The 269,225-nt window shown below is 56.6% G+C and overlaps 17 protein-coding genes and 2 long non-coding RNA genes across 41 annotated transcripts in view; 8 read left to right on the forward strand and 11 right to left on the reverse strand.

Moving 5' to 3' along the window:
- Positions 1-304: 304 nt before the first annotated feature.
- Positions 305-23,369, forward strand: ZSWIM4 (zinc finger SWIM-type containing 4). The gene is made up of 14 exons (XM_081284896.1): positions 305-689; positions 3,244-3,445; positions 5,402-5,758; positions 7,230-7,378; positions 7,462-7,612; positions 8,950-9,117; positions 9,738-10,094; positions 10,887-11,024; positions 11,285-11,539; positions 12,012-12,147; positions 16,569-16,723; positions 17,950-18,113; positions 19,602-19,683; positions 20,043-23,369. Exons 1-14 carry the CDS (start codon positions 537-539, stop codon positions 20,900-20,902), a joined length of 3,327 nt encoding a protein of 1,108 aa, XP_081141022.1. The 5' UTR covers positions 305-536; the 3' UTR covers positions 20,903-23,369.
- A 134-nt stretch (positions 23,370-23,503) lies between these two features.
- LOC308644138 lies at positions 23,504-30,539 on the reverse strand. The gene is made up of 2 exons (XR_014020899.1): positions 29,467-30,539; positions 23,504-24,675 (listed from the first exon to the last, which is right to left on the reverse strand). It is a non-coding gene; the product is annotated as an uncharacterized lncRNA (long non-coding RNA).
- An 11,152-nt stretch (positions 30,540-41,691) lies between these two features.
- NANOS3 (nanos C2HC-type zinc finger 3) lies at positions 41,692-52,181 on the forward strand. 3 transcript variants are annotated; one of them, XM_081288233.1, is made up of 3 exons: positions 41,692-42,490; positions 49,774-49,912; positions 51,846-52,181. In XM_081288233.1, exons 1-3 carry the CDS (start codon positions 41,927-41,929, stop codon positions 51,911-51,913), a joined length of 771 nt encoding a protein of 256 aa, XP_081144359.1. In that variant the 5' UTR covers positions 41,692-41,926; the 3' UTR covers positions 51,914-52,181. The 3 variants fall into 3 exon arrangements, with proteins under 3 accessions (XP_081144359.1, XP_081144360.1, XP_081144361.1); XM_081288234.1 differs by having other exon boundaries at positions 51,855-52,181; XM_081288235.1 differs by lacking the exon at positions 41,692-42,490 and having other exon boundaries at positions 49,371-49,912.
- Positions 52,182-53,704: 1,523 nt separating this feature from the next.
- BRME1 (break repair meiotic recombinase recruitment factor 1) lies at positions 53,705-70,176 on the reverse strand. 2 transcript variants are annotated; one of them, XM_081287136.1, is made up of 10 exons: positions 70,073-70,176; positions 69,729-69,789; positions 69,233-69,284; positions 64,409-64,583; positions 61,968-62,046; positions 61,661-61,765; positions 58,504-59,778; positions 56,420-56,514; positions 54,615-54,707; positions 53,705-54,318 (listed from the first exon to the last, which is right to left on the reverse strand). In XM_081287136.1, the coding sequence occupies exons 1-10, from the start codon at positions 70,138-70,140 to the stop codon at positions 54,174-54,176; spliced, it is 2,148 nt and encodes a 715-aa protein (XP_081143262.1). In that variant the 5' UTR covers positions 70,141-70,176; the 3' UTR covers positions 53,705-54,173. The 2 variants fall into 2 exon arrangements, with proteins under 2 accessions (XP_081143262.1, XP_081143263.1); XM_081287137.1 differs by having other exon boundaries at positions 69,729-69,786; positions 70,073-70,096.
- Positions 70,177-70,249: 73 nt separating this feature from the next.
- CC2D1A (coiled-coil and C2 domain containing 1A) lies at positions 70,250-85,560 on the forward strand. 4 transcript variants are annotated; one of them, XM_081287132.1, is made up of 29 exons: positions 70,250-70,536; positions 71,834-71,969; positions 74,177-74,295; positions 74,378-74,443; positions 74,673-74,807; positions 74,884-75,118; positions 76,783-76,901; positions 77,181-77,253; positions 77,383-77,454; positions 77,548-77,678; positions 77,746-77,818; positions 78,429-78,562; positions 78,854-78,968; positions 79,041-79,213; positions 80,620-80,742; positions 80,833-80,891; positions 80,971-81,087; positions 82,724-82,797; positions 82,869-82,927; positions 83,020-83,071; positions 83,153-83,252; positions 83,327-83,417; positions 83,622-83,759; positions 83,840-83,904; positions 84,403-84,466; positions 84,551-84,677; positions 84,847-84,923; positions 85,019-85,066; positions 85,134-85,560. In XM_081287132.1, exons 1-29 carry the CDS (start codon positions 70,477-70,479, stop codon positions 85,152-85,154), a joined length of 2,856 nt encoding a protein of 951 aa, XP_081143258.1. In that variant the 5' UTR covers positions 70,250-70,476; the 3' UTR covers positions 85,155-85,560. The 4 variants fall into 4 exon arrangements, with proteins under 4 accessions (XP_081143258.1, XP_081143260.1, XP_081143259.1 ...); XM_081287134.1 differs by having other exon boundaries at positions 83,843-83,904; XM_081287133.1 differs by having other exon boundaries at positions 78,857-78,968.
- A 138-nt stretch (positions 85,561-85,698) lies between these two features.
- PODNL1 (podocan like 1) lies at positions 85,699-91,090 on the reverse strand. 4 transcript variants are annotated; one of them, XM_081287748.1, is made up of 10 exons: positions 90,836-91,090; positions 90,467-90,688; positions 89,695-89,788; positions 89,374-89,438; positions 89,153-89,262; positions 88,391-88,547; positions 88,068-88,183; positions 87,000-87,657; positions 86,381-86,529; positions 85,699-86,294 (listed from the first exon to the last, which is right to left on the reverse strand). In XM_081287748.1, the coding sequence occupies exons 1-10, from the start codon at positions 90,836-90,838 to the stop codon at positions 86,132-86,134; spliced, it is 1,737 nt and encodes a 578-aa protein (XP_081143874.1). In that variant the 5' UTR covers positions 90,839-91,090; the 3' UTR covers positions 85,699-86,131. The 4 variants fall into 4 exon arrangements, with proteins under 4 accessions (XP_081143874.1, XP_081143872.1, XP_081143873.1 ...); XM_081287746.1 differs by having other exon boundaries at positions 89,153-89,438; XM_081287747.1 differs by lacking the exon at positions 90,836-91,090 and having other exon boundaries at positions 85,699-86,285; positions 89,374-89,788; positions 90,467-90,681.
- Positions 91,091-112,581: 21,491 nt separating this feature from the next.
- DCAF15 (DDB1 and CUL4 associated factor 15) lies at positions 112,582-120,227 on the forward strand. The gene is made up of 13 exons (XM_081286125.1): positions 112,582-112,745; positions 114,481-114,578; positions 114,673-114,808; positions 115,388-115,494; positions 115,570-115,709; positions 115,795-115,965; positions 117,947-118,381; positions 118,469-118,560; positions 118,657-118,785; positions 118,870-118,955; positions 119,242-119,346; positions 119,423-119,538; positions 119,753-120,227. The coding sequence occupies exons 1-13, from the start codon at positions 112,614-112,616 to the stop codon at positions 119,806-119,808; spliced, it is 1,803 nt and encodes a 600-aa protein (XP_081142251.1). The 5' UTR covers positions 112,582-112,613; the 3' UTR covers positions 119,809-120,227.
- Positions 120,228-120,524: 297 nt separating this feature from the next.
- Positions 120,525-148,900, reverse strand: RFX1 (regulatory factor X1). 5 transcript variants are annotated; one of them, XM_081286121.1, is made up of 21 exons: positions 148,656-148,900; positions 141,085-141,446; positions 135,838-135,947; positions 135,508-135,591; positions 134,671-134,778; positions 133,328-133,444; positions 132,012-132,107; positions 130,483-130,577; positions 128,103-128,484; positions 127,032-127,213; positions 126,455-126,574; positions 126,259-126,374; positions 125,157-125,275; positions 124,966-125,075; positions 124,482-124,633; positions 124,312-124,409; positions 122,769-122,918; positions 122,424-122,632; positions 121,911-122,064; positions 121,785-121,830; positions 120,525-121,664 (listed from the first exon to the last, which is right to left on the reverse strand). In XM_081286121.1, the coding sequence occupies exons 2-21, from the start codon at positions 141,395-141,397 to the stop codon at positions 121,495-121,497; spliced, it is 2,931 nt and encodes a 976-aa protein (XP_081142247.1). In that variant the 5' UTR covers positions 141,398-141,446; positions 148,656-148,900; the 3' UTR covers positions 120,525-121,494. The 5 variants fall into 5 exon arrangements, with proteins under 5 accessions (XP_081142247.1, XP_081142246.1, XP_081142250.1 ...); XM_081286120.1 differs by having other exon boundaries at positions 128,103-128,553; positions 141,085-141,428; positions 148,637-148,900; XM_081286124.1 differs by having other exon boundaries at positions 128,103-128,553; positions 148,656-148,895.
- LOC308644665 lies at positions 141,458-144,974 on the forward strand. Its single transcript, XR_014021069.1, has 3 exons — positions 141,458-142,065; positions 142,465-143,243; positions 143,637-144,974. It is a non-coding gene; the product is annotated as an uncharacterized lncRNA (long non-coding RNA).
- Positions 148,901-159,882: 10,982 nt separating the features above from the next.
- RLN3 (relaxin 3) lies at positions 159,883-162,119 on the forward strand (the record flags this gene model as incomplete). The annotated part of the gene is made up of 2 exons (XM_081286387.1): positions 159,883-160,072; positions 161,269-162,119. The coding sequence occupies 2 exons, from the start codon at positions 159,883-159,885 to the stop codon at positions 161,505-161,507; spliced, it is 429 nt and encodes a 142-aa protein (XP_081142513.1). The 3' UTR covers positions 161,508-162,119.
- A 117-nt stretch (positions 162,120-162,236) lies between these two features.
- On the forward strand, positions 162,237-178,099 carry IL27RA (interleukin 27 receptor subunit alpha). Of its 2 annotated transcripts, XM_081286386.1 has the most exons (14): positions 162,237-162,457; positions 162,852-162,969; positions 165,654-165,811; positions 165,897-166,054; positions 167,811-167,970; positions 168,071-168,144; positions 171,144-171,327; positions 171,418-171,606; positions 174,204-174,305; positions 174,379-174,537; positions 176,149-176,274; positions 176,683-176,776; positions 176,942-177,035; positions 177,328-178,097. In XM_081286386.1, exons 1-14 carry the CDS (start codon positions 162,364-162,366, stop codon positions 177,511-177,513), a joined length of 1,896 nt encoding a protein of 631 aa, XP_081142512.1. In that variant the 5' UTR covers positions 162,237-162,363; the 3' UTR covers positions 177,514-178,097. The 2 variants fall into 2 exon arrangements, with proteins under 2 accessions (XP_081142512.1, XP_081142511.1); XM_081286385.1 differs by lacking the exon at positions 162,237-162,457 and having other exon boundaries at positions 162,631-162,969; positions 177,328-178,099.
- A 308-nt stretch (positions 178,100-178,407) lies between these two features.
- PALM3 (paralemmin 3) lies at positions 178,408-186,740 on the reverse strand (the record flags this gene model as incomplete). The annotated part of the gene is made up of 8 exons (XM_081283146.1): positions 178,408-178,862; positions 178,926-180,098; positions 180,192-180,237; positions 182,124-182,208; positions 182,322-182,464; positions 183,072-183,152; positions 184,261-184,309; positions 186,700-186,740. The coding sequence occupies 8 exons, from the start codon at positions 186,738-186,740 to the stop codon at positions 178,408-178,410; spliced, it is 2,073 nt and encodes a 690-aa protein (XP_081139272.1).
- A 4,363-nt stretch (positions 186,741-191,103) lies between these two features.
- MISP3 (MISP family member 3) lies at positions 191,104-194,043 on the forward strand. 2 transcript variants are annotated; one of them, XR_014020783.1, is made up of 3 exons: positions 191,104-192,810; positions 193,213-193,371; positions 193,654-194,043. XR_014020783.1 is itself a non-coding variant. In XM_081283791.1 (3 exons), exons 1-3 carry the CDS (start codon positions 192,243-192,245, stop codon positions 193,669-193,671), a joined length of 660 nt encoding a protein of 219 aa, XP_081139917.1. In that variant the 5' UTR covers positions 191,130-192,242; the 3' UTR covers positions 193,672-194,043. The 2 variants fall into 2 exon arrangements, 1 of the variants encoding a protein (XP_081139917.1); XM_081283791.1 differs by having other exon boundaries at positions 191,130-192,810; positions 193,298-193,371.
- Positions 194,044-198,475: 4,432 nt separating this feature from the next.
- LOC308644840 (UPF0575 protein C19orf67 homolog) lies at positions 198,476-201,584 on the reverse strand. Of its 2 annotated transcripts, none has more exons than XM_081286531.1 (6): positions 201,068-201,584; positions 200,296-200,437; positions 200,074-200,174; positions 199,812-199,997; positions 199,320-199,454; positions 198,476-198,906 (listed from the first exon to the last, which is right to left on the reverse strand). In XM_081286531.1, the coding sequence occupies exons 1-6, from the start codon at positions 201,400-201,402 to the stop codon at positions 198,732-198,734; spliced, it is 1,074 nt and encodes a 357-aa protein (XP_081142657.1). In that variant the 5' UTR covers positions 201,403-201,584; the 3' UTR covers positions 198,476-198,731. The 2 variants fall into 2 exon arrangements, with proteins under 2 accessions (XP_081142657.1, XP_081142656.1); XM_081286530.1 differs by having other exon boundaries at positions 200,296-200,440.
- Positions 201,585-203,104: 1,520 nt separating this feature from the next.
- SAMD1 (sterile alpha motif domain containing 1) lies at positions 203,105-206,295 on the reverse strand. 2 transcript variants are annotated; one of them, XM_081286803.1, is made up of 6 exons: positions 206,223-206,295; positions 204,766-205,865; positions 204,059-204,353; positions 203,875-203,971; positions 203,667-203,778; positions 203,105-203,576 (listed from the first exon to the last, which is right to left on the reverse strand). In XM_081286803.1, the coding sequence occupies exons 2-6, from the start codon at positions 205,708-205,710 to the stop codon at positions 203,418-203,420; spliced, it is 1,608 nt and encodes a 535-aa protein (XP_081142929.1). In that variant the 5' UTR covers positions 205,711-205,865; positions 206,223-206,295; the 3' UTR covers positions 203,105-203,417. The 2 variants fall into 2 exon arrangements, with proteins under 2 accessions (XP_081142929.1, XP_081142928.1); XM_081286802.1 differs by lacking the exon at positions 206,223-206,295 and having other exon boundaries at positions 204,766-206,165.
- A 1,825-nt stretch (positions 206,296-208,120) lies between these two features.
- On the reverse strand, positions 208,121-228,159 carry PRKACA (protein kinase cAMP-activated catalytic subunit alpha). Of its 2 annotated transcripts, none has more exons than XM_081286127.1 (10): positions 227,878-228,159; positions 218,668-218,729; positions 218,095-218,223; positions 214,443-214,541; positions 213,004-213,086; positions 211,320-211,446; positions 211,136-211,231; positions 210,919-211,041; positions 208,900-209,064; positions 208,121-208,489 (listed from the first exon to the last, which is right to left on the reverse strand). In XM_081286127.1, the coding sequence occupies exons 1-10, from the start codon at positions 227,921-227,923 to the stop codon at positions 208,364-208,366; spliced, it is 1,056 nt and encodes a 351-aa protein (XP_081142253.1). In that variant the 5' UTR covers positions 227,924-228,159; the 3' UTR covers positions 208,121-208,363. The 2 variants fall into 2 exon arrangements, with proteins under 2 accessions (XP_081142253.1, XP_081142252.1); XM_081286126.1 differs by lacking the exon at positions 227,878-228,159 and adding an exon at positions 221,630-221,768.
- SMIM46 (small integral membrane protein 46) lies at positions 221,719-223,538 on the reverse strand (the record flags this gene model as incomplete). The annotated part of the gene is made up of 2 exons (XM_081286128.1): positions 223,521-223,538; positions 221,719-221,910 (listed from the first exon to the last, which is right to left on the reverse strand). The coding sequence occupies exons 1-2, from the start codon at positions 223,521-223,523 to the stop codon at positions 221,719-221,721; spliced, it is 195 nt and encodes a 64-aa protein (XP_081142254.1). The 5' UTR covers positions 223,524-223,538.
- Positions 228,160-230,692: 2,533 nt separating the features above from the next.
- On the reverse strand, positions 230,693-240,564 carry ASF1B (anti-silencing function 1B histone chaperone). The gene is made up of 4 exons (XM_081286847.1): positions 240,288-240,564; positions 234,178-234,293; positions 231,828-232,004; positions 230,693-231,451 (listed from the first exon to the last, which is right to left on the reverse strand). The coding sequence occupies exons 1-4, from the start codon at positions 240,394-240,396 to the stop codon at positions 231,245-231,247; spliced, it is 609 nt and encodes a 202-aa protein (XP_081142973.1). The 5' UTR covers positions 240,397-240,564; the 3' UTR covers positions 230,693-231,244.
- Positions 240,565-257,161: 16,597 nt separating this feature from the next.
- ADGRL1 (adhesion G protein-coupled receptor L1) overlaps positions 257,162-269,225 on the reverse strand; it is a 43,106-nt gene continuing 31,042 nt past the window's right edge. For all 5 annotated transcript variants that reach the window (XM_081286714.1, XM_081286715.1, XM_081286716.1 and 2 more), the window contains 18 exons: positions 269,123-269,225; positions 268,501-268,604; positions 268,019-268,204; positions 267,666-267,704; positions 267,379-267,562; positions 266,955-267,077; positions 266,216-266,430; positions 265,790-265,960; positions 265,154-265,363; positions 264,863-265,083; positions 264,607-264,673; positions 264,069-264,160; positions 263,278-263,446; positions 261,241-261,369; positions 260,956-261,052; positions 260,732-260,860; positions 260,550-260,567; positions 257,162-260,097 (listed from right to left, as the gene is read on the reverse strand). The exon at positions 269,123-269,225 is cut by the window's right edge and continues 212 nt beyond it. In XM_081286714.1, the coding sequence (XP_081142840.1) occupies positions 259,355-260,097; positions 260,550-260,567; positions 260,732-260,860; positions 260,956-261,052; positions 261,241-261,369; positions 263,278-263,446; positions 264,069-264,160; positions 264,607-264,673; positions 264,863-265,083; positions 265,154-265,363; positions 265,790-265,960; positions 266,216-266,430; positions 266,955-267,077; positions 267,379-267,562; positions 267,666-267,704; positions 268,019-268,204; positions 268,501-268,604; positions 269,123-269,225 (3,000 nt within the window). In that variant the 3' untranslated portion in view covers positions 257,162-259,354. The remainder of the gene's footprint in view (positions 260,098-260,549; positions 260,568-260,731; positions 260,861-260,955; positions 261,053-261,240; positions 261,370-263,277; positions 263,447-264,068; positions 264,161-264,606; positions 264,674-264,862; positions 265,084-265,153; positions 265,364-265,789; positions 265,961-266,215; positions 266,431-266,954; positions 267,078-267,378; positions 267,563-267,665; positions 267,705-268,018; positions 268,205-268,500; positions 268,605-269,122) is intronic.

A 269,225-nucleotide genomic window follows, 5' to 3' on the forward strand; every position in this document is an offset into this window, starting at 1 on the left:
GGGCGCACTGTCCAGCCCGAGGGGGGCGGGGGAGGAATGTTGTGAATGAACCCAGGGCCCGCCCCGAAACTCCGCATAAGGCCTGCGCCACAGGGGTTCTCCAGATCTGATTGGCCGGCGGCGCCCCGTGATTGACAGCGCCCCTCGCTTTACTCTCTGATTGGGTGGATGAGAGAAAACAGGCACCTCAGCCAACGAATGAGCAGTGGAATATTGGAGACGGGTCTGGAAGCGCAGCCAATGATAGGAGAGGACCGCGGAGGCCGAGGGGGGGTCCAATGGGGACAGGCGCCGGGGGCGGGACAACGGCGGTGGATAAAGCGGCGGCCGAAGCAGCTTCATTGTTGTGAAGAGTCTTAAAGGGGCCGCATCACCCGGCTGGCCCGGTGCGGGGCGGGGTGGGTGCAGCGGGGGTCCCGGGGCGGCCGAGAGCAGAGGGAGGACAGGAAAGCGAGTAGGGGCCGCGGGCTCCGGCGCAGCGAAGTGAGCACCGGACAGACCCCCCCAGCAGCCCCGCCCCGGCCCCGGCCCGGCCGATGGACCCCCCCGCGGCCAAGCGGAGCCGGGGCTCCCCCGCGGGACCGGAGGAGCGAGATGCCGGGGCCGGGGCAGCGCGCGGCCGGGGCCGACCCGAGGCGCTACTGGACCTCAGCGCCAAGCGAGTAGCCGAGAGCTGGGCCTTCGAACAGGTGACCGAGGGGGGAGGGGTGCTGGGAGGGACGCACCCCAGCCCTGTCCTCACCGCCCCTTCTTTTCACCCCTCCTCCTCCCAGAGACTCCGGACCTACCTCTGCTCTGAGACCCCCTGAGATTGCACCCCCTAGAGCCCTAACCCTGCCCACTCCCGCATCCTCCGTGGCTGTTCTTCAGACCCTGTGTCCACCCTCCTTCCCTTCGCCCCATCCCCACCCCTCGGCGCCCCAGATTCCCACGCGGGGCACTTCCTTCTCCTCTGTCCCTGACCCCGGGCCCTCCCGTATCGCTAGGTACCTGGTGTTCCCACTGCACCCTCATCTCCCAGTGAGGACGCCCCACTAAGACCGCACTCCTCTCTCAAACTCTTAGGAACACTCTTTGGGACACTCTACGTCCCCAGAAGCCCACATTTCCCCATTCCTGCCCTCCATATCCCCAGGTGGAGGACTCCCCACGTCTCCAGATCCCAGCTCAGGACACCCCCTTTCTGCCCTCCTATCCCAGCCCTCAGGTCTACAGAACCCACCCATCTTTGGGGCCCTCCTCCTCTCCGGATCCTCCCTCCGGAGGCTGCCCAGCCCCTGGCAGCAGGGGTTTCTCAGGGGGTCTTCCCTTCCCCCACATCTCACCTCCCCCCCCACCAAGCTATCCCAGTGCTTCTGGGAGGGAGGAGCCCAGGCAGAGCCTAGGAGGTACCTGTACAGGTACACCTGGAACCCCACATCTGTGGCTTCTGGGGGCTCCTTGGAGTCCTCTTTCTTGTCCTGGGTGTGGGCCGTGAGGAGCTGGAGCTGTGTCTGAGCCTCACTAAGCAAGGGCAGCCCCCAGGCTCTGTCCTCTGACCCTGGGGGGCATCTCTGCTCCCAAGTCAGGACTGATGGGTTCGGCCAATTGTGGATGGAGTAGGCTCTGATTCACGGACCGGAAAATCCCTCCTTAGTCATCTGCCAACTGTCACTGGGCCAGTCACCGGCTCTCCCACTTCCCCCAGAAACCTACATAGGACAGGGGCTAAGGCCCCTTTATTGTGTGGGAGATACACAGAATAATCCCCAAACCATATCCAGGGCTCCCATGTACCTGCCCTGGACAGGCCAGATGCTAGAGAAGTTCTTTCACCCTTTGAGGATTGTCATTCTCACTTTGAAGGAACTGGGGCACAGAGAGGTTGGGAAACTTGCCCAAGGTCACCCAGCCTGTGAATAGCAAACCCAGATTGGAGGGCAGGCTCAACCAGCTGGTTTCATTGCCTGGAGTCCACAGGGGTGGCCTGGGCACACCTCGATTCCTGGGGGCCCTTCCCAGGGGAGGGGCTCAAAGAGGAAACTGAGGAATGGAGCCAGCTTGGGGACCCTGAACAAACGAAGTCGCTGTGCGCCTGAGCCTCAGCTTCCCCTGGCTGTAAGACGAGGTCGAGGCTCAGTGTGGGCCAGGTGGTTGTGAGGTTAGGGAAGTCAGTCCCCAGGACATTCCACACAGTGCACACTGAGAAAGTCACCCTTGATTGTCATTCTTATCACTTTTATGTCACTTCCTTCTGACCCCCTAGTGCCTGGGAAGTGGGAGAATCTTATGCCAGAACCCAGGGACCTGGAATCCTGGAGGGAATCTGTAGAAACTTCTGGAATGCTAAGGATGGACCAGGCATCATTTTAAGTGCTTTTCATCTGTCAGTGCTGGGTTTTGTTGTGGTGGTTGTGGTTTTTTCTGTCTCATTTTTGTTTGTACTGGGGTGAAACCCAGAGGCGATTTACCCCTGAGCCACATTCCCAGCCTTATTTTGTGTATGTGTGTGGTGCCTGGGGTCAAACCTAGGGCCTCATGCATGCTCCCCAGCCCTTTTTATTTTTTTATTTTGAGACAAGGTAGTGCTAAGTTGCTTAGGGCCTCATTAAGTTACTGAGACTGGCTTTGAACTTGTGATCCTCCTGCCTCAGCCTCCGGAGTTGCTGAGATTACAGGCACGTGCCACTGTGCCTGGCTCCCAGCCTTTTTAATTTTTTTAATTTTGAGACAGGGTCTGACTGAGTTGCTGAGGCTGTCCTCAAACTTGGAGATCCTCCTGCCTCAGCCTCCTGAGTCACCAGGATTGCTTACTGCTGTGAAGCTCAGTTTTTTGTTTTTGTTCTTTATTTTAAAGATATGGGGTCTCAGGCTGGGGATGTAGTTCAGTTGGTAGAGTGCTTGCCTGACGTGCACAAGGCCCTGGGTTCTAATCCCCAGCACCACCAAAAAAAAAAAAAAAAAGAGAGAGAGAGAGAGAAAGAGAAATGGGGTCTCTCTGATGCTCAGGCTGTTCCTGAACCCTTGAGCTCAAGCAGTCCTCTCTCTTCAGCTTCCTGAGTCGCTGTGACACCAGGCAACCTGGCTCACTTGAGCATATAGATTTCAGGAGATGGTTGCTGTTCACATCCCACTTTATACTGGGGACGCTGAGGTTCAGGGAGGCCGACGGCTTGCCCAGGCCATGTGCCTCTTGTACACAGCAGAGGGGGTGGTCCAGCGGGCGTTCCAGCTCGGCTTCTAACCCACCAGCCCTCCCTGCAGGTGGAGGAGCGCTTCTCCCGGGTACCGGAGCCGGTCCAGAAGCGCATCGTCTTCTGGTCATTTCCACGCAGCGAGCGGGAAATATGCATGTACTCCTCGCTGGGCTACCAGCCCCCGGAGGGCGAGCAGGACGCCCGGGTGCCCTTCACCCGCGGGCTGCACCTGCTGCAGAGCGGGGCTGTCGACCGGGTGCTGCAAGTAGGTGAGTGTCTGACCCCAGCCCTCCAGGGAGGTCCAGCGCAGGCGGGGGTGCAGGGGGGCTGTGGTGGAAGTTTCCAGACCTCGGGCTTGGAGGCCCAGGTAAGGTCCACAGAGAGACTGTCACCTCAGATATGGTCCTAGACCTTGGGCAGCAGGAAGTGGGGGCAGGGAGGCCCAAGCAAGGGCTGAGCGCAGAGACAACAGTCACCCCACATCCCGGCAGAGGTCCCTGGCGGGGCCTGCAAGGGAACCAGCACAGGGTTGAGATGGTCTTAGACCTCGGGCCTCAGGCCCAGCTGGGCTTGGACGCAGGTTGTGAGCTACAGGTGGAAGGCAGACCTCGGGCGGCTGAATTGGGGACCAAGGGAAAAGGTGGGATCAGAGGAGCAACCAAACCATGGGTAAGAGAAGTTTCTAGACTGCAGACAGAGGGACCCGGCGATAGGATGGAGAGTTCAGAGGCACAGGTAGGAGGCATCCCAGACCTGGGACCATGTGACAGGCGGACCCAGACATGCAGAGCCAGGTGAGAGCTGGTCAAAGCTCAGGCAGAGGCTGGGGTCAAGGTCAAGAGCCATCTGCACTGCAGCAGTTACTTCAGGTCACAAAAATGTGTTCTGTATTATATAAAGAACCAGAAGGAGGAATCGGAAGCTTTCAAGCACAGAAATAGTCAGTGTTAGAGGAGCAGGAAAGGCCGATTCTCCTGACTGGATCATCACACGCCGTGTATGGTGTGGAATTATCACCCACACCCCGTGAATGTGTGGGATTGTTTTTTTTTTTTTTTTAAAGAGAGAGTGAGAGAGGGGAGAGAGAGAGAGAGAGAGAGAATTTTTAATATTTATTTTTTAGTTCTTGGCAGACACAAAATCTTTGTTGGTATGTGGTGCTGAGGATCGAACCCGGGCCGCACGCATGCCAGGCGAGCGCGCTACCGCTTGAGCCACATCCCCAGCCCAATGTGTGGGATTGTTATGTGCCAATTAAAGAAATGATTAAAACCGAATTTAAAAAAGAAGGGTTTAGGGCCATCGTGGAGGGATGGTCTCAAACCTAAGGCAGTGGAGCCGAGGCAGGAATGTAGAGTAGAAGTTTAGTGTCATATATGAGAGGCTGTCTCAGACCTCAGGCGGTGGGGCCCAGGTGAGGTCGGAGGCCCGAGTCCAGAGCTGGAGGAGGAAGCTGACCTAGACCTCAGGCGGCGGGGCCCAGGTGAGGGTTGGGGGAAGGTTATGAACTAGAAGGAGAGGAGGGGACTGCAGAGCTGGAGCTGGGGGAGATGGGGAGGAAAGGCCTCAGACCTCAGGCGGCAGGGCCTGCAAGGGGACCAGCACAGCTGGGCCAGGAAACTCTAGCCTACTGGGTGGCAGGCCATGGCAGGGACCCAGTCAGCCGTGGAGCCCCCCTTGCCTGGACAGTGCCCAGCTGTCCACAGGCTGCTGGCCTCCTCCGGTATGAGGAAGCCATGTCTCTGCGTGACGCAGGCTGGGCCCGGGCTGCCCAACCAGTCGGATGAGCCTGGGAGACATCTGGGCTGCCCAGGGGCCAGGGAGGGGCAGGGGGTACCAGGGTGATGTGGCCCCTGGCCTGCCACATCAGCCCCTCACTCTCAAGTGTCACCAGCCTTTAGCATCTTCCCAGGAAGTCCGAAAGCCCTGGGGGTATCCATGGTAACCCAAGGACTGACAGACCATCTTGAACTTGGGGACTGTGGTACACTGTCATTGGAAGGAGAAGGAGGGTTGCCCAGGACTGAGCTTTTCACCAGTGTCCTGAACGTCTGTTGCATATTAGGTCACTCAATTTTTCTGTAACTCCAGGGACGTCATTAGCATTCCAGGTGGACAGTCGGGAACCGAGGCACAGGCAGGGCTCAGCTGGGCTGTGCAGGGGGACAGGGCCACCGGGATCTGGGTTGACACACCAGACACCAGGCGGTGGCCTCTGCTTGTAGGCTTCCACCTGAGCGGGAACATCAGGGAGCCCGGAGCCCCCGGGGAGCCGGAGCACCTCTACCACGTCTCCATCAGCTTCGACCGCTGCAAGATCACGTCCGTGAGCTGCGGCTGTGACAACCGAGACCTCTTCTACTGCGCCCATGTGGTGGCCCTGTCCCTGTACCGCATCCGGCATGCGCGCCAGGTGGAGCTGCGGCTGCCCATCTCCGAGACGCTGTCCCAGATGAACCGGGACCAGCTGCAGAAGTTCGTGCAGTACCTCATCAGCGCCCACCACACCGAAGTGCTGCCCACCGCCCAGCGCCTGGCGGACGAGATCCTGCTGCTGGGCTCCGAGATCAACCTGGTGCACGGTGAGGGCGCATGCGCGAGGGCGGCCGCTCAGCCCACGGCCATGGGGGTCGCTCGGTACCAGGTGCCTCGGTGCCTGCCGTGGGGGGGGCACACGGCTTTGCCTGCACAGACCCAGGGCACGTCCCCAGTGAGTGGCAGGTCCTGGTTATACTTTGGCCCTAGGGCAGATGAGTGGTCAGGAACCAGGACGTGGGCAGAGGGCGGGGGCCAGAGGGAAGAGCCCGCGTGCAAGGTCCTGCCCAGGGTGGAGACGGCTCAGAATCCGGGGTGCAGGCCTGCGTGGGTGGGTGGAGGGCGTGAGGGTGGGGGTCGTGGGAGGGGCCTGGGGGATACACACCCGAGGGGACCGCAAGGGCTTGCCATGGTGGGGTGGCGGGAAGAGGGCAGCTGAATGAGCAGTGGGCGGGGCATCGGAGGGGGACTCTGGGCGGGGCTGGTGGGTGCAGAAAGCTGGGATCACGGGGTGAACTGTGGTGTGGGAGAATAAGTGGGGTGAGTGCATGGGTGGTGAAGGACGATGGCGGGTGAGTAGGCGCTGGTGGTGAGGAAATGGGTGGGAGGCTCTGGCAGTGGACAGTGGGGTTGGCGGAGAGCGGAGGCCCAGCTTGGGGTGCGTCGTGGGTGCGGGGAGGGTCTGCAGTGTGGACAGACGTGTGGTGGCCGTGGAGGGTGGGTTTGTGTGGGATGGATGGACAGGTGGAGGGTGTTTTGAGAGGGACTGTGAGCGGCTGGTGGACACAGGGAGGTGGCAGGGGCAGAGACTAGTTGGATGGGGGTTAGCAGGTGTGGGGGTTGATGGTGAGTGGGAGGGTGGGGGATCCCGAGTGGTAGATGCACGTGTGTTGAAAACCTGGGGCAGTCAGCGGGTGGAGTGATGGGATGGGTATGTAGGTGGAAGGGCCGTGGGAATTATGGGTTGGGTGGCTTCGTGGTCATGTACAAGGGGTCAGATATGTGGGCTGATGGGGGCCATGGTAAGATGGATAAAGACAGGCATAATGTGGCTTGGCAGATGTGTGTTTCCGGTGGGATGGGTGGATGGGTGAATGGGTGGGTGGATGGATGGGTGGATGGGTGAATGGGTGGGTGGATGGATGGGTGGATGGGTGAATGGATGGGTGGATGGGTGGGTGGATGGGTGGATGGATGGGTAGATGGATGAATGGATGGGTGAATGGGTAGATGGGTGGATGGATAGATGGATGGGTGGGTAAGTGGATGGTATTCGAGGCAAGGTGGATGGATAAAGGAACTGGTGGGTGTATGGGTAGATGGACAGACAGATGGATTGGTAGGTGGATGGGTGGGTGGGAGGGATGGACAGACAGGAGGTTGCGTGGTGCTTACTCTAGGAGAGATGGAACTTTGGGATAGACGGGGTGACTTAGAGGACTCGATGGGGAAGGTGGACAGACACCCTCTCTCCCACCCCAGCCTGGGCTTCCTTCACCCACCCCTGCCTTCCTGCAGGTGCCCCCGACCCCACAGCAGGTGCGGGCATCGAGGACGCCAACTGCTGGCACCTGGATGAGGAGCAGATCCAGGAGCAGGTGAAGCAGCTGCTGTCCAACGGCGGCTACTACGGGGCCAGCCAGCAGCTGCGCTCCATGTTCAGCAAGGTGCCGCATGGGCATGGGGCACGGGGGCTCAGAGGCCCAGCCCTGGCACCCCACACCCTGCTCACTGCCCTGTCCCCGTGCAGGTGCGGGAGATGCTGCGGATGCGGGACTCCAACGGGGCGCGCATGCTCATCCTCATGACAGAGCAGTTCCTGCAAGACCCGCGCCTGGCCCTGTGGCGGCAGCAGGGCGCGGGCATGACGGACAAGTGCCGGCAGCTGTGGGACGAGCTGGGTAAGGCTCCCTGCCCAGGTCTTGCTCCCCCGATAGGAGCATGTCCCTGGATCCTCCTCCATTTATTGAGCACCTCCAACATGCGGGTGCTGTACAGGGTGCTGGAGCCACAGCAGAGAACAGACAGACGGGTCCTGCTCTCGGGGGCTGACATGGGACAGGAGAGGGACAATGAAATACCATACCCTTGTCCCTCAGTATCCAAGGGGGATGGGTTCCAGGACCCCCAGGGACACAAAAATCTGTGTGTGAGTAAGTCCCTCATATAAAAGAAAAATGGGCTGGGGGTGTCGCGCAGCGGGGGAACGTTGCCTAACGTGCAGAGCCCTGGGTCCCATCCCAGCACCACAAAAGTAAAAGTAAAAGTAAAAATGGCCTACTATGTGCAGAACCTACTCACATCCTTCATATATTCACTTATTTATTTGGTGCTGGGGATGAAACCCAGGACCTTGTGCATATTCAGCACATGTCCTACCTGAGCTGTGCCCCAGCCTTTCTGTGTTCTTTAAGTCACCAGGAGATCACTTATAACACCTAACACAGAGGAACCGCAATGGAAGGAGGGTTGTATTGTCTAAGGACTAATGTGAAGGGGGGAAAGTCTGTATGTGTTCAGTACAAATATAATTTTTTCCCCAAAATATTTTCAACCCAAGGTTGGTTGAATCCAGATAGGTGACCGCTGGATTTGGAGGGCAGATGGTCAGCCTAGGAGGCCAGGGGTCAACATGTGTCCAAGTCAGATAGCCAGTGTTTTCAGCTTCTCCGGCCATTTGGTCTGCAACGCGACAACTGAATTCTGCACATCGTAGCAGAAAAGCAACCACAGACGTGGGCCACTGAGTGGAGGTGGTAGTGTTACAATAAAACCTTTTTTAATGGACACTTTATATATTTATTTGAACTTCACAACTCATAAAATACCCTTCTTTTGTTTTCGTTTTTTTTTTTTCCCCACCAATTAAAAATGTAAAAATAAGTCTCAGCCCGTCGGCTGCTCCGAGAAAACAGATTGTGGGTTCCGTTCTCTGCATGTGCTGTCCTTCGCTATTGGCTGACCCCCGTATTAGATGGGGAAAACATGCGAGAGATAAAAAGGAAAACAAAAACATTGAGGGGAGTCTGGCGACCTGGATTTGAATCCTGATTTCTAACTTAAATGACCTTGGATGAATGTGCTTCCTCCCTGGGCCTGATTTTTCTTACCCATTAAGTGAAAAGTCTATTAGCCGCCACCTCAGAGGGTCCAGATTAAGAGTGAGCGGAACTGCCCAGGACACAGGGGATGCTCTGTAGTGTCTGGTGGGAATGTGGCCTCCTCCGTGTCTTCTCAGGGGCCCTCTGGGTCTGTGTCATCCTGAGCCCCCACTGCAAACCAGAGGAGCGGGCGGGCTGGCTCCAGCTGCTTGGCACATGGGACAAGCTGGACGTGTGCCCACTGGAAGAGGGCAACTACTCCTTCGATGGCCCCAGCCTGCAGCCCACCGTGGCTCCCAGCCCAGGTAGGAGAGGGTTCCAGCCTGCTGTCTGCCACAAACCCATCACCGCTGGCCATGTCCCAACTTTGTATCATGCAACTCTGTCTGAGGGGAGAGAGGGAGTCGGGGAGAGAAGGGAGCCCCAGCTGTTGGCTATCCTCTCAACCAGGAGGGAGGAAGTGGTGAGGGCAGGTGCAGAGGCAGCCTGCAGGACAGTTAAATATAGTGCGTCACCCTGAGCTGGTCTCCTAGCTCCACCTCCTGTTATCTGTGGAGACAGTACAGAGGGAAGAAAACAGGTGTCTGCAAACACAAGGGGGAGGTGAGATATTGAGAAGGGGGAGGAAGGAAGAAAACAGAAAACAATGGAGAGAGAGGAGGAAAGAGGCAGACACGAGGTGGAGAGAGAGGCCAGGGGAGAGGAGAGGAGAAAGGGTAAGCCGGGAGAGAGACGGTCACTGAACCGCTGTTCTGCTGTGACCACCACCAGCAACCCCACGCACCTTCGAAGGTGCTTTGAGGACTGGGAGCAAGCCCGTGCCCATCCTCTGCTCAGGGTCTGACCCCATGGTGGCACCTGGTGGGGGAAGGTGAGCGTGACTAGGGCCCCCCTCACTGGACCACACTGGGTCCCTCTCCCACAGGCTCTGAGGAACAGGAAGAGGGGGAGGTGGCGGCCACAAGTTCCCGCCACACGGTATTTGGCAGAGCCCTGCAGGCTGGAGACCTGCACTGGGAAGACTCCCACCTGCAGCGGATCCTGGCTAGTGACTCCTACAGCCCCAGCCTCACAGGCACCATGGGCAGCGACAAGTCAGCCTTCGACCCTCAGGGCCGCCCACTCTGGCTGGGCGAGCCTTTTCCAACTGCTTGCGCCCGAGTGGACACCCTGCGTGCCCATGGGTATCCCCGCCAGGCCCTGCGGCTGGCCGGTGCCATAATCAACACGCTTCGGCTCCAGCGGCGGCATCAGCTTGAGAGCTACAAGCAGCAGAAAAAAGGTGGGGGCGAATACTCTCCTCACGTCCCTGGGGCAGTGGTGTCATCCCAGCAGCTTGGGGAGGCTGAGGCAGGAGGATCGCCAGTTCAAAGTCAGCCTCAGCAACTTATTAGCAAGGCGCTGAGCCACTCAGCGAGACCCTGTCTCCAGATAAACTGTTGACAAGGGGCTGGGGAGGAGGCTCAGTGGTGAGCTCTTGCCTGGGGTGCTGCAGGGCCTGGACTCAGTCCCAGGACTGGGGAAAAAAAGAAAAAAACGTTTGGGGACTGGATATGGAGGACAGGAGAAGCCATCCATTGAGTTCTTGGGCAGGGAACGGGTCACTTAGTTACCAGGAAATTGAACAAAGAGTAATGAAGAATCTTCAGGGTGTTCTGGGCTTGAGAAGAGCCCTGACCCAGTTTGAGGGCTCAGGGATGGCCCGGGACCCTTCCAGAAAAGCTGAGAGAAGGGGAGGGAGGAGGTGCTGCGAGGAGCAACCCACGGGCAGGAGCCAGGCGGAAGAGAGCCAGGCCAGAAGGTCCATGGGCAACGCACCCTAGAGAAAAGAGAAGCGTCAAGTGGCCCCCGGGTCCCAAAACCTATTTGGGCTTTTGAACATCAGAAAGGTGCAAAAGGAGCTATTTTGGAAAGTGCCCAGTGTTGTCCCTGTACCCTTCTGGGTGGCCACGGCAGAGCCCCAGGACAGAGCTAGCCTCTGGGTGGGCAAGTGGTGAGACTCTGGAGTCAGGAAAAGGAATCACCCAAGAGGCCCGCGGAGGGGTGGGATCGAGCCCCCTCTTTCTGCCTGCAGAGTTGCTCCAGAAAGGCGCCACCTGCATCACCAACCCCGAAGGCTGGGTGGGCCACCCCTTGGACCCCATTGGCTGCCTCTGCAGGGCGCTCCTAGAGGCCTGTCGCCTGGAGGAGGAGACCCTCTCCCTTTACCCAGGTACCCACGGGGGAAGCCCTGGAGGACCTGGGACACACTCTTGCTGTTAGCCACGCCCCTGCTATTGGCCACGCCTCCTGGCCCTCGGGAAGCAGATGGGCCCAGTGAGGCCACCCATAGACCTAGCGACCACCAGAAGGGGCCCTGTGGCAAGTGCTGGGAGATTGCGCTGCCCCTGCTTCACCCACCCCTATCGCGGTGCTTGGGCCCAGAGATCCCAAGAAAGGGGGTCCACGGTCCTCCTGTCCCCTCTCCCTCAGACTCAGGACCCGAGAAGCGGAAGGTGGCCTATCAGCACGTGCCAGTGCCCGGGAGCCCTGGGGAGTCCTACCTGGCGCTGGCACTAGAGGTGGCACTGCTGGGGCTGGGGCAGCAGCGGGCCCTGCCCGAGGGGTTGTACGCCCAGGACAAGGTGGTGCGCAACGAGGAGCAGCTGCTGGCGCTGCTGGAGGAGGTGGATCTGGACGAGCGGCTGGTGCAGGTGCTGCGCAAGCAGGCGGGGCTGCTGCTGGAAGGTGAGGCCCCGCCCCTGACCAGGCCCCGCCCCCTGACCTTGCCCCGCCCCCGCCCTCCCTGTCCCTCAGACCTCGCGGGTCCTGAAAGGGAGAGCCCGCTCCTCTGGCTCCGCCCATGGTCTGGTCCTATTGGCTTGTTCGCTGTGTCTCTGCCCACACCAAGCTGGCCCCGCCCCCTCCAGGGCCTCTGTGCTGCTGAACCTTGCTGGTAGCTCTGCCCCTGGGACAGCTGCTCCTTCCTCTCCAGCCTCTGACCCATCCTGCATGGGAGTCTGGCCCCACCTAAGGGTGCCTAGGGACTCCTTTTTTCTTTAGATTTCCGGAGGTTGGCTCAGTCTCGATGCCGAGTGCCTGCCCCTGAGACCTCTCAGACCCAGCCTATCTTCCATATCCATCCTGGAACCTGGGGAGACGTGGGATGGGGGTGGAGGAGAGCCCACACCGAGGGGCTGAACTCAGACTGTCCCTATAGGAGGTCCCTTCAGTGGCTTTGGAGAAGTACTTTTCCGGGAAAGCGTGCCAATGCACACCTGTGCCCGCTACCTGTTCACTGCGCTGCTGCCCCATGACCCCGACCTGGCCTATCGCCTGGCACTGCGAGCCATGAGGTGAGGACAGGTAGCAGGGGACACTGCCTGGATTTGGTGTGGGAGCAGGAGGGGGACGGGAATGTCCACGTGGTACTGGATTCAAAAAGTACACAGAGTGGAGTCCTTTTTGAGGCGGGTTTGTCGTGGCCCACCTGAATCTCAATCTCTCTCCACATGATGAACAATTTGGAGGGGGGTGTCTTTCCAGGACATTTGGAAAGAATAATATGTAAGCATCATGAGTTCAAGAACAGCCTTTTTAATTTTTCTTTTTCTTTATTTGGTTGATTGATTGCGGTCCTGGGGATGGAACCCAGGACCCCCTGCGTGCTAGGCAAGTGCTCCACCCGAACTGTTGGTCCCCAACACTGAAAAAAGCGCTATTATATGCGGGACTTTTCAAGGCTGCGTCAGGGAGCTGTAGTCCACAAACTTAATTTGATCTGCCACCTATTTCTGTGCAGCCCACGATGTTTCCATTTTGGGTGCCTGGGGGCACAACTCTGCTTTCCTAGCATGTGCCAGGCCCTGGGTTCCATCCTCAGAACTACCAAAAAAAAATAGTTTTTATTTTTAAATGATTGAAAAATATATGAAATTCAAATTTCCATGCCCCAAAATGAAGTTTTCTTGGCACCTACCCACACGTACTAATCTACTTCGCCAGTTTCGTTGGTGACTACTTTTGCAGGAGGCAGAGCAGAGCATGTCTTTTTTTTTTTTTTTAGACAACTTCATTTTATTTCTTAAAGCCAGCTATACTATATATATATATATATATATATATATATATATATATATATATATATATATTTTTTAACCAAGCTAATTCTTAAAAAGAAACCTGTCATCTTAAATAAAACAACAAAGTTTACATACATGTGAAACAGCATTCTTTTTTTTAAATTTTTATTGTTATGAACTCCCATTTTTACCCCGTATACAGATTGCAGCATCACATCGGTTATACATCCACTGTTTTACATATTGCTGTATTAGTGTCTGTTGTATTCTGCTGCCTTTCCTATCCTCTACTATCCCCCATCCCCTCCCCTCCCATCTTCTCTCTCTACCCTATCTACTGTGATTCATTTCTCCCCCTTTTCCCCCCCTTTCCCCTCACTTCCTCTTGTATGTAATTTTGTATAACCATGAGGGTCTCCTTCCATTTCCATGCAATTTCCCTTCTCTTTCCTTTTCCCTCCCACCTCTCACCCCTGTTTAATGTTAATCTTCTTCTCATGCTCTTCCTCCCAACTCTGTTCTTAGTTACTCTCCTTATATCAAAGAAGACATTTGGCATTTGTTTTTTAGGGATTGGCTAGCTTCACTTAGCATAATCTGCTCTAATGCCATCCATTTCCCTGCAAATTCTATGATTTTGTCATTTTTTAATGCAGAGTAATACTCCATTGTGTATAAATGCCACATTTTTTTTTTTTATCCATTCGTCTATTGAAGGGCATCTAGGTTGGTTCCACAGTCTTGCTATTGTGAATTGTGCTGCTATGAACATCGATGTAGCAGTGTCCCTGTAGCATGCTCTTTTTAGGTCTTTAGGGAATAGACCGAGAAGGGGAATAGCTGGGTCAAATGGTGGTTCCATTCCCAGCTTTCCAAGAAATCTCCATACTGCTTTCCAAATTGGCCTCACCAATTTGCAGTCCCACCAGCAATGTACAAGTGTACCCTTTTCCCCTCATCCTCGCCAGCACTTGTTGTTGTTTGACTTCAGAATGGCTGCCAACCTTACTGGAGTGAGATGGTATCTTAGGCTGGTTCAGAGCATGTCTTTGCAACAGGGACCAAACAGCTTGCAAAGCCAAAAATATGGGCTGTGCAGCCTTTGGCTGATCCTTGGCCTAAGTCCATATAGCAACCTAGCTAAGTGAGCTTAAATTTACCCCCATTTACATACCCGAAAAGACTTAAGGTGTCTTCCACTACCCAAGGTCACACAGCAAGGTTATTTATGTAATATTTGGAACCGGAATAGTTTTCACTGCTGTTAGTTACATCTAGCAACTCTGAATAACTTTCATAACAGAAAATTACACGCACAAGTTGGGCTTACACACCTGTAATCCCAGCAAACTCGGGAGGCTGAAGCAGGAGGATCATAAATTAGAGGCCAGCCTCAGAAACTTAGTAAGGCTTTGTCTCAAATTCAAAAAAAGGGCTGGGGAGGTAGTTCTGCTTAATAGTAAAATGCCCTTAGGTTCTGTCCCTAGTGCCAGAAGCAAAACAAAACACAAGACTTTAGAGTCCTCTCCTTATCCATGGATTTGATCAAATGCAGATCAAAAATATTTGAAAGAAAGCTGTGCCTGTACTGACCACGTACAGACTTTTTGTCTTCTGTTATCCCCTAAGCAGTGCAGTGTGACAGCCATGTACGTGGCATTCACGTTGCCGCAGGTGTCCTAGATCTAGAAATGAAGACACAGGAGGATGGGCCTAGAGTCTTCAAAGGCTGCACCACGTAAATCTGAGCAGCCACAGGCTGGAGTCCACCGGGGTCCCAGAATCAGTCTCCCACGGAGTCAGGGTGACCGCACAGTGAGCCTCTTAACAGGGCACTTTGTGGCCACCTTGAATCATCCAACAAGCAGGTTCCCCTTCTGTGGCCAGCGTTGCTCTGGTGAACAGAACAGTAAACAAAGAGGAGGGGACATTCTGGTGAGTGGCAGTAAATACATGACTAGGTGAACACTTGTCTGCCGCTCAATGCAGTGAGGACACTCAATGCGGAAAACAAGGCGGGCGGAGCGCCTCACAGTTCCTTGGTGGGGGTGTCGGGACGTGCTCACTGAGCAATACTTGAGCAAAGGTCTGGAGGAGGCGAGGGAGGGGCCACCAGGCAGAGGGGACAGCCAGTGCCAAGGCCCTGAGGTGGGACTATACCAGGTGGGTTTGAGGGCGACTAGAGTGGAGGCAGTGAAGGGAAAGAGGCCGTAGGGAGTGACGGGAAGCCGTGTCAGAAGAGCACTTTCCTCCCCCCCCCCACCCCCGTTTTTTTGGTACCAGAAATTGAACTCAGGGCCACTGGGCCACTGAGCCACCTCCCCAGCCCTATTTTGTATTTTATTTAGAGACAACACCAAGTTGCTTAGGGCCTTGCCATTGCTGAGGCTGGCTTTGAACTTGAGATCCTCCTGCCTCAGCCTCCTTAGCCGATTACAGGTGTGCGCCACCGCGCCTGGCTGTCTCCTCCCCTCTATATCAGCATGTGGCCTGGGGGATGAATGCAGCATTATTTTATTTAACTAACTTGCAAGTGATAGACATCTAGGCAGTTTCCTATCCCCTCTCTCGTTTTTTTATTTAAATGAATTATGATGATGGTGATGGTGATTGATTATTATTTGCAGGGCCAGGGACTGAGCCCAGGGGGCGCTCTACCACAGCCCTTTTTATTTTCATTTTTTAATTTGAGACAGAGTCTCACTTAGTTGTGAGTCTGGCCTCAAACTTGAGCTCTTTCTGCCTCAACCTGCAGAGTTGCTGGGTTAGAGGCATGTGCCGTGGTGCCTGGCTCAATTTATTATTTTTTATTGTCGGTTTTATTTGTGTTTCTGGAGGAGGGGGATAATCTGATACACGCATACAACGTGCAACGGCCAAATCAGAGTAATTCGCACTTCCATGTCAAACCTTTCCCTTTCTATGTGTAGGGAACCTTGGACTCTTTAGATATTTTGAAATACATCATAAATTGCTGTAGCCTATCATCATCCTCCTGTGCCGTAACATAGGACACCGGAACCCCTTCCTCTCATCTAGCCGTGTCTGGTACCCATCGTCCACCTCCCTCTGTTCCTGGCCTCCCGCCCTTCCCAGTCTTCCGGTGACCACTACTCTTCTCTCTTCTTCTATGAGATGAACATTTTTGGATTTCACATGAGTGACAACAGGCAGAACTGTCCTACAGGCTTGTTTCACTTAAAACATCCCCCAGTTCCATCCAGGTGGCTGCAAGTGGCAGGATTTTAAATTTTTTTTAATATTTTATTTTTTAGTTGTAGTTGGACACAATACCTTTATTTTGTTTATTTTTATGTGGTGCCGAGGATCTAACACAGGGCCTCGCCAGTGCTAGGTGAGCACTCTGCCGCTGAGCCACAACCCCAGCCCTGGACTTTAATTTTTTTTTAATTTTTTTTTCTTACTTGTAGTTGGACACAATACCTTTATTTAATTTATTTATTTTTGAGGTTCGAACCCAGCGCCTTGCACATGCTAGGCGAGTGCTCTACAGCTGAGCCACACCCCAGCCCCTTTAATCCTTTTTATGACTGAATAATATTCCATTGTGTAGGCCAACAGTGCCACAGTGAGCACCCCTCTGTCTTCCTGGGTGTGCAGGGTGGCTGTGCTGGGCAGCCCCTCCCACGGAGTCGGCAGGGCCACCCGCCCCTTACCAGGCTTGCTTCCCCCAGGCTGCCCGTGCTGGAGACGGTGCTTCCAGTTGGAGAACCCCATCCCACCCCGCTGGACTCCATCCCGAGCAACCGCTTCCCCCGCTGGTTCATCCTGGGCCACCTGGAGACCCGCCAGTGTGAACTGGCCTCCGCCATGCTGACCGCAGCCAAGGGTGAGGACGGTGACCACCTCTGTCCATCATCCTCTCCACTGTCACTCTGGCTTCTCCCCCCTCCTTTGATCCTTTTGCCAAATTGCGCCAATATTCCTTGAGCGCCTTCTCTGTGGACCAGGCAAACTGTCCCCAGCCCCCTGACCCGCGGGGCAGGTGGACAGTAAGGAAAAGATCTGCCACACAGGAAGTAAGAGAAGGATCTCGGTGTGGGCAGCCAAGCAGGGGCGGTGTTTGACTTGTTCTTTGGCAGCGCTGGGTTGGAACCCAGAGCCTCACACAGGCCTGTCACGGGCTTGACCACTGAGCGGCGTCCCCAGCCCCAGCAGGTGGATGCTTAAGCAAAGACCTGCAGGTGAGGGCAGAGCTTTGCAGATATCTGGTCTTGGTCAGCTCGGACGGCCACAACCAAACACCATCGACTGTCAGTGCCATGCACACGCCTGTAACCCCAGTGACACAGGAGGCTGAGGTCAGAGGACCCAAGTTTGAGGCCAGCCTGGGCAACGGAGCAAGACCCTGTCTCAAAATATTTTAAAAACGGGCTGAGGATGTCGCTCAGTGATAAAGCACTGGGCTCCATGTTTTAGAGTTCTGGATACTGTGTTTCAAGGTCAAGGTGCCTGCGAGGAGCTTCTGGGTGACAGCTCCCTTCTTGGCGTGCACATGGCCACCTTCTTCAGTCTCCACGTGGCGGAGGCTGGGAGCGGGAGGGAGAGTTCTTCAGTGTCTCTTCTTATAAGGGCCCTGATCCCCTCTGAGGGCCCCACCTCACGACCTGGCTTAACCCTCCACAGTCCCCACCTCCAAACCATAGCGGTGGGGTGTTCAGCATATGAGCTGGGAGGCCAGGGGGCGGGGGGGACACAGTACAGTCCATGGCATCTGGGAAGAGCATTCCACGCAGAGGGACAGCCAGTGCTCAGGGTCACACAGCCCAGGAGCAACAGGAGTGACAGGACAGACGTTTGATTCCTGACATTCTGGGTCCAGAATAGATGCCCTTGCCGACATGGCTTCCTCCTGCTAGGAGAGAAGGACCCAAAGGACACTGCGTACCTGGCAGATGGCGTGGGGACGCCAGGGCTGGGAGTCTTCACAGGTGCCTTGCCTGGTCCCCCTCTTTGTGCCGCTAGTCCCCAGGCAGAGGACCCTGGAACAGGTCGCTCAGCTGCGGGCCGCTGGTGGGTGGGTCTAACAGTGCCCCCGTGGCTCCCTCTGCCCAGGAGACCCCAAGTGGCTGCACGTTGTCCTGGGCTCCATCCAGCAGAACATTCACTCGCCCGCTCTGCTCTTCAAGCTGGCGCAGGACGCCTGTAAGACGGCCACCCCGGCCGGCGCGCCACCGGACAGCACGCTGCTCGGCATCGCGCTGGAACTGGGCCTGCAGGTGAGGGTCACTGAGTGGATGGGGACGGGGGGCACCGCCAGGAGCGGGGCCTCCGGGGACGAGGCCTGAATAGGAGCTACTCCTTTGGGGGCGAAGTCTGAGTGTGATCCTGTCCCTGTGGGCCGAGCCGCAGACGCACCTGTGAAGTGAAGGTCTGGGGTAACCGAGGGCGTCCTCAGGGGTGAAACTGGATGACGCTCCACCTTCTAAAGGACTCAAGGTTGGGGGTCACCTCAGGGGAGAGCCCGGGCCGGCCAGCTGTACATGGGCCTCGAGAGGGAGCAGAGCACCTAGGGTGTGGCTCGGGGTGCAGAACCTGCCTGGAACGGGTGGCCCTGGGTCCCATTCCCAGCGGGAGGTGGGCTGGTGTGCTGCTGGCTGAGGACCATTGGAAGGTGGGGCTGAAGCAGGAGGGGGGACAGAGCCTGCCAATAGGGAGCTTCCTTGGGGGTGGGGCCTGGAGGAGAAGGCGGGGCTCTAGGAGGGCTGCAGTACTGAGGGTTGGGCCATGGAGGAAGGACCAGAAGGTGAGGGACAGCCCCTCTGGGTGGCATTCTGCAAGCAGGGCCTGTAGCTGAGTGCGTAGTCCCCAAAGGTGGGGCAAGGAGTGGTCCTGCAAGTCGGAAGCTAGCCTGTAGATGAGGAGTCACTTAAGAGGGTGTGGCCCCAGGAACCTGGAGGGGGCGGGGCCTGAGGGGTGTGGCCTCGGGTGGCTGAAATTCAGTAAAAGCACTGGGAAGAGCTCTGGGTGACTTGCAGGATGGGGTAGGACCTTCCCAGGGAGAACAGGCGAGCAGGGCACCTCCAGGAGGTGGGACTGGCCGTGGACAGCCCCATGCAGCAGGGAGGAACCGCTGTGTGGGCCAGGCAAGACCAGGCTGGCATGTCGCAGAGACCCACCGGGAACCGAAGGCAGGGCTGGGGTTCAGGAACTGGGGTGGGATCTGTGGGCTGTCCGGTGCTTTGAGGTAATAGGGGGAAATCTGCCGGCTTGAAGCATGGAATTTTCCAGAGGGGACGGTTTGGTTCACTCCCTTGTAGGATCCCCGATGTAGGATCTGGGGTGGGACCCATAACAGTAATGTTAAGGGAGCTCTTGGAATCACTAGGCACTGCAGGAAGCGTTGCCCACCACAGCTGAGGTTGATGCCTGCGCCCCCCCCTCCTGCCCCGTCTCTCTCTCTCTTTCTCTCTCTCTCTCTCTCTCTCTCTCTCTCTCTCTCTCTCTCTCTCTCGGTGCTGGGGATGAAATCCCGAGTTCTCTCGTGCTAGCCAAGCTTTCTACCAATGAACTACACCCGCAGTCCCAAGATTCAGTTTCTGTCCCCATTTTATCGGTGAGGAGACTGAGACCGAGGAGTGCGGCTATTGGCCCTGGTGTTTTGGATCAGCTCTTAACCTCCAGGCCTCCTTGGGCCCGCGGGCGCCTCCTCCACAGGCCAGTCTGAGACGCTGAGGAGCCGCCTCTGTCCCCTTTCCACCCTGCAGGTGATGCGCATGACTCTGAACACCATGACCTGGCGGCGGAGGGAGATGGTTCGCTGGCTGGTCAGCTGCGCCACAGAGATTGGTGAGCGCCCCAGGGGACGCACCTCACCTCCCTTTTCTGGTTCCGGAAGTGTCACTGAACTGGGGGACATGAGAGAAAGGCGGGTTTTTCCCAGATTCCAGCCTGGGCCAGGCTGGGAGGGAACGTCTTGCTCTGGGGACGGAGGGGGACCAAGGGCGGTCCCTATCCCAGGCCCCCACACATGCGGCTCACCCTTAGTCCAGCTGCGCCTGCTCCCTGGGGAAGGTGAACAATTTCTGTCCCCTGTGGTAAAGAAGTGGCGCCGGTCCCTCTGCGGCTGTGGCTGCTGCAGGTTGGGGTGATGGCCGTGCCCTGGGCACCCCTTCACCCCGAGCTCTTTCCTCCTGACCTCCCCCCAGGCCCCCAGGCGCTGATGAACATCATGCAAAACTGGTACTCCTTATTTACCCCGGTGGAGGCGGCCACCATCGTGGCGGTGACCGGCACCACGCATGCCACCCTCATGCGGCTGCAGCTGGACACAGCCCGGCGGGAGGAGCTCTGGGCCTGCGCGCGCACCCTGGCCCTGCAGTGCGCCATGAAGGACCCGCAGAACTGCGTGCTGCCCGCCCTCACCCTGTGTGAGAAGAACCACGCGGCCTTCGAGGCGGCCTACCAGATTGTGCTGGACGCGGCGGCCGGCGGCCTGGGCCACGCTCACCTCTTCACAGTGGCCCGCTACATGGAGCACCGTGGCCTGCCCCTGCGCGCCTACAAGCTGGCGACACTGGCCCTGGCGCAACTCAGCATCGCCTTCAACCAGGACAGCCACCCCGCCGTCAACGACGTGCTGTGGGCCTGCTCGCTCAGCCACTCGCTCGGCCGCCACGAGCTCTCCGCCATCGTCCCCCTCATCATCCGCAGCATTCACTGCGCCCCGATGCTCTCCGACATCCTGCGCCGCTGGACCCTCTCGGCGCCTGGCCTGGGTCCCCTCGGGGCCCGCCGGGCTGCCAAGCCCCTGGGCGCCGACCGGGCGCCACTGTGCCAGCTCCTGGACGCAGCTGTGGCCGCCTACATCACCACCAGCCACTCGCGCCTCACGCACATCAGCCCGCGGCATTACGGCGACTTCATTGAGTTCCTGGGCAAGGCCCGGGAGACCTTTCTGCTAGCGCCGGATGGGCACCTTCAGTTCGCCCAATTCTTGGAGAACCTCAAACAGACCTACAAGGGCAAGAAGAAGCTCATGCTGTTGGTGCGTGAGCGGTTCGGCTGAGGGACGGTGCCTGGCATGGGACTCCATGGGGACCCCTGGGTCCTGCCTCCCTGACTCTGGCGGGCCTGGGCACTGGAGGCCCAGGAGGGGTTCAGTATTAGCCAGGGAAGGAGCCCTGCTGGACACAGGCAGGAGGTGGCATCCCGCCTGTGTGCGTGCCTAGGAGTGTGTGAACGTGTGTAAGGACCCGAGGAGCACAAGCCATACTGCCACCCAGAAGCCTAGAAGGGGTGTGTGCTCGGGCAGCTGGCATGACCCCACCGGGCCCCCCACAAGCAATAGGCAAGCTCCCTCCTCAAAACTCAAAGCCCTGGCATGGGCTCCAGGAGAGGGGCCGGAAGGCAGGCCTTCCCAACTGGCACTCGGGCCCACCAGGCTGGCCCGGGGACTGAATCCCCTCCTGCCCTCCTTCCTTCCCCTCCCCCACTGCTCAGGGGCCCCCCTCCCCTGTCCTGTGCCCCGCCCTGCCCTGCCAGGACCAACACCCCACTTCCACTGAAGGATTTCAAGAGGTCTCAGGCCTCAGCCACATACCTCACCCCCTTGTCCTCCTGTCTGGCCAGGACCCCATTCCCTTGGGCACCAGGGTCCCAGGGTGGGCTGGGTGGGGGCCATCGCTGCCCCTCCCTCCACCCACTAGTCACTGGACACATGACTCAGGAACCAGGCGAGGCCCGTGTGCCCTCTCAACCTGGTGTTGGGGGAGAAAGGCAGGCAGCTTGGTGTCTTCAGCTGCTTGTCCCTCCCTGTCCCCCGTCTCCACCTCACCATTCAGCCTGTTCTGTCTTCATCTCTGTTAAGTCCCAGCTACTGTCTCCCCGGCCCCCCCTCCCCTCCCCTGCCTCAGCCCAGGGAGGAGCAGGGAGGACCACCGTCCCCCACCCTCTTTTTCCCTTCTTGTATAGTAAGGAAAAAGATCGTCATTTTGTAACTTTTTCTATTTATTGAACGGTATATTGTACTCCCTTTCTTTTTTGTTTTGTTTTTTTCTAAAGATGGAACACAGTTTCTTTTTAATTTATTTTGAGACTGGGGGCTGCCTCTCCTGCATCCTGGGCCAGGGCCACCCCCTTCCCTTGACAAAAAGAAAAATTCCAGCTTCGTTTCTGAGCGTAGTTTGAAGCAAGGGGTGGAATGGGAGCGGCTGCTGGTGCCGTCCAGAGGTAGTGGAGTGAGCAACGAAAAAGAGATGGAGTGTGTTCACCACTGGGTGCTTCTCAGCTGTCTTCTGCATGGCTCCACGGCCTTACAGATCGGTGGGATTCCCCATACCCTTTCTACAGGCAAGAAAACTGAGGCTCCAACCTTTCAGGAAAAGGCAGCCAGCTAGCAGGCAATTGATCTTGATTTAGTACCTGTGTCTGCCCCAAATTGTACGACCCTTGCACCGCCGAGAATGGCCACTAGGGTACGCCTTGGCTCCAGGCACCTGCGGTTGTGGGGTACCGTGCATGGGAGGAGGCCATGGCAGGTACTTGGGTGCACCTTGATGGGAAAGGGCACCCTGCCCAAAGGCGGGAACCCTGAGCTAAGACTAGGCCTCGATGGGCAGAGTTCTGGACAGGTAAAGAGGTGGGTGTGGTCTTGGGAGTGTCGCCAGGGCATGCTGGGCCTGTATCACTTCAAATGAGGCTCCAAATAGAGCTAAGGGGTCTGGGGACGAGGGAAAACCATTGGGAGAGGAAACCATTGGTTGTCCTCCTTCCCTGGTTTCCCAGGGAGCGGCTTCTTCAAGGCCTTCCTGTCTTTAGAGACTGGCAGCCAAAGGGCCTGTCTGGGTCATTGTCAGGGCCAGGGCAAGCGAGGACAAAGTTTTCCCGGAGGGGCGAGCCGGCCACTAGAGGGCGCCGCGATCACACACAGACAAGGGTGTGACTCCGATGGGCGATTTGCTCGTGGCACCGCCCTCCGCTCGAAGGAACCAATCGGGGGCGGCCCTGCCTCCTACCCCGCCTTGCGTGTTCCCGCAGGTATGTGCGGGCGGACCCGGGGCCGCCCACGTGCTCCTCAGCGCCGCCTGGTGGCCTGGGATGGTGGAGGTGACAAAATAGTCTTGAACCTGGAGCGCGCCTTCCTGTACCTAAGCTGCTGTCACCGAGAGAAGTTCCTCATGTACCTGGGGCGCCACTCGGGTTCCGCTCACGCAAATGTTCCCCATGGGCCTGGGGTCCTTCTCAAGTCGCCCACCATCTCAAGTCAAAATTCCCTCTCTGCATGCTCTGGTGCCAGTACCCCAAGTATCTGTCCTGCCAAGCCTCAAATCTCAGCTACCCCCCAAATGTCACTAGCTCTAGACTGACATCCCAGTTGTGTCCGAATCACCCCTAAGGCCCAGGGTCACCCCACCACCACAGCCTCGGGGCCAGTTCCATCCCCTGGCCCTGGGCATCCTTCAGGTAACCTCAGTAAATGCTCCCTATGGGGGTTTCCCTGTCACCCCCAAAGTCAGTCACCCTGTTCAAGCTCAGGAACCCTCCATCCACATGAATAAATTCCAACCTCCTCCCACCTTCCTCAGAGCAGGTGGGGTCTGGAGCCCAGGTGCCAGGATTCAGGGGGATCAAAACCTGGATCTCCAAGGACCAGACGGCAGACCTTCAGGACAAGGCTAGTGACTTTATTTAATTAACTGCACAACACACAACACAAACTCTCCCTCCCACCCCAGGCTTCGGCCTGCCCCGGGCTGGGAAAGAGGACCTGGTCCAGCGCTGATGGCCTGGGGGCTCCCCTCAGCCTCTGGGTCCCACCCCAAGGGGCTCTCATCCCAGCCGATTTCAGGATAGGCTTCAAGTTCCACCTTCAAGGCCACCGAGGAGGAGGTCAGCCTGCTCGTGTCCTGTCTGGGCCCACCTGGACCTGGTTCCCTGTCCCTCGTTCCCGGTAGGCACAGGTGTCACTGTTCATCCCCACAATTAGGAGTCTGCAGGCCCCGGGAGCAGGGCCAGGCTCACTCGGCCAGGCCAGCTGGGTTCCGGAAGCTGGGAGTTGGCACTTAACGGTCAGGGGCCGAGCAGCTTCCTCTTGGGTAACTGCCTCGTTGATGGGACAGGGGCAGGCTGAGGAGAGGAGGGGCTGGGGTGCCAGACCGGAGGGGACACAGCTGGCTTCCCTTTTTCTGGAAGGGCCACCCACCTATCTCCATGTCCACCCGGGACCACAGCCCAACCCACAGTGTGGCCATGGGAGGGTCCCCAAAGGGCAGTCTAGGGAGAAGAGACCTGCAGCAGACAGGACAGCCAGCGGGCCGGCCACCCCCTCCTTTCTACGTCCCTTCTCCAGACACACCTGGGTCTGGGGCTGGCCTCAGCTTTGGGCGGCCGACCCAGTGGCACAGGGGCTGCGGACTCCGAGGGGGCTTGACCCCTGTTCCTGCTGAACTGAGCCAGTGTGCACGAACCAACTGTGTTTCAGCTCAGTAGGCACGGGGGGCGGAGCCCAGGGAGCTCGCAGCGGGCAGCAGGCAGCGGCAGGCCCGGAGGAGGTGGGAGCCCGGGGGGCGGAACTTAGCCACTGTGAACACGACTTGGTGTGGATCCTGCTCACAAGCAGCTAAGCCCTGCTCCTCAGGCCAGCATAGGTGATGGCAGGGCATCTGACACCCTGTCCCCGGTGACATCCTCAGCAGCAACGGTGGCCCTGGAGGCAGAGCTCAGGGTCGGTTGGAAATCCCTGGCAATGTGATTTGTGATTGGCAGCAAATCCCATCCCCAGGAACCCCAGCCGGCCGTGGCACAGGGGGAGGGGCACTGGGTGGGCCCAGAGGCTGGCACCTGGAGGCGAGAAAGAGCAAAGGAGGTAATGAGATTTGGGGACGCCACCCCTTCGGGTCCTTACTGGCCTCCTTCTGGGGCCCGTGGGGAAGCTGCTCCCCACAGGCAGTCGCGGGACGCAGCGTTGGCCATAGCTGGACCCCACTCCTGGTCCCAGCCCTAGAGGCAGAGATGCCCAGAGAGCCACCTTGGGCCAAGGAGGCTGCAGGAACTCCCAGAGCCAGTTCCCAGCCTTCCCCCCACTCCTCCCCACACCCCCACCCCCGTGCCTTGGGCAGGCCAAATGGGGCCATGGCGAGAGGAAGCCGAGGGGGGGCAGGCAGGCGGGTGAGGAAGTGATCTCACCCCAGCTGGCGCCACTTCCTAGAAGCCGGAGGGCCAGGAGGAAACCACCAGGCCTCCCCCCAGTGGTCCTGTCTCCTCTGTGGCTGTGGCCGGGCCTCAGCCCGAATCCCTTCAGGGCGGATATGGGCACAGAGGGCCCAGCTCCCCCGGAGCACTCATACGACCCCCCAGGACACAGGACCCAGGCTGACACCACTGGCTTTGCCACCCAAAAAGCCCTAGTGATGTTCAAATCTCCTGTTCTGCCTCTTTCCAAATGCCCCACGACTCAGTTTCCCCATCTGCAAAATGGAGCCAAGAGCTTCTCGCACATAACCCCGCGAGAGTTCACCGCGGGATACGTCGCTTGGCGAGCGCCCCACACCAGGGCAGGCCACTGAATTTGTGGGGACCAGTGCAGAATGAAAATCTGGTTTCTTGTTTGCAAATTAAGAACTTCATGGGGCTTAGGGTGCCGCTTAATAGACGAGCAGGTGCTCAGCTACACGAAGCCCCGGGCTCCGTCACCAGCACTGCCCAAAAGAAGGTTTTCAAGGCAGCTGTAACAGATGAGATCCAGTTCAGGTCCTTCAAGGAGGGAGCCTTGAGACTATACAGGTCACACAGCTGTGACAGATCCTCTTATGATAAGTGCCCAGTGGCTAGAAGACACCAATTCTAGAGTCTGCCGACCACCTGAACCCCACCCTGACCCCTGCTCTGCAGCTTCCCAACTAGGTGACCCTGGGCCAACCACTCAACCTCTCTGGGCCTCAGTTTCCCCATCTACAAACAGCGTCAACTACCCGCTTCATAAATGGTGTGCCATACGTCACACACAACATCAGGACAGTGTGATGCCGTCCTCATCGGGCAGGACAAGGGAAACAAGGAAGCCCCACGCCGTAAAGACCCCAATGTCCAGATCTGGGGTCACCTACCACCAGGAAGCAGGCAGTGAGAGTGTCTCCCTGGACCCGCACTCACGCCCACACCCCCACACGGGCCCCAGCCCAGCCCTGGACCCTGAGGGTCTGGGGGCACCGACTGGGAGCCGACTTGGTCCAGCACAGCGGCCAGCCTCCCAGGGCCGCCTCCGGAAGTGAGACAGCATATTCGTGTCCCAGGGACGAGAACGGGAAGGGCGGCCATTTGGCCAGGCTCGTTTCCTGTGGGGTTTCCCCTGCACAGAGCCCAGGGCCAGGGCCAAGGCCACTCCCATCCACAGGCACAAGAAGTCTGGGTCTTGCGTGGAGGGGGCACTGCCACGCAGGTGCCCGCCGCCGGGGCCCCTTCACAGTAACCATGTACCCCTGGGGTTCAGGGCGATAGTGCCCAGAGAGGGCCAGGCCCTGGCAGCGGGAGCGTGGGGAAGAGGGTGGCCCCTGGACTGGGCGGCACCGCGGTTCCCAGGCTTCCCAGGACGCCCGCTGGCCGGCCCAGGTCTGTCTGCCCACATGGCCAGATGCTGCCCCCATGGCCAGATGCTGCCCCAGGCCGCCTGGGTCGCCCCAGACACGGGGCACCCACTGCCCCCGGCCGGAGCTCCGAGGGTGCATCAGGGGTGGCTTCTGCCGGGGCGCCTCCACCGTGCCCCCAAGCCTGATCCCCAAATACTTTCCACCCTCCCAGAGCAGCTGGGATCGGAAAATACCAAGGCCCACAGGCCCCGCCCTGACCGCCGCCGCCGCCCGCCACCGCCCGCCCAGCCTGTCACCAGCGCTTTGCCTAATGGGCTAGACTCTCAACAGAAGCTCGCGGGCTGGCCCCGCGCCAGCCGCCAACCTGGGCCGCCCCGCCGGGTGCCGCCCGGCCACCGGCCCCCCACTGTCCCCGATCCCAGAGCACACACAAGAGCAGCCCTCCCGGGTGATGTGGGGAAGCCCGCGGGGGCTGGCGCCAGGATAGGGGAGCCAGGGTGCGCGCCAGTGGGTGGCCCCCGTGCCCACCCAGGGCCGAGGGGGGAGGCTCAGGAAGGGTGAGTGACGGGGACTGAATCATTTGTTATAAATAGGGGAACACGAAAGCCGCCCCGCCCCCGCCGCCCAGGGCTCCTCTCCCGTCCTCCAGAGCCAAGCAGACCCACCCAGCCCTCCCCGGTGCCCACCAGCAGGCCCACCCCCACCTTCTCCGACAGGTCCGCTTCCAAGCCCTGGCCTGGATTTCGGGGACCACTGGCCTCGAGGACAGTCACTGGTGCCTTTTTCTTTCTTCTGGTGCTGGAGGTGGCGCCCAGGCCCGGGGCAGGGGCTCCTCCACGGGGCCACATCCGCAGCCCAGGTTGCTGGCTCTGATGGGCTCCGTCCTCCCCTGGGAACCCAAGGCTCCCCAGGATGAGGGCGCCCACAGTCGGGGTGGCCATGGGAGCCCAAGCCAGGGGAGGCCAAGGCATCTCGGAAGGCACTTCCTGGCTCCTCGCCACGACGCCCCAAGCCCTGGACCACCCAGCCCTGCTCTGCCCAGGGCCACAGCTCAGTGACCACACCCAGAGTGGCGCCAGCTCCAGCCCCCGGGGGCAAGGCGCCGCTGGAGTGTGACTCAGTCGTGCCCAGTGTGGCGGGGTCCTGGCCCAAGCACTCTCACACCCACGCCCAGGCCCTGCATTCCCATCCTGCCCAGGTGACCGGCCCTGAAGGCAGAGCCATCCCGAGGGACAGGAGGCACACCTCTATGTCCGCATAGGACACCTGCAAGCAGGAGGGAAAGTGGCCAGAGGGCCGCCGTGGGATCTGAAGTCGAGGCCCGGGACAAGGACAAGAGGGGCTCCTTCCACTCGGTCTCTGAAGACTCCCCACTTACAGCCGCAAAACAGCAGGCAGAGCAGGTTCTGGGGTCACACAGTAAGTCTGAAGGGAGCAGCCCGACCTGGCGTAAGGCACATCCAGGGCACCCAAGAAGCCCTTGAAGGGGGTCATCTGAAGACCCCCTGGGGCTCCCCGCAGCATTACACACTCCAGACGGAACCCCTCGCCCCCCCCCCCCAGCCTCCCAAGGTGAAGGGCAAACTCAGAGAAATGCCCCATGATGTATAAGCGCCACCTGGCCCACGGCAGTCAGGTCACCCCACTGTGCCCAGGAGCCTGCTGGCGTGTTCCCCGTGAAATGTGACGGGTGGGGGCCTGCCCTGTAGCTGAGGCTGCCTGGCACATCTGTCACCCACTTGCTTTAGGCAGGGGGTGTCATGTCGTGGGGTCCTAGGAGGACCCCTGGAGCACCCGCCTCCCCTGTCTTTCTTCGACAAGCAGGAATCTGGGGAAGCCTGGGAAGCCGGGCCAGCACGGACAGGCCCGGCCCGGACACGCCCTGTCACGCATGTGTGCGCGTGCCCTCCCCAGGCCAGGCCGACAGCTCCCTTAGGGCCCCTCTAGGCCCACAGACAGGCTTGCTGGTTGGGGTCTTAAGGGAGCTCCCAGAGGACATCACACCAGGACAGAGGGCAGTGGGTGGCCCCCGGGATGCCAGGACAGAGCTCAATCCAGGGCCAGGGCCTTCGCCTGAAGGCCGCCTGCGAACACATGTGCCCAGGCTGGCCAGGCGTGGGCGAGCTGCAGGGTGTGTCTCACGTCAGCGCGCCCCTAAGCCCGGGCACCTGTCGGTGCGCCTCCAGCCTGGGCCAGCAGACAGGGCTGCCAGAGGACACCCCTCATGCCAGGGGTCCTGTGCCCGCCTCCCCTGCACAGACCCCCTGTCACCAGCCAACAGCTGATTGGAGCTGGGGAGGGGGCAGGTGACATGGAACAAGGGCACCACCAGGCATTCAAGAGGACATGGATCTGGAGCCTGGCTGGGCAGGAAGGTCAGTTAGGGTTGGGGGCCTTGGTGGCAGTCAATCCAAGGCTGGAACCGTCTGGGGCTAGGAGAGGGAGGTCGGGGTTCAGCTGGGCCCTTTCACCCTCCTGCAGCCCAAGGGCATAGGGACCCTGAGCTGCACAGGGCTGGGGAGCCAGCCCGGCAGAGTCCCCCAAACCTGTCCCTTCCCAGGCACCCTGAGCCAGCCCTTCCCTCCTGGGCCAGAGGGGACAGGGGGGCAGGAGACATCCCCGGAGCCCTGCGGCTCCTCCGGCCCTCCCCAGCAGTAGGCCTTCCTCCCCTCCCAGGGCGACATGTCAAAAACTTGAACTACTGTCCCCAGAGAACCCGGAGAGCCCCTTCCCAAGCCTCCCGTGCTGAGGGCCACCAGCACCCCGTGGGGGCGGGCCCTGCACAGCCGCCCCGGCCCGGCCCAAGTTCAAGGCGGGCGCACGCCCCCAGCCCGCCCCGCCGGTAGCCGGCCGCCTCCCTCCACGTCCCCGGGCCTGAGCGAGGGGCGGGCCGCCCCTCCCCCACCCGCAGGGGGCGCCCGGGGCTCAGCCGTCGCCAGACGCGCGGTCCCCGCGGCGCCCCTTCGCGCCCGCCCCCTCCGCCCACGACGCCGGCGCCGCGCCCGCCCTGGTGCGCGCTCGGTCCCCACTCACGGTCCCCACTTACCCGGGGGAGAGGACCGGGCGCTCCCGGCTCCGGCCGCCGCCCCGGGCCGCGGGCCGAGACGCAGGCGCGCTCCACCCCACTCACTGGCCGCCCCGCGGCCCGAGCGCCTTTAAAACCTCCCCGTCTCCTCCCCCCACGGCCGGGCAGGGGGCGGGCGCGGGGCGGGGCGGGCGGCCGTCATGTGCCCCCGAGGCGGCCCGCCCCCACTTTCTCCCTCGGCCCCCCAACTCAGTCCGGTCCCCAACTCAGCCGCAACTTTTTCCCTCCTTGTCCCGAATCGACTCGGGCCTGAGTATTCTGGGATCCTACCAAACAGGGATCCATCCCCACTGCCACAGCACCTTCCCCAGCCTTAGGAAGTCCCTTCGTTTATCCCACCCAGCCCTCTCCTGCTGCCCTGCAGAAGACTGACTCCCAGCCTGGTGGTCCCTGGGTCTGGGTCCCCTCCCTCATCCCAGGCTCCCCGGCACCCTTCCCCCACCCACCAGGAACCTCTGGGAAACTCCCCAGCCCCCCAGAGTATCCCAGGGAGAGAGGCCCAGGATTCCTCCCTCTTTCCCTGCCGGCTCTCTCTCTCCCTCATCCTCTGGCCTACCCTCCACCGGGAGGAACACGGCGGCATTGTTCCCCAGGACGGGGCCCTGCCTCAGGGCCTGGCCCAGTGCCCAGGTGGGGGGCCGGGAACAACACTCAGAGAGGAGGGGCAGGCGGGTGCCCTCTGCAGCCAAGCCAGCCTCCTTGGGTACTCGGTGCCACTTTGCCCTCCCACTTCGCCCTCCACAGGACAGGACAAAGGCCGAGAGACCCCTGCCATCCCCAGGAGCACCATCATGCCGCAGTGGGGGTCCGGAGAGCCCTCCCCAGACCTGGTGGCAAGGTTCTGGGGGATTCCCCCCCCACGTTTCCCAGGACAGAGCCGGCTCCCACCTCCTGGGTGGTAAGAGGCCGGTGGGGAGGCGGTTGGGTGCCTCGGAGAGCGCACCTCCCAGAACCTCCGCAGGGTCCCCCATTTTGTCCATTCAGCTCAGCCTTCTCCTGCTTTGGGTCTCCTTGGGATGGGGAAAGGGGCGGAAGCCACACCTAGCTGCCACCCTGTGGGGCCCAGCCCGGGGGGCTCCCAGGGCTTTCTTCCCTGTGGGGCCCAAGGGGCAGGCTGGCCCAGACAGCAGGATCTGGCAGGTTGGGGCAGGAGGGTGCAGAGCCATCCTGTGGGGCCCCAGGGGAGGATTTGGGGTGGCACAGAATTCCCCAATTCAGGGTGGGGCCGGAAGGTGGGGGCTGTGCCACGTGGCTTCCTGAGCTGTTCCAAAGGAGCTCGGTGCTCCCAAGTGGGCCTGGGTCTCCCCGCGGACCATCACGTAGGCACCAGCATTCACGGGAACTCAGGGTTCCCCAGGTGGAGAGCCACCCCATTTTGACAAATGCAGTGCGCGCCTCTGTAGCACCCCCGACCACACCGTTCCTCCAGAATGTTCCACTCCCACCCAGAATGAGAGCTGCTGTCCAGCCCCAGGCAAGCCACCATCTATGCAATCCGGAACCGCCTCCTCCGCGGCCCCTGGGGATACCTGTTCCCCAGGGTCACGGATCCAGTGTTGGTCATTCCCCACATGTGGCATGTGGTGCCCAGCCACTGAGGAGCGTCCCTCAGCCCAGGCTTGGAGAGGCCTGCCTGGCCACCAGCCCTCCTCTGGGTCTCCTGACGTTTGCCTCCACGTGCCCAAGCCCTGAGCCGGCTGATTTACCAGGGACTGCAGCCGAGGGGACGGGGCTCACCAAACTGGCCCACTGAGGTTTTGTCATGACAGGTAGGGAGGAGGGACAGGGTGAGGTCAGGTCAAGTGGTCAAGTGGCCTGCCCATTTGTTCCTTCCATAAACATTCATTGGGTAGCTGCTGTGTGCCAGGCACTATTCTGGGCACCGGGGACACAGGAGACGGGGACAAAAAACCACCTCTGCCCTGGTGGAGCCGACATCCATGGGGAGAAATGAACAGAATAAGCAGATAGAAGGGTATAAAGAACTTCTAGTGTGTTGAGTGGTATAGGCTAGAAGATCTAGAAGGGGGGTTGGGAGTGAAGGGTTAGGGGCTAGGTCCAGAAAGGCCTCTCTGAGGTGATATTTGTACAAGGACTTTAGTCTCTCTCCTCGAGAGAGGAGCCACACAGATAACTGGGATAAGAGAGTTCCAGGCAATGGGATCAGCAAGTGCAAAGGCCCTGAGGCATGCACATGCCCAGAGTATTCAAGAAACAGCAAGGAACTCAGTCTGATGGAGTGGAAGAACAACACTTCAGATCCCTGCTCCCTGACTTTGTAGCTGCATATCTTCAGCCAAATTATCAAACCTCTGTGAGCCTCTGTTTCTTAATCTGTAAAATGGGACAAGAAATGTACAGTTGGTGGCTGTCACGAGACTCTGAAATGTGTAACTTCCTGGCCCAGGGTAGAAGTTGGACAGGCCTGTACACATAGGTTACACCAGGTACACCCAGACCCAGGGTGGGGGCCGTGTCAGGAACCCTGACAAGCCCAGGCGTCCCACAGGTCACCCTGGCTCACACGCAGGGCGCCTGCCGGGCCCCATGGCAACGCTGCATACAGAGACATCAAACAGGCCCTGCCGAGGAAGTCCCACGTCACTGTGGTTAAGGGTGGCTCCTCCCAGCCCAGCCCCCGGCTGGCGGCTGTACTTCTCCAAGTCAGTCAGGGCCCCTGCCTCCGGTCGCCTGGGCGACTCGCGGTGTTATGGACTGAACGAGGATCCCACCACTGAATCCCTACCCCCTCCCTGGGGCACAGCCACTCCCCACATCCGGGGAAGGACATTATGTGGTGGCCCCTGCTCACTGCCACTAACCCTTCATTCTATAACTCCACGCCTGGGTCTGGAGCACCAGGAAAGACTTTGCCCCTAACCTAGGGTTCAGAGGGGCAGAGAGGACTCAGGGGTCTGGGAGGACCCCAGTCAGGTGCCCGGAATCCCTTTTGCAGAGAAGAGTTCTAGAGTGGCTCAGGGCACCTTGGGGTGGGTCACACGTGGGACTAGCCCCCAGGCCTGGCCCAGCCCCCACCTGGGGCTGACTCAGACCCGCCCAGCACCCGATGACATCAAGGCCTGGCCTGCCACCCTGACCTGGCGCTTGGCCAGAGTTGGGGGGTTGCCCCAAAGAAGTCATTTCAGGCAGCCCTCCCCGACGGCCGGCAAGCGCAGGGTTAAGGAGGCGCCCTTCTGGGGGTCTCCCCTCCTAATCCCATCCCCCTTTCCCGGGGATTTCGGCCCCGGCCCCTCTGACGTCACTGGGGGTTGCTATGGTAACTGGCCGAAGTTCCCAAATAAAATTACCGCGGGCGGGTTAAGTTTCCTAGGAGGCAGCCGAGGGGTAAACAATGGCGGTGGCAGGCGAGGCCCGACCAGGGCCGTCTCCCCCTTTCGCCCCCAACTCTGCTGGGACCCGGGAGTCCCCAGAGCGCAGAGCGGGTCTCCCGTCCCCGCCCGGGAACCCTTGAGCACCAAGGGGACTGGGCACACAGAAGGGGGACAGCGAGGCCACGACGAGTGGGGGCTGGGGGCGAGGGGGACCAGGAGGGGTGGCAGGGGCGGCGGGAACAAAGCGGGGACCCGAGGCCGGGGACCCCCCTCCGCACGCCCCGCCCCCTCGCCCCCCCGCCGGTCCAGCTGTGGCTGCTCCCAGCTGCCTGGCTCCACATCTGGCGGCCGCGCTCACTTCCTGTCGCCCCGCTGCCGGGAGGAGGTAAAAATAACCGGCCCCCTCCCCCTGCCGCGGGCCGACGGAGCCTCCCGGCTGGAAGAGGGCGAGGCCGAGCCTCGGCCCCGGAGGGGAGGCCCCCTGAGGCCGCCGCCCACGGCCCCGTGTCCCGGCAGGAGGGCGCACGGGGCGGCGCAGCACCAGGCTGCGCGAGGGGGCCGCGGCGTCTGTCGCATCGGGAAGGCCCTCGTGTCGCAGCCCGACCCCGTGGAAGAGGGGTCGCTGATGGACTGGGCTCTCACCAGGTCCATCGCCCGCTAATCATGTAGGCAGTTCAGGAGACCTGGCCACGGCCACCTGCGGGACCATGGCAAGGAGGCGCGCACCCCGCAGAGCGCTTCGCCCAATCAGGGTGCTGTGCCCGTCGGCCAGGATGCTGGGACACTCCCCCAGTGGGGCTACCAGATAAAACCTGGGACACCGGCTCGATGTGATTCCATTTACACACTGAATCCATGGAGTTTTTTTAAGTAGACTTTAGATTCCTCAGGAACCCCCTATCCTTTGTTCATTTGTTCCCTGCACCCAACTATGAGACTGACTGAGAGACTTATCCAATCTTTTGAGTCAAGTGCCTTTGTTCCCCCCACACACTGGGGATTGAACCCCGGGGGTGTTTTACCACTGAGCCACACCCCCAGGTCCTCTAGCCGCCTCTGGGTTTTTTTTTGTTTGTTTGTTTTTTGAGACTGGGTCTGGCCACTGTTGCCCAGGCTCATCTTGAACTTGCAATCCTCCTGCCTCAGCCTCCTGAGTGGCTGGGATTACAGGGTGAACCTTGCTGGGGCCAGCTGATTTTTTTTTTTAATTGGTATGGGGGATGGAACCCAGGGTCTCTGGCATACTAAGCCATCCCTCTACCACTGAGCTACAACCCCAGCCTCTGAGTATTTCTTTTTATTTATATATATATATATATATATATATATTTTTTTTTTTTAAAGAGGAGAGAGAGAGAGAGAGAATTTTTAATATTTATTTTTTAGTTCTCGGCGGACACAACATCTTTGTTGGTATGTGGTGCTGAGGATCGAACCCGGGCCGCACGCATGCCAGGCGAGCGCGCTACCGCTTGAGCCACATCCCCAGCCCCTAATATTTTTTTTTGTAGTTGTACATGGTAACTTTATTTATTTATATGTGGTGCTGAGGATCGAACCCAGAGCCTTCCACATGCCATAACCCCAGCCCCCCCCCCCCCGAATATTTCTTAAATGGTACAAAGGCAGAGACTTCTCAGGTAGCTGGTCACTCCCCTACCAGAGGCCAATTGAATGGTGACTATTATGGGGTGCTGGGTAGCCCAGGGGGAGGTAATCTAACGCTGGCTCCCAGGGTAGCCTCTCCCTGCCCTAAGATAGTGTGGCAGTCTGAAAGGAGACCTGACCCAGCCTCTGGAAGGCAGGGCCTTTCTGTGCCTGTGTCCAGAGTCCCCAAGGAACCCACCAGCACCCCCTCACGACACACACCCCTTTGCAGATCCCACCCAAGCTCTAGTGTGGACTTGGCCCTCATCATCATACCTGGAAGAAGATTCCCACGGCTATGACTGCCACCAAGAGGGGACATGCAGTCTAATGAGAGGGACTCAGGGGCCCAGATTAGGGCCCGGGGCTCTTCGTCCTCTGGCAGGGGGCAGTGACACTGGTTCTCCAACTGAGCTGGTGAGCTTTCCTTTTTCTTTTTCACGATGCCGGGCATGGGGACAGGGCCTGGTTGTGCTAGGATGGCTGAGTTAATGACTTGGGAGCCCACGTGTGTACCCACAGAGCTGGGAACCCTCGCTCCTTAAACGCTGTTTAGGGGTTGGATGGGACAAGAAGTCCAAAGCCAGTCCAACCCGGGACTGCCATCGCACTCTGGACAGGCTCCCCAAATCCCTCTAGGAAGCGACCTTGACCCCTCTTCCACCTCTGACCCCGCCCATCGCCCCATGGCTACTACCCGGTGGGTCCCCACCCAGCACCCACCTCTGCGGAGCCCCGTCCCCAGGACCACAGCTGCCTGTCCGCCCCACCTCCTGGCGCACCGGACCTCGGGCCCTAATCTGGGGACGTTCTCCGGGTCCCCGAGCCCCTGGCAGCTCCCACCCCAGCCGGAGGCTCGAACCCCAGTCCGCACCGGCTGGCGGCGGCCGTTGCCGGGCAACGCGCTGTTTGTTGGCGCGGGGGGCGGAGCTGGCGCGCGCGGTGACTCACCGCAGCGTGATGGGAGCGGGCGCGGCGCCCGGCTGGCGGGTGGCCCGGCCCGGGCCGGCCTCGGTGGCGGCAGGAGGGGCCCGGCGGCGGGGGCGCCGGGGCCCCGAGTGGTAGCCAGGGCCGGCGGGAGGCGGCGAGCAGGCCCGGGCTCTGAGTTCGAATCACGCCCAGCCTCTCGAGGTCGGCGGCCCAAGGGCCGGAGCCTCAGTTTGCCCATCAGTAAAATGGAGGCATCCTGGCAGCAGGCGGTGCCCCTTACTGGTGCCTCCATGAGGCGGCTGGGATCGCCACCTGATGATGCCCCTTTGGATCGCCCGTCTTGGCGCATCGCCCGCGATCTCACGAAGCCGTCGGCTAAGGGACTGGTTAGAGCACCCTGGGGCTCGGTGGGTGCAGGGGGGCTGGCACACCCCAGTACCCACGTCGGCCGCCCCAAGGGACAGGGTGCAAGAGGTTTCCTCCGCTGTCCGTACCCAGGAGGGCAAGAAGGCCAGGGTAAGGGGGGCACCCTGAAGTGGGAGCGGGTCCCAGGCCCAGGTTAGGGTGGCATGAGAGGCTGCTGAGGCCCCCGACCCGAGGCTGGAGCTGGCAGCACCTGCTGCTGGGCAGGCGGGCGGGCGGGGGCTGGGCGTGAGTCACCGCCCAGCAATGAGGGTGAGTCACTCAGGGCGGGGTCCCCGACAGCCCCCCCAGCCGCTCCCACAAAGGCTCTTTGAGAACAGCTCCCCACCCCCCAGGCCCAGCCCCCTGGCCCTCGCTGGGGTGGGCTGTGCGGGGAGGCCCTGCTGGGCTGCCCCTCGGAGCCTGGCCTGGGCTGGGAGGCGCCAGCCTGCTTCCGCCACGTCTATGAAAAGTCACCATCAATGGCCAGCCCTGCGTCCCCAGGGAGGGGGCTTCCAGGCGGAGTGACTCACTCGGGGGACAGTGGAGGGTCACGCGCACAGGGCCCACGCGCACGGTGGGCAAACTGAGTCAAGCTGTCTGAAAGGACACACGCGGCCGGGCTGCTCGGATGGGGCTCTGGAGAAACCACGGCAAGAGGAGTCAGCTTCCAAGTCCGGGAAACCGCAGGACAAGGGGTGCGGCCTCCCCTCCTCCTCTACCCTGAGACCTTCCCCCATCTCAGGTGTGGGAGAGTCAGCAGCGCCAGGACCCCAAGGCCACAGGGCCCCAAAACAAAACCAACGCTTGGCCAGGAGGGTTAAATATTTTTAAATAAAAGGTTTATTGAGATACAATCCCCACGTCGTGCAGTTGACTTATTAAATACAATTGAATATTTTAAAAATGCCCATGGCCTTGAGCAGCCATCACCTCTATTGCATTCATTTTTTTGAGACTCGGGGTTTCTGGATGGCCCAGGTTGGTCTCAAACTCCTGGGCTCTGGGGTAGATGGGATTCCAGGGGCCGCCACCTGGCCCACAATCCATTCTAGAACGTTTCATCTCCCCAAAATGAAGCCCCAAGCCTATCAGTAGTCACTCCCCTGCAGGGACTCGTCTGTCTCCGTGTATAGATGGAGTCATACTATGCGGCTTGGGACTGCCTTCTTTCCCTTTTCCTTCAACTGGGACCAACACAGGACATGGATAGGCCCCACTGTGTTACCGACCCGTGGTGGAGTTGCCGACTGGGGGCTGAGGGAAACAGCACTGCCCCGAGCACTGGCGTACGAGTTTCTATGAAGAAGATGAAATAATGTCTTAGTGCATTATTTTTACAAACTGAAATGAACGAAAAAATTCACAATGAGCCAGGCATGGGGGTGATTGCCTGTAATCCCAGCAGCTTGGGAGGCTGAGACAGGAGGATCTGGAGTTCAAGGCCAGCCTCAGCAACTTTAGTGAGGCTCTGAGCAATTTAGTGACACTCTGCCTCAAAATTGGAAAGAAAAAAAAAAAAGGTCTGGGGACGTGGCTCAGTCCTGGATAGAGCTGGGATTAGGAAGAAGAGAGGTGTGTCATTCAAGGACAGGATGGGGTCATGTTGAAGATCTGCACTTTCCAGTGAGGTTGTCCCTGGTCACGTGTGGTGACTGAGCAGCTGAAACACTGCTCCTCTAAACTGAGATGTGTTGCAAGAATAAAAATCACACCAGTTTTGAAGATAGCACCAAAAAAATGAACTATGAGATAGCTCAGTTAATAATTTTTATCTTGATTACGTGTTGAAGCTATGCTGTTTTGGATATATTGGGTTAAATGAATTGTACTACTAAGATTTTCAGCTGGCAGCCAGGCACTGTTTGTAATCCCAGAAACTTGAGAGGCTGAGGCAGGAGAATGGCAAGTTCAAGGCCAGCCTCAGCAATTTAGGGAGGCCCTAAGCAACTCAGCAAGACCCTGTCTTTAAATAAAATATTAAAAAGGGCTGGGGATATAGCTCAGTGGTGAAGTGTCCCTGGGTTCATTCCCTGGTACCAAAAAAATTTTCTTCAAAAGATTTTTACTTGTGTCTTTTTTTTTTTTTTCTTAATGTGTTTGCTAAAAATTCTGCAAATTAAGCCAAGCACCTTGGCACACACCTGCAACTCAGGAGGCTGAGGCAGGAGGATCAAAAGTTTGAGGTCAGCCTTGGCAAGAGACCTCCCTGTCTTAAAAATAAAATGAAAAGGGGCTGGGGATGTGGCTCAAGCGGTAGCGCGCTCGCCTGGTGTGCGTGCGGCCCGGGTTCGATCCTCAGCACCACATACAAACAAAGATGTTGTGTCCACCGAAAACTAAAAAATAAATATTAAAAATTCTTAAAAAAAATAAAATGAAATGAAAAGGGCTGGATGAGGCCCCCTGGTAGAGCACCCCAGTTCAGTCCTCAGCCCTGAGGAAAAACCTGTGACTTCCAATGGCCCGTGTGTGGCTCCCCATGTCCTGGGTGCCATGATTGTTGCATCTCTCCTGTTCACTCCTGAGGTGGCCCAGGATCACACCACGACGCCAACTGCCAAATCGAGTTGACTTTTCGGTTGTCACTGTCCTGGACTTCAGTGTAACAGCTGTCACCTTTACACACTTCCTCCTTGGCCTAGGGACACTGCATTCCTCTGACTCCTCCTCTTCTCAGTCCTGTTGTGAGACACTTTCCAAGCTGTCCCCCCCACATCTGGCTTTTGTTCTTGCTGCCATGCTGGGGACTGCAGTCCTGAGCTGTCCCTTCCCACCTGTCCCTGGCCCCAGCTCTAATCCAGGCCAAAGTCCTCTCCCCTGGACAGCCACATTCTCTTATCCCTCCTGCTACCCGTATCGCCTGTGCACATGCCCAGAACCTTCCGAGGACTCTGAGACACTTGAGTCAGGGGAAGTTCTGCCACCGTGTGATTTTGTGGAACCTCCAGGGTCCCAGCAGGACACTGTGGTAGGACCCCCTCCCTGCAGGCGGAACCGGGGGGCCTTTCTGGCTTGTCGGTTGGCCCCGTGGTGAGCGCTCGCCTAGCACGTGTGAGGCCCTGGGCTGGATTCTGAGCACCACAGAAAAACAAATGAATAAATAAGGAAAGGTCCATAGACGTCTAAAAAAATTTAGGAAAAAAGAGAGAGCGAGAGACTGGATCTCACCGTGCTGCCCAGGTTTGCCTAGGACTTCTGGGCAAGTGATCCTCCTGCCTCAGCCTCCCGCCTCAGCCTCCTGCTCAGGCCCATGCCGCCGCGCCCAGCTCTCCCCAGCTCCCCTCTTCTGCTGGGTGCCTCCAGTTCTCAGCCCTGGAAACTCGACAGTGTGCTGCTGTAGCTGTGTGGCAGGTCTTGTGTGTCTTCTGTAACAGACGTCACCAAGGTCCTGCCTAGGTGCCTGTTCCTACCCTGGAAGAGCTGACATGTGTGTGGAGGAGACAGACAAGAAACCAGGCAGATGGGGAAACTGTTCAAAGGCGACAGGGCTGCGGGAGGAGAGGGCAAGGAGGAGGAGTTTCAGAGACCTCTGACTGAGGAGGTGACGGTGGAGAGTGGAAGAGGTGAAGGGGGACGTGGCAGGATCAGCCTGTGATCAGCCTGAGCTGGACTGTCTTGTGCAGTGGAGGCCTGGCCTGCGGAGCGGAGCGGACGGAGTGCAGAATGTGAGGGCCGGGCTTGCGCAGGGCAGAGAGCAGGGCCTCCTGGGGGGACAACTCTGGCTTTTGCTCTGACTGAGGTGGGAGCCACGGAGGTCTCCAACAGAGGCAGGAGGGACCGCACTTGGGTGTCCACAGGTACCCTCCGGTGGCTGTGAGGGAAATAGACTGTTGGGGGCAGAAAGAGGGAGGTCAAGGCTGGCCTTGCCCAGATGGGGCCCCTGGAGCTGGCAGGATTCTAGACGCTGTTACAGGGGCAGGAGCGGGTCTTGTTAATGGATTGCATCTGGGAGTAAAAGTTCTGGCTGAGCAGTGGGGGGGACGGAACCGCCAGTTTGGAGCCGTGGAAGATGGCAGAGGAGCTAGACTGTGGTTAAGGAAGCGAGCTCCAAGCCAGGGCCTGGTTCTGGCCCTAGAGCATCTGCGCCCCGGATCCAGTAGGGTGTGGAGGAAGGCACCCCCACAGTCTGGCTGCGCCCCCTCAGAGCTTCCTCTTGGCTGATTCCTAAGCCTGCGAGACACACACATCTTGGGCACATCTTGGCCAGGCCCAGGAGCCCCGACGCAGCCACCCCCCACCCAGTGACTGCAGCCTCGGGGACTTCTACGTGGATGGAGCTGAGGAAGGACGCCTGGTTCACACACCCACCAGGCCCACATCTAGGTCCCCCAGGAGACCCCCAAGGGGACAGGAGGTGGCAAGGGGCAGGAAATCTCTCTGGGAGAGGTGCTGTGAGTCACAGCCTGGGCTCCCCCTATGAGTCAGCACTGGCAGAGGCCCCGGCACAGGGTGGTGGGGGAGGGCAGTTCCCACGCCCAGAGGAACCAGGCGTCTTGGGCACCGGGGCTTCCCCCACTGGCCCTCCCGGCCTGTGCTGGGCCGGGGATATTCAGAAAGTTCAGGAGGTGAGAAATGGAGGGTGGACAAGCCACCGGTCCAGGGCCCAGGAATGCAAACTGCCGGCGGGCCCCCGCAAATACGAGGCACAAGGACGGGAGGGCACTGGTGGGATGTCCATTCTGTGGGGCTTTATTTCAGAAGCGCTCCTTCCTTCTGGAGCCTCTGCATTTTGGCAATGGAGGTTCCATCCTGGGGAGGTCCAGGCAGGGTCCTCAGCTGCCGCAGGGGGTGGGAGGCTGTCAGCGGGTGAGAACTGAGGTCCAGCCTGGCCCCACAGCACCCAGGGCTCCGGAGTCTGCCGCCCCCTGCTGGCAGCTAGGGGAAATTCAGCAGGCAGGAGGGCCCGCCCATCCCTGAAGAGGTCAGCAAAGGCCTACAGAATCTCAGCGCAGGGCTGACAGGTTGGCCTCCCTTGGCCAAGGGGCTGCCATCTCTGGGCCTCAGTGGTCTGTCTATAAAAAGGGCAGTATTCCTTTCACGGGCAAACTGGGAAAAGTTGGAGATGATGTCTTCCCAGCACTGGGAAAGAGAGTCTCAAATAAAGTTGGGCAGCCCCCTGACCTCAGGGAGTTGTCCTGGTGGGGGCGGGCGTTGGGTATGGAGTAGGGCCAGACCGCACTCATTTCTGGGGACATCCACCCTCCTGGGGCAGCTAAGGTGTGGCTTTCTATATGCAAGAGTGTCAATGGAGACCTGTCTAGAAGAAACTGAGGCAGGACTGTGGGGGACGGTGGGGGGGTAAAGGAAAAGGAGGAGTAAGGCCAGGTAGCCAGCGCCATGGCTCCAGGAGGATCCGCCCTCAGCCCAGAACCCACCAGGAAGCCCTTGTGGCCTCTTTCCACCAGCCATAGCCGTGGGCAGGGGCCGAGCGTGTAGGAGGAGTGGGGGGGGGCTGTGTGCAGGTACCTGGCAGGGGCCTCAGCGTGTGTCTGTTTCCCGCCCTGGAGACTGTAGCTGTGTGTGTCTCAGGGTGTGGGACTGTCTGCAGACACCTCAGGGAGATCCCAGGAGCCCCGGCCTGTGTGCAGCCTGTGTGCAGCAGCACATCCACCTCCCCGATGCAGCTGGGGCACCCCGCCTATGCCTGCTGCTCCCAGGTACACACGTTCCCAGGTGCCCTGAATTTTCTCTGTGTCCTTGTGGACCCCTATGACACAGGGGACCTGCTAGGGGTCTTGTGGGTGCAGGTTGTATGAATTCCATTGTGCTTCTGCCTCTGGCCCATTGGACCCTGAGTGGCTGTGTGTCTATTTGTGTGGCTGTGTGTCTATTTGTGTGGCTGTGAACTTTGTGTCTGTGTGCCTCCAAAACCGCATGCCTTGTGTGTCTATGGAGGGGTTGTGGCTTTATGTGAACATCAGAGTCGGGGTGTTTTGGGTGTCAGATCTTCCCAAGGCTGTGCCCCTGTTGGGCGGGGGCTTCTGTGTATATGTTGTGTGGTTGTGTGGCTGTGGTGTCTGAGCCCTGAGTACCCCGGGGAATCCTATGCATATTCCGTTCTAAGAACATATCCTCCTGTCCCCCAAAGAGGGTTCTGTGTGTCTGGCATGGTCCGATGCTCCCGAGTGTCCCCATGTGTGTGGCCTGTCACCGCCCCCATGGGTGTCTGTGCCTTGAAGCCCCTGCACACCCTTGTCTGTGGCCCGCGTGCCTTTGTGCGCGTGTGCTCCCCCTGCGCCTCTGAGGTCTGTGTGCGTCTGGGTCCCTGCGGGTGCCCGCCTGCGCCCCCGTGTCCCCCGCGCGGGCCCCGGGAGTTGCGTCCTGGCGCTGCTTTGGCATCCCCGCGTGTGTCCCGGTGCTCCGGGCTGGAGGCCTCGGGCGCGCTCGGCCGCGGCTGGACCCACCGCCCGGCGCGGCGCGGGGAGGAGGGGGGTGGCGGCGGCGGGGAGCGCGGGCACGTCACCGAGACAGACAGGCGGGCGGGCGGCGGCGGCCGCGGGTTCGAGCCGGCGCCGAGCCCCGCCGCCCCCTCCCCCGCCCGCGGCCTGGGGAGCCCCCGCCCGGCCCGGAGCCGCCGAAATGCAATTTCCCGTGCAGCGCCTCGGCTCGGGGGGCTTTTCCGGGCGGGTTTTGGAAGGAAGAGGGGGCAATGCGGCGGCCGCCCGGAGGAGGTGAGCGCGGGCCGGGGGCCGGGGGCGCCGGGACGCGCGGGCGGGGGGCGGCGGGCGGGCGCGGCGGCGGTCCCCAGCGCACCTGCTGGCGGCCCGGGGCGGGCGCCCGGCCTCTGCGGCCGGCCCTCCATTGTTGCTGCGGCTGGGAAGGGGGCGGGGAGGCCCGCGCTGGCCTTGCGGGGAAGGGGCGCCCGGGAGCCGACCCTCCGAAGGGACGGGCCTCCGGGAGCCGGGGCCGCCGGGGAGAGGCCAGCGAGGCCCGCCCTGGGCGAGCTCGGAGATGGGGTCGCGGGGGCTTCGCCGCCGCCCGCGCCCCGCACCTGACCGCTGGAGGCCCGGCCCGGCGGCGAGCTTTGTTCTTGGGGGCGCAGGGCGGGCGGAGCTCCGGAAACCCCGGGCTGCGAGAGGCCCGGCCGCGCCTCGGGAAGCCTCCCCGGCCAAGTTCACGGGCGTTAGGGCCTGCGCTGGCCTGGCGGGACCCAGCCGGCCGGAGCCCCTCTCGGGCCTGGCCGCGGCCGCACCGCCTGCTGGACCCCCGGCGTCCCCTGCCCGCCGGCCTGTCATTAACGGCGGCGGCCGAAGGGTATTCTCGGGGGCAAAGATCTGCTAACAGGAACCCGCTCTCCAAAACTGGCCAGAAAAAGGAAAAATGACCCCGAGTCACACTGCCGGGGAGCCCTTTTAAAGCGACAGGGTGCCTTTCACGGGGACCTCATCCTGGAGGGCATGCTGAGGGTGGGGGAAGGAGAAGATACCTCATTGGCTGATAAGGGCTAAGTCCCCCACCACCTCGCCCCGGCTCCCCCACTTCTTTCCCATCCATCCCCCACTACTCAGATACATTTGCTGCACCACAATCAGACTGCTTAAGTCCCTAGAGGAAGACCCCCAAAGCCACACACTATGCCCATGAGTACTCCTTCCACCCCAGATCATGCCGATGACACGCGTATACACGGCCACCCACAACAGCTGCCACGTGTGCAGGAGGGTTGGGACAGGCTGATATGCGTGAAAATACTGCCACACCAAAACCTGTGGCCATGGGCTTGAGATGTAGCGCCGCAGCCAGCACCGCAAAACACCAACAAACCACACGTGCAGCCACCACCGATGAGGTAGACAGACTCAGCCCTGCACATGATCCTGATACACGGTTCTCTACTGCACACACAGACCTAGGCATGCCCACGGTCACATGGTCACCTGTGTACTGTCGTCCAGAGTCACAGTGCCAACCACAGACCCATAAAGGCTCCAACAATGGTACACTCAGACACCACTATGCACAGAACTTGGGACATGTCCACAGAGGTGTGATGCACAAGGACTCAGCTCCTCCCTCAGACCCTACAAGGCCTGCAGGGACACTGGCATCTGACAGCAGGTCACAGGAGTCTTGGCACACACATGAACAAAGCCCCCAGGAACACAGCTGCACACACTGACACAGTTGTCCATAGTAAAACTGACCCTCTTAGATACCCACCATGACTCTGTACCCCACGGTACCTACACCTATAGTCTCCAACCCCAACACTTGATCATGCACCTGGACATCTAGAGTGGCACTGGCACCAATGCAGAGTTAATAACACATGCATACTGGCTACAGACCCACAGGGAATGACACAGATATGCAGAAATCCTAGATGTCCACCAACGCAATACTTGTTTATTGAACATCTACTATGTGCCAGCAGTTTTAACATAGGCAGGGATGCAGCTGTGAATGAAAACAAAATCCCTGTCCTCCCAGAGGACTACACTGTAGTAGGAGGGGTAGGGTCAGGGGGAAGCCATGATTGCCTGACACACAGACTACAATGACACTGACAAATGCTAAGACACCCACATATACTGGCTCACACATCCACCTGTGATTACACACAATTAGCCTGACACACACCCACAGGAGCACTGACATCCACACACAAACAAGCCCACAGGAGTAGAGATGTACACACACACAACTGGCAGGGAGACAACCACCCACTAGAGGACACGCCCACCTGGACTCAAGACACCCATGGAACCCCCAAAATAGCCCAGGAGAGTAGCTCAGGCTGGAAACCCCCGTTAACAGGTGCAGAGACACATGCTCTCCTGTTCCTGCAGACAGAGCCCCAGCTGACCCAGCGAGGGCTGGCCCAGTACCCCCAACAAAATGTCTAAATTTCTCATTCGCCCAGCTCCTCCGTCACCCCTCACCCCAGGTGGGCAGTGGGATCCTCTCCTCCTCTAGCCCTGGCCTCCAACCCAGCAGGCCTGGGAAAGAGTTCCAGCTCCCACCTACCCGCCGCCCTCAGGCCTGAGAACAGATGGGCCCCTGTCTGAAGACCCTGCAGCTGGAAAGGAAACCCAGCAGACAGCACGGGAGGACTTGGTGGGAACCAAGAGGCCACGCAGGTGTCACCTCATTGAGGAACCCCTGCGGGCCAGTCTAGTGGGCCTGGGCCATGGAGGTGACCTCATGGAGACCCCTGGGGCTCTGGCTCTTACTGAATTTCCTATAATGGGCTCTTTGTCTTCCAAGTCCTGACCACTCCCCCCCCAGGCTGCTGCACATACATACAACGTGACACAGGCACGCGGGGACACACCAGGAGCACATGCAAAGACACACACACACACACAGGCCACCAGACACCTCTGGGAGCTCCAAAGCCCTGACCTCTGACCCCTCCTCCTCCTGTAACTTGATGGCCGAGCTGCGGCGCCTGTGGCTGGCCCATCTGGCTGTGCCCGGGTGGCTCACCTCCGACCCTGACCCCCAGACCCCCGCCAGCTGTTCTGCCTGCCCGAGTTCACAGTGGGGATGGGGATAGGGCCCAGTGTCAGTCTGGCCAGTGGAGGACAACGTCTCCCACTCTCAGCCCCCTGCCCAGACAGGGCCTGGTTCCCACCTCCTACCCTGAGGGACTTCAAAGGCAGACAGGGACTGACTGCAACCTCCCGGAAGGCCTGGGAACATGTGGGACGGAAAGTCAGCCCCACCAGAGGGCCAGATAGGGACAGCGGGCTCCAGAGGAGGGGACCGGGCTGTTCACAATCCAGGGTGGCTCCACACCACACAGCCCAGATGTGGAGCCTACAGGCAGACAGCCACCTGGGACAGAGGGGACAGGGGAGAGGGTGGTCAGGGCCAGCAGCACCCAGGCTGACCCAGACATCCTTGGCAGGCGGACAGGCAGGGCAGGAGGCCTAGCCGCACACAGGCACAGGAAGGGTACAGTCAGACCCAAACAGGAGACCCCAGCTGACAAAGAGACAGGCGACCCCAGGCAGAGAGGCAGAGAGGCGCGGGCAGCGCGGCCAACCTCAGGCAGACAAAGAGGCACAGTCGACGGCGCCCCTCCCCCGGCCTCCCCCGCCCAGGCCCCGCCCACCCGCCTTCCTGACTGCCCAGACAGGGCCCCCACATCCTTGCCCGCCTTGAAGAGACCCTTGCGGGGACCTCCCCACTTGGCAGGCCAAGGTCAAAGCCTTCTAAGGAAGCAATTAGGTCTCCAAGAAGGAAAAGGAGAGTCTTCTAGAGCCGCCCCACCGCGTGGCCAAGTACCTCTCTTGCCTGATGGCACCTCCCATGACAGCTCAAGGTCGAGAACGAAGTTTGAGGGACCCCTAGAGTTGTGCTGCGCTCTCAGCCTCATCTTCCCCAGGGACAGCACGTCTCCTAATAATGGGGTGACTGATGGGCGGCACTGCCACTAGACTGTAGCTCTGTGCTTACCACTCACCCTCCCGGCCGTTCTAGGCACTCCCAGATCCACGATCCTCAGGGGAGGCCAGCGTCCCCTCTGTCCCCTCCGTCTCTTCCGAGGGCAGCCACTCACTTGCCCCAGACCCCCGCCTGGCGCTGGAATGGGGCCTGTGGGCGCCTGGGCCGCGGGGACAGGGCGCCTCGCCAGCCGCAGATGCGGGTGGGACCCAGACGCCTGTCCGGGGCTGGGCGGGGGCTGCGAGTGTGGGGTGCCTTATGAGGGCGAGTTTGCCGGAGGACTCCAAGGTGGGTCCTTCATAGGCCTGTTTGGGGGCACCCAGTGCGAGGGACCTGAGAGGAGACTGGGCTCCCTGGGAGTAGCTTTGGGGACTCCTAGGGCAAAGCGGCCTTTTGAGGAGGGCTCTAAGGAGGCGGAACTTGGTGGCCTTGGGAGTTCCCAGAGCGGCACTTAGGTGCCAGATGGGGCGGGCCCTGGGGCTCGCAGGCTTCGGGGGCATTGAGGAGGACTTGAGAGGAGTCCCCAGGGGAATGAGTGGGCGGGCTTTCTCCTTTTTCTCTTTGTACCCGACTGAATGGTGGGGCACATCCCAGCCCTTTTTCTGTATTTAGGGATGGGGCCTCATGAAGTTACTGAGACTGGCTTTGAACTTGCAATCCTCCTGCCTCGGCCTCCCTAGTCGCTGGGATTCCAGGCGTGGGCCACAGCACGGCACAGTGGGTGGGCTTGTGTGGGTCCTGGGGAGGGGTCTTGGGGGTCGGGTTTGGGTAGGGTTCTCTCAGCTGGTCCTGGAAAGGCTGGGCAGGGCTGCTTCTGCCCCCTCCCCAAGGCTTTTTGTGGGGTTCACCCAAACACACACACTTGGGGTTCCTACTCTGCCTTGGGATTACTCCAGAAGGATCCTCTGGAACCCTTATTCCCCTCAGTAAGGCAGCAGCGCCGAGGAAATCTGGATGCTCCTCCTCAGGTTGTCTGCAGGAGTCCCCAAAAAAGTGGGGGGGGGTTGGGGGTGGCAGCCACCTCTCTCCCTGGTCACTGCATGACTGGAGAGGTGCCCTGGTGGCCTGGGCCCCTGGAGGGAGGGATAAGGAGTCCTTTTAGCATGAGGAAGCAGGGAGGGGGCCCGGCAGCCTGTTTTGGAGTCCTCTTCTTTGGAAGGTTACTGGCCACCCCACAGCACAGGGACCCACCTGGGCCCTGATTCCAGAAGGATCTAGTTTCGGATGCTCTGAGGCTGTGCAGGGGGAGGGGGGGTGCCCTCTCTGGTCCTCAGGCTTCTGCCTTGTCCTGGGGACTCGCTAGCATCCCACCTCCCACCTCCTGAGAGCGCTGTGACTTGGGAGGTAGGGGCGCTGCAACATAAACAGTGTTGCCCAGCAGGTGAAGCTGGGGAAAGGACTACATTGTATTAAAAAGTCTTGTTTACCCCCATTGCACAGGGATTCACAGAAGGCATTGCATTGTATGAAAACGGCTTGTTTATGTCTTCTCCCATCCCTGTCCCCAGGGACCAGAACAGCCCAGCTGCCAGACTTCCTGGGGCCACTTGGAATCCTGACTACCTCTTTAAGTTTCTTAGTGCCCTTGGGCCTCAGTCCCCCCAAATGACAAACGGGGGTCACCTCTGCCTCTCAGGGCTGTTTGGCTCATCCCTACCCCCCCCATGAAGTGCAGAAGTGAGCACAGCCCCTCACCACCGGATTGCGTGACAAAGGCCACACACGCACTCACTGTTATTATTGAAATATGTCCCCACTTGTCCCAGAGGCAAGAGCGGACAGTTGGCACCTAATAACTGTTTGCTGATGTAATGAGAGTCAAGGGGACCCCCCACTTCCTTCCCCTCCCCCCCATCACTCTACCTGACCTCCTGCCCCCAACCCCACTCCAGGTCCCTGAGAATTTGCCAAGGGTTTGGGGGAACATTCAACCTGTCGGTGAGTTTGGGCAGCTCAGGCAAACCATCGACCGTTGAGTGGACCCCGAGACCTGGAACTGCCGTCCTCCTGTCATGACCCCCACCCTCCAGACCAGATCCGGGGGAGCCCCCATCCAGTCTGAGGACACAGACTTAGGCCACAGCGAAGGTCACAATCAACATTCATTGTTGTCGGTGGGTTGTGAGGACCGAGACCAGACCCACCGGGGGATGAATGTCACTGTGGCTGGGCCACACACAGCCTAAGCGGGACCGGAAGGGGACAGGGCATGCTCTGCCTCCAAAACCCTTCAGCCTGCCCAGACCCCAGCCCTCAGGGAGGAGGGTCTGATTTTGAGGGACCCAGACTTGGGGAATCAGCCCTGGGAGCTGAGGCCAGAGGCCAGGCCACTGAAGCCCATTTCTGAAAGGGGCAGGTGGGTTCTGTTGGTGGGCGGGGCGCACACCTCCCAGTGGCTGAGTTCCGGGCTCTGGTCTGTACCCTCTGAGCCCAGTGTCCTTCCTTAGACCCCTACTTTGTGGTGCCTGGCTCCTGGGAGTCTGCCAGCTGATAACTCCTGGCTGGCCTCTCCCTTGATGGGGAGGGGCGATCTGGAGCAGGCAAGTGGGGGGGGTCACAGCATTAGCCCACCCTGGCCCCTGCCCTCCCCACCCCAGAGTGCTTTGTCTCTGCTGCAGGCAGGGAGGGAGGAAGAGGCTTTGGAGCCTTCATGAATAACCCCTCTGGGCAACGCCAGACATTCTAGGGGGTGCTCCAGACACAAAGGGTGTGAAAACCCCCGAGGGAGGCCGGAGCTTGGGGGTCTGGCCCTAGCTTCATTCCATGAGTGGGGGGGGGCAGCCTCCTTCCAGAGAGCACACTGTGGCCACATCCTCAAGCTGGGGGCACCTGGCCCATTCCCCAGCCCCCGGGAAGGAAGAAAGAAAATTACTAAGTTACTGTTGCTCGGGCTCCGGTTCTCAGCCCACCTTCATCACCCACACCAGGGGCGGCCCCCTAGGGAGTGTGGGGGTGGCAACCCTGGATCCAATGCCCCCTGCAGCCTGTGTCCAGCCCCCCCATCCCCTCGGCAGGTACATTAAGGGGGTGTTGACCATAGGGAACCTCCCCCAGTCTGCTCCTCCCCTTCACACTCCCTTGGAGGTAAAAGGAGAGAACCCTGCTCAGACTCCTAGGCTCCAGAGAGGAGGGAGGGGCGGTGAGGAAGGGGCAGCCAGAGAGCTTGGGGCTGGGCAGGGTTTTTTGGGTTTTTTCTTTGCCTGGTACACATTGCCCAGCTATGGGGACCTTCGACCTGTGGACGGATTACCTGGGTTTGGCACGTCTGGTTGGGGCTCTGCGTGGGGAAGAGGAGCCCAAGGCCAGGCTGGACCCCCAGCCAGAGCCAACACCAGGACCAGAGAGCCAGAAACCTAACTCACCAGAATCCTCACCAGCTCCTGAACGCCTCTGCTCCTTCTGCAAACACAACGGCGAGTCCCGGGCCATCTACCAGTCTCACGTGCTGAAGGACGAGGCAGGCAGGGTGCTGTGCCCCATACTGCGTGACTACGTGTGTCCCCAGTGTGGTGCCACGCGGGAGCGCGCCCACACCCGACGCTTCTGTCCACTCACCGGCCAGGGCTACACCTCTGTCTACAGTTACACCACCCGAAACTCAGCGGGCAAGAGGCTGGCCCGGCCTGACAAAGCGAGAACCCAGGACGCTGGCCACCGCCGAGGAGGAGGAGCAGCGGGCGCAGCAGCAGCAGCAGCAGCAGGTGGCTGGGGGCATGATGTGGAGGGACGGGGGTGGGGGGGAACCCATCGTGGGCTCATAGTTGAACCCAGTGGGGGATTAACCACAGCACCCACCACCGGTGGAGGGGGCACCAGCTGTAGAGCTGAGGAGCAGCCTAGAAATGTTGCCAGAGTGGAGCAGTGGGAGCTGAGGTTTGCTGTGTGACCTTGGGCAAGTCACTCCCCTCTCTGGGCCCATCGGGGTAATAACATCCTTTCCCAGGCATGGGGTGGCCTGGCAGGGAGGTAGTGGGACCCAGTGGTGTCTGCCAGCAGGTACAGCAGGGGCCCTAACTCCACTTGGTGGAATTCTTGGTTTAGAAGTTGCATGGCCCAGGCACTTCCTTGTTCGTTTATTCTCTGGCCAAATGGTGTGCTGGCCTGCTTGGTGCCAGGGGCCAGCAGTGGACAAGGTGGGTGGTAGGGTGGTGGTTAGAGCTGCATGCTGACTGTGGTGCGACCCAGCTGGGAGGGTCTGGAGGGCTTCCCGGGGCAGTGCTTGGGCAGCCTGTTTCAGTTTGTTGGAAGGCTGGGAGATGGCCTTGGGGCTCGTCAGGGATTTGGTGAAGTTCAGGGTGTCTGAGGTGTGGCTGCATTGGTGGAGAGATGGCAGAGCGCGCGGAGGGGCCAGGGGTCTTTGGGAGTCAGGTTTGGGCTTGGGCACTGGGGAGTCACAGAAGGGGGAGGGCGGGTCTGAGTGGCGTGTGTTAGACTCCTGCCCAGGTTGGTGCCCCACAGCCCTTGGTGGGGGAGGGTGGGAGGCAACAGGTGGGGCCTTGTTTTGGATTTGTAGGGTGCAGCTGAGCTGCAGAGAGCAGCTCCTGGAGCTGAAGCTTGCCACATGGGGTGTGGGGTCTCCCCATCTCTGTTCATCAAACGCAGACCCCATCCCTTAGGTCTGGGTGGGGCTCAAACCCCTGTATTTCTAACTGCCGCCCAGACCAAGGCTTTCTCGAATTGTGCAGGCTGCAGTGACAAAATGTCTCAGCTCCTGGGGGTTTAAAGAGAACTCCCTTCTAGCAGCTTGAAATGCCTTCAGGGAAGCGGCTTGCAGAGGAGGGCAGGTGCAGTGGCCCCATGGCCGTGAGCTCCTCGAGGGTGGAGGCTGGAACTCATGACCCTTCCCCTCCCTCCAGCTCTGCAGGGTGTGAAAGATCGCCTCCAGGAGCGGATCCTATGCCCTGGGACTTTTCGTTAGTTGAGGGTTTTTTTGTACCAACGATTGAACCTGGGGGTGCTTAACCACTGAGTCACATCCCCAGCCCCTTTTTCGTATTTTATTTAGAGACAGGGTTTTGCTGAGTTGCTTAGGACCTCGCTAAATTGCCGAGGCTGCCTTTGAACTTGCCATCCTCCTGCCTCAGCCTCCCGAGCTGCTGGGATTACAGGCGCGCCCGGCTGTTGGTCGGTTTCTTGTTTGTTTCGTTTCTGCTGCTGAAGATGGAACCCCAGGCCTCCCACGTGCCCACGCCGGCCTGCGCCCCACCCCTGAGCCACATCCCCAGCCCTCCCCCTGGGGTTGGATGAGATCCCACTGGCAGAGGCTGCACTATGAGGGTGCATAGAAATGATAGTCTTGGAGTCTTCCTTTTTTCTCCTTATATTTGAGGGGTAAAGGAAACCCGCCCCCGTCCCTGGGTGTGGAGGGTGAGCCCTGACCATCATACTGTCCCAAGTTCCCCGGAGCCCGGCGGCCACGAGGTGGCAGCACGATCGCCGGAGCTGGAACTCCCAAGCTTTGGGTCGGGCTCTGGGACGGGGGCCGCCCTGGTCCAGGAATGTCACGGGGCTGCTATCTCAGGAGTAGCCCCTAGGTGGCGCCGGAGCCCAGCAGCTCGCCGGGGTTACTTCGGTAGGACTGAATCATCCTCGCCCTTGACCTTCTCCCCCTCCCCCTCCGCTCTTAACCTCCAGGTCCCAAAGGTGCCGGGAAGTCTTCGGGATCTTCGCCTTCTGCCTGCTGCCCCTCCACTTCTGCCTAGGAGGCTGGCGCGGGGAGGACAGGGGTGCTGCCTTCTCCCGGGGATGGGGACGGAGGCTCCGTGGCAGCTGGACTCCAGGGAAGACCCTCTGAGGACCCCGGCCCCCTCCCCAAACCTAGGCTTGAGGGCTTGGGGGGCAGCGGAGGGAACTGTTAAAATGGCTGGTCCTCCGAGCTCCCTCCTCCCGCGGGGACCAGGGGCTCTCTGTTGCACTGTCCCGGGGCGGGCAGTCGGCGCTCAATAAATGTTTGCAAGCGGATGGACAGCCGCCCGGAGTCGCGGGAACTTTCTTGCTAAGATGAGTCCTGGACCCAGAGGGCTGGCGGCACCCCGTCCTCTCCAGGCTGCCTTATCAGCTCCAAGTGTCCCTGTGGCTCCCCACCACCCAACTGCTCTCTGGACTTTGGGTGGCCCTGGGGTGCTGGGGTGAGCTGCTTCAGGCTGAGAAGTGGGTGGGCGGCAGGGGCAGTTGTGGTCGGCATCTCTGATGGCTCACCTGCTCCTTACAGGCGCAGGTCCTTTTGGTTTGGTCACACTCCCTTACCACCTCTCCACGTTGACATGTGAAATGGGGGCTCCCCCTTCTAGTAGAGATGGAGGCTAGATTTAAGAGGGGAACTGAGACAATTAGGCCAGGCCTCCCCCCTTGCCCTCACTAAGGAGCCCCTCAGGGAATGTTGACATTGGTGCCCTCTTGAGGAGCCATGGTGCCACCATACTGGACAGCTCAGTGCCCAGGGACACAGAGCCAGAGGGGCGGTATCTCGGAAGGGATCAGGCCAGTGGAGGTCTTGGCCTGGAGGGTGGGAGGGAGATCAGCTAGTCTCCTGGGGGCCACTCTTTGGGGGTCACCTGTTGCCTCCTCCAGCTGCGCGGGTCCTGCTGGGCAGTGGCGAGGCAGCAGTGGGGTCCAGCTGACTGGCCCGGCCGGGGCTCCAGCCTTGGCTCAGTCTCCAGAGTTGGGGTGGGAGCAGGAATTGGACTTGGAGGGCCTCCTCTGCCCTGGGCTTTGGAACTGGAACAGGGACCTAAGGCCACCCAGGAAGCGGCCTGGGTGCCAACTTGCAGGGGAGAGGAGGTGGTGGGAAGGAGGAGGAGCACAGAGGAGGGCTCCTTAGTGACCCTAGGGCCTGTGAGGGATTCGGGGAGATGACACCCCGTGGCTACAAGTAGACTGCTGGCCTCCCAACCTGAGCTGCTGAGACCCAGGGCCTGGCAGGGCAGAGGGGCCCTGGGAGGGCTCAGGAGTGAACTTGCACATCTGGCAGGTGCAGAGCGCCCTCCTGCAGTGGGCCTCCATGGCCACCGTGGAGGGGGGGACGGGGAGGATGGCCTCCCTGGCCAAGGAACCACAGGGAGAGGGGACTGGAGTCAGGTGCTCAATGTGTCAACGAGCCAGCCAGCCACCCACGTGGCTTTCTGTAAACGGGATGATGGCCTCTTGAGGGCGGCCTGCAACTGAGTTTGCATCAGCTTCCTGGCCGCTCTGGAAGCACATTGTCCCAGGCCGGGTGGGCAGGGACAACGAAGCCCCAGCCTCACCCCAGAGGGGTGATATGCCACCTGGGGGAAGTTTGCGCAGGTGTCGCTGAATGTGCACACAACCAGTTCTCCCAGAGACTGACCCGTGGAAGCTCGTGGGGATCCCCTGACGGGTGTCCCACCAGCAGCGCCCCCCACCTTCACTGGGAGGCAGGGGAGGGGGTGAGGGGCAGCAGTCTAGAGGCTGGAGGGCGGATGTCAAGGGACCGGAAATGCCTCCCCCAGCGGCAGGTCAGGCAGGTCAGGAGGTCCATGAAAGGATCGTTTATTACTGGTCTTCCCAGAAGAAATAAAATGGAAATTGGGGGAAAGACTAAGATACAAACAACAAAGGGAGCCCTTCTCTCCTCCAGAAGGAAGCAGATTCTGAACTACGGCAACCTTGGGGAAGGAGCTTGAATTTGCAAACCCAGATAAACATCGAGGCCCGGGGTCTCAATGGCCTGCTCAGACGGCCACTTCCTGGAGCCCCTTCTGTCGGGCTTCCGGCTTCCAGGAAGGCACAGCTGCCCTCCCTGTGCTGCCTCCTGCCGGAGGCTGTGATCCTGGCCACACAGTGGTGCTTCCTGGCTCCGGCTGCAGGGAGCTGCAGGGGCGCCTCGGGACCCCTTGGACGGAACCCTTGGACAATCTCACAAGCAAACAACATCAGGTGGCGGGTGGGGGGGCTGCAGGTGACCAGGGTGCACAGGGAGCCTGTGGACGCTCAGGCAGTGGCCTACAGGTCCCTCCAGGCTTGTTCCCCCCGGGAGAGGCTCCCCTTGGGTGGGTAGAGAGAGGGGGCCTTCCCTGGTGGCTTCGCCTTCCGGGAGTGGAGGCGCCTGAAGGCTTCCAGGTCTCGGTGGGCGCTCATGATCAGCCGGCTGCAGCAGAAACGGTAAGCTGGGGCACTGGTGGTCACCATGGGATGGGGTCCCTGCCCAGAGGCACACGGTGCAGATGGCCCCTCGTGGTGCACGTGCTCTATGCTGACACTGGGACCAGCCTAAGCAGCAGGGGGACTGCTGGCCCCTCCTCCTGAGGTCGGGGTTCCGGGGCCCAGATGGAGAGGGCCGGTCAGGCGAGCCAGGGGAGTGTCCCCTAGCCTTGCTGCCTGCCCGAGGCTCCTGCCTCAGTTCCTCCCTGCTCCCGGGTCCTCCCGCCCGGCTCCCGGCCTTACTTGAGGTTGGAGAGTTCTACCACCAGGCCCTGCACGGTTCCTGTGGCGTCCTCCATCCTGGGCGCCTCTGGGGCCTGGACTCCCGTGCTGGGCCTGTCAGGAAGGTGGAGAGGAACAGCCTGAAGGGGCGTGCTGACCCCGCTGTCCTCACCCTGTCTGTCTGCTCGCAGGCAGAGCCTGGCGGCCATGGCCAGCTCCACCACCAGAAGCGCCGGCTGCTCCTCCCCTGTCACCATCCCCTTGGATGGTGCCTGGGCAGCTGCCACCACCTCTCCTGGCCCCTGAGCTGGTCCTACAGCTCTTCCACCTGCAGCTCAAGGGGGCTGTGGAGATGTCCCTGCCGCTGCCCAGCATGACCCCCACCTCCTGTTTCCTCCCGGGTCTCTGCTCCTGCCACGGGGACTCCTGGCCGCTGCCTGAGCACTCCTGGGACTCCCGGGCAGTCTCGCTGAGTTGTCGCTAAGCTGGCGTGACCCCTTCCTGCAGCCTTTTTCTCCCCAGCCCTCTGCCCTCTGCCTCTCTTGCTCTGTCCCCTCTCCAGGGCTCAGGGCAGTTCTGGAAGGGCCAGCCCTGGGGGACACCCATGTCTGCAGGGGATGGACGTGCCACAGTACCCACCAGATGAGAGGCTTTGGCCTGTAGATGTGGCAGGACAAGAGGACCAGGCAGAGAAGTGGGGGCCTCCCTGGGTGGCTAGGGTGGCCCTGTTGGCCTCAGGTCAACTGCTCTCAGGCCTCAAGCCCCCATCCCCAGGCTTGGTCACACCTGCCCCAGTCATACCAAGGTGCCCTGCTGCCCTGGGTCTTAGCCTTTCTCAGGTCTCGTCAGGCTTGGGCCACCAACCAGACCCCAGGGCCCTCTCTGGGGACTTCTGGACATCCCTGAGCAGGTGAGGCTGCTGGGAGATTCAGACATGAAATCCCCCTCCTCTTGCTCTCCCACCAGGGCCGCTGTGACCAAACAACCTCCGGTCCACCCCAGGTGTCCTGTGAGTGCTGTCAACAAGTGGCCCGAGAGGCACAGAGTCTACAGGGCAAGAGGCCGGAACCTGCCACCCCACCCTGCTGCAGGAGGGAGAGGGAGAAGAGGAGGACAGGAGAGAGGAGGAAGAGGAGGAGGACAGGCGGGGGTGGGGTGGGGGGAGCAGAGGAGAGAGATGGAAGGAGGATAGAAAAGGAAAAGGCGGCAAGACAAGGCCCAGGGCTGCACCGTGACCCTCCCTCCCCACTCACCAGAGAGAACCAGAAACTTGGCCATAAATAATTGACAGCTCTGCCCAGAGGCAGGTTCCAGTGCAGGGTAACAGGAGGGGACGGCCAACGCAGGCAGGATGGTGGGGGTGGGGACCAGCACTCTGCTGGCTGGAAGGACGTGCACCTGTGGTCTGCAGCATGGGGTGCCCCAGGTGGAGTCACTGGAGGGCCTGCCCAGTGCCAGGGCTGGGAACTGCCCCAAGTCTCGGCTCACAGTCCCCAGCCTGCCCCCGTTCTCCCCACCATAAGGGACATAGGGAGAGCTCATGCCCCTCTCCTGGGGGACCCGTGTGCACGTGGGTCAGAACAACCCACAGACCCGGAGGCCTGTGCAGGGGCCCAGGACCCTGGGGTCCCAGGGAGAGGGGCTGGATCAGATGCAGACTCCTGGCCACGGTTCACCGCTCTGGGGGAGCAGGTGACACAAGCAGTGTGAAGGATGGGGCTCCCTTTTGGAGGGAGGGTGGGAGACCCAGCAAGGGCGGTCAGGGCCCTGTCTGTGGCCCTCCCTGGCCCAGCTGGACCCTGGGTCGTGCACACTCCCATGCCTACCTCGGCTGGACCTGAGCCACCATGACAAGGTTTCCCCTGGCCCGTGGACTGGGGTCGGGCCAGCAGAGGCCTGACTCGCTCCCTGCAGGAGAAACCTGGAAGGAGAGAGCAACATGTGAAGGACAGCCCAGCGTGGGGAGAAGAGTCACACTGGGACTCAGGCTTGGCCTCAGCCTGCTGGGGTCACCACGGCTGGCTGGGCCTCCTGCAAAGGACAGGTGGCAGCAGGGGACGCAGCCAGCGGCGATGCCAAGCCCAGCCTTCCTGTCCTGTTGGGTGTGGTGGCACTCCACTGAGGGCACCCCCGTCCGTGACAACTGAACTGCACACATCCTGTGTGTCCCGAGACTCTAAAGGCCACAAGTCATGCAGGAACATGGAGGCACCTCAATGGCTGCAGGAGTCACATGCACCCTATTGAGACAAGATGTCGCCACGCGTCTGCAAGGAAAAGTCCTCGGGAGTGGGGGGGAAAGCCAGGCAGCCCGGGAGGCCTAGGGATGGAAACTGCATTGGCAGTTTAGTTTTTGTGGAAATGTCAACCACCTGGAGGTGACATGTCCCCCCAAGGGGAGGCAAAGCGGCTGAGGTTTGGAGTTTGACACCTATGTTCCTGCTGGCAACCTCCGCGAGTCCCCTCCTCTGACAAAGGGTGTGTGTCCACCCCGCAGCTCTCCCCAGGAGTCCTTGCTCTGTCCCCAGGTGCCCTGCCCATGCCAGGAAGAACAGCAGAGGCTTCCCGCCGCGAGCCATCCACGTCCCTCCCATGGGAACCTGCTTGGTGGCTGGGTCGCCCTGACTTGCTGGGGAACGCCCTGTGTCAAACCAAACATGCCCAGGCGTCTGGCAGCCCAGTTGGAGCAGCACGTCCTCCTGGGCTGGCACTGCTGCCGAGTCTGACCACTCTGGCTGTCTGCCCGGTTCCCACAATCCTCCTGGGTTTTTTCCTCTTTTTTTCCCCAGGGCTGGGGACAGAACCCAGGGCACCACACACATGCTCTACCACTGCACACCCACCTCGCAGCTCCTCCTCAGCCTGTGCTGTGCTCTGCCCGTGTCTCCTGAGAACCCTCCTTACGCGCCCAACGGCCCAGGACAGAAAGCTCGCCACGGGCGGGTGCCACCCGGAATCGGGCTGCTGTGTCCCGCGGAGCAGGGACCAGGCTGCTCTATGGCCGCGGGCGCCCCAGCACCGAGCAGGTGCTTCCTGACAGACACTGAAGGAAGCTTTGGAAACATCTCAATAGGGGTTGGGGTGCAACTCAGGCGGGGAGCCCTTCCTAGCGTGCCCAAGACCCCGGGTCCCGTTGCCGCCACAGAGAAAGATAAAGAAGAAGCTCTTCTCGGGTCAGCCAAGAAGCACACTGGCCCACGCTCCAGAACAAGTGCGAGAACAAGTGTTAGAATTAGGTAGACCCAGATGCCACCCCGGGCCCCTCCCCTCCAGGCTGTGTCACCTCCGGGAGGTGCTCAACCTCCTTGGCCTCTATGCTGCACGCAGGGTGTGGGAAGAGAACTGCCCACCTCCCAGGGAGTGGCCATGGCTCTTGGCTGGGCTCAGGGGTGCCAGCAGCCGGGGATGCTGCCCTTCCCCCCAAGAGGGCAGGGCTGAGCAAGGCAGCCACCTGCCCAGGCAGGTGACCATAAATGGCTGGCACAGGATCAACAGCCAGAGGAAGCACAGCCCTTCCCCAAACCCCAGCAGAAAAACACAGTAACTATGTGCATTTTGAAAAGAATCCCATCAAGACCCTCGGGTGACCCTGAAAAGGGGCAGGACTCTCTCAGTTCAGGAGTGAAGTCCCCTCCCCAGGGTCAGCTATGAGGTGGGCTAGGCCCTGGCACCTTCAGGTTGCCCTCTTGGTCCACTGCCCTCAGTGAGCTCCCTGGGAGCCGGGAGCCATGGGCAGGTGCTGAAAGGTGGGGTGGGTGGGCACGAAGCTGCCAGGGCCTAGCCCACCTGGAGCTCCTGTTCAGGTGGGGGACCCCTCAGGTCACATGGAAGGCCACCATGAGCCCCGTCGCCCCGCTCCCTGCATGGCCCTTGCTCTGGAATGGTCTGTCGACAACAGGGAAGTCCTTACCTGCTCAGGTGGGGCTTCGAAGCCGGCGCCCTCCAGGGCCTCCCGTATCTGGCTGTCGGGCAGGAAGCCCACCTCCAGGTCTGAGGAAGTGGGGGGGTGCTGGGGCTGGCCTGCTGCTTCTACAGAGGGCTCCGGGCTGCCCAGAAGGGCTCCAGTCTCTGGGGGAGGGTCACCCACTGTGTCTCTGAGTTCCAGTAGACCAGAGGCTCCGGGGGACAGACTGAGCTCCTTCAGAACTTGTTCATGGCCCTGGCTGCCTAACCCCGCTGCCCGTCTGTCCACGGGCTGTGTGCACATCCATCCTGGCCCCTCTTGGACAGGGCTGGGCCTCGGTACCTGACCCACATCTGGACCCATCTCCAGGGCTAGATGGCCAGAATCCTTAGCACCCACTGTGGGTGTTTGGTTCCCAGAAGCTGGAGCCAGGAATCCTAGAGGGCTCGATGGCATGTCACCCTGGGGACCACCCTCCAGCCCCAGGTCTCCTCTGCCTGTTGTGGTGTCTTCAGCAAGAGGCGTACAGTCCAGCTCAGCCGCACTGCAGCCTCTGCCAGGGGCCTGCCTGCTGGGGAAGCCCTGCCCGCCTGGCCCGGCCATCTCTGGGGTTCTCTGATCCACCTCAGTGGGGTCCATGCTCAAGGAAGTGCATCCTGGGCTGCTGTGGCTCTGCCCTGCTTCCCCGCCTGACCCTCCGGGTATCTGCCTGGGGTCAGGGAGGTCCTGGCCCACGCTCCAGGTCTTCAGGTGTGGAGTGGCTGGGCTCAGCTCCTGAGCAAGGCCCATGGCAGGAGCGGGTGCTGCAGTGTGGGGGCGGCTGGCTCTCTCGTCCTTGGGCACCCGGGGCAGCTCAGCCCCTGACCCACCCTGGGCCCCTCCCACCCGGGGGGCTCCTCTGTCTGGCCCCTGCCCTCCAGCATCACTGCCTGGCAGGTGCCCTTTCTGGCCACAATCGCCTGGAACCCAAGCCATCTCTGTCTCAGGCCTGCTGTTCCCCAGGTTTCCACCAGCCATCACGCTGTTGCTTTGCTCCAACAGGCGGTTCTGACTGGCTCTCTCTGGGTGGGAGGGCCCGGTCCCCACTTCTGGAGAGAACAGGGGCTGGGAATCCCCCCTGCCAGGCACAGGTGTCTCAAGGTTCGGGCCACTCTGCTCAGAGCTGGGGCTGTCTGCCTGGGTCTGCTCTCCAGGTCCCCTGGCCTCCTGGAGAGCGAGCCCCAGAGACTCCCGCAGCAGCAGGCTCCCCGCCTGCTGGGCACTGGGCACTGGCAGTGTGTCCTGTGGGGAGAGAGAGAGTCAGCCACCGGCCTTCGATCAGCAAGCACTTTGAAGGTCTTTCTAGTTGTTACCACCCGTCCAAGGACTCGGACACTGTACCCACCACCGTGTACCACCCCGGGCACCAGTACCAGGGCAGGGCAGAACCTGGAGCTGGGGCCTGGAGAGGGAACGGAGCACAGCAGCCTCCCCTCCCACCAGCCCTCCTCCTGGCCTGCGCTGGTGGGGAGATCAGGATAGAAACACCCAGGGGGCAGGGCCTGGGGCAGAGCCTTTGCTTACCGCGCAAGAGGCCCTGGGTTCCACCCCAGCACCACAAAAAATAAGCAATTTTAAAAGGACTGATTACATGCTGAAATAACAGTATTTTGGACCTACCAGCTTAAATAAAATATATCATTAAAATACATAAATTCTGGTAAAACACACGTGGCATTTCCCTGTTAGCCTTTACCACACACCTTCAACTCACAGTGCTGGGATGGAGCCCAGTTTCCCCCACGGTAACATCTTACATCACTCAAGGCCAACGGCACTGCGCAGGCCCCGATGTGGAGAAGACCCCTGGGCACGGTCTCCCAGGTGGTCTGGCTGCATCTGTGTGTGTGGTCAGCTCTATACGGTGCTCTCACTCTTGGAGATCTGCGTGTCAACAGACTGAACGCGCCTCACATCATCGTGGGGACCCCTCTATACCAGCTGCTCCCTCCCCCCCACTCTGCCCATTCTCTCTGATCCCTGGCAACCACTCATCTGACCTCCACCCCTACAATCTCCTTTTTGCTGTTGTTGCTGGTCCTGGGCACTGGACGGAGGGCACTTTACCACTGAGCTACATCCCTGGTCCTTGTTGTTTTTTATTGTTGTTGAGGGTTTTGCTCAGTTGCTGAGGCTGACTCTGAACTTGCGATCCTCTGCCCTCAGTCTCCCAAGTTGCTGGGACTGCAGGCATGTGCCACGGTGCCCAGCTAAAATCTTTTTTTAAATTTTTTTGCAGGGTTCGGGATAGAAACCAAGGTCCCTCACGTGCTAGGCAAGTGCTCCGCCGCCAAGCCACACCCCAGCCCCACCTCTGTAATTTTGTCATTCTAATAATGTCTACAAACGGATGCCCACCACATACAACCTTCAAGGTCAGCTTTTCACACTCCGCCTGACACCCCAGAAGTCCATCCAAGTTGTTCAATGTGTCACTATTTAGCTTGGTCCTCTTATTGCCAGTCATGGTCTAGGAAGGATCCCTCCACTGAAGATAATCTGGGGTGTCCCCAGTTTGGGGCAATGACAAACACCTGCTGTGAGTGCCCACTATCCACTTTTTCAGGGGCATGTGTTCCCAGAGATATTGTCACACACAGAACTCATGACAGCAAGAACAACTGTAAGACCCCTGAGCAGCAGAGGGCTTCGGGGCGGCGTGGGCTGCTCTTCTGGGTTTTTCTGTCCCACCCAACCTGGGGAAGAGGCTTTGGCCTCCACACCCATGGTGCAGGCACTGCTGTCCTGCCTCCAGAAGGCCTCAGACTGCCAGCTGTGTCCGTCACACATCTGGGGCATGATGCACTGAACGCGGGAGCAGAGAGGCAGACTAGTCACTGCCAACAAATATCAAGGTTAAAGTGCGCCAAGAGGCTGCGTGGGAAGCTGGGCGGTGGCACAGGCCTGTAATCCTGCTACTCGGGAGGCTAAGGCAGGAGGATGGCAAGTTCGAGGTCAGCCTGGGCAACCCCGTAAGACCCTGTCCCGCAAGGAGGATGTAGCCCTGTGGTGGACTTTCCCAGCATGTGCAAGGCCCTGGGCTCAAGCCCTAGTTTGGCAAAACAACAACAGTAACAGAGCCACCCAGGTGCGGAGCGCTGCCTGGTGATCTTCAGGGGCTTACCGAGCTCCCGGCCCCGTTCTCGGGGTCCACTTCCCTTGTTTCTGCTTTTCTTGTCCCTGTTTTCCTGGGTTTTGCAAACTGGGGGACAAATCTTCCGACTGAGTTCTGTAAATCAGACACAAGCAGCAACAATAAAGAAAAATGAGGTCTCAAAAGAAAAGCCACCCCAACCCGTTCCTTTCTTGCGGCTTCAAACGTGGCTCCCGCCCTCCTTCCCTCCAGCCCAGGGGGCCGTGAGCAGCTGCTGACACCGGCTGAGTGCTTAAGGAGGGTCTCACACATACAGGAAACCATAAAAGAGGCTCACCTGGGAAGGAGGAAGGGGAATCGGCTCCTTTTCTGGCTGCCTGAGGAGCCTGGAGGCTCCTGTTTCCTCATGTGGGGAGCTGAGCGGAGAAAGACAAAATGGAGGAGGACGTCCTTCTCCAGGACTGTCACTTCGCACAGTAAGACAAAGGGCCCAGAAAAGTGGTGCCCAGAGCCTCCCAGAACAGAGGCCCCGGAGCACCTGCTTTCAAAGGATGCAATGAAGCCGGGTGCCATGGCGCCTGCCTGCAAGCCCAGCTACTTGGGAGGCCCAGACAGGAGTATCCTGAGTTCAAAGCCAGCCTGGGCAACTTAGCAAGATCCTGTCTCAAAGAAAGAAAAATAATAATAATAAAGGATGGGATGGAGGAGGGAACAAATGGATATAGAAATATGGTTCATACACACAATAGATATTGTCCAGTCATAAAAAGGAGCAGCATGGACACACTGGAGGAGACCACGTTAAGTGGGATAAGCGAGGCACAGACAGTGCTACAGGGCATCACCCCGACAGCTGAGAACACTGGCTTCCTAAAGTGGAGAGTAGCAGGGTGGTCACCAGGATCTGGGAGGGATGGAGGGGAAGGTGGGCAGAGGAGGGCTAATGGGCACGGGGTGCAGAAGGACAGAAGGAACCTGAGCCACCCCAGCCCCAGGGAGGAGTGGCTCTAGGGCTCAGTGGGAGGTGGCTGAGGCCGACAGCCATCAGTTGTGTATTTCAACCCAGCACAAAGAAACGGGTCTGGGTGACGATATGCGAATGACGCTGATCTGAGGACACCGGACCCACGGCCTGCAACACCACACTGTGCCTGATGATATAATTTAAAATTTCAGAAAATAGCTTTTAGGGTCTGCGGGGGGATGGAGCCCAGTGATACAATACTTGTCCAGCACATGTGAGGGTTTTATCCTCAGTACCACACAGAAGAAAGGAAGGACGGACGGGAGGGAGGAAGAGAGGAAGGGAGGGAAAAAAGAAATTTAAATTTGGGAAGTGTTCTGGCAAGACTTCTCTTCTCCACACAGTCTTTCTTTTTTCTTTAGTGGAGCCGGGGGTTGAACCCAGGGCCTCGCACGTGCTAGGCAAGCACTTTATCCCTGAGCCCAGCCCGGCCTCGCATAGCTACTTTAAGTTGTTTGTTTTATGCAGTTCTATTCTGTGTATTTTCCAGTGCATGTGAAACCTTTTAAAAAATACATTAAAAAGGGCTGCAGTTGTATGTAGCTCAGTGGTAAATATATACATATATATTTTTAAAACATATACGCACATATTTAGCTGGCCACAGCCTTGCTTCTCCTGACTGCAGTCTGCCCTTCCTGCGCTGCCGTCTTCCAGGTACAGTGCTCTGGGGTCTCCAGGCAGGGAGACTGTCATGAATTGAGAATATCAAGAAAAATCTGGGTTTACACTGAAGACGTACAAACATCTTCCTGTCATTTATCCCTGAACAGCCACAGCGCAGTCTAGCAACGGTTCACATAAAACACTGTATCAGGTATGAAGAGTCCCGGGGAGATGACTTAAGTCTACGGGAGGATGTGCTGAGGAGCCATTTTACACAAGGGACTGGAGACTCGCTGATCTGGTGTCTAGCAAGGCCCTGGAACCAATTCCCCGTGGACCCCACGTGACGACTGCACGGCATGTGGATCAGTCCCATGGACAGACGAGGCTGTTCCTGAGCTGTTTCTTTTCTTTTCTCTTCCCCCACCAGCTTCTGTCGTTGTTGAAACCGTACGGGAACCAAAAATCCATAATGGTTACCAGCACAGGAACCAGCCCCAGCCAGACTCCCAGTCACCCGGCTCCAGCCCAGGGGCCGCGGGCCAGTCACACCGTCTCCCTCGGCTCTCAGGAACCTCACCCGGGAGCTGGGGACAGTACCTCGCAGATGTATGAGCTGTGTGCAAAGCGCTTGTTAGCCACTGGCCATTACTGACTGTTTTACTAGTTAGCACAGCAGACCAAGGGCCACCCTTTTCTTTTTTTGTTTCGTTTTTGTGGTTCTGAGGATGCAACCCAAGGGCGTCCACCTTGAACTACATCCCAGTCCTTCTTATTTTGAGACAGGGTGTCCTACGCTGCCCAGGCTGACCTTGAACCCATGACCCCCTGCCTCAGCCTCATGAAGCGGGGATCACAGCGAGCACCCTGCACCCAGCTCCCAACCTTCTCAATCAGGGAGGAGGAATACAGAACAGGGATCTGACCCCGAGGCAGAACACCACGTTGCCCTCCATGACCTGCACAATTTAACCCTACCTGTCCCCACGGTGGAAACAGCAGCTCTCCTCACCAGTGAGGACAGCTCCAGGAGGGCTCACGGCATGGACAGGTCACCCTGGCCCACTCCCCTGTGCGTCCTTGTCCATGGGACTGCTCTGCGGTCCAGTGGCAGTGGGGAAGCCTGATGGCCTGTCCCAACCACCTACCTGGAGACAGCCCCTCCTGGCTCCTCCCCGGTCAACTCTGGAAAGGCCACAGGTCCTGATCTGTCTTCTGACTCTTCAGGGTGGTGCAAATGGCCTGAGTCGGGACTCTCCGGGCCCCCCTTAGAGGGCCCCAGCCTTGGGTTCTTTGGGGGTTTGGAAGGACGGACTCCTTCTCCTGGTTTAGAGACAGAGGGAGACGGAGGGGCGGGGATGTTGGAGCACGCACTGCCACGGCTGAAGAACCACCGGCAGGGTCTGCCGCACTGGGAGCCACCAGGCTTATCCTGAGGGCATGAAGCCCCTGCTCTGACGCTGCTACCCAGTGAGAGGAGATGCAACCTGTCCCCGAGACCCACTCCCAAACACAGCCACGGGGCTTCTGACCAATGGCCTGGTCTGTCTCCAAATCTCGTGGGACTACCTCACCAGACACCCCTCTCTCCAGGGAAGAGGTGAGAGGCTACATGGCAGGTCCCACTGCAGAGGGGCTGTCCCTCACTTCTTAGAGCCTTCCCTGTCCAGCCCATGGCCCCCTCCTATTCGCTTGGTGGCTTTTCCGGAAGTATTTGAGGCTTGAGGTCATCTCCTGTCTTCCCCACTTCGATTGGGCTGCATGCGAGAAGAGGCCCTGTCTCACTCTTTTCCCAAGTGACTAGAGGATGTCTTGGATACTGTTGGTGCTCAATAAATGCAAAGAAGACCAAATAAGTACATGTAGAAAACATCTACCACTAGACGCAGATGAGACTAAGTCACGGACCACGTTTTCCTAGAGTCACCAGCAGAATATCTGTCCTAGGAAAAATAGGACTGAGGGGTGGAGGGTGCAGGAGGCCACCTCTTAGTCCCTTGTACCTCTGTATTCCTTTCCCCATCACTAAAGGCAACTGGGCTAGGTCCTTTTCTTGCTCTTGACAGTCTAAGAGTTCTTGTCAATATCAGTTAAAGAAACCCCCTTTACACAGGAACTGCCAATCACAGCTTACCTGTGAGCCTCCCCACTCCTAGGCCCATCCCAATCCCGTGTTCAACGAACAAGTATAGATGCTATGGAATTCCACACCAGACGCTGTCCTAAGAACTTGTGTGTTGAGACTTCGATGTAGGGGACCTCTGAAATACCAGGGATTACTGTTTTTACAATCTTACAGATGAGAAAGTCGAGGCAGAGGAACCAAGACTGGATGCAGTCCAGCTCCGCAGCCTGCACACTGGAGGCCCGAGCACTTAGGGGGTACCATACGGACTGGGCTCCGACCCATCAGGGAGAGCCAAGAGGCAAAGCAAACCCAGGTGTCGCTTTCCTGAGTTCAATCAGATAGGTTCTCCACAAAATCAGCTCCACCCCCACTACACATCTGGAAGAAGCCCATAAATGAGTCCCCCACCCGACGCCCACAGCTAGGGTCCTCACAGTCCCTCACCAACCCTTTGTGCTCCCCTAAACCCCAGTAACTCTCCAGGAATTTTTTTCCCAGTGAGGGGATGGAACCCAGGGCCTTGCATGTGCTAGGCAAGCGCTCACCATTGGCCCCCCCAGCACCCCCCCAACCTCTCCTCCCTCCGGCTGCTGTGGTTCTGAGCCCGTGGAGAACTCCATCCATCTGCTTGTGTGACCAGCTCTCTCCATGAGAAGCATTTCCCTTTCCCCTGACTGGCCCCGGAGGGTCCCCAGGGCTGGAACGGATCTGCAGTACCCTCTGATCTCATCCTTGCCTCACCCGGCCCCCATCAGGTGCCCACCCCAGTGAACTATGAGCCACCAGGAAGCTTCCCATGAAACGTTTCTTATACAAACACGAACCCACCTGGGTCTGCCAGAGAAGGAAAGGGGGGAAAAAGAAGAAAGAAAGCAGCTTTGTTTATTTGGTTCCTTAAGACTGATTCCCAAACATTAGCTCGTTTGGCTGATTCAATGGACATTTGTACCAAATAAAAAGCAAAAACATCAACAGAAGAACAGAGCCTCCGATTTCCTTCCTGTGATCTGTCCCCATGGGACTAATTCAAGATAAAATAAGGCAGAACCTTGTGTTCACTACCAAAGACTGAAGACACCGGGAGGGGGGGGGCCTCTTCCACGACCTGCCAGGATCTTCTTTTTCTGTGGACACACAGCAAGAGCCACCCAGGGCAGCCCAGAGGTCCGCGGAGCTGGTGAGTCCTCTGCCAAGACAGTCCCCAAATGACCCAGCTTTTCCTCCAAGGTCAGAGAAATCCCTGTGCCTCCAAGTAGCCTGTTGCTCATCTCCGCACGAAATATGTTCAATCTATCAACCATTTCCTTTTTGTCCCACATCTTAGGGGAAAAAATGAACAAATTCATTCAGTTCGCCGCTTGCTACATAAGAAAATTAGTTCTAAATTTTTGTTTTTTTAGGTGGTGCTGGGGAATGAACCCAGGGCCTCACGTGTGCTAGGCAAGCGCTCTACCACTAAGGTGCAACCCCAGCCCGATTTCTAATTTTTTTAATATTTATTTTTTTTTAGTTTTAGGTGAACACAATATCTTTATTTTGTTTCTATGAGGTGCTGAGAATCGAACCCAGTGCCTCACGCTTGCTAGGCGAGACACTACCACTTGAGCTACATCCCCAGCCCCCAATTTCTAAATTTTTAAGAAATTTATGTTACCTTAGACAGTGATAGGGACCTGAAGCCATCCAAGCAATATTGGGTGTTTCTTCTTCTAGTGAAGAAACTGTTTTGTTTTTTCAGTGCTGGGGATGAACCCAGGGCCTTGTGCACGCTGTGTAAGCGCTTCACCACTGAGTGACACCCCAGCCCTCGTGTGTTTATTAACAAGAAAAGGTAGACATAATACACTGAGAAGTGAAAAACAGCAGGCACACATCAGTATGGGTGATGATTCTGTTTTTCAATAAAAGTATTCCATCTGTATATAGTCAGCCCTCCACATCTGTGACCAGTTCCTCATCCACAGATTCAACCAACCATGAATGGAAAACATTCAGGAAAAAACGTCTGTGTCTTGAACATGTGCAGGCTTTTTTTTTTTTTTTTTTTTTTTTTTGCCTTGTCACAATTCTCTAAACAATGTAGTATAAAAGCAATTCACATGTCTTCACATCATGCTAGGTATTATAGGTCATCTAGAGATGACTGAAAGTCTACAGGAGGATGTGTAGGTTATATGCAAATTCTTTGTCTGTGTGTGGGCACCGCACGTGTGATACTGGGAAGTGAACCCAGGAGCATTCTACCTCTGAGCTACATCCCCAGCCCTTTTGTGTAAAAAAAAAAAAAAAATGTATTTTAAGGTAGGGTATTGCTAAGTTGCTGCCAAGGTTGGCCTCGAACTTGTGATCCTCCACCCAGTCTCCCAAGTTGCTGGGAGGCTACAGGAATGCGCCACTGTGCCCAGTTACTTTGCCATTTTATATAAGGAACTTGAGCATCCAAAGACTTCGGTGTCTGCTGTGTGTCTGACTAGCTCTGGAGTCAATCTCCTTGTACAAGGAAAAAGTGCGGAAGAAGTAGTGCACTGAGGTGGCTTTTCTTGTTTTTTTACAGTTGGAACATCATCTATGTTTGTGCCATATGTTAATGTTGGGGAAACTGGGGAAAGGGTAGACAGAACTCCCAAAACTACTTTTGCAAACTTTTCGATAGGCCCCAAATTATTTCAAAATGAAAAGCATCTTAAAAGTAAGCAAGGGGGTTGGGGCTGTAGCTCAGTGGCAGAGTGCTTGCCTTGCACGTGTGAGGTACTGGGTTCAATCCTTAGCACCACATAAAAATAAACAAATAAAATAAAGACACGCTGTCCATCTACATCTACCAAAAAAAAAAAAAAAAAAAGTAAGCAAGGACACCAGGCACAGAGATTCACCCAGGAGGCTGAGGCAGGAGGATCCCAAGTTCAATGCCAGCCTAGGCAAGTTAGTAAGACCCTGCCTCAAAACAAAAAAAATAAAAAGGTCAAAGAATGTAGCTGAGTTCAATCCCTAGTTTAAAAAAAAATCTGCAAAACTAATCACTGACAGCACAAACATGTGTATTCCTTCAAGTGTGATCTTTACAAATGCTAATTCATGTGTGGGTTCTAAGGCAGGTTTCCCTTAACCTGGCGCCATCAGCAAACATCTGTGCCTGGATCACTCTGCACTATAGGGGACTGTCCTGGGCATTACAGAACTGTGAACAGCAGCCCTTACTTCCACCCACTAGGTGCCAGTATTATCTGCTCCACACAAAATTTACAAAATGTCTTCTTAACAATTGTGCCCCCCACCTTCCCAGAACCACTGCTCTAGGTGGTTCTGGTAGGTAGGTGTGTTTATTATTCCCAATTTACAAAATGGTGAAACTGAGTCACAGAGTAAATCAATCTCAATCACAAAGTGATGGGAGTTGGGATGAACCCAGATTTTTGGCTCCAAAGTGAAACTCGGCCCCACTCCAGATGGCCTTGCAGCACATCAAGCTCTCTTCAGGGGTCCTCCTGGGAGTGGCTGCACTGCTGCTCTGAAACCTGGGGTGGGGGGATCTCTAGGCAGGGGGATCCCAAGAGGCGGGTGGAAGTGCCAAAGAATTCCCACTCTTTATCTCATTCCCTTCTCCACATTTCTGTTTTTTTAATTAGGCTGTATTAAATCATCTTTTAAAGAGCTTGGGACACTCACATTAGCATTTCTACAACAAATAAGTTCGGTGTTCATCCTATAAGCAGACAGCAATCAAGAAATGCCAACTTGGACTGGGGGTGCAGCTCAGTGGTGGAGCGCTTCCCCAGAGGCAGCAGGTCCTGGTTTCAACTACAACCTCTGCCCCCCAAAGATCCAACTCCAGTGAACCAAATACCTGAGGTCCGAGGCTTCTTCCTCTTACTCATTTTACTTTTCCCTTGAGAAATCTGTGAACAAACGAAATCTCTCGTTGTTAACACAGTAGTCTCTGTCCCTGTCCCTATCCAGTGGTCCTGGCTGAGGGCAGAGCCTTCCCCACCACCACCCAGGCCCATCTGGCTGCCCCCACAGGTCAGCTGAGTCGCAGAAGGACACAGGGTTACAGTCACCCTGGGCCACACGGGTTGGAAAGGGATCCTCCAGGGAAGCCCTGGGGCCCCAGCTCTTGTCCCCACGTGGGAGCTTGTTGGGAACTTGCTGGGAACCTCCTTCCTTGCCCCAGGCTGTGGCCCTTTGAGGCACACGGGAAGACCTTGGAGAAGCCACTGGGGGGCCTAAAAGGCCACATGGGAACTTCTGGGGCCCTGAGGGGATGCTGGGGCTTTGGAGGAACAGCAGTGGACAGAGGCCAATTGCTTGCAGCCTTGGGGGCCAGGCATGCCGAAACCGACCTGCGCCACCGATGTCGTCCAAGTCCCTCTGTGTAGCAGGAACGGCGTCTGCCTGGACCTGCTGGGGAATAGTCGCCTGGATTATTTGCGATACGTTGATTTCTTTAGTTCTCCATCCCCCAAGCAAATGGCCACACTGGCCCTCAAGGCGACCTGGTGGCCTGGAGTCTGAAGCAGGGGGATCTGGACACCTGAGGCCTGGGTCCTGGGCACAGTGGCCCCGGCTCCCGGAGACCAGCCCCACAATAACACTACTTCTGCCACCAAAAAGTGAGGAGCTCTGGCTGCAGGACTTTTAAGAATCACAGGGCCGCCTGCGCCCCTCAAACCTGCGCGCGCCCTACCTCTTTTCCCGCGCCCCACGAGGCCCCGCCCCGCGCGTGCGCATTACCAGAACCCAACACCAGCGCATGCTCCGCCTCCTTTCCGAGCCGCGGAGGCGAGATCCTCCGCTCTCCGCCAGGCGCATGCGCGCTCGCGCGCCCGCGCACTGCCTGCCGGGAATTGTAGTTTCGGTGAGGCGGGCCCGGCTAGTCCAGTGGCCGCGCTCCGGTGTCGCGGCCCCAGAAGGCCGAGGCGGAAGTGGAAAGGCCACCCTGGGTAGCGAGGGCGCGGGGTTAGCGGGCGCGGGTTGCCGAGGAGGGGCTGGGGCTCAGGAAGGGCGCGTGCGCGGCGACAGTCTCCGGGGGAGGAGGCAGGGCAAGGCTAGGCGCCGGGGGGCTGGTGGTCGGGGTATCCAGTCTGGAAGATGCACAAGAGGAAGGGACCCCCGGGACCCCCAGGCCGAGGCGCCGCCGCTGCCCGCCAGGTGAGTCTGCGCCCCACGGCCCCGGCGGGGAGCCCCTCCCCACCCGGTCACACGCTCAGGGGAGGGCCCCACCCCCCAGGGAAGCCCCGTCTCCGCCTCCTAGGTGAGCCCGGGTCCCTGCCCCCAGGTAAGGCCTGAACCCCCGAAGTACGGCCTGCTGGCGTTGCATCCCCCACCCCTGACTCGTGGCTCTCCACCCCTTGTTCAGGGCCACCTGTTGCCGCAACAGCTCCAATCAGGGAGGGGCAGCAGTCAGACCGCCACATCAAACCCTTGCATCAGCCTATTCAGGTCACGCTCTTTATTCCCATTGTAAGGATGAGCACACTAAGGCCCAGAGAGGTGAAGACACCTACCCAAGGTCATAGGGATCAGCAGCCTGGCCAGCACCAGGTGCACATCCAGAGTTACATCCCTTAGCCTACCCCTTATCCCATAGGACTGTGACTTGGCCCTTTCCTCCCTGCCCCAGACACCTGGAGGAGTTTGACTTGTCTCAGCTTTGATAGGGGAGCCCAGGGCATGGCCAAGTGCTCAACTATTAGAGTCCAACCTGAAGTTCCCTCCTGGCGCCTACACAGCTTAACTTCACAGCTCTGAGTCATAGTTCTCTCATCTGTAAAATGGAGACCCAGAAGAGTCCCTGTTTCACAGGACAGTCCTGAAGATTCATTGGCATAGTTTATGGAAAGTGCTAGAACATAGCACTCAATAAATGTTATCACTATCATTATTCCTAGAAGATAGAACATATATAATTGCCAACATTTGGCTGATTTTGACCTACATCTAGGCAGTTTCATACCCCTAGTATCATGTTGTGATTGGTCATTCACCACAATAGGGAGAGAGGTGTATGTGGCCAAGGCCCACTTTGAACTTCGACTATGTTGCCAGAGCTTCTAATTGCTCTTGATGCCCCAACCTTCCTGCACAGCCCCCTCGGGGTTTGGAGGCTGCTGGAAGGAAAAGCCCAGGTGTGCAGAGTGGCTTTGCTTAGGGCAAAGTGTGCGGTCTGCTTCCCTTGGTGATCTTGAGTAGCCGCACATCTCAGATGCAGGTTCAGAGAACAAAACTAGGTCTCTCCACCTGCCCTTTGCCTCATTTGATCTGTGCCAAAGGGCTAGGCCCATCTTGGGACACCTGTTGCAGACTGGACCTGCTGGCACTCCCCAGGGAATGGCTTGTCTAGGAAGACCTTGTTTTCTTCCTTCCCTGGGGACTCTGGGTTCATCCTGGCTGCCTCTGGCCAAGCAGGACAACCCAAGGGCTGATTGGACCCTTGTTGTTCCCACAGCTTGGCCTGCTGGTCGACCTCTCTCCAGATGGCTTAATGATCCCCGAGGATGGAGTGAACCATGAGGAACTAGAGGCTGAGTTCTTGGCCTTGGTGGGGGATCAGCCCCCAGCCCTAGAGAAGCTCAGAGGCAAAGGTAAGATGCTTAACATACTTCTGAACATTTTTGGATCTCCTCCTGTGGGCTGAGCTTGGAGCTGGGCACTGGGTAGACAGGGGAAGGAAAACAGAGGGAGTTCCCTCCTGGAGCACACGGTCTGAGAGAGGAAGCAGTCAACTCTGGACACAGACTGAGGATGTGAATCCCAGCACTTACCCACCATGTCATCTGTGCCGGCCTTGGTTTTCCCATCTGTAAAATGGGAATAGTACTTGTTCACATCATAGGAGTCAATCTAGGGCTCGTAAGGCCCTTCCCAAGAGCTTACTGACACATAATACACCTGTGTTATCATCAGTCCCAACCTCTAACTTTCTGTCCCATGATTCGGGTGGGGTGGGGAAGCACAGAGCTTGGAGAGATCTGTGAGTTGGGGTGGAATTCCTGCAGGAACCACTTACCAACAGCCAGGTGATGAGTTAGCCATGTTTCCAGGAGGGGTCACAGCAGGTGCAAAGGCCATGGGGTAGGTGGTGGGGGGCAGAGGACTCTGCAGTGGTTGAGTAGAGTTGGAGCCTTGAGGCTAAAAAAGCCTTCAGACGTTTTAGCTGCTAGTCAGTCCTTGTTCCATGTGGGTCTCATCTTTATGGATCTGCCTCCTCGCTGCAATGCATTTGATTTGGGGACCCTCAAAAGTGGTAAGAAAGTTGGAGCCCCTTGCAAAGAAGCAGGAGCAAAGCGGTGCTCAGCTTTCGTGTTTCGGCTCTTATGTCGTAAACGATGGTCCTTCCTGGTCTGTTCAGTGCCACGCTTTTCTCATTTTCCTGCTTTTTGTTGGTGATTTCACTGTTCAAAATGGTCCCAAGCAAAAAGGTCAAGCGCTGATGACAGGTCCTAGGAGCACAGAGGACTGTGAGGTGACTTGCAGAGGTTAACCTCACTCAGGTGCGAGTGCACGTTCTGTTGGCCACGTGTTCAGTGTTCACTAGTCAGCACAGATATTCAGCAAGATGTCTTCAAAGAGAAGCACCCAAAAGCAAAGTTGGGTATTGATCACTTAGTAAAAATGTTGTGCCAGGGGCTGGGGCTGGGGCTCAGGTAGAGGCCCTGAGTCCATCCTCAGCACCACATAAAAATAAGTAAATAAAATAAAGGTATTGTGTCCGACTACAACTAAAAAATAAATATTTGTTAAAAAAATGTAGTGCCCAGAAGCTCACAGGGACCTGACCCTGCACCTCATGTCCCAGCAATGAGCTAACATCCACCAGCTCAGCCTCCTAGGCAGGTTTCTAGAGCAGAGCTCTTCTGAGTAATGGGCATAAGGTGAATAATAAAAGACCAGGGGTGCAGTGTCCCCCTGATTCATGGTTTTTCTTCTGTGGTTTCAGTTATCCACAGTCAATCACAGTTGACTGGAAATAGTCAATGGAAGATTCCAGAAACAAACAATTCATAAGCCAAATTGCAAGGTGTCCTAATTAGTGTGATGAAATCTCCCAGCATCCTGTCCAAGGTGTGAATCATCCCTTGGTCCAGTGTATCCACACTGTGTGTGCTGCCTGCCCATTATCACTGAGCAGCCATCTGGATTGTCAGGTCCACTCTCGGCAGCACGGTGCTTGTGTTTGAGTGACCCTCCCTGCACTTGATGGCCCCAAAGCACAAGAGTACTGATACAAAGCAGGCATGAGGGCACAGACCATGGAAGGACAGAAGTTTTGGTGCTAACGTGGCAATGCTCAGGGTGTATAGGAAAATACTTAGTAGGTAGAGGGTTTGGTATTATCCGTGGTTTTGGACGTCACAGGTGGCCTGGAGTGTGTTCTCTGTGGATGAGGGCAGCCTGTGGTGCATTCTAAGACCTTTGTTTACCTTTAGTCCCCACAATCTACCCATGCAGAAGGAACCGTTATCCCTGGGTAACAGATGGGGAAACTCTAGCCCAGAGAGGTGAAGTGACTTGCCCAAGGTCACACAGGGAGAACGTTGCAGAGCTGGGATTTGAACTCAGGTAGCCTGGCCCCAGAACTGAGCTGGATAAAGAAGACATGAGTCCAGGGACATGTGGCAGGAGGGTGGCATCGTGCAGGGAGGGCTCAAGGATTCTGGGGTGCCGTGAAGGGCAGGCAAGGCACCTGCTGCCCTGCTGCTGACCTCTGTGCCCTCAGGGCCTGGGTGTCTGGGATGGGAGGTTGGGGACCTTAGGGGACAGTGGTCTAGCGGAGGCCTCCTGCCACCAGGTCCCCTGCCCATGGAGGCCATTGAGAAGATGGCCAGGTTGTGTATGCGAGACCCAGACGAGGAGGAGGAGGAGGAGGGGACGGACGACGATGACGTGGAGGCCGACGACGCGCTGCTGGTGAGCGCCGAGCCCGGGGAGGCCTCTCCCTGGCCCCATCCAGCGGCTGCGGCTGCGTGTCCACCCTGGCTGTCTCCCACAGGCGGAGCTAAACGAGGTCCTCGGGGAAGACGAGAAGGTGCTAGAGCCCCCGCCACCTGTGGCCCAGGTACAGCTCCCCCGAGCCCCCCCCTGGTCTGAGTCAAGGCTCACGGGTGGCCTTTTCAGCCATGTGACCTGACAGGCGACAGGAGCCTCTGTGCCGAAGTTCTCCCTATGGAGACCCTGGTCTCTGCCCTCCTGGGTGGGGGGGCTGCGGGGGGCGTGTGTCAGCTCCAGGAAGGGTCGACGGGAAGCCGAGGAGGGTCACCACCCAGACTGTGCCCGGCTCCCCGCAGCCGAAGCCCTCGGCCCCCCACCTGGGGCTGGAGGCCACCCTGCAGGAGCGCCTGGCCCTCTACCAGTCAGCCATCGAAAGCGCCAGGCAAGCTGGGGACAGCGCCAAGACACGGCGCTACGACCGGGGGCTCAAGGTGAGTGGGCGGGCAGGTCTGGGACAAGCCCCAGCACCAGGCTCCGGCCCCTGACCCCGCCCATGCCTCTCCCCAGACGCTGGAAAACCTGCTGGCCTCTGTCCGGAAGGGCAATGCCATCGATGAAGGGGACATCCCGCCACCTGTGGCTGTAGGAAAGGGCCCAGCAGCTACACCCAGCCACATGCCGGCACCTCCCCCGCTGGTCCCCACAAACCCGCCCACCCCGGAGCCCAGGGTCACCCTGGAGAGCCCTCCTGCCTCTGCCCCAGCCTCGGCCCCAGGCTCGGCTAAGCCCCAGCTGCCCCCAGGTAGGCCGTGGGCAGGGCCAGGGAGCACCTGGTGGGGTGGCTGTGTGTAGGCCCCCTCCTATACGCAGAGTGCGTCCTTCCACACCGCGACTGTCATTCAGCCTTCAAAGGAAGGCAGTCCTGGTGTGGGCTGTGATGGGGTACACTGTGAGGACAGTGTGCTGAGTGACCAGGTCAGTCACAGCAGGCACCCAGAGTCCACGCGTAGGAGGCCCCTGGCAGAGTCCTAGGGATAGAGATGGGACACGGAACAGTGGCTGCCAGACGGGCGCGGGGACACAGTGGTTAATGGGATCAGAGTTTCAGTTGGGAAGATGAGAAGGTTCTGGAGATGGGCGGCCGTGATGGTTGCACAGTGTGACCGCAGTTGACACCACTGACTTTTATACTTAAAAATGGTTTCAAGTGGGCATGGTGACGCCGCCCATAACCCAGCTACTCAGGAGGCTGAGGCAGGAGGATTGCAAGTTTGAGGCCAGACTTGGCAACTAGTGAGATCCTGTGTCAAAAAAAAGAGAGGGGGGCTGGGGATGTGGCCCAGTGGTAGAACGCCCCTGGGTTCCATCCCTAACACCACGCAGACACACACACAAGAGGTTAAAATGGAAGATGGAAAATTTTGTGTTGTGTCTATTTTACCACAGTTATTTTAAGATTTATATATCTTCATGTTTTAAATTTTTATTTTATTTCATTTATACATTTTGAGGGAAGGGACACTGAACCCTGGGGCTGTTACTACTGAGCCACATCCCCAGCCTGTGTTTTTTATTTTTTAATTTTGAGACAGGTCTCACTAAGTTGCTGAGGCTGGCTTTGGACTTTTGATCCTCCTGCCTCAGCCTCCCGAACTCCTGGGATTCCAGGTGTGTGCCACTGCTCCCAGTAAAATATTTTAAAATAGACAAAATAAGTGAATGTTGGTGAGTTTGAAATCACCAAGGTTGTTCACATATATTAGATTTAAAAGAATGGTGTTGGGTCTGGGGATGTAGCTCAGTGGTAGAGAGAGTGCGTGCTTAACATGTGTGAGGCCTTGGGTTCCATACCCAGAACCATTTCTAAATGTCAGTATTTGTAAGATGCTAGGTGTAAGAACCTTGTATACTTTAAAAAAAAAGAATATATATATATATATATATATATATATATATATATATATATTTAGTTGTAGATAGGCACTTTGTGTTATTTACTTATTTCTATGTGGTTCTGAAGATCGAACCCAGTGCCTCACACGTGCTAGGCAAGTGTTCTGCCGCTGAGCTACAGCCACAGCCCCCCTTGTATACTTGCCAGCCTCAGCAACTTAGCAAGGCCCTAAGCAATTCAGTGAGACCCTGTCTCCAAATAAAATACAAATAGGGCCGAGGATATGGCTCAGTGGCTGAGTGCCCCTGAGTTCAATCCCCAGTGCCAAAAAAAAAAAAAAAAAAAGACTAAAAAATGACAGATGTCAAAAATGTGAGCATTCATAAATCTAGAATTCTCTTGGGGACAAAACTACAGTGGCTGTACAGCGTTCCTGGCCTGGGGTGATCCTTCTTGGGGAGGCAGCGTCCCTCTCAGAGCCTCAGTTTAGGCAGCTGTCAAGGGGCCCGTGACCGTCGTGGCCATGGGGGAGCCCAGGTTCGCGGCTTCTGGTGCTCGGTTCTCTCCTTCAGGCCCCTGCAGCTCCCTGGCCCAGCTGCAGAGCCGCCAGCACGAGTACAAACTGGCCGCCCTCCACGCCAAGCAGCAGGGAGACACAGCTGCCGCCACCAGACACTTCCGCGTGGCCAAGGTGCGTCCCCCTGACGGTGGGGGGGGACAGGGTGCTTCCATGTGGAGTCAGGCAACCCACGTTTGAGGGCTGCTTGGCCACTGGCCGGCCCTCGGGGCTGTCCCCGTGGAGCCTCAGGTTACCTGCCCTGTAAGGGCACGGCACTGCAGGAGGATCCAGAGGACGGTGCAAGGAGGGGCTGGAGCCCGGACGCCTCTGTTGTGTGGCAGGGCCAGGGCGTCCCCTGGGACCCCGGCCCCACTGCAGCCTCTCCCCTGATCCCCCCCTTCCTTCTCCCAGAGCTTCGATGCCGTGTTGGAGGCCCTGAGCCGAGGGGAGCCCGTGGACCTGTCCCGCCTGCCCCCTCCACCTGGTGAGGACCCACCGAGCCCACCCTCTGGGACAGCCTGATGCTGCTGCCTGTTACTCAGTCCCACCAGCCTGGGTGGGGGTCAGGGTTGTCAAGCAGGCCTCTTGTTGGACTGGACCTCTCTGTCCCCAGACCAGCTGCCCCCAGACCCACCGTCACCAACACCACCGCCCCCAGCTCCAGCCACAGCACCCACCACACCAGGTAGGCTGCGTGGGCCCTCGGGTGGGCAGGCCAGCACAAGACCAGCTCCTGTTCCCTGAACCCTTAACCTGCCCCCCACCCTGTCCGGCCCAGAGGTTCCCCCGCCCCCGCGGACCCTCCTGGAGGCCCTGGAGCAGCGGATGGAGCGATACCATGTAGCCGCAGCCCAGGCCAAGGCCAAGGGTGACCCGCGGAAGGCCCGCATGCACGAGCGCATTGTCAAGGTGCGTGGGGGACAGTGGGCAGCTCCGGGGACCTCGCTCGGCGCCCTGACACCTGTGTGTCCCACAGCAATACCAAGATGCGATCCGAGCCCACAAGGCGGGCCGAGCCGTGGACGTGGCTGAGCTGCCGGTGCCCCCAGGTAGGCTCCGCCTGTCCCCAGTCTCGCAGCCTCTGGGCCTTCACGGGCTCTGTCCCGTCTCCTGGCGCAGGGAGCCGGCAGCCAGCCAGACTTGGGGACCTCTGCAAGCCTGGTTCAGAGGGTGGGCCAGAGTCTGTCCTGACAGAAGCGTTTGCCAGGGAGATTGGCAAGCGCTGGAGATGGGGGCGTCTGGACACTGCCCACTGCCTTACCCCCACCCCTTCCCAGTCGTCGGGCGCTGGCCGTCCGCTCACTTGGCTCTCCCCAGCCCCGAGGGCCAGGAGCCTCTTCAGTTGTCAGAGCTGCTGCGGGTCCCCCATGAGGGTGGCCATCTGTCCACATCTTAGGCCCCCCTTATCCTGGAGGCCTCCAGCCAGATCACCCCCAGTGTCCCGCACACCTCCTCACACAGAGGACACCCCAGGACCTGCTTCTTGGAGTCCCGTGGAGTCCTGGGGCCTGGGAAGGGAGGCCGCTGGGCCGAGGGTGGTGGGAATGGCGCAGGCCCAGCAGCAGCTCCTCCCTTGGCTTCAGAGTAGACCACAGGCCCGGGCTCCTCAGGTGGGGACCCGTGTCCACCCCACTCACTGCGCCTCCGCCGGCCGGGCAGGCTTTCCTCCCATCCAGGGCCTGGAGGCCAGTGAGCCTGCCCAGCAGAGCCTGGTGGGGGTCCTGGAGACGGCCATGAAGCTGGCCAGCCAGGACGAAGGCCCGGAGGACGAGGAGGATGAGGCCCCGAGGAAGGTGAGAGGCTGAGGCAGGGGGTGGCAGGGAGCTAGTCCTGAGAGTCCCAGGTGTGAACCAGCCTCGCGCCCCGCGCCCCCACTTCCTGGCGGTGGGCAGGCATTCTGCTCATTCTGCTCTGAGCCTCGGTCCCCTCAGCTGGACGGTGGGCATGGCCAGAACCCCTGCCTCCAGGGCTGCTGAGGACCCCTAGGCGCCAGGTCGTGGGTGTTAAACGCCAGGTCCTTGCTGGTGTCAGCCGGCCTGGGAGTGGCTCTGACGGCCCTGGAAACTCACTTCCGTCCCCCTCAGCAGCAAGACGGCTCCTCGGCCCCGGTGGCCCAGCCCAAGGCCCCACCCCCAAGGGCCCCCCAGTCAGGATCAGCGCCAACAGCCAAAGCAGCCCCCAAAGCCACGTCCACCAGAGGTGAGCGCTCTCCCCTGCCCGGCTGCCTGCTCGTGGCCCTCCGGGCGGCCCACCGAGGTTCTCTGCCCACAGCCCAGCAGCAGCTGGCCTTCCTGGAGGGCCGCAAGAAGCAACTCCTGCAGGCCGCTCTGCGCGCCAAGCAGAAGAACGACGTGGAGGGTGCCAAGATGCACCTGCGCCAGGCCAAGGGGCTGGAGCCCATGCTGGAGGCCTCCCGCAACGGGCTGCCCGTGGACATCGCCAAGGTGAACCCTCAGGCCCAGGGGAACCGCCCAGGCGTCCGCTGGTCGGGCTGCAGCCCCTTGGCAGCTGTGGGATCTGGATGTATTAGTTAGGGTTGAGGCTAAGCTGCTATAACAAATAGGCCACCCCAAGGTAGCAGCCAGGGCGAGGCACACATGGTTCTTGCATAGAACCCTCAGCGCAGGCGGAGCCCTAAACGAGGGCCTCCAGGACCAGGCCTCCGTCCCTCTTGTTGCTCTGCCCCACCCCGGGGACACATGATCCAAGTGGCTCCCTGCCCTTCAGCCTCCAGCCCTTGGGAAGCAGTGAGAGAAAAAGGCAGAGCAGTTTCCTATAAGGAAGTGACATCACCTTTGCTTGTCTCCCAGTGGCCAGGATTGTCCCATGGCCACACCTAGCTGCAAAGGAGCCTGGGACATGTAGTCTCCTGCTGAGTCACTCTGTGCCTGACCCCTGTACCAGGCAAGGGGGGTCCCATGTGGAGGGGGGCAGTTAACGGACTCTGCCACCCCAGGAAGGACTGCTCGCTCTGCTCTGAGCATCTTTTCCCTCCTTGGGGAAGCGGGGACAGTGACTCCTGCCTTCGGGTCAGCCAGGACTCCTTGGCCATGAAACAGCAACCACAGTGGAAAATATTTACAGAGCTCATACCAGGTGTCCAGCCCTACCTGGGCACGGGGACAGAGCTTTGAGCAGCCAGACGAAAGTCCCCACCTCGTGGAGCCGCTGTCCTAGTAGGGAGACCATACGAGCACACAATAAGTACAGGCCCCCTACTGTGGCCCGAAGGACCCTGCATGATATACTCTGTCACCTCCCTCCCCGTCTCTTCCACCTGCTGCATCTCTTCCACCTGCTGCGTTGCTCCTGTCCTCCAGCTGTCACTCACATTCAGGCACACTCCAGTCTCGGGGCCTTTGCACATGCTGTCCTTTCCCTGGAATGTGCCCCGCCCCGCCCCGCCCGGCTCACTGCTGCCTCTTGAAGACTCTTGAAGTTTCCAGAAGGCTGCTCCCACCTCCCATCCAAAATCCCTCCCTTCAACCAGAACCCCCGCTCTTCCTCCCAACGTCATCCTTCCCGAAGCTTCTGCTGTCTGTTACTGCATCGCGAGGTTTGTGTTCCCCAGACAATGTCAGTCTCCTGCTGAGTGAGAGATTTTAGTCTCTTGTTCACTGCTGGTCCCCAGCCCCAGAGCAGGGCCTGCACACAGTAGGGGCTCTGTAAAGATGGCTTGGATGACAGGGACAGCTTCGTTGTGTCAGCGGAAGGGCCATGTGGCCAGTCCAGAGGGAGGGGGTGCAGCAGCAGGCAAGGGTGGCCTCCAGAGAGGAGTGAGAGCCTGCAGAACCCTCCGTGGGCATGCTGTGGCCAGCACAGGCCTGTCCCCATGAGCCTCTCTCCCTAGGTGCCGCCGGCTCCTGTCAACAAGGAGGACTTTGTCCTGGTCCAGCGGCCCGGCCCAGGCCTGTCTCCGGAGGCCGCCCGGCGGTATGGCGAGCTCACCAAGCTGATCAGGCAGCAGCACGAGGTGAGGCCCGCCTGGCCAGCCCACACAGCCTGCGGGCCCCCGCCCAGCCTGCGGCCCCCCCGCCCGGCCTCACTGCCTCTGCTCTCGTAGATGTGCCTGAACCACTCGAATCAGTTCACCCACCTGGGCAACATCGCTGAGGCCAGCAAGTAAGTGCATGGCTCCTGCCAGGCCATTGAGCCCCCAGCCTGGGCTGAGCCGGGGCCTGAGCAGGGCCTCTCGTCGCAGGTTTGAGAAACTGGCAGAGGGCTGCAAGCAGAGCATGGAGACTCTGAAGCAGGCCTTCGCCCGGGGTCTCCCAACGCCCGCCGCCCGCTTCGAGCAGAGGACATTTAACATCATCAAGTAAGGCCCCTGTCCCCACCTGGGACACCCGTGGGGAGGAGCTTGCTCCCTGGAAGCTGGTTTAGGACTCAGCTCTGGAAGAGTTTGGCGAGGAGGGGAGAGCACAGAACATGCAAAGACCCTGGGGCAGGCACAAGGTGCCAGTGAAGGGCTGTGGGCGGTGACAGACACTTTCGCTAACGCGTTTGGCGTAAAGATGCACCTTGCCCCAGGGGGGCCGAGGGAGCTCACAGGAGACCCCACATGTTGTGCTTGGGTGCTATTGGTCGTGGCCCCTGTTAAGTCCTCCTGCCCCTGAGGGACGGTGCCATTTCCCCACTAACTGTATGAGTTGGGCTTGGCCACTGAGCCTCGGGGTTCCTGCCACACTGGGAGCGCCCACCCCCATCTCCCTGTCACCTCGCCTCTCACCTGCCCCCCTCCCGGAGCTCTGTGGCCATCTCTCTGGGTCCCTCCTCCACACCAGCTGCTGCCTCTGCCCAGGCCCTCTTCCCCAGGCCTTGGGGTCGCTCCTTCTCGATATCCAGTGTCCTTATACTGTCTCCTCCCCTGGGAGCCCTCCTTGGTCACCCTGTATAGAGCAGCCCCTCCCGAGTGAGCTCTGCTCTGTCTCCTATTTGGAGTCTTGAATTCTTCTCTGGTTCTGTTATTGTGTTCACTGGGCATCTGTCCACTCAGTTAGTCAGACCCCCCCCCCCCAGGGATGGGGGTCTGTCTCGTTGACTTCTTTGCCCCCAGTAGCTAGGGCACTACTTGACACATAGTAGGACTCAAGAAATAGTAAGTGCAGGGCTGGGGCTGGGGCTCAGTGGTAGAGTGCTTGCCTAGCACATGCAAGGTGCTGGGTCCAACTCTCGGCACCACATAAAAATAAATAAAATAAAGCTATTGTATCCAACTACAACTAAGAAAAATAATAATAATAATAAGTGAAGGAAAGGTCCCGTAGCACCTAGGGCATGGGTTAACATATAGTAGGTACTCAAAAATATTGTCACGTGAAGAGAGGCCACCTAACAGCTAGGACACTGGTTAGCACATAGTAGGTACTCAAGAAATGTTAAAGGAAGGTCTCCCAGCAGCTAGCAATCTGACTGGCACATAGTCGGACTCAAGGAATATCAAGGAAAGTCTTGCAGCAGCTAAAGCATTAGCTACCACATAGTAGGACTCAAGAAAATTAACAGACATTTCCACAACAGCTAAGTCAGTGCTGGGGGTGTAGTAGGTGCTCAAGAAATGTTGTTTAATGAAAGAAGGCCCAGCAGCAAGGGTACTCAGTGGCACTCAGTAGGTCTCAAGGAATATTAAGGGAACGTCTCACCTCATGTAGGGGTGCCTAGTAGGTGCTCAAGAAATATTGCCCAGTGAAGAGGAGGTCCCCCACAGCAAGGACACTGGTGGGTGCATAGTGGGGAGCTCAAGAAATACTGCTAATGGAAGGGAAGGTCCCCAACAGTAAGGGCACTGGCTGGCACATAGTAGGTACCAAATAAGTACGTGCAGACCAAAGAAAGACCCAGAAGTCAGGCCATGGCAGAGCTGAACGGAGAACCGGTCTGTGACTCTAGAGGTGGCCAGGGCGGGGTTTTCAGGGGGGCCACCCCGGCTGAGGTGCCTGTTTCCCGCCCGGAAGGATCTTTTCCGACCTAAGCAGCAGCGACATGCTCCTCTTCATCGTGAAGGGCGTCAACCTGCCCACGCCCCCAGGTGAGGGGTTGAGGCCGGGCTGGGGGCAGGGACCGCCTCTCTGCCCCGCTGGAACCCTCGTTTGCCCGCAGGGCTGTCCCCCGGCGACCTGGACATCTTTGTGCGGTTCGACTTCCCCTATCCCAATGTGGTAGGTGGGCAGCCTCGCGGGGCAGGGCCCAGCCCCAGCGGGAAGTCCAAGGCCGGCCCTGAGCGCTGACCACCTTCCCGCCCCCGACCCAGGAGGAAGCTCAGAAAGACAAGACCAGCGTGGTCAGGAACACGGACTCACCAGGTGAGCCAGGGTGCCCCGCCCCGCTGCCCAGGGAGCCCTTGGTGTCCGGCCCCCAACCTCCTCCCCCTCCGCCCCCTGCAGAATTCAAGGAGCAGTTCAAGCTAAGCATCAACCGCGGCCACCGCGGCTTCCGCAGGGCCATCCAGACCAAGGGCATCAAGTTTGAAGTGGTGCACAAGGGGTGAGCGCAGGGCGCAGGGCGGTGTGGGAGGGGGTGGCACAGCCCTGAACCCACCGACCTGCTCCCGCCCACAGGGGGCTGTTCAAGACCGACCGCGTGCTGGGAACAGCCCAGCTGAAGCTGGACACCTTGGAGACGGCCTGCGAGGTCCGGGAAATCCTCGAGGTGAGGGGTACCTTTTCTGAGACACCCAAAAGTCCCTCCTCCCAGGCCTCCCCACTGCCCGGCCGCGTGCACCCAGGACCAGGACCGCTGCCCTGTGGACAGCTGGGCCGCGTCCCCGGGCAGTGTCATGGTTCTCCCGGGTCCTGGCCCTGGTCCCCCAGCCCTGCCTACTTCCCACTGCCAGTGTCCCCTCACTCCACCCAGGTCCTTGATGGTCGCCGGCCCACAGGGGGGCGGCTGGAGGTGATGGTCCGGATCCGGGAGCCACTGACCACTCAGCAGTTGGAGACGACGACTGAGAGGTGGCTGGTGATCGACCCTGTGCCAGCGGCTGTGCCCACAGTGAGACGCTGCCCACCGGCACCCAGGGAGGGGGGCTTTGCTCAGGGGCCTCAAGACTCACAGGACTCTGTCCCCTGCAGCAGGTCACTGGGCCTAAAGGGAGGGCACCGCCCATTCCTGCCCCCTCGAGGGAGCCAGGGAACAGGTAGGTGGCTTCATCTCAGTCCCTCCTGGACAGTCCCCATCAGGCACAGATTGAACCATGTCCCTGTCCTGCTTCAATACCTTTCCTAGCACCCTTGTTCTGGAGGATCCAGCTTAAACTCCTCCCTTGATATTTAAGACCTTCTGCCATCTGACCATTGCCAGAATATCCTGGCTTCTCTCTGCCGCTCCCTCCTATTGGAGGCCATGTCTGGTTCTTCCTGGCCTCTGAGCTCCTGTGTTCTGGTGCTCTTAGCACCGCTACCCCTGCCCACCCTTGCCCCCTTGTCTTCTGCCCAAGTCTGCCTCCTCCCTTGGGTCCCAACTTGGCTGCTGACTCCTGCAGGAACCCATCCTGACACAGTGGCCTGGGTGTGCGGCCATCTTCCAGCCTGGCTGTGAGCCCGGCAGCACTGGGGTGGGCCTGGTGTGTGTCCCCAGTGCCTGGGGAACCCATGGGGTGGGGTGGGGCGACCCCGCATTGCCTCCCTCCCCCCAGGTCGGCCCGGCCCCTGCACAGCCTCAGTGTGCTGGCCTTCGACCAGGAGCGACTGGAACGGAAGGTGGGTGCCGCCCTGTGGGGCTTGGGCTGGGCCCGGGGGCTGCAGGTCCAGGCTGGACGCTCAAGGCACCTTCTGGGCCCTCAGATCCTGGCCCTGAGGCAGGCGCGGCGGCCGGTGCCCCCCGAGGTGGCCCAGCAGTACCAGGACATCGTGCAGCGCAGCCAGTGGCAGAGGGCACAGCTGGAGCAGGGGGGTGCCAGCCTCCGGAGGGGTAGGGCTCCAGAGGGGACAGCGGCAACAGGGGCTTGGGGACCAGCATCTGGAGGGACAGGGGCACGGGGTGCGGGGCATGGAGTGGGCACCCAGATGCCCCAAGGTTAGGGGCTTGGGGCAGACAGGTGGGAGGCCGGCCTGCACCCTGAGACCCCCACAACCTGCAGAGTATGCGGCCCATCTGGAGCGCCAGCTGCAGTTCTACACCGAGGCCGCCCGGCGCCTGGGCAATGATGGCAGCAGGGTGAGCTGGGCAGCAGGGTGGGCTGGGCAGCAGGGTGGGCTGGGCGGGGGGAGGGCTGGGGGGGCAGGACTGCCCGCTGACCGCCCATCCCCCAGGACGCCGCCAAGGAGGCGCTGTACCGGCGGAACCTGGTCGAGAACGAGGTGAGTGCCCTGTGGGCCGGGTGGGCACCAGGTGCCGTGGCGGCCCTGACCCCGGCCTCTCCCCCAGCTACAGCGGCTCCGCAGGTGAGGGCTTGGCGCGCGGGCAGCCAGCCCTCGGCCCCTGCTGCTGGGAAGAGCTGACCTGGCCGCCAAGCAGACAATCAGCGGACAGTACATTCCGGACTCGTCCCCCGTCCAGGCCCCCAGCCCAGCTGGATGCCCCGACAGGGCCATCGGGGACAGTGCCCCTCACCCAGGCCTGGCTGGTTGGGCCCCGGGAGAGTCCTGTTTGCACATCCCAAGGGAGGGCGGCAGGGACCCAGCCACGAGAGCCCTGCAAGCACTTTACTTCCTGTCCCCCAGCCTCAGCCCCTCAGCCCTCCCACCACACCCCAAAGAAGCCACTAAGGCCACTGAGCCCTGCGGCCCCCGGGGGTTGCACCTGCCCAGGGCCCCAGGACCGAACGTGGAATAAACAGCCAGGGTCACATGGCTCAGCTCTCCTGTCTGTCTCTCACTCTGGCCCCGGGGCCAGGCCAGGTCTCCTGTAGCCCGTACCCGACCCTGGGAAGGAACAGGCAGCCTCTGCAGGGTCCACGCATCTGCCTCCTGTTTCGCAGCAGGTGGCCTTGTGCACTTGGGGATAAGGCTGGGTTGTGCATTGGCTGCAGGGTGACCCACTGTGTCTCAGGACCTCAGAATCCACCCCTGCTGGTCACTGGCCAGGGGACTTGAACGATTGCCCGGGCAGGGCCGTGGCGGGAAGGCAGGGGAGCGCCCCAGAAGCGCGCCTGGCCCCGGGAGGGCTGGAAAGCTTCAGCTTTATTGTGCCACCTCCATCTGGGACAGGGCGGGGGTGGTCCTCACACTGGGAACCTGGAGGCCAGCGAGCTTCAGCCTGCGCTTCAGGCCCTCCCCTGGTAGCTGTGCACAGGGCGGAACTAGCCAGTGCCTGAGCCAGCTCCCCTCCTGCAGAGCAGGCCCAGGCCCTGAGTCCCAGGCCCCAGGTGGCCGGTGTCTCTGTAGTCCACACCCGGGGCAGCCCCAGGGGCCAGGGCGGCTCAGCTAGGTCCCTCTCGGCTCAGGCCCCCGCCGTGGCCGATGTGGTACTGTGGATGGCAGCCGGACCAGGACCTGCTCCAGGTTATCTGCCGTGTCCACCACGCGCAGGTGCGGGAGGCCCAGGAAGGCCTCGGCCGAGATGCTTGTCATGTGGAGCCTATTGGCCCTGCATAGAGAGGCAGCCATGAGGGCAGGGGCAGGGGAGGCCACTGTGGCCAGCAGGCCGCCCCGCCCACCAGCCCAGACCTGCACCTGAGGAAGAGGGCGCGCAGGCGGGGCGTGCCCAGGAAGGCCTCGGGGCCCACAGAGCTGATGCGGTTGCCCTGCAGATGCAGCTCCTCCAGGGCCTCTGGCAGGTCGGGGGGCACGAAGGACAGCTCATTGTGGCTCAGGTCCAGCACCTGGAGGTGGGGAGAGAGCACCGTGACCGGTCACCCCAACCTCCACTCCCGGGGGCTCCTCCTCCTCTCCCCCACCCCCATGGTGGCCTGTCCCTTCACTCCATGAAAGTGACCTGAGTCCCTTCCAGGGCAGGCCCTGTTGTCATCCTGGGGGCACAGACAGTTGGGGTTCCCACTCCTGCAGCGAATCCCTGGTGGAGACGGGTGTCCCCATACCCCTCATCACTGCCTAACACTTGGGACTCTGTTGACCTTTCTAACTAGGAGGGGGACAGAAGCCGTGTCCCCTGCCCGGCTGCATCCCCAGTGGGAGGGGAGGGGGCTGGCAAGGACCAGACTTGGGTGGCACAGGGAGGTCCCAGGCTGGGCCTGTCTGACCAGCCCAGGGTCCTTCTGTGGCACCGCAGGACCTTGGAGTGGGGGGGCCCTGGGACAAGCTGGGGGCCCTCTGTGTGGCCGGCCTCCCTGACCTGCAGGGCCTGCAGCTCGTGCCAAGTGCCGGGCCCGATGTCACCCACGCGGAGTCTGTTGTGCGCCAGGCTGAGCTCCCGCAGCTGGTTGAGCCCAGCTAGGAGCTCAGGCTCCAGGGTCCGCAGCTGGTTGCGCTGCAGCCGCAGGGTGTGCAGGGCCACGGGCAGGCCCGCAGGCAGCAGGGTCAACTGGTTGCCTGCCAGGTCCAGGCTGCGCAGGGCGCGCAGCCGGTGGAAGGCCCGGTGGTGCACATGGGCGCTGGCCAGGCGGTTGTAGGCCAGGTTGAGCTCAGTGAGGCCAGGCGTGGCGGCCAGGTCTCGGGCACCCAGCACGGCCACATGGTTGTGAGGCATCACTAGGGCCCGCAGGCGGCGGGGCAGTGCCAGGGGCACGCGGTCCAGCCCGTTGCCGTACAGGTGCAGCGTGTGCAGGCCCCGCAGTGGCCGCAGCGCCCGGGCCGGAAGCCCCGAGGCCCCGAGCGGGTTGTGCTGCAGCAGCAGGTAGCGCAGGCCCTTGGTCCCCCGCAGCCGGGCCGCCTCCACCTGCCGAATGTGGTTTCGTCCCAGGTTCAGGACGACCAGGGCCTGGGGCAGGCCTGTGGGCACCGAGGCCAGCCGGTTGTGGGACAGGTCCAGGTACTCGAGGCTGTGCAGCTTGCTGGTGGGGGAGGGAGGTCAGCCGGCTCTGAGAGGCCCAGTCTCCCATCGGGGGACTGGGGGGTCCTGAGTCAGGTGAGCTCCGACCTCAACTTGGGGGCCAGGTTGAGTGTGGGGGGGAGGCAAACGTGGGGTGCTCAGAGCTGTGCCAGCCTGAGGGTTAGCTGTGGGGGTGACCGGGCAGACTTCTGGGCCTGAGATGGAGCTGGGACGTTAAATCATAAAACCTCAGTGCCGAGGAGCAGGGGACAAGGACCCCTGCCAGGAGCTCCACTGAACCCGGTATACAGTAGGCACTCATCAAATGAGGCCTGGGGAAGCAGTCCTGCAGGGCGGGGGCTGAAGGCTGGAAGTGCTAGCCTCCATGCAGCTGGAAGCTGCACCTCGAGGCTGCACCCGCACCCTCCCCACCTGAAGGTCGTGGCATCCAGGCCGCTGTCCGACAGCAGGTTGTGCTGCAGGTACAGCTCGCGGAGCTGGGTCTGGCGGCTCAGGGCTCCTCGGGGCACCTTGGAGATGAGGTTGTTCTGGGTGAGGGAGAGAATGGGACTCAGGATCTGGGACCCAAGGCTTAGGGGAGCCACGGAAGGCTCTTGAGGAAGGGAGGACCAAGGAGCTCGCCTTCCTGCCACTGGAATTCTGGGGGTCTATTGGGAGGGTGGAAAGCAAGGAGACAAGGACTCCCCCCGAGGAGAGTCGAGGGGGACAGTGGGCCACGAGGCGCAGGGGGGCACCTGCAGGTGGAGCCGCTCCAGCGAGGCGGGCAGGCTGGGCGGCAGGTAGCTGAGCCGGTTGCTGGAGAGGCTGAGGGTGGAGATGGCGTCCGAGCCACGGAAGGCATCAGGGGGCAGGCCCGCGTTGCTCAGCTGGTTGTTGTGGAGGTACACGGACCTGAGGGGAGCCAGGCTGCGGCCACCAGCCCGCCTCGCCACCCGCAGCCCCTGTGGCTCTGCACCCCAGCTCAGGGCCGCCCACAGCACCGGGGAGTGTGAGTGTGTGTGTGGGGGGGAGTGTGTGTGGGAGTGTGAATGGGAGTGTGTGTGAGTGTGTGAATGTGTGTATGTGTGTGTGTGTGTGAGTGCGGGAGTGGGAGTGTATGTGTGTGATTGTGTGTGTGTGTGAGTGTGAGTGTATTGTGTGTGTGAGTGTGTGTGTGTGTGTGTGGATGTGGGGAGAGAGTGTGAGATTGTGATGTGAGTGTGTGGGTGTGAAAGTGGGAGTGAGTGGGTGAGTGGGACTGGGAGTGGGAGTGTGTGTGGGTGGGGGTGAGTGTAAGTGTGCCCTGGCGCCTTTCCCTTGCCCAGAGGCCTCCCCGCAGCTCGAAGGCCCTGGACCCCCAGACCCCCAGTGCAGAGACCTCCCCTGCGACCACCCCCCAGCCCGGGGCAGACCACGCCCCTCGTAGACCACGCCCCTCAGCCCCTCCCAGACAAGCCACGCCCCAGCCCCTCCCAGATCAGGCCACGCCCCTCAGTCCCTCCCAGGGCCAGGGCTACCTCAGTGCAGGCTTCTCCCCAAAGGTGAGCGGGAAGACCTCCACCACTTGGTTGGCAGCCAGGTCGGCGACACGGAGGGAGCGGGGCAGGAACTGGGGGGCTGCCGAGAGCTGCGAGGGCACAGTTGCTGTCCCGGAGCCCCCCAGCCCGCTCTGCCACCCCTGGCTCCCAGGTGCTGTGTGACGCCTCCCAGGTGACACCCTTGCTGGGCTGGCGCTCACCTTGTTGTGGGCCACGTAGATGTGCTGCAGCTGGGTGAGGGACTCGAAGGCTTCGTCAGGCAGGCCTGGGCGGGCGGGGGGGCGGTGAGGGGACCCAGGCTGGGGGGGCAGGCTGGGGGCTGGAGACAGGCGGCTCCCCAGGCACCCGGTCCCCGCCCCCCGCCCCCACTCCGAAGCCGCAGCTGCCCCGGCCCCCAAGTTTCCACCCTGCTCAGCACAGTGCATTTCTGGGAAGTGCCGCAGAGCTGCCCACAGCCCTGGGGGGGCGGGCAGGGGAGGGGCAGCTGCGACCGTGGCCCCACATGCACGGGAGGTGCTGACCCTCGGAGGAGATGAGGTTGTTGTGCAGGTTGAGGGTCCGCAGGCCCCTGAGGCGGGACAGCTCATTGTACGGGAGCTCCTGGAGCTGGTTATTCTGCAGGGGGGGCGTGGACACCGTGACCCCCACGGCCCTTTGCTCAGCCCTGACCCCAAGCCCCCATCAGCCCAAACAAGTCCAGACACCCAGCTCGACACAGTCCACCCCAGTCACCCCATGGCCCTGACCACAAGCCACCTCCAAGGCCCCACTGCCCCACATGGACCACAGACAACCCAGTCCCCTCCAAGATTCGGAACCCCGAAACCTCCCAGATGGGTGCCAGCCTGTCTGGTTGGAACCTGCACTCTGCCACCTCTCTGCCACCTCTCAGTGTCCCTCTTTGGGGCACAAATGCCCCATTTACACCAATTCTTCAAAATCCCACAGCTACCAAGACCTTGACCCCCAACTCCCACCACCCATAATCAGCCCCACATAATCCCCCACCTCTGACCCCAGGCGCCCCACCTCTGAATCCAGGCACCCCACCTCTGACCCCAGCACCCATAACCTCCACCATTGAACGCAAGCCCCAGCCCTCCCTCTCCCAGCGCTCCCACCCCGACCTCCCTCACCTCCGCTGCAGACCCCCGCGGCTCAGCCTCTTCACTGTCGGGGTGCCACTCCTGCAGGTGGCCCCCACACCTCCGCCCGCGGCTTCCCTGTCCCCCGGCTTCTCTTCTCTCTGACCCCTGGGTCCCCACCTCCCCACCTCCGCTCCCTGGGCCCCACCTGCAGGGAGAGGTGCCGAGCGGCCCTGGTGATGTTGTCCGGGAACAGCCGCAGGTCCAGGCCGGCGCAGTCCACCGTGTCATCCCGGGGACAGGAGCAGCGCCAGGGGCAGGCCCGCGGCGGGGGCTGCGAGCTCTCCCCCGGGTGGGGAAAGGTGGGGTCCTCCATGCCAGGGGCGACCGGGGGTCCCAGCAGCAGCAGCAACAGCAGCAAACTCAGCCGCTGGGAGTGGAGGGAGGGGTCAGCGTGGCCCCAGGCCAGTGCGGGTCGCCATGGCGACGGGAGCATCCCCTCATGGGGAGGGACCACCACAGCCAGCGGCAGAGTCTGGAGGCCGGGTCGGCCCCCCTCGGACCCGCCGCACCTTACCATGGCAGCCCCCGCTGGGCCTTCTCGCCCACCCTGAGACCAGGGCTCCTGGTGCCACCGGCAGTCACCCCCTGGAACCTCTGCTGTGACCACTCCCGTCCTCCATCTCCACACGGGCCACCCCCCAGCCTTCTCCCAGGGGCGCAGGGCGGCTGGCCCAGCCCCATCCCGCCCTGGGGAGGGAGGGAGGGCAGGCGGCTGGATGGGGTGGTGAGGACTGGCCAGCCCAGCCCTCGGCCCCCTCGGCCCCCTCCGGCCCCCCTGCCCAGCCACCCAGCTCTGCTTCTGTAACCTCAGCCCGCCTGGGGCTGGGCCGGGAGGAGGAATGTTCGAGGAAACGCTGAGATCGCCCTGTCTGGTATTTGGGCCAACCACAGGGTGGGGGGCGGGAGGCTTTGGGGAGGTACCCGAGAGTCCCCAAGAAGCCAGGCCAGCAGCCAGGGGTCAAGGGGGCCTGGACGGGGCCTGTCAGCCACACACCAGCCTGGGGACCCTTGGCAGGGTCTGCCACCACACCCCCTCCCCCTCCCCTTCCCGCTGCCTTGCTGGCACCCCCTCCCCAGATGGCCACAGGGCGGGAGGGAAATTCCAAGGCAGAGGCAGCGGCGGGTCTGGGAGTGAGCCCAGCGGCCCGACCGGCTTCAGCCTGGACCCACCGCCTCTGGGCCTCAGTGTCCCCCTCTGTAAGTGGGGCGACCGCTGTCCCACCTCCCAGGTGTGGGGCAGAGTTCAGCGAGGTCATCCTGGGTTCCCTTTCTGTCACTGTGACCAGATACCTGAGGCCATCAACGTAAGGGAGAAAAGATGGATTTGGCTCATGGCCTCAGAGTCCGTGGTCACCTCACTCCCTTGCTTTGGGCCTCAAGTGACGCAGAACACCATGGCAGAAGGGACCTGTCAGGAGAAAACAGCTCACCTCCTGGCAGCCAGGGAGCCGAGGGAGAGGAAGTGGCTGGGGACAGGAGAGTCACCAGGAAGCCCCCCCAAGGACCTTCCCTTCCTTTCGCTCCACCTCCTACATTGCCATCACCTCCCTGTCGTCCATTTAGCCATGACCCCCCCTCGGGCTAACCGGAGATCAGAGCCCTCTGAGCCTTCCCAAGAGCCCCACCTCTGACATGGCCACATTAGGGACCCCGTGTTCAGTACCCGAGTCCATGGAGGGCAGTGCCTGAGGGACCCCGGGTTTCCACTCCACCCAGGGTCAGATCCCCAGCAGCTCCACTCACCAGCTGGGCCCGTCAGCTGCCTCGCGCTCCCCAGGGGAGTGGCAGAGTGGTGGACAGGCTGGGACCGGGCATGATGGAGGGGGGCCGCCCAGACGCAGAGCTGGAGACGGGGATGGGTGCATTTGTCTCTGAGGAGGCACCTGGAGGGATGCAGGCGTGATCTGGGGCAGGGAGGGAGCCATCAATGAACAGGGTGTTGCCTGGAACTTTCTAGTTTTAACACTCAGAAATCCTGTGGCCTTATCTTAACCCCAGGGAAGCAGCAACAAGAACCGAGCTGTGAAGTGGCTGGGGACACTCCGGAAGGATGGAGGACCCAAACTGAACTAACTAATGCAAACAGCATTTATTGCCTCATGAATGGAAAGATTGGGGAATATGTCCTTCAGGCTCAGCTGGATCCAGGAGCTCCAACGACATCCTCCTGGTGGATTCTGTCTCCGCCTCTCCACCAGCAGGCTCACCTGTGCAGCGTATTATCCCAGCAGCCAAGTGTGCACAACCCCCGCTTCAGCAGAAGCCCCAAGCTGGAATCTCATTGGCCTAGCTTTGGGCACATGTCCACTGTCACCTCCCTATCATCGCAAAGGATAGAATGTGTGGCCTGGCCAGGGCTCTAACCCCTCCTCCTGTAAATAATGCACCGGCCTTATCTCCCTGCCAGGAACTCTCCTCTCTCCGCCCTGCCCAGCCTGCCCCGCCCTGCCCTGCCCAGTTCCACAGGGACGTTGGTGGAGTACAGTCAACCTCGGTCACCTCACTGTCCAGCACACACCTGCATGATCAACGCTGGGGCTTATGAGGGAACACACGTAGGGTCCGGCTGCATGTGTGAGACGGCTTGTCCGGGCTTGGTCCCCAGGTCAGGGAGGGCTGTGGGGTCAGGGAGACGAGGGACAGTTGAGGGAACACCGTGGGTACTAGTGTCGCAATCTCATCTCAGGCTTGGTCGCAGGAAGTAGGAGGCACAGGCTGATGTGCCCACAGTGGATCCAACCTCAAGAGAGAGAGGCTGAGGCCGGGCTCCCTCATCAGCCTTCATCTAGATCTGATTCACAAATTACTGCTAGTTCACTGGACATGTGGCTTCTTGGGTTAAAGGACATTTCCCACCCTCCTTTATAGCTAAATGTCACCATACAACCAAGTTCTAGCTAACAGGGTAGAAGCATAAGTGATTTGAGGAAAAAAGAGGGTGCCTTTCTACTTTGTGCTATTGGAATGTAAATGTAATGGCTGGAATTCAGCAGTCATTTTGACATCACACCACCTTGAGAATAGAGGCCTGGAATGGCGGGGTCCCAGAGTAGAAGCAGTCTGAGTCCTGCGTGCCACAGAAGGCCTGGGCACCTCTGGACTAGTGCAACATCAGTTTATGAGTCACGTATACTCAGAGGACCCTCCCCCACACACACACCATGAGGAGGCCACAGGAGTGCACCTGGGAGAGTGGGTAAGCAGGGCCTGTGGGGTCTGTAGTGACCAAAGGCCGAGGTGAATCTGGTTCCTACAGGAAGGGATCATTGACATGTTCAAATAATTTCACAGGTTGGAGAAAGTGGAACCTTTTGGGTTGAGGACGAGGTGGGAGGCCACTTGGTCCAGCGGAGAGGGACAGGGGCCAGGATGGAGTCTTTCCTGCTGCGGGGTTCGAGGGGCTGGCATGGAGCTTCGGGCTGATCATTAAGCCAGCCTTCATGGTCGGAGTGAGGGAGACAGGGACTCGTCCTGTTTTGGATTCTGTCTCTCCCGTCAGTCTTCGGAGCAGCCTGTTGGGCCTCTGGGGATTCAGCCAACCAAGCAGCAGAAATGTCGGGCAGGAGACCGTGTCTGCACTGAGAGGGCGCAGGCAGGGCGCAGACTTCCTTGTCACGTCTCGGGAAGGTGTGACGACTTCACACAGAGTATCCCGAGTCACCTACGGTTGGCTGAAGCACCTCTATCTCTTGGCAGCAGGGGGTGGGGGGGTGGGACCCGGGGCCCTGCGCATCCTAGGCGAGCACCCGGCCACGGAGCTGCACCCTGAGCCCTTCTTACTTCATTTTGAGACACGGTCTCGCTGACTTGCCCGGGCTGGCCTCACACTTGTGATCCTCCTTCCTCTGCCTCCTGTGTTGCTGGGGTCACAGGTGTGTGCCACTGGGCCCGGCTTGGTGGCTGCACTGCGGGGCGCTGGCCAGGGTGACCTCCCACACAGAGCACACGGCACACTGAACAGCTCACGCCCGGAGTCAGGGAGCACAGAGAGACAGGGTCCAGAGGCCCCTCCAGGCGCGTGTCCCCCCGTGGCCTAAGACCCCCCACTAAGCCCTGCACCTGGAGACTCCTCTGCCTCCAATGATATAGCAGCTTGGGGACCAAACTGTGACACGTGGACCTGCGGCCCACTGTCCGTTTACACCGTGGTATGAGCCTCTAGGGTGCTGCCAGGGTCCCCATCTGGAGCGTTCCCTAGAAGCTCAGGTGCTGGAAGCGTCCTGGTCACTAGGTCTATGGGCAGGAGCCGCCTGGCCCGGCACAGGGCAGTTCCTGACCCAGTGTTTTCAACTTGAGGTTAGCTGCACCTGGAGATGCGGCGCCCTGGAACCAGCAGCTGCCTCCAGATGCGGGGACACAGAGATGGGGGCTTTGGCTCCCGCGGTTACGGAGCCGAGAACCCTCGCGATGGGCTGCCTGCAAACTGGGGATCAGGAAAGCCGGAGGTGCAGATGAACGGGGGTCCCCAGACCTGAGAGTGGGAGGGGTCGGACAGTGAGAAGTGTCCCCTGTGGGATCGAAGGCACCAGATCTAAGAAGGCCGACCTTGCCCAGAGGTGCCTGCCCCCGCTCCGGCAGAGAGTGTGCATCTGGACTCCCTCGGCCCCGGGGCCATCCTGCCCCAGCCCACCCAGCAATGCCCACGCACTTTGGGTCAGCTCCTCCGCCTGTGTTTTCCCCCTCTGCCTGGGACAGAGACGTTCAGCTTGGATTTAGGACACACCCGGTCAATCCAGGATAATCCCACCTCAAGATCCTTAACTTAATTACATCTGCAAACACCCTTTTTCACATTCACAGGCTCTGGGGGTGAGAACATCTACCTATCCTTTCTTCTTTTTTAAATCTTTTTAAAAAATATTTATTTTTTAGCTTTAGGTGGACACAATATCTTTATTTTATTTGTATGTGGTGCTGAGGATCGAACCCAGTGCCTCATGCATGCCAGGCAAGCGCGCTATTACTTGAGCCAAAACCCCAGCCCCTCTTTTTTTTGTTTTGTTTTGTTTTTTATTTATTTATTTTTTTAGAGAGAGTGAGAGAGGAGAGAGAGAGAGAGAGAGAGAGAGAGAGAGAGAGAGAGAGAGAGAGAGAGAGAGAATTTTTAATGTTTTTTTTTAGTTCTCGGCGGACACAACATCTTTGTTGGTATGTGGTGCTGAGGATCGAACCCCGGCCGCATGCATGCCAGGCGAGCGCGCTACCGCTTGAGCCACATCCCCAGCCCCCCCAGCTCCTCTTTTTTTAATCTTAAAAATTTGAGACAAGGTCTCAGTTAGTTGCTGAGGCTGGCCTCAAACTGGTGCTCCTCCTGCCTCAGCCTCCCGAGTGACCGAGATGACAGGTACTCACCATCACACCTGGCTTCTACCTTTTGGTGGGCCACCATTCAAATCTTGTATGGACTAATGTGAGTAGGGTGAATCTTGGTTACAGAGTGAAAGTGACAATATTTATCATTTCCATACATTAAAAAAATATATAGAATACACAAATGTTAAGCCAGGTATGGTGGCCTGCACCTACAGTAGTCTCCGCTACTGGGGAGGCTGAGGCAGAAGGATTGGAAGATGGAGGCCAGCCTGGGCAACATAATGAGATCTTGTCTCCAAAAGCCAAAAAACAAAACAAAACAAAACCCTAAAATACACGGATGGGCTCTCTGGGGGGAACAGCTGTTGGAGCCAGAAGTAGGTGGGGTTTCTCACCGTCTTTGTAAATCTGTGGAATTAAAATAAACTTTATTGAAATATAAATGACAACCTATGGGATGAAGTCTTTTTTTTTTTTTTTAGTTGTCAATGGACCTTTTAGATGTTAATGGGCCTTTATGGCGTTCATTTATTTACATGTGGTGCTGAGAATCGAACCCAGGGCCTCACACGGGCCAGGCAGGTGCTCTGCCCCTGGGGGTGGCCTGAAAGCTTGGCAGTACCCCTTTGTCACCCCACCCCATGCCCTGAACCCCAGGCAACCTCGGGTCTCTTCCTGTCATTGTAGATTACGTTGCATTTTCTAGACATTCACATAAATGGAATCACAGTGGTTTTCTGGTTTTACTTTTTATGCTGAGAATGAAACCCAAGGCCTCGTGGGTGCTGGGTGAGCTCTCTACCACCCAGGGATACCCCCAGCCTGAGGGTGGGATTTTTGGTGTCTGGATTTTTCCACTGAGGGGAGAGATTTTGGGTGCCAATTTCATTCTTTTTTTTTTTTTCCCTTAATTTTCTCTATTGTTCTAGTTGGCTATACATGCCAGTAGAACCCCGGAGCGGAGCACAATTTCTCATTCTTCTGGCTGCACATGATGTGGACCCCTGGCCCCGGCCACAGTTCCATATGCACAGAGGGTGCTAACGGGGATTCAACCTGGGGTCCTTCCTGCCCCAGCCCCCTCCCTTCACTCCCCTCGCCTACAGTGACTGGGCCTCTCCCGTGCCCCCCGTGCCCCCCGTGCCCCCCACGCCCCCCGCACCCCCCACGCCGTGCATCAGCGTCCACACAAGTGGGGAGACATTCGCTTTTGTTTTGCAGGAACTGGCTGATCCTCTTAGCATGATATTCTCCAGCTCCATCCATTGACTGGTTCATCTTTTTTTTTTTTTTTAGGATTTATTTTTTAGTTGTCTCGTTGGACACAATAAACACCTTTATTTTATTTCCTTACTTTCCCGTGGTGCTGAGGATGGAACCCAGGCCTGGCCCGAGCTGGGGGGCCTCTGTCGCCCAGCCTCAGCCCCAGCCCCAGGTGTGTTGTTCTTTACTGTTCCGCTTCGGTGTGTGAAGGCACCGCCCCGTGTGTCCATCTCTTGTTGATGGACTTCTAGGGTGTCTCCCACATTGGGTTATCACAAATACAGTGGCCATGAACGACTGTGTACAAATCTTTGAGTAAATATGATTTTTTTTTTTAGAAAAAATTCCTCTCGGGCTGGATCTCGTGGGGAGTCTCCCTGTAACTCCAAGTGGACCCTGATTCTCCAGCCAGCCTTCCACGGCCCCACCTGGCCACCTGGCCAAGAGGGCTGTGCGCTCTTTTTCCTTTCAACCATTCTCCGGGGTGTGCTGTGGTATCTCCATGTGGCTTTATTTGCATTTTCTTAATGACAAACAATGCTGAACATCTTTTTGTGTGTTTATTAGCTTTGTATAGGTCTTCTCTTCCCATATGAACACAACACTAAGTAAAAAGTCAATGATTAGCTGGGCGTGGTGGTGCACACCTTGATCCCAGCAACTTGGGAGGCTGAGGCAGGAGGATTGCACGTTCAAAGCCAGCCTCAGCAGTTTAGCAAGTGCCCTAAGCAACTCAGTGAGACCCTGTCTCTAAATAAAATATTAAAAAGGGCTGGGGTGGGTGGCTCAGTGGTTAAGCACCCAGGGTTCAGTCCCTGGTACAAAAAAAAAAAAAAAAAAAAAAAAGATTGCACCTGTTATGATTGCTGTTATTATTATTTTTTTTAATGAAAAGAAATAACATGTATGGGCAAGGACGTGGAGAAATCGGGGCCACTGTGCAGAACTGGCCGGAATATTATGTACGGTCACAAAACATTTTATAAAAGGTGATGAGATATTTTTACTAGAAACAGGCAGACAATGAAGTTTTCAGTACATCTTGCTCCAGGGGATGCGGATCTCTCGTCTTCTGCGCACTTCCTTTGCATATCGCTTTCCTTTGCTCACAGTAATTAACAGCAGCTCAAATGAGGGGGGTGTTTGCAGGAAAGTCCTGGGGGCCGGTGGGAGCTCACCCCCTCAGGGACCTGGTCTCCTTCCCTCTCCCTGGGGGCACTGCTGTCCCTGAGGAGAGTTCCACGTCCCCCTGATCCACTCCCAGCAGCAGGAAAGGAGGTCCTCGTCCCCTTACAAACATGCTCTTTTGGGTATTGGGGGTTCTTTTCTTTTTTGTACCAGGGACTGAACCCAGGAGCGCTTAACCACGGAGCCACATCCCAGCCTTTTTGTATTTTATTTAGAGACGGGTCTCACTGAGTGGCTTAGGGCCTCACTAAATTGCTGAGGCTGGCTCTCAACTTGCAATCCTCCTGCCTCAGCCTCCCAAGCTGCTGGGATACGTCCTGCCCCCCAGTGGGTATCAAACCCAGGGCCTGGGGCTGGGGCTGGGCTCAGCGGGGAAGCTCTTGTGTAGCACAGGTATCGTGTCCGGGCTGGGGATGTGGCTCAAGCGGTAGCGCGCTCGCCTGGCATGTGTGCGGCCCGGGTTCGATCCTCAGCACCACATACCAACAAAGATGTTGTGTCCGCCGAGAACTAAAAATAAAATATTAATCTCTCTCTCTCTCCTCGCCTCTCTCTCTCTCTCTTTAAAAAAAAAAAAAAAGGTATCGTGTCCATAAATAGTGTGCCTTGTGCTGCCTGGCCAGGCCCCCCCACTGAGCCGCTCACAGTCTGGTTTACTTTCTCTGGGGACAGTGTCTTGGGAGCGGCTCAGGCTTGTGAACTGGCTTTTGCCACATGAACAGCTGGATCCCAGGCTGTGACTCCACCCGGATCACACAGTGAGGGACAGGAAAACAGGTTCAGTAAGGCCGAGGCGTAGCAGGTTGGGACGGAGGAGCTGGGCTGTTTCTGGAAGTGCTGTCGAGGAATGGCCGACCCAAGGGAGGGAAGGCCCCAGACCCAGGACATCAGAGTAGAGGAAGGGAAAATATGGACTGTCCACGCTGCTGACTGCCAGGAAGGCTGTGGCATGACGTGCCAGGTGAAGACAAGATTCCGTTACTGATTTTTTCTTTCCTTTTTTTTCCTGTAGTGAGCATGGAACCCAGGGAGGCTGCACCACCAAGCTGCATCACCAGCCCTTTTTGATTTTTACCTAGAGACAAGGCCTCACCAAGTTGCTGAGGCTGGCCTCAAACTTTCGATCCTCCTGCCTCAGCCTCCCCAGTCACTGGGATTACAGGCGTGCTCCCCTGCACCTGGCCTGTGGCTAGTTTTTCCAACAGGAGGACCCAGAACAGGGCAGCATGGGCAGCTGGGGACACCAAGAGGACCGAATCAGGCCCTTTTGTGCTCAGAGCCTGCAGTCTCTGGGCTGGGGATGTGGCTCAGTGACACAGCACTTGGCTGGCATCCACAGGCCCTGGGTTCAAACCCCCGTACGGCGGGGGTGGGGGTGGGGGAAGCCAGTGGTCTCTGATGTCGGTAGAAAATTTAATTTCTAGTTCCATTGACTTGTCTCATCCCGTCTCGAGTCTGTTTTCCGCGTATGGCTTGTGTCGTGTGAGTCAAGTGTGGTCTGAACGCGCACACGCGCACTTGTGTGACCTGTACACGTGCTTGTTGACAGCGGGGCCGAGGGTTGTCTTCTGGAATGTGACGCATGCTCAGAACAAGGGGGAGGGTCATCAGTGATAAAGTTGTGCTCTGTTGTCCCTGAAAAAGAGGGAGAGAAATGAGAGAGAGAGAGAGAGAGAGAGAGAGAGAGAGAGGCTCCCCAGGGACCGTGACCTTCAGCATAGGGGACCACTTCTGCAGGAGAAGGAAGGCCTGAGAGGCCAGCATGGGTGGCAGGCCTGGCCCTGGCATCCGAGTACAGAGACCCTTATACTAGAGATCTAAAGACTTATAGGTTTTAAGCTATAATCCAAATAAGCAAGAAATATTGAATAAAATGTGCTCTGTTGAGATGTCCCAGTGGCCATGTGCACCCCTCGAACCCAGATCTTGATTTCTAACTACCATTCTCCAATGGAAGGAATTGGGGGTCCTTGGAGAACTGGTTAATCCCAGGTATATTCTCTGTCTATCGAGGACCTGGCTTCGTGATTTCTAGATGGTCCCATCTTCACATGGTAGAACGCTCCGATGAGCTCCCTCCAACTCCTGTTACAAGTGCCCCGACAAAGTTCATTTTCTGTTACTGTAACAGAATAACTTAGACCAGATGGTTTATAAAGAAAAATGGTTCATTTTAGCTCACAGTTCTGGAGTCGGGAAATCTGAGACTGGGCAGCTTCATTGGCTCAGGTTCTGGTGAGGGTCACACGTGAAACCAATCGACGGTTGAAGGTAGAAGGATAGGACCCTGAGAGTAGAAGAGGGAACAAGGGGACCAGACTCCTGCAACCTCTAACCGTTCCTGCAAGAAAAACATTCATCCTTCAGGAAGGTGGGGCCTGTGCAGCTGCCATCCTCTTGGAGGCCCTTGGCCTGTCGCTGCCCCTCCGGTAGGGACGAAGCCTCCACCACGTGAGTGTTGGTGGGAATCAGCCATCTTCACTCTGAGCAGGTCTGATGGCATCCAAAGGCCCCACCTCCTCACCCCCTCACCTTGGGGACAGGATTGCTTTCCTTTTCTTTCTTGGCTGGAGATGGAACCCACGGCCTTACACGGGCTGAGCAAGTGCTCCACCCCAAGCTGCGCCCAACCCCAGGGGTTGGGGCTTCATTAGATGAAGTTTGGGATGGAGTGATCACATATTTATCCCACAGGAAGAGCTGAGGTTTTTTTTTTTCTTGTACTGTGTGTTGAGCCCAGAGATGGTCTACCACTGAGCTAAATCCCCCGGTCCCATTTATTCACTTATTTATTTGTTGCTGAGGGTCTTGCTAAGTTGCCAGGCTGGCCTCGAACCTGTGGTCCTCCTGGCTCAGCCTCCCCGTCGCTGGGATTACAGGTGTGAGCCACCTAGGTGTGACCGTCCCACAGGATGGAGCCTCCACGGGACCGGGGGCTGGAGCTCGGACACTAGTCCGGGGTGTGCAGAGAAGCATGCCCGGGTTCCCCGGGTCCCTCACACTGGATGGTGGACTAGGAGGGGGAAGAGGAGAGAGGAGGACCGTGGGGCGGAGCCTCCACCCTGGCGGGGAGCTCAGCTACCTTCTAAATTAGAACGTGTTCGGGGGACCTAATGATGGTGTGTGGAGGAAGGAAAGAGGCAACGTGTATTTTTTTTGAACTTTTAATTTTGAGATAATTTTAGACTTACAGAAACTTGCAAAAATAATACAGAGACTTCGTGGGTACTCTGCATCCAGCATAAACATGGGGTGTCCGGTTATTAAAACCAGGAAGTAAGTGCCACATAATACTATTAACTAAACTGCTCTGCGTGTTTTGATTTTGGAGGCTGGGGCTGGGGCTCAGTGGCAGAGCGCTCGCTCGTCTAGCTCGTGTGAGGCCCTGGGTCGATCCTCAGCACCACATAAAAGTAAATAAGTAAAGGCTGTGCTCTATGTGTGTAATGTGAATTATAAGGCATTCCTCTGTCATATATGACAAATCAGAATAAATAAATACATAAATAAAGGCACTGTGTACACCTTTAAAAAAATTAAAAAAAAACGTCTCCGTGTTTGCTGCTGGGGTTCCTTTTTCTGGTCGAGGATCTCATTGAGGGCCTCACATACCCTCCATCCTGGTCTCCTCCAGTTTATGACACTTTCTCAGAGTTTGCTTGACTTCTACGACAGTGACTCTTTAGACAGTCATTGTGTTCGTTTCCCATGGCTGCCACAGACTGCCTGGCTTGCAATAATAGAAATTTATTCTCTCTTGGTTCTGGAGTCCAAAAAATCTGAAATCAGGGTATTTGGTTCTGTCCTTGCAGAGACTCTAGGGAAGAATCCTTTCCATGCCTTTTCCCCAGATTCTGGCATGTTAGTCAGCTTTCTGTGAGTATAACAAAACACCTGAAATAATCAACTTATAAAGAGAAAAGGTCTGTCTTGGCTCACCATTTAGGAGCTTCCAGTCCATAATTAATTAATTAACTAACTGGCCTCACTGTTGGGGCTGTGGCAGCCAGTGCGTCAAGGTGGGAAACATAACTGATCTTCTCATCCAGGAAGCAAAAGGCAGAGAGGGGCTGGGGTCCCGGTCTGCCCTTTGAGGGCTCAACCCCAAGGACCTAAGGGCCTCCCCGTAGGTCCCACCTCTCTTCTCCTTTTTTCCTTGATGCATTCTGATTACACAGGACAGTCGGAGTCGCTGTCACATAGTCTTACGTTCCCCACCACTTACAGTTTCCGCCACCTCCCTGTAGTGCCACCCCGGGGACCACCCCTCGTTCCTGAGCTCCAAGATCCCACATCCATCTCCGCCTTCCTCCTCCACGGCCATCCCCCTGTGTTTGTGTCCTGTCTATTATGTTCTTGTTGTAGAGACACCAGGCCATGGAGGAGGAGAAGGCACTGATGAGGCACTGACCCCCTTGGTGGGTGGGTGTGGGCCCCCGGAAGGCTGCCTAGGGACTTTACCAGCCCGCGATGGTGTGTCTCTGTGGAGAAGCTCCCGGTGGAGATGCTGGGTCCGGCCGGGTGAAGACCACGTGCAGAGAGGTCTGACAGCATCAAGCGCTGATGGCCACGTGGGCAGCGGAACCCAGAGTGTCAGACATCGTCACAGGTGTGACCACTCCGGCACCTACCAGTCATTCCATTTCATGAATGTGCCCGGGACAAACATGCTCGGATGCCCTGGGAGATAGGAGATGGAATATTCTAGAAGCATTTATCATGAGAACCTCCAGCCTCTCCTTCTTACTCTTTTCTCCCCCCTCACCCTCTCTTTCTTCTGCAGAGCTTTACCACTGATCTTTGTCCCCGTCCCTGTGACAGTCTTCAAACATGGGATCTCCACCTGTCCTTCCACAGGACAGCAGGTAAGCACAACACTGCACGTTTACTGTGTGGTCGTGAAAGGGGGTGAACTGTGGCTCTGTGCGGGGTGGACGGACCACAGCAGTGTACCGTTCAGTGGGGACAGGAGGTCCCCGGAGAGGGTGGCTGTCCAGAAGCCCTTAATGCAAAAACACAGAACAGGCAGATAAATAATAGATCGTAAGAGATGGGAACATATGGAAACGACAGAACAGAATTCAGGAACGTGAACACTTTCAGGGGCTTTGGAGAAAATCATGTCTTCAAAGATACCGGAAATGTTTTTTTGTTTTAGACGGGTTTTTCATGGTTTGTGTAATGCCTGGGACAGACTGTGATATCCAATATATTATAACAATATCTAACAATATCCCGTATCCTATGTTTTTTTACAGTGTGCCTTGCCATTTCCGCATCAAGAAGTGGACTATGGCTGGGCGCGGTGGCACACACCTGGGATCCCTGTGCCTTGGGAGGCTGAGGCAGGAGGATCTTGGGTTCAAAGCCAGCCTCCGTGAGACCCTGTCTCTAAATAAAATACAAAATAGGGCTGGGGATGTGGCTCCGTGGATGAGTGCCCCTGAGTTCAATCCCAGGTGAGAGAGAGAGAGAGAGAGAGCAGATTCTGTGGGCTGGGTACAGCTCAGCAGTGGAGTATCCCTCTGGCCTGTGCAAATCCCCAGGTTCCATTCCACCTGGATCTTTGGGATTAATTCACTCAATAGAGTTTGCTGGACATAAAATGTGATTTCTTTCTTCCTCCCTCCCTTCCCCTACTCCCCTTCCTTTCTCCCCCCCCCTCCTTCCTTTCTTTCCTCTTCTTTTTCCTTTTTGCAACACTGGAAGGAGTAGGATTTATTAAACCACGAAAGACAGGAACAGAGCTGTCACAGGGGCGAGAGGGAGCCCCAGGGGATTTCCTGTAAGGTGCATGTCTGAGCCCCAGTCCTGCGAGGTGACATGGATTCCTTCTTGTTCTCACTCGGGGACCTGAGTCGCCATGCTGTCAGGAAGCCCAAGAGAACTGGAGAGGCCACTCAGCCCCAGCTGAAGTCCCCGCCAAAAGCCGGCGGGTGAGTGACTCCGGCCACTGCAAGTGTCTGGCTGTAACTGTGTGACAAATACAGAGTGAGAGCCACCAACGGAGCCCTCAGCTCCTGGTCAACCTTGGGAGCACGAGAGGTGATTGGGATACGCGATTCCATGAGGTCCTCGACGCTCGCCTGCATCCTGCCCGGGTGGTGGAAGTGGGGTCCCCCCCACCCCGTGGAATGGGCCGGTTGAGGAATAAAAGCTAAAAAGCCGCACCACACAGAAAGTAGTTTCAAAAGCGGGACGGCAGGCCGAGCAGACAGAGGCAGCTTCTAGCCTCTGGCCAAAATGGAGCCCGCTCCGGCTTTATTTATACTGGGAAACATCAAGGACCTTCCATGGGACGTTCTTCACCAAAAAAGGTTAAACTGGGTCCTCCGTCCGACACGTCTCGCCCATCTCCAGAGCCACCGTGAGGGATCTTCCTGGCAGAGTGGAGATAAAGGTCATGTGTATTGGGCAATCTCTTGCCTTGGGAGAGCCACGGATAGTCCCCAAGGCCAACCTAGAGCTCCCTGGCTTCCTGCGAGAGGAGACCCTCGGGTAACTCAACCTGCAACGGTTTGAAGCACGGTTTTTCTACTTAGTGCCGGTGTGAAAGTGAGAGGCATTCAGTAGGAAGATCTACTTGCAGTTCTGAATCCTGAGCTCTTCCTAGGCCAGCCATGTGTGATTTAATCCTGTCTGGTAGCGCTGGGCGGTGGCAGTGACCACAGCTTCCCGTCAGCCCACTCTGCAGTGTACTAAGCGAGGATGGGTGATAGGTCAGCCGTCTTAAGTGTGCTATGGTGTGGGCCTCAGTGTCCTTCAGAGGCCCACGTGTTGACCTTGGTTGCCAACCTGTGGTGCTACTGTGAGGTGGTGGTGTGATGGGAGGAAGTTAGGTCATCAGGTTCATGCCCTTGAAGGACGTATCGGGACCCCAGCCCCTTCCTTCATCTTTGCTTTCCAGTGACCATAAAATGAGCAGCTTCCTTGGACACGTGTTTCCCCCCATGACATACTGGGTTGCCACAGGCCCCAAGATACAGGGCCAAGTGACCATGGACCGAAACATCTGAAGCTATGACCCAATATAAGCCTTTTTTCCTTCTAAGCTATTTATCTCATGTATTTTGTCACAGCAACAGAAAGCTGCCTAACACAAAGTGCATTTTCCACTTGCAGTATATTAAATTTACTATGGGTTGATCTGGACCTAACCCCAAGGAGTATTTGTACTCTTTACAAATTTACCCCACAGTAAATTTGGGGCTGTTTGTTATCCAGCCATGAGGTGAAAGGAAGTCTCTTCCACTGGGTGAGAGGAGGTGGGCTCTGGAAAGGGATGAAGGGGGCCCCTGTGAAGCCCCTGTGAGGATCCCTCATTCTAGGTAAGGAGGTCACTGATCAAGAGGACTTGTGACTGCCCAGGGACGAGCGGTTTGGCTGTAGTGTTGGGAAGTCACTTGGCCTGGGTTGTACGTGCTCAGGGGAAGGCTTTGTTCCCCAAGGACCTAGGGTCTGCAGGAGGAGGGGAATCTCCTGAAGACCTTGTGATGTTGAATAAGAAACCGTGGCTCCTCCCTAAGTTTCCTGGAACACGGCAACTGAAACCCGCGGAATCTTTGAAGTGGTAAGTGTCCTTTAGAAGATGATTGATGGCTGGGGACTCCTGGACAACCTCAAGGTAGGGGACTCGTTGCCAGGAAAGCCAAACATGTGATCAGACCACAGAACTTGGTCAGTTCTGCCCCCAACCTCGGTAGAAAGAAGAAGGGCTGAAATCCATCCCAAGGGCCAACAATTTAATCCGTCACGCCCTGCAGCGAGGTCTCCACCAACCCCACGAGGACAGAATTGGGAGATGACGTATATGGAGGGGCTGGGAAGGTGCCCCAAGGAGGCGTGGGAGTACCCCTTCCCACACCCCTTGCTGTTTTCATCCATTTTTTTAAAATTTTTGCTGTTATAACCAAATACCTGAGACTGGATGGCTTATAAGGAGTAGAAATCCATTGCAGACCCACTGGAATGCTGGGAAATCCAAGATGGAGAAAGACCTCTTGTGATGACCTCCTTGTCATGTCAGGACACGGCAGAATTCATCACATGGGAAAGAGGGAGGGGAAGAGAGGGCGGGGTAGAGGGGAAAGAGAGAGAAGAAAAGGTCCAAATTATCCTTTATTAGAACCCACTCTCCTCATAAGGAACAGTGATGGTTGGGATCTGGAATGATCCCTTTCAACATGAAAAGTTGAACATGAGGGTCCAGAGGTGAGGCTTTGAGGCAATGCTTAGCCCTTGAGGGCTCCGACCTCATCCGCAGCTTAATCTATTTGACAGACTCGTAACTGAATTTATTCACTGATAGCTGAAGGACCTAGTTGGAGCAAGTTGGGGGGCTTTCCCTGGAAGGATTTATTTTCTGGTGTGTCTCCCTACCTTCTCTCTCCTTCTCTCCTTCCCTCTCTCCTCCCCAGCTGCCATGAGCTAAAATAAATCTTCCTCTTCCAAGTTTTCTTGTTGTGTCTTTTGGTTGCAATGTTGAAAAACTGACCAACATTTACTCGCTCACGAGGGCAGAGCCCTTACGAGCTCATCACCTCTTAAAGGTCCCGTCTCCCAACATTGTTGTTCTGGGGGTTAAGTTTCCAACATATGAACTTTGGGGAACACATACAAACCCTGGCACTTGCCATACGCATGTCTTCCATCTGATGGTTTCTGGGCTGTACCCTCATAATAAACTCATCATAGTAAGAAAAGCCCTTTCCAGAGGAAGGGGCTGTGGGGACCTCAGGAAAGGGTTTTACTTATTAAGATGGGCTGGTTGGTCAGAAGCACAGGTATCCAAGTATTCTGGCAATTAGCATCTGAGATGGGGGCAGCCTCCTGGGGCTGAGCCCTCCACCTGTGGGATCTAATGCTGTCTCTGGGTAGATGATATCAGAATTGAATTAAATCCAGAGAATCAAAGAATTACTTGGTCTGTGCTATGTTTGCCTGTGGTTTGAGTGTGCCCCAAGGCCCCATGTGTTGAAATTTAATCCCCACTGTGAGGTGTTAAAAGGGCAGTAACTTAATCTGACTATGGTGTTTAGAGCTGGGGTCTTAGGAGGAGATTAGGACTAGATTTGCTCATTAGACTGGAACCACCATGATTGACTCTGGTGGCCTCATAAGAACAGAGATACTAGAACACACATACACACGCTGTGTGATGTCCAGCACGGCCCAGAGACTCTACCAACAAGAAGGCCACTGCCAGATGCGGGTCCTTGAATCTCTAGAACTGTGAGCTTAATAAATAAGCCTCTTTTCTTCATAAAGCTACCAAGCCTCAGACATTTCCTTATAGTATTGTAAAATAGACTACTAATTCAGTATGTGAGAACCACCTCATCCCCCTCACCACATTTAAAATTAGAATTAAAGTACTGACAGCGATGTGAGTATATAGAGAAAAATATTTTTATTTTTTCCACATACATTTCCAACAGCCTTGGCCCAAACTGGCTTCTCCCTAGTCTCCCTTGGTCTGAAAATGGCACCGTCATTTTGCTAAATATTTCACCCAGTTGCTAAAGTCACCTTTGCCATTTCTTTCTTGAAGTGATGGGTGGAACCTGGGGTCTCCCCCATGCCAAGCAAGCACTTGACCTCTGTGTACATCCCTAGTGCCACCTGCCCCCCCCCCCTTTTTGAGACAGGTTCTCTCTAAGTTACCCAGGCTGGCCTTGAACTTGTGATCCTCCTGCCTCAGCCTTCTGAGTCACTAGGATTACCGGTTTGTGCCACTCTGCCCAGATCTCTGCCACTCTTGAAACCTGTTATTTTGAAATCATTTTCGTTGTACAGAATATTTGCAAAGCCAGAGCAGAATTCTGGTAAACTCTTGGCTGTTCCAGAACAGCCCAGTCCTAGTGCATGAGGACCTGCCCCAAGGGGCTGTGAGACCAGAGGAGGGGGCAGACAGATCCAGGACGGCAGAGTGCCTTTTGCTGAGCACGACCTGACAGAAGTATGGGGGAGCAAGACCTGTTGGCTCCCTGAAATTTGGATCAGGAAGAGGGGCATGTTTATGGGCTAGGACGAGAGTGACTTCCTCCTGGCTGGCGTGACCCTGGCTTATCTTAAGCTGATATTAAAGAGTCCAGGGTGTCCCTGGAGCCAGGTCCAGCTGTCCAGCTGCGCACACCACACTGATGGCTTGGTCTGTTGGAATTTCCCAGGAAACTCTGCAGGAAACACCACCTTGGGTTACTCTGGGGCATCATGGCGGCTACAGCTCAAGCTGGCTGTGGTCATGCCAAGCTGCCCACATGGCGACCCAGTCTCTCCACTTGTGAACACACAGCATGACCAGGGCACATTCGTGACAACGAAGAGATGAACAAGTGTTGGTGTGACCCTATTCACTAAACTACAGGCTTACCCTGGATGTCACCAGATCTCCCTCTGACGGCCTTTTCTTCTGGTCTAGAATTCCATCCAGAACACCGCGTAGTCATCACGCGTCCTAGTGCCCTTCGTTTGGTGATGGTTTCCAGCTCTTTTTAAAAATTTCTTAGGCCCTTCACGCCTTGGAAGTTACTGCTTGTGCATTTTATAGAATGTTCCTCAGTTTGGGGCGAACATCTGATGTTTTCTCATGGTTGCGCTGATGTTATAGATTTCGGAGACACTATCAGGCGGGTAGAATGTCCTCCTAGGCTGGCACAGTGGTGACTTGAGAGGCCGAGGTAGGAGGATCACTGGAGCCCAGGGGTTTGGGGACAGCCTGAGCAACTTAGAGAGACCTTGTCTCTTCAGAAAGACAAAGAAAGGGGGGAAGGAGAGGAAGAAAGAGAAGGAAAGAAGAGAAAAGAAAGTCCCCTTCATGTGATGCTATCGGGAGTCCATGACACCAACGTGACACTGTTGTTTTTGACCTTGACCATTTGATTAAGGTGCGTCTGCCAGGCTTCCCCACTACCCAGCTGCTTTCCCCCCTTCTACGTGTTATTCCTCAGAAGCGGGTGGCTAAATCCAGTCTATACACAAGGGGACAAACTGAGAACTCATAAAGAATTGGTGGGGGCTGGGGACATAGCTCAGTTGGTAGAGTACTTGCCTTGCATGTACATAGGCCCTGGGTTCGATCCTCAGCACCACACACACACACACACAAAAAAAAAAAAAAAAAAAAAAAGGATTGGTGGACATATGTTAATTAATATTTTGAAAGAGGTGCTATGAGAGGGTAGGCAAAGTGCTGTTTTTCCTTAAAGTTTCGTCTGCTAATTTTTTGCACCTATGACTGGGTCTTTTTTTAAAATATCTTTTTAGTTGTAGATGGACACAATACCTTTATTTTACTTTTGTGTGGTTCCAGGGATCGAATCCAGTGCATCATGCATGCTGGGCAAACACTCTACCCCTGAGCCACAACCCCGGCCCCACGTGATTGGGTCTTGCCTGCTAAAATTATTACTGTAGTATTTATCTAATGATGATTTTCTTTCATTTCCTTTTTCCCCTCCCTCCCTCTCTTCCTTTCTTTCATTTTTAAATTAAAAAAAGAAATTTTGTAGTTGAAGATGGACAGAATGCCTTTATTTTGTTTATTTTTATGTGATGCTGAAGATAGAACCCAGGGCCTCACACATGCTAGGCAAGTGCTCTGCTGCTGAGCCCAGCCCCAGCTCAACTCTCTTTTTAAAATTTTTTGAGACAGAGTCTTGCTGTGTCACACAGGATGGCCCCAAACTGCTGGAGTCACTGGGAATACAGGTGCGCACACTGTGCCAAGCTGTAATAATGATTCTCTATTTTCCTCATTCCGTGTCAATTTACTAACTGCACATCTTCTGCACATCTTCTTTAAGATTGGTCTCCTGGGGCTGAAGTTGTGGCTCAGTGACACAGCGCTCACCTAGCACGTGTGAGGCCCTGGGTTCGATCTTCAGCACCACATAAAAATAAATAAATAAAATAAAGGTATTAAAAAAAAGTTAAAAAATTGGTCCTTCCTCCCTCTATTTATTTATTCAATCAAGTATTTATATCAGGGGGCTGGGGACATAGCTCAGCTAGTAGCATGCTTGCCTCTCATGCATAAGGCCCTGGATTCAATCTCCAGCACTGGAAAAAAAAGTATATCAGTATAAACTCATGGGTATTTATTTTAAGTTCTTGGACCACAATGATTTTTTCAATCTCATATTGGTTTTCATCATCTTCCACTAAACCCTCCACGAGGCTTCCCTTTATGCTCAAGAGGAAAATCTAAAGGCCTTACAAGCCTACAAGCCACCTACACTCGCTGGCTCTAGAGCTTCATCTATCCCCCCAGTACTGGAGACTTAACCCAGGGCCTTCACATTGCTAGCTACATGTGGAACCCTGAGCTATATCCATACGCAGCCCTTTTTATTTTGTTGGGAGACAGCATCCCACTAAATGATCCAGGCTGGCCTCAAACTTGTGAGCCTCCTGCATCAGTTTCCTGAGTAGCTGGGATTACAGGTGTCTCGTTCCACAACTAAAACACTCAGGGTCGCTCCAGGTGAACTGGGCTGTGTGAAATAACCACACAAGAGACAGAGATATCTTTTTCTTTGGGTCTTGTGATGGCTCCTCTGACCTTAGGGGTCCGTGGAAAGAGAGAGAGAGAGAGAGAGAGAGAGAGAGAGAGAGAGAGAGAGAGAGAACGTGCTGAACCCTTTTATTGGGGAGAAGCCATTCAAATGAGGCAAGGGGTCAGGTTTTGGGGGGATTGAGTCTAGCTTCGTGATGTCTGCCGTCAGCAGGTTGACTGGCATCTAGGAAGGCCACACCCAAAGGCAGAGCAAGAGAAGGGGACACACAAAGGGCGTTTCCATGGAACATTCTATCCCAAACAGGGCTAAGGGGTAGGATTATAAAAGAACAGGTGAGAGTAGCTCAACCCCAGAGGTGTGCCGACTCAGAAGACTGGCCTCTCTATCCGAGTGGGAAAAGACCAAGTCACGAGTCATGGCACTGCCACGCCAGGCTACAGTGATCTTTCAGATCCCCGTGGTGCATCAGGACTAGAAGGCGTGGTCACTCAATGTGGCTCCCCACAAACAGGCTTGTGTCATTGTGCCCAGATCTTGCTTTCTTTCTTTATATTTTTGAGACTTTCTGCTTCTTCTGGTGTTGGGGATGGAAACCAGGGCCTCCCATGCTGAGCATACCCTCGACCTCTGAGCAACATCCACAGCCTCCTTTCTCATTCCTGCCCTGACCCAAGTAAAACCATGAAGCACCTAACAATTCAACCAAAGACGGATCTGTACATCTCACAGTGGTTCCAAAAGATTATCCTGAGAACTTAGGTTGTAAGTACACTCTATGGCCTTTGCACAAAGATGAAATCACCTAATGACAAATTTCTCAAATCTGGTCCCGGTGGTTAAGTGGCACTACTGTGGTTTCACTACGGTCTCTCAATCACACCATCTTCACCCCTCCCCCCAAACTGTCTTTGCTTAAATATTCATCCTCACCTTCACAGGGCTCCTTTCCAACTGCCCTTTCCAAATATCCCACTTCCCTCTGCTCTTTCTCACCTACCTGGAATTCAATAACAAATATTTATTTCCTTGTTTATCATCTGTCTTTCTCATTATATTCCCAGCTTCTTAGCATATTGTACATGCTCAATAAATACTTATTGAATAAATGAATGGGCTAGACTGGAAGAAAAGGGAGAGCGATCCATTCGCTTCCTCTCTAACTGTAATAACAGCTGGCATCTATATACCTGCCGGGTATTCAGGAGAGCTACACTTTTAGCTTCAGTTTCATGTGTAAAATAAAGATAAGGGATCTATTTCCAAGACTGTTGCAAAGATTAAATGAGCTAATTCACACGAAGATGATGCATGAAGCAGACAAAAAATATTTTTACCATCATCAGTATAATAGGCATAAACGAGGGCTACCTCACAGAATCCTTATGAACTCAGAACCATGTCTGGCCCTTGTAAAACTTGATTGATGCTATGTATCATTACCATCATCATCATCATCATCATCCCACCAGCCCGCTCATCTAAAAGGTACTTTAATGGAATGCCATCTTTTTTTTTAAACCCTTTCCTAGCGCTTGCTTAGCCGCTCGGGGATGCTGGTCAGTCTCTACCCACCCGAACTGGGGGAGCAGCACAGACCTGGGCCGGGGATTCTGGCCCTTCAGAACCAGTTTCCCTTCGCTTCGCCTACAGACCTGGACCGCCTGCGGTCTCCATGGAAACCCATCAGCCACAGGGGGCGTGACGATGCCGAAACGGACAGAAATTTTCACCTATCGGGTTAAAGTTTTCTGGGGGAGGCGAACAGAGCAGGCCTATGATTGGTTTATCCTTGAGGGAGGGCGGGAAAAAGGCGACGGGTAGCGGAGGCTGTTATCACATCTACCAATCATGAGCCGAGACGACTTTGATGGACAGGCATAGCGGGAAGAGGCCTCGAATGCGGGCTTTCACCCAACCGGCGGGCTGCTGTCCGGAGAGAGGGCCAATGAGGAGGCGGCGGGGGTGGGGCGAAGGGGCCGGTTGCTCCGGAAGTGGAGGGAGGGGGTGAAAATGGCGCCCAGCTCGAAATCGGAGCGGAACAGCGGGGCCGGGAGCGGCGGCGGCGGCCCCGGGGGAGCCGGAGGAAAGCGGGCAGCGGGGCGGCGGCGGGAGCACGTCCTCAAGCAGTTGGAGCGGGTGAAGGTGAGGCCTGGAACCTGAGGAGTGCGCCGGAGGGTGTGGAGGAGGGACGAGGAAGGCAGAGGGAAGGAGGGAGGGCGTTCGCGGGGTGAGGGGTTGGGGGCGGGGCCCCGGGGAGGGGTCTTAGGGGAGGGGGGGCGGGGCGCCGGGTCTTGGATGGAGGGGGCTGCGGTGGGGGTTCCGACGGAGGCGGCTGGGGCGGATCACTGCACTAGGTCTTGGATGGAGGGGGCTGGAGGCGATCCTTGGGGAGGGGGCTTGAAGCGAGGGCACCCTAGAGGCCTCTGGAGGAGTCCAGAGGAAGGGGATAGTCCAGGCTTAGACACACCTCCGAAGCCCTGCTCCTCTGGCCACTCCGTAGAGGAGCTTTCCCGCCCCCTTGGCAGAGCCCTGCCACCGGCTTTGGGCGCCCTCCTCCTGGTGTTCCTCTGCCCAGCTCTGACCATCCCTGAGCTGGGAGTTTCGGTACCTGGGTGGGCCTCCCACATTGAATGGGACGGAGCTTCATGGATAGGGCCAGGTCCCTGACGGCTGAGAGGGAGCTCCTTGATCGCGACTCTGTGCCCCATCAGGCTGGGAACTCCCAGGGCTGGGCGTATTACCCGCTCAGGTTGGGCGTTCTGGGAGCGCAGAAATGTGAATCTCCTGTCAGGTGGACAGCAACTGGGAGGAAACTGTCTGCTTGGACGGGGACTGCAACCTTCTCCGTGAAGCTGCGAGCCTTGTGAGGGCAGGGCTGTGTCTCCCCCTTTTGACTGGGAGCGCCTTGAGCAGGGACAATCTCCGCCTTCAGCCTGGGAGCTCCCTGGGCAGGGCTATGGCTCCACCCTGAGCCTGGAAGCTCCCTGCGCAGGGATGGTGCCTTTCCTATCAGTCTGGGCCTCCATCAGACTGAGATCTCCTTGAGGGTCGTCGGGGAGCTCTGCAGATAGAGCTGTCTCCCATCAGATCAGAATCTTTTGAAAGTGAGGCTGTGTCTCCCCGCATCCCCGTGGGTGGCAAGACTGAGGGTGCTCGGAGTCCCCCATTGGCCAGCTGGTGGCTGTCAGTCCTGTCAAGTTCCCTCCGTGGTGATGTTTTTAGGATGCAGGTGTTGGTGGGAAGTGTTGATGGAGAAGGGGACATTAGGCAGTGATTGTGTTCTCCGATAGACTTACCCTTCCAGGTGCTCGATTGGGTCCCAATGTAGGCTAGGCCTGTCCTGAGAGATCCCTTCATAAGCTGGTGGGTTGGGAACAGGTGAGGGCATGGCCCTCATCCCAGCCTCCTTCACCAAGGCTCTAGCACCAGGATGGCCCTTCAAACAGCATGACCTGGCGTACCTCTCTGAGCCCCAGAACCCTTGCATGTGAAACTGCACTGTGTCGGCTTGAATCCTGTGTGTCCCCTGGGCAGCTTTCAGGAAGGGAGCCAGGTGGCCCAGTGTGGGCCAGGGTGACTGGAGGAACTTCCTTCGGGAAGTGATACTGGATTTGGGCAGGAAGGACCTTGAGGCCGGGAGGTGCGTAGGTCTGTGGTGAAGAGAGAGGTGCAGGTGAAATCTACCTGGTCTCAGTGTCTCCTTTCTGTCCCCACCTTCCAGAGCTTGGCCACCCTTGACTGTTACAGAGGATGGGGAGTGGGGCTGGGTGGACTGGGATGGCCCCTGCAGATGCTGCTTTGCTTCTGTGCCTTGGTGGGGGGGCTGGGGGGCTACAAGAGGATGGTGGCTGAAGAGCTCTGGCTGTCCCTTCCCCAGATCAGCGGGCAGCTCTCCCCTCGCCTTTTCCGGAAGCTGCCACCCAGGGTCTGTGTGTCCCTCAAGAACATTGTGGATGAGGATTTTCTCTACGCAGGGTGAGACTGGGGCTGGACCGGGAGGCAGCCAGGCAGTGGGGCAGGGGAAGTGGGCGCTCCATGACCTGGCGCCATGTCCCCTCTGCCTCCACAGACACATTTTCTTGGGCTTTTCCAAGTGTGGCCGCTATGTCCTCTCGTACACCAGCAGCAGCGGGGACGACGACTTCTCCTTCTACATCTACCACCTGTACTGGTGGGAGTTCAACGTCCACAGCAAGCTCAAGCTGGTAGGGCCAGGCCCCTCCGCCAGGCTCCAGCACCAGGCTGGCCCTTCAAGGAGCATGACCTGGGCAGGTCACGCGCCCTCCGAGCCTCAGAGCCCTTGTGTGTGAAACTGCCGTGTGTTGGCTTGAACCCTGTGAAGTTGCCGTGTTCGGAGTTGGGTGGGTGGTGGCAGTTCACTGCGCTCGGCTCAGCATGTAAAGCCACCAGGTAGGAGGAGGTAGCTTACTAGGACCGCACAGGCTGTTATGTGGCTTGACTCTCCTGCCCCAGGTGGGTGCCTCTGCCTCCGTCGGCATGTGAGCTTCACCCAGGGGACTGCGACTTGGAACCAGTGTATCTAGCCGGGTCTTCACCAGGGAGGCCTCCTGTCGGCTGTGTTCTGCCCTGGGCCTGGCCTCCCTGTTTGCCCCAAAGTGGACAGGGAGATGTCCCAGGCTGTCCTCAGGGAAGCCTGGGGGACACAGGCCAGGGCTGTTTGGGAACTCCTGCCAGCTCATCCCTGACCCTCATTCTAGCCCAGCAGCGCGTGACCCTGGCCCAGGCCCCTTGTGTCCCCCTCTGATCCTGAACATGCCACTCAGGTCCGGCAGGTGCGACTCTTCCAGGATGAGGAGATCTACAGCGACTTGTACCTAACTGTGTGCGAGTGGCCCAGTGATGCTTCCAAGGTCATCGTCTTTGGCTTCAAGTGAGATTCGGGAAGGACTGGGGAGGCCGCGGTGGGGGAGGTCTTGGCCGGGGCTGAGCAGGTTTTGGTCCCCAGCACGCGTTCTGCCAACGGCATGCTCATGAACATGATGATGATGAGCGACGAGAACCACCGCGACATCTACATCAGCACTGTGGCTGTGCCGCCGCGGGGCCGCTGCGCTGCCTGTCAGGACGCCAGCCGGGCCCACCCAGGTGGGGCAGGGGGTACCGGGGCCTGTCAGGTCGCCCTCCCAGCTTCCCGGGCCTCTAGTGACCTGCCAGGCCTGTGTCACTGCAGGTGACCCGAGCGCGCAGTGCCTGCGGCACGGCTTCATGCTGCACACCAAGTACCAGGTGGTCTACCCCTTCCCCACCTTCCAGCCCGCCTTCCAGCTCAAGAAGGACCAGGTGGTGCTGCTCAACACCAGCTACTCCCTGGTGGCCTGTGCCGTCTCCGTCCACTCTGCAGGTAGGTCCCGAGAGTCTAGCGATGGGCACACCTAGGCCCTGGGATGATTTCTGCTCACTCTTCCCAGCAGCACCCAAGGCTGGTCTCATTCCTACCCCAGGGTGCGATGAGGAGACCGAGGTTCAGAGACGTGACGTATTTCCTGTGAGGTCACCACCAGGAAGCAGGAATGCTCAGATCCAAGCCCATCCTCCCCACAGCACTGTTCACTAGAATTTTCTGTAGGGCTAGGATGTACTGTGGCTACGTTGTCCACTGTGGTCATCTCCAGTAACTTTTTGTAACTGAGGTTTTTTTTTTAATACCTTTATTTTATTTAGTTATTTTTATAGTGCTGAGGATGGAACCCAGGGCCTCCTGTGTGCTGGGCAAGTGCTCTAGCGCTGAAACACAACCCCAGCCCCTGATATTCTAGTTTTATTTAATTTTTGCTATTTTACATTTCAGCAGCCAGATCTGTCTGGCAGCTACTGTGTGGGCAGTGCCAGGGGCTCAGGGTGTTGTTCAGCACTGTCTCATCATACAGGGCATTGGGTCCATCCCCAGCACGGCTAAAAAAGATGTTGACAAAATACAGTGACCTGTCACTTGACGGGACACATTCTGGGCAGTGCGCTGTAGGGCGATTTCATGCCACATGGATGTTATAGTATCCGCTCAACAAACCCGGGGGGTGTGGTGGCTACATACCCAGGCTCTGCGCTGTGTGGTGTGCGTGGTCCACTGACCAGGCATCCCATATGACTGTCAGGGCGTGGTTGGTGGACAGTCATCTTACCTCTGGGTAGCAGAGAAATTGCAGTGAAAAGTCTGAACATGTCCTCTGATAGAGTGACACTGGTGAAGTGGGAGGAAGCCACTGGCTGGCAGTGGCGTCCTGGGGGCCTTGTGGCAATGGACTGACCCAGCAGCTGTGCCTCATGCCCAGGTCACTTCCTCTGGGAGATGCTCACCAGCGTGTGAAGGGCATCCTGAGGGGCACCATGGGTGCCCCGTGTCCATCCGCAGAGCATGTCAGGGCCATGGGCCGAGGCAGAAGCCTGACCCTGACCACCTGGTGTCAACCAAAAATACGTCTTAACTTTGGAAGAGCTCAGTCAACTACATTCACACCCATTGTAAATCCCCATTAGAATGGGGGTTCTGGGGGCAGGGGAGGCAGGATCAGATGTGGTGACTAAGTCCACTGCCAGGAAGGGGCACTCGAGCCCCAGGCACCCAGGGATCTCCCAGGCAGAGGTGAGGACCTGCCGCTTGCTAAGGCCCAGCTGTTGGCCGTGAGCCCTGGGGGGGGGCTCTCTGCCTTCTTGGCTGTGGGTCCTGATCTCTGCCAGCCCAGGGCAGGGCCACTCACGAGTGCCACACTCACTGGGAAGCCTGCTCCCGGGCACTCTTTGCTCAGCCGTTTCCAGCTTTCACTCCCCGACGTGCCAGGCTATGGTGGACAGGACTCACCTGGGTTGTCTCACTGTGTGGCCTGGGACACGCTCCTCTCGGAGCCTCCCTCTGGGGACATGGCCCCCTCTCCCAGGTGGCTCTGGGGGTTCCCAGGAGGCACTGTGGGGGGTGGGCTGGCACACTAGCTGGGCACGCCGCTCCTCGGGAGCCTGGCTCTGGACCAGTGGCCACAGAGGCCTGGAGGGGCCAGTCTGTGCCTGCACTCCTCTTTCTAGGTAGCTGACTTTATTGTGTGGCTTTGTCCATCCTCACTGTGGACTCTGGTCTCCCAAGGACAGGGCTCTGTGAGTCTTGGTCACCTGTGTCTTCTTGGCACGGCACAGGGGAGCAGGGAGGGCAGGATCTGAAGGAGGCCGCCTGCGCTGTGTGCCTGACCCTCCCTGGTGCTTCAGACCCCTCGGCATGAGCTGGTTCAGGAGGGTCTCCCTGAGGTGCATTTCTGAGAAGCCCTCGGGGTCAGGTTAGGAGTGTCCTGAGCTTGAGCTCCTGTCCTGACCCCCTACCTCCCTCCCTCTCCTTACAGGCGACAGCAGCTTCTGCCAGATCCTGTATGATCACACCGCCTCCCCCCTGGCCCCGCCCACCCAACCTGGGCCCCGGAGCCCAGAGGTGTCCCCCGCCCTCCCCAGCCTCAGCCCTGAGACAGCCCCGACCCGGCCCTCCGGGGGCCCTGAGCCCTCGCCTGCCATCGCCAAAGCCAAGGAGTTTGTGGCTGACATCTTCCGCAGGGCCAAAGAGGCCAAGGGGGGGACCTCTGAGGAAACCCGGCCGCCCCCCTGCCCAGGGCCCTCGGCCAGCCGCTGCCGCCCAGCCTCCGATCCCCCAGTCCCAAGTGGGGAGGCAGTGCCTAGGGACAGCCCCCCAGCCGCGGAGGCCCCCGCCCCCGAGCCCGGCTACGTCAACTACACCAAGCTGTACTACGTGCTGGAGTCCGGAGAAGGTGCCGAGCCCGAGGACGGTGAGCGCGGGGCCACCCACCGAGGTGTGGGCTGGGGAGGACCCTCGGGTGTCCCAGCACCCTTAACCCCACTTCCTGCCTCCCCAGAGTTCGAGGATGACAAGATCTCCTTGCCCTTCGTGGTGACCGATCTCCGGGGCCGCAACCTACGGCCTATGCGGGAGCGGACCGCTGTCCAGGTGGGGGCTGGGCAGTGGGCAGACCACAGGTGGCCCAGGAGTTGGTGGGTGGCAGTTGGTACCATCATGCCCCTGCTTTCCACCCATTGCCCCCAGGGCCAGTATCTGACAGTGGAGCAGCTCACATTGGACTTCGAGTACGTCATCAACGAGGTCATTCGCCATGATGCCACCTGGGGCCACCAATTCTGCTCTTTCAGTGACTATGACATAGTCATTCTGGAGGTGGGTCCAGGCGTGGGGCAGGGTGGGCCCAAGCCTCTCCTGCTCTGAGGGGTGACCATGAATAGCGTCCCCTCCGCTTTCCAGGTCTGCCCCGAAACCAGCCAGGTCCTCATCAACATCGGCCTGCTGCTCCTGGCCTTCCCCTCCCCCAGTGAGGAGGGCCAGCTCCGGTGAGTGGGTGGAGGAGCCCTGCCCAGCCCTTCTCCAGGGCTGGGCATGTGGGGAGACCACTCAGCAGGCCAGAACCTAGATCGCCCATGTGACCTAAAGACAGGCGCAGTGTAGGGACCCACAGCCCGCCTGGTCCCGCCTCCCGGCCTCTGTCTCCGCCTCCCCGGCCTCTGACTCCGCCTCCCTGTCCTCTGTCCCCGCCTCCCCATCCTCTGTCTCCACCTCCCGGTCCTGTCTCCGCCTCCCTGCCCTGCCTCCACCTCCCTGTCCTCTCTCTTTCCCCAGACCAAAGACTTATCACACCAGCCTCAAGGTGGCATGGGACCTCAATACGGGCATCTTTGAGACCGTCAGTGTGGGTGACCTCACTGAGGTCAAAGGGCAGACCAGGTGAGGTAGAGCTGGTGGGGAGGGGGAGGGGGTGACAGCTAGGGTCCCAAGCGCCACTCACCCCCTCCCCCCTCAGCGGCAGTGTCTGGAGCTCCTACCGCAAGAGCTGCGTGGACATGGTCATGAAGTGGCTGGTGCCTGAGAGCAGTGGCCGCTATGTCAACAGGATGACCAATGAGGCTCTGCACAAAGGTGGGGCTCGGGACCTGATGTGCTTGCTGGCCGGGTCACCTGCCCTCAGAGGCACCTGCCGAATGAATGTGCAGCTGGACACTCCAGTGGACCTCGTGGAATCAGGGCCAGGGGAGGGCGGCCGCCTGGGCCTAGCTTAAGGGCGCTCGCAGGCAGGTGCGGCCCTGACCAGGGCACTGCCCAAGGCTCACAGCTGCCTCCGCTCTTCTTGCAGGTTGCTCCCTGAAGGTTCTGGCCGACAGCGAGCGGTACACGTGGATTGTGCTGTGAGGTCCGGCCGCCCTGGACACTGACTCCAACTACCTCCGCGGCCTGGGAGCTGGCCGCCTTCCCCGGCTGGCCTCTTCCCGGCCAGCCGCCGACCGGCACTAGTGTTAGGCTGCGGGAAGGGGGCTGGGCGGGGCAGCCCCTGGTGGCCTGAGAGTCTGGACGCTTTTTTATTTATGCCTATTTAAGTTGGGAAAGGGCAGAGGGAGGGAGCCCCCTGCCCCCCAGCCTCAAGACCCACCTTCACCCCGAGCTGGGCCCGGCCGGCTCCTGTGCATCTGCCCCTTTCCTTGGCTGCAGGTTTGCACGAGACCCTGGGGGAGGTGGGGTAGACCTACCCACCCAAGGCTCCCTCCTGAGGCGGGAACCTGCTAGCAGCCCCCACCTGTTCCTCTTCATGTAGTAAATGCTTTATTTCTGAACTTGGCTGAGGTCCTGTTACTGCAGCTCCAGGGCCCAGCTGGAGCCCCCAGCCCATGGCCCCCAGCAAGGCCCAGCAAGTCAGCAGCAGACAAATATCACAGCGGAATTTATTGTGTTTTAAGAAAGACTACAAAAAGGTAGAAAACAGCTCGGCACACTAAACTACCACACGCGTGGACACTTTCACCGCCGGGGAGAGGGGAGGCCCCGTGGGCATTGGGGGAGTGGCAGGGCCACCCCAAAAGCTGTAGCACGCGGAGCACACAAAATAGTGATTCTTATACAATAGGTCAGATTTTCCTTTTTTTTTTTCTTTTTCTTTTTTTTTGCCATAAACATCTATCTCACAGGTTGAAAACACTGAGAAAACTGGAACAGATAAGGCCATGATGGTTGGAAAAAAACCCAACAAGTTACCAACTCCGCTCAGGCGGCGCTCACAAATCGCACAATAGTCATGGGGGGCGGGGTCCACGGCACGGAGGAGAAGCGAGTCTCCAGGAGAAGATTCCATTACAAATCAGCGGCGCAGAGGGCGCAGGGCGCAGGGCCTCAGATGCGTGGAGCACCCAGCACTGGCCGGGCGGGCGCGGGCACTTCCCGGCCCTGCAGCAGCCGCTGCTCTTCTTTGGAAGCTGGGAGCCGAGGCCCCTGCCGCCGTTGCAGTGGCCCCCTCTCTCTAGGGGCCACGGGGCGAGGGAGGCCCAGCTCTGGAGAAGATGCAACACCCACAGCTTTAATTGCACTTATACCAAGAAGGGGGAAGCAGTGGGGTTGCTGAGGGTGGGGGGTTGTCCCGGGGCTGCTGCTGACAGTGGGGGTCCCCAGGTGCCACCCACCTGCGCCTGCCCGGGGCTCAGCTGAGCCCAGGACAGGCTGTGCAAAGCCAGCGAGCAGAATAAGTTAACAGTTCCGTAGGAGAGGGGGCCTGCCTGCCTGCCCCCTGGGCGGCGGGCCTGTGGGGGAGATGTTGCGACCTTGTTGGCAGGGTGGGAGGCAGGGGCCGAGCTGGTTGCCCTGTGGGGCACCTGGGCACGGCGGCGGGTTCCTTAAGGCACGTCTTTTGTGTCAGAGTTTGCAGCTGCGGCTCCGCCCAGCCCTGTGATTGTGCCGGCCCCATCGGGGGGCGGGGCCCCCTCTCCTTCCCTGTCTCGGAGGCCCCCTCCTGCCCTGGTCGGGGCCTGGAGGGGTGACAGCCAAGCCACAGAAGCCGTGAGGGACCCTGGAGTGGAGGAACGGAGGGGCGGGCGGGGCGGGGCTGCGGGCTTAGCTGGAGGGCAGCGCCTGCACGAAGAGGCCGCGCGTGTCGGTCCGCGCCAGCTTGGCCGGCGGCTCCAGGGCCTCGGGGCCCAGCGCAGGCGACTCGCCGCCAGCCGCCAGCGAGATGTCCTGTGGCAGCTCGTCCTCGCTCTCCTCCTCCTCTTCCTCCTCTTCGTCTGGGGCACACGGACCAGGCCCGGCTCAGCGCGGGGTGTCGGCGCCCCGCCGGCTCTTCCACCCCAGCCTCCCTGCCCGCCGCCTCCGGGACCCGGGCCTGAGTGGGGACACTTGCCTACCTTTGTCCGGGTCCAGGGGGTTTAGCGAAGTGGCCAGGTTGGCGAACTGGAGAGAGGCGAGAAGAGAGAGTGAGGGTCCCACCGCCTGGAGCCGGGCCCACGCCCTCAGCGCCCCGTGGTGCGCACCTCGCCCATGACCGCGATCGGGGTCTCGCCCTTGGCCTGGGCCACGCGGTGCTCGATCAGGTAGTACATGTACTCATCGTAGAGCAGCCGGATGAGGTGGAAGGAGCCGAAGCTGGCGGCGCTGCGCAGGGTCAGGTCCCGGATCACCATGGAGCTGGGGATGGCAACCGAGAGCCCCTAAGGCCTGGCTCAGCCGCTTGTCTCTCAATGCACCCCGGCACGCGCGAGCCAGGCGACCGACACGGGACACCGCGCTGGTTCTCCTAGGCTGTCCGTCATTGAGGGCCGAGGCCCCCACTTTCTTGAAAGAGCACCTGAGCCTCGCCCTCCTCGGAGGCGGAGGCTTCTCCAGTCCCACCCACGCCGAGCAGCGGGACTCTAGGGTCCCATCCGCTCCAAACAGAAGGAACCTTTGGGCTCCACCTTTGGCCCGACCCAGGAAGCAGGGCCCGCGCTACTGGCGTCCTGGGGCGTGGCCTCGCTGGTCCCACCCAGCCCCGCTCAGGCACGCACCTGTAGAAGGACCACTTGAGGAGGAAGAGCTTGGCGGCCTTGGGGAAGCCGGCGCTGCCCTGGTAGGGCTTGAGAACCTGGCTCACGACGCCGTCCAGCCAGGCCGCCCATTGCTCCAGCGAGTTCTGCTGCTGCAGCGTCACCTTGAAGTCCTGCTCCAGACGCTGCACCACGCGGTCCTCGCAGCGGCACACCCACGAGGCCTGCTCCTGGAGCACAGCGGGGAGCGGGCCGCGCCCGAGGCTCAGCCTTCGCCGCGCCCGAGGCTCAGCCTTCGCCCCGCCCGAGGCTCAGCCTTCGCCCCGCCGGGCCGCCCCGCGCGCCCCTGCACCGCCTGGCGCTCACCTGGACGTTGGCGAAGTCCACGCGGTTGAGGTCGCTCAGCATCTGGTTGATCTGCGCCGTGTTCTGCAGCACGGCGCGCGCCGCCTGCGCCAGGTGGTTGAGCGAAGTGTAGCGCCTCAGCGTCTGCGCGAAGGCGCCGGCCGCGGCCACCTGCGTGCGGGCCAGAGGGGCTGTGGCTTCCGCGGAACCCACCCTCCAGCCTCCACCTCACCCGCTGCAGCGGTTGAGCTTCCAACGTTTCCCCTTGCTTTAAAAGGAAAGATGTGCCCTGGGGTGTCCACCTACTGACGTGGGCCCAAGACCAACTTACTGCATTCCAATCAGCACCACTGCACCCATGACCTGACCTTTTTTCCCCTTTTGGTACTGGAGACTGAGCCCAGGCCACCACGCTACCACTAAGCGGGATTCCCCAGCGCCCTCCCCCACCCCTGCCCCTTAATCTTCTCACTAAGTTGGCCAGGCTGGCCTGGACTTGCGGTTCTCCTGCCTCAGCCTCTGGAATCGGGGCATTACAGGCTGCGGTCCCCAGCCAGCCCATTGTTGTTATTTTTAAGTAAAGAAAACAATGGAATACATAGAGGGCACCGCCCAGAAAGGGCACCACACTTCGTAGACTTTTTAATTTTTTGGTTATTGTACCCTTGATTTCAGCTCAAGGAGGGCAGGGTGACTGTCCCTCTTGTTCAGTGCTATCTTTCCAGCACTGAGAAGCAAGCCGAGCACACAGTAGGTGCTCAATAAATGCATGTCGAACGAACAAGCGTATGAGTCTTGCCAGTTCTGAAGGCTTCCTCCTGCCACCCACTTACCTGGCATACCCTCCCCCACCCTGACCCGCCTGCACATGACCCTAGGCTGGACACACTGCACTGGGGGCGTGGGCCAGAGGGGGGGAAGCAGATATGGAGTTTGTTTAGCTTCTATGCTGTTTGCCCAAAAGCCAGCACATGCCGCCTCATCCCTTGCACCTGAGTAGTTAATGAACGTGCAGCACTGATGGAAAGGCGCTCACCCTTTCCTTACAGACACTGTCTGTTTAAAAAAGTCTCTTCTACTCTGAACACAAGAAGTGCTTTCTCACCAGGTTGTCTGAAGACAACTACTGCAAATTCATATTTGGTTTTTATTTTTATTTTTTTGCTACCCTAGGGATGGAACCCAGGTGCTCTATGACAGAGCACATCCCCAGGCCTGTTTATTTTCTGAGACGGGTCTTACTAAGTTGCCCAGGGGCCTTGCACGAGATCCTCTGTCTCGGTCTCCCCAGTCACTGGGGTTGCAGGGTGTGCCCTGAGCCTGGCTTGGTTTATACATTTTTAAGATGTTAAGTCCTCACTGCTACGAGGGGTCATGTCTCAGCAGTGGGCACTGGAGGAAGCTGCTCTATAAGACGACACTTGAGTTCTCCCTGAGGCCCCAGGTTCCCCAAGTGCACTCCCGTCCTCCCCAGGACAGGTGTGGGAACACGTCTTCAGCCCCTGTGGAGCCCAGGAGAGCGAAGCCCGCGGCCCCAGAGCCAGGAGGAGCGGCCCGGCCTCACCTTCACCCGCAGCATCTCCTCGGGAATGTTCACCATGGCATGGGTGAGCCAGCTCTCCAGGCTCTTGGCAAAGTTCCGGATCGCTTGGGTCAAGGCACCTGCGGGCAATGGGGGGGGGCGGTCAGGGAGGGGAGCACTCCGGGGCGGGGCGGGCCGGGCCGCGCACTCACTGGGGATGGGCCGCAGCACGTCAGGGATGAGGATCTCCACCAGGCCCTGGTACAGCGCGTGGTCGCAGCGCTTGGTCCACTGCAGCACAGGCTCGAACTTGGAGAGGAGCACCAGGCTGGCCTTGGGCAGCCGCTTCTCAGCCTCATCGTGCCTGCGGGCACCCACCCCAGGTCACACAGGTGCTTCATGGTCCTGTGCCCAGAATGACGGAGGCACCAGCCAGCCACTGCCGACTGGGGTTTGGTTGGGCACTTCCTGCCTCCTGCGGACGCCCCCAGGGCCAGGCTGGTTCGGGCCTCAAGGCCACAGGCTGACGGGGCTCCTGGGCTCTGTACACTGGGATCTCCTCCAGGGTGGAGGGGCTGCCCTGCCCAGTGCCCAGCTCCCATGCTCTGGGTGTCAGACACACATGGGCCATGGGGATCCAGGGCACTCACACAAACCACAAGGGCCACACCCCTCCCCCTTCACGTGAGGACTCACACGGCCAGTGCAGGGGCCTCGCTGGGCTGGCTGAGGTTGTGTCTCCAGAAGGTCTTCCACAGCGTCTCCACCAGCGTGAACTGCAGGTTCACCATGACGTCCACGATGGCCTGTGGGGAGGCGGGCGGGATGCTCGGGGGCAGCGGGCAGCACGGTCCTCCCCTGCCCACGGGCTCCTCCAGCTGCCCTACCTCACAGTGTTCCCGGTACAGGACTTGGAAGGCCTTGATGTCCCCCGGCCCGACGCCCTCGGGCAGGACTTTGCCCTGGAGGTCAAGCTCAGTGAAGTCAGGGAGACTCCGAGAGGCATCTGGGGGGTGCACATAATGAGGCCTGTGCCCCTGGCCTTCCCTGGCATCCTACGGGGTTGTCACCAATTCCCCCCAAGGAGGGGACCCCCATGTACAAAGGATGACAAGGCTCGGGGAAGGCAAGCACCTTGCCCAGGGTCTCAGCCCCCGGAACAAAGGCTCCTGCTGGCCCTGGCTGGTCTGCTAAGGGGCATCCCTGGGCCGGCCCCTGGGACATGGGACTGAGTCCAGGCTGGCTCCTAGTACCCACCTGACCACCAAGAGCAGGCCACCAGGGCCTAGTCAGGACTCCAGGGATGCCACCCAGAGCCCGAGGGCCCCAGTGTGGGGGTGTTCATGGAGATCACTCCAGGACACCCCGGCTCTGCCAGGCGGCCTCCTGCCCCTCGGCCCCCGGCCCTCTGCGACAGTGCTCCACATCTGTCCCCGTCCTCCCCCAGTCCCCCCAGGGAACTGCGTGCCACAGGACATCCTAGAGCTGCGCCACCCAGGCCAGGTGCCTGGGCTGCATGGGTAAGAGCCAGAAAGCAGCCACCACATGCCACTGTCACAGAGGCGTGGCGGGCACGCACGAAGCTCTGGGGCTTCCTGGGTGCCATGAGCATCCCTGAGCCGCTTTAAGGGGCTGGTTTTCTTGTCTTGGTATTTGGAAACCCTGGGTGCCGCACACCTGCCTCTGCAGCCCACAGCAGCCGGAGAGCTGGAGGGGTGCCACCACCTCGTCACGAGGGCTCTGGGCGGGCAGCAGGGAGCCTGCCCCTCCAGTCCACAAGCTGGCATTTGGGTTGGCCCCCAGAGCTGCTGCGCCACTGGCCTGGGATCTGGAACCCCCGCGCAGTGTGGCAGGTTAGAGAAACGCTCCCTTGTTGGAAGGAATGGGGATCTGCCTTGGGGACGTTTCTGGGCACAGAACCACGGTAACTGACCCTAGCAGAGGCAGCCCGAGCCCCTGAGCATGGCCCCGCCCTGTCGGGAGGCTCACCCAGAAACTGCTGGTACTGCTGCACCTGGGCGCTGATGTCGGACAGCCCCACGGCCTGCTGCGGCCCCACGGCCACCCCGTTGGTCACGCCCTCCACCTTCTGGATGGGCTTCAGCCTGTGAGAGAGGGGGCAGGTGGGCCCGCTGTGGGGGCGGGCGGCTGGGTGGGGTGGCTTTCCTGGTGTTCCCCCCTCTACCTCTGCTTCTGGGAGAAGGGCTGGCCCCGCATGGCCATGTGCTGCTGGTCCTCCATCAGCCGCAGCAGGGGCGAGCTGGCCTTGATGCGCAGGCCGTAGTAGTGGTACTTGGAGTTGCCCCTGGGAGGAAGCCGAGGGTGAGGGCCAGCCCTGGGAGCACTGTGCCAGACTCTGACTCTGGCTCCCCAGGGGCTAAGTGGAGATGTGTGCCGCTGAGCCAGGGCCGACACCCTGGGGACGCACAGGGGACACACAGGGCTGTGGGTACCAGCAGAGGCCCCCACTTGCTGACTGAGGCCTCTCGGGACAGGGCCGGGGTCTGGTTCTCTGCTCACCCCCCCATCCTGACACAGGGCCGCAGGCGCCGGCCAAGTGCTTGCTGACCACTGGCGCTAACAACGCGCCATGCCCTAAGCGCACAGGCGCACCCTACCCGCCACGCACTGGGGAGGGTGGTCCCCACTGCCCTGCGCACAGACGAGGACGCAAGGCCCGGCACCTCGGCACCTCATCTTGGCTGGTCTTGTGGCTGAGGTGTACCTCACAGCCCAAGGACAGCTGGGGACAGGAACCCCACCTGGTGCCGAGCCGACGTGTGCGCAGCCCCATGAAGACAGAGCGGATGAGTTTGCCGAAGGAGGCGGCGTTGACGGGCTCCAGCTTCTGCTCCTGGCAGTGCAGCAGGTAGTGGCAGTAGAGGGTGCTGCGGGGCAGGCTCACGCCCTCCGCTGTCTCATAGTTGTCCAGGAGCCACTGGACCTGGGCGGGAGGGGCAGCGGGGACACCACTGAGGGTCGCTTCCACTTTTTAGGTGGTGGCGGCTGAGTGCTCCACATCAGTCCCCGTCCTCCGCCAATCCCCACAGGGAACTGCGCCGCCCAGGCCAGGTGCCACGGGCCGCACGGAGCCACTGAGACACAAAGTCGGTGGGAGATGAGCTGGCACCACGGCCATGAGGTGTGACTCCACCTGGAAAGTATCCTCGACAACGCGGCAGAGGAATGGGACACCAGGAGGGAGGTGCGCAGGGGACAGTCAGGGTGCTCTGTGTGGTCCCTGGGTGCAGGGGAGGGACCCAGGGACATGCGTCCCCGCTCGACCGTGGAGCTCCCCCGCAGCCCCAGCGCTGGCCAACGGTGGTCTCCCCAAACCTAAGCATGTGAGGAAGGGGCGCCCGGAGAGAGCATCACCCCCAGGTGGTCACAGCCAGCGTTTTAAAAAGTAGACGTGGAAAAAAAGGAGGTCAGAAGTCAGGCTGCACCTGTGCCTAAGGGGGACCCGGGGAGCACCCCTGTCATGCGGCGCACGAGGGGCCCTGTGGGCGACTTCAGGGACTCCTCACAGCTCCCGGGTGAGGGTGCCTGCCTCTCCCTTTACTACCATCCTTCCTCTATTGTCAAGTGACACTCAGAAGAGGTGACACTTCTTTGGGCACCACTCCAAGGGCCTCACACGTATCTGCCACGGCCCAGAGAGGCTGAGTAACTTGTGAGAGGTCACACAGTGAGGATTCCATCCTGTGGTGAGTGCACACAGGCACTGCTGTACCAGGTTACTAATGGTGGCCAGCAACCACTGCCAGGGACCAGCTCCAATGCCCACTGCCCACCACCTCTGCCCGGGTACCCACCTCCTGTCGGGTGCTTACCGTTGCTGGCGAGGCACGGGTGGTGTGGGAGTAGGACTGGCTGGCGCTGCCCAGCATGTAGCCGCCTTGGATCACGTAGGTGCCTGCGCCGCTGCTGCTGCTGCCGCTGCTGCTGCCACCGCTGCCAGCCCCGCCACCGCCGCCTCCCCCACCGCCGCCTCCGCCACCTCCGCTGCCGTTGCTGGCCCCACCCCCGCTGCTGGCAGAGCTGGCCACCACCTGGCTGCCGGACACGTACATGGGCACGGAGCCGCTGCTGGCCACCGCCTGGGAGGTGGCCGGTGAGCTGACCTGGGTGGCCGTGCCTGCAGCCTCATAGTAGCTGGTGCCCGCCGGCTGCGTGTACAGCGGGGCCTCGGGGTAGGCGTAGGTGCTGGAGCGGCTGGGAGAGGCAGAGGGGGTGGGCGTGAGGGCCAGGGTGGGGAGAGCTGGGTGGCCGAGGGGCACGGTCCTGTGGGAGGGGAGGAGGTCCCAGAAGGGGGCCAGGGACGCAGCAGTCCCCAGCGCCGCCCCTTCTCTCCTACTGACGGCGGCATCCTCGGGCCTGATGGGCAGGTTCTCACGGAACCATGGGGCAGCCCTCGGTGCCAGGGTCACCGCCCACTCGGAAAGCGAGGAAGCTGAGCTAGATGGGCTGGGTCACCTGCGACACATGGCCACCTACCAAGAACTAGCCGAAGAAACAAAACGAAATTTGCAACCTTGGGCTGGTTCCCGGCATGTTGATATGCATGCAGTGAGCGCCTACTGTATGCTGGGGACTGTACCAGCAACGCCCTCGGGTCACTTCCCACAGGCAGGGCCAGGGAGGTGAGAGGAGGTTGGTAGGAGGCGGGGCGGCTCCATCACCCAAGGTGAGTGGTCTGCTCACTGGACACCAGGGTCCAGCTCTTGATCACCGAGGCCCACGTCTACCTCAGAGTAATGCCAGGAGCACATGCCTCCTCCCCAGGGCCACGGCCCAGCAAAGGGCCCAGCCAAGGGCCCCACAGGCAACAAATGCTCCAGAAATGCTGTGCGGGGCTGGGCAGGCAGCTCAGCGGGGGTGCAGAGCGGCTCTAGACCGTGGGCACCCCGGGCTCCATCCAGCACCACACGCACACAGTGCTGCACTGGTAGATATTTGCTAAATGAACAGATAAATTAATGTCCAAAGCCAGGGATGGAAGCCCAGGGGCCGCGGCTGTGGCCAGCGTGGAGATCCATGCTGGCAGAGGACTGGGAACCTGGTGACAGTCTGCCAGGAGGGACAGAAAAAAGATACACCCAAAGCAAGAACTTCACGTGGCAGAAGAATGCGACAGCGGCCGTGAGCTCCGTGGGGAGGGAGAAGTCCAGGCAGAAGCCAAGGAAAGTGCCCCCAAAAGGAGCCAGGCCAGGCGCAGGGCCCACTCTGCGGCTAACAGTGAGGCGGGCCTGGGGGCAGCCCTCCTCCTGGGAATGGCGCCCCCTGGCCCTGGCCGCTGGGGTCAGCTGCACATGGAGACAGTTAGCAGCACCGGAAACAAACTGATGGCAATTCAGGTGCCAGGACCACACTCCTCAGGGTCAGTTAGAGCGTCATGACCCAAGGACAGAGTCACTCTCTGAGCTAATCCAATCCCAGCACGGTGCCCGCAAGGACAGGTGGCAAGGACGAAAGGAAAAATCAGACGAATGCAAAGAAAACCAAATGGAAATTCTAGAAACTGAAACAGCAGCAGCAATCTAGCGGCGGCATTACTGCTTGGAGGATGGGAGAGGGAGAGGCCGTGGAGGGCCTCCACCAGGAGTCGGCCCCTGGAGGCTGCTCTGGGACAGGACACTGGCCCCTGTGCAGTACCTGGCAGAGACACCTGTGTATCGGCTGCCTGGGGACCAGGGACACCTGTACAGAGGAGTGCTGGGCAGTGTTCAAGAAGCCAAGAGGGACCCATGTGCACAAATGGAGAAGCCAGGGGAGGGCCAAGGACAGGCTGGGCAAAGAAGTGAGACAGACCCGGCCTCCACTTCTGAAGAAAGGAAGGAACAGTTTCTATTCCTGGAGAATCTCTGGGAGGAACAAAGAAACAGGTCACCCTGGGCAGGGTGGGGCGGCCAGGATCCAAGTCACCTCTTCACTGTTAATGTCCCTAACACACAGGAACTTTCTATCTTGTAAAAATGTGTGTGTGTATGTGTGTGTGTATATAGGCACTTTGTTGTTTTTTTTTACCTCTAAAGGCCAGGCTGGTTGAGGCCCAAAGCCCTGCGCTTGCTGGGATGCCAGGTTCCTCTGCTCTGGCATGCCGTGGGCTGCTGGCTGCCCCTGGGTGGTACCCACCTAGCTGTCACCTGAGGCCTGGAGTCCTGAGCAGACCTACGCCCCTGCCCTGCCCTCCCTGTGCCTCTGCCCACTTACATGGCGCTGGCCGCGTAGCTGGCGTCGCCGCCCTCCACGTACTGGACCTGGCTGGAGTACACATGTGGCACGGGGACCTGCTGGAGCTGCTGCACCTGGGCAGGAGGAAGGCGGCAGGGTCAGGGGTGGCTCCGGCCTCTGCCTTGTGGAGCTGGCAGTTCTCAAGCTCTACCGGAGGCCAGGTCACTGACTAGGAGGTGCACATCTGGGTTCTCTAAACACCACACCCTGATGGGGGCTACAGCCTCAGCTGGGGCTGGGGATCAGGAAGAGCTGTATCAGGAGGACCGCCAAGACACTCTGCTTCTGCTGGAGACGGCAAGGGTGGGGCCTGCTGATGGGCAACAGGGGAGCCCAGGCAGGTCAGACGGTGGGCCAGAAGGGTAGGCCTCGGGGCTGGGCCAAGCATGGGGACAAGATGTAGTTAAAGCCAGAGCTTGGAACTACACAGGATGTTAGAGGCCGGGCCTGGGGCCAGTTTGCGTGACAGAACCTTAATGACTTGAGAGTGCCTTAGGGGCGGGGCTTCAGTATCCAACCTCCACCCCCACCCTGATCTGCAGGGATGGAGCCTAGGACCTGGAACCCGCTGTGGGATGTTGGAGGCGGGCTCTTAGACCGACCTGCAGGGCGGAGGTGGGGTCTACAGGGCTTGAGGGGCCTGGTGGGCAGCCGGGGTATGCCCCCGCCCCCCGTTGCCCCCCGCCCGTGCGTCCACCACCTACTTTGAGGGCCGTGGCGGCCGTGCTGAACACTAGCACCTGGGGGATTCTCTGGATCCTGACCCTCTGGTCGGGGCTGGCTCGGGCTGAGAGCCCGGTCAGGGGCTCGAGGACCACTTTCTGCTGCGGCAGGAGCAGGTGCGGGGGCAGCACGCCCACCAGCTCCACCCACTGCTCGACGCCTGGCTTGTAATGGGTCAGCTGCGGCTCGGGGCTGCCTAGCTGCGGGGCCTCGCCGCTGCACACCGATGGGAGTGGCGGCGGCTCCGGGACCAGCGCGCCTGGCCCGAGCCCGGGCGTGGGCGGCCGGGGTGGCGGCTCTGGCTGCGGCGTGGGCCGGGGCTCTCGCTGCTCTGCCTTCCTAGCGGGAAACTGACTGTCTGAGCTCTGGAGGACAAACAGAGATACTGGGGCGTCACTGGGTCCGGCCACGGGCGGGGCTCCGGGCCTCGCAGCCCACCAGGCTGCAATGCACACACAGGCAGCAACCCAGGCGAGGGTCCCGCCCAGCGCCTCAGGGCGGAGAGGGGGAAGGGACCCAGGCTAGAAAGAAGTGGCATTTGAATCCAGATCTCTCTTAGCAAAACTTGGGCATGAGGTGCCCGGAAAGGGGGCTGATTCAGGGCGGATCCGCAGCCCACAGACAGGGGTGCAGGCTGAAGCCGGACCTGGAGCCCTCTGTCATTGAGGACCCCAGGAGGTTCCATTACCCCCCTTCGGGGCAGGGACGTGCGTTCCCATCCCTCACAGGAGACCAGCTCCACTTTGTACCCCCCATCTACCTGGGGTAGATGGGGGGGCACCTACCTCTTGAGCCACGTGGACTGGCTGAAGTCCCTGCACGGTCAACTGTTGCACGGAGCCCGCTTTGGGTGCCTGCGGGGTGGCCTGGACCACAGACCTCTGGGAAAGGAAGGGAAAGAGAAGACAAGTGAGGCCGCGGTGTCCATGGCCACGATGGCGGCCAGAGAAGTCCCATCCTCTATACAGTGAACCTACCTAAACCCCACCACAGCCACTAAGGAAAACACACACCGTTCTCCAGCCAAAGCAAAGCAACTCTGTTGCTGGGCCCAGCACCCTGGTCCAGGCTCACCACTGCCTTGCCTCTGGGCACCCAGTTACAGGCCCGGGAAACAAGGCCCAGAGGGGTAAGGCTGCCAGGAGGTGGCACGGGCAGGCACTGGACCTGGAACCAGGGCGGTGGGGGGGGGTCTCTACTCTTCTCCCCTCTCTGCAAGTCCTTTAGGAGTGCAGGGACCTGGTTTTATCTTTGGTGCCTATACTTCAGTAAGGACATAGTAAGTTGTCCTTACTAGGGATCAGTGGCTGGAGGGAGGGGGCTGGTGCTAAGTGGTGGGGCTGAGACTTGAACCCAGGTCTGGAGATTTAGAGGGGCTCTGGCACTGGGCAGGGAAAAAAAATCTGTGAATCCTCTAGATGGGGTTTCCAATTTTCTCTGGGAGCTTATGGCTTCCATTTGTGTTTTTTTGTTTGTTTGTTTGTTTTTCTGGTTTGGTTTTATTTTGCTTTGCTTTTAAGAGACAGGATCTCCCTATGTTGCCCAGGCTGGCCTTGAACTCCTGGGCTCAAATGAGCTCCTGCCTCAACCTCCTAAGCATCATATACAGGTAAACACCATTGTGCCCAGCTTCATCTGATTTATGAGGGGCCAGGAACCCCCGAGTTGAACAATCACAACAGATAGCAGATGACTCTTGCCCTTAACCTCCCCCGCTGCTGTGGCTGTAGTTCAGAGCTCGGGCTCCCCTGGAAGGCTGGGCAGGGATCTGGAAACTACGGCCTCTGCCTGAGACCTGTGAATGCGCCGTGACTTGGCCTCAGGACCTCTTCTGGGCAAACGGATCCCCATAGACCAAAGTGGACTGTTGAAGCTGGTCTGAGGCTGCCCCGCCCACGGTGCTTTCTGCAGGGTCTGCATTTCACCCTCAGCGCAGCCCCCCACCCCAGGACACTGCATCTGGAGAGGTGGAGGTGCTAGTCGGAGGCTCTGGACCTCTGCGTGTTTGGCTCTAATAGGCCAGAGGCACAGCCATGGGTGGCTGCAGAGGCCAGCTGGCTGCAACCCCTTGCCCTGGCTGCTGCCCGCTTTGGCCAGGCACCTCTTGGGTGACGGAGACACTCTGCTGGACACCATGAACCTGCAGCTGCTGGGGCACTGTGCCCGTGGGGGCCCCAGCCGTCTTGCTGGCGGAGCTATTGGCTTGCACCGGCGACCGCTGCAAGGGAAGGAGACACGGTGATGTCAGGTTGAGCTCTGGGCATCTCTGGGAAACCTGGGCCCCAACCCCCTTCTCAGGAGGCTCTGTGGAGACGGCAGCAGGTAGTGGTGTCATGTCCCACCACCTACGCTGATCACAGGCTGTACTCGTGCATCCAGATGCTTCGTTCGGCCTGTGTCAGTCCTGGTCACCCCCAGGAGAGGGTTCAGCTCAGGGGTGCTGGTCATAGTCAGGGGCCACCTGCTCTCTTCAGAAGAGCTGAAGCCCTGACCCGACAGAGCTTATGGCTGGGAAAGTCTGGCTGGGCCATGGAAGCCACCCCCTAAATCAGCCCTCTGAGGCTGTCCTGAAGCCAATTCTCAAAAGTCACAGTAATGACAGTAGCACCTACAGACAATGTGCTGAGTCCCACCAGGTGCTGCTCTGAGCGCTTTATGTTTACTCACCAGGATCCCACAGCATCCCTGCTTCCTAGTGGAGGCAGAGGGGGAAGGACATGCCCAGGGCCACACAGGTGGGCTGGCTACAAAGCCCGTTTGCTCTGCGCCAGGCTTGGGCTGTCATTCTCACAGCAGCTGACGGGCAACTCTTCCCTTGCCACCCAGTACTAGGGATTGAACCCAGGAGCCTCTACCCCTGAGCTACACCCTCAGCCCTTTCTGTTTTTTATTTTGAGACAGGGCCTCACTAAGTTGCTGAGTCTGACCTTGAACTTGAGATCCTCCTGTCTGTCTCCCAGTCACTGGAATTACAGGTGTGCCCCCTCATGCCTGGCTGCCCATCTCTCATACACAGACAGTCCTGGGCTCCCAAGGCTCAAAGCCCTGCCTAGAGGCCCAGCAGCACCAACAGCTGAGACAGGCCCTGGCCCCAAGCCCCTGATGCTGGGGCCGGTGCTCCAGGCCTCCTGACTGTCCCCAGCCCTCACTGATGTGTGTGGTCCCCAGAATCCACCACGTGGTTCCAAACTCTCAGAAGGGGTTCCACCCACCCTGCAGATGGAAAAGGAAGCCATGTTGTGTCCTGTGATGCCATCCCCTGAGCAGGACCTGCAGAGGCCACCTCAACCCCGGGAGGCTAACACCCTCCTACAGCCAGACCCCATGGCAGCTCAGCCCAGAGCCACGAGGCCAGTGAAGGAGTGGAGAGGGCAGGAGTACTGCAGAGGAAGGAGCAGGCTCACAACAAGGGAACCTCAAGTGTCCTAAGGGGCTACCACCTACCTCAGGAGGCGAGTGCACCTGCTGGGTACCGTGGACTGTCAGGGACACCTGGCCACCCTTGCTGCCTGGCGCTGTGCTCTGCACCACCAGACGCTGTGTGGGGAGAGCCTGGAGCCGGGGGTAAGAGGGAAGCCCATCACCCTTGACAGCCTGGGGCTCTCCTGAGCACCTGAGAGGTGCCAGGTGGTGGCGTCAGTGCTCTCTGCCTCTCAGCCCATGGACTCACTGACAGCCCCAACACAGCAGTCACTGCCCCACTTCAAGGGGGTGACACTGAGGTTCAGGAAGGTTCGAGTGCTCATCTGAGGTCGCAGATCCAGGAAGTGGCAGTGTAGAGTGTGGACCCGAGGCCCAGCTGAGCCCACGCCAAGTGTGATCTCATCCTTGGTGCGGCTCAGGGCTAGAGCGCTTGCACAGCATGTTCAAGGCCCTGAGTCCCTCCCCAGGACCTCACACACATAAATATCCAATAGAATTTGTCCAATTTTGTGTTGATCAATTGGAAATGGGGGTGAGCCCTGGCATCCCAAATGTGGCCTTCCGGAGGACGGACGCCCTCCCCTGCTGCCCTGGGCTCCTTGGGCTTCCTGCTTTAGGACGCTGTGGCTGGCCCCTGCTGGCCCGCTACCCTTCCCCACTACCCTCACTGCTCTAGTAAGATGGCCAGGCACTGCTCCCTGATGGCCCCCCACCCTGTGCACCCCACCACCCAGAGCCAGGAGGTGGGGAAACCTCAGGATGGGGCCGGTGTCCTCAATCCTGGCAAGGACTGGGCCAAGCAGGCCACAGGGGCTGGTTTCCCACCCTGGGTGGGGGGGCTAATGGTGGGAGGCTTACCTGCTGGGCCACCTGGATATTGGTGAGCTGGAGGGGTGACACGTGGCCCGGCTTGGCCTGCACACTGGTCTGCACCAGCAAGCGCTGGGGGTCAAAGTGTGAGGAGCTGAGCCGGGCCAGCTCCCCAGGGAGGCCCAGCCCTGTGGGGAGGGTGGCTGACATGCACATCCCTTGGGGGGCTGACATGCACATGGGGGGGACGGCTGACATGCGCATCCCTGAGGTGCCCATCTTGATAAGAACAGTGAGCAGATGTCCTGATGGACGGAAGGCAAGGCCCCAGAGAACCCAACCTGCACTGTCCCCTTGCAGGCCTGTCCCCCATCCTACCTGCTGGGTGCCCTGCACCTGCTGAACCACCTGAGTGGGGACGCCGGTCTGGCTGGCTGTGGAGCCCGGGCTGGCTTCTGACACCGTCTCACTGGCTCGCATGGCACCCTCTGTGGGGGAGGGGGGCACCAGATCAACTCTGCGCCCACAGGGAGCCTAAGCCACCTGGAGGGCAGGACGCAAGCTGGAGCCCAGCCCACAAGGCCTGCTTCTCCAAGAGCCCTGCCGCTCCCCTGGCCAGCCCTGGCAGTGCCCTTCCGGGGTGGGGTGGGCACTAGACAGCACCCAGGGACCTCTAACACCTGGAAGCAACCCTTGACCCTTCTTATCCAGAAGCTGAACCAGACAGAGTGCTGGGGGCCACGAGGCCACAGAAGTCGAGGCTGGCCCTGTTCCCCAAAGGCAGGGCCCGGGCAGACAGTGAACTGACCACCCTTCTCCTGGCAGTTCTAGGAGGACCAAGTGCTGGCCCACCTTCCCCAGCACGATCCCGGCTTCCCAGGAGACAGCTGGCCACAGTAGAGGCCACAGCCAGGGGCTCCGCCCAGCCTTGCTGACCTCGAGGGGCAGGAGGGGTGCAAGGGGCTTGGAGCTGACAGGGTTAGGGTACTCACGCTGACAGGCAGCTAAGAAGAGGCAATCATAGAACATGGTGCCCGCCTGCCCGCTCCCTGCCCCTCTGCCTGTCTGTCCAGGGCCGCCCGCTGGCCCTCCCTCCTGGCCTGCCTCTGTAGGAACAGCAGGGCGCACAGGCAGCTTTATACCCACAACCTTGGCGAGCTAATCCCCCGAGGGACGCAGGCTCCCGTGTGCCCTCTTGGGTACACTCCCCTCCCCGTGGGCTGCCAGAGAAGGGCCTTTGCGGGGCGGGGGCAGGTCGGGGCAGGAGGGAGGCTGGTACCCGGAGATGCTATCAGGCAAGTGCAGGTCGGATTTCATGCACATCTTGCTGAGTGATTAACAGGGGCCACAGGGGGGCAGGGAGGAACAGCGTCCCTGAGGGGCCCTGGCCAGGAGACCCTCACCTGTCCTGCCCATCTCTGTGGCCCGGCCTGCCCCCAGCAGCCCCAGAGGCCGAGGTGATATGGGGGAGGACGTATGGATGCCAGAAGGAGTCAGGCCCCAGCCCCCCTTCCTAGGGGACTCAGAGAGGCCACCCATCCCCCCCGAGACGAGAGGGCCACAGTCGAGGGAGCAGCGTCCTCGGCCTCAGACACTCAGGCTGCTGCCGTGGAGGTGATGCCCGGCTCCCGGGGCAGCTGGGGCCCAGCGCTCTCCCCACTGTTCTCAGTAAGGCAACAGAGGCGGGAGGGAAGTGGCCTGCTCAAGGTCACCAGCTGGGGACCAGCAAGCCAGGACACAGGCCTCTCTGTGCCCACAGGAACTTCACACCATATGCAGAAGCCAGAGTCGCTGGTTCTGCTGGGCCGAGGCGCCGGGGGTGGTGTGCGGACGCGACCCGGGGCTTGGCGAGCTGGGAACCCACGGGCACCTCAGGTGCAGGGCATCCCAGGGTGGGGCCGGTGGGGCTCATGCTCCAAAGTGGGGGGCTGGTCCTCAGCTGTGGGGAACAAAAGAGAACTTCCCAGCAGAGCAGGAGGGCCCTCTACGTGGACTCAAGGACCCCAAGGCCAAGGCCACAGCAGAGAACACGTGTGTGTGAGTGGGGGGCGAGGGCTGCCAGATGTTGGGGGAGCCTCCCTGTGGCTACACGTGGGGCTGGCATTGGGACAGTCCCAACCCGTGTGGACAGCTGCCTGGGCAGCCAAGTCCAGGTGGCTCAGACGGCTGTTTTGCTGGAACCTTCCTCAAGTCTGCGTTCGTTTCCCTGCGCCGTGCAGGAGGCTTCCCTGAGCGGCCCCTTGGGAGAAACCCGAGCCGGCCCCGAGTCACGTGAAGGCCTGGCACACCTGGGATGTCCATGGGGCACGGGGAGCCAGCCCAGCACAAGAGAGGTGCCACGGCGTTGCCTGGCTCAGTGTGGGCTTGGTGCTGGGCTTGGTGCTGGGCATGGGGCTGATCCTGGAGCAGGACCCTGTGTGTCTGGAGACCTGAGACCTGCTGAGATCATCGGGCATGTGTCCTGCGTCTGGGGTGGCCCATAGGGCTGGGTCGCTGGGATCCTCCCCCACCCTCTGCTGGCCAGGCCAGTAGGCACGAGGGGCCACGCAGGAATGTGGGCGGGTGAGTCTGCTCCTCAGCTGAGGGGCTCTCTGTGTGCAGTCCCTGTCCACCTGTGGCCAGGGCTCAGTCTCTCCCTCACTATGTGTGGGGGAGGGGGGGCCAGGAGGGGAAGGGGGCTGGGGGACATCGAGTCTGTGACCTCCATTCCAGGCATGTTTAGGAGGCCGGGGAGGCCCCTGCTGTCTCAAGCTGGGAAGCACCGTTGGTTTCCTGTCTCTGAGCCTCCCCAGGCCGGCGCCTCCGGTGCAGCCCTCCTCCCTCCTCACCTGTTGGAGTGAGCAGTGAGCTCCTGGGCAGACCAGAGACATTCAGAGGCCGGGGGTCAGGCTGGAACCCTGGTGCCCCTGCTGGCCCAGCCCCCCTTCCCCACGAGCAACAAAGCCAGCTGGCCCCGTCCCTCCTGTTCCTTGGCTCTGGGGATGACTTCCCACAGGGGCCTTGGGTGGGGCAGTTCTGGGACTTGGCTGCTCCCGGGTGTGTCCCGTCTGCCCTGTGTCTGCCATCTGTACTCGGGGATGCGGACAAGCACCCTCCATTCCCCTGTTCGGGACGTGCCTTCTTGGACTCCAAGGAAGGCCAGTGGGAGAGCAGAGGAGGGAGGCTGGCCTGGTCCTCCCTGGGGCCTCCCGTCTCTACTTCAGGCAGCCTGGCGCCACCCTCCTGCCAGCGTCCAGAGCCCACAGCATCCTGCTTCCACCTCAGGCCTGGCTTGGTTTGGGCGGTGGGGACTGAACCACTGAGCTGCCTTCCCGGGACGTTTTATTTTTTGAGACAGGGTCTTGCTAAGTTGCTGAGGGTCTCACAAAGCTTCAGAGGCTGCTCTTGAACTTGTGATCCTCCTGCCTCAGCCTCCTGCGTAGCTGGGCTGCAGGCAGGCGCCAAGGCACCCGCCACAGGTTTTGGGTGATGTCCGCGGTGGCTGAGGAGGGGATTATGGCCAGGGTTGTTCCAGACCAGGGAAACTCGAGCTTCCTGCCCTCACCTCCAGAGTCACCTCAGAGCAGAGCACACCAGGCCCAGCTGGACAGGCTGCCTCTGGCCTGCGTCCGGGCCTGGCCCGGGACCTCCGTACCCCGCCCACGTGGACTCCCGGGCAGCTCCCTGCTCCTGGCTCCAGAGCAGCCCGGCGCCTCCCACAGCCTTCGCTGGTGTCGGCTTCCACTCCTGCCCAGGGGCCGGCTCATGTGCCCAGGCCACTCTGAGATGACACGGGATGCCAAGCTGGTGAGGGGGAGTGGCTGAGGGCAGGGTGCCAGCCAACTCCTCTTCCTCAGAACAAATGGAGGAAGCTTTGCCCAGTGACCCAGCCGGGGCAGGCTCACCCCGCAGGAACCTGGACCAGCAGGAAATGAGATCCCCCACTCACGGCCCGACCCAAGGAGGCTGGGGGCATGGCACGGAGGCTGGTTCCCTGCTCTCTGCCCTCGCGGGTACGCAGCACCCAGAGCATGCCACCAGGGTGGCAGGGATGGAGGCCATCTCCCCCAGCCTTCTCCTGGGTCTGTCTGACTGGAAGACCTCATGGTGACCTTGACCTTGAGGGACTGGGGCCTCCCTGGAGGACTGCCAAGACAAGCTGGACACACTGAGGCCAGAGGAAGGACGACGGGTGTTCTGGGGCCCGAGGCCACAGGCCTCCCCCAGACCTTCACCCCGGAGAGCCCAACTGCCGGGAAGGACCCTCATCCAGGAGGAGGACCAAGGCCAGCCAGGGGCCCCCAGGGCTGGGCAGAGCTCCAGTGGAGGCGGTGGTCTCCCGCCTGCTCTTGGCTACCCGGGGGCCACGCCAGGCGTCCAGCTCTCCGCTGCTCTAGGTCAGGCACACTCCCCGGTCCTTCACAAAGACTTCAGACTAGACCCTGCCCTCGGGGAGTCAGGATGGTCAGCCTCACCTCGGTCCTGGCACTTCCAAGGGTGAGAGTGCAAGGGGGAGGTGAAGTGGGGAGGGGCGGGGCTTCCACCCAGTGACCTGGAGGAGGCCGCAGGCCAAGGTCTGGACCCAGTGCTGCAGGGGGAGGCGCCGCCAGGCCCAGGCCAGGAGGCAGGACTGAGCCTGCGGGTCTGCAGAGTTACAGGGGGCCGGTGGGCCGGGCAGGTGTGCCAGGAACAGGCGGCAAACCAGGCAGTGGCTTGGCCTCCACTAGGGAGGGCGTGGGGCGCGTGGAGCTTTTAAAGTCCTTTGGAAGGGCGGATTTGGAGGACCAGGGGTCAGCTCTCCAAGGGCACCTGGCCAGACGCGTGGTGCACAGCTGTGATCCCAGCCGCTCGGGAGGCTGAGGCAGGAGGGTCTTGAGTTCAAAACCAGCCTCAGCAACTCAGGAAAGCCTAAGCAGCTCAGGGAGACCCTGTCTCTGAGTTGGGAGAGACGGACACCAAGCCTCTCACGGCCCCCAGACAACCCCGCTGCCAGCGTTCCCGGGAGAACAACCGGGGCACGGGCGCAACAGGCTCGTGGGAGACGACAGCCAGAAGCTGAGCGCACAGCAAGTGAGAGAAAATGGAAGCAAAACCCAGAACGAGCTGAAGACAAGAGCTGAAGACAAACCCGCCAGCAGCTGGAGCTCCGTGCTGGCCTGGGCCCCCGCCCTGGGCCCCTCTGCCCTGGGCCCCTCCGCCCTGGGCCCCTCCGCCCAGCTGGGCTCAGCCAGGGAACCCTGGGAGGAGCCGAGCCCTATGGACACCATGGCCCAAGTTCCTGCTCATCTCCTCCAAGGCCACAAGGGTGGCCACACTCAGGAGCTGGCCAGACCCACACCCTGGCTCAGCCCTGGTCTTGCTCCTCCGGGGGCAAGGTGACACTCCAGGCTCCCGCCAGTCTCCCCCAAGGACCTGCTCTGGGCCAGCCCCACCGGGAGCACCCTGAGAATGAGAACCCACGAGGTCCCCTTCACAGATGAGGCGACCCAGGCAGAGCGGTCGGGGTGGACAGCAGTGGTTTCCCCCGGAGCGCGAGGCCAGTTCCGCCCCCAGTGCCTCCTGACCCCAGAGCTAGGTGCTTGGGCCCAGGCGCCCCTCCCAGAGGCACTCCCGAGCACCCTGGCTCAGGTGCACACGCAGACTTACCAGAGACAGTGACCACGATGTACTGCTGGGACGCGGGGGCCGGGGTGGGCGCGCCAGCTTGCTGCGAGGGCGTGGGGGCAGCCGGGAGCTCCGTCACATACTGCTTCTGGCTGCCTGGTGGCTGTGCCTGGGGCTGGGGGCTTTGCAGCTCGGTGACATACTGGGGCTGGGGGGTGGCCGAGGCGGTGGGTGTCTGGGGGGGCTGGGTTGCCGCTGGGGGTGGAGGTGGTGGCTGGGGCTGGGGCGGGGCCTGCGGTGGCTGGGATGCTTGCGGGGCTGCCGGTAGCTCTGTAACGTACGCCTGGGTTGCCATGCCAACAGTGGGGAAATGAGAATAAATAAGGCTTTTTTTTTTCCTCTTCCTTGGGAAGAAAGAAGGAGGGGAAGAGAGAGGGGGAAAAAGAAGGAAAAACAAGAATTAATCCACAGCAGGGACAGCTCCTGGCTCCCCAGAAATGCACTCGGCTCGTCACTAACTTAATTAAATCCTGAGGCTGGCGGCCAGATACACCGGACCATGACTGCGGGCAGACTGGGCACAGACAGAGGCTGGACCCCATCTGTTTCTCCACTCCCCCAGCCAGGACTCCTGCTCTCCAGCCCCGGGTGCCTGGGGGACCCCACGAGTCCATTCAGGTCCTGCTCCCCGACACCAGGAGAATGGAGACCCATCTGGTGGCCTGTGCTCTTGCTCAGTTCTCACTGGGGAGGACCAGCAAGTCCAGCAGCCGCCCCTTCCCCTTTCTTCTTCCCCTTGGTCTGGGCATCTTTTAGGGGCTCCTGCCAGTTGGACGCTGCTGGGAGCTTCCCTTAGGTTGTTTCACTTTTAACACTATGTCTGGGTTGAGGTTCAGTCTGCTAGATGAATGGCTGCGGTTCAGAGAGGGGAAGGCACTTGCCCTGGGCCACACAGAGGGGTGACAGAGCTGAGTCTGAAGCAGAGCATTCTGGGCACTGACTAGTCAGCGATTGGCTGGAAAGGTAAGTCAAGGGGCAAGCTGCCTCTGGGCCAGCCAGTGCCAACCCTGTGTGCCCGCCATCTGGACTGGGATTCTCGGCTGAGTCTCATTCCCCATTTGGTGCCAGACATGGGAAGGTGTTTGAGTCCCAAATGAGCCCCTTGAACTGCTTGTGGCCACAGAGGCCTTAGGGCCCTGTGCCCAGGGGCAGTTATGGATCTCTGAGGCTGGGGGCAGCTGGGCCAGGCGCGGGCAGAGCAGCCGAACAGGCCTTGGCGGGGCAAGCTGGCTGGGCAGCAGAGGCTGCTCTTCTGGCTGCTCGAGGTCAGGGTCCCTTCTGGGGTGCTGGGCAGACCCGCCCCTCTCCTGCTCAGCCCCACCTCAGTAGGGAAAGCCAGATGGTTTGGGTCCCCCTCTTCAGCTCTGAGCATTTGAAGGACAGCAAACTGAATGGTCAACAGGAGAAGCCGCGCACCCTGAGGCCCTGCCTGGAGTCTGCGAACTCCGCGTGGGGCTCAGGGTGACCTGGGATCACATGGCTCTTCTGAGTGGCCTCTAGCACCTGTGTGCCATGCAGCATCAGTAGGTGGCCCTCCAGCTGCAGGGTGACCCTGGGTGGGATGTCCCAGGGGAAAGAACAAGCAAAACAAGAGCCGCCGCCCTCTGTCCTGGAGCCCAGGCCATGGGCCGGGGGCACACCTGGCTGGCAGCCCTGGGAGGGGAGGGCGGAGCGAGGCAGGTGACCACGCCCCTCTGAGCCCCAAGGTGTTCTCACTCCTAGCCCAGCTCAGCACACAGGTGTGGGGCGCCTCTCCCCACCCACCGCTGCCGCCTCCTCCTCCCCAGACACCCGAGCACCACCCCCGGGGCCATGCACCCGCAGGAGCTGAGGAACCAGGGCCAGCCAGGCAGCCCTTGCTCTTCCTGTATCCCTGTCCCTCCCTGTCCCAGGACGGAGGATCTGCACATGCCAGACTTAGGAAGCGTCCAAGGAGGCCGGAGAACCAAGCCCCCGCACCAAGCCCCGCACCGGGCGAAGGCGCAGCTGGAAGTCGGCCCCCTCCTGGCTGCATGGCTTTGGGAAAGGCCCCGCTGCCCCATCTGTGAAATGGGGGGACAGCGGGCCTGACACCGTGGGTCTTACTGCAAAGGCCAGTCCTGTCGTGTGGGCGACGGCTGGACAACTGTCTGGCATGCCAGGTGTGCCAGGGGAGGCGGGGGTGGCTGGGCACGCAGCTCAGTGGTCCAGGCTTACCTGGCCGTGCTGGACCCTGGCTTCTGTCAGGAGGGAGGGAGGGAGGGAGGGAGGAAGGGAGGGAGGGAAAGAGGGAGGGAGGGAGGCAGGGAGGGAGGGAGGGAGGGAGGGAGGGAAAGAGGGAGGGTGGGAGGAAGGGAGAGAGGGAGGGAGGGAGGGAGGGAGGAAGGGAGGGAGGGAAAGAGGGAGGGTGGGAGGAAGGGAGAGAGGGAGGGAGGGAGGGAGGGAAAGGCTTGGGAACTGGCTCTGCTGCCCAGGGCCCTGATTGGGGCCCTGGTTTTCTGTCTGGTCTCAGCTGCTGGGGATGGTGCTCTAACTTTCCTTTTTCATTTAATTAGGACACAGTTGGCCTTGCAATCCTTTTCCTCAGCCTCCATAACACAGCTGGGGTTACAGGCGGCTCAAGGGCCCAGGGCCCTTTATCCGGCTCCAGAAAGACAGGAACCCTCCAGCCCTCCCTCCCCGAAGTGGCCAGAGCCTCTGCCTGCCCCTGGGTGTGCCCGCTGGGATGGGGGGGGCAGAGGACCCTAGGCCACGGTGGGCAGAACCCTGGACTGCCTTGGGCTCTCCTGCCCAGCAGGGCAAAGGGCAGCCAGCACCCCACCTCCCCCAGGGCCCTGGGAGCAGGGAAACTTGCCCACCTGCAGAGGACCCTCGACTCCTCCCTCCAGTGCTAAGTGGCGCACCTGTTGGGACTCCTCACGCTACGGGGTCCAAATCTGCCCCAGCCGGGCACCTGTGCCACAGTAGCCCAGGAGGCCCTTCTGCCTGGTGTCACCCACCCTGATGGGAGCCCTGGAGCAGTGTCAACTCCCAACGTGTCACTAACATTCTTCTGGAACTCAGTGTGTCCATCTGTCACCTGGGGATGGCGAGAATGCCTGATCCCTGTGCCGCAATAAAGATCTCCTGAGACCAGTTCGCCCCCCAGTGAGTGCGGGTCAGGACAGACGCTGCCCAGGCCTGGTGGGGACAGAGGTAGGAGGAGGTCTTGGAAGGAGGCCCAGGGGTGATGCAGCTTCAACATGCACCCGTACCCCCTGGGGAGCTGGTTAAGATGCGGACTCCCTGGCCCCACTGCCCAGCCTGAGATGGCTGGAGTCTGTGTTAGCTGGCCAGAGGGCTCCAGGGCAAGTGGTCCTGGAGTCACCCTTACCCGGGTCTAGGCTTTGCAGTCCTAGGAGAGCTGGCACACTCCCAGAGGAAAGAGCTTTAAAAGCTCCACACCACCCTGACGGGAGTTTCCTCCTCCTAAGGACACAACCTGCAGGCCTCATCCCTGGGGAGGCACTGATGGCGGCGGGAGCCTGTGTTCCCTACAGAGTAATGTCATACACGTCTCCATGGCAGTGGCACTCCCCGAACCTGTGAGCTTTCTTTATGGCACCTGGCCATAGAACACCAGAACTGCTAAACCACCTGTTCCCGGGCAATGAATCTGCCAAGAAAAGCACTAGTGGCTGCATCTCACTTCAAAACTAACGGCTGATTTTTGGAGAGTATCTGGACAATTCCTTTAGATCACAGGTTGGCGAACTTCCATAAAGGGCCAGACAGTAAATATTTTCACTTCTGTAGGCAGACAGCATCTGTTGCCAACTACTCAACTCTGCCACTCTGGGCGAAAGCACCCGTAAACAGTAAGGAAACAAATGAGCAGGCTGTGTGCCAATAAAACTTTATTTCTAGCCGCTGAGATTTAAATTTCATACAATTTTTGTGTCATGAAATATGATTCTTTTCACAAAATATTCTTCTTCTTTTTTTTTTAATATTTATTTTTTAGTTTTCAGCAGACACAACATCTTTATTTGTATGTGGTGCTGAGGATTGAACCCAGGCCGCACGCATGCCAGGCGAGTGCGCTACCGCTTGAGCCACATCCCCAGCCCAAATATTCTTCTTTTGATCTTTCCCAGTCATTTAAAAATGTAAAACTGAATCCCCAGCACCACAAAATAAAAAAATAAATAAAATTTTTAAAAGTAATAAATAAAAATTTTTAAATATAAACATCAGTCTTAGCTCATGAGCCGTATGAAACCAGGCACCAGGTCATGGTGGGCCGAGCCCCGTTACAGATGCTGACTCTGAAACCAAGTGGCGAGCACCAAGGTCACCTCTACAGAATGGCTTCAACAATGAATCTGCAGAGGATGGGACGATAAATGTAATGTCCCCTCTAATTAGTTCATTGTCAGTCATCTCCCATCCTAAGGCTGGGTGTTTCTCCCGACTCCGGTCCACACTAGAGTCGCTGTCATCTTCTGACTGGACCCTGAAATTCCTGTCCTTGCTCTCGCCTCTACAGTGCACAGGATCCCTTGAAAGCACAGGTCCTATCACATCATGCTTCTACTCAAAAGCTGCCAAAGCTCCAAGTCATGGGGAACAGATAGAATCCAGAGTCCTTCCTATGGTCTACAGGGCCCTGCAGGACTGGTCCCTCCTGTCCCTGGTTTTCTTCACTCCTGTCGTTCCAGCCACACTGACTCTTGGTCCAGGAATATTCTGGACTCCTTCCTGCCTCAGGGCCTTTGCACCACCTCTTCTTTCTGACTAGCTTTCCCATACTCCCCTCCCCCACTGGTTCCTTCTTATTATTCTGTTCTCAGCTCATACGTCACTTCCTCTGCTCTCAACAGCCCCTTGACTCTTCCAAGCACTCTGAGCACATGCCTCCATTTCCATTTCTTCCTGGCACTGTATTTCCTGTTTATTTATTTCCTTACTCACAGTTCCTCTTTCCTTCCCAACTGGAAAGGTAAGGTCCCCAAGGGTGGAGACCTGGTCTGCCTCGCGGATCCTCCTCCCCAGCTCCGGGAGCACCCCCAGGGCCTCACACCTGCCAGAAGTCCCCACCACTGAGCTGGACCACCAGCGTCCAGGGGCTCAACTCTTACTGTCCAGTGAGTACAGATGCCCCAGCTGGGAACAGTGCTGGGGGTCAAAGGCCAGCTGAAAACACCGACTGGTGAGACTGTGAGACGGATCCTGCATCCTGCCCGCAGCAGGCCTGTGCCTGGGGGTGGGTGACGATCCTCCCCCAGGCACCGCAGCCCAGGGAACACCCGAAGAACCTCGCTGCCACCAAGACCACGCCCTGTGCAGCTGCTCGATGAAGGCTGGCCCTGGGAGGGTCTGTGTGGCCACCGCTGCCCACAGGGAAAGAGTGAGCAGCTCTCCCAGACACCCCTCCATGCCCAGGGCCCCCGGCCACACTGCTCACAGCCCTGTCACCCAGCCCAGGAAGCCCGAGACTGAGTCTGAGCCCAGGCCCAGGCATAAGGTTCCCTTCTGGCTACTCTTTCAAGGCCAGAAAAAGGCCACCAAACAGCAAGGGAATGACACTTTCCTACTAGAAGTCAAGTCCAAGTCTCCAGCTCCTGGCTCCCCGTCACTGCCCCACACATTCAAAGTGATAAAAATAAATACCAACGGTTAATTCTGAGGGCTGGGCAGGAAGTGACAATCATCGTAATGAAGGCCGAGGCGAGCTCAGCCTGGGCCATCACTCCCTAGTCGATGCTCAACGGTATCACATCATGGGATCACAGCCAGTGATCTGAGGTCGAAAGATCACTCCCAGCTTAGATGAGGGAAACCGAGGCCAGAGACGCGAAGTAAAGTCACCAAGAGCACACAGCTAGGAAACAACTGACCGGCTCAGGGACAAGTAAACCAAGCCAGTGTCCCTTCCCTCATCAAATGACCCTCTAGGCTCAGGTCTTTCACCAGTCAGAATCCCTGGTATGGAGAAGGCTGCGAGGCTGAGACATGCCAGCACCATCACTGGGCAAAGGCAGGATTCCCAGGAGTGCTCACCACCTTTCTTAGCATCCGATCTCCACCTGTGTCACTTTCTCTCTTTCTTAAGGAAATTAAGCTTCTTTAATGGCAACAGAGGTGGACACTTGGGGCTACACAATGTCTTAACTTTCAAGCAGTCTGGCCTCTCCTCTCCAAGGGTCTGAGCCAGATAAGGCCCCTGGAGAAGTGAGACCTCTGGCCCCCAGCAGGATCTTGAGTTCTTGGGGGAGTGCTTTTCCTTGGAGTGTATTGACTGATTTAAAAGGAAAGAACTACAATTTGCACACCGACGCCCAGTTCAAAAGCAAGACAGAGAATCAGCAAAATAGACTTGGCCTGGCTGCTACTTAAAGAAAAAATCTTTCCCAAGTTGGCAGATCTTCTGCCCCAAAAAGCCTTGCAAAGGTTCTCCTCTGAAAAACGTGGACTGCTTCCCCTTCCCTCTGACCGGGGCACCCGCTCCCGGCCACGTGGCTCTGGAGGCTGGTACCTCCTCATGACATGTGACCCTGTTGATACAAACTTGACACAAAAACATGTGTCTGGCCAAGAGAAGTGGCTTAAGGAATCTAAGAAACTTCCTCTGCCGCCATTAGACTCCATTTCAGAAGAGAACAGACCAGGAGAAGTCCGGTCTCCGGGAATGAGCCCCCCAGACCAAGGGCCAGAAAAGAGCAACCGGGTTTCAGTTCCTCTAAAGCTGTCTCTCACTCTTCCCTGCCACGGGCTTCCATTTCTGCAAACCAAATCCTCCAGATTGAAGCCAAGTGTACTCCTAGCCCACAGCTTCTCCAAGAAAGTGTCCCTCTCCACTCCTCCCAGAGAGAAAAAGGCAGGTGTAGGAGTGTAGGACAGCGTTGAAATCAAGACAAGCTAACAATCTGTCAAGCCATATTCGGAAACAGTAGACAGAGGTAAAAGGTTCAAGAATGAGCTGTAAAGAAATTCCTGGAAGAAACTGGGGGTCCCTGTGATGTAGAAAAGGGGAGAGGGCGACGATTCTCCCCATTTTACAGGATGTAAAACTGAGACCTCAGATGGGCCAGGCACTTGTCCAAGTTCTGAATCCTGGGGACAAGTACACGGGGCCCTAAAGGGACGTAGCACAGGCTGCTGCACACAGCTTCTGGGAGCACGACAGCCCGGGCGGTGGCTGCCCCACCCGGTTCCCGAGGGTGGGGGGCCGCGCGACCCCGCCCACCCACCTTGGCCCCGCCTTGTTCCTCTCTTGCTCCGATTGGCCCAACTTTTCCAGGCCCGCCCCTTCGCAGCTCCCGACATATAAAAGCCCCCCGCCCCGGCCGCTCGACCTCCACTCGCCGCGGGCCTGCGAGCGCCCGCCCCTCGTGGGGGACGGGCCGCGGGGTTGGGGGGCGGGTGGTGTCGCCCCAGCCGGGCCCCGGCCCCCTCCCCCACGGTCCTGACAGTCGCCGCCGCCATTTTGACCGCCCGCCCCTTCCCCCTGGACTGTGATTACAGCGACATCCGCTGCCCGGGCCCCACCGCCTGCCCTGGCCCGGCCAGCCACCCAGGGCTGTCCCGGTTACCTCGGCTTCTCCCCACTTCTGTCCGCGGAAAGGCTTTTCGGAGGTCTCGGAGGCGATGTTGGGAGGGGGACGGAACGTGCCAGGGTCCCCAGGCCGCGCCGGGGGGGCGGGGGTGGGGGTCGACCGGGCGGTTGTTGTTGTTGACTCGCGTTGCCGGGTTGCTTGGTCGCCACGACTACCGTGGCTATGGCGCCTCCGTTTCCCTCACCGGGGCAACTGTTGCTACCCACCCTACTTACGTCACGCGTAGGGGCGGGGCCCAGAGTGATTGGCGGTGCCGGGAGAAGTGATTGGACGGCGCCAGGCCCTTAAGATACGCTATTGGCCCCTAGCCACGCTATTCAACGCCCTCTTGACTTCCCGGCGCTCTGATTTATCAGTATGAATGTCCCTCAAAGGAAACTGAACCCTTAAAGGCAGCGGAGCCCGTCACTCCCGCAAGGAAGCAGCGGGCTAAGAATAAAGGGGTGGGATCTGTGAAGACGGGATTGGGTTGAGGCTATAAAACTTGCCTTCTGGTTCGACTAAAGGGATGTCGATCTAGCCCAAAGGTTTGCCGCGCTCTCTGGTTGGAAGACGTGCGCCTGCGCAACCTGCAAGACCATTTGGGAGTTGTAGTCCTCCCTTACGAACTTCAAATGACTTCCCAAATCAAAAAGGCGAAAAAGGAAAGATTTCCTTCGTACTTCTCGCTTTCACTGTGGGCGAGTTTCTAGCTTCTCACACTGACGTCACGAGAGGAATGCGGTGACGCACGCTGCCCTCTGTGACGTCAGCGGCGGAGGCTGGACTCGGGGTTCGATGACGTCACGGGCGCTCTTCCCCACTGTCCCTTGCCCTGAGAGGGTGGCGTGGAAGTGCACAGCACTGGCGGGGTTCGATCTCGGGTCCCAGACTCCGAGCGACCCACTCCTCCGCCCGGGTCGGCCCTTGGGAGCAACTGCCGCGCCCTCTCCGGCCTCCCCGCCCCATCGGGCCGGGAAAGGTCACCGCTGGCCGGGCGACCGCGGCTATCTCCGCCATTCAGGCGGCGCGGCCGCCCCGGGAAAGGTCTCCCGAAGGCGGGGGACTTAATTAGCTGTTCCTACCGCGGGCGATAAGCAAAGGTCAGCGCCCAGCCTCTCCCCGAGAAGCTCGCGCCGCCCGCAAGGGCTCCACACAGGGTCCCCAACCCGCCTGGACGCGGTGCCTCGCTTTCCCCAGGAGACAGGCGGGAGGAGAAGTTGGACAGGCAGAGCCCGGGCCAGGGTGAGCGCCTCCGTTGCAAAAACTTAATATTCTAATGCAGTATGTTTTAAATATCAAAATTAATGGAAATTAATCCACGATGAGCCAAATACCAAAATGTTAAAGAAAGGCAGGACCCCTCGGCCCTGGGAGTAGGCCAGAGGTGAGTCTTGCAAGCACAGGATCAGATCTTGTCTTTGACTTTTTAATTTTTTTTTTAACCCGGTTGCTGGGGATTTAACCCACATCCTGACTCGCCCAGGCAGGCTCTCCACCACTGAGTTATCTACCCCCAGCCCTGTCTGTGTGAGTCTGTGTGTGTGTGTGTTTTTCACGATTTTTCTAAATGAGTAGATTATAGCTGCTCTTACCACAGGAGTGAAAAATGAGTAATGAATATGTTAATTTATGATATAATGAATATGTTAATTTGTTCCTGTATAGTAACCATCTTAGTATACTATCTATGAATCTCATGCAGTTTTTTTGGCTTGGTTTTCTTGCTGGAGAGGTGTTCTGTTTTTGTTTTGTTTTTGTAGCAGCCCAGGGTTGCTCTACCGTCTAACTACAATACTCTTTGTTAATTACACCCACTTTGTATTTTATATTTAGAGAGGGTCTCACTAAGTTACCCAAGCCAGCCTCTAACTTGCAATCCCCCTTCCTCAACTTCCTGAGTAGGTGGATTGATTAGTGTATCTTATAGCATCATGTTGTGTATTACAAATACAATAAAATTTATTTTTATAAGATTTTAATTCTTATTTTGGGGTGTTGGAAATTGAACCCAAGACCTCACACACTGCTGTTCTACCACTAAACTACACTGCACTCCCAAGCCAGATCGTTTTCAATCTATTTTGATCCTCATAATTTTTAGTTTTGCATATATTTTTCTTCTCTTAATATCGATTATCTTGATGACTCAGTTTTTTGGCACCTCCTTGAATTTTATACCCCATCCCCCTGAAGGTAGAGGAGGGAGGAAAATGCTAAGAGCTTGGAGATTTTAAGTCCAGCTCTGCTGTGTAACATTGAGAAAGTGGCTCCACCTCTCTGAGTGTTTGTTTGTTTGGTCAACCAACATTATACGTGCTCTGTGCAAGGCCCTGGGTTGTAAAAATGAAGAAAACAGAGAAGTCTGTTGCTTTGCATTCTAGTAAGAGAGACACAATAAACAATGAGATTAATTAATAAGACAGGTCCACACAGGCTTCAAGAGCACCATAAGAAGGTGGAGAGAAGAAAAAAAAAAAGTCACAGCCGATGACCTCTGAGTAGTGCTCCAGAGTTAGCCTGAGTGGTCAGGAAGAGCAAACCCACGAAACCAGCTGGATGGAGCTGCCGAGGAAAGGCTCTGGGTGGGAAGGTCTGGCGAAAGCCTCTGGCAGGGAGAGCGGGAGTTAAGGGTGGCCGCCTGCAGCCCAGCAAAGTGCAGCCTTCCCCCCACTTGACAGGTGAGCAAACAGAGGCTGGGGAGGGGGGAGCTCTCCCCAGGATCCTTCCGCTGGAGGCCCAGCGCCCAGGCAGCCTGCCTGCCTTCTAGGGACTTTCCTGTGCCCTGGGTGTGACCCCAAATAGGAGGGGAAAGCAGCAGCCCCAGTCTGCCTGGAAATGCCAGCTGAGCCTTCGCCCCGACAGTTCCCCCAAGGATTGGCGACTCTTCCAGGAAGGAGGCGCCCAGGAGTGACCCCAGGAGGCAAAAGGACTCCCTCAGCCCCGGCAGCTGCTTCTGGGGAAGGGTTCAGGGTCCCTGGACCAGCCACGGGGGCTTTGTTGTCAGGGAGGGAACTTAGAAGCCCTGTTTTTACATCCCATTCCACCTGCAGAAGTCCCTGAACCCAAGATGGGCACAGCCAGGCCCCAAGAGCATTTCCTCCAACAACAAGATTTCTTGTAGCCAGAGTGGCCCATGCCTATAATCCCAGCTGCTGCGGAGCCTGGGCAACTTAGCAAGACCCCATCTCAAAGTAAAAAATTAAAAGGGCTGGGGATGTGGCTCGTGGTAGAGCGCTTTCCTATCAAGGCCCTGGGGGACAGGGAGGAGAAAAGATTCCTTATAAGGAATTCCTTATAGGGAATGCTAGGTGGGAGCTTCCAACAATCTTTGTTTTATCTGATGGTGGCCTAAGTACAGAGGTATAAAATCATGAATTCTCCATCCTTGATCTGTGTGCATGTTGTACATCAACTCCAGAGTCAAAACTCCAACATGCATGGACACCGTGGCCCACTCCTGTAATCACAGCGACGCGGGAGGCTGAGGCAGGAGGATCACAAGTTCAAAGCCAGCCTCAGCAACTTAGCCAGGTCCAAGCAACTTAGCAAGATCCTGTCTCAAAATTTAAAAAAAAAAAAAAAAAAAAAAAAAAAAAGCTGGGGATGGAACTCAGGTAAAGCACCTCTGGGTTAAAACAAAACAGGTGTGGTGACAGGCACCTGTCATCCCAGCTTGCTCAGGAGGCTGAGGCAGGAGGATCATTTAAGTTCACAAGTTGAAAACCAGCCCCAACCACATAAGCAAGATCACCTTGAAATGAATAACTAAATAAATAACAAGTTTAAAAATGCACTTGCACTGGACATGGTGGTAATCCCACCAACTTGGGAGGCTGAGGCAGGAGGTTTGCAAGTTCGAGGCCAGCCTCAGCCACTGCCTGAGGCCCTAAGCAACTCAGTGAGGCTCTGTCTCACAATAAAAAATACAAAGGACTGAGGATGTGGCTCCGTGCTAAAGTGTCTCTAGGTTCAATCCCCAGCACCATAAACAAACACACTCACAAAAAAGTCCAAAGAGACCAGAAAGTCTAAGGAGAGTGCCCGCTTAAAAAAAAAAAAATGTGAAAGGAGAGAGAGAATTAGAGAATCAACATGGTCGCGAAATCAGTGAGATCATTGATTTTAGCAGCGATCGTCGGTGAGCCATCGGATATTAGGAAAGGTGCTGGGGACGACGAAGTATGCTCAGGCACCGGAGGGTGGCCTGCAGGACGGCTGGGTACAGCGTGCAGATTCGCCAGAGAAGCCAGACGGTCCTCACCAGCCTTCCCTGAGGCGAGTCTCCGTCACACTAGGAGGACTGGCCAGCCTGGTGGGCCTCCTGCTGAGGTCCAGAGGAAGCGCCCAGCTTCCCCTAGGACACATCTGTCCAGAGGTTAGACCCAATGCTCCTCTGTCACTCTGACACCCAGTTTACCGGAAATGGAGGGGGTAGGGGAATCCGTTAAATGACATCATGAAGCAACAGACAACGCAGAAGGGTGGGGACAGCCAGGACTATGCCAGTCTTTTCAATAAGTCACTGAAAAAAAGTGGGGACAATTCTAGGGCAGGTGACACCATTGATATCCGGGGGTCAAAGCACTCTGTAGCAGGGCTATCCTGCACCCCGTCCACGTTGACAAGTTCCCCCGGCTCTGCCTGCTCGTGCCACTGGTCTCCCCCACCCACCCCAGCTGTGACAAAGATGTCTGTCCTCACCTTGGCCAAATATCCCGGAGGTGAACATCCTCCCCAGCCAAGAACTGCTGCCCTAATTGGGAGCGATGACCCACATCTGTAATCCCAGCAGCTCAGGAGGCCGAAGCAGGAAGGTCACAAGTTCAAAGCCAGCCTCAGCAGTTCAGCGAGGCCATGAGCAACTCAGGGAGACCCTGTCCCTAAAGAAAACCTCAGAAAGGGCTGAGGATGTGGCCCAGTGGTTCAGTGCCCGTGGGTTCAATCCCTGGCACCAAAAATAAAACTAAAATTAGCCCAGCTCCTGAGGGGGGGGCAGGAGGGTCACAGGTGGCAGGCCAGCCTGGGCAACACAGTGTGCCCCGTCTCAAAAACTAAACAAAACTTGAGCCTGGGGCAGGGGCCGGGGACATATCTCGGGGTAGAACCCTTGCCCAGCACACAGGAGGCTCTGGGTCCATCCTCAGAACTGGGAAAAAGAGTCGTGGGACAGACAAGAGAACCTCCCCCGGGGCACGCAGCTCATCACAACAGTGGCAACCTGGTCTCCACAGCAAATGACAAGAGGGAAGGTCTACTTACGCCGAGGGAGGAGGAAAAGAAGGTCCTTTAAAGCCAACCACCGCGTTCAGGTGAGAATGTGACAGGTGACAGACACGCGATCACACCGCCTTCTCTCCAGGTGAGCGTTCGTCAGGGAAGCCAGGGCGTTTCTGTTCATGATCGTGAAGTGCAGGGAACAATCATCAAGCTGCTTCTAACAAACTTTCCACATGATGTGTCCATGACCAATGCCGTGCACAGAGATCCCTGTTGTGGAGCCTGGGGTCAGAGGGTGCCACCCAGACACGGCGGCAGGCGGAGTGTTGATGGGTGCAGCCCGCCTTGGAGTTGGGCATCAGGTGTGTCCCACCTACTTGGGCGGCTGAGGCAGGAGGATCCCTTGAGGCCGGGAGTTTGAGGCTGGAATGGGCAACATGGGAAGACCGCATCTCAAAAAAAAAAAAAAAAAAAAAAAAAACCTATTGGAGGTCCTTCTTCATTTTACCTAAAGGCAGAGTTGGAGCAGAAAGGGATGGACAGAGATCTAAAACCAAAACAGAACCCGAGAGGCATTTCCTAAGTAGATGGAGTTGAGGGAAGAGGCTTGATGCATATCTCCAGGAACATGTATCAGCCTGTCCTATTTCTGCCTTTTTTCAGAGGAACAACTTCTTAAAAATATATATTTATTTTTTAGTTGTAGTTGGACACAATACCTTTATTTCACTTATTTATTTTTATGTGGTGCTGAGGATCGGACCCAGGGTCCCACACATGCAAGGCGAGCGCTCTACCGCTGAGCCACAACCCAGCCCCTGGGAGGAGCAACTTTAAAAAATATATATATTTAGTTGTAGATGATCACAATACCTTTGTGTGTGTGTGTCTGTGTGTGTGTGGGAGGGGGTATTAGGGATTAGAACCCAGGGCCTTGTGCATGCGAGGCAAGCACTCTACCAACTGAGCTATGTCCCCAGCCCACAATACCCTTATTTTATTGACTTATTTTTCTGTGGTGCTGAGGACGGAACCCAGGGCCTCCCACGTGCGAGGCAAGTGTTCCACCACCGAACCCCAGCCCCAGCCTGAGAGGCAACTTTTTGCCAAGAGGAAGTTAAAGGAAGTAATAACTGCTAATAACCGCTTTGTCTCAAAAGCAGCAAGAACAACTAAATCATCATACACACACACACAACAACGACAACAATGTGGTGCTGAGCTAAAAGGATGCAGACAAGGTCTAGTTACCCGAGGCTGTTGTGCTAATTACAGGGAACTCCTGCAAACATACAGAACAAACATACAGAATGGTACCTTACCCATGGGTAAGGCCCCGGGATCCATCCCCAGTACAGGCCAGAAAACAGGAAAGAAGAAAAAGAATTTCAGAGAACCAGGGAAATGTGAGCGTGTACTTGGTATGAGAGGCACAATTTGTTAAGGTAATGGCATTGCAATTATGTGGGAAGATGTCCTTATTTTTCCACGATGCATGTATTTTGAGATGATAACTCCTGCCAGCGAGGTTGCAATGATATAGCGCATGCATAAATCACCTGGCTCATAATTGAGCATGTATAAGTCCTCAGTGAATGCTAATGGCCATTTTAAAAGAAGTTTGGAGAAATGGCAAACTGAAAAAAAAAAATATTTCTAACTCATTTCATCATCAGATGACAAGTTTCCTTAATATGCAAAGAACTCCTAGAAATCAAGAAGAAAAAGGATCATGGCCAGGAGAGGTACCTAGAGAGTAAAGAGAAAGCCATAAACAGCTCTAAACACGTGGAGCTCTACTCTGCCCAGCTCTTGATAAGAGAAAGGCAAATTTTCTCTCCTCTGAGATCCTATTTTTCACCTGCGTGTTGGTGAAAATCCAAAGCTTGATACGAACCCAGTAAGGGCAGAAGGAACAACTCTTACCCATCAATATATGCAAAAAATCGTAAATGGGCACAATCTCTGAGTCAGAAATCCCACTTTGGAGAATTTATGCACAGATCCACTTGCATATGTGTGAAATGATGTTTGTACAAACTCCTGATTGCGGAAATGGGTGGGGAAAAAATGTCTCCCAGAGTGACATCAACTATGGCCATCCGCGTGGAGGATGACCCGCACTGCAAAAAAAAATCAACGAGGATGCACGAAGATAGTCCAGATGGGGCGGCGGAGCGCGGTGGACTTGTGAAGAAGAATGCCTTTCACTGAATTCCTGGCATATGCCACCACACGGACGATTGTTGTTGTTGTTGAATTTTATTTAGAGACAGGGTCTCACTAAATTGCTGAGGCTGGCTTTGAACTCGCGATCCTCCTGCCTCAGCCTCCTGAGCCACTGCTCCTGGCTCCCACAGATGAATTCTAACAACACTGTGCTCAGGGAGGCGAGTCAGACCCAGTGCTCACCACACCCTCAGCCCTTATTTTATTTATTTATTTATCATTTTAAATGGAAACTCTGCAGCTGGGGCTGGGGCTCAGTGGCAGAGCACTTGCCTGGCATGAGTGAGGCACTAGTGGGTTCCATTCTCAGCACCACGTATAAGTGAATGAAATAAAGGTTCATCAATATCTAAAAAATATTTTTAAAATGTGAATACAGGACTTTATTCCCCTCCCCTCTACTTTTTAAGTCAAAAGTAACATATTCAGTTGGGGAGGGGGGAGTGGTACATGCCTGTAATCCCAGATACTCAGGAGGCTGAGGCAGGAGGACTAAGAGTTTGAGGCCAGCCTCAGCAACTTAGAGGAAATTTGTCTCAAAACAAAATAAAAAGGGCTGGCAGGAGGTTGGGGAGCTCAGAAGAATAGTGCTTCTGGATATGATCCTCAGGACCGTACACACACAAAGTAACATGTTTAACAATTTTTATGATGTTTAACAGTTTTTTATTGTGGTAAAATATACATAAAATTTATCATTTTAAACATTCTTAAGCATACAATTAAGTGGTATTAAGGGTATTCACATTGGTGTAAACATCTCTACTATCCAGCTCCTGAACTTAAAACAAAATCATTTTATTTTATTTATTTATTTGTATCATTTTTGTTTTCAGTGCTGGGATGAAACCCAGGCCTTGTGTACCCCCACACACACTCCATACCAGGAATTGAACCCAGGGGGGGCTTAACCCCTGAGCAACATCACCAGCCCTTTTTTGTGTTTTATTTAGAGACAGCATCTTGCAAAATTGCTCAGGGCCTCGCTAAATTGCTGAGGCTGGCTTTGAATTCATGATCCTCCAGCCTCAGCCTCCTGAGTCACTGAGATTACTGGCTTGTGTCACCACACCCAGCTCCTCTCTGTCTCTTTAAGGACACATGTCATTGGATTTAGGACCCACCTGGCAATCCAGGATGACCCATCTTAAGGTCATGATTCATCGGCAAGGATTCTTTTCTCCAATGAGGTCACACTGGGGCTGGGATACTGCTGGTGGTAGAGCCCTGGCCTTCCAGGTGACGGCCCTGGAGGGAAGGTGGGGACCGATCCCCATTCAACCCACCACACCTCCCTGGAGCTGGGTAGGGCGCTGTGCCCTTCATACAGTTTCACAAACTTACCCAACAGCCTGCTGGGTGCACTTCTTATCTCCATCTTCCCCTGAACTCAGAGAGGTGTGTGGCTTTGTCCAAGGTCACACAGGAAGGAGGATTCAAAACCAGCCCCATGGAGCCCAAACTTCTGATTCTATGTGAGGCACCAGGAGATGTCCGGCTTCATCAGTTAAGTCAGTCAGCAAAGATCTCCCCAGTGTGTCCCGCCCCAGCCTCGGGGCCAGTCATCAGCTCTGACTAAAGGGCCCAAGGGCACGTCCCCAAGGAGTCACCCTGAGGAAAGGCAGAGGGTAAGAGTGGATTATTCATCAGCCCTTTAGAAGCAGAACAGTCAGAACGTGGCCCTGGGCCCTCAACACCCACACAGGGCAACCCAGGCCAGGAACTGGTCATGGAGAAAGGACGCAGGGGAGAAAGTTCTACCCAGAGGGACCGATGCCGAGGAGCGTTGGAAGAATCTGAGGCTCCCGTTGAGCCTTTCCTATTATATAGACGAGGAACCCAAGGCACAGAGAGGTGAACTGACATTCCCAAGCTCACACAGCGGGAAAGGAGCAGAGCAGGGAGTCCACTCAGGCCTGTCTGTCACCAGAACTCCTCCTTTTGTCCTCAGGTTTTACATTGAGATAAAACTGATGTGACATAAAATAAACTCTGTGTGTAGAGGGCTGGGGGTGGACCCTTGCACAGGCTACGCACACACTCTACCACCGAGTCCCACCCCTGGCCCAGGATGGCCACCTACCTGTGCAGCTCAACTGTCCTCAGTCCACACACAGGTTCTTCAGCCACCCCTCTGTCTAGATCCCAAACATTGTCATCGTCCCCTCAAGAGGCCCCAGAGCCGTTAGCGGTCACTCCCTAGTCCCCCCACCCTGGCCCTCTTTCTGTCCCTGGCTTGGCCTGTTCTGGTCATTTCTATAAATGGACTCATGCCATGGGTGGCCCTTTGTGTCCAGCGTCTCTCGCTCAGCGTCGGTTTTGAGGTCTGTCCATGTAGCCCGGCTCAGAACAGAGGTCCCTGAGGGACATCCACAGATACCACAATCCACGGGCATTCAAGTCCCTGCTCTAAAAGGGTGCAGGGTTCCCCTGTAGCCCACACACATCCTCCCGCAGATTCAAAAACCTCCGTAAATTACTTAGGATGCCAAATACCATGTGAATGCTATGCGCATAATTGTTGTACCGCACACTTTAGAGCTAATGACAAGAAAGTCTGTTGTTCAGTACAAATGCAGGGTGTGTGTGTGTGTGTGTGTGGTTGGGATCGGACCCAGGGCCCAGCTGGGCGCAGTGGTGCACACCTGTCATCCCAGCAGCTCTGGAGGCTGAGGCAGGAGGATCTTGAGTTCAAAGCCAGCCTCAGCAACAGTGAGGCACTAAGCAACTCAGTGAGACCCTGTCTCTAAATAAAATACAAAATAGGGCTGGGGGTGTGGCTCAGTGGTCGAGTGTCCCCAAGTTCAATCCCCAGAACCGCCCCCCCAAAAAATCCCAGAGCCCACCAGGTAAACACTTTAGCATTGAGCTGCACCCCAGTCCTCTGTTTTATTATTTTGAGACAAGGTCTCACTGGGTTGCTGAGGTTGGCCTCAAACTTGTGATCCTCTTGCCTCAGCCTAGCTCCCTGAGTAGCGGGGGTATGGCTGGGTGCCCACCCGATGCAATATTTTCTAAGAGTATTTTCCCGCAGTTGGCTGAATTCAGGGGTCCAGAGGGACAACTATTTTTTTATGTGGCTGAATAAATCCCCTTGTCGAGTGCCACGATTTGGATGTGGAGTTTCGGTTTTGTCATGTGACAGGCTCTGGTGACATGCACAGTGGTGTGGATACACTCGGTGCCACTGCGCTGCACACTGACAGTGGGTTCCAATGGTAAAGTGGGTGTTCTGTGTATTTGGCGCATGGTGGCTGGATGTCACTGGGACTCGGTGACCTCTGGTTGCTTTTGGGTTTTTTGTTTGGCAGGGCTGAGGGTAGAACCCAGGGCCTTGTGCACGCTAGGCAGGCGCTCTGCCCCCGAGGTGTGCCCCAGCCCCATGTGCTGAGGTTTGCTCAAGTCCAAAGATGTCATTACAGGGCTGGGGACATGGCTTTGTGGTAAAGCACTTGCCTGGCACACAGATACTCTGGGCTCCATCTCCAGCACCACACACACACACACACACAAAAAGCGCTCTTGTCTCTCTGTTGACGATGACAGCGAGCTCAGCCACATCACTCTGTCCCTGGCAAAAGGTTATCACTCGGCGGGGGAAGACGGGAAAGGTCGCCTTGGGGGGCCGTGCTGCCTTCCCTCTGCTGGGGGAGATAAAGGAGGTCACCCAGCTTCCTCCAGGCAGAGGGGGGGGGGCCGCGGTGTATAAATGGGGGCCAGGAAGCAGAGGAGGCGCTGACCCACGCGGGCATCCGAGGCGCGTCGTCTGCTCAGCATGGCCAAGTTCACGCTGCTGCTGCTGCTGGCCCTGGCGGTGCTGGCCGGGCAGCTGTGGCTGGTGGCCGAGGCCCGGGCAGCGCCCTACGGGGTGAAGCTTTGTGGCCGTGAATTCATCCGGGCCGTCATCTTCACCTGCGGAGGCTCCCGGTGGAGGCGGTCAGGCCTCCTGGCCCCCGAAGCTATGGGTGAGGCCGGGGGGAACAGGAGCAGGAGGGAACAGAGGGCCCCATGGGTCCAGGGAGCCCGGGAGCGAGACGCTGGGACGAGAGGCCCCAGGAGTCAGACCCCTTCCCTACCATGTTCATCCGGGCGCCCTGCCCAGCCTTGAAGCAGCGGCCAGGGGTCAGGGATTGGCAGAGCCACCGGGCAGGGAAGGGGGCAGCCAGCCTCCCCAGAGGCTATTTTCCGAGTTCCTTCCGAGTGCCCAGCCCACACTCAGCAAGGCTGTGAGGGGGGTCACAAAGTCCTGAAGATTGAGGCACTTTCCGGTCCACTCGGGCAGGTAGGGTGAGCCATGAGTGTGTAGGTGGCTGGATTCTGCTGACCAGCAGGTGACCCGCCCCAGCATCCCGATTCCCCTCCAGAGATCCAGTCCGGGAATCTTGCCTAATGGTTAAATGGTGCGATTCTGTCAAGTCAGATAAGAGTGAAGGGTGGAGGTGATGGGGAGGAGGGGCGTGGATAGACGCACGGATGATGGACGGATGGACAGATATGTGTGTGGACCCAGAATGCACAGGGACTGGGCTCACTTAGTAGTTTTATGACTTAATAGCTGTGTATTTTTGTGCATGTCATTTCTCATTGCCTCTGAAAAGTGGGGGTAACAATGGCAGCACACCCACCTCATGTGGTTGCCATCCAGAGGAAAAACCCATAAACGCACTTACAGCGGTGTCTGGCACACATCTAAGAGCTCAGTAAATAATCAGTGCTATTTTGAGTGCTTATCATGTGCCCAATATTGTTGTAAGTTTTTATTGGTATTAAGTCTTCTACTCCATATAAAATTCGAGAAAATAGGAGTTATTTCCTCCACAATGTTGATAAGGAAACAGAGGCTGTGAAAAGTAAGTTCACCTGGTGACCACTATAACTTTGAGAGGCTATCTCCCAAAGCATGCTCTAAACATCATGTCCTCAATAAATAAAGAGTAGGAGGAAATAAATGACGGGGAAACCAAGCTTAAGTCAGGTTGAACGATCTGCCCACTGAAACTGTTGGCAGAGCCAGAACACCAGCCCAGGACTAAGTGGAATCAACATGTTGAGTCACAAGGCAGAATCACAAGAGCAGAGAAGAAGCTGAGACAGTCAGTGGCCAACATTCTGGTCAGAGTAGCAGCTGAGTCCCAAGCCACAACTCTCTCATCTTTTACAGGGGACGTCTTCTGGGATGCAGACACTGATGCAGACAGCCTGGCAGGCGAGCTGGACGAAGCTGTGGGCTCCAATGAGTGGCTGGCCCTCACCAAATCTCCCCAGGCCTTCTATGGTGGTCAACCCAGCTGGCAGGGGTCCTCTGGGGTTCTTAGGGGCAGCCGAGATGTCCTAGCCGGCCTCTCCAGCAACTGCTGCAAGTGGGGGTGCAGCAAAAGCGAAATCAGCAGCCTGTGCTAGGCCAGCAGCTGAGCAGCCGGTGGACACCAGAGGTGGTGCCCCAGCGCAGCTAGCCACTGGCCTGTCTGACCAGCACCTGTCTTTCTCACATTCATCTTCAAGCCTCAGAAGCCAGGTGCCCTGAGCTCAGCCAGTCCCCTTGCCCCCACCCATCCAACTAAACACCTTGACCTGGGACCCTAGGCCAGCTCTGTCCCTCCCTAGCCACATGGGGACTCCTGATCTTGACTTCTGACCTCGCCCCAACATCAGCCATGTCTCGGCCTGGCCCACACAGTCCCGTGTTCCTACTCTACCCACACTGGTCCCAGGAAGACCTCTGCTCAACGCATGGCCCCAACTGTGGTGGCTGATCCCTCCCTGGCCGACCCACACGACGCCCGCATGCAAACTTTGCAGCTTCCTTTTCCCTGCCTCGCACCCCCTGTCCCTGCCAGTGCTCCATGGCTGCAGACCCCGGAGATGGGGCAGGGTTGTCCCCCAGGTTCCCTTACAACCTGGGATGGGAGGCGCAGAATGAGCATCAGAACCTTCCACGACCCCAATAATAAAAGCTCGGAAGCCCTGCAAGGCGTGTGCGTGGCGCTGCTGGGGCGGGAAGCGGGGGCAGGTTTCCGCGGAGCCCGGCACCGCCGCCGAGTCCCCCAGACGCCCCTGGCCACCCCCACATCCCCCGCCCAGCCCCAGCCTGCAGAGCCCGGGACTTTCCGCCGGGCGGGGGACGGGGCGGGACCGAGTCAAGGTGCGGGGGCGGGTCGGGAAGGGGCGACCCCGCCCCCGGCCGTGCCGGAGGCGCAGAGCGAGCGGCCGCGCGGGGCCCCGCAGGGCTGGGTGGCACCGGGGGTCCCGGGGAGTCATGCGGGGGCGCGGGGCTGCCCGCTTCTGGCCTGGGCCAAAGCTCCAGCTGCTGCTTCCGTTGTTCCTGCTGGTCCCCCGAGCGCGTCCCCTGGGTGAGTGGCGGGCGGGCTCGCGCCCTGCGCTGTCGGCCGCTGCGCTCGCCGCGGAGCGCCCCGTCTCCAGAGCGCGGCGCCCAGAGGGGCGAGGGGCGAGGGCCGGCGGGAGAAGCCGGGGAGCGGGCGGCAGCGCGGTGGAAGGGAGCGTCGCGCGGGGGTGGGAGCGCCCGGGTGTGTGACAACAGGATGTGGCTGGCAGAGAGGAGGAGGAGACGCTTTGCCCAGAGCCCGGGCAGGGGTGCCCAGCGCCCCCGCCTTCACCCACTTCTGTTAGCGACCCCCGAACGCCCGCTGGACGTTGTTAGAAGCCCCGGAAAGTCCAGTTTGAGGGATGTTCAGGCGACCGGGCCATTTGACCCCCTTCCTCGGGACCCTCTGCCTCCCTCTCCAGGCGGCCCCGGGCCACTGCAGTGCCACGGAGTTGAACCTTTGGGGAACTTGAACTGCTCATGGGAACCTCTTGGGGACCTGGGAGCCCCCTCTATGCTGCACCTCCAGAGCCAGAAATAGTGAGTACCCCGGGGGAGTCTGGGGAAACTGAGGCATTGAAGGTGGCCACTCAGGTCCCAGCTTGCTCTGGGCGAGGAGATTCAGGAGTTGGGCCCCCCCCAGCCCCAGTCCTCCCGGACTCTGCAGCCCGCCTAATTCCAGACCCCTTATATTCTTCTGCCTGACCTTTCCTTCTCTGAGCGTCCCTTTCCTCCCCTTTTAAAGTGGTAGTAAAAATGGAACCTGCTCCCAGGGTTGAGTCTAAGGATTCAACAAGGCACATGGCAAGGAGAAAACGCGTCATGCTTTTGAAGCTGTTTTATTATCCCTGTTTAACCTCAGGCAAGTAGTTTGACCTCTCTGAGCAGACAGACAGATCAGTCTGTTGCTCTGGATCCAGCTGTGAAAGAGGTAGATTAAAAGCCCAACCCTCATGGGGTCCAGAGTTCAAGGCAGAGACCCGAGTTCCTTCAGGATAAGCCACATCGCGGGTACTTTTTTCTTCTTGTTCTTCTTTTTAATGGTGGTTTAAATACACACAAGGCAAAATTTACCATTAGTGGTTACCGTTAGTAACCACTTCTAAGTATTCCATTCAGCAGCCTCAAGTACACTCACGTTGTCATGCGGCCACCACTGTCTATCCCCACAAGTGCGCGTTTTAGCTGGTAGAACGCAGGAGAGTGGGGGACGTCCCCTCTCCTGTGTGAATAAGATGAAATTCCTGTAACAAGACTGTTCTGAAGTGCACAGACAGTTCAGAGGCATCGAGTCCCTTTGCGCTGTTGGCCACCAGCCCCGACCCCAGGGCAAACCCAGGCGCCTGTCCCCCTCCTGGTCCCTGACAGGCTCCATGGACTCTCCGTGTCTGGATTTCATGCCTGAAGCTTTGGAGTCACGCGACACGTGGCCTTCGAGGCTGCCTCCCCTCCCTCCACCTCACGTGTCCTGGGTCCCGTCTGTGATGTGGCATGTGGTGTCTCCATTGTCCCGCGTGGGGACAACATGCCCTGCGTGTCTTCCCAGTTTGCTTCATTCCCCCTAGAGATGCGGGCTGTCTGCCTGTTGGGGTATAGGGCTGCCCTGCGTCTGGGCCTGCGAGTTCCTGTTCCGGTCCCTGTTCCCTTCCCTGGGGCCTGGGGCCGGGGGTGGCGTTGCTATCCTGTGGCCGTTCTGTGTTCAACGTTGAAACCGCACCTGCGCCTTTCGCATTCCCACCGGCCTCGGAGGACTGTGCCGGTTTCCCCACATCCTCACCAACACATAGTTTTTGGGGAGTCTTCTTTTTTGTCTTGTTTTCGTGACTGAGGCGTGAAATCCAAGCTTTGGGGCTCTCCTCAGCCTCTCCCCCTTCCACACACACATCTCATCCTCCATCAGCAAGCCCTAGCGGCTCCCCCTTCTGTGTTACCCACGACCTTGCCGTTCCTCCCAGGTCCCCAGCACCTACCCTGACCCACCATTGCCACTGGCCAGGGCTGTGCTGTTGGGTGCCTCCTGGTCCCTGGTTTCCAGGTCAGACCCCACACTCTTAACACCTGGGTCAGCGCACACCCCTCCTCTGCTCAAGAACACTCCATGGCTCCCACCTCATTGAGAGCAAAAGTCCAAGTCCTCCCTTCAGCCCCTGGAGCCCTGTACAATATGCCCCATCACTTCCCCGCCTCTCCTCCCCCCACTCCCGCCATTGCTGGCTCCCCCCCCAGCCACGTGGGCCTTTCTACTGTTTCTCAAACACCAGCCTCAGTCTACACCCGGTCTGATTGCTCGTCATATCCCACGGCCTGGCATGGCTTTGACTGTAGGCTTCGCTTCCTTTTCTGCCCCTGGAACAGCTCCAGAGGGCAGCCCTTTGTTTGGGTTTTAGTTCTAGTCTCTGCTTCTAGAACTTGGCTGTTTGTTGGCTGAATGGTTGCATGGACCTGAATATGCATATGTACAGTAGATGCTTAATAAATATCACAACATGCACAGATGTTCCTCCTATTGTATAGTCAACCTATTGTAAGTTAAAAATAGGGTGAGTCACAAATGAATCGAGCCGGGCCGGGGGGCACAGTCAGTGGTAGAGTGCGTGCCCAGCCCGCCCAGGCTCCAGGTTCAATCTCCAGCTCAGAGGGCCTCCCTGGGCCTGCGCATAGGCAAGAGCATCTAATGAAAAGCCTCCTTTATAACTAAGTGTCCAGCCTCTCATGAAATTTATCGAACACTTCACTGAAATGGAAAAACGAGAGTTGTCCTGAATCGCCGGCCCAGGAAAAGATCAGAATTTACAACACAATATCTGCACGTGGTGCTGGGATGGAGCCCAGGGCCTTGCCCTGGCCGAGGGCTGCACCATGGAGCCCCACCCAGAGCTCCAGACCTGGAACACGGTTTCCACCTGCACCATCGTAAAGCTGAAAATCTCCAGTGGAGCTGCCATCATGGGCGACCCTCTGTATCAGGTCCCCATAGCTGTTTATTCTCCTTTGGTGTTTATTCCCCTCCCCCCTCCGCCTTTTCAGTTGGACGGTTATTGCCCTCATCTCGTGGGTGAGAAATGGAGGCACAGAGAAGTCAAGCTCCTTCCTCCAGTGCACACAGCTCCGAAGCACCAGCGCCGGGCTTTGAACCCAGGCGAAGGCCAGCTGTTCCAAGGGCCGTTGTCCCGTGGCCCTGGCTCCAAGCTGGAGCCGTGTCATGCTCACATCTCTCCTCACAGCCATTCCAACAGAACCCGGACCGTGGCGGTGGCCGCGGGGCAGAGCTGGGTGACGGTTCCTCGGGAGCAATTCACCGTGTCTGACACGCTGCTCGTCTGGGGGACCAAGGCAGGCCAGGTCCTCTGGCCCCCCGTCCTCATCAACCTGGAAACCCGAAGTAACGTGGCGGGGGGTGGGGAGCTTCGGCTGGGGTGGGTGGTTCTGGGGGCCCCGGCTCACTGCACCCCGGCCTCCCTCCCCAGTGAAGCCCAGAGCCCCCTGGCTGCGTCCCGAGGTGGACTTTTCAGAGGACGAGCCCCTGGAGGCCACGGTGCAGTGGGAGCCGCCTACCTGGCCACCTCATAAGGTCCTAATCTGCCAGTTCCACTATCGAAGATGCCCAGAGGTGGCCTGGACGCCGGTGAGTACCAGGGACCCTCTTTCCCTGCCCTGTACCCAGCAAGTCCCGGGGCATCGTCTCCAGGTCGGAGCCCAGCCCCGGGCTCGCTCTGCACCTGCCCCAGTGTCGTGCGTCCTGTGCCCGATGCCTGCCCCACGTCTTCCTCCCACAGTCATCTACAGCCAGCCCCCCACTTCCAGGGGCGCTGCGCCCCCAGTTTGCCAGATGGGGAACACAGGGGGCTTTGGGATATGTGGAATGGTTTTCTTGTCATTGTCCGCTAAACAATGCAGCATAACAAATAGACACGCAGCCTTGACGTTGTGTTAGGTTTTACAAGTCGTCCGGAGAGGGTGGCCGGCCTGCGGGAGGACGTGCTGAGTCCTGACCCAGGGCTGGGCTGTTTTATCGAAGGCACTTGGGCATCCTGGGATTTTCGTATCTGCAGGGTCCTGAAACTGGTCCCCTGAGGGTGCCCAGGGCTGGCAGTGTAGGTCTCACACAGGCACCGATCAGATACCCTTGGAATATTTCAGAAGCTCAAAACGTCTTTCACCTTTTCTGAGAATGATTAAAAGTCCTGGAGTGGCTTGAGTTAACCTTGAAATAATAACATGGCCACGTTCAGAGAACACCCCCATGCGCCTGCCCTGCTCTGGGTTCTCTGCAAACACAGTGTATTGAATCCTTCCATGAACTTGTGGAGGTTGCTGGCTTTGACACCTCCCCATTGTAGTGCAGTGCCATGCAGCCTGGCTGTCAGCGACAGTCAGGAACAGATGATCAAAGCCCTGAGCCTGGCATGGTGCCTGTGGTCCCAGCTACTTGGGAGGCTGAAGCTGGAGGATGACTTGAGCCCAGGAGCTCAAGGCCAGCCTGGGCAACATAGTAGAACCCCATCTCGAGAAAAAAAAAAAAAGGATAGATATCCATTTTATACTTCTCTTTATACAGAGAAGTTAGGCAACTTCCTCAAGGTCACACAGCAGGAAAGTGGAAGACAAGTCCAGAGCAAGGGGATCCCAAAAGGAGTAGAGGGACCCAGGCAGGCAGTTGAAGAGCACCACCTGGAAGTTGTATAGGGTATTTCCTTTCATATTTCAGTGGTCAAGAACATTGTCACATGGTAGCATCTGATTGCAAACGAGTCCGGGAAATGTCCTTGTTCTTGGCAGCCATGTTCCCAAATAACCCCCTGGGGATCTGTTCCCAAAGGAAGAAGGGGAGAATAGACGCTGGGAATATTCAAGTGCCGTAGCCACGGCCTTAGACACAGAACGCCAGGACAGCCGGGCATGGTGGAGCTGGTGTGCACGTGGTCCCAGCCTCTCAGGAGGCTGAGGCAGGAGGCTCACTTGAGCCAGAAGCTCCAGGGCAGCTGGGAAGCATAGCAAGACCCCGCCTCCTCCAACAAACAGAACAAGACGACCCCATAAAGAGCAGAGCTGCCTTCATTGTGATCACCTTGCAATTTAGACGAGGGGGCTCTGGACCCTGGCTCCCTGTAAGGAACTGCAGCTCCAGCTCTCAATGGCTCTGTGACCTTGCGCAATCTCCTCACCTGTAAAATAGGGACGATGCTAGAACCTCCCACCTGCCTCTCCACCGAGCGTGTAGGATGAGCAGCTTCTCTCTCTCGGGAGGGACACTGTCGGTTTTAAGCTGAAAGCCCCGTGTCCTGGAGCCCGCTCAGCCCTGGGCACACCGGGAGGGTCGGTCACCCTGTGACAACCCTCAGCTCAGAGCCGCCCCTCTCTCTCCCCCGCCCTCCTCCCAGCTGGAGCCCGAGCTGAAGACAGCACCGCTGACCCCCATCGAGATCCCAGACCTGGAGCTGGCCACCCGCTACGAGGTGTCCGGCCGCTGCCGGGTGGACACAGAGGCAGAGCTGTGGGGCGAGAGCAGCCCGGTTCTGTCCTTCCAGACGCTGCCCTCTGGTGAGGAGTCCAGGCTTGCCCAGGACCTGTGCCCCTTTTGCTAGGAAAATCTGGCCGATCCTGTCCCTTTCATTTGCCCCCCGTTTCCTCATCCTTCCAGCTCCAAAAGACGTGTGGGTGTCTGGGAACCTGTGTGGGCCCCCGAGCAGACAGGAGCTGCTGCTTCTGTGGAAGGTAAGCCCTGGGGGTGGGTCGTCTCTCTCCAAAACCCAAGGACACCGGCAAGACAGGGGACTCTGCTGCCCCCTGGAGGTTGCTTCAGGGATTCAGGGCGAGATGCTCCGAGGGCCTGGCCCAGCCCCTGGCCAGGAGCACACCTCCACCTGTGTCAGCCACCTGAGACCTGACACCTGGCACAGGTACAGAGGGGCGGCAGGTGTGCCCTATCTTCATATTTATTTATTTATTTATTTAATGCAGTGTTAGGGATCGAACCCCAGGTCTCGTGCATGCTAGGCCAGCACTCTACTACTGAGCTACACCCCCAGCCCCACACTTTGAAAAAAAGGTTTTTTTTAGTTGTAGATAGACACAGTGTTTTTATTTTATTCATTTATTTATATGAGGTGCAGAAGATCGAAGGCAATGCCTCACACATGCCAGACAAGTGCTCTACCACTGAGCCACAACCCCAGGCCACCCCTAGTTACTATATTAACCAAGTTCACAGATGAGAAAATGAGACTCAGAGGTTGCACCAGCCACACAGCGACAAGGAGCAGAGCTGAGATTCACTGGCTTTCACACAGTGGTTATCAGCTCCAGTGTCTTCATTTTATGATATTTTATAATATCCATGTACTATGCCAAAATGAAATATGTAGATAACATGATTCATGTATTCATATGTTTTAAAATATACACATGAGGCCCGGTTCAGTGATGCATGCCTGTATTCCCAGTGACTCACGAGGCTGAGGTAGGAGGATTGCAAGTTCAAAGCCAGCCTCAGTAACTTAGGAGGACCTTAAGCAACTTAGTGAGACCCTGTCTCAAAATTAATATTTTTTTAGTTGTTGATAGACCTTTTTATTTTATTTATTTGTATGTGGTGCTGAGAATCGAATCCAGTGCTTCACACATGCCAGGCAAATGCGCTGCCGCTGAGCCCCAGCCCCAGCCCCGAAAAATTAATATTAAAAAAAAAAATGGTTAGGGATGTGGCTCAGTGATAAAGCATCCTGGGCTCAATCCCCAGTTCAATCCCCAGTATGTATATGTGAATATGTGAACACACACACACACACACACACAAGAAAATCTTAAATTGTAGCATTAAGCAGAAAATGAAGAAGAAATAAGGCTACTACATAAATGGCAAAAGATTCACTTCACCAGGATTACATAAGAAGACTTAATTTGTATGTACCTAATAACATAGCTTCAAAATACATAAAGCAAATATTGGCAGAAATATAGGAGACATGTATGGGTCCATGATCATTGTGAGAGATTTTAATACATTTTTACATTCAGTAATTTACATAATAAGCAGATTGAAAACAAGCTAAGATCTAGAAGATTTGAACATATGATTTCAAACTTAGGGCTGGGGATGTGGCTCAAGCGGTAGCACGCTCGCCTGGCATGCATGCGGCCCGGGTTCGATCCTCAGCACCACATACAAATAAAGATGTTGTGTCGGGGCTGGGGATGTGGCTCAAGCGGTTGCGCGCTCGCCTGGCATGCGTGCGGCCCGGGTTCGATCCTCAGCACCACATACCAACAAAGATGTTGTGTCTGCTGAAAACTAAAAAAATAAATACTAAAAAAAAAAAAAAAAAAAAATTAAAAAAAAAAAGATGTTGTGTCTGCCGAAAACTAAAAAATAAAAAAAAAAGATTTCAAACTTAACCTCATGAACTTATCTATGAAGCATCAGAACGCACATTCTTTTCGTACACACACAGAATATTTACCAAAATTAACCATGTGCCAGGCCATAGACCAGTTTCTGGGTACCTTAGACGGGCAAGGTGGTTGAAAGACTGGATTGGGGGGCTGGGGATGTGGCTCAAGCGGTAGCGCGCTCACCTGGCATGTGTGCGGCCCGGGTTCGATCCTCAGCACCACGTACAAACAAAGATGTTGTGTCCGCCGAGAACTAAAAAGTAAATATTAAAAATTCTCTCTCTCTCTCTCTCTCTCCTCTCTCTCTCTCTCTCTCTCCTCTCTCACTCTCTCTTTAAAAAAAAAAAAGAAAGAAAGAAAGACTGGATTGGATCCTCAGCCCTGAAAAAAACAACTCTGTTCTTTGAATCAGTTGAATTATTGTGCAGGTTTTCTAAGTTAGTTTCCAGTGGGGATGATATTAAAATGTCTCAAGGGGCATGGGACAATTTTGGTTTTTGTTTTTCAGGACAGTGTAGCATCCCTGACTATCGCCCATCAAATATCAAACATGGAAGCTACCAAAAATTTCCACTTATTTGCCCAAAGCCCCCTGGAAGGCCCCATCCCCTTGGCTATACCTATCCCTGAGGACCAATAGTGGGGAAATGTGAAATCCCTTAGAAATGCACAGGACAGAGAAGAGGGACTCAGGAACAAAATTTAAAGGGATACCCAAGAACTCACTATTTGAGATAAATAATACATTAATGCAATAATTTTAAAAATCATATCAGCAAACTAGAGTCCCAGGACCAGGTATCTCTCTTTGTAAACATAGTTTGATGGTCACTGGAGCCAAGATTAGGGTGAGGAGATCAGGGCAGGTCACACCAGTGGAGGACTGGATCTTGTCTTTATTTATTAATGTTTGCAGAGCTGGGATTGAACCCAGAACAAGTTCCTGCAAGTGCTCTACCACCAAAGCCACCTTCCCAGCCTACATCCTGGCTTTATGTAAAATCTTGATATTTTGTTGGTCATAAAGTTCTGCATTCATTTTGATTTATTAAAATACCACCGTCCGATGTTGTTTATGTTGGTTACTGGATTTTTGGTATCCCCCACAACTTAAATTTTATACCCAAAGAGAGTGTCTCTCTCACCTCCCCTCGTCCTGGCCCTCATCCATACCCCACCTCTGCCGTGAGTCCCTCTGAGGCTCAGTCCCCTCCACTGCGACATGGAGGGGACATCCTGCCTCACTGACAGGTAACCTCACCCCGATGCGGGGTGGGTGCTTGAAAAGTGAGGCGCATTAACCCTTCTCCCCTCCTCCACAGGCCCCCGGGCCCTGCGTGCAGGTGAGCTACAGAGTGTGGTTCTGGGTTGGAGAGAAGAGTCTGATTCAGGAAGGGGTCCCCTGTTGCAAGTGCTCCGTCCCGCCCTGGGCAGCGTGGGCAGGGGTGTCTGCTGTCAACACCACCAGCTGGGAGCCACGCACAAACTTCTCTTTGGTCTGCTTGGGTAAGAGGTGATGGACTTCCTCAGAGCCTTGGTGGCAGGGGACGGGGGGTTCCTGAGTCAGCAGCGAGACTTCTCTGCCCCACCCTCTAGCTCCGGACTCTGCCCCCCATGATGTGGTGGTCAGCAGCATCCCCGGGAGCACGCAGCTGCTGGTGACCTGGCAACCAGGGGACAGGGAACCACTGGAGTACGTGGTGGACTGGGCTCAAGATGGGGACACTCTGGAAGACCTCAACTGGGTCCGGCTTCCCCCTGGGAACCTTAGTGCTCTGTTGCCAGGTGAGGCCTTGGGACAAGTTGGTTCCCATCTGCATTAGTCCATTTTCTGTTATTTTAACACCAGACTTGAGGTTGGGTACTTATAAAGAAGAAGGGTTGTTCACCTCACAGTTTGGGGGGCTTGTGAGCATGGTGAGCATCTGCTGCTTCTAGTGAGGGCCTTCTGGCTGCATTACAACATGGCGGATGGCATCATGATGGGAGTGTGTAAGAGGAAGAGGCCACAGGAAGCCAGAGAGGGTTCAAATTAAAGAGGAAATGTTGTTGTTACCTAAGTGCAAAATATTTAGCTTACCAGGATGATGTAAAAGTAGTTCATCTGTAAGTACCTCATAACATGACTTTGAAATACATAAAGCAAAACTTGACAGAGCTATAGGAGACATGTATGCATCTGCAACCACTGTGGGAGATTTTTTTAAAAAAAATTTAGTTATAGATGAACACGGTATCTTTGTTTTGTTTATTTATTTTTATGTGGTGCTGAGGATTGAACCCAGTGCCTCACATGTGCGAGGCAAGCACCCTGCCACTGAGCCACAAACCCAGCCCCTTGGTGGGAGATTTTAACACACCATTCTCGGTAATTTCCCCTCGACAGAGAATGGTCAGGCTCACTCTTTTCTTTTTTTTCCCCGGGATAGGGATGGAACCCAGGGCCTCGTGAATGTAGGCCAATGGTCTACTACTGAACTACACTCCCAGCACAGACTTACGCTTTTATAACTTACTCTCATGGGGAGTGACAAGGCTCTCATGAGAACCTTGATCTTTTCCAAGGGTAGCCCCCCTAGAGACCTAACTATCTCCCGCCAGACCCCACCTCTTGGGGGTCCCACGTCTCCATACACAGTACCACCATACTAAGGACCACGCTTCCGACATACGAACCCTTGGGGGGGGGTCATACTCAAATCATATCCAAACCATAGCCTCACCCCAGCCATTAAAGGAGAGTTGACTGATGGGTGGGCTTGAGAGAGAGAGAGAGAGAGATGGTTAGAGTTAGTAATTCGTGCAAGAAATATTCATTGGCCACCAGCCACGGGTCAGGCTCTAATACAGGCACCGGGACTCGGCGACACAGCTGATGAACAGTGGCGTGTACTTTAAGCATTAAATCATTCAAACTTCCTTACAAAGTAGGTTTCTCTTATTATCATGCTCAATTTATAGATGAAGAAACAGGCCCAGGGAGGTTAGGTAACTTGCCTAAGGCTACACAGCACGTCAGTGGAACAGCCACTGTGTGAACCAGATAGTCAGGCTCCTGAAGCCAAGCCCTGAGCCATACATGCTGAAGCACTTTGCGCTCAGCCTGGTCCCTACCCTCATGCAACTGACATTCTTGTGGGGTGGGCAGCTCTCCCACCAAACCAAACAAAAAAACAACCCAGGCATTTCTTTAACATAATCAAGGAAAAAGGAAAGCAGAGGTTATTTTGGAGGGAAAAGTTAGAAGATGATCCTCTGGAGAAGTGACATTTAAACTGAGGAAAGAAAAAGGGAGACCTGAGGATATTTGAGGGAACAGCCCATACAAAGGCACTGAGGCAGGAATGTGCCGGGTGGGTTGGAGGGACAGCAGGGGGGTGGTGTGCTTAGAGTGGAGTGAAGGGGGAGGATGGAGGAGGTCATGGGGTAGATTATGCAGGGACTTTGGGGGAAGACTTTGCTTTGGGGCAGAGTGAGCCATAGAGGATTCTGAAGGAGGAGGGAAGTGCCCTCACCCAGTGCTCACAGGTGCCCTCTGGCTGCTCTGGGGGGAAGGGCAGGAGCTGAAGGTTCAGGAGGGAAATGGTGGGACAGGATCAGGTGGGGACCCGGGTTGGGGGAGAAGCAAGCAGGCTCAGGTTAGGGGGTCCTGGTTGGCGGGGCCTGGGGACGGTTTCGGTGTGCCTGCCGGGTCCTGGGATCTGGGCGGGTCCTGGGAGCCGTCTGTGGGATGCAGGGGGGGGGGGACAGTAGGGCCACGAGTGAGAAAGCTGGGACAGTCCCATGGCCCACGAGTACCCCTGAGCCACGGGGAAGGACCCCGGCCCTGAGACCCCCGGCTCGGGACGCTGTGCAGAAGCCGCGGGTTTCCACGGGGACCTCGAGGGTACCCCGACCCCGGGGCGCCGCCCCGCCCGCGCCTCCCAGCTGCCTGCAGCCGCGTTTCCTGGCCGAGGCCGCCGTCGGGTCAGGGGCAGGAAGTGCTGGGGAAGGGGACCCTCGGCGCAGCCAGGGACGGTCGTGGTCATCCGCGGTGGGCGTCCTGGTGCGGAGAAGCCGGCTGCTCTCTGCTGCCCCCGCAGGTTCCCGGCGGCCCTGAGCGCGGTGGTCCCCCTGGGGACCGGACTCCTCCTTTCCCCTCTGGGGCTGCTGGGGGTCAGGCCCAGGGACCGAGAGCGGCCCCTCACCAGGGTCTGCTGGCCCTTCCCTCTCCCTCTCCTTGTCCCTTTTCACGGCCCTCCTGGGTGGCCTTCCAGATAGACCACACCCCAGTCCTCATCCCAGGGTGTCCTTTGAGGACCCAGTGAAGACACTCCCCAGTGGGAAAGTGGGCAGGGAGGGAAAGCCGGCTTTAAATCGCTTTTTGTCCCTTTGCCACCCAGGGACTTTCAAAGGAGGGGTCCCCTATCGGATCACAGTGACAGCGGTCTTTCCCGGGGGCTTGGCCCCCGCCTCCTCTGTCTGGGCTTTCCGGGAGGAACGAGGTAGGAAATGAGGCTGGAGGGCTGGGGGGTCCTGGGACCCCGGCTAGCTTCCACCTACCGGACTTCTCCCCAGCACCCCTGGCAGGGCCGACCCTTTGGCGACTCCAGGATGACCCCCCAGGGACTCCCACGGTGGCGTGGGGAGAGGTCCCAAGACACCAGCTCCAGGGCCACCTTACTCACTACACGTTGTGCTCAAGAAGTGGGTCGAACCCCGCCGACTGCACCAACGGTGAGCCTGCTGCCTCCTGCCCATGTCCCCTGGCCCACAGGGGCCCCTTGGCTCCCCCTCCTCCCCTGGGGACATGATGTCATTAGTTCCTTGAGGGACAATAACCCTCTTGGCTATCAGTGAAATGGCCTCTTATTAGGCCATTAAAAATGAAGACTCCAATCTATATTTATTGACAATGAAAGATGCCTGTCATATTCTATTAAGTGGAAAAGATAAAAGGATTATGAAACTCTGATATGATTCCTTTTTTGGTAAAATAAACCGGTATTGAAGCCAGGCGTGGTGGTGCATGGCTGCAATCCCCAAGACTCGGGAGGCTGAGGCAGGAGGATCACAAGTTGGAGGCCAGCCTGGGCCACTCAGTGAGACCCTGTCTCAAAATGAAAAATAAAAAGGGCTGGGGGTGTGTGTGGCTCGTGTTAGAGCGTCCCTGGGTTCAGACCTCAGCAAATAAAAGTGAGCACTAGTTTGGTCCCTCAAACTTGTGACTGGTGTTTTCCGACTTGTGTGTTTTCACTGGATGATTGAAGTTTGGACCCTTCCTACACCAATATCTCTGGATCCCTGTTTGTGTCTTCCTCTACTTCCTCTTTGATTAAATAAACAAAAAAAGGAGGTTTTTATTTATTTACTTTGTACTAGAGATTGAACCCAGGGGTGCTTAACCACTGAGCTACATCCCCAGCCCTTTTTATTTATATTTTTATATTTTTAGATGTATATGGTTATTCATTTACTTACATGTGGTGCTGAGGATCGAACCCAGTGCCTCGCACACGCTAGGCAAGCGCTCTTCCACTGAGCCCCAGCCCCAGCCTTTTATTTTTTTGAGACAGGGTCTCACTAAGTTGCTTAGGGCCTCCTTAAATGGCTGAGGCTGCCCTCTAACTTGCAAGCCTCCTGTCTCAGCCTCCTGAGCCAATGGGATGACAGGCATGTGCCACTGTGTCCAGCCTCAATTCATTTTGTTAAAAAAGTAAATAAGAGTCATTCTGGGAAGTCTGAATGCCTCTGCCAACTCCCACCAGGTTCCAGACAGGGGAGGGATGTGTCACTGTGTGTGCTAGGCGCTGACAGAGCCCCTGGGAATGTGGCCTTTATGGAGTCACTTTTGTTTTCAGTCCAGGGCCTCACTACATTGCCCAAGCTGACCTTGGGCTGCGGGGCCCAACACCTCATCCCAGTAGCTGGGGCCACACGCGTGCCCTTGATCATTTCTGTTTTCTTTTTCCATTTGTACTGGGGACTAAACCCAGGGTCCCCGCGTGCTGGGTACCACTGTTCCACTGAGCTGCAGCCTGAGCCCGGGACCTGACTTTCTAACGGGTGACCCACAGACAAACAAGCCAAATACTGTCTGTGTGGTGTGCCAGATGGTGATGAGCTCTGGGCTGAGAAGAAAGCAGGGAAGGTGTGGGGGGGTGTGCAGGGGGCACAGTTTTAAAGGGGTATTCAGAGAAGAGTTCCCTGAGGAGTGACATTTGAGAGAGAGAAGGAGGGAGCCACCTGGGTATCTGGGGGACAGTGTCACCAACAGAGGAAGGAGCACATACCAAGGTCCTGAGGCAGAACTGCCACCTCCCCAACCTCTCTGGTTGTGTTCTTCAGTGAGCAGCAGCAACCGGATCGTCACTCTGCCCAGCCTTCACTGGGGTCCCTGTGAGCTGTGGGTGACTGCCTCCACCATTGCAGGACAGGGCCCCCCTGGCCCCAGCCTCTGGCTTCACCTACCAGGTAGGGGCCTGAGGTGGAACTGCGGGCTCCATTGGAGGGTAGGGGACAGCAGAGTCATTACACAGACCGCAGTGGGTGGACAAACTTCTGCTTCATGGGAGGATTATTTGTAGGGGTGCTGAACCCAGACCCCTGTGCATGCCAGGTGGGTACTCTGCCACGGAGCCCCCCAAGTCCTTGGAGGCCTTTCTAGTCTGCTGAATGCTGTGGTGACAGGCAGGCGTGTGACCTGCAGCTTCACCCCACACCTGACCCTGACCTGCCCTCCTCGAGGCCGCACCCCCACCCAGGGATTGTGCCTCCCTAGGCCCTTCCCATCAGGGCCGCCCGCTCCCCTCCCCAGGCCCTGCCTGGGCATGGGCCCTGTCCCTCCTTGGTGTCCACATGGTCTCTCCTCCCACCTTCCAGATAACAGGGTGCCATGGAGAGTTCTGCCGGGTGTCCTGGCCCTGTGGGGGCTGCTCCTGGTAGGCTGCGGCCTGAGCCTGGCCATGGCTCGAAGGTGAGGGGTCAGGCCAGCTGCTCTCTGCCCCGGTGCCTGGCGTGGGCACCCGCTGAGCTCCCGTGGGGGTTGGGAGGAAGCCTGAGGTCTGTGACAGCCCGGTTTCTGCCCCTGGGCCCGCCTCTGGCCACAGGGACAGCTGCCTCGACTCCCCCCTGCTCACAGGTGCCTCCACCTGCGACAGAAGGTGCTGCCTCGCTGGGTGTGGGAGAAGATTCCTGACCCCGCCAACAGCAGCGCCGGGCAGACCCACGTGGAGGTAAGCGCCCGCCCACTGTGCCAGGCGCCAAGGGGCTCCAGAATCCCAGGTACTCCTGGGGCGGAGCGGGGGTCGCGGGTTCAAAGCCAGCCTTGGCACCTTAGTCAGACTCTGGGTCAAGAGAAGGGCTGGTGCGTGGCTCCGTGGTCCAGCGGCCTGGGCGCCATCCCTGATGCTGAAAACCCCAAACAGGTCAGCTGGGAGAGCCCTCTGGGGAGTTAGGGGTCCTGGACAGGGGGTGTGAGGAAGTGGGGGGACAGGAGGAAAGGGTCTCAGTCTTATCTCTTCCCAGGAGGTGCGCCAGGCCCCCCCTCTGATTGACTTGCCTGTCCTGAAGGTAGAGGAGATGGAGCCACCAGCACCTAAGGAGCCCCCCCAGTCCCCCACCCCACTTCACTCTGGGTATGAGAAACATTTCCTACCCACACCGGAGGAACTGGGCCTCCTGAGGCCCCCCAGGTTTCAAGATCTGATCTGAACCTTGCCCCAAGCTGGGGGCTGCAGGACAAGCGAGAAGGGTGCTCATGGATGCTGCTCCCCAGCCCTGGGTTAAACCTCTTGACAGATGAAGACACTGAGGCTCAGAGAGGCTGAGTCACTTGTCTGAGGACACCCAGCCAGGAAGTCCTGAGGTTGAATGACCCCTTCAGAGAAGGGCCCAGCCCCAGCAGGGAATGGACGAGGAAGTGAAAGAAAATGTATGCAATCCGAGAGCAGCCGCTACCTCCGGAAGTCTGTCCTGCCAGAACAGAACTGCACTTGGGCACGGTCCTTTGCAGCTAGGTCAGTCGTGGACTGAGGTCTTGACAACAGTGTGGGGGCAGCCGGAACCTGAGCAGGAGTGCCCTGTGCCAACATCACGTGGGGCTCTTCTCTACGCCTGCTCCCTTTCCTGTGAGCTGGCACAGGCGCTCGCTGGGGCCACACCCAGGGGACGGTGAGGCAAGACACGGAGAGGAAACTGCGTCCCTGAGTAACTGCGTGGATCCGAGCCTGAATCCCTGAGGGACCGCGTGGAGCGGAGCCAAAATAAACGCTTGTGTCCTAATGGCTACTGCAGCCCGAGGTATTTTTGCTGCGGCTGCCTCTGGCCTCTCGCTGGCTCCGAGGGGAAGCACGTCCTCAGTTTTCCCCCAGGAGACGATGAAGGATTCTTTGCTAACACCACGCACACATTCAAGCTGTCCGAGTGCTTGAAGGTTTTATTTTCAAGTATAAAGGCTTTGTCACAGACGGGAGCCAGGGTCACAGGCAGTGGGCAAGGTGGACGTGCAGGCCAGCTGGTCTGGTGGGGCTGTGCCTGGAACCCCCTGCCGGGTGCCCAGAGGTGAGGTAGCTGTGGGCGGAGCCGGGCGAGGGCGGGGGGCGTGGCTCACATCAGGGCGCAGCACTGGCACGTCTTCTGCTTGGGGCCCCTGGCCTCTTCGCCCTCGGCAGGGGCTGCCGGCTCAGGCTGCCGGGCGGGTGCGTAGGTGGGCGCGGGGTGGGCACTGGGGTTGGCTCTGGGCCTCCCCCGCTGGAGCAGAGGCTGCCTCTCGGTGGGCTGCTGTGGGGCTGGGCTCGCTCTCAGGAGGGGCATGGCGTCCCCTGGGGGCCCCTGGCTCTCCGCAGGGGTTCGGAGCTGTGCGGCTTCCTCCTCCAGGGGCCGCACTGGCTCCTGCTTGACCCCAAGGGTGGCCCCGGCCTCGCTCACCTCCCCCTGGGACTCCGTCCTTTCCCCAGACTCTCTCTGCCCTCCTGAGCGCAGCTCTTCCTCAGACCCCTGGGTCTTCTGTGCCCCGAGTCCTTCCTCACCTCCTTCCCTCTCTGCCCCTGAGGCTGTCTCACCTCCTTTTCTCTGCACCTGTGAGACTTCCTCTCCTTCCCTCTCTGCCCCCGAGGCTGTCTCACCTCCTTCCCTCTCTGCCTCTAGTGCTTCCTCATCTCCTTCCCTCTCTGCCTCAGTTGCCCCTGGCATTTCCTGGCCTCCTTTTTCCTCCACTCCCAGAGCTTCCTCCTCTTCTTTCTCTGCTGCTTGCTTTTCTTCCCCTCTTTCCTTCTCTATCCCCAAAGGCCCCTCGATTTCTTTTCTCTCCACTCGGGACGGGTCCTCAGCTCTTTCCTCTGCCTCTGGCTGGTCCTGGCCCCTTTCCTCCTCTGCCCTCAAGGATCCTTCACCGTCTTTTATCTGGGTGCCCAAGGGCTCCTTAGCCGCTCCCTCTCCCTCACCTCCTCTCTCTGGCTGCTGTGGCCCCTCACTTGCATTCACAGCTGTGTCCCTCCCTGTCCCTGGCTTTGCCTCACTTTCCTCACCTCCTGCCCACGGGGATTCCTCTGCTCGCCTCCTCCCCCCCTCCCAGGCTTCCTGGCCTCCTCCCTCTGTCACCACGGGCCCCTCCAGCCCCTCCATCAGCAGCTCCTCCCAGTCCTCGCTGAGAGTCGCTCTTTCCACCCAGATGAAGGACCCCTCCTCTCCTCCAGAGCCCCCCTGCCCCTCGGCCTCGGGGCTGCCCCGGGGAGCACCTTCTCCCTCCCCGGAAGCATCTCCCTGCAGTCGCGGCTGGAGCCCTGGCAAGCTGCTCGGTGTGGCCTCTGGGCCCACCTCCCCGCCGGCCTGCGACTCGGTGCCCCCCAGCCCCTCCCAGACCACCTCTGCCACACCCCTGTCCTCCTTCACCCAGGCTGGGAGCTCGGGGCTGCCAGCCCCCTGCCTGTCCCCAATGGCTTCCAGTACCACCTCCTCCACCCTCGCCTCCAGCTCCAGGCCCGATGTCCCCGGTGTCCCCGTGGCACAGTCCCCCGGGGCCCGCAGGCCCTCCCACACCACCTCCACCACGCCAGCCCCTTTGGCCTCCACTACACCCCGCTCTGCTGCCGCCGCCCCCAGGCTCCGCTCCTGCTCCCTGCCAGGGCTGGGTCCAGGGCAGGGGCCGTTGGCTTCTGGGGAGGCCCCCACGGCCCCAGGGACCTGCCTCTGTGGTGGCAGAACCCCTGCAGCCTCCTCCTGGGGCTCAGAGGGGACCTCTGGGGATGCGCCCACCAGTCCAGTCGGCAGGGAAGCTCTCTTGTCCGGCTCAGACTGGCCTGGGCGTAGGTCAGCAGAGGAGAGGAAAGGGCAGGTTAGGGCAGGAGGGACCAGAGACCCTCCTCCTCATCCCTTGGGGCTCCAACACCCACCTGCAAGACCCGCCTCCATGGTGGGTTGGGAGACAGGACGGTGACTCTGCAGGGAGGGCAGAGACCAGGTCAGGTGGGCCCTGTCCCCTCCTCCAGCCTCCCTGCGGGCCAGTGCCCCTCCCCTGCTCAAGCCCCCTCCACGGCTCCCACTGTCTTCAGGACCCAACCCCCTCCCCTCAGCCTCCGGAGCCTGTGTGTCTCCCACTGCTGCAGGTCACACACGACAGGTGCTTCGACAAGGCTGTGCTCACAGAGATGATCCCTGTGTTAGGGGCCTCCTCTGCCAGCTACTGGGTCAGGGCACACAACGACGACGCTCAGGACTGTTGTTATTGGAACTCATTTCAGTGAAGGAAGGAGGTGAAAAACAGGCATAAGCCAGGCGCGGGGGGCACATGCCTATCATCCCAGCCGCTCGGGAGGCTGAGACAGGAGGATCGCAAGTTCAAAGCCAGCCTCAGCAAAAGCAAGGCACTAAGCAACTCAGTGAGACCCTGTCTCTAAATAAAACACAAAATAGGGCTGCAGAGGTGGCTCAGGGGTCAAGTGGCCCTGTGTTCAATCCCTGGCACCGAAACAACAACATAAAAACAAGAACAAAAAAAAAATAAACATAAAGAAATAGATCATGCCAGGCAGTGAGAAGGGTTGTGGAGAGGCACAAAGTCAGGAAGAGGAGCTAGGGAGTGGCTGGGAGGCGAGAAGGGGCCTCCTGTAGGTATTAAATGCAGAGGGCCTCCTGGTAGAGGTGGCAGAACAGAGACCCGAAGGGTGTGATGAAGCAGTCAGGAGTCAAGAGGTGGGGATAGGCATTCCAGGCAGAGGAAATAGAAGTACAAAGGTCCTGAGGCCACCATGAGCTAGGCAAGTTAGAGGAATAGAAGAGAGGGTCATTGTGGCTGGAATGAAACAAAGGATGAAGAGGAGGAAGATAGGCTCAGGCAGGGCAGCAGGCAACAGCTCTGCAGGCGACCTAGGCCCAGCTCCAAGGATGGCCTCAGTCTCTGACTCCATCTTCCTCTTGCCAGCCGTCAGGCCTTTTAAGGGCTGTGCTTTCCCTCTTTACAAATTCAACCTAGATGTCACTTTTCCTTTTAACTTACTGATGCTTTTGGGACCCCCAGGGCCTCACACATGCCAGGCAAGCCTTCTGCGGCTGGGCTCCACCCCCAGTTCCCACAGGTAGGCCTCCCCTAGGTGACCCTCCACACCCAGGCTCCCCCCTCACAGCTCGGTACCTGTCTCCTCCCCTAGACCGTGAGCTCCCTGAGGCCCAGACCAACCTTGCCCATCTCCAGCCAGGAATGGCTGGCCGACCCCAGCCCCAACAAGAGCTTTCCCCCAACTCAGCACCCAGCAAGCTCCTGGGGCTAAGGGAAGACAGGAGGGGTGGCACTGTGGAAGATCCAGCCCTCTGCGGACGGGTGTGAACGTTGCTGAATCTTTTGGACTTCAAGGAAAACCCAGGGAGCCAGATTATTATTATTTTTTTCCTGAACCAGGGATATAACAAAAGGCACTGGGCATCCAGGCACCTGCTCTGCTATTTCGTCACACCCCCAACCCTTTTAATTTTATTTTCAGACAATCACAATATCTCTGGTGACCCTTTGTGACTTCCAAGGCCGGATCCCAGGGACATCTGCCCACATTTTCTGCCGACATTCCTCAACAGGACCATACTAACAACCAAAATCCAAAACTTCCCTGTGCCTGCTACAGTGCTATGATCTCCTGGACGCCCCCAGGGGTGCTTCCACGTTGTGCTGTCGCTATTCCCACTTTAGAGATGGGGAAACTGAGGCAGGGAAACCTACTTGCCGACCCCCTCCAAGCAAAGAAGTAGCAAGAAGTGGGTTCAATGTATCGCGCTGAAGGGCTCTCGGAGAAGGCCACGCCCCCTCCCCTACCCACCGCTCCTTAGTTCCTCACCTGTCTGCGCCAGGTGAGCCTACCCAAGGGTTTGTGCTGGGCACCTGTGGACGCACTTTGCAACAGCTGCAGCTCACTCTGGAGTCTGAGGGAGAGAAGCAGGCTGCTGGGTGCTGGGTCCTCAACTCAATTTGCCCCCTTCCCCAGTGATCCAGAGGTCCGGCCTGGCACCCCGGTGGGAGGGTGGGGGACACTCACGTGAACAAGCTGTCTTCTAGGTTTCTGATGCGTGCCTGAGCCTGGCCTTCCGGCGACTGGGGGTCCTTCGAGCCGGGATCCTCGGGCTGCTGTGGCCCTTCAGCGGCCCCATCCATTAGCCAACGCTCCCGGAGAGATTTCCTCTGGGCATGGAAGGGAACCCTGGGCTGGACATACAGACTACCCGACCCCAGGTGGTCCCCTCCTGACCTCACCTCAGTAGATTCCTTACTGCCCCACAATCACCCAGGGGGGACACACATCGGGCTGGGATAGTGCTCAGGTTGATCCCCAACACCTCCAGATGGAACAAACACCCCACTGCCAGCCAGCGATGGCTTTCCCAGACTGGGACACACACCCCTCTGTCCCCTCAACCCGCCCAGAATGGGCAGAGACTCCGGGGAGGGGGGGCACAACTCCTCCAAAACAAGACAGATGCTCCCAGAGGTGAAACCAACGTCCTTCCCTACGGCCCCTCCCTACCCCTAAGCTGCCCTAGGGCTCCCCTGATGTCCCCCAGACTAGGACAAAGACCTCCTGGGTTCCCATGCTCTTCCCAGAGTGGGACTGCTGTCCCCATGACCACCCCGCCCCATCCCCTCTCGGGCTGGGAAAGACGCCCCCCAAGCTGCGACCGACGCCTCCCTATTGCCCACCCCCCAAATTGGGCAGAGGTTCCTGTCGCCCCGCAAACCGACCCGCGCAGACACCTCCGCCTCATCCCCCAGGCCCGGCCAGCGCCCCAACCTTGAGCCGCTCCACGCGGAGTTTCTCCTCCTCCAGTTCCCGGCGCGCCGCGCGGATCTGCTCCTGCAGCCGCCGCTTTTCCTGCGCACAGAGGGCCGGGAGCTGCCCGCCGGCCGGGCGGGGCCCGCGGAGCCTCCGCCCCCTCCGCCCTCCTCCCCGGGGGCTCCCCCGGCTCCGGGGCTCCCGGCCCCACGGGGCGGCCCAGCGCGGTGGGCACCCGGCGGGGAGGGGGCTGCGGAGGCGCTGACTCAGCAGCCGGCCGAGGGGGCGGAGGGAGGGCGGGGCAGGGGGCGGGGCCGGCCGCTCCCGGGATGCTGCGGAAGCCTCGCCGCGCCCAATGGGGGTCGGTGGATGGGGGGCCCCGGGGGCGGAGCCTTGGAGTGGGCGTCCGAGACGGTTGAGAGCCTTGCGGTCGGGCTACCGGGTCCATAGGGATGGGAGGGGGGTCCAAATACTGGATCCAAGGGAGGGTGCTACTGACATGGGGGGTCCGAAATGGGGGCGTCCGTCAGAGACACTGGGCTGGAGAGGTGGGGTCCAGAGAGATGGAGGTGGGTACGGTGGGGAGGATAGGGAGATGGGTGGCAGAGTCAGGGATCAAAGCTATAGGAGCGCAGAGGTGGGGATCAGAGATGGGGTGCAAAGGTGGGGTCAGAGGATGGGGGTACAGAAGGGTGGTCAGACGTGGTACAGAGGTGGGGATGCAGAAGGGGCTACATAAAGTTGGGGCTCTAGGAGATGGGGTTTAAAGAGGGAGGAGAGAGAAATGGAGTGGAAGGATGAGAGATCCAGATAAGATCAGCGTGATGGAGGTCCAGAGGAGCGGGGCAGGAAGAACCCTGAGAGATGGAGGTCCATAAGGAGAGGCTCCGAGGATGGGGTCCGAGTCAGAGTGCAAGAGATGGGGTTGTCGGGGAAGCCCGACTCAGGGAGGAGGCTCCGATGAGGCAGGTTCTGGGAGTGCCGGGTCCACAGCCCCGCCATCCTGGGGTGGCATTGACTAGACAAAGGAGCCGGGGAGGGGAGGGGGCTGAGGGCTTAGAGCCCTGGGCCGGGCCGGAGCTTAGGACTCTGCTCCCCTGTTCACAGTGATAGACTTGCTCCCGGGGTTGGGGGAGACCAAGAAGCCTGGGGTTGGGGGGCGTTCCCCAGGGCGCAGGACCAAGCGCTCTGGGAGGGTGTCACTTACCGCAATGACCTCCAGCCGCTGCCGATAGAGGGAGCTCTCGGCCATGGGCCTGTGGGGAGAGGGCAGGGGCTGCGGATGGGGCTTTCAGGGCCCCCAATTCCTCAGCGAGCAGACCTCTGACACTCCCCTCTTGGCCAAGAACTTGGCGTAGCAGACAGGAGAGCCCAGAGTCTGCCTCTATTTCCCCTTTGCACCTGGGAGAAGCCAGGGCAGAGGACAAGGGAGGGTCTTGTGAGGGGATACACGACAGAGACCACAGCGGGTCTCCTAGTCCGAGATTGCCTCCCTTGGCCTCAGTAACCTGATCTGTAAAATGGGTGTGAATAGCTGAACCGCCTCCCCTTCTCATGTATCCATACAGGGAAAAGCATAAGGAATAGTGCTCCAAAAAATAGTACATTGTTTATTATTCATCATAATTTAATAATACCCATGATCGATTCTATTGATGACTAATCATGATAACTATTCCAAGTCTGTCCTACCAGAAATCCTCAAATCCTGCCAGGCACCCTTGCCACACTTCTGTGGACCTCTCTTCCTATCCAGGATCCCTTACCTGTTGGGAGGTGAGGAAATCTGGGGAGAGAAATGGCCATCCCACCGTTGCCATGGTAACTCCTGAGCTGCCTCCTCCTCCTGCCAACCCCCTCCTGGGACAAGGGTCCCTGGGTCACGCTCCCTAGTACTGGACTCTGAGCTTCAAGGAGCGGGACTTGTGGTTTAAGGTTTAACCTGAGACTCTCCATCACCGTCCTGCTTAACGCACCTGCCACCCTGCTTCCCAGCCTCCTCCCTGGTTTCCCCTGGAGGCTGGAAGCTGACCGGTGCTCAACACCATTAGGAACCTGTCATTGTCACTTTGGCCCTTCATCTTCATGGACGTGTGCTGAGTGCTGACTCTCTTGCTACACTGGCCGCACTTCCATATCTAGAAAGTGACATCGAGCTGTCTGTTGTCCCCAACGTTGTCCCCACTAGCCTGGGCTGGGTGCAGAGAAATCCTCAGAGGTTTATTAATTTGGATGCTAACCTTACTAGGGGACCATTAGAGCCTCACCTTCCAAGCTCCAGCTGGGACTTCCCAGACTCTACTGGCCACCATGAAAGCATAACGGCCTTGCTATATATAGTGTCCTAAGTGCCTTGTGGGGCTTCCGCTGGGCTCCCACAGCCACCTCCGCCCGCCTCTCCTGCCCTGACCAGGATTGTCTGGCTCTAGTCCACCAGCGGGCTGACATTCCAACCACGAACAGAAGCAGCCGACCGTCAGGGAGCTTGTCCGTGTGCCAGGCGCTGTCTTAATGCCTCACGCACAGCACCCTCTTTAAGCCACCCAGTGCTCCCTGGAGGTGATATACCCTTGTCCCCATACTACACAGATGGGGAACCTGAGGCTCTGAGAAGTGGCAGAAACACTTGTTCAAGGTCATGGAGTCAGAAGAACTGGAGGCACTCACACCCCAAACACCGGACCCTGGGCGTGGGGTCCAGGAACCTTCCATTTGGCTCCCAGGAGTCCAGAGGTAAGCCTGGGGTCCTGATTTCCACTGGGGACCGACGTCATGTTTTGCGGGGCATCCTTAAGGAAGCCCAGACTCCCTGCTTATAGGTTTGTCCCTGGGGGAGGGCTGAAGTCCATTCTCTGCCGTCCTCTCCCCAAGATGTAATCTCCCTCGCCTCTCCCTCGCTGGGGGGGATTGGGTTCCCGTTGCTAGGCAACCAGGTTTGTAGTTGGTGAATAATGCAGTGGAAGACCCAGAAGGGTGAGGAACCGAATTGGGGTCCCCAGTGGGGGAGCCCCCTTTCTAGAACTCTTCATAAACCCTAGAACCCCTCTACTCCCTAAATTAGAAGGCCTTCCCATCTCACATATTAAAATACTCCCCCCACACCCTTTGGTACTGTTTATCTCTAACTATGAGACGAGATCACCGGTGGTGTCCCTAGCCTGCCTATTGCCACCAGGAGTAGTTAGTTGGTGGCCATTTCATGAAGCAGGTCATCTTTTCGATTTTGTCATTGTCTCTCCAAGCTGGGGAGCCCTTCATTTCTCCTGTCAGATCTCAGGCACTCTGGCCATTCGATGGGGGGTGATTCCAGGGGCCAAGTGTGGAAGCAGGGGACCCCAGCATTCCCCGACCCCCACCCCCGAACCCGGCAGTAGCCCCACCCCCAGTCTGGACTTTGGGCTCTTGGTCTGCCAGCAGAAAATCCCTGAAGAAGAATGTGTCCTGGGAGTCCACATCCCCCACCATAGTCTCCGGGGCAGGGGCCACTGAGGAGCCCATGCGGCTGGCCCCTGCCCTGTCCACTCTCCCGGGTTTCCTTAGGAAAGTCCAGATGGGGCTCTGGGCTCCCAGGCAAGGCCAGCATCCCCCCCAAGCCCCTTTCAACCCCGACCTCGGCCCTCCAGCCCCGGTGACCCCAGACACTTACATGGGTGTGGCCGGAGACCAGGCCTGGCTCTGCAGGGCCATCTTGCCCAGGAGCCCACTTCCCAGTCTCTGAGTTCGAGACCCACTACCTGCTTGCCTGAAGGTGCCCTGGAGGCCGGGACTGGGCTGGTGGGAGGGGGGCTGCAGGGCGGCACCCGGAGAGCTGGTCCAGCTGGTTTGGGCCGAGGCTGGAGGTGCACGGAGGGGGGCTGGGGGCTGGCGGCAGTTCTGGGAGGCACTATCAGCTATCTGGATAAATTATTTACCAGCCGCTGGCCTTCTTGCTGCACCGGGCTGCCTCCGGCAAATGCTCTCACATGTGCGGTCAAGCAGGTGGGCGAGATGGCAGTTGCTGACCTCCACCCTCCAGGGCATTCCCCGTCCTTTGGTCCTCTGTCAGGGCACGTGAATGTCATTCATGGCATGCACACTAAGAAGCCGCAGGACTCCCTTCAAGACCTGGCTCCACAGAGGGGGGGGGGGGGGGGGGGGAGGGACCTCTGCTCCAGCCAGTGAATTCTGGAGGCCAGAGGCTCAGCACCAGGGGACCCAGGAGGCTGGAGCAAGCCTGGGTAACTGTGGACATCTTGCCTCAGGTTTCTAGGCCTCGGTTTACCCATCTGTGATATGGGAGATTCAGTCCAGGTGGCCTCCAGAACCCCAGATACTCCTTAGGTAAAGTTACAGGAGCGAGTAGTGACAAGCAAGGTCTAGAGAACTTCCTACCCAAACCTTGAGGGTCCCCTATTTTATACCATTGCATTCTTAAAGGGCCAGCACCCTCTCTCTCGGCTGACTGCACATTTCGTGTAGCCCTGCTCCTGTGGAAGTAATTTCCAGGATGGGGCAGGGGCTCCTCTGCTCTCCTGCGGCCCTCAGTGCTTCCCCCATCCCAGCCCTGGTCAGACTTGAGGATTCTGACCTTAACCCTGATAAGAAGCTTTTGCCTGATGTGGGCCCCATACATCAGAGGACATTCCACTAGGGACTCGTCCCAGGGAGCAAAGAGCACAGAGCAAAAAAATGTGCTTTCTAAATCTTGATCTTCCTCTCCTGGACCCCACTTAGGGGGCGCAGGGTCAGCTGTGGGCAGAGGGGTGTGGAAGAGCTTGGGTACGAGATGAAGTGTCCCTAGAGCACGCACCCGGCTCCCTGCTTCTGGAGAGTTGGGGGTGGGAAAGAGGGGGGCTGGTTGAGGGCTGAGGTCTCCTGTGTCCCACATTCTAGTACCAAGCTCTGGAACTCCTGGGCTTAACGTGATTTTCCTGCCTCAGCCTCCCAAGTAGCCAGGTCAACAGGCATGTGCCACTCGGTGGGGCTGACTTCATTAATTATTTTTGTTTGTTGAGACAGGGTCTCCCTGTGTTGCCTTCGCCTGAGTCTCCCAAGTAGCTGAGATTACAGGTTGCTCACCACCCCAAGTGGCTAAATTATTTTTTAGTCATGGTAAATCATACATGACAACACCTAGCATTAGGGGCCTTTAGCACATTCATGATGGTATGCAACCCTTGCTTCTACCTGATTCCAGAACCTTCTCATCATCCCCAAAGGAAACCTCATCTCCCCTCCCTCCAGCCTTGACAACCTCCCATTGTCTTCATCTGTATGGATTGGCCTGTTCGGGACATTTTGTGTGAATGGAGTCCTACACTCTGTGGCCTTTTCTTTGGTGGGGGTAACCAGATATTGAACCCAGGGGCACTCGCCCACTGAGCCACATCCCCAGCCCTATTTTGTATTTTATTTAGAGACAGGGTCTCACTGAGTTAGCACCTCACTTTTGCTGAGGCTGGCTTCAAACTCAAAATCCTCCTGCCTCAGCCTCCCAAACTGCTGGGCTGACAGGCGTGCGCCACAGTGCCCGGCTAAATACTGATTTTTTAAACAACTCATGCACCAGACAACATTCCAGGTGTGGAAGAGTTGGGTATGGAGGTGAGTAGAACAAACAGAAAATTCTGTAATGCTGCTCACTTCCTGGTGTGGGGAGGGAGACAGAAAACTCACAGATACACAAAGAAATAAAGATGACGGGTGATACCTGCAGTTGAGGGGGAGGAGGAGGTGTTCTGTTGTTGTCTTGTTTGGTCTTGGTTTTCCTGGTGCTGGGGATGAACTCAAAGGCCTTATGCTGAGTTACAGCCCGGCCTCAAGGGTGGGTTCTTGAGGAAAAATGGGGATGGGGTTAAAGAGGGACTGCTGTTGCAGGTTGGGCAATCAGGGACCCCTTCTCTGAAGAGGTGACATTTGAGCTGAATAACAGGAGTCAGTCATGGGAAAGAATGAGGGAAAGAATGCCCAGACTCTGTGGTGGGAATTCCAATGGAGAGGTTTGAGGGAGGCATGAGGGTTGGGATGACGTCACCCAAGGGAAGGCACAAGATGAGATCTGAGAAGAGGGCAGAGCTCGCTGGCCCACCGGAGGGAAATTGGGTTTTTAGTCTGTTTGGTGGGAGCATTTGGAGGGACAAGGGTGAGAGAAGTGGATGAATTCAGAATATGACTGGAGGCAGAGCCACAGGGGTTTGCTGAGATTGGAGGGGGAAAGAGGGAAGTCGGGGCTGCCTCCTAGAGTGCGGCATGAACAGGTGCAGTTGTGACTCTTGGTGGGGCGGAGCAGGGTCGGGGATCTGGAATTCAGTCTTGGAAGTGTTTGGGGAAATCCATCAGACTGACGCTGTTGGACATGTGTCCAAAGCCCAGGGGAACGGGCTGGGGATGTGGCTCAAGCGGTAGCGCGCTCGCCTGGCATGCGTGCGGCCCGGGTTCGATCCTCGGCACCACATACCAACAAAGATGTTGTGTCCGCCAAGAACTAAAAAAAAAATATTAAAAATTCTCTCTCTCCTCTCTCACTCTCTCTTTAAAAAAAAAAAAAAAGCCCAGGGGAAACCCAGGGCTGGGGACATAAATTTGGGAGCCACCTGCACAGAGATGGTGCTTAAAGCATGAGATCGGAATTTTTCAGGGTCTGCGTCATAGCAGGAAGAGATCCTGTATTCAAAAACAGTAACCGATGAGAACTTAATGAAGCAACCATCTACAAAGGTCACCCGTGGAGGCCCAGTAGATTGTGTACCTTCTTGGCCCCCAAAGAGAGCCATGTGGAGCTGCTACTGGGATGTCCCCAAAGGGGCTTGGAGGGAGAGGACATGGAATTAAAATCCTGGGCTTGCTCTTCTCTCTCCCTTCTGCTGAAGCCAGAGGGAAAGAAACTTGTCGGCACATGTGGATCTGAAGCCTGAGAAGGGTTGCCTGTCAGGCAGGAGGAAGCAGGAGAGGCTGGTGTCCCTTAGGATGAAGGATGGCGTGGGACAGAGCCAGCAACCAGGCCTTCAACAGAGGTCATAGGGCTGCAGGCCCAGAGCCAGGTTAGCATGGCCAGAGGAGGGGTCATGAGGTGACAGGCGAAGAGGGCACCATGGAGACAATTTCTTTTGGAAACATAGATTTTTTTCCTTTTCTTTTTCATATTGATTTTTTAGTTTTAGGTGCACACACTATCTTTATTGGACATTGATGTGGTGCTGAGGATCGAACCCAGTGCCTCCTGCATGCTAGGCCAGTGCTCCACCACTGAGCCACAACCCCAGCCCAGTCTTTTTTCTATTTTTTAAATATTTTTTTTTTAGTTGTCAGTGGAACTTTTTATTTATTTATATGTAGTGCCAAGGATGGAACCCAGGGCCTCCCACATGCTAGACAAGTGCTCTCTACACTGAGCCACAACCCCAGCCCCTGGAAACATAAAGCTTGAACCTTCAACAATCTTCCAACTGAGTTAGGCACGGTCATCCCAACCCATTTTACAGATAAGAAGACTGAGCTTTGGAGAAGGTTCACACCTTGCTCAGATTATGGGAGGGAGAGAAGCCAGGTTGGCTGACTCTAATTAGGCCAGCAGGGTCAGAGGGTCAGAGGGGAGGAGGTTGGGATTAAGGAGAGGGAAGAGGAAAAGGGTGGAAAAGAGGAAGCGTAGGCAGGAAGGGGTGATAAAATAGTTGGATTATTTGGGGTTTCTGAGGCCAGAAGGCCCTCCCCCCCTGTTTTCTATAGGTAAGTGTCTTTCTCCTGATCACCCTGGAAGAGTGTGTACGTCTGTGTGTTGCGGGTGGGGTGGGGGATAGGGTTCTGTTGAAAGCCTGCTTGGATCAGCGGGAAGAATGGAAAATATCCCTGCAGGTGGGTGGCACACGCGCGGAGTCTGTGATCCTGCCCTTGAATGACAGAATTTGCTCCAAAGGGAGCTGCTCCCTGGAGCTAGACTGAACGCCGCCAGAGCCCAAGGTGACCGTCCTTCAACCGCCACAGCTCGCGGCTCCCTGGGAGCGCTCTCCTTATTTCCTGAGTGTAGGAGTGCTCTTGGCGCCTACGCCGCGCGGACTCTCCAGGGCGGGAAAGGGAAGCCGCTTCTGGGCTTGGTGAGGGCAGCAGCGCACCATTCCGAACCTTGCTGAGGCCAGAGCTGGGAGGGAGCCGGCGGACCCGCGCGTCTTTAGGCGGATCCTGGCGCCCCCTCGGGCCAGAGTTGCGCGCCGCAAGGGTGGAAAGTAAGGGGCTGGCCCAGAGGCCAGGGGCGTCGCTGGCCGCCGGCAGTCACCTTTTGGACAAGGAAGACCATCAGGGGGACACCCCCACAAGAAGACTCCTGTTTTAGAGGCCCAACCCGGCTTTCTGCCGGGGACATTGAACGAAAAAAGAGCCAATGTGCGGGCAGCGAGAGAACCCGGCACGCAGAGTGACTCCCTGGGTAGCGGCGGGGTCCAGGTAACGCTTTTTAGAGGAGTTCTGTGCCCTAAGCTGACCCCAGAGGACCAGGGCAAGAAATCCAGTCCCCCGGCAACGCGCCCCCGCCCCGAGGGCGGGGCCGGGGCGGAGCTGGAGTCCTTCAGGCAGGTGCCCGGGGCGGTGCCCAGCCCTGCCCCCAGGGGCCGTTCTCCGAGGCCAGAGGCGGGTCCGGAAAGCTGCGGGCGCGGGCGACGCCTTAGAACCACGGGCGGAGACTGCGGCCACAGGTGCCTCAGAGGGCACGGTATCCTGGCTCTGGGCATCAAAACCCAGAGTCTGGGAACTTAGGCTCCCAAGCTGCACCTAACCCTGGACACCGAGGTCCCCGGGAGGGAGAGCAGAGCCCTGGGGTCGTCTGAAGAGCAAAGCCACGAGCCCCCCGGGCCAGACAGCGAAGCCCCGGAGCCTGCTGCAGAGCAGGACACTGAGGTCTTCAGGCTGGGCGGCGAGGATCTCTTTCCCTCATCAGCGCAGGACGTTGGGGCTCCAGAGCAAGAGAGCGAAGTCCTGCAACCATCAGCCGAGCGGGTCGCAGAGCGCCCCGGGCGGTCCGCTGCTGCAGGCTCTGTGAGTCCGGGGCCAGGTAGCGCCGACCCTGGGCTGCCTGCAGTGCAGAGCGCAGAGGTCGCAGGGCAGTGTTCAGCTCCTGGCCCTGAGACCTCCTCCTCCTCCTCCGGGTCAGGCCCGGAAGTCCCCCAGTTGCGATTTCCACTGAGTCCGGAGGCACCCCAAAGGCTCGCCGCGGAGCTGCTCATGGAGACGCCCATCGAGCGCGAAATCCGCCGCAGCTGCGAACGCGAGGAGAGCCTGCGACGGAGCCGGGGCCTGAGCTCCAGCCGCGCAGGCCAGGAACTGGTCGAGCTGCGCGTGCGACCGGTGCTCAGTCGGCCAGGTCCGGGCCCCGCGCTCCCGCGCGCCTTGGGGCGCGCGCGGGCGGGCGCAAAGATGCAACGAGACATCGAGCGGGAGGCTCACCGGCAGGCGGCGCTGGCTCGCCCCGCGGCCCCCGAGCCGAGCGCCCGTTCGCCCTCGCAGCCGCTGGGCGAGCTCAAGCGCTTCTTCGAGGCCGCCGCGGAAAACAGCTCCTCGGCGGCCGCGGAGGGCAGCGCGGGCTCACAGCGGCTGCCGGAGCCTGGAGGCCGGCAGCGCTCGGCCGTGCAGGGCCGGTGCCCAGTGCTGGCCCGCGCCCCGCCACCCATCGCACCGTCACTGCTGGAGCAAGAGGTGCGCGAAGTGCGCGAGCGCGAGCGGGAGTGGCAGCGCCAGAGGCGCAGCGTCTACGGTACCACTGAGTTCAAGGAACCCGCGCCGAGCCTCACGGGTAAGCCGCGACGCGTGGGATCCCACAGCTCCAGCGGCTCCCAACAATCGCCCACTCCTGTGACCCTTTCTCTGGCCCTCCGATTCTCGGGGTTCCGCCTTTCAGGCCCCCAGATTCCTGGGACCCTTCTCAAGTCTCCGTCCCCTGGCCACTCCTCTGGGCTGTCGACTCCCTGTGCTCCACCCCCACCGGGAATGACTCCCAGATCCGCACGACTTGGGTTTCGGCGGTGGGGGCTCGTTTCAGGAAACCTTGTCCGCTCTCTAGGGCTCTTGGATCCGCCCTCTGAGTTTTCGGGTTCCTGCCTCCACTCTGGGTTCGCCTTCCTCAAGTTTCGGAATCCCTAGACTGGGTGGAGGCCTCCCAGGGAAGGAGGGGGGTGAACACCTGTATGTGTTTAAGGGGTGCGGCCGGCCTCCTTCGTCCTGGCCGCCTCCAGCTGGTGAAAGGAGGGGGCCCAGCAGGCTGAGCGTCCCTTCCCCCGCAGCGAGCAGGGGCAATGGAAAGTTGGCAGTGATCTGGCCCCCCCGCAGGAAGGCTTCGGAGAACGGCCTGGAGCAGGTGGGAACCCCCTTCCCCAAGTGCTTGTCGCCCCTCCCACCACGCCTGTGGCTCCCGGACTCTGGGAGGGAAAAAGAGCATCCCCGCCCCTGTCCCCTCCCCCTGGGACACTACTCTGGCCAAGACCTGAAATCCTAGCCTAGCCTAGCCCAGCCCAGGCGGGGGTGGGGTGGGTGGGTTAAAGGGAGGAGGTGGTCTTGGGGCTCCAATTGCCCCACCCCACGCCTGGATGCGGTGCATGGGTCCCCTCAGGGTGGCCTTCGTGTGTCCCTCTCTTCTCAGGAGGAGCGCAAACCTTGAAGCTTGAATAGGCTGGGACCCCTGGCTTGAATTAACATACCGGTGGGAGGACCGGGTTAGCGACGCCCAGCAGGACTTCCCTGCCCACCCTCCCGACCCCCCAGCTTCAGCAGAAGGCTTTAAGAGGGGTCAGCCCTCTGCACTGGTGAACTTGAAATCAACCAGCCCATTCTGTTTTCACTTTGTGAAACCGACCAGTCCCTTCTGTAAAATGGTTTAGTCTCCACTAGGAAACTGACCACCATCTACAAACCGTGACTGTTCAACCCTTCTTAGTCTAACTGAACTAACCTTTCGATTGTTAGAAGGCCGGGGTCACCGTCCCCCCCCACCCCACCCCCCACCTCCGCAATAAAGCCCCGTTTTTCCTGGGCTGTGCAAGCTGGTTTCTTTTCAGTCCTCTTCGTCTGGGGTGGGGCGGGAGCGGTCGGAGAGAGGCCAGAGAAAGCCACGGGAGGCGTCGGCCGGAATGCCGGAATGCGGAATGCACACTTATCTCCCTGCTGCCGGCCACTTGGCTGCCCAGCTGTCCGCCTCCCAGCCTCCCTGCCTCCCAGCCTCTCCGCCTCCCTGTGCCAAACCCACCCGGCCGGGGTCCTACTGCCCCCTGGCGGCGCAGGCTGAAAATGTGGCACTCTGACTAGCTCACGGGCGGCGGTTATAGACTTCAACTTTTATTGGTGACACGGCACGGTGTGCTGTGATCTGGGCGCCAGCTAGACAGAGGAGATGGTATGAGGCTGTTCCTGTTCTAAGGATGAAAACGGTAACTGGAAAAAAAAAAAGTAGCGATGAAGGTCCAAGCTCTTCCTTGACTTCAGCAGTTCCTGGTAATCATCCTTCAGTCCTTAGGAGGAGTGGTCCCAGGAGTTAAAACAGGTTCTGAGTGTTTCCATTCCCATCTTGGCAGCCCTGGGTCTCTGATGAATGAGCAAGTCCGTGAGTGGGGTCAGAATTGCTGTTTTAGGAAAGCAACCGGAAGCCAGTCGCAGTGGCCCACTCCCATGGTCCCAGTTACTCCAGAGGCTCAGGAGGGAGGATCACTTGAGTCCAGGAGTTCAAGACCAGCCCAGGCAAGAGAGGGAGACCCAGTCTCAAACAAAGTGATAAACAAAACCAACTGGAACCCAGTAATTTAAAAAGAAATCTAGGGACTGAGAGTGCAGTTCAGTGGTAGAGCACTTACCTAGCATGTGGGATGCCTTGGATTCGAGCCCCAGCATCACATTAAAAAAAAAAAAAAAACTATTGAACTTTTAAGAATTGTGACTATTTAGAAAAGCTCTTAAAAGAGTGCAGAAGGGGGCTGGGGATGTGGCTCAAGTGGTAGCGCGCTCGCCTGGCATGCGTGCGGCTTGGGTTCGATCCTCAGCACCACATACCAACAAAGATGTTGTGTCTGCCGAGAACTAAAAAATAAATATTAAAAATTCTCTCTCTCTCTCTCACTCTCTCTCCTCTCTCACTCTTTTTTTTTTTTTAAAAAAGACTCCATATTTAAAAAAAAAAAAAAAAGAGTGCAGAAGGGAGAAGAGTGGCAAGCAATACCTGTTTGCAATAAGGCCTGTGGCTGTCAATTTGCAAGCCCTGGTTAATTTCTTTCCCCTAGGTAGAGTTCAGGAGTGTTAGTGAACTCCTTAAGATGTCTGCTCCACTGTATCTATGCAGTTAATATATTTTTTTGGCCTCAGAAGTGTGCTGAGGGCTGGGGATATAGCTCAGTTGATAGAGTGCTTGACTCACATGCACGAGGCCCTGGGTTCAAGCCCCAGTACCACAAAGGAAAAAGAGAGAGAGAGAGAGAGAGAGAGAGAGAGAGAGAGAGAGCTGAGATCAGGGAAGGTGAGGCTTGGGAATATTTTAGAATTGATTTAAACTCTTGGATCTACTCAACTCTATCCCATGCATAGGGACAGCAAATATCTAGTAAAATATGGATAAATAAAATAGATGAGCCAGGCCCAGTGGCACAACCTAGAATTCCGGGTACTCAGGAGATTGAGGCAGGAGCATCTCAAGTTCAAGGTCAACTAGACCCTGTCTCAATGTGAAGAAAAAAAAAAAAGGCTGGGCTTTAGTTCAGTGGTAGAGAGCCCCTGGGTTCAATCCTCAGTAACACACACACACACACACACACACACAGTCATACTCGCGCATGTGCACACACATGTGGCAGGGCTGGGGATGGGTAGATGGAAAAGGCTTACAGGCATTGGCACCCAAGAGTAGTCCAGGAAAGGCTGGCCTCTAGTGCCCATCATGCACCTACTGACTACATGCTTGACCATGACTCTGGGAAATGTGGAGAGGAAGGCAGCAGAGACCCAGGGCTGCCAAGATGGGAAATGGAAACACTCAGAACCTGTTTTCAACTCCTGGGACCACTCCTCCTAAGGACTGAGCATGGAAAGAGTGGACAGGACTGCTTATGTGTAGCCTGAAAGTTCTGTAACTTCCTGCACATTAAATCCAACTGAGGCCTATGCCTAGTGAATAGGAATGGGTGGGGTTTGTTGATATAAGGGCTTTTGTTTGTTTTCTTCAGTGTTGGGGATGGAACCCAGGGCCTTGCACATACAGGCAAGTGTTCTATCACAGAGTTACACACTCCCAAGGATGACATCAGTTTTTTGCTTTTTTTGGTGTTGGGATTGAACTCGGGGTACTCTACCACTGAACTACAACCCCAACACTTCTTTCATTTCTAAGTTTTTTAAAAATTTGAGATGGTGTCTTGCTAAATTGCCCAGTCTGGGGGCTGGGAATATGGCTCAAGTAGTAGCGCGCTCGCCTGGCATGCGTGAGGCACTGGTTTGATCCTCAGCACCACATAAAAATAAAATAAAGATATTGTGTCCACCTAAAGCTAAAAAATAAATATTTAAAAAATTGCCCAGTCTGGCAATTGTGATCCTCCTGCCTCAGCCTATTGAATCTCTAGGATTACAGGCATGTGCATCTGCAGCCAGCTAACATCAGAAATTCTTAAAGCTCTCAATATTATTTCTAGGTGCAACTCTATTTGAGAACTATGATGCAGATATAGATCAGTAGTTCTCAAAGTGTGGTGTTTGGTCCAGCTGGATCATTGATGCTTAAATGATGTGTTAGAAATGCACATTCCATTCACTCAGTGATCGAGTGCTTACCTAGCATGTGCTAGGCTCTGGGTTCCATCCCCAGCACCAGAAAACTAAAAAAGAATGCACATCCTTGGGTCCCAGCCAGACGTAGTGATGAAACATTCCGCACGGCTTTGATGCTTGCTAAACTTTGAGGATCATGAGTGTAGACAGTTCCTGAGCAACAGGACCCAGGAAATCAAGCTTGTTTCCTTCCTCTCCCAGTACTGCTGCCACCCAGCAGAAACCTTTAGTTTGTAAGGATATTGTGAATTTGGCTTGGAGATGGTCTACAGCTGATCGTGGCTTGTCTGCATTGAGATGTGCTGTGTTAAATACACATCAGATTTCAAAGACTTAGCACCCACACCCAGAAGGAAACATTAATTTTCCTACATGGATTACATGTTGAGATGCTATTTTTTAAAGGTTTTAAAAATAGCTTTATTTATTTATTTTTAATATGGTGCTGAGGATTGAACCCAGTGCCTCACACATGCTAGGCATGCGCTCTACCACTGAGCCACAACCCCAGCCCAAGAGATGCTATTTTTGATATATTTGGTTAAATAAAAATATCACTAACATGAATCTGACCTCTTGTTTTTATTTTCGTGGTGCTGGGACTGGAACCTGGGTCCTCATGCAATGTGAGGATGCACTTTGCCACCCAGCTGCACCCCAGCCCTTGTTATTTTAAAAATGTGTCTCTGAGAAAACTTAAAATGACACATGTGGCTCACTTTATATTTTTATTGGGCCGGGATAGTCTATAAAAAATCTTACAACTGCACGAAAACTCAGAGGAGCTAACTCAAATCAGTATCGGGGAGCTTTAGAACCCCCTCGAAGTCCTTTAGACCTCGACTGTGGACTAAAAAAATCCTTGATGGAGCCAGAAATGGTCTCTAGAAGAGCAAGGGTCTTGGTGTCCAGTCCCGACTCAGTTTACCTCTCATGTCCGTTTTCCTCATTTGTAAATGAGGGTTGATGATCATACCATGTGCCAAGAATTATTAGGAAAACCAGGGCTTTGCTCAAAAGCACAAAATCCGGGTCTCCACTCTGAAAATGCTGAGGGATCCAAAAGCTGTCCCCAGGGGAGCAGCTGCGATCGGAGGAACGCGACTGAGTCCAGGCTCCGCCACTTGCTTGCACTGGACAGGTGAGTTTCACTTTTCTCAGCCCAGGATCTTTTTTCCAGTCCAAGGATGGGGTGGGGCTTAGAGATTCCACGCTGGGATTCCCTGGGACTGTCACACTCCGCGCGCGCCCCAGACACTCGGCGAATAACAGTCAGCTGCCAGGTTCCTAGAACCAAAACCTGGAGGAGAAAAAGTCTGACAGGGCCCTTCGGAAACAGAGCGCCAGCACTTTTCCTAGGGTACGTCGGGAAATGTAGTCTTTTACTCCAGAAAAAAACCTTTTCCGGGTCAAAACGGGTGGATGGGCGTGGCCCTATGGCTCTTCCTCCAGTAGGCGTTGAATTTCCCGGCTCTCGAAACTTGCGGTTTTCTGGGTTCCGGTTGTTGACAGGTACCACTACTTCCCGGTTTGCTTCACGTGCACCTCTGCGCATGCGCCAAACTCTCCCCTTGCCTACGGGTCGACTAGAGTTTTATTTCCAAAAACTACGTTTCCCAGAAGGCGGCGCTAGTGGGCGGGGTTACCCGCCCCAAGGGGAGGGGCGCGGCGCTCGGAGCGGACGCTGAGCCTGCGACCTCTTTCTTTCTTTTATTTAACACAAAACTGGTGTGTCTGCACTCCCGGCTTCGCGGCCGGCCGGACCGGGCTGGACTTAGTGCAGACTGGCCAGCCCGGCCTGGCCCCTTGGAAGGCGAGGCCAGGCTGCGCTAGGAGAAGGAGTGAGCCCCTCCCCTGGCCCCTCTCTGGGAGTTTGGAACTGTCAAGCTCCAGCCCCCACCTTCTTCCCCAGGTTCAAGGCCCCTGCGCAGTCCACGCCGGAGGCCCGACAGCGCTGGGGGGCCGGGCCGGGCCTGCCTGACCCATGAGAATCTGCACCAGCAGGTCGGTGGCCAGCATGTGCGACGGCTCCTCGAAGCCGATAGTCAGCAGCTGTTGGTAGTCCCCAGGAGGCTGCGGGCACAAAATCCTAGGGGGCCAGGGACAGACAGGCCTGGACGTGAGCGCCCCCTGCCCCTTGGGAGCACTTTTCGCTTTGTTTCAGCTGCGGGTGTGTGTGGGGGGGTGGGAATCCTGAGGAAAGTTGTTTCCTTGTTGATGAGAAACTTAGAGCAGTGGTTCCCCTGGGGTGACCGCCAATCACTACTTGCTGTATGTCCTTGGGCAGGTAACTTAACCTCTCTGAACACCTGTTTTCTTCCTTGTAAACGGGGCCACTACTTTAGATCTCAGTGGGCTGTTACATGAGTCTGCATAAAGCACTTTTTGGGACACAATAAAATGTTATCGGTTTACCAAGGGAAGTAAAGTGTCGAGGCTTTCCTAGATGATGGGATCCTGTCCTTCCCCCCAGTTCCACCTTGCCACTGCCCTGGCTCCTACCATGAATAAAGGTCATCTTCAGCTGGCCCTAGGGGCACCCATCGGCCGATGGACCACAGCTTCTGGATCTGGGGACACGAGTTGGCTGGATTCTGGCCTGTGTCCTCCCATGTATCTCGATAGCATAGGAAGTAGCTGGGAGGGGAGAGAGAGCAGCAGTTAAGTGTGATGATTTCCCAGCTTTTCTGTGGAAGGCTTTAATTTTGAGGATGAGATTGAAACTTATCAAAGTTGCCCTGAAATTCTCAGGGATGTGGCTCTCTTTAAAATTCTACTTTTATTTTGATGGGAGGATGGGGCTAAAAAGGGGCGGGGGGTGCAGCTCAGGGGTAGAACCTAGCCTGTGCTAGGCCCTGGATTCCATCCCCAGTGTGGGGTGGGGAGGTCTTTCAAAGCTACTTGGTTTTCTGGGTTTTCACTCTTTGGTACTGGTTCAAAGGCCCAATATGGCATTCAGCATAGGAAGAGGAGGACTTTGATTAAGGGACTCACTAATCCACATGGGGATCTTGTCCTCGATTGCTGGGCTCTGGGGTGGTTTCCAGGTTCCAGCGCATTTTCTTATAGAGGTACCGGGGGAAGCGGCTGGCGGTGTAGGCGGCTGGGGTACAGTATCTGAAGATGGACACTTCGTGGGAAGGGCTGATGGAGAACCTTCCACAGAAGAAGCAGGAGATGCTGGCAGGACACGGGAAGGCACATGAGGCTGGACCCTGGCTCCACCATTGTCCCCATCCCTTGTCTCCTCTTTTACCTCAGGGGGTCAGTCTCCTCCAGGTCCACGAACCCAAAGGAGGCATACATGAGGACCAGCTGTTCCAGGCGTAGAGTCAGCTGTTGGGAGATCTCCAACAGCTGCACGGAAGGGGGATGGGCATAATGAGAGGGCCCGCCAGAAGCAACCCCTTCACCCCCAGGCCTGTGTGGGGCCTCCAGAAGAAAGAGGCACAGGGACTGGGAAAACGGCCCCACACACCCCCTTTCGAACCAGCTCCTGCAGGGCTCCATAGATGGGGGGCATGCTCCTTGCTGCAGCCTCCAGGTATAAGAAGTAAGGCTCACACATCTTTAAGAAGGTGGGCATGGCCTTTGCCAGCTGTTCCTTCTGCACTCGGTCCCTGCTAAAGGGAGAAGGGGGCCTTTAGGACCCCTCACACCCTGCCCCCAGTTTCTCCCATCCTGTTCACTCCCCACCTGTATCCCTGGCCCTTGTTATACCCCCCCCCCTCCCAGTGCCAGGCCTTTCTCAGGAGCACTTGCTAAATGCTGACACCTGAGTCCCTCAACTGACTTTTGCTCAAAACTCCCTGTAGGATGAAGCTCAGAAATTTAGGGTTTCAACAAGACTCTCAGGGGATTCCAGTGGGCAATGACACTTAAGAATCAGAGTCCCTTTTCCCCTGGTCTGGGAATCACATTATCCTCTAGGGTCTCAAGCTGGTAACCCAGGGGCCACATCTGCCTCAATTGGGTTTTGTTTAGCTGCCCCAGAGTTCATTTAAAAATAGGGAGAAAAAGTTCCAGGGACTTGGCAACCTCTGGGCAGTCTTAGCAGTCACCAGCCCCAGTCCTATGGTCTCTTCACTCTCAGAAATGTATGCCTGATCAACCAGCTTCACTGACTTTCTCCATTTGGCTCCTGATACTTTTGAGTTTGTGACCCTGGTGGGGGCTGCCTACCCTGTCTTTGATTTGGAGCATCTCCCATCTCCCTAAGCCTGGGGACCTAGGACCCCATCCAGGATCACCTGTAGAGCAAGTAGCTTTGGAAGTCATCTGCCTTCTTAAGCAGGTAGCGGAGCTGTTCCGTGATGGGGCTGAACATAGCGTCCAGGGGTAGGCGAGCTGGTGTAGGCCCCCGGTCAGGGGCTGGAGGCTCGGGGGAAGGCATGGAGGCAGGGACCTCCAGCAACTGCCCCTGGGCATCCTCTGGCTCCAGCTCGGGTGGGTCCTCAGGCCTGCCGGGCGGCGTTGACCACGAGGGATCTCTGCAGGGCTGCGTCCCGGGTTCCAAGTCGTCCAAGGGCTGTGTTTCTCCAGGGCCCAGGGGGAGCGGCCCCACGAACCACTGCTCGGAAGCCATCAGGGGCCGGGGGCGGGGTCCGCACTCTTTAAGTCTCCGCAGCTCACGTTGGCGGCGGGCTCAATCCCGCCCAAGGAGCCCAGGAAGCCTGGGACTTGCCTGGACCGGGAGCGCGGCCGCCTTTAACTCGGCCCTGCCTCGACCTCTCGGCCGGCTCCGCGCCGGGCGGGCGGAGTTCGCCTCGTTTGAATTTCAACACGCGGGCCAGGCGCGCTGCTCCGCCGGCTCCGCGCTGCGCACCCGCGGGGCCACGCGCATCCGCGCGCTCCCGGCACCTGGCACTGGGGAGGAGGGACCCGCCGAGGGCGGAGACCCAGGCCCGCGCTGGGGCGGCTACATCCTGGGGGTGTGGCCGAGGATCAGCACCTTTTTCTCTAGCAGCTGGTTTTCTAGGGAGGAGGGGTCTCTAACGCGTGTCCCAACCCAGAGAGGGATGCTCAGGCTCCACCCCTGTGACTCCCTGGCTTTTTTTTTTTTAAACGAATGGAGCTGAGAAACAGCACATGAACTTAGTGGTAGTGACAACTACTACATCACAAGTCCCTACTAACAATAAAAAAATCTTTGCTTGGAAGATTTTCCCTGTTCCATCACCTCATCTGATGGCCGGTGGCTTCTGTTCATACCCTGGTCCCAGCACAGATCTCTGCCCCTAACACTTGTAGACTGGATTCTTTACCGCAAGCAAAGGCCGGCAGTATAGAACATTAGCTACGAAGCCACATACATTAATTACATTTAAAGGTTCTAGGTAAAGAAGGCAACAGGTAGTTGGGTGAGGTGGTGCACGCCTGTAATCCCAGTGACTGGGAAGGCTGAAGCACGAGGATTGCAAGTTCAAAGCCAGCTTGGGCAACTTAAATGAGACCCTGCCTCAAAAATAAATTAAAAAAAAATAAAAAATAAAGAATAAAAAAAGGGCAGGGGGTGTAGCTCGGTGGTAAAGCACCCCTGGACTCAATCCCAAGTACAGCACCCCCACTAAAAAAAAGTCAACAGGTGTCAGATCTCCCCCATGTTACCATGAGCATCTTTTGCTGTGTTGAGCTAGATGGCTCTCCTATAAAGTGGGTTTTTATGAGCTCTCTGCCTCATGGGACTGCTGTGGGGACAATCAAGAAAATGCTCATAAAACATGGAGTTAACAGTCACTCTACAAATATTTGAGCACCTACTGTGTATGCTGGGAAGTTCTGAGAATGGGGAAATGACAGAAGATAAAGCAAATATTCCCATTCTCCTACAGCGATTACTCCTTCTCCCTTCTCTCTGCAGTGCTAAGGAATCAAAGCCAGAGTCCAGTGTGCTAGGTGAACGCTATCCTGAGCAATGACTAGAGCACGGTCCAGACAGCCAGATCACTACTTTTTCTCCTCCCCAAACTGCTTAAGTGCACCTAGGAGGCTCTTCAACACCCCTCCCCAACTCCATTCATAAAATGGACTCTTTTTTTTCCCCCTTTTCTTTTTTTAAAATTTTATTTAAAAAACCTTCGGTGCAATATTAAAAAGCAATACAGCCAGCTGGAGCAATGATCGACAGAAGGGAGAGGAGAGGAGAAGACCCAGGGACCCACCCCAGATGCTCCCCAGGGGCTGGAGGCCAGGGGCAGCAGGCTGGGAGCAGGCATGGGTGGTGGGGGAGGAAGGAAAGACCACCCACCAAAATGAACAGGCAGAACAAAACATTTATATAAGAAACATCTGGCTGAACTGAATCTTGGGGAGATGGGAGGCCCCCCTATTTTTTTTCAAAAATGTCCTGGGTTGAGGGGAGGGTTGGCCTTTGGGGTGAATGAGCAGGCCCAGTCCCCCCCCATACTCTACTACCGTAGAGCAGGGCATGTGTTGGGGGGCAGGTGTGTTTGAGACAAAGGGGAGAGAGAGCAGAGAAGGGCGCCCCCCTCACTGGAGTCTGTTATGAGGGCTGAGGGTGTCCCCATCCAGCTCATGGACTCTGGGGGTCTTGGGCAAGATGGGGGTTGGAGTGGGTAGGGGTAGGGCAAGGCTGGGTGCTCAGCCCAAAAAGCCATCGGGGTCATCATCCTCAAAGTGGCCTTGCTGAAGCACCTTGATATGATGCTCATAGATTTTCAGGGCGGGGCCCAAGCGGATAGACAGACCGGTGAGCACGTCTGTGCGTTGCATGAGCAACAAAGACTTGCCGTCGATTTCCTGGGAGGGACAGAGACAGGGAGGATCAGAGCCTATCCCTGCCATGGTCCTCTGTGCATATGTGTATAAAGTCCTGGGCTGGGAACTCACCTGTTCTTGGAAAGCTGTGGCCTGCTCCGGGAAGCCTGCCTCCGTGAAGTACTCCACCACGTCCATCACTGTCCACTCCACGGGGTCAGTCGGCTTCTCCTTGCGTCCGGGACTGCATCAAAACAGAGGGTACCAGTAAACACTGATGCCCCTCTAGTTGTTACATACACCTGGGCACTACCCCCATGCCTCAAGTGCCCCAACTTACGGACAGCCAAAGGGGGTCCCGTCGGCCCCAGGTAGGGCTGGTTTTCCTGGGGGCAAAGGCACAGGGGATGGGGAATCTGGCCCGGTGGCAACAGAGGCTAGGAAAGAAAAAGGACGGTCCTGTGGCATTGTCTTGGGACTGGGGTTCCTCTCTAACCAGCGAACACACTCCCAGCAGTCCTTACCTGATCCCCCTTCCTTATTCATGGCGGCCATGGAGAACACCTGGCGGCTGCCACTGCCAGGTACAGATCCCCGCACTTCATCCTGGCCCTGATGGGGTCCACAGGGCGTCCACTCCTTGACCCTCTCCTTGGCAGTCTGAGGGCCCCTCTCGCCATTAACCTGGTGGTGCTGGGCACCCGCAGGACGGTCACTCTCGGGCACTTCTGAGCCCTCAGACACATCATCATCATCATCTTCCTCTTCATCATCTTCCTCTTCCTCTTCTTTCTCAAGCACTCGCTCTTCTCCACCTCTCTGGGGCCAGGGAGAGAAGCATAGCAGCTGCTCTAATCCTGGACCCAGATCCTGGGATCCCAGGCCAAGTCGTGTACCCAATGCCACCTTTAATAACAATACGGACTAACTTTTACGCAGTCACTCCGTGCCAGGCTTTGTGTTAATGAAGCCTTCACTAGCCAAATCTCACTAAAGTCGCTCAACAACCCCAAGGGGTCGCTACTGTGATCAAGTGGCATTTACATCCGAGGAAACTGAGGCTCGGCAAGATTAAACCACTTGCCAAGGTCACCACGCGCCGAGCCCACAGGGAACGCGCGCAAAACCCCCGGCCACCCGCCGCCCAGTTCCACCCGGGACTCGCGCCCCCTCCACCAACTTCGCCCGCACCTGCCCACCGCGCAGCGTCCCGGCTCCTCGGCGCGCTCACCTTGCTCCGCGACGCGCGGGCGCTGGCGGACGGCGGTGCCCGTCCGGGCCTGTCCCCGCGGGGCAATGCAAGTGCTCCGAGGCGAGTGCGCTCCAGGCGGCCCCGCGCTGCCGCCTCTTCCTCCAGCAGCCCCTGCACGCGGCCACGGGTCAGGCGGCCGCCGGCACCGCCGCTGCCCCCGAGGTAGCGCACGACTTCCCGCAGGCTCACGGGCCGCGCCGGGCCGCCGGCCCGCGCCGCGCCCCCCTCCGGCGGCGGCTGTGGCTGCGGCGGCGGCGGCTGCTGCTGCTGTGGCGGCGCCGGCGGCTGTGGCGGCGGCGGCAGCGGCGGCTCCCGGGCGGCGACGGCGGGCGGGGGGGCGCGGCGAGGGCCGGCCGGGGGCGCCACTGCCGGGGGAGCGGCGGGCGCGGGCGGCGGCGCGGCCAGGGGCGCGGCCCGCTGCGCGCGGGGGCCCGGCTGCGCGGGGCCGGGCGAGGGGGGCGCTGTGGCGGCGGCGGCCGCGCGGGGCGCCCGGGCCGGGGCGGCGGCAGCGACGGGCGCGGGCGGTGGCGGCGGGGCGGGTGTGGGCGGCGGCGCGGCGGCGGCGGCGGGGCCCCCGCGGGGGGCGCGCGGCGGGGCCGGCGGGGTGGCTCCGCGCCGGGGCGGCTGGACGCGCGCCGCGTTGCGGTACGAGATGCTCCCCTTGTAGCTGACCCGGAGCACGGCGCGCTGCTGGATCAGTTTCTCGAGCTCGGCGCGCGTGCGCTCCGGCTCCGGGCCGTGCCGCCGCCGCACCATCCGGCAGATGCGCTCCAGGTCCGGCCGCGCCTTGCGCGAGCGCAGCGAGTCGATGGTGTCCAGAATCCACTCTTGGTAGTGCGGGGAAGCGGTGGACGACGAGGCGGCGGCCGCCGTGGTGGCGGCCGCCGCCGTCTCTGGCGGGGGTAGGGCCGGGGGCCCCGCCATGCCTCCCGCCCGGCCCGGCTGCACCGTGCGCGCTGCCTCCCTCCCAGCGCGGCGCCCCCCTCCCCGGCTCTCCTCCCTCCGCCGCTGCCCGCCTCCTCCGCCTCCCCCCCCGGGGGGCGCAGCGCCTCGGCGGAGCGGCGGCGGCGCTGCTGTTTCTTTGCAAAAAAAAAAAAAAAAAAAAAAAAAAGAGCGAGGGAGCGAGAGAGAAAAAACAGTGAGAGAAAGAAAAGAGAAAAAAAATATGCACACACTCACTCACTCGCACGCACGCACACACAGACCCGCTTCTGCTGGGCGCGCGCGGGGCCGGGGATGCGAGGAGGGAGGAGGGGAGCGCGGCGCGGCCGGCCCCTCCCCGCCGCCGCCGCCGCCGCACGCGCGCCCTGCGCCCGGGACACTCCGGCCCCCCTTCCTTCCCTCCCTCCCTCCTCCCCGCCGCCCGCCTTCCTCCCTCCCACCCCCACGCGCCCGCTTTTAAGGTGGAGCCCGGGCCCCCCGCCCGCCCCCTTTACCCTGCGCTCTCGTTCACTCCGGCTCGCTCCGGCCCCCCCTTACAACTCCCGCGCGCTTTTTAAGGAGGCGCCGCGGAGTTGGCGCCGGGGCGGGGGCGGGGGAAAGCGGCGGGCGGGGGAGGGGGAGGGGAGCGCCGGGGGGAGGGGAGAGGGGGCGGGCGGGCGGCGCTCGGCCGCCCTCCAGCCATTGGGCGCGGGACCCAGACGTCCCCGGCGCCCAGCCCCCCTCTCCACGCCTCCTGGGCGCGCTCCGCTCTCGGGACCGCACTTACCGGGAACTCGCCGCCCGCGGGTCTGGGCTGCTGCGCTCCTGGAGCGCTGCGAGGACCCTCGGGCCGCCGCCGCCCTTGCGCCCCTCTGGTGCGTCTGGCCCCGCGCAGAAGATGCGGGGTGGGGGGCGCGCTCGGGCTCCCCCCTTTACTCTTCCTGCCAGAGCCGCCCCCGCCGCTGCTCGGCCTCCCGGGGCGCCAGCCCCAGCGTCTCCCTAGAGCGCCCTCTCGGTCCTGGGCCGGACGAAGAGGGGCGCGCCACAGATTTGGGGACCCCGAATTCGGGGTCAAAGGGCAGTTAGCTCCCCCTTCTCTAGCGGGGCGGAAGAAGTGGTGGAATTCCAGGGAAACCTGGTTTTAGAAGGACTCCAGGCCAGGGCCTGATTAGCCTGAATGCCCAAGTCCGAAATTTGCTTTCCAACCCCCTGGGGGTGTGTGGGTGGGTGACCGAAGTCAGGAACACCAGCGACACTTTTTTTTTTAAACAAAACTTTATTGGTAATAGTTTTCAAATATGTTTACAACAGCACACTGTTCAAGAGGAAGTCTCGTCCTTCGCAGCACACAGGTTGAATGGCCCCCACGCCCACCTGGGGCCCCACCCCAGGCCTGAGAGCTCCTCTGGGTTCAGGGAGAAGTTTTGAGAGGGACAAATACGGAGATAAACGGGGTGGCTCCCCATCTTTCTATTGAGAGAGAAAAGCACAAATCAGACAGAGGGCGGGGAGAAGTGATGGACAGCTGACAGCTAAGCTAGAGGAGGGGCACCCAGGATGGGGGGCGCTGAAGCTGCTGGGTGGATAAGACAGGCAGCCTCTCCCCAGCAACCCTGGCCTTGAACTCAGGGCCTTGTGTGTGGTGGGGGACTTTTCCATGTCCTTTTGTAGGGTTGCCTTCCCAGCTGGGCTGGAAGGAGGCTGGGCATTAAAATCTAGCTGAGAGTAAAATTAAGGAGCTTGGGTTGGGGGCTGCTGCTGGAAGGAGAGACCCTGGGCTTGGGGTTCCCCCTCTATCTTTTTTGGGGACGATTCCTCTTTGGCAGGGAGAGGGGCAGCTGCTTCGTCTGGCTCCCAAAGCTCCAGGGTGAAGAGAGATGTGTTGTTGGGGAAGAGGGCGAGGGCTTGCTACAGAGGCTGGGACCCCAGTAAGGAAGGTTGGCAGAAGCCCCCCTCCCCGCCCCCCTGGGGAAGGGGGTGGGGATGTTAGCAGCTCAGGGCAGAGGTTCAAACCCCTGGTCCTTCCTGTTCAGTCAGTCTGCTTCCCAGCCTCCTTAAAATGGTTTTGGGGAGTGGGAGGGGGACATGAGAAGAGTGGGGACAGAGGAAGGAGGAAGGGAGGCACTGGTGGAACTTAAATAAGATTTTAAATCGTATTTTAGAAAAATTCTAGCAAGCAGCCCAATGACATGTCACAAAAAACTGTCCTTCCCAGGCAGGAGGGCCCCACAGAGAAGGCCAGCTCTTCATTCATTTGCCCTTGGTGCCCAGTGCCAGAAGCAGGGTGGGGCTGGGGGACTGGAGTTAAGTTTGGACTCCTCTTTCCTCACCCGGTTCCTGGACACACCAGTAAGACCTGGTCTGTCCGGAGCTGAGAAACTCATTTAAAACTGGCAGAGTGGGCTGGGGTGGAGTTGGACCTGTGGGGGAGGGGCAAGAAGGCAAAGGGAGTGGGGGAGCAGCTGGTGTTTCCATTCCTCTAAATATCTGGGCTTCCTGTTCCCCCTTCCCTGGTGGGTGGGGTGGGGGGTGAAAGTAGATGCAAGGAACTCTGGGGCCCTCTGGCTGTTCAATCCAACCCTCCCACCCCCCACAAAAGAAAAAAAAAAAAAAAGAAAAGAAAGACAAGAAAACCCATGGGGGCACAGGCACACCCCTAAAACTCAGCAAACTCCTTGCCACACTTCTCATTGATGGAAACCCGGATCTCTTCCTCCTCATAGTCGTCAAAGTTACTCGTGTCCCCAGGGCCTTTAAACTTTGGTATGAAGGGAGCTTCCACCTGGAGAGGGATCAGAACCAACCAGACCTCAGCAGCCATCACTGTCATCATTACAACAATAAATGCGAACGGCCTAACATTCATGAGATATTTACTTTGACTCAGGTCTGTTCTTAGCTTTATGGTATGAATTCTTCTTAGCAACCAAAGTCTAGAATTATGGCCAACTCACCAAAGGGGAAATTACTTCCCAGAGCAGCATCTCTTGCCCAAGGCCACAGGGTGGCCAAATAACCCCAGGACCCCAGAATTGTATCTCTAGTCTTCCCTGGCTCAAAGCTGCCTAGTGTATACTGATGCTGAACCTGGGGACGATTTTCAAGACCCTCTTCCTTTTCTGTCTCTCCACTGCAGTCCTCCCTGGCTCCTGGCTTCCTCCAGAACCCTCGGCATGCCCGGGAGGGGCTCACCTTTCTCTGGTAGATGGCGATCCAGTCAGTCGTGGCAAACCACTTGTGGTTCTTGATGTCGTTGACCCCATTCTTGAGGTTCCCGAAGCGCTTGGTGAGATCCACCTGCAGAAGGTTCCGAAGCAGGTCCTTCAAGTCAGAGCTGAAGTGAGACGGGAACCGTACCTGGAGGCGGGCACAGACAGAATGGGGTGTTGGGGTGGAGCCTGAGAGGCCCGGAAAGCTGCTTTCTCCATTCAGCAGTCCTAGTAGGCAGAGGCCCCCAAACTTGAGTGCCTGCTGGAATCTTGTGAAAACAGCTCTGGGTCCACTCTGGGGTTTCTGATTTAGATCTGGGTGAAGCTGAGAATCTGCATCTCTAACAAATTCCCTGGCCATGCTGGTGCTGCTGGAGCGGGGACCTCTTCCAGAACCTCTGCTCTTAGGCTAGGGCCATGAGGGTTTCCATTTCAGAGAAGAGGAAACTGAGACTCGAAGGGTTAAATAGTGACCCCAAGGTCACGGGGAGCAGTGGGAAGGGTGATTCATCACAGGCCTGTTGGGGTTCCATGCTTTGCTGTCTCTGTGGGGCTCTTGGGACTTCTGGAAAACTCACGCTAATGAGCAACACACAGCTACAACGTTTCTGTTTTTTAAGGCCCAGATCAATTCTTCTGGAAGCATTCCCCCCGATTCTCTGAACCCCACAGCCTTGTATGCAGTCACTGCTTTTATAGCCATAGAATTGACTTCTGTTAGCTCCACCTAGGGCTGGAGATATAGCTCAGTGGTAGAATGCTTGTCTAGCATATGTGAGGTGAGGCCTGGGTTCAATTTCCAGTACTGGGCAACAAAACCAAACCAAACCTGACTTCTAGTCCCTGCTCTGCCTCTCTCATGCTGTGTGACCTTGGCCATGACCCTTAACCTCTCTGGGCCAACGCCTGCCTCTCTGATATGGGGCACACATCCCAGGATTATGTGGAGGAGATAACACCGCTGAGGGTGCGTGGGAACTGCAAAACATTACAAAGAAGGGAATTATGCTCATTTCCCCCTCGTCCCCCCTTGGAATCTCTTTGGACTTTTCTTTTTTCCACTCTGGGCCACCATCTTAGCACTTGCTGTTCTGCCTGGTACTGTCCTTCCCTCTAAGAGATGCTGAATATGCTGCTGGCCCAGAGGAGCCCGTGCCGTGGCTGGGACTCCTTCCAACCTCCAGGAGAGGGAGACGGTGGGTTCCCCAGTCCACAGAGAGGTAAGATGAGGCTCAGAGGGGCAAACTGACTGCTCAAAGTCTCAAAGCCCATAGGTGCCAGGCCAAACAGCGCAGGAACTCCGAGCCAGCCAGGAGCTCTCTGGTGGGAGACGCTGGGCCATGCCAGAGGCGGCCGGGGGTGAGCGGAGGGCAGCAGTCGGGTGGAGTCCCCAAACTCTCAGTCCCTCAGCACCCACCACCATGCCCCCGTCACTCCGGGAGGAGTGATCTCAGGCCACACGTACCCTCCTCCTGAGCCTCAGTTTCTGCATCTCTCCCACGGGGATGACAGGTGCTTCACCTGCTCTGTCGACCTGAGTCAAACAGCTCCAGCATGTCTTACCTGAGCCTCGGGTTAGAAGGACTTGGGAAGGAGCTCAGGGGCTCTCTGCCCTATGTCATAGGATGGGCACCCTGGAGGGGTCACAGGCACTACCTGGGAACCAAACACAGTTGCTCTTCTGCTTTGAAACTTGTGAAAATTCACACTGAGGGACACAACTAGAGGCAGGAAGAGCCTGTGTCCAGGTGGCACGCTCTCTGTGGCTGGAGGACACGTGGGGCTCAGGGTTCTGGAAGCCCTTGGGGATCTGCTGTGGTCAGCAGGACAGTCAGGCTGCTCCAGGTGCTGGCCTCTGTGTGGCCGGGGTACCAGCTTCACCCCCTGGCCTGACTCGGTGATCTTCTAGCTTATTTTGACAACAAGCAGGGACCAGCAGGCGGGCGGGGGGGGGGGGGCCCTTCCTGTTTCTTTCAGGGTTAAGCCCCATGCCTGGCCTCACCTTCCCAGAGACGATTTTCTCGTAGATCTGGATGGGCTGGTCAGCGAAGAAGGGCGGGTAGCCAGCGGCCATCTCATAGATGAGAACCCCGAGGGCCCACCAGTCCACAGCCTTATTGTAACCCTGGAGCAAGAGGGAGGGGGCAGGGGGTGAGGGGAGAAGGGTGAGGACGGGGTGAGGGCTGAGTGGGTCTGGGGGAGGGGGAGGGAGCGCCTACTTTGCTCAGGATAATCTCGGGGGCCAGGTACTCGGGGGTCCCACACAAGGTCCAGGTGCGGCCCTTCACGCGTTTGGCAAAACCGAAGTCTGTCACCTGTGGGCACAAGAATGAGCAGTTGGCTGGGAGGGAGGGTCCAAGTCATGGCCCCCTGAGGCTGCCCCTGGCCTGGCCTGGTGGTCACCTGAATGTAGCCCTGCTGGTCAATGAGGAGGTTCTCTGGCTTCAGGTCCCGGTAGATGAGGTCCAGAGAGTGTAAATACTCGAACGTCAGGACGATCTGCGCCGCGTAGAATCGGGCATGGGGCTCACTGAGGGGACAAGAAGAAGGAGAGGGGAGGGTGAGCATGATGGCCACGCCCTACATTGTCCAGCATTGGGTCTGCAGAGCCACCTGCAGAGGAAGACACCCCCAGTTCAGCTATCCACATGCACATGCAAGGCCAGCACAGAGCAGTGCTCCGGGTCCAACCTACGTGGGAGGCTGAGGCGGAAAGATCCCTGGAGCCCAGGAACTTGGGGTGAGCCTGGGCAACATGAAAGGAGACCACAGCTCACCTGAAAAGGGCTGGGGTGCAGCTCAGTGGTCGAGGGCTTGCCCAGCAAGTGAGAGGCCACTTCCAGACACACACACACATACACACATACACACACACACACACACACACACACGAGCAACAGGAGAAGGAACTGCAGAATCCCACGGGATCACACACTGGGATGGAACCCTATGGAGGAGTGCACCCACCTGACCTACCAGGACCAGCCGGGAATGACCTCCACGGCTTGGCTGGTTACAAATGTAACTAACGCAGAAGACAGGGACACACAGAACCCAAACTGCAGGGTGCATGCCCAGAGGGTCCAGACCCAGACAAGACTAACTGATGGGGACTCGAAACCAGAAAGGACAACTGTCTGTCACGGGAGGTGATTTATCAAGAAAGGGATATGAGTGCTGGGTGTGGGGGCACCTGCCTGTAATCCCAGTGGCTTGGGAGGCTGAGGCAGGAGGATTGAGAGTTCAAAGCCAACCTCAGCAATTTAGTGAGACCCTAAGCAACTTAGCATGACCCTGTCTCAAAAAAAAAAAAAAAAAAAAAAAATTTAAGAAAGGACTGGGGATGTGGCTCAGTGGTTAAGTGACCCTGGGTTCAATCCCTGGTACAAAAAAAAAAAAAAAAAAAAAGGATATAAGACCTAGAGGTGTGACTCAGTGGTGGCCAGTTTCCAAGGCCCTGGGTTCCACCCCCAGTTTTCAGGGGTAACAAAAGTATTTGATAGTGTTTTAGGTGGAGATTACCAAAATGTATATAATTGTCAAAACTTATGGAATGGAACACTAACGATCTATATGCACATTATTGTATGTGAAATTTACCTATATTTATTCATCAAATAAAATAATAGTATAAATCTTAAAAAATCCATGAAATTGCCAACTTTTTTTTTTTTTTGGCTGGGCTTGGTGGCCCATGCCTGTGGTCCCAGTTACTTGAAAGGCTGAGGCAGGAGGATCATTTGTACCCAGGTGTTTCAGACTAGTTCGGGCAACAGAGAGAGGCCCTGTCTCAAAATCATAACCAAAAAACTGTTTTTTTGGTGCTGGGGACTGAACCCAGTGCTTCACACAGGGAAGCCTGTGCCCTTGCCCCCGGGCTGCGCCCAGCCGGCCTACATTTTGACCCCTAGTTGCCATAACCACTGGCTCGTCTTGTTCTGTGGGAGCTGAAACATCACAGATTCCTCAGCACCTTGGAAACAAAACCCCATGGGCACCAGACACCCCTTCCATGTCCCAGCATGCAGGAGTCCTCCGTGTCCCCAGATGGTTTGGTGGCTCGGGGCTGTGGGAGGCAGCTGCTCACCTGAACCTCCCGATCCGCCGTAGGTGGGAGAACATCTCCCCGCCAGGCACGTACTCCATGACCATGTACAAGTTTGAATTGTCCTGCGGGAGGCAGAGCACATCAAGACCCCATTTCCAGAGCCCTGGGCCCCTCTAACGGCCTCAGTGGCCTTATAGGACAGGTGTTAAAGACATAAAAGGACAACTCGGGCTCCCAGGGAAGAACACTCCAACACCAGGTGCCCTCTCTGCTGAACCACGCCTTGCCACTCATCCTGCCGGTGAGGAAGAATGGACGGCCATTACCCCGCCTTACAGAAGGTGGACATGGGGCCAGCTCATGGGTGTAAGGGACCTGGGCAGTGTGCCCCCGCTTGAGGGAGAGGACTTAACTGGGAGCTTGAGTAACTTCCAGGGCTACAATTTTGTCATCTGTAAAGTTGGACTAAACCAGGCGCAGAAATGCCTGCCTGTCATCCCAGCTACTCAGGAGGCTGAGGCAGGAGGACGGCAAGTTTGAGAACAGTCTTAGCAACTAAATGAGACTGTCTCCAAAAAAAAAAAAAAATAAAAAAGGGCTGGGCTGTAGCTGTAGCTCAGTGGCAGAGCGCCCCTGGGTTCATCCCCGACTACTGGGGAAAACAGAGACAAAGGACAGGCTACAGAATTTCCTCCCAATGAAAATGAGCTGGGCACAGTGGTGTGCACCTGCAGTCCCAGCCTCTAAGGAGGCCAAGACAGGAGGATCATCTGAGTTTGAGGCCAGGCTGGTCAACATAGCAAGGAACCATCTCTTAAAAAAAAAAAAAAAAAAAAAAAAGTGAGAATCCTTGTTTAAAAAATATTATTACAAATTTCAAGAGGACAGCAACACAGGGTCACCCAGGCCCCTCCGAGCATGGACGTGTTATATGGCAAGCTCTTGTCACTGCTGGCTTGTGGTTCAGGACCACGAAGGTGGTGCTGAGTGCCCCTTCCAGAGTCCCGCAGCCACAGCTTCTGATGGCTCCCACAGTAACGCACAAAGGGCCTCGTTCTGGGCTCAAAACTGTCATGACAACCCCAGCGGGTGGGGAATGTTGCAGTTCCTATTTTATAGCTGAGAAAAATGAGGCTCAGGGGCACGAGGTCCCTTGTATGGGTCACGGTTGAGGAAGGACAGGGCTGGGAGTTGGTCCCGGGCGGCCGAGGGTAGGTCTGTGCTCCTGACCGAGCACTGGGTGATGATCTGGAGGGACGGCTCCGGGTGGGTGACTTGCCCAAGGTCACTGAACTACAGTCGGCGAGCCCAGGAGCTGAGCTTGGGCCTACCAGAGCTCTGGCCTGGTCCTGTCCCTGTGTCCCTCCTCCAGGAATCTATCTTCCCCAGAAGTGGGCAGCCGTTAGATGTCCTGCTCCCTGGCCCTGGGAGGCTGTACTCAGTGGCTGGGACCAGTACAAGGACCTGGCTGGGCCCACCTTGAAGGAGAACTCGAGTTTGACCAGGAACGGGAAGGTGACTGCTTGCAAGATGCGCTTCTCATTCAGGGTGTGTTCGATCTGTTTCAGCTTCACCACCTGCGGGCAGAAGAGGTGGGTGGAGGAGCCATGAGAGGGGCCTGGTGGCCGGGCACGGTGGCGCACACCTGTCGTCTCAGAGGCTCTGGAGGCTGAGCAGGAGGATCACGAGTTCAAAGCCAGCCTCAGCAACTTAGCGAGGCCCTAAGCAACTCAGTGAGACCCTGTCTCTAAATAAAATACATAATAGGGCTGGGGAGGTGGCTCAGTGGTCGAGTGCCCCTAAGTTTAATCCCCGGTACCAAAAACAAACAGAGAGAAAGGAGCCTCATGCCCAGGCACCGGTGCCTGGGACTAGGGAAGCCAGAGCTGGGCTGCTTCCTTCAGCCAGGACCACTGGAGTGCCCGTGGCCTGCTAGGCCCCAGGCTGGGTGCTGAGGACATAGCGAGGAGGAGGCCAGAGGCTGCTTGTCCTCATGTGGCACACAGACCAGAGCAAAGAACACAGGAGTCACAGCCCCACGGCCTAGAGGGCTCCACTGTGTGTGGGAAGCTTGGGCCTGTGGATACCCAGATAAGGCCTCTGGTACAGTGTGAGGAGAGGGTGAATCAGAGAGGGCTTCCTGGAGGAAGGGGCAGCTTGGCTGGAACTGGAAAGATAGGCAGGCATGGCTGCAGGTGTGGGGAGTTTAGAAACGGCCCTCTCTTGGTTGAGAACGCCACTGCACATCAACCAGGACCTTGGGCTGATTCCTCCTCGCCTTCAGCTGTTCCCTAACAGCACACACCATGAGCAGCCATGAGCAGCCGTCTCAAGAACAGTTTTTCTCTCTCTCTCTCTTTTTTTTCCTTTTTTTGTGGTGCTGGGGATGGACCCCAGGGTCTTGCACATGCTAGCCACACATCTAGCCCCACAGTTTCTTGTTAAATCATGGCAGAAGCCCGGAGAAGGTCGTGCTGGGAGCAGGGCAGTTTGGAAGCCCAGACAGGGAAAGGGACTTGTTCGACGTCACAGTCGGTCACTGTTAGGCCAGTGTGACACTCAGGCAGCTGGGCTCCTGGGTGAGCTGGGAAGGGCTTTGCTGAGGTGTCCCCCTCCTTGCCCACACAGCTGCGTCCTCAGGGTCCACACCTGTGCTGTCCAGTGCAACTGCCGCTGGCCACGGAGGGTTGATGAGCCCTTGAAATGTGGTCAGCTGACCAGGGAACCCAATTTAAAATTTTGAGTATCTAAAATGACACTCGGTGTAGGTACTGGATGATTTCTCCCATTTGCAGCCCTGGGACAGAACCCAGGGCCTCATGCATGCGAGACAAGCCTGCGACCGCTGAGCTCCACTCCAGCCCTCGGGAGGACCTTTACGGATGTTCTGAACAACCTGGACAGGAGAGTCTGGTCTTTCCATGGAGAACTGACCATCTGAATGAAGACCTGCTGTAAGTGTGAAATACACAGCAGATCTAAAGACAATTTACTGAGGAACAGAAAATGAAAGTGTCTCATTAATATTTTACATGGGTAACATATGGAAATGGGCTGGGGTTGTGGCTCAGTGGTAGAGCGCTCGCCTGGCATGCGTGAGGCACTGGGTTCGATCCTCAGCACCACATAAAAATAAAGATATTGTGTTCACCTGTACTAAAAAAATAAATATTAAAAATATGGAAATGATAATACTGTAGATCTACTGGCTTAATTACAACATGTGGCCAAAATGAATCTGAGGGGCGAGGGGTGTGGCTCAGTGGTAGAGCCCTTGACTAGGACACTGAGCTCCAGTACTGAAAGGAAAACAAACCACAGGGCCTAGTAGCACGCGCCTGTAATCCCACAACCCTGGAGGCGAGGCAGAAGGATTGCAAGTTTGAGGCCAGCCTCAACAATTTAGCAAGGCCCTAAGCAACTCAGTGAGACCCTATCTCAAAATAAAAAATTGAAAGGGCTGGGAATGTGGCTCAGTGGTAAAGCTTCACAGGGCTCAACACCCTTGGATCGTTCCCCCACCCCACATCACCTGTTCCTTTGTACTTTTTTTGATGGGCAACTAGAAAAGACAAAATCTCCTCTGTGCTTTTTATTACATTTCTGTTACATAGTGTTGTGTGACAGCAGTGCCTTACATCAAGTAGCATCTCAAAGATCTTATGGAAAGACCACTTTCTTGCTGGGTGCAGTGGCACACGCCTGTAATCTCAGCAGCTCGGGAGGCTGAGACAGGAGGATCTCGGGTTCATAGCCAGCCTCAACAATGGCACTAAGTGGTGAGGCACTAAGCAACTTAGTGAGGCCTTGTCTCTAAATAAAATGCAAAGGAGGGCTGGGGTGTGGCTCAGTGGTCAAGTGTCGCTGGGTTCAATCCCTGATATCAAACAAAAACAAAACAAAACTACATTTTCCAGGAAGAGTGCTCTCCTCTACACAGCCTGGGTATATCCTGTGTCACTGGTGGCCAGTCTTGGGGGCTGGCCTGGTGAAAGCTGTGCAGGGCTCTCCTAGTCCTTAGGCCTCGCATGGCAAGGGGGCTCAGGGAGAACACTCACCCCTGTGTCCACAGAGGGGTGGTTCCAGGATCCTCTACAGATACCAAAAATCTGCAAATGTTCAAGTCCCTTGCATAAAATGGCACAGTACAGAACTTTGGCACATCCTCCCATAGACTTATTTTTCTGTGATCCTGGATGGAACCCAGGGCCTGGAGCATGTTGGCCAAATGCTTTACTACTGAGCTCCACCCTCAGCCTGTAGACTTTTAAGTCATCTTTAGATTACTTACAATACCTAATAAAATGTCTATGTGTCACTTCATTCATGGGGATTCAGTGTAGCACTTTGCATGGGGGAAGTTAAAAGTTTTGGGGCTGCGGAGATAGCTCAGTTGGTAGAGGGCTTGCCTCGCATGCACAAGGCTCTGGGTTCAATCGCCAGCATGACACACACACTCACAAAAGGGGTCGGGTTGTGGCTCAGTGGTAGAGCGCTTGCCTAGCATGTGTGAGGCACTGGGTTCAATCCCTGGCATCACATTAAAATAAAGATAAGGGCTCAGAGGTAGAGCACTAGCCTAGCACGTGCAAGGCCCTGGGTTCGATCCTCAGCACCACATAAAAATAAATAAAATAAAGACATTGTATCCAACTACAACTAAAAAATAAATATTAAAAAAAAAGTTTTGCCTTTTGGAACTTTCTAGAAATTTTATGGGGGGGGACATTTGCAATTTGTGATTGTCGGAATCCATGTGTGTAGAACCTGCAGAGGCTAGCTGGTGAGTGGGTGAATGAATGGGCAAGAAAAGCACTCAGGTAGTGGGCTCAGAATGTGCACACCCAGAACCATGCGTGGTGGCACACCCCTGTAATCCCAGCAGCTCGGGAGGCTGAGGCAGGAGGATCGAGAGTTCAAAGCCTCAGAATTTAGCAAGGCGCTTACCAACTCAGTGAGACCCTGTCTCTAAGTAAATTAAAAAAAAAAAAAAAGAAAAAGGTCTGGGATGTGGCTCAGTGGTTAAACATCCCTGGGTTCAATCCCTGGTACCAAAAAACAAACAAACAAACAAAAAAAAACTCAATGGGCCCAGCCTGGGGGTGGGGTGGGTGCAGGCAGGGGGCTTACCTTCTGTTTGTCGAGGATTTTCATGGCATAGTGATTCCCAGTCTCCTTGTGCTTCACCAGCATCACCCGCCCAAAGGAGCCCGTTCCAAGGGTCTTGATTCTCTCAAACTGATCCAAATGGGCTGTGTTCTGTGGGTAGAAGGGTTGAGCCGGGGGTCAGGAACACTTCTTCCCTGCGGCCTGTTGGACCAGGGTCTGGGGTGTCCCCTGTGCTGCCGGCAGAGGGGGCCCTGGGAGCTGGTGGAGTGAGGGGGGTGAAGACAGGGGACTGGACAGCAAGATGGTGGAGGGCACATTCCTCCAGGCGGTGGCAGGGGCCAGATCCGGCCCTGGCCTGGGGCCCAGGAGCTGCTGGCAGCTGTGTGGGGGTGGGGGAGCAGGACTGCCAGGGAAAGGGTGGGTGGGGTGGGGGAGCCTGAGGGGGGAATCAGGTAGAACCCTGGGCATGTGCGGAAGGAGGGGGGCAGGTCTGGAGCGCCCCCCCCAGGGGTCCTAAACTTCCAAGTACGTGGCAGGGATGGTGGGGGCGGCCTGGGCCCACTCTCGCAGGGCTCTGTACCTGGAAGGGCTTACCTGAGCGGGATTTTCCCATTTTTTAAGAAAATCTTCTTTGGCTTTGGCTAAGAACTCTTTCACTGAAAGGAAGAGAGGGGAGGGTTAGATGGAGACTCCGGCCTCAGGGGGCGGATCGGGTTACCTTTGGGATATGTCCGTTAGTGGAAAGTGAGGTGCACCTTCTTAAAGCTAGAGCCTGACCTTGTCCCAGGACCTCTGAGCACCCGGGTCTGAGCTCGAAGGCAACTTTTGGGGATCCTGAAATGGGCTGGGGCCTGGGTACCCCCTACTACAGAGAGGTGGGAACCTGCCTCCAGTCCATCCAAAATGGGCACAGGGAGACTCAGGGGTTGCACCTAGGGGGACAGAGAGAAACGCCAGGGCCAGCTCACCCCCGCCTGCCCCAGTTCTGACCAACATTCCTTGGCCAGGGACACGCCAGCCAGCAGAGGTATTTATAGCCTTTGGGTCTGGCTGCTCCTCTGGCCCCTTCTCTGGGGAGGCCGGGCCTGTGGTGGAGGCCTCTGAGGCTCGGGTAGCAGGCGTCCTTGGGGGGCTCAGCTGTCACCTTGGCCCCCAGCTGGCCCTGTACCTGTCTTTGCCAATCGTGGGGCCTTAGTCCAGTGTTGGTTCAGAGGAAGGCTTACTGGATGCCCCCACGATGGTCCACAGTACCCTGAGGCCAACGTCACATCCGCGCAACAGAGACCTCCCTGGTGGACCCCTGCAACGCTGTCTTGTCTTACTTTCTCATTCGACTCACTCCACAATCCTTCTTTTATCCATTTTCCCATAACGGCCTAGGACACTGAGACTTGAACTGCTCCCCTAAGGACCGAGAGGCAGCCCAGCCAAGCGGTTGAGGGCCAGGACTTGGGGGTGAGACTGGGTCCAGATGCCTGAGTGGTCCCTGAGTGATTTTGGACAACTGACTTCACTTCTCTAGGCCTTAGTCTTCCCCACCTGTAAAGTGGGAATAATAAGGGGCTGGGGTGATGGCTCAGTGGTAGAGCCCTTGCCTGGCACATGTGAGGCATTGGGTTGATCCTCAGCACCACATAAAAATAAATAAACAAATAAGATACAGGTATTGTGTCCATCTACAACTAAAGTTAAAAAACAATTGGAATAACAAGAGCCATGAGCCCGCAGGATGGCTGTGAAGAGTGGAGGCTACGCAGTGGCCAGCATTGGGGGCGGTTCATGCCAGGAAAATGTCATCTACGATTTTTTGAAGTATTTTTGAAATGTGGGTAGAAAATACAGGGAGATTCATTGAAAGTTCAAATCTTTTAAAGAAATGATGTCTGCCAGAGGCGGTGTATGCGATTTGGGAGGCTGAGGCAGGAGTATCGCAAGTTCGTGGCCAGCCTCAGCAACTCAGCGAAGACCTAAGCAACTCAGCGAGAACCTGTCTCAAAATAAAAAGTCCAAAGGGCTGGGGATGTGGCTCAGTGGTGAAGTGCCTCTGGGATAAATCCCCCACCCCTGACTGGAAAAATAAATAAATGATGTCTGGCTGTGTTGGCCAGGCTGGTTTCGAACTCTTGGGCTCACGTGATCTTCCTGCCCCATTCTCCCAAATAGCTGGGACTCCAGGCACATGCCACCAGACCTGGCTGAGTGCTCAGATCCCCACGGCACAGCTTGATGGATTCTCACCTTACAGATTCACCCTGGGACCACTGTGCAGGGCCAGACACTGTTCTCTATGTGCCAGACTTGAACTGTTTTCCTTTCTTTCTTTCTTTTTTTAAAAAAATATTTAAAAAATTTTTGGTATGGGGGATTGACCTCAGGGGTGCTTTACCACTGAGTTACATCCCCAGCCCTTTTTATTTTTATTTTATTTATTTTTAAAAATTTGAGACAGGGTCTCACTAAGCTGTTGAGGCTGGTCCCAAACCGGTGATCCTTCTGCCTCAGCCTCCCAAGTCGCTAGAATTACAGATATGTGCCACCACACCTGGCTAAGTAGTTTTCTTTTTTTCCTTTTCTTTCTTTTTTTGGAACTGGGGATCAAACCCAGGGCTTTGTGAATGGGAGGCTAGTGCTTTTCTGGTGAGCTACACCCCAGCCCTGGCTAAGTGTTTTTGATGCTAAAAATCTGACTTTGCCAGGTCAAAGCTGCTCTTCTTCCCACTGTACAGATGAGAAGATTGATTAGTCCTGAGACCATCAATCTGTCTGACCCACTGCCCATGAGACTATCTGCTTTACTACCAACTCAGACACTGGATTACTGGGTACAGAGGTGTCCTCAACCTAAGGGGCCCTACAATCCTGCTCTTTGACCTTGCTTGTCATCTGCCCGCTAGGAATTCCACATGGCCTGCTGAGTAGCCACCATTCCCCACTGTCCCCAAGACTCTCCAACAGTATTCAGAGAGAAAAGCCCTTCATGGGACTAGAAGAATGGCGGCTAGAGTGGAGCCTGCTGGCTAGGAAGACCTTGCAAAAGGCGAGTGGGCCAAGAGGGGTGGGCAGTGAATGGCTGTGGCCCCTAGGCTCTGCCTGATGGGGCGACAGACCCAAGAGACCTCTCTGAGCCTGGGGGCTGCACACATCTGGTGCCTTCACCAGCACAACCTTTCAGAGACATCATGCCTTCCCTGGAGACCTCTAAACAATCCACAAAGAATTCTGGATTGCAGGCGGGCAGAGGGTGCTGTATTGGGCCTGCACCAGAGACAGAAGGGCTGGGCTGGGGTCCTGCTTCCTGCTCCCAGCCATCCCTGGGCTTCCCCAACTCGGTGGCTCTGGCTGCTGCTAGTGTCCTGCTGTGTGGCTCCATGAGCTGCTTGGCCCACCTTCTTTGGCATCCTGAAGCCTGGGAGGGCCTGGGCTGTTTCCTCTCTGTGCCACCGGGCCCTGCTGGCTCGTCAGGCTTGGGGACAGGTAGGAGGGGTCAATGCCAGGAGGAGCAGGGAGATAAGAGGGTTCATGGAGCTGGGCCTCAGACAGAAGCCCCCACACTTACCTCTGCTTCCTGTTTCTCTTGGCACAGGATGGCATAGGGGCTGGATGGGATAGGGTGACCTGGGGCCCATCGGGCCTGGTCAGGGAGGCTCAGGGTGCTGGCTGCGGCTTAGGTCCTTGGAAGTTGTGACGCAGGTAGCCCAGGAAACGGAGAACCAGGTGGGCCCAGAGGAGCAGCTGCAGCCACAACTGGAAGGTGATCTCTGAGCCCCCACCCTGGCTGCTGCTGGACCCCAGATCCATCCTAGGCTTCCCTGGTCTCTCCTTGGAATCCTCCCTTTGCTGGGGAACCAGGAAAATGCAGAGCCTCTGAGCTGGCTTCCTTGGGAAGGCCTCAGGGGACCAGGGAGGAGGAGCTGGTTGCCACGGAGGCATTTAAAGGTACCTGCTCCAGGCTGGCCGAGGTCTGCAGAGGCTCTCCTTGGCAGGAGGAGGTGGGAAGATTCTCCCGAGGGTGTCCCTCTGGCCGGCCTGCCTGTCCTAGGGCGGGGTGTTAAAGCTAACTTCCCCTTCTAGGGACTTTCACTGCTCCCAAGATGCCAGGCCCTGCCTCCCGGGGTGGGTACAAGACTGACTGGAGGCAGGCCATCAATGTGCCCAGAGCAGTGCCCACTGGGCAGAGGGGAAGGAGTTAAGGACCTGGCTTAAGCAACAGGCAGAGACTCCCTGGGGGCTAAAGGAGCCCCAGAGCTTGTTAACTAGCTGGAAGAACAGCTGGAGAGAAAGGTGGAGGGAGGCAGGAGTCACCCTATCTCCTCCCCAGTTCCCTTTCAATGTGAAGCCCCCAAGTCCTGCTACCCCCGAGAAAGAAATGGGCACATCTGGTTCTTTGTCTTGTTCCTATGTGGGGGCGGAGAGGGGAACAGCGTCCCGGGATGTCCTTGGCCTCTGTCAAACCTTGCCCTGTGCTTGGCTCTGCTCAGGGCCATGAAAGTCCAAACCGGAAATGAATGGCTAAACCCCGGGGTGGGGGAGGGGAAGCAGCCTTGACCATCTTCCCCCTCCTTTCCAGATCCCCAAAGCAGCGGAGGGTCAGTGGCAGGCTCCCTGCGGGCACCCCACACTCTGTTCTCTGCTGGCGACAGGAAGTGGTTTAGGTGGGTAACCTAGCTGGCTGCTGCCTCGCCCACCCCTCCCACACTGGGGGCAGTGGTGGGTGCCACCGCCTCCGCTCTGGTGGGGATTTGCTTTGGACTCACAGAGAAAAACCCAGGTACCCCTTGAAAAGCCAGGGCCACAGCAAGAGGTGGAAATCTAGAAATCTGTCCTGGGTTTGAATCTGTCCCGGGCAGTTACAACAGCAGGACATCAAACTGAGCAAGGTACCAGGGACTCCCACGGAAGGAGCCCACCTTGGGACCCTCTCTCCCCAAGATAGTAACCTCCGCCTTTCTCCACTTCGATACCTGGCAGTCCTGGGGACTCTGGGGCAGGTGCCCAACCTGGGCTGGGAGCCCCAATCCAGGCCTAATCCTCCTGGATCCCCTGCTCTGGGCCGTACCACCTTCTACTCTGGACTGGACCAAGCCCCATTCTGAGCTGGACCCTCCATCCTGGACTAGATGATCCCCGAGTCTCTGTTGGACCCCAACATTGAGCTGGACCAATCTTCACCTGAACTGAATCCCAATACTCGGCTGGCTGCCCCACTGTCTCAGTCTGAGTTGGACCCCCACTCTGGGGGACCATCCCCTCTTCTGAATTGGGCCATTCATACCCCCTGCTCTTCCCCAAGCCCCACAGCCCAAGGGTGTTAGTATGGGAGCGGTTTCCAGGACAGCCAGGGTCTACACACTGCTTTCCACCTGCGCCCCCAAACCCAACTGCATCCCCTCCCTGACTTGAGGGGCAGAGCGCCTAGGAAGTTGCTATAGCAACAGACTCAGCCTCACCATCGTTGGAGTTGGAAGCCATCACTTAGTCTTCCTCTCAGGGCACTAGGACTACGGTGGCTGGGAAGGCTCAGGAGACCTGCCTTACCAGCTTGGCTGCCCATCCCTAGAGCCCTGCCTGGAGAGGGAGACAGGGAGTTGGGGGTGGGGATAGGAGCAGGAAGAAACCCAATCTGGAGGCCAGTGGGTACAGGGAAAGGGTAGATAGAACCCTCTGAATTGCTATTGGCCCAATTGGGCTAAAGGCAAAGCTGTCTTGGCAGAACCTCCTTGGCACCCATACAACTGCCAATGCACAGAAGATTTCTGGCCCTCTTGAGCCTCTGTAGGATGTTAGAGGGCAACAGTTCTTCCCATCCAGGGACCTCCTGTGTGTATCTTTCTTTCAGTGCCTGGATTCCCTTGTCTCTGGGGGCCTGGGAAGCTTCTCCTTCCCTGTGGGCCAACTCCCAGGGGTGTCTTCCAGCCAGTGTCAGCTCAGACCTGAGCCCCACTTGGCTGTCTGACCTGGAAGCCTCCTGGGGTTCTGCCCTCTCAATTCCTTCAGCCCTCAGCTTCTCACCCTGGCCCCTGCCAAAGACTTCGTCATCTTTGGGTGCAGATTTCCCCCATCCCACTCCACCTGATGCCATTCTACATCTTTACCCTCTTGCCTTGGCACAGAGATGGCACACAGGGGGCACAGGATGCCTAATTAGTACCTACTAAGGCTGGGCATCTTCTTAACCCAAGCTGGGCTGGCATCTGCCAGATGAAATGCAGGTGCCCTCTGCAGGATGGCTTGGCTACTGCCCCCGCCCCCGCCCCACCCTGATTACAAGAGGGCAAATTTTGTGTGACTCCATCCTCTCAGAATCAAAGTGGCTTGAAGCATAGAGGGGCTTGCTTCCTCATTGAGTTCCTTCTCTGGGAGGATACATGGCTTCAGCCTGTTTTCCAAAGCATGCCATGGTCCCACTGGCAGAACATGAAATTATTTTAGAGATGTTTCATTTATCTAGTTACATTGTATTTTAATGTGTATCAAAGAGAATGTAACTGGCATAGCAATTCTATGATTTCATTTATATTATTCCCTAGGATAGGACCATAGCTTTCCTCTGAACAGAAATGAGTAAATGTTTTATTTTATTTTATTTGAGATGGGGTCTTGCTATGTTGCCCAGGCTGGTCTGAACTCCTCAACTCAAGAGATTCTCTCACCTCAGTGTCCTTAGTAGCTGGGACTACAGGTGGGTGCCCTATGCCTGGCTTTTATTATTTTAGATTAAGAAAATATACACAGGGGGCTGGGGTTGTGGCTCAGTGGTAGAGCGCTTGCTTCGCACACATGAGGCCCTGGGTTCGATCCTCAGGACCACATAAAAACAAATAAATAAAAAATAAAGATTTTTTTTAAAAAGTACATCTTGTTTAAAAAAAAGTATATACAGTATGCAAATAGAATAAAAATCTGGAGGTCAGTTTAAGAATGTCAATTGGCACCTGGGTGTACGGCATATACCTGTAATCCCACAACTCAGAAAGCTGAGGCAGGAGGATCACAAGTTTGAGGCCAACCTTAGCAACTACTAAGTGAAGCCCTAAGCAACTTAGTGAGACCCTATCTCAAAATAAAAAAAAAAAAATTAAAAAGGGCAGAGGAGGGCTGTGGCTGTGGCTCAGAGATAGAGCATGCGCCTAGCATGCATGAGGCACTGGGTTTGATGCTCAGCACCATATAGAGTAAAATAAAGACACTGTGCCCACCTCTAACTAAAAAATAAATATTAAAAAGAGGCAGGAACTGCTGGGGATATAGCTCAGTTGGTAGAGTGCTTGCCTTGCATGCACAAGGCCCTGGGTTCAATCCCCAGCACCACAAAAAAAGGAGCTCAGGGGATATGGCTCAGTGGTTAAGCACCCTTGGGATCAATCTCTAGCACCAAAAAAGAAGAGCCAGGCATGGTGGCACATGCCTATAATCCCAGCAACTCAGAAACTGAGGCAGGAGGATAGCAAGTTCGAGGCCAGCCTAGGCAACTTAATGAGACCCTGTCTCATAAAAGACAATTTTTTAAAATTAAAAAAAAAAATGAGGGGCTGGGGCTGTGGCTCAGCAGTAGCGCATTTGCCTGGCATGTGTGAGGTACTGGGTTTGATTCTCAACACCATATATAAATAAATAAAGGTTTATCAACAACTAAAAAAATAGTTTTTAAAAAGTGGGGAAATTCTGGGGTCCAGGAAGATTGCTGGTAGATAGACCTGGATGTGAATCCTGTCCCCATGATGTTGTCCACATCAAACTCAGATGGCTCATTTGGGAAATTCGAATAAAAGCCCACTAGGAAAATTACCAGAGCAGATATGTCTATGGAGCCTCCAGCCTGGCACGTCCTAGCTGCCCCATAGAGTGGCTCTATCTCATTGTGATCATTCACTCCTGAGTGTCTGGCCTGCGCACTGAGAGAATTAGCAGTTCCTTCCGGAGCCTCTGATCTTTTTCTGGGGATCTTTTCCCCTATGTGGCTCCCTATCCGCCCCCCCACCGCATGCATTTGGAATGCCTTGAAGGTCTTCCAGGACTATGTCATCTCCCCAACTTTCAACCCAGCCATTGCAATAGATAGCTGCCTGCGTCCACCTTCCACCTCCCAGCTTGCCTCACCTGCTGGGGGCCTGGCTGTCCCCTCTGCCTAGTCCCCTCCAAGCTCATGCCCAGGCTGTTTTTGGACACTGCCCACCTGCTCCTCTGTCATCAAGCACTCAACTACAGGCATTTGTGCTCCTGTCCCCCGCCCATTGGTAACATATCGGGCCTCTTCAAGGCTCTGCCACTCAGAGTCCTGCCGTCAGACTGTGTGCAGGCAGAAATACCCAGGCCTTCGTAGCTTTTTCATATTTCTGGTGGGGGGGCATTCTGGGACTCTGACACTCAGGTTTGAGACCAAGAACTGGGAAGGGCATAGTTGGATGTGGCTTCCTTTTCAGTTTGGAATATTTCTGGGTGCCTGGAAGGGGATTCCCAGCTGAGGCCCACTTTTAGGGCTTCAGTGACAACAATTAAGAGCTAGGGGAAATTGGGGAGGGGGCTCAAGGCCATTTCTGATGGCGTTTTCAAACACAGAATCTTTCTCTCTCTCCAGATGGGAAAGGCCAACACAGCTGAAGTCTAGGGAGTAGGAAAAGCCTCTCTCTGAGCCCTGGTCTATAGAGAATCTATTTGTCCCTTGGCAAAGCAAATAACTAGATGTCACTCATTACTCTCCTTGACTACCTCCCCCCCTCCCCAAGTCCTCTTTCTGATCATCCCAGTTCAAGGCGAGTGAGCCTCACCAACCCGACACTTCATTCCCAGTCAGGAGCCAGGAACAGGTGAAGAAGCCCCAGGGACTAGGTGAATGAGGAGTCTCGGTTGTGAAACACCATTTATTGAGGGGCCCACCAAGGAGCATACAGCCCATAGCAGGGTAGGAGATGGGAGGGGGCTATGCGGACACCCCCCACCCCCAATCCAGGAAAGAGGAGCAATGGATCCTAGCAAGAGCAGCTCAAACTTGGCTTTGGAAGCATTGACGCTCCCAAAAGACATTCTCTAGGTTCATAAACAGTCTGCTACCCCAGCCAGGGACAGACGCTTGCTTGGAGGAGGGAGTACAAGCAGAGTCAGAGTGACAGGATGCAAGAGGGGCAGAGGGACCCAGAAAGATCTTGTCCCCTATGCCAAGTGACACAGAAGGGAAAAACAATGCTGGAGGTGGCTCTGGGAAATGCTCAAAGGCGGGGGGGGGGGGGGGGGGAGGGTAGGGTGGGCCTAGGGGGGACTGTGGATAAGGTGAAGAGGGGAAGGGCAGGAGAAAGATGGCGGGGGCTGGAAGGGGGAGGGGTGTGGTCATCAAGTGGCCAAGGTCCCTGCGGGGTGGAGGCGGACCCCACAGCACTCCCACACTGGTAGAGGCCTGGGTAAGGGTCAGGCAGTGGCTCCCATATGTGAGGCAGGTGAGTGAGGAAGTCGGGGGTGGGGGGATTAGAATCTGGGGAGAGGGGTAGGAAAGGAGGGAGTGGGGTGGTGACAGGGACCCATGTGGGGCCCCAGCGGTCATACGTACCATGGTTGGCAGTGACAGCTGGGTGGGGGGGGCACGGACTTTGCAGTGGGGGGCGGCCGGCTATTGCAAAAGGGCTTCTACGGAGGTGGAGGTAGGGCCCCTATGCGGGCTCTCAGGCCCCAGGCTCGGACAGGCAGGGGGAAGGGGCGCTTGGGGTGAGCAGAGAGGAATGGGGGGGCCCGATGGGGGGAGGGGCCATGCAGTGATGGACAGGGCGCGGGCTGGCATCGCGGGGCCGAAATCAGGGTCACGGCCCGGGCACTCACCGCTCTCCTGCTCGCTGCCCTTCTTGGCGGCGGCGGCGTTGCCCATCGCGGCGGCGGCGGCCGGGGCCGGTCCTGGAGCTGCGGTGTGGCGGGTGCTACAGGCAGCCAGCGGCCCCGGAGCGCGCTGGGCGGCGGAGGCAGCGGCCCCTCGGGCTGGCTGCGCTGGCTGCGGCGCCGCGACCCCCGCCCAGCCCCTGCTTCCCGCGTCTCTCCGCGCGCGCCCGCCCGCCCGGGATCCTCAGTCCAAGTCCGCTGCGTCCGTGACGCCCCCGCAACCCGCCGATCATTGGCCTAGGCCTTTCTGACTGACGGCGCCTCGGCGCCGTCCATTGGCCCTCCGACACCCTCCCGCGCCGCCATAGGCTCCTTGGCCCCGTGACGCGCGCCGAGGACGCCTGGCCATTCACAGGCTCGTGAGGTCTCAGCTGGGCGGGCAGGCGCCCGTGATTTGCCCAGGCGCCGGCCGGGGTCCGGGGCTCGCTCTGAGAGGCCGCGCATTGGCCGAGGCGCGCTGTCAGGCAAGCCCCCGGCAGAACGTTCAGTGTCAATCCCGGGGTGAGAGGGCGGGGCGGAGGCGCAGACTGCGGCCCGGGCTGGCCGGGCGGGGCGGCTGAGGCTGGCGGGTGGCCGCGCCGCGCTCCGAAGCCCGAGAGGCGGCCCCGGCGGGCGCCGGGCAGGCCCCGTGTGCGCCGCAGTCCCCCGCCCCCGCCCAGTGCGGCAGCGGCCGCCTGCCAGCGGAGGTTGACGCCACTGCCCTCCCGGCGCAGCCGCTGTCCACCTGCCAGCGGGGGAGGGGCGCAGCCGGCGCCGCGGGTCATAGGTCGCCCGGCCGCCGACCGTCGTCATTCAGAAGGCTTGGCACTGCGCAGCTTGGGGTCCAGGCTGGGGCTCCCTACTAGGATTCCTCTAGCCACTGCGGGAGCTTCGGGGGATGCTGGGCCTCAGGAGTGAGAGGCTGTAGGAGGCGCTCAGTGTCCACTCCTTTGCTGGGTCCCAACCCTGGCCTGATGCTAGTAGTTAAGACTCCTCGCTTGTTTAGTGCGTGACTTGGCATCACACCTCTACCAGGGATCATCGTGCCCATTTTACAGATGAGGACTCAGAAGATAGCGAGGGTGATTCCCTGCTCTTAATTAATCCCTGTCTGGACAATGCAAAAGGAACCTGCCCTAGAGGAGCAAAGAAAAGACACAGCTCCTTAATATACACATTACCTGAGGACTGTCGGGTTTCTCAGCGGCCCAGTAAAGTTCAGCAGTCCCCCCAACTTCCACCCACCAGATGTCAGTAGCACTTCCACCTTCCTGCTAGCCGTGGCAACCAAAACCACCTCCAGACTGCTATAAAAGGGGGTGTGTGGCAAAATCATTGACCCCGCCCCTGTGGAGAACCACTTTAGCAGAGGGAGGCTGGAACAGAGGGAGGAACAGACGCTGGAACAGGAAGAGCTAAGCAGACTTTTTTTTTGTTTTTTGACAGGGGCAGGGGTACCAGGGAACTCAGGGAGACCCATTTTGTATTTTATTTAGAGACAGGGTCTCACTGAGTTGCTTAGTACCTTGCTTTTGCTGAGGCTGGTTTTGAACTTGGGATCCCTTTGGCTCAGCCTCCCAAGCTGCTGGGATTCTAAGGGTGCCCCCACTGCGTCCAGTTAAGCACAGACTTTGAGCCTGGTCTTTCGGACTCAGTGCAGCTGGTCCCAACTACAAGCTGATGCACTGCCGTGCTTAGCATTGCACAACCTGCACTCTATCCAGCAGCTGACTGCACCCGTGTCCCCAGGTCAACCACTGTCCAGGGAGGGAAAAGTAGGGGCTCTTCTGGGAATTACAGGGCGATGGCTAACCAACCAAACTGCTTCACTTCGAGCTGTGGAGTTACACAGTGAGGCTAAATTAAAAAATGGGTCTATGTGTATATCCTTGGATCCCAATGTTGTTCTTTTTGCCAGTCAACATCTAAGTCTGAAAAATCACTGGTTATGACCTGTGTACAGAACAGCTGGTTTGCTTAAGTTTTGACAAAGAAAAACCCCTCCTGGACCTTCAGTCTGGGATACAACTCCAAGACTGGCATTAGGACACTGAGCAAAGGGAGAAGGGCCAGCCACCCCATAGGACAGAACAAGAGGCCCCATCAGAGCGCATGAGGGAAATGAAGCTGCCTCAGCCCACCTGAGTCAAAAGCAGAAGAGGCAGTCTAGATGAAGTGCTTTTTATTTTTAGAGCAACCAAACACTTGTAATATAAAAACCCTTTAATATACAAACTGTAATCACAACAGCATCCACATAGCAGCGAGGGACAGAGACATAGGTCAGGGAGGGAATGTTTTCAGGGTGCTGAAGGTTTCCCTTGCCCCAAATCACTCTGTGGCCTATGAAAGCACGCGTCTTCGCAGAGAGAAGACCAAGGCAGCCAGGGGCAAAGGTCTACAGAGCAACCCTGCGCCAGACAGCAAGCCCTCCAATGCACACATCCTCCTAGGGCAGCCTCCAAGACAAGCCAGACAAGTTAGGAGATGACAGGAAGGTGGCTGTGATTTAGAGAGAGACCCATTGTTCCTCAGCATCCTGATGATCACACCGGTGGGAAACGAGTTTTCTAGGGGCTGCTGGGTTTTATTTTTTTTATTATTTTTTTTTAAGAGAGAGAGAGAGAGGAGAGAGAGAGAGAGAGAATTTTTAATATTTATTTTTTAGTTCTCGGCGGACATAACATCTTTGTTGGTATGTGGTGCTGAGGATCGAACCCGGGCCGCACGCATGCCAGGCGAGCGCGCTACCGCTTGAGCCACATCCCCAGCCCCAAGGGGCTGCTGGGTTTTAAAGACCTAAAAATACTCCCGGGAGAAGGACAGAAATTGTTAACTGAATCCCGTAACCAGGATTCCTTGCCTGTGACACCAGAAAGCTAATCTGCTCAGATGTTGGAGAGGGAGAGAAATGACAGCACCCTTAGCCCAACAGGGCCACAGCCTTGCCAGGGATTGACTGAGAGCCTCAAGGCAGGAAGAGCTTTGGGTCAAAAGCACTCATGGGAGCTAGTGGCACAATGGCCTGCAGGTGGAATTTATAGTGTGTGTGGAAGAGGAAAAACACGAGTCAGTAAGAATGAACAACGAAGTACCTGCTTCTTATAGGCCTGTGCGGTGGAGGTGAGATGATCCTTCTGGGCAGAGGCTGGAAGAGACCTGGTGCCCATTTTTTCTTTGGAGCCAAGTTAGACAGGCCTGGATGCAGTGGATGGCTCCAAAATCCTTGAGATGACCCCACATGACTCTCTGGGAGGCCTGGGGCCCCCTCCAGGTATGCCAGGTGACTGGCTGTGGTCCTGGCTGAGTGCAGCCAGGGCCTGGCTTCCCACAGTTAGATGCAGTCCATGGAGTTCTCAGGGAGAAGGCCAGGGATACAGCCAGGGAGGCCAAGGCCCTTGACAGGGGTGCAGCTGAGGGGAAGACCACAGCTCAGAACAGGGTCCTGGTTCTCTATGGTCTCCAGCCTGTCTGCATTGTTGTCCCAGTTGATGTGGAAACGAGTCACCCGGGGGTTCGAGGCCAAGATATTCCGCTGGAGCTGGGGCAGGAAGAAGAATGTCAATCCTTGTCATCATGCCCCCTCATTCCTCCCACAGAGCCAGGACACCCTCTAAACTTCTGCCTTAGAAGATGAAGAAGAAGCAGACTTTACTTCTTCCATCCCTTCAGTGACCCTGTGTCAAACTCCAGGGACTACCTGCACACTAGTGCTTAGGTGTGGGACCCATCTGGTCCTAATTCTGTAGGGTATGCTTCTGAGCTGCAAAGACCTTTCTCTCTCCCCCCACTCAGCACTGCAGAACAAAGCACAATTTAAAGACCTAAGTGAACTTTGGCTCCCAATTCTAATGGCTCAATTCCCCTCCAGTGCAAGAGAACTGATGTGCTTGCAGCAAGAAGTGTGGAGGCCCCACCTGAGAAAAGTCTGGCTTCAGGGGTGGGTTCTCCCGCAGCTCTGGGTTGAGGTACTCATTGTTGACGTAGTAGCCCACACGGATGAACTCCTGTCCGTGGTAGGTGCAGGTGATGAGGACAACAGTAACGCCCACAGCGTCAGTCTCAGGGATGAGGGAGGGGTTGGGGGCATCAGCCTGAGGGAGACATTCTGTGTCTTAGCACTTCCATAGTCATAATAGGAAGATTCCCAAGTGACCTATATTTATTTTATTTGTGGTGGTAAGGACTAAACCCAGGGACTCATGCAGGTTAGGCACTCTGTGACTGAGTTATATACCCAACCCTCAAGTGACCTGTATTTACTGAGCAGAAAAGTAAGCGCTCTGCCCTTAGGGGCTTTCACTAGAATGGGATTAGACAGAACTGATCATAGAAATGACTATGAATTGATGACTGTGGGATAGGGATGGAGCTCAGTGGTAGAGCACTTGCCTCGCCTGCATGAGGACCTGGTTTCCATCCCCAGCACTGCAAAAATAAACCAATTTAAATAACAGTGACTGTAATAAGGAGAGAAAGGGGTGCCCAGAAGGAAAGTGATGAGCCAGGGGAGAGTGGCAGGAGGAGATCAGAAGACACCAGGCCACCCAGTGCCTGCTGGGCCAACGGGGAGCCTGGAAAAAAGCACTGTTCAGCAAGAGGTAAGGGCGACATCACTACATTGGGTTTGAACAGAAGACTGGTGGTGTGGGATGTGGAATAGGTAGAGGGCTATACTAGAAGCAGGGAGGCCAGGCTGGAGTCATCCTGAGAGAGAAAGGCAGCAGGCTTAGACCCAGCTATGGAGGATAGGAGCACACAGATTCGGGGTATGCTGCTGTGGACAGGATGGGCTATTCCTGGTACAAAGGAAAAAACAGGGGCTCCTTACACAAAAACTATTCAAGTTTCAGATGGGGACAGAACATTACAAGCATGGATCCCTGTGCAACTGCCCAGGACACATGCCCAAGAAGCTGGCCCTGGTTTGGGGTAGAACAGATGAGTTTGTTGGTTGATTTAGTAGAGGTGTATGAGAGGGTTAAGGGATGTGGCAGTTTGGATTAGGGGGTAATAGCTGAAAGGGAGGTAAGTGAATGGATTCTCAAACGTTAGTGTTCCTAAGAATCATTGGAGAGCTTAGAATCTGCACGGTTGACAAGTTAGGTGATGCTATATTAGAGGGCTATTGGGAGTTACCATTCATCCTCATATTCACAGACTCTGTATTTGCTAATTTGCCTACTTATTAAGTTATTTGTAACTCCCAAACCAACATTTGTGGTGCTTTCAGTCATTTGCAGACACACACAGAACAGGGAAAAACTGGAGTCACCCAATGTCCATGTTCCAACCTGAGGCCAAATGAGATAACACTCTTGCTTTCTTGTTTTAGTTCTCTTACTGAGAATGAGGGCCCTTATTTTGCAGTAGATTGAACTTCGTGCATGCTAGGCAGGCATTCTACCACTGAGTTATATCCCCAGCCCTACGGAAGCCCTTTTGGTGCCATGTTTTCTGCATATTTTTGTGTGTGAGTTTGCTGTTTTAAAATGACCCCCAAAGTGAGCATAGTGATGCATTCTTGTAATCCAGCTACTTGGGAGGCTTAGGCAGGAGGATCACAAGTTTGAGACCAGCCTTAGCAAGATCCTGTCTTAAATTTTTAAAAAAAGAGCTGGGGACGCACAGGGCCCTCGGTTAATCCCTAATACCAGAGGGGAGGGGGGAGCCCTGAAATACAGTGTTGAAGTGCCCCCTAGGGTGCCAGAAGGTCTTATGAAGATAATTTGTATTAAATGTCACTCAGACATGAGTTATAGTAGTGTTTGGTTACATATTAACGAATCAACAATATATATTAAATAAGGTATGATAAAACAAAAACACATGAAACAAGGTTACATATTGACAAGTTGATGAAATGCAATTTGAACCTCAGTCTGTATTTCCCCTTAGGGTTAATAGTTTGGTATTCACTAATTTAGCATTCCTGGTAACTTTATTCATGACTGCTGTGAATAAAAAGAACTGACTATAAATTAGTGGCTCATGGTAACAAGTGAGACACACAGGTGGGTAGGAAGGAGTTGTCTGTAGGACATCTGAGAGGTCAGACAGATTCTAAGAGCTGAGTGAGGATTTGGATGTGAACTTCTGACTGCTGAATCACACTGTGTGCTTTCAGGTAGGTAAAAGATGTTTCTAAACTGAGGGCAGACCTTAGTGGTTGAGTGCCTGCCTAATGTGTAGGGCCTTGGGTTCCATCAGTGCACCCCTTACCACCATGTCTCGAAAAGTCAAGGGCTAAGCTGTTATCTTTCTTACCTGAAAGACAAACATGTGTCTTCCTGCGGGGACAGGGCCAACCAGTACCGAGTCTAGGATCTGATCAAACTCCTCACTCTCAGCTGAGCCAACATAAATGATCTTCCATTCCAGGTCTACAAGGACATGGCGGGAACAAGGGTTAAGGAACTGACATAGCTCAACAACAAGAAGGCAGGAAAAGGGTCTTCTCATGTTAGTTTTGGAAAGATTCTTACATATTCAAAGATTCTAAGAACTGGTATACACTGGGTACTAAGTGCAGGCACCACAGTACTGAATGCTGGGACAGACTGAAGCTCTACTTCCAGTGGGGACATTTCTCCTGTGGGTCTAGCTTTGCCAGATGACCTTGACTTTGGACCTTTGGGGGAACTTGGGTCTCTTAGAGCCTGCGAGTGAACCCGTATGGCAGAGGCTGAATTAAGAGCCACATGACCCAGGCGTGCTGAGAAGGGAATAGCAGGGAGCTGGGCCATTTCAGGGCCCTGCCCACTGGGTGCTGAGATAGGAAGCAGCATCCTCTTTCACACACAGGGACCGGTGCCACTGAACAGAGTGGATCCCTCGACAACTGGGACAGGGCAGCAGATTCCAATCTGGCAGGACAGCCAGGAGGCAGGAGGGGCAAGGTGAAGCTGCTAGGGGAGCCAGCCCATCTACAGGTCTTCCAGACTGGGCATCAGGTCATGCCTACTATGGATATTTGGGTGACAGGGTTCAGTCAGTAAATGTGGCATCACAGGATTAACCTCCAGTCCTAACTCTCTGCATCCCATCCTGTAGGGGGATCTGATGCCCAAGTATGATCAGAAGAGTTTAAAGAAAAAACACTTAAGGAGACCCTGCCTGTCAATCAAGTCCCAGTGACCATTGCCTTTTGCAGGAGGTCCAAGTGTATCAGGGGCAAGGTCATGCTAGTACAGGGAAGCTTGGCAGGAGACGTGAAACTTATTTTAGGTTCTTTGAAATTACACAACCCACAGCTCCAGCAGCTGGGGGAAGTTTCACAAGCTGTGATTTTCACAGGAAGCTGCCCTGTCCCTTGGTCCAGCATCACACAAACATCCAACTTTGGAAGCCATGACTACAGAGATTTGTCACTTGAGCCCCAACTCCTTCCTCGATACACCCACTTCCTGTCCTTTTGCAGTTTCACCCAGTCCCTTCTACTAAGGAACCCTAGGTCTGTGTAATATGGGTGACCATTTGGCTTCCTGGGGTTCAAAGGCCAGCCTCTTATTATTTGCTGGGAGGAAGTTAACCTTATGGACCTATATTTATTTACTTTCTGCAGTGCTGAGGATTGAGCCCAGGACCTTGCACATGCAGGCAAGTGCTCTACCACTGAACTCCATCCCCAGGATTTATTTTTGTTGAGTAGCGGTATGAATGGAATAAAATTTGTTATAAGGACAGAAAAACAAGCTAGTGCTCTCTCACTCTAACACTATTATTTTGGCTTCTTTTATTTTTTATTTATTTATTTTTTTAGTTGTAGATGGACACAACACCTTTATTTAATTTATTTTTATGTGGTGCTGAGGATCGAACCCAGTGCCTCATACATGCTAGGCGAGTGCTCTACCACTGAGTTACAGCCCCAGCCCCTTATTTTGTTTTCTTTCAAGCTTTTTCCCCATTACTAGTGGAGTCACATATATGTATGCATTTATTTAATGTGCTGGGGCAAGGATTAGGCAAAAAGGAACCTGAAATAGAGAAGCCTCCAACGCACTGAAGGTACTTGATGTTGAGTCCAAATCAATATGTGTTAGCAAAACCTAAACAAAGAATGCGTGGATGCTGCCAGATCAGGTACCCCACGCCTGTAATCCCAGCGGCTTGGGAGGCTGAGACAGGAGGATCATAAGTTCAAAGCCAGCCTCAACAAAAAAACAAGGCAATAAACAACTCAGTAAGACCCTGTCTCTAAATAAAATACAAAATAAGGGTTGGGGATGTAGCTCAGTGGTCGTGTGCCCCTGAGTTCAATCCCCAGTACCAAAAAAAAAAAGTGGAAGCCGATCTAAAGAATGTATGATGGGGCCAGAGGCAAATGACACAAGCCAGAGAGAAACAGGAGAATGAACTGAAGGCCACAGAGAAATACCAACTCCTAAGTGAGATGTGCTGATAAAACCACCTATGGAAGACAGGAGATGACTGACATGAGAGGCTCTGAATGGAACTGTCTTACCTTCACTGTTGTGATTTAAGCAGGGGCATACTTAACGGACTTCATTTCTGAATACAACTAGCCCTCACCATTCATGGATTCAACCAACCACAAATGGAAAGTATTGGAGAAAAAAAATTGAGGTCTGGGAGTGTAGCTCAGTGGTAGAGCACTTGCCTAATATTCACGAGACCCTGGTTCCATCCCCAGCACCACAAATACACACACCCCAAAAACATTTGTATTGAATATATACAGACTGTTCTTTCTTGTTATGGTTCCCTAAACAATACAGCATAACAGTTATTTCCATATTATGTATAACATATTAGGTATCATAAATCCTTTAGAGATTATTTAAAGTATATGGAGGTGTTCTATGCAAATATTACACTATTTTATGTAAAAGACTTGAGCATCTGTGGATTTTGGTACCTGAGTGGGTCCTGGAACCAACCCTTAGGGAAGACTACATAAACTCTCTTCAGAATTAGATATGGGATATGAATTCCTCACGTAACATCAACTCATACTTATTAAAATATAGGATACAACCACAGACATGTATCGTGTATACCTAAGCTTCAGAACAATGCTGAAGGGTAACTTTGCAGGATTACCTTTTGTCTCAATGTTCTAACTTTTCGAGCTGACTACTGCACAAGATACACCTCCTCTACATATGAAGACAAAACCAGTGTTGACGATATAAACAACAATATGGAAAAAATGACTGTGGCTAAACTAGTTGGAGACTCTCTTTCTTTTTTCTTTTGTGGTGCCGGGGATTAAACCCAGGGCCTCACACATGATAGGTAAGCACTCTACTACTGAACTACCTCCCCACTCCTTTTTATTTTGAAACAGGGCTCATTAAGTTGCCCAGGCTGGCCTCAAACTTGTGATTCTCCTGCCTCAGTCTCCCGAGTATCTGGGATTACACATATGTGTCACCATACCTGGCTTTATTTCTTTTTTAAATGTTATCTAGTAGAACCTTTTTCTGTTCATCATTTTGTCTTTGTTCCTAATCACACAGATGAAACTATGTCTTACCACAGAGTATAAGCTCTGGGTCAGAACATCTGGTTTCTATGACTTATTCAGCTAATGCCTATTGAATTTCTCAAAAGGGGGACAAAGCATACCTAATGTATTAAACATAGACATATGCCTTGAAGCCATCCATTTCCAGATGTTGAGAGGAGAGCATAAGAGGCTTAGAGCTCTTGGGAAATGAGAGTCACCTGACTAGGGGCTGGAGGGTTTTCTGCAGTACTGAGGATTGAACCCAGGGGTATTCTACCACTGAGTCACATCCCCAGTCATTTTTTAACTTTTTGAAACAGGGTCTTGCTAAGCTGCAAAGTTTGGCTTGGAACTCACAATCCTCTTGATTCACTGGGTGTTCTGTGCCACCTGCCCCAACTGGGGATAAGTTTTTTTTAAGAGTTCAGTTAACAGCACTGAGAGGAAGGAAAGAAATGGGTTCTCTGTACTTCACGGAAAGAAGACTGTGAGGAGGAAAAAAACAAGCCAGTAGGTCAGTCATGGAGAGCTGGAACTAGAGAGTCTGGATTCCCACCTGGAAGTTCTCAGGAAAAGCTTTCTTGCCCAAGTTTAATTAGTAATAACACCCCATTTTATTATGTCTTTTGAGTCTTGATTTGGCAAGAAATTTTATGGTCATTTTTACTTATGCCTCATCTCTAAAATAGGCAATGTTGGGTTAGTGATACAGTTCAGCCATAGAGCATGTGCTTAATATTTAATATGCATGTGGCCCTGGGTCCAATTCCCTAACACCAAAAAAAAAAAAAAAAAAAAAAAAAAAAGAAAAAAAAAAGAAAAAGAAAAGTGGTGCACACTTGTAATTCCAGTGACTCAGGAGACTGAGGCAGGAGGATCACAAGTTTTAGGTCAGCCTTGGCAACTAAGCAAGGCCCTTTCTCAAAATAAAAAGAGCTGGGGATATAACTCAGTGTCTAGTAGAGCACCCTGGAATTGATTCTCAGTACCCCCCTCCCAGAAATGAATGTTTTCTTCCTTTTCCAGGATTAAACAGAGAGAAAGAATCTGGACTCAGAACTCACAGCAAGCTCTAATGTCAACACATCTACAAACAGACTGGGTGACTTGAAGTCACTGTTTCTATTAAAAAATTATCAGCAGGTTGACTGTAGCCTTCCCTGCTCTGATTCTATAAATAAGGAATAAAAGTACTATGTAATGACCATGCAACCAATTTTAAAAGCAAGAAGCACAAACAGGCTGATTGAAACCTGATCTCCTGCCATCTGGGAACTGTGAATCCCTTAACCTATTAGCTCCTTACATCTCCTCCTGGCTTTTAAATTGAATCTTACTCCACAGTGTCATTCTACACTTTATTTATTTATTTACACCCTGCCTTGTTCCAGAAAGGATTTAACTGGGCTTATTCTATAGTTAGTCACAAGCAGACTCCTTAATTTAAAAAGGAGTGAAAGAAACCAGGGAGAAGCTTACCAACTGGCCTACCCAAGGGCACACACATTTTACTATACCAGCTCCAAGTTAATCCAAGTGCTCAGTTTTTCTGACAAACCAACCACCTGCCACAGAGAGGTGCTAGTTAGCACACTGCAACCCCACAGATCTCCACCTCCTCACCTGCTACCTCTTTAGCCACCAGTAGTGAGATGGTCTAATGGAGTACTTCCTCCTGAAAGCAGGACTTGCCTTATAGTGGTGCCAAGGCTCCCTAGGTGACCTTAGATTTTGGATGTGCATAGACCTCTATTTCAAAGATCTTTTGCTCTTTGTGGCTCCTTTCTTCTCATCTGTGAGATGAGAACCATGTCCACCTTTATGTGGCATAGATGAATAAGTCATTCTGTGAAAGCACCTTGGGAAAGATGCACAAAAGGGTGTGACCTGCCAGCTGACTGTTTGAAGCTAAATCACATTGGCTTGGTCCAGTCCACCCACTGCCCAGACTAGGTCAGACCATCAAAAACTATGAAGAATTGCTTGCAGTAAGTCAGCTGGAACCTGGGGGGAAACCTCTGGGAACTGGCTAATTCCTGCCTAATGCCTGCCTGCGTGGCTATGCCACCCTTCAGATTTGAGTGTGTTCATCCAAGCCCATAGGAAGAGAGGAGCCCAGAAAGCACCCAAGCTGGGGAGACCAAGGCATTAAAAGACTGGAGTTAGAGACCCCACCATCCCTCCCCAGGAGAAGCTTGTGTATGGGGGATGGCACGAGACTAACGAGAAAAGCCTAGTTCTTGGGTATATGCACTGGGTTATATACACTGGGGTAGACAACAAGCAGTACTTATCTGGGGAAAGAGGTGGAGTTGTTTATAAATATTAGCAGGTTGGATAAGGAATCTCTGGGATGAACAAGGTCTTGCCATGGGAGAGAGGGGTCTTCACAGGAAAAAAGGGGTGACAGGGGGGGAGGGTCTCACTTGGGGAAAAAGTGAGGGAGGACTAGGAGTTGGAGTCTCCATTGGGAAAAAGGGAGGTGAGTGTCTCATCACAGGGGAGAGGACGGGAGGGGAGGTCTCTAAGGGGAAAACCGGGGCGGGTGAAATGGGGTCTTCCATAGGGATGATGGGGTGGCTGAGTGTCTCCCGATTAACAAATGGAGGCTGAGGTCCCCACGGAGACAACGGATTGGTGCCTCGGAGGAGCGCCACGGGGTGGGGTGGGAGATGAGGTCTCCACATGAAGGGTAACTGTGGCGGGGGTGGACAATGGAGTAAGAGGTGGTCACCGGGAGGTGAGAATTCGTGGGGGGGGTGGTCTCCTAGGCGAGGTGGGGCTGGCTGTAGGGGCGGGGGGATCAAGGGGCGATCGGTTTGGCCATTAGGGCGGTTCTTCACGGGAGGTCGGGGTCGGCCCAGGGATGGGGAGTGGGGGTCTCCGCAAGGCCCAGCCTCACCGTCCGCCAAGGCCTCATTGCACTCGAAGCTGATCTCGAACCGGAAGGGGCTGTGGAAAGGGCTTGGGTTCTCCAGCACCGCCACGTTCAGTACCGACACCTTGGCCATCACCTCGCCGGGCCGCGGCTGCGGCTGCAGCGGAGCTCGCGTCTGCGTCCGGTTTGAGCGGGGGCGGGGGGTGGTAGACGGGAGGCAGTCAGCTGAGTCAAAAGCCACCACTCCCGCCGCCCCTCTCCGCCGCCGACTGAAGAGCGCACCCCGTCCGCGCGCTGCCTTCAAATAGCCGGCCCCACCCTCCGGCCAATCAGCGTCAACGCTCCCCGGCGGCGCGAGCACACCGTCAGCCAATTCTGGAGCGCGGGACGGCGCGCGCCCAGACTCCCCGCACCAATGAGAGAAGCTCCCTCTTCGCGTCGGGCTAGGGAGGCGGGACCAACTCTAGACTTCTAAGAGTCTCCGCCCGGAACCAATCCCTAGTGTTTGGGATTCGGCTGTCAAGCGCAGGGGTGGGTGGAGTCAGAGAGCGGAACTTCTCTCAGCCAATCCCGAGGGTTCCCGCACCGGCGTAGAGTGGCCCGCCCTTCGCCCCGCCTTTCCGGAAGACGCAGTCAGTGCAGAGCAGAGCTGCCAACCGCCGAGCGGTGGCGCGCGGCGCTCGCTAAAGAAGGCGGGAAGGGCGGTTCTCGCGCTCGCGGTGATTGGCAAAGGAGAGTGGGAGGGAGCATAAAGCAGGTTTCTGGGAGCTGATTGGCTCGATCGGCTGCGGGGGGCGGGAATAGAGGAAAGCTTGGTTAGGGATTCGCCGGAGGGGAGCGGAAGTTGGGCGCCGGCGAAGTTGAACGCTGTGTGAAGAGAGAGGAATATCGGCGGCCTAGGCACTTGTCTGCAGGTGATGGCAGCTGGGGTCTGCTCCGAGAGTCTCCTGCCCGGAGGCCCAGCTGCTTGGGAGCCCGTTGTGAACGTTGTGAACGTTTGACGCACCCCTCGGGGGAGATGGAGCGGGGGTAACGCAGCGCGCTGGTGCCCGGGGCGTCGGGAGTCGGGCCGGGTTCGAATCCCCCTCAAGGGCAATGGGGAGGTTTCAGGTGGACAGTACTGAAAATTGGAGTTCGAATTCGGGGACACCAGTGTTCGAGACTGGGCTCTGCCAGTCCGCTCCCGAGGTGACGTTTCCTTGCCCAGGGAAGGGGCGACAGTGAAAATTCACCGCAGGCTTCATGACTGCATAATGTGACCGGAAACGGGGCTGCACCTCGCCGGCCTGGGCGGACCGCCGCCCCCTGCCAGGCTCCCCACGGGTGACCAGTGGCCAAGTAACGCCAACATTACATTTTTTTAGTAATCACATATTTTTATTTTAAAAAATATTTTGAGTGCATTTTTATATACACATAAATATGTTGTTGATAGACCTTTATTTTGCTTATACCCGGTGCTGAGAGTGGAGCCCCGGGCCTCCCACGTGCAAGGCAAGCGCTGCACCACGGAGCCACCACCTCAGTCCCAGTAATCACATATGTGTACAAGGAAAGAAAAGGGTCAGGTGAAATTCGTACTTTATTTAATCCAATATCACCAAAATGTGATTTCAGCATGTGATCAGTATTAATATTGATGAAGATGTCTTGCATCCTTTTACTCAAGGGTAAGTCTTTGAGATCCCATGTGTCCTCTTTTTTTTTTTTTTTTTTTTTTTTTTTGAATTCAACCACTGAGCTAGATCCCCAGTCCTTTTTATTTTGAGACAGAATGTATCACTACATAGCTTAGGGCCTTTGCTAGGTTGCTGAAGCTGGCCTCCAACTCCAAGTGTCACAACCACTCCCCAGTTCCGTGGGTCTTTTACATCAAAACTGTAATCAGGCATGTGAATCTCCATTTTCTTTGGAAATAGTGGCTTTTTGGGTTTCATAAAATTTACAGTTGAAAATATAATGTGCCCCAGCTGTTCCCAACATAACTTAGAAAGTCTTCTGTGAGCTCAAATTGAATATGGGTTTTTATAATTTAAATTTCAATTAGTTAGAATTCTAAGTGTAGTTGAAAGTTTCATTTTACAGTTTCACTAGCCCCAGTTGGGTGCTCGTGAGCCCCTTTGAGGAGTGGACAGTGCAGATCTGGGTCACTCCAGGGATGAGACATGGTCTCCAGGGATGAGACATGGTCTTCAGGGCCTTGCTTCCCATTCACCACCTGGCCCCAACTTCAAATCAGCCAAACTAATCTTTTTGTTAAAAATCTGACAAGGCAGGGCCGGGGGCATATCTCAGTGGTAGACCATAAAATAAATAGTTACAAATCAGATAGACCACTCCCAATGCAGAGCCTCTACCCAGAACCTCTTCTCCCAGCTGTTAGCCTTTTCATTTAGGCCTCTCTGATCAGAGGTCCATTTCCCAGAGTACCCCCTAAACCTTGTCTCCTTACAGGGTGTAAACCTCAGCTGCATGGATCCCAGCCATTGTCATCTCTTATCTGGACTCCCTAGAGTCTTATCTTGTCTCCCTAGAGTCTAAGGCCTCATGGTGCTAGGCAGTTTTTCTTTTTCAACTCTACATCTCATTTTAAGTTAAAATGTTTTGGATTCTTAGACTTTTTTTTTCTTTTGAGATACTTTGGCTGAAAGAAAACTCACGTTTCTAATTGCCTTGATTTCTTGGTAATCTTGGACATACTATCTCATTTACAAATGATTTCCTAATTTGTTTCTGAGTACTAGATTGAATGGTGAACGAAGCTGCCATGATGTTTTCTAGACGTTTAATTAAACATTTATTCATTTCAACTTTGTAGTTTTCCTTTTACATTGTGGAATGTTTTTCCTTTATCCTTGGCCTCAAAGTTTTTATACCCCCAGGATAGCTTATCAGCCATAAGCATTATGTCTGTGGTGCTAATGAAGAAAATGTCCCTGTTCATAATTCATTCTTAATACAGCTAGCTAGTTGATCTTCAGTTGTAAACCTATCATGTCATTACCCTGCTTAAAACCTTCAAAGCCTTATCCGACTTAGAATGAAACCTAAGATCTTTACTATGGCTTAGGAGGCCCTGCACAGTGGCCTCAGCTAACCTCTTGGGCCTCGTCTCCCAGCCTCCTTCTTGTCACCACTCAAAGCCCTGCTGGCTTTATTTCCTGCCTTTCAACACACCAAGCTCATTCCTGCTGCCAGGCTTTGCACTTGCTGTTCCCTGTACCTGGAATGTGCTTCCACGACATGATTGTATGCTGCCTCGTTGTCAGGTAGGATTCAGCTCAGTGTCCCTCTCAAAGAAGCCTTTCCAGTCCACCTTTTCGCCACTCACCCTGTTGTATTATCTTAGAAGCACATATCAGAATCTGCAGTTATGTTGGTTTTTCAATAACTCGGCTCATCATCTCATCAGGCCTCAGTGGTCAGGAAGATGGTTGAGAACAGAGATCTTAACCTGGCTCACTTGCATCTCTCAGTGATGTATCTCCAGAGTTCAGCACAGGACCTGGCACGAAGAAAGTCTCAGTAGATTTTTAAAGAGATATATAAAGGGCTCAGCATCGTACTTGCAGTGTGAAAAGCACCCCTCCAAATACAAGTTGCAGTAGTCCATAGTAATAAGCAGTAAGTCTTCATTAGTCTTCTTAACACCTCAAGTACAAGAAAAAAAAAATATAACAAAATACCCCCTCATTGCTAGCTTCAGAGGTAAAACATTAGAGATGCAATTGTAGGGCTTTGTATACCCTTATCTCAAATGCATTCCTCTTCTGTGGGAAGCCATTCTGACACGTGATTGGGTGGCTCCCGTTAAGGGTCTGAGGTGCTTTGGCTGTGCTTTCCCGGCCCTTTCCTGATGAGAGAGCCCAACCGTGTGGGGGTGTGCCTGACCACTGACCCCGGGGACCCAATCACTGACCCTGACCTTGGAGTGCAGCCCCCCCTCAACCTTCATTGGATGGAATTCTCCCCTGAATCTCTTGTTCCCCAATAAAAGGCTACTCCCCGGCGTGTTCACTCTCTCTCTCTCCTGCTAGCCCTGAGTAATCCTTGCTGCCCTGCTGGGCGGTTAGAGGAGGGAACCAGAGAGGGGAGCCATCTCGGACCTAGCAATAGAAATAAGGTAACTGAGTCTGTGTGTTTTATTTCGATCTCTTCTAACTAACTTTATGCCTAGAACCTCATTAATGAAACCATTGCGCAGGCCGCATGGTAGAATTGGCGCCCAACGTGGGGCAAGCAGTTTGGAGTCCCCCTTAAAAATATTGGGTCTATCGAGTGGTCCATGCTAAAAGTCCAATTGAGAAGTAATAGGCTGGAGGGCCATTCGAGTGATAGGTGGTCTATAAGAGAAACAAGAATTCATTAGTACTGGAACCAGATTGATGCAGCAAGAAATGCCACAGCACAGAAATATGCCAATGAGTATAATGGCCAAGACAAAGACTAACAATGTTTTTTATCAGGCAGTACCAGGAACTAGGAGTTAAGATACTGTTTCCACGACAATGTTGCTGAGGACATGGCTTCTATCTGAGCGTGTAAATCTTCGAGGATATTTGTCACATTGCCAGAAATGTCAGGGATGTAAACACAACAACTAACATTTAGGTTTACAGATGCCCTTTCCCTTAAGATATAGTCTAATAATTTAATGCCATCTGATCTTGCAAAATCCTTTTACTAGTATGACCTCTGTGTCTAAGAGAAATCTTTAATTCTGTTACTATAGGGCTGGATAACCATACTAGCAAACATTAAGCCTACCTGCGTTGGTTAGGAATATCTGTGGGCCTTAAGCCAAAACTACTCTGGCAGTTTCTTTTGATAGTTATCAGGCATTTTTACCTAAGAATCTCTTTTGCAGCCTCCAGCTTACTTATTTATGGAAGTTATATTTAATTATTATTATCATTTAAAATGCCCAAGAACAGCTGTGTTTTGGCTTTGACTGTCTTTGCTAAGTGTTTAAGATGAAGCAAGCCAAACTGACTTTTGTTTCCATCTATTGTTAACAGTCAACTGAGTCTCTCTGGGAGTCCTCGGGGAACTTACAGCAGTTTCTCAGTACCGCTAGTGCCATTTGCGCTAGGATGGGTCCAGGCCTTGCTTGACCATACGGCTTCCCTCGGAAGCATCAGGGATGTTTTCCTTCTCTGATGACCCTCCTCTTTACAGCAAATGCACTGATTGGCCTTCTGCCCTCTACTGGTCTCATTAATCTCCCTGCTCGGGAAGTTATGTGGCCTAGAGTTGCAGAGCCCTTTGAAGAAGTCCCCTATTCCCTGATTCAGACTGACTCGGAGGGCAAGAGCCAAATTTTTAATTTTAAAACTTAATCTTAAACATCTAGCAAATAAGTTAACAGCCTTATATTAAGGGTACTGGGCTTTAGTACCTATCTCTCTATCCTGTAGGTGATAACTCCTTGTAACACATTATCTTAAATTAACCCAGGTCGTGAGCTCTTAAAGCAGTACCTCTTTAAAACATTAACAGGCAATCCTTAGTCCATCTAAAAGCAAACTACAAAACAAAACTAACTAGGGTAAAAACATATTTAGTTTATGTAATAGCTACCTAGAATTTTGGCAGAGTTATACATTATAATCCCTTGTTTGATATCCTGGCAATCGTGACAAAAACCAGCTTTTGGGCACAACTTTAAATGTACTGAAATCTGGCCTACCTCTTTCATGGTCTCTTTTACATGCAGTGAGATGGGACATAGAGCCTTATTTCAAGTAAGGCGGGGCTCTTCATAAATCTTAAGTACTATAGTTCTGAAGCTGATCTTTGTTTTTTTTTTTTTTTTTTTTTTGGTCAGGGTCACCATCATTTTACAAAGTTTACATAAATTGTTGTTCAAGTTTACATGAACATTAGCTAACATAACATAATATCACATCTAAAACATGAATTTAAAAAAAGGCTGAAAGCTTCTAACCTCTTGTAGCAAAGTACTTTTGTGTTTTGCAATAAAACCTTTACACAGATTAGGCTCTCATTAACTTAAAAATACATTTAAATTGTATCTCAATGTAGAAAGTAACATAGAACTTTACATATCTTACTGGTAACAAGTCCAGTTATAGAACACAAATGGTATAATTAAATCTCCAACATGTTTTTCTCTTTGAGCCTAAAATTACCATACAACTTTAGAACACCAGCTTGATATAATGCTCTTTTGAAGCTTTTACCTTACAGACTTGTATACCTGGAAGATATGAACACATTAGTAACATCACAGTTACATTGATGATTTTATATTAACCAAGTTTAGCTTTTAAAGAAATAACATAGCACAATTTTTTTTAAGATTACTTGCTCAAAAACTTACACTTATAACCAACTTGTACAGACCTTTTTTATCACTTACTTAAACTTTCTCAATTACTTAATCATATAGACTCTTTTCCAGAAACACATTTCCCTCTATTAATCCATACCTAGAACCTTCTAGTTTCTCTTTTTCATCTGTTAACCTCCTTCTGTTCACATTTTGAAACAATACTTGTAAACTTTTGAATTTAAGCAGATTATTTCATAGACATCAACATTTTATTAGGGCCTTTTTGAACACCTAGAAAAACTTATAAGCTTAATTTAAGACCTCTTTTTTATCTATTTACCCAATTTAAATTGAGCCATTTAATTCTACCACGCGGCCTGCGCAATGGTTTCATTAATGAGGTTCTAGGCATGGGGCTGGGGATGTGGCTCAAGCGGTAGCCCGCTCGCCTGGTGTGCGTGCGGCCGGGGTTTGATCCTCAGCACCACATACCCACAAAGATGTGTGTCCGCCGAGAACTAAAAAAAATAAATAAATATTAAAAATTAAAAAAAAATGAGGTTCTAGGCATAAAGTTAGTTAGAAGAGATCGAAATAAAACACACAGACTCAGTTACCTTATTTCTATTGCTAGGTCCGAGATGGCTCCCCTCTCTGGTTCCCTCCTCTAACCGCCCAGCAGGGCAGCAAGGATTACTCAGGGCTAGCAGGAGAGAGAGAGAGAGAACACGCCGGGGAGTAGCCTTTTATTGGGGAACAAGAGATTCAGGGGAGAATTCCATCCAATGAAGGTTGAGGGGGGGCTGCACTCCAAGGTCAGGGTCAGTGATTGGGTCCCCGGGGTCAGTGGTCAGGCACACCCCCACACGGTTGGGCTCTCTCATCAGGAAAGGGCCGGGAAAGCACAGCCAAAGCACCTCAGACCCTTAACGGGAGCCACCCAATCACGTGTCAGAATGGCTTCCCACAGAAGAGGAATGCATTTGAGATAAGGGTATACAAAGCCCTACAATTGCATCTCTAATGTTTTACCTCTGAAGCTAGCAATGAGGGGGTATTTTGTTATATTTTTTTTTCTTGTACTTGAGGTGTTAAGAAGACTAATGAAGACTTACTGCTTATTACTATGGACTACTGCAACTTGTATCTGGAGGGGTGCTTTTCACACTGCAAGTACGATGCTGAGCCCTTTATATATCTCTTTTTTTTTTTTTTAAATATTTATTTATTTATTTATTAGTTCTCGGCGGACACAACATCTTTGTTGGTATGTGGTGCTGAGGTTCGAACCCGGGCCGCACGCATGCCAGGCGAGCGCGCTACCGCTTGAGCCACATCCCCAGCCCTATATATCTCTTTAAAAATCTACTGAGACTTTCTTCGTGCCAGGTCCTGTGCTGAACTCTGGAGATACATCACTGAGAGATGCAAGTGAGCCAGGTTAAGATCTCTGTTCTCAACCATCTTCCTGACCACCCAATCACGTGTCAGAATGGCTTCCCACACTCTTCCCTTGTCCTCACTCATTGTTTGTTTTGTACATATTCATACATGTTTGTGTGTGTGTGTCTTTGAACAATATATGGCACTGTTTGTGATTTCTACAGTTTTATATAAGTCAAGTCTATGCAGAGAACACTTAATTAGCAGCCTGAGCTGGCTGTCCTTAGAAAGGCCTCTTTGTAAGTTGGGCCCTTGGCTGATACCTGGGAACCTAGATCTCAGGAAGGCTCCCACCTTTCTATAATGGTGGCCTCAGCTGTTGGTCAAACCATGTGCCTTATGTTAAACACCTGCTTTCCTTCTGGAGTCTGGAATTTTGGTACATGATTAGCCCTCAAAAATACCCTGGTCCCCGAGACTCCAGTGAGCTTCCCTGACAGGCAGCGTGTCACGCATGCAGTCATGAATCTGCTGTGGGAATTAAGTGTGTTGTGTACTCAAAGAGGAGTCCGCCTGGTTTCCTTTGTACTTCACCCCATGCACCTTCCCTTTGTGCTTTGGGTCCTTTCACTGTTCTAGGTCGTTGCTGAGCGTAGTCCACTGTGCTCAGCCCTGTGAGTCCTGGTGAGTCATTCCAGCTCCTGGTAGTCTTGGGTCCCTGGGGTAGTACCATATTGGGTTTTCTCTGGCGGAGCCAGCGCTGGGATGAGGCAAGCAAAGGCCCCTGGGACTTAAAATTTAAGGAGCTGCGTATTCTCATGGCCATGTAGCACCCAGCCCGCAGCTGGCATAACCCCCAGCCTGATAGTGCCTCCAACTCCACCCTGGTCACTTCTCTTGTTTCACCCTCCCTCCTAGTCCCAGCCTTCCTAGTTGAAACTTTTCATTTTTTAATCCGACATTATGTTTGTGAAATTTATTTGTGTTGAAAAATGTATGTAGCTCTAGTTCTTTTATTTTGACTGTTTCCTAGCTATGCTGTCTGATAAGGTAGCCACATGTGCCTTTTTAGACTCAAATTAGACAAAATGAAAAATTAAATTCCCCAATCACACTAGTCACTATTCATGTGTCCAGTGGATATCTGTGGCTAGTGGTTATGGGACAGTACAGCTAGAGAACATTTCCATGATCACAGAAACTTTTGTTATCCCTTCACCTCTTGGTTGAAATTTAGGATGCTTTCAGTTTTCTGTTACAAACAGTGTGCAGCTGGGCATGGTGGTGCACACCTAGAATTCCAGAGTTTTAGGAGGCTGAGGCAGGAGGATCACAAGTTCAAAGCCAGCCTCAGCAACTTAGCAAGGCCCTGAGCAAATTAGTGAGATCCTGTCTCAAAAAATAAAAAGGGCTGGGGAAGTAGCTCAGTGCGTAAGCGCTCCTGGGTTCAGAAAATGTACCAAAAAAACAAAACAGTGGGCAGTGTACATTGTTGTGTATATCTCTTCATGTATATATGTGCAAGAATTTCTCTTGGATTTATATATAATTTGAAATTGAATTACAAGATAATAGGCTATGAAAATATCTCCTTTCTAGATATTACCAGTTATGATTTTCAAAATAATCTCCAGCTCTCACTCCCATTGATTGTGTTCCTGTCTCTCAGTGTCCTTACCAACCCTTGGTACTGTAAGAGTTTCAAATTTTTGTCTCGATGGGTGTGGATTAGTGGTTTTAGTTGAATTATTCGTTGTTTACTAGTGAGGCTGCACTATTTTCATGTATGTGGACCATTTGCCTTTCTTCTATGAATTACTTTTGTGTATCTTTGCCCAGTTTTCTTCTGGATTGTCCTCAACCTGCCTTTACATTCTTATAGTATCTTTTTTTTTTTAAAGAGAGAGAATTTTAATGTTTATTCTTTAGTTTTCGGCAGACACAACATCTTTGTACGTGGTGCTGAGGATCGAACCCGGGCTGCATGCATGCCAGGTGAGCGCGCTACCGCTTGAGCCACATCTCCAGCCCTCTTATAGTATCTTGATGTTCAGAGTTTTTAAGAATTATTGTAGTTTAATGTAATCAGAATTAATCTATTACAGTGTGGGTTTTGGTCTTGCCTACCTGAGGTCAGTATGAAATCACACTGTGTTTTCTTCTGGAAGTTTCACTTTTCATATTTGGCTTTTAAAAATCCACCTGGAGCAAGCTGGAGTTGGAGCTCAATGGTAGAGCGCTTGCCTAGCATCTGTGAGGTACTGGGTTTGACTCTCATCATGACATAAAAATAAATAAATAAGGGACTGGGGCTCAGTGGTAGAGCACTTGCCTAGCATGTTTGAGGCACTGGGTTCAATTCTCACCACCACATGTAAATAAGTAAATAAAATAAAGGTCCATCAACGACAAATAAATAAATAAACATATTTTGTGTCCATCTGTACCTTAAAAAATATAAAAACAAAACAAAAATCCACCTAGAATTTATTTTTGGATATGATGTGAGATAAGGCTGTTATAAATTTTTCCATGTGGTTAACCATTTTCCCAGTTCCATTTACTGGTAATTCAGTGATTCTCAAAGTGCGACTCCCTGAGAGGGGACAGGAAGCTTTGGGGTCCACTACAGAGCCTTTGCCTTTTTCATTTGCGCTGTGTTTGTATTATCACTACAGAAGTCAGGCTGGGCAAATGTGCTGGCACCTTAGAAGAATCAAGGCGCTGTCACTAAGCTGTAGTTACAGGTGTCATTGTATTCCTTTTTGCTACACATTCAGTGCCAAGACAAAACACTTCACTTAGGAATGTCCTTGAAGAAGCAGTGAAGACTATTAATTAATATTAATTATGACGAAGTTCAGCCCTGTGAGCAGGTCTTTTTAATATTATGCATGGTGAGATGGGAAGGTCTCAGAGCACTTACCTAGTTGTTTGAGTTGAGGCAGAACTGGTGGATTTTTTTCATGAAACATCATTTTTATGTGAAACAATGACTGGTAGGCTGTGGTTATTCAGATTAGACTCTTTGACAGATATGTTCTCAGAAAAGAATGAAGTGAGGTGATCACTTTCAGGCCAACACTGATAGTTGTTGCCAATGACAAAATTTGAGCTTTCAAGCAAAACTTAGAAATTTAGAAGTCTTACTACCATGAGCTTAACAACTATTCAGTCTTTAAATACTTTTCTGATCATATCAGTGGTGATATAGCAAAACATAATAACTTTTTATTTTTTCCCCAGAAAACCAAGATGGACAATAAGTTTCAATGTAACAGTATGAAAAGTTTTTTGATACAGTGTCAGAGTCCACATTGCAACTACTTGCTGCTGGTTGTTAAGTGCAGTAACAAAGCACTATATCCCTGTTATCTGAAAAGGTTATGAAAACATTCTGACCTTTTCCAACTATGTATTATTAAAAAACAAACAAATAGGGCTGGAGGCGTGGCTCAGTGGTAGAGCGCTTGCCTAGTAGGTGTGAGGGTTTCATCTTCAGCACCACATAAAAATAAATAAAGGCCTTGTGTCCATCTACAACTAAAAACTATCTAAAACAACAAACCCAGAACAGCTTATTGCAACAGATTGATTGCAGCATAAATAGGAATTCTGTGATCTTGTGGTGCGCAGTAGTGCATGCCTATAACCTCTGACTCAGAAGGCTGAGGCAGGAGGATCACAGGTTTGAGTTTTGCCCAGGCTGACCTCTTACCAAGTTGCCAGGTCAGCCTGGGCAGCTTGGTGAGACCCTGGCTCAAAATAAAAATAAAAAGGGCTAGGGATGTAGCTCAGTGATAGAGTACCCCTGGGATTAATCTCTAATACTGGAGGGAAAAAAAAAATCCAGCTATCTTCCATTAAGGCAGACAGTGAGAAACTTCACAAAAAATATTATTTTTCATGAAATAGGTATTTATGTTAAAATTTTTAATGAACTTATTTATTTATTTATTTATTTGGTACAGGGATTGAACTCAGGGGCATTTAACCACTGAGCCATATCCTCAGCCCCTTTTCATATTTTATTTAGAGACAGGGTCTCATTGAGTTGCTGAGGCTGGCTTAAAACTCGAGATCCTCCTGCCTCAGCCTCCCAAGCCCCTGGGATAATGTGTGAGCCACTGTGCCCAGCTATTTATTTTAAACTAATGTACTTTTAAATTTTAATTTAATTTCTAATGTAGTAAATATCAGTAGGTATAATCCTCATAAATAATAGTACTTAAGCATCCTCACTGAGTTTTAAGAGGACAAATAAGTACAAAGGCAAAAAAATTTGAGACCTTCTGAACTTCCCCCCCCCCCCAGTGCTGGAAATGGAGCCAGGGCTTTGCACATACTAGGCATGTGTAGCTCCACCCTGAGCTGCACCCCATCCCAGAGACCTTCTGGGCTGGTTTGTCCTTTCCCTTGTGATTCGTTGTGCTGCCTTTGTCACAGAGCAAATTGCCGACTATTCACAAGCTCCTACAGGGTTGCGTGTCTTCCTGGGCCAGCACCATATTGTCTTACCTGTTCCCACATCATAATCAAACAACATAATACAAAAGTAATATATGTTCAATGCAAAAAAAATTACCCACTAGAGATAAACTGTTAATATTCTGGCGTTCAGCTTTACCTTCTCTATATGCTATATTTACAATTCATATTTGCATACATGCACTCATGTATACACATACAATATATATGTATACATACTTTTTTGCATATATGTGTCATTAAAGAAAACAAAAATAGGGTTTTACTTCACCTTGTCTTTTGTATCTGTTGTTTTATATTCAGTATTATTATATCTTTCCAGCTTCTTAATGTTCTTCTGTATCATCAGTTTTAGTGTCTTCATGATATTCTGTTTATATGGTTGTACCTGATTTATGAGATCATTTTCTACATTGAAATTTTGGATTGTTCCATTTTTCACTCTTAGTAGCCTGACTTAAAAGTGATTTCCAGCCAGCTAGGTGCAGTGGCCCATGCTGTAATCCCCTCAACTTACAAGGCTGAGGCAGGAAGGTCACAAGTTCGAGGCCAGCTTCAGTATCTTAGTAAGACCTTATCTCAAAAAAAAAAAAAAAGAAGAAGAAGAAGGGGGATTTGGGGATACAGCTCAATGGTAGGCTCAGTCCCCAGGGCCAAAAATAAGGAACTTCCTTGCGGCTGAGTCTTCATGCTCATGTGGGATTCCTTAGGATCAGTTCCTAGGAGGCCCAAAGTGAGGGCTGTCGGGACCACTTGAACCGGATAAGGGTCGTGGCCGATAGCTGGACAGGAGAGAGGAGCGAGCAGCTAGTATGAGGATTTCAGTCGGGGAGAGTCCTCGAGGCGCAGAGTCCTGGCATCACCGCCAGTTTTCATGACTGACGCTCTAGGGCAGGGGCAGGAGGAGGGGAATAAGCCTGTGTGGTGGTGGAGATGGAGGACCTGCCTCACCCACTGCCCAGGGCAGCCAAGGGTCACTGAAAAACTGTTTCCTCAAGGACTGAGAGTCCCAGTGCTTCCACTCCTGCGTGATCTGAAGAGGGAAATATATACTGTAGATCCGCCATTTCTCTGCCTTTAAGGCCTCCCCCTGGCTTGACTTGTTTGTGGACTGTGGACGGCCTAAAATACTAGGTGGGCGGGGACTCTCAGAGTGTGCCACTTTTTATGACATTTGACAGCCAGCTTGTCAGCTTTCTTTATCATGTGCCTGTGGAGTTGGTGGGCAGTGGGCAACCTCAGCAGTGCAGGCAGCCATGGAAACAGCCCTGGGATCAGAAGACCAAGGTGGAGGCCTTGCTCAGCTGTCTCTTATTAGCTGAGTGGATGTGGGGACCTTCTCTGACTTTCCTGGACTTCAGCCTCTGTGACTGTAAAATGGGGCTGGGTAGTGCTGCCTTACTGGATCATTGAAAGGATTAATTTGGGCAGCATGTGTAAGTGTCTGCAGAGTGTAGGACATATGGAACTTCCTAGTAATCTCTTCTGAGTGTCATTTAAGTTTTCCAACTTCAATATCCTCCTGTGATAAATAGGGATAATAATATGTAACTTCTGAGTATTAAAGGACAAAATGTAGGAAAGATAAGGTGTTAAATAGAGGGATAAATGTCTTCATATATTTATGTTGCTGGCCAGGTTGACCCAGGTATGTGCAGGTGCTACTGACAGCCACCTGAGGGCTGACATTGTCAGGCACAGCAAATTTAGACTGTGTGTAGTGAAGAGGAGAGTACAGGTTCACAAAGGCAGAACTGGCTACTGTAGAATGTCATTTTATGCTAGGATTAGATTTCAAAACAGAGCACGAGGTCTAACCATAGATAGTTAAAATGGGCTACCCTTAATTTAGGGAGTGAGGGTGTAGCTTACATATGCAAAGACCTGGGTACAGCCCCAGCAACACCCCCTGCCACTAAAAACTAGAAAATTTCTGAACTTGTCCATAGAGCATCTCTCAGTTCAGTAGAAACAGTTTATCCTCCAGCATAGGAATAGATTTCCCTCCTTTTGGTTGAGTATCAGCTGAAATATTGAACTGAGGTTTTGGGGCCTTGCTGAATTAATCTCTTAAACCCCATAGGGCAGGAGTGAATTGGGGACATTCTCTGACTTTCCTGAACTTCAGCAGACATGAGACCTGTGGAGGGAAGGCAGAGTCACACCTCCCATCACTCTTATGCCATGCTCATCCTGGGTCTTGTACTCAGTTCAGCCCTTATTCCTCTAACAGATATTTATTGAATATCTACTATGTACCAGACTCTTAGGCGCTGGGAACATACTGAAAAAAAACCATACCCAAACCCCTGCCCTCATGGAATCTTAATTCTATGGGGGAGGCAAACAGTAAACAAATAAGTAAAAACTAGTTTGTTCGATGGAGTATTGGAGACAAAACAAGGCAGGCGTTAGAAAGTTCTGGAGTGGACAGTTGCAATTTAAGTGGGGTGGAATGGGAAGGTCTGCTGGGAAGCTGTGATCTTCACAAGTCCTGCGAAGTGGATACTGGGGCAGAGGCGGGGGGTGTGAGCCAGCAGAGAAATCAGCTAGTGCAGAGTCCCTGAGGCCAGCAGGAGGTGCCTGCATGTTTGAGGACCCTGAGGAGCCCAGTGAGGAGCCCAGCGAGGAGCCCGTGAGGAGCCCGGTGAGGCTGGAGGGAAGGAAGCTGTCAGAGTCACGGGAATGAGGTTGGATGTGAAGGGCCTCGTCGGCCATCGTGCTGTCCCTGGCCCTTCCTCTGAGAACCCCCAGGAGAGGACCAGGATCACTCTGGCTTGAGTGTTGAGAAGAGCCTGGAGGAGGGTGAGGGAGCTAGCTGCCAGGGGACTGTCAGAGTGTTCCTTGTGGTCAGCAGAGGTTTGGACCAAAGTGGTGGGAACTGATTAATTCTAGCTGTTTAGAAATCAGGCCGCAGTGCACTTCCTGTCACTGGACGTGGGATATGAAACGGTGAATTCAGGGACTCGCCCAGGTCTTAGCTTGAGTGGAGGGTGGCTGAACTCACCACTGAGGTGGGGAAGGCTTGGTAGGAGCTGCGGGGGGCTGGGTTGGGGGGAGCTAGGTGTGGCGTGGGTTGAGACCTGCAGACACTGGGGGGAGGTGGGGAGCAGGCGGGGGGTGTCTAAACCTGGAGGTGTAAGTTCAGGCTGGAGGTTACTGGGGGATCAACAGGACATAGGTAACATGTAAAAGAAGGAGGTGGGTGAGTTCTTCCAGGGAGCAAGTATTAGCAGAGAAAGATCCAAAGGCTTGGGCCCCGGGCTAGCCAGGGTTAGGGGGCCAGGAGTGGGGAAGGAGCCAGCCCTGGAGGCCGGTAAGGAGTAGCCGAGGGATGGGCTGGGAAGAGTCAGGGGAGTGAGGCAACCTGGACTCAGGTGTGTCAGGCTGAGGGGCAGAGACACCCACTCACTGCTGGAGCAGCCATTTCTTTCTGAGCACCGGCAGGTGTGCTTGGACACTATGAAATGTAGGTGTGCAGTGCCACCATGTTGTCAGGTGTGAAAATTCACTGACCCAGCAGCATGTGGGAGTCCAGGATGGGCACTTGGAATCGGGACACACACATCCAGGCCAAGAAAGGCCTGTACAAGGGGCTCTCACAGCCACGCACTCCTCCAAGCACTTGTGAGGATTCCAGGGGAAACCACAGGAGATGCTCAGCCGGACCCGGGAACTGGGGACTCTGAAGGGCCAGGCCCCTGCCTTGGGTGCAGAGTGCTGAAGTGCAGGCTCTGGGGCTCGGAGCCCTGGAGGATGCCCCTGTGCACACCTGTCCCCTCGCTCCATTCCTCACCCCCGTCAATGAATCACACCACTCTTGTCATTCCAAGAAATCTTAATTTCTTTATTGTTTGACTTTTTGACTCAACAATTTTTTTTAAACTTTTTGTTTTTTTCTGAAACGTTCTTGTTATGAGCCTTTTGTTTTGTTCTCGTTAAATGCACTCGACCCAAAATTGGTTTGGCATATCGAAAAGGAGACCAAAGAGGGAAGGACTGGGGGTGTGGGAGGGGGAGGAGGCCCGAATGAACAGAGAGAAGTTGAGGATGAGAGTAGAAAGAGGAACACAGAGACAGCGAGAGAGACACGGGAGAGAGGCAGAGACAGAGAGGGAGGGCCGGAAACCCAAAAGGAAAATCCAGAGAGAAAGAATTGATAAGATTTAGGAGCAAATGAATTCAGGAGCTCAAGGAAGGGAGGAGAGGAGACCAAGACCCTTCTCTATACCGTGGGGGCATCAAGGCACCAGGTCTGGTTGGGGTGGGGGGACACCTAGGCTGTCTGGGTGGCTTTGCGCTGGACTGCAGTGGTGTCCAGCCCCACCAGGGGGCCCTGCCACACAGCTCTGAGGCCTCGTTATCCACCTTGGTGACTGATTCCATCTGGGATGGGGAACCAAGGGCCCAGCTACACCCTCTCTCCCTGTGATTGTCGTCTGGAGAGATGGGGAGGGCTGGCCAGGGGAGAGGAAGCAGGACTCCTATGCTTTCCCAGCCCCTCTGGGCGCTCTCGGCCTCCCAGCCCTCTCACTGGCGTTGGATGGAGGCAATCTCAGGCCTGGTCTGGACCAACTCCGTCTCCCCTAGGCCGGCCCTTCACAGGCGCTAGCTGCCCTCCAGAGTGAGCCCCAGGCCCAGTGAAGTCAAGCAAGGGCCAGGGAGCCTCCACCCACCTCCTCGTGGAGTTGCCTGACAGTGCTGTCCCCGTCTTCCCTCTCCGTCCCTGTCCCCATCTAGCCCTCACCTATGCTCTTCTGGTGAAATGGGTTAAGACTTTTTACTGGAAAAAGCCAGAGATGGAACTCGACCCCACCTTCTCCCCTCATCTCTTCCCCTACATGGGACAAACCACCATCTTTGGTCTGACCCCTTCTCCCCTAATTGATGGGGACAAGCCAGCCCCAGCTCCCCAGGAGAGGGAAGGGGGCTTTCTAGCAGCAAAAAGGGTCCCTCCAGCCACCTACCTGTCCCCTTCCCTCCAGTTCCTTCCTAGAGCCCCTCCCCCTTAACCCAAAGAAGTTCATGGCAGCAGCAGGCTGAGACCCAAAGATGTTTGAAAACTCATGGCACTTGTGAGAAAAGAGGGAGGGGCAAGAGAGGTCAGAGCAGAGGTGGGGGCCACCTCTGGGGAAATGGCAATGAGGGGCTGCGCTAGTGTGGCAATGGGGCTGCGCTACCCCCAAAGAGTTGGGGCAGGGGTCTGGGGAGGCCAGGCTGACGGGCTGGAGAGGACGGGGCAGGTACTCAGGACGCATCCCAAGCCTGGAGCATCCAGGTGCTAGGAGTGTGCAGTAGAGGTCTCAGGACAGGGGCGTCCTGACCCCAGGCTTGGTCCCTGGTTTGCCTCCCCTGCAGGGGGAAGGGAACATGATGGCTCACCTGTCCCCCCCCCCCCAGAGAAAACCACCTCACACCAACCCTCCCTCCTCAGCCACACCTCCGCCATCAAACCCTCTGTCCTCTACTCCCCCCGGCTCTTCCCGCATCCACCTCTCCAGATGGTGAGTCAGCCTCCTCTTCCCCGCCTGCCTGACTCCCAGAAGCAATATACACGAAGCAGGAACTCAAAGGGGTAGCGCAGCCATCTTGGCAAAAGCATCTTTGGGTGTGAGGGTGTCTCCCCCGGGCCAGTGGGGAGGGGAGGGGAGACAGGCCTCTGGCCTGGGGCAGGCAGTGAGGTACACGCCCCAGGAGGGCTGACTGATGCCAGGGGCAGACAGAGCAGGAAAGGAGGTGACAGGATGGTGCTGGGAAGGAAACGGGTTCTTTGTTTCGCTGTTGCTTCTCGATTTTGTTAGAATTCTGTCTCTGGATTGTAAAAAGCTGCTCTGGCGGCCCGCCCACCTGGCTGGGATGCACATACACGGAGAAGTCCTGGCTGCCGGGCCGCGGTGCTGCTCTGCTCCGGAGAAAGTCCGGGCTGGCCTGGGCCGCAGGTGCCCGGTGGCTTCAAGTGATGAGATTTTCTTTCTTTCTGTTTTTGTTTTTTGTGTTTTTTTTTTTGTCTTTTTTTTCTTTTCCATTTCGTTGAAATATTTACAGCAATGGGGGAGGAGGAGGAGGAGGAGAGGAACGGGTAAGAGGGCCCCCTAGGGAAAGATCCAAGCCCAGGACCCACTCCCCAGGGAGATCCAGACCCAAAATCTGCTCCCCAGATAGCTGAGCCCACAGGACTGGGAACTGCCCAAATATGGCCACCCCTGTGGGCTAGGGGCCCTGCGGGGAGTTGTGCTTCATCAGGAGTCACCCCAAGGGAGGGGGTCATTGGGTGCACTCTTGGAGGGCTGAGGGGCAGGCTTGCTGGGAGGCGGGGACAAACAGCAAGGGGAAAGGAGCTTCGGAGAAAGTTCAACCTTTAAACCACCAGCGGCCACTGCCCATCTCCTCGGCCGGGATTCTCCCCTGGGCCAGAGGCCCACATCCAGGGAGCAGGGAACCACCGTGCAGGAGGAGCCTGTCTGTCCTTCTGCCCCTCTGCTCCCTTCTGGTGCAGCCAGGGAAGAGCAGCTGGCGGGCTGGACCCAGTGGGGCTTCTGGCAACCTCAGAAGCTGCCCTCCACCCAAGGAAACCAACCTCACTCCCTCCAGGGGACAGGAGGGGTAGGGGGAAGGGAGGAGTCAGAAGTGGGCTGCACCCTGCTAATCTCCCTCCTCACTCCCTGGGGGACTCTGGGCTCCTCCTCACTGCACTTCCCCCAAATAGAGCTGGTGCGCGTGGCTGGTGGGAAACCCTGTCTGTAACCCTGGCACCTTGGGCCTCCACATCAGAGCCCACTGAGGGGACTGTGGGGCCCATGGCCGAGGGGTGCGTGGAGAGAGTGGCCCACCAGCCACTGCCTCCATCAATCTCCCTCTCCCACCAGAGCCCCGCCCAGGTTCCTTCCCTGGCCTGGGCCACCAGCCCCTGGTCCATGAGGTCCCCTCAGAGACTAGTGACCAGCTGCATCTGCCCATCTCCATCAGGCCCTGGCCCCTCGAGGCCTGGGGCTGCCAGGTAGCCCTCGTGGCTAGGCCTCCGCACCTGGTAATAGCCCTGCAGGGGGTTCCGGGCCACCAGGGCCGGTGGGCGCGAGGTGTAGTAGATTTCGGGGGGGCCAGGAGGTGCGGGTGGGGGTGGGGGCAGGGCCTCACTGGGCCCCTCGGGGCTGCTGTCCGGGTAGGAGGGCGAGTCCCGCAGGTTGGCCCCGCTGGCATAGAGGGAGTCCCGGCCCGGAGGGGAGGAGAGGGGCCTGCTGGTGGCGCCATCCTCCGCTGTGCAGCTCTCTGACTCATCCAGGTCACTCTGGTACAGCACCGACTGGGCCCGGGGCAGCAGCAGTGGCTCCTCGAGGGCCTTATAGAGAAGTTCGATCTCTGCCCGGTCAGCACCCCCGGGCCCACCGGCCTCCTCCTCGCCACCACCCCCTGGTACAGGTGGCACAGGGGGCTCGGGTGGCGGAGGGCCCTTGGCCCCGCTGCTGCTGCCTCGCAGGTTGTTGTGCACCAGCTCCGAGATGATCATCTTCTCAAAGGCGGCAGCATCGGCCAGGTTCCGGCCTCGGGGTGGCTCTGGGCCCCCGTCCCCTGGAGGGAAATCCCCACTTCGCAAGGAGTAACTGTTGTTGAAATTGCCATTAAGGGGCAGGGTGTCCATGCCGCAGGCTTCCCGGCCTCCCAGGGGGTGCTCTGCAGGGCAGAAGGGGCAGGTCAGGAGGATGAGGGGCCTGGTTGCCTCGGCAGGGAGAAGGGTGCAGTCACTGGAGAAGGGGAAGCTTGGTTGGACTGGGTCTTCCCTGGCTCGCCCCTGTCCCCTGGGGACTTCGGTTTCACACTGCCTCTCTTCCTCACCTGCTACAGGGACAACAGCCCAGCAGTAAGTTGGGGGGCCCCTCCCAACTGGAGGTTCAGAATCTCCGCAGTATGAGGAGGCCTGGTTAACTGTGCTCAGAACCTGATCACCTTTATTCCCCACCGGAAGGCCCAAACCATGACCACGTCTACTCGGCGGCCACGCCACAGACTGTGCTGGGCAGGGGTGCATTGTGAGTTCTCCTCGTCCCTAAGGGAGACCATCTGAGAAGGCCACTAATTGTTCCTCTGCCCGCTTTGGAAAAGTTACCATAAAGAGTCATACTTACTAGGTTCCCGGTAGCTCCCTGCAGGTGCCAACCAGGAGAGAAGGAGGAGGTGAGAGTGAGTTAGAATGCAGAGTCTAAGCCCAAGTCCAGGGGCCTGAACTGGACCCCCCTGGACCAAACCCCAGGCGGCCTCCCCGCTGGGCTGTTGCCTCCCCCAGCGCTCGGCCTCAGAGCACCCTCACCTGGGGAGTTGAAGACAGGGGGCGACGAGGGATTGAAGCCCACTGACTCGGCGATGAGGGTGTTGTAGGGGCTGGTGCCCCCACGTGGCTGCAGCACAGGGTTGGTCAGTAGGTGGTTCCCCATGGTACCTGCCCAAGGGTTCAGAGGTCACAAGGCAGCCCCAAGACATGGGGGCCAAGAGCCTTTAAGGGACAGGAGCCAGGACAGAAGGCTGCTTTCTCACCTCGGTTGAGGGTGGGGGTGCTGTTGATGTCGCCTGCCATGAAGGAGGACTCCGTCTGTTTTCTCACGGTGTCATTCCACATCCTCCGAATTCGGCTCTGGGAACACAGCCCAGACATGAGGGGGTCCTATGGCCACCCACCCTCCAGCATCACTCTGAGACTGCTTTCCAGATGAACGCCATCGAAGACCCAGGTCGGGCACTCCCCTGCCCTTTGGGTTCTAAGTTCCAATACTCAGTCCCAGGGAGTCCTGCTTGGTGACCTGCCCTGCCCTGCCCTAGTACCTGGGTCCCTGTGTAGTAGCGGGTGTTGCTTCGCATGGCTGAGGTCTTAAGGGAGCCGTGAGTACCTCCTGGTGGGGAACGGATGCAGCAGTAGGAGTGACGCAGGCACTTGCTGTACTCCTTGTGCACCTGGGGGACGAGGGGACAGTCAGCTGTCAGGAGATGCCAACCTCCTTTGTCATCCAGACACCACAGGGTGGCTGGAGAATAGGCTGCCCTGGGAGTCCAGAGACTGAGCTCCCAGAGGGTATGTTCCCTGTTTCAGTGCCTGGCAGGCCACAGAAAACTTGCTGTCATCTGTCCCCCAAAAGCCAACCGTTCGCACTTTCTCTCACTCTCTTCTCACTTGGGCCTATCTTCTTTTCTCCACCTCCACTAACCATTTCTCATTCATTCATTCACAAACTCAGCAGCTCTTTAATGAGCATCTGCTATGTGCCAGGCAGAGTTTTGGCCCTTGGAAAAGTAAAGCACACAGTGGGAACAAATCCCTACCTCTCAGTGCTTATATCTTAGCAGACAGAGATAGAATGTGCATAAAAATATAAACACCAGTTGTTCCTTGGTATCTTTGGAGGATTGGTTCCAGGACCTTCCTTAGATACCAAAATCAGCAGATACTTAAATCCCTTATATAAAATGGCATAGTATTTGCATAACCTATGCACGTCCTCCCATACACACACACACACACACACACACACACACACACGTATGCATACATATATGTACATACATTGAACCCAGGGCCTCAGGCCGGTTAGGCGAGCCCTCTACTGCTGAACTACATCCCCAAGCCCTCTCACATATATTTAAGTCATCCCTAGATTACTTATAACACTGGGATACAATGTGAGTGCTACGTAAATAGACGTTTTAGTGTACTGTTTAGGGCATAACAACAAAAAGTTTGTACATGTTGAGCAGTTTCTTTTTCTCGAGTATTTTCATGGGCAGTTGGTCACATCTGCAGATGCAGAACCTGGGGATACAGAGGGGCACCTGAATGCCATGCTGCGTGTCGGACAGCAATAGGTGCCATGGAGAGAACTGCAGCTGGGAAGGAGGTTGGGCAGTGCTGGCGCGTGTGTATTAGTGTGCGTGGAAATAGACTGCGGAGGCCTCATTAGGAATCAGATGTCTTGGCCAAGAAATAAGTAGCAGACCCTCAGATACCTGAGGAAGGACATCAGGCTAAGGGAGGAAGAGGGCCACGTCCGGAGGAGGGTCCTATCTAGGTGACCAGGAGAGTAGAAGTGAGTGAGGGCAGAGGGGAAGGGAGGCCAACAAGGGTGGTCCAACGTATGGGCCTGGGGTCCCTGTGAGGACCTTGCCATGCAAGGACTCCAGGATGATTGTCTGGGCGAGCCATCAGACAGGCTTCTGTGCGTGTGTGTGTTTTAGTGGGTGGGGTGGAACCCAGGGCCTCGTGCATGCTGGGCCAGGACTCTAGCACTGAGCCCCGCCCCCAGCCCACGGGATGGCTTTGAGCAGAGCAGAAAGAGGGTCAACCTCCCTTGCACAGGGATTCTAGGGTCTTGCTTCCACTATCCCAACGACCTTGCTATCCCCCACCGCAGCCCAACAACCACCTGACCATGTCCCCTCACTGCCTTCAGGATGCAGCCTAAGCGCCTCGGCTCAGCGCCTCGACTTTGGCCTGAGTGTGCCGCCTGCAAGCCCATCTCCAAACTCCCTTGCTGCTCTTCTCTCCTCCATATATGTTTTTTTAAGATCCAGATTTTAACACATTTATTTAAAAACGGACCTTTCTATCACCACAGAATTCACAGCTCTTTCTAGAACTACTGAAGAGGGAACGTTCCGTCTGGAAGGTACCCAGTCGTCTCCCACTGCGGGCCCCACACTAGTGGGAGCGAGCCCGCCAGCTGTCTGTCCTGCCTTCTCGCTCCTAAGCTGTTGCACCTGTGATACACACTGGAGGCTCAAAGAGGTGCCTGAGTTCCTTTCGCCCTTGCCTGCCTCACCTACGACTGGAAAAGTCTGAGGATCTCCACCCCAGGGCCCCGATCTCACCTTTTTCTGTAAGGCGCAGTGAAAGACGAAGATGAAGACCCCCTGGAAGGCGTTGAAGGTAGTAAAGAGATAGGCCATGACCACTGACTCCTTGTTGATGAAGAGGAGGCCAAAAGCCCAGGTAAGACCCAACAGGAAGAGCAGCGCAATGGCCCCCAGGGCCCAGGATCTGAGGATGCGGGGGTACAGACAGGTCAAAGTACCCTCCAGGAGAGACAGCTGTAGCCCAGGCCTCCCCCAGAGCCCTGATGCCCCCATGTGGTGTGAGGGGCTTTGGGGTGGGCTGGGCACCATTTGCAAAGATCCAGCTTGGAGCTGAATAGGCCTCCATGCTCCTAACCCAGCCGGGCCTGGTGGAGAAGCACTGATCCAAAGTCAGAGTGTGCAGACCTCAGTCACTCCCTGGATGGTTGAATCATTTTGGTAATTTTTCCAAACCACTTAAACTACATTTTATAGCCCATTTTTCTTTTCTTTTTTTTCCCCAGTACTGGAGATGAAACCCAGGACCTTGGGCATGCCAGGCAAGCACTTTACCATTGAGCTACACCCTCTCCCTATTTTTCTTTCAATTGCCTTCAATTGGACTCATGTTCTGAACCTGGCCTCACCCTTGGCAGTTACGGCCCCGATGGCAAGGGCTGGAAGGGCTATCACTGTGCTTTCTCATTAAGCAGGCACAAAGTGAACCCATCCGTCTTGATATTTAAAATCACATTTCAGGAAACCCTGGAAGAGGTTAGGCCCATGGTGGGGGCCCCATGGCAGGGGTGTGAGGAGAAGAGACTCACTTAATGTTGTCCAGGCGACTGGAGTCGGGCTTGAGCACAGATGAGCTTCGAATCATCTTGTGCAGGGTCACCATGAGGAACACCAGGTTCACCTGGGGGCAGTGCAAGGGGAAGGGGCTGGTGAGGGTTCCCCCTACTGAGCTGAGGCCTTCAAGCCTTAGCTTCAACCCCTCTTCTTCAGGGCCTCCTGCTGGAGAACCCCAAAGTACTTATTGTACTGCAGTTAGCTGACTGCCTAGGCGCTGAGAGGAGAGGACACAGCCTGCCACGCACCAGGGGCTTAGGTCACAATTGCCAGTCTGCCTTGTGCTCTTGGATGGCTGCTTTTTTTTTTTTTTTTTTTTTTTGTGGCGCTGGGGATTGAACCCAGGGCCTTGTGCAGGATAAGGCAAGCACTCTACCCGTGGAGCTATGTCCCCAGCCCCTGGCTGCTCAATTCTGACATGGCTTTCAAACTAGCACCTCTCAGGGCAGGGATCAAGGCTAGCCTGGACAAAGGAAGGAGCCCCAGTGCTGGCAGTGCTACCGTCCAACTTACCACGATGACAAAGGAGACGGGTCCGATGAAGCTCCAGATGAAATAATTGTCCACTCGCAGCCAGCAGCTGTGAAGGAAATAAGACCAGAGTGGAGAGAATTCAAGAGGCACTCCCCCCGACCCTGGGAGGCCAGACTGCTGGCTGCAGCCTCTAGCACCAGGACAGAGGCCACTGGCCCAAGAGACCTAGCCCAGAGGTGCTGCTGAGCAGAGAGCCAGGCGGGGGAAACCCAGGGAATGACAGTGGGACACTCACGCCTTCTCGGTGCCATAGCTGCGGTAGTCGATGGCCGCGGCGATGCCCACCACCAGGGCTGGGAAGCAGTAGCCCCCCAGGTAGTAGTACTTGGTGCGGGAATACTCGCTCTCAAACACCTCCACCAGCAGCAGGTAGAGGTGCACACCCTCCAGGCACAGCCAGGAGAAGGCGGCCAGGAAGAAGTAGTGCAGCAGGCCGGCGAAGATGGGGCAGGCGATCTGCGGGGAGGACCACAGGTGAGGGCGTGCCAGCAGTGCCCCCCCGCGCCCCGGCCCGGGCCCAGCCCACCTCATACTGAGTCTTGTCTATCCCGACCAGGAAGAGCAGCTCGGCCAGGAACAGGTTGATGCACAGGTTCTTGTGGATGGTGTTGCGGTCTGTCTGCAGGCCCCGCAGGAAGCAGAAGGTGGAGATGCAGATGGCCAGGCAGACCAGGGAGATCACAATGCCCACCCAAGTGATGACCGACAGCAGCAGCTCGTTGATGCGGCCCTGGTACTGGGGGACAGGAGCAGGGGGTATGCTCAGGGCTTCTGGCTTTGCACACACCACGGGGCATGCTCAGGGCTCAGGCAGGCGCCAGCTGTGGGCAAGGTCCCAGCAAGGTTGTGGGTCAAAGGGACTTGCAGTGCCGTCCACCCAGCCACCTTGCAAGCCCCACCCCTCTGCAGGCGGCGCGCTCACTTCATGCTCTGGAAGGCTTGTGGAGAGATGACAAAGGTGACACCAACTTGCTTCTCCAGAGTGTCTTGGGAGAAGGTGGGACCATGACCAGAGACAACCAGATGCTTGGCCTCACGCCCCAGGCAGGACTGGCGGCCCCCCACACCTACGAGGCCGGCCTTCCCAGCACCGCCCATGCTGCGCGCTCTAGGATGCCATGCAAAGCCGGGCCAGCCCCAGGCAGAGCGCCGGCCAGCTTACGATCTCTCGGTGAGCCATGAGCACAGCGAAGTTGGTGAGGTGGCTGCAGGCACACGTGGTGTGGGTCTTGTTGGACTCCACCAAGCGGCAGCCCTGGGTCGACCAGTAGCCCAGCATGGACCGCTCCGAGTAGTTCCAGAAGGAGCAGTTAGCGTTGAAGTGGTTCTTGGCCTGTGGTGTGGTGGGGGTCAGACCAGGAGTCCTGTTCCAGCCCCCACGCCCGGCCACTGGACAGGGACCAGGAAGGAAGAAGTGCCTGGGACATGGGGCCCTGGATGATGGTCAGACCTTGGAGGAGAAATGGTCCAAGCTGCTAAGGTAGGGGTCTGAGGGCGGTTCAAGGGGGGCTACAGCTTATTCCTGGGGGGGCGGTGAGCACGGTAGGAGGGACGTGCAGTCCAGGGAGGGAGGGCATGCCTCGCTCACCTCCAGGTGGGCAACGGTGAAGATGACAGGGTCCATGAGGAAGACGCGGCTGGACTCCTTGTTGATGGAGGCCGCGATGACCTGGGAGTTCACCACCAGGGAGGCGCCCCCGGGGCCACCTGTGCCTGCTTCGCCCGCCAGCTTCACCGTGGCATTCTCCGTGGACAGGAAGAGGCCCAGGTTGTTGTAGAGGATGAAGACAACTTTGACCACCCCTGGGGAGCACATGCACAGTGGGATGGGATGGCAGGCCTCGGCTGGCACCCCAACTGGCTCCACAGCCCTCGGCCATGCTGGCCACGGGAGCGCTGAGGCAGGCCACGGCACAGGCAGGCGGGTTCAGGGAGCCCTCTCCATGAGACCACTGATCAGCTCTAGACAGTCTGGCAGCAGCATGGTGGCCAGGACACACAGGGCCAGTTCTCTGGCCCACTCCTACTCCCCGTGTGACCTGGGGCAAGCCCCTATCCTCTCTGAGTCTTAGTCCCCAATGGTACAGTCCTCTCTGAGCTCTGAGGGCCAGGTGGGCTGCTGCCCAGGAGGCAGCCCTGCAGACCCAGGGCTCCACAGGGCTTTAAGGGCCCACAGATTCCCTGAGGTTCTACGCCAGTTTGAGCACGTAAGGCCTAACAGAGGTTCCAGACCTACGCCCTTCATAGACTGACAGAGCTAATGCAGGGCTGGGGGACCGAGTGGTATGCGCGGTTCCCCCACCTGAACCCCCATCAGGGACACTGACCATTGCGGCTGTTCTGCTTGATGGTGTTGGCTGACAGCTGGATGGAGTTCTCGCTGGGGTACTCCTGGGGGAACACCAGCTCCTGTACTTGGCCTTCTGTGTTCAGGACAGTGACCTCCAGGACTGAGGGGATGGGGGTGGCAGGGAGCACACTGTTAAGCTCTGTACTCAGACAGGCTCAGGCTGTCGCATGAGACCCAAGGTCGAGGGCCAGGGAGACCAGCCTCTTCCCATGGCTCTGGGCTGGGCAGGCCCCAGGGTGCAAGATTCACAGGTGTGGTGGGGACGGGGGTCAGACTGGGAGTCCTGTTCCAGTTCCCACGCCCGGCCACGGGACAGGGACCAGGAAGGAAGAAGTGCCTGGGATGTGGGGCCCTGGATGATGGTCAGATGATGTCACCCTTGGGGTGACAGCAACACTCACCCACATTCTGCTTGGCAGCCAGAAAGCGGGCAGGCTCCCTGACGTTGTCCGCGAGCAGGAAGGCGCCCTCCTCCAGGACGTCCAGGAGCATGGTGGCCGTGTGGACCTGCTCTGTGGCGTTCATATCCTTCCAGGACTCGAGTGCCTCTGGCCGGAGCAAGTTGTCCACTGTCTCCACCACAGCCTGCATGGGCGAGGACAGCACTGAGTCACCTCCTCTCCGCATCCATCCCCTTTCCCTTTGGCTTGAGCCTCTGGTCCTCACGGTGTGAGCCCACGTGTCTCACCTTGATATAGTCCTTGCAGGTTCTTTCTCTCTTGTGCATCTAGGAGAGATGGAGGCGGGTCAGGCCAGCCCTGGGCACCGCTGCCCTGACCCCACCCTCTTCCACTGGGGCCCAGGCAGCCCACTTTCCTGTTCCTACCACGAACCTGGGACCAGGTCATCAGTAAGAGACATTACTCAGGGACCCACAACCCCCAGGACCACTCAGGGCAGCCCAGGAATGACACCCAGGGCCCCTGGGGTCCTTCCTCTCTGACAAGGTGCTGAGGGGCTGCTGCCCCACTTGCATGTACCAGCTCAGCCACTTCGGGAGCCCCTGGGGACATGGTCCTTCAGCCCTGCCAGGGGCCCCACCTTGTTATAGTTCTTGCCCGCTGACTCGCGCTCGATGGGCCGCAGGGCCTGCAGCTGGGCATCCAGGATGTCGAGCAGCTGCTCCATCAGCTTCACAGAGGAGGAGACGTCCCCGGCATAGATGGAGCCCCGGGTGTGGCGGGCCAGCTCGCTGGCTATGTTGGCTGCATTTTCTCCGCTCTTAATCTGCGTGAGGTGGGGAGGAAGAGGGACCCCAGGTCTGTCAGGAGCTGTCCACGCCCCCACATCTCCTCTCCACATGCCCCGCCCCTCCCCTCCCTCCCTCTGGTCCTCCTCCCTGCCAGCCCCTCCCTGCCCATCTCTAGTCCAGGAGGGAAGCCCTCAGTCCTGCCTTCCAGGGCTGCCGTCCCCTCTGTCTCCCCAGTGGCTCCCTCTACCCCTGCTGGGCCCTGGATCCAACTGTCCAGGGCCCAGGAACCGAGTAAATGTGCCTGCCTTTGAGGGGCAGCGGTTGCTGGTACCTTCTGGGCCACCTGGTTGACCCAGGGGGAGGTGCAGTTGCTGAGGTCAGGGCCCCGGGGGTTCCAGAGCCCCAGGGCTGGTAGACACTGGAAGGAGGCAATTCCTGTAGGGACAGAAGGACAGGACGGACAGGGGAGCCAAAGGGAAGGGGATGGGGAGAGGAGGAGACAGTGGGGCGTGGGTAGGTGAGGAGAAGGTGAGGGGCAAGGACACAGGCGTGAGGCAGGCCAGACGGTGACGTGAGGCCCCCTCTCCCGTAGCGCCTCTTCTGCCTTTGCCTACCAGAGTTAGAACCTCCAGCAAAGCCTACTCTGGCTCCATGAAGCCTCTCCCCCACTTAGTCCCAAGAGCATGTGTCCTTGCCGCCTTGGGCACTTCAGATGCTCATCTGCTTGTCCTGCCACTGGCCACTCCACCTCAGCCTGAGGCCAGGAGCCGCAGGCCTGCAGGTGACGCCAGGGCACCTGACTGACCTGCTGCTGTGCCCGCAGGGTGGGGGGACTGGGCCCTGTCCTCAGAGCCCCACTCCAGAGGGAAGACAGGCAAGTGCGTCTGTGCTAAGCTGCAAGTCCCCTTCCTCCCTGGCCAGCCTTAGCAGGTGGCCGCAGCCCCGACACTCACCTCGAGTCCCCTTGGGGCAAGGCCTCTCCACTAGCATGCCCTGCTGGGTAGCCGGCCACTGGACCCGCCGTACCTCTCGGGGTTCGCAGAAGAGCTCAGGGGA

The sequence above is a fragment of the Spermophilus citellus genome (assembly GCF_964194105.1).
Source record: "Spermophilus citellus genome assembly, chromosome: 3".
NCBI classification, from domain to species: domain Eukaryota; kingdom Metazoa; phylum Chordata; class Mammalia; order Rodentia; family Sciuridae; genus Spermophilus; species Spermophilus citellus.

What these genes read in the sequence shown, in the direction of transcription:
- PODNL1 (XM_081287745.1), bottom strand. Translation starts at nt 90,549, where the DNA reads ATGACACGGTGGACTGCGCCGGCCTGGACCTGCGGCTGTTCCCGGACA. An exon ending in TCTACGTGGCCCACAACAAG is followed by an intron (nt 89,263 to 89,373) that starts GTGAGCGCCAGC and finishes GTGCCCTCGCAG; the next exon opens with CTCTCGGCAGCCCCCCAGTT. An exon ending in CTGGATGCCACGACCTTCAG is followed by an intron (nt 87,658 to 88,067) that starts GTGGGGAGGGTG and finishes CTCCCCCACCAG; the next exon opens with CAAGCTGCACAGCCTCGAGT.
- MISP3 (XM_081283791.1), top strand. Translation starts at nt 192,243, where the DNA reads ATGGAGACGCCCATCGAGCGCGAAATCCGCCGCAGCTGCGAACGCGAG. An exon ending in ACCCGCGCCGAGCCTCACGG is followed by an intron (nt 192,811 to 193,297) that starts GTAAGCCGCGAC and finishes CTTCCCCCGCAG; the next exon opens with CGAGCAGGGGCAATGGAAAG.
- RFX1 (XM_081286120.1), bottom strand. Translation starts at nt 141,397, where the DNA reads ATGGCAACCCAGGCGTACGTTACAGAGCTACCGGCAGCCCCGCAAGCA. An exon ending in GTGTCTCCGTCACCCAAGAG is followed by an intron (nt 132,108 to 133,327) that starts GTGCCTGGCCAA and finishes TTCCTTTCCCAG; the next exon opens with AGGTCTGTGGTCCAGGCCAC. An exon ending in CTCAAGTGGTCCTTCTACAG is followed by an intron (nt 122,065 to 122,423) that starts GTGCGTGCCTGA and finishes TGCCATCCCCAG; the next exon opens with CTCCATGGTGATCCGGGACC.
- IL27RA (XM_081286385.1), top strand. Translation starts at nt 162,647, where the DNA reads ATGTGGCTGGCAGAGAGGAGGAGGAGACGCTTTGCCCAGAGCCCGGGC. An exon ending in CTTCTCTTTGGTCTGCTTGG is followed by an intron (nt 171,328 to 171,417) that starts GTAAGAGGTGAT and finishes CCCACCCTCTAG; the next exon opens with CTCCGGACTCTGCCCCCCAT. An exon ending in CCGGGCAGACCCACGTGGAG is followed by an intron (nt 177,036 to 177,327) that starts GTAAGCGCCCGC and finishes ATCTCTTCCCAG; the next exon opens with GAGGTGCGCCAGGCCCCCCC.
- PRKACA (XM_081286126.1), bottom strand. Translation starts at nt 221,699, where the DNA reads ATGGGCCCCAGGTCACCCTATCCCATCCAGCCCCTATGCCATCCTGTG. An exon ending in AAGAGAAACAGGAAGCAGAG is followed by an intron (nt 218,730 to 221,629) that starts GTAAGTGTGGGG and finishes TCTTCCTTTCAG; the next exon opens with TGAAAGAGTTCTTAGCCAAA. An exon ending in CGGCGGATCGGGAGGTTCAG is followed by an intron (nt 211,447 to 213,003) that starts GTGAGCAGCTGC and finishes TTGTCCCCTCAG; the next exon opens with TGAGCCCCATGCCCGATTCT.
- CC2D1A (XM_081287132.1), top strand. Translation starts at nt 70,477, where the DNA reads ATGCACAAGAGGAAGGGACCCCCGGGACCCCCAGGCCGAGGCGCCGCC. An exon ending in CCGCCTGCCCCCTCCACCTG is followed by an intron (nt 77,254 to 77,382) that starts GTGAGGACCCAC and finishes CTCTGTCCCCAG; the next exon opens with ACCAGCTGCCCCCAGACCCA. An exon ending in AGGACATTTAACATCATCAA is followed by an intron (nt 81,088 to 82,723) that starts GTAAGGCCCCTG and finishes CCCGCCCGGAAG; the next exon opens with GATCTTTTCCGACCTAAGCA.
- ZSWIM4 (XM_081284896.1), top strand. Translation starts at nt 537, where the DNA reads ATGGACCCCCCCGCGGCCAAGCGGAGCCGGGGCTCCCCCGCGGGACCG. An exon ending in CTACAAGCAGCAGAAAAAAG is followed by an intron (nt 10,095 to 10,886) that starts GTGGGGGCGAAT and finishes TTCTGCCTGCAG; the next exon opens with AGTTGCTCCAGAAAGGCGCC. An exon ending in GGCGGGGCTGCTGCTGGAAG is followed by an intron (nt 11,540 to 12,011) that starts GTGAGGCCCCGC and finishes CTGTCCCTATAG; the next exon opens with GAGGTCCCTTCAGTGGCTTT.
- ASF1B (XM_081286847.1), bottom strand. Translation starts at nt 240,396, where the DNA reads ATGGCCAAGGTGTCGGTACTGAACGTGGCGGTGCTGGAGAACCCAAGC. An exon ending in CAATGAGGCCTTGGCGGACG is followed by an intron (nt 234,294 to 240,287) that starts GTGAGGCTGGGC and finishes ATGTCCTTGTAG; the next exon opens with ACCTGGAATGGAAGATCATT. An exon ending in TGAAGCCAGACTTTTCTCAG is followed by an intron (nt 231,452 to 231,827) that starts GTGGGGCCTCCA and finishes TTCCTGCCCCAG; the next exon opens with CTCCAGCGGAATATCTTGGC.
- LOC308644840 (XM_081286530.1), bottom strand. Translation starts at nt 201,402, where the DNA reads ATGGCTTCCGAGCAGTGGTTCGTGGGGCCGCTCCCCCTGGGCCCTGGA. An exon ending in AGGAGCTGGTTCGAAAGGGG is followed by an intron (nt 200,175 to 200,295) that starts GTGTGTGGGGCC and finishes CCTTCCGTGCAG; the next exon opens with CTGTTGGAGATCTCCCAACA. An exon ending in GAGGAGACTGACCCCCTGAG is followed by an intron (nt 199,998 to 200,073) that starts GTAAAAGAGGAG and finishes GTGTCCTGCCAG; the next exon opens with CATCTCCTGCTTCTTCTGTG.
- BRME1 (XM_081287136.1), bottom strand. Translation starts at nt 70,140, where the DNA reads ATGCGCTGGTGTTGGGTTCTGGTAATGCGCACGCGCGGGGCGGGGCCT. An exon ending in GGACGACATCGGTGGCGCAG is followed by an intron (nt 69,285 to 69,728) that starts GTCGGTTTCGGC and finishes GTTTGTTCACAG; the next exon opens with ATTTCTCAAGGGAAAAGTAA. An exon ending in GAAGAAGCCTCGGACCTCAG is followed by an intron (nt 64,584 to 69,232) that starts GTATTTGGTTCA and finishes TCTCTAAACCAG; the next exon opens with GAGAAGGAGTCCGTCCTTCC.
- SAMD1 (XM_081286803.1), bottom strand. Translation starts at nt 205,710, where the DNA reads ATGGCGGGGCCCCCGGCCCTACCCCCGCCAGAGACGGCGGCGGCCGCC. An exon ending in CCCGCGCGTCGCGGAGCAAG is followed by an intron (nt 204,354 to 204,765) that starts GTGAGCGCGCCG and finishes CCCTGGCCCCAG; the next exon opens with AGAGGTGGAGAAGAGCGAGT. An exon ending in GGGACCCCCTTTGGCTGTCC is followed by an intron (nt 203,779 to 203,874) that starts GTAAGTTGGGGC and finishes GTTTTGATGCAG; the next exon opens with TCCCGGACGCAAGGAGAAGC.
- NANOS3 (XM_081288233.1), top strand. Translation starts at nt 41,927, where the DNA reads ATGGTCCGATGCTCCCGAGTGTCCCCATGTGTGTGGCCTGTCACCGCC. An exon ending in GCGGCGGCCGCCCGGAGGAG is followed by an intron (nt 42,491 to 49,773) that starts GTGAGCGCGGGC and finishes CTCACCGGCCAG; the next exon opens with GGCTACACCTCTGTCTACAG. An exon ending in AGCAGCAGCAGCAGCAGCAG is followed by an intron (nt 49,913 to 51,845) that starts GTGGCTGGGGGC and finishes CTTAACCTCCAG; the next exon opens with GTCCCAAAGGTGCCGGGAAG.
- DCAF15 (XM_081286125.1), top strand. Translation starts at nt 112,614, where the DNA reads ATGGCGCCCAGCTCGAAATCGGAGCGGAACAGCGGGGCCGGGAGCGGC. An exon ending in AGGTGCCGAGCCCGAGGACG is followed by an intron (nt 118,382 to 118,468) that starts GTGAGCGCGGGG and finishes CTGCCTCCCCAG; the next exon opens with AGTTCGAGGATGACAAGATC. An exon ending in AGTGAGGAGGGCCAGCTCCG is followed by an intron (nt 118,956 to 119,241) that starts GTGAGTGGGTGG and finishes CTCTTTCCCCAG; the next exon opens with ACCAAAGACTTATCACACCA.